Source organism: Bacillus rossius, chromosome 16, assembly GCF_032445375.1.
Source record: "Bacillus rossius redtenbacheri isolate Brsri chromosome 16, Brsri_v3, whole genome shotgun sequence".
Taxonomy (NCBI): Eukaryota; Metazoa; Arthropoda; class Insecta; order Phasmatodea; family Bacillidae; genus Bacillus; species Bacillus rossius.
The window spans coordinates 5,686,715-5,967,591 of record NC_086343.1 but is presented as its reverse complement, the minus strand read 5'-3'; the positions used below and the strand labels follow the sequence as shown (position 1 = coordinate 5,967,591).

The following is a 280,877-nucleotide window of genomic DNA, read 5'->3' as shown; positions in this document are numbered from 1 at the left end:
AAGTTTTGTGCTCTGCAATTTTCCAAGATAATAATCGGTGTTATCTTTGAAAGGTTTGTGCAATGTGAGTGCATGACTTGATGTAAGCTTTTGGACATACGCCATTGCTAAGCACATGTATGTCTGTAGAAGAAAACTACAAAAAAACACAAAAGACAAAAACACAAATTAAGCAAAAAATTGCTGTTTTCAACAGGATATAAACACCACATAATATTCCATAACAGGAATATGGTCAACAAACAAAGAAAAACAAAGAAAAATGGACTAACAGAACGAAAAAAAAAAACCCACAAATGATAACAGCACAAAAATATTGAACCCAAAAAAATTCAGCACAACAGTTGAAACGAGACAAAAAAAAAGACAAAACGGAAAGACGAAACAAACACAATAGTTTTCTAAAACAGAAACAAGCTACGTTTCGGGAACTGCTATCTGCTCCCGTCCTCAGGCAGAGACGCACATGGTACGAAAACACAGGTCCGACTGCGATAATCGGTAATTTCGCCCCTACCCATTGGAATCTCTTGTTACGATGATTTGACCTTTTTCGAGGCACATTAAGCTTGAAACACTCCCATTCGTTTCCTACTTTTCCTATCATCGTCCTATCCTTAACAGAATAACAGAGATTGGAAGAAGTTAAATAGCAAACATGTATAAAAGTTATAGTTAAAATAATCTCTTCGTTAAAGTAATAAACATATTTGAATTAATGAGTGCAAATAAAAGTAAATTTACCAGTTAAATTGTAGATTTCATTTCACTCCTTCTTTGTATCCATACAAAAGAGTGATAATTCAATAAAAATGATTCAATTTTATTCATAAAAGTATGCAATCATTTCATAAATGTTTTGTTATGACGTTGTCACGTTAAACTATCGTCCGTAAACCAACTTTACAGACAACCAATTTTTTTTTCTTTGGGATTTTATAATGAGATGGTGTCTACGTTCCACCGCTAACCTAATGATGTGCCAGAGTTAAGAACCCAGAATTTAAAAGGCTATTGCTTCCATTACTCCGGACTTGTTAACCAAAGTGAGGGGAATATTTTGACTTCAGGGTTGGATGTGTGCCGTATAACTAAAGGTGCACACGTTGGACTTTTTTAAGAAAAAACTAGGTTAGTTTCCCTTCAGTTTGATGTATGATTTGTTGAACATAGTCTAAATTAAACTGTTATAGTATACCATTGAAACTGGGACATTATTTTATGGACATACTTATAAACTATCTAAACTATCACTATAGACTAATTTTACAATTTGAAACATTCTGAATGCATTTAATTAAAATCATTCAAAATATTTTCACTGCATGGAATGTGATCATTTTGGAATATTGGCAAACATATAATAGGATGTTATGAACATTGAGTTCTTAAAATGTTCCAGGAGTTTATAAAATTATCCAAAACATTTCCAGACAAAAATAGGTACTTCTTAATCTACCTACTCCTGGGACAACAACAACAAAACAACACAATAAACCTCTCTTAGCCTGTGGTTGCCCTGCCGAAGTATCAATTCTTCATTTTGATATAGTTTTTTTTGTTGTTATTTTTCTATTTAGCGAAACCCTCTATGACTAGAGACCGGAAAAATTCGCAGATTCATTTCGCGATAGTCTGAAATTCACACACATACACCTACAAGCTGCACTTGCGACTGGCTCACTGTTCGTCTGGGCGACTCTGGGCCAATGAGAAACCCTCAACCGAAGAAGTGACGAATCTCGGGCAATACCAGTTGAGACGACTCACAAGTCAGCAGCCAAACGAACTGGCCGTTATTTACCCGAGTGTACAGAGGACTGTGTAGACTATCCTGGATGTCATCGAAACCGCGAATTTTTCAGGTCCCTATCTATGACTAGAGACCGGAAAAATTCGCGGGTTCAATGACCTTCAGGATAGACTCCAATATATTCTACACACTCGGGCAAATGCCAACTGTTCATTGGTTGCTGACTTGTGAGTCGTCTCGATTGTGTGGGCCTGTGATTCGACACATCTATGAGTGATGGGTCTCTAATTGGCCCTCAGTCGCTCAGATTAACAGTGGACCAATGGCAGAAGCAGCACTAAGGTATAATTATTTGAATTTTAGCATAACACGATATGAATCTGCGAATTTTTCAGGTCTCTATCTATTACTTTCTGTCAGGATTTTCAGGTAGTGAAAGTTAGCATTAAAATTAAATCATTTGGTCGGCTTGGAAATACCCATGAGGTCCGCCCATGTTGGATATCTGAAGGATACTCCATCCCAGGAGGAGATCGGTATTTGGCCCAAACATTCTGTTTTTGAAAATAAGTTGCTTGGTTTCCACGGGGAACACTTAGAAAGAAGGGGGGGGGGGGTACCACCCGGCGAACCTGGCCCCTCAGTGAAATTTATAATATTATTAAGTTACACGCGCTTATTAGCGTTACACACTTTTATAAGAATGAAATCACAGTAATTATATTATATTACCTGCATTATTTAAAATATAATATTTAAAAAAGACATAAAATAAATGAATTAAGAAAATCCATCACACACGCTTATTTGCGTTACACGTGCTTATTATAAGGAAATTTAGAGTACTTAATTATATCATAATACATGCATTCTTTAAAGTGTAATATTTAAAAGACAAGATGAATTAATTAAAAACACCGGTACACAGAAAAAGAAACAAAAAAAGAACTGTAAAACAAATATGTATGTACTGACGGCCATTTCCAAAATTTAGTAATTCGCAAAATTCGCCAGGTAAAAGTGCAGTGGGTCTGCATAGATCAGTCATCCAGATCGGCATTAATTGTTTTGACAGTATTACATACAATTTTTGTTAAAATCTTTTATGGGTGTATATTTGTTAAAAGAACATTGATAATATACAAGCGGATGAGTTTCGCCGAGGAGAAGGATAGGAAGTTGCCAGACCTTACTACATGACCGTGTGGCGGACATAGAGAAATGACACAAACTCACTGTTTGTGGGGAAGCCTTCTTTTCACAGGCGAGAGTGCCAAACGCCCGACCATGCATCTTCGGCCTTTTTTTGTTCATTGTAAAATGTTAGGTTAGCTACATTATAAATACTTTAAAACATTGTGGACGGTTGATTTTGTTAGGATAGCTACATTAAAGATACTGTGAAATCATGTAAACGGTTCCCTAGCCCTGGATAGCTACATATTAAAAAGTTATTTGCTAAGCAACCATAAAATGATTTTACAGTATTTTAAATGTAACTTTACTTACCTAATATAACCAACCATCTACAATGTTTTAAAATATTTATAATGTAGCTAACCTATCCTAATCGACCGCAAAATTTAATGCCACACCGGTTTATACAATGAGATAGAACGGAAAAAAAAAGCGAGCATGAACTTCGGGGAACTTCGGGTGTGGCTCTCTCGTCTGTGAAAAGAAGGCTTCCCCTGTTTGTGTGCCCATTAACTACCTCCTACGATTTTCTATTATAAAACTGAATTCATCCCTTTTTCACTCCCTTAGGAATGTAATTTCATAATTTATTGTATGAAGTCTATGTCACTCTCCGGCCCATACGCTATTTATATGCAAAAAAAAATCATATCGATCCGTTGCTGCGTTGCTGCGTGAAAGAAGTAAAAACAGACAAACACACTTTCGCATTTATAATATTGGTAGGGATGACATTTTTCCCAGCTGTAACTTCAAAGACGTGTACCAGACTTGGGAAACTCTTTAGACCACAAGTCGTTTAGTTGTTTTCAACTTGTTTTTTTGACGTGACAACGTCTGATAAATCGATGAACCCCGGCTGCACGCACGAAAATGTGTCCCGTTACGCACATTGTTCCGTTACGATGTGTCCCGTTACGCTCATTATTCCGTTACGCTGTGTCCCGTTACGCTCATTGTACGCTTTCGCCGCACCGACAGAAGTGAAAACTTGAAATTATACTAGTAATCAGATTCATTTTCTTAAGTGCATTTGACGTAGAAATGATTTCATATTACACATTTACAAACAAAGTTTTAAGTATTTATTCTTTTATTATTAAAAAAAGTAGCATCTGTCGGCGAGTGCAGTAATAATAGGTTATGTTACAATTGACTAAAAAATTATGGTGATTCATATAATTGATGATAGATATTTGATTACAGTTTATTTATATGCAAACTTGTTCATAATTATATTTAAAATTTATAGCTAAACGCCAGTTTTTTAAAATTAATTACATGTCATCTACACGTGAACTGTTTCGTCGACTGTTTATAAAGTGAAGTGAAAAGTTAATGTGGTTTTCATTGCTTCTTACAACAACAATTTCGGCAATAAATGTTAATTATTCTTGCATTTTAAAAATCTGATCACTAGAATAATTATAGTATTTATTCTTTTATTATTAAAATAAAAAACGATTCAATTTTATTCATAAAAGTATGCAATCATTTCATCAATGCTTTGTTATGACGTTGTCACGTTAAACTATCGTCCGTAAACCTACTTTACAGACCTTTTTTTTTTTTTTTTAAGTTTACGTGCCATAAAACGTGGGTTCCAGCAAACTTGTGTGTTCAGGGATGTTTTTTTTTGTTTGGTTTTTTGAAAGATTGCCTCCAGCTATGTCGGCACGCACTAATGAGAGTTGTCGTTGACTGAGTTTTCCCGCACTGTTTGTCCCGACCTCGTCTGCGATGGGAAGTCGAGATAAATCAACCAGAACAACAGCCCGAGAGTGTTACACAGTATGTGCATCTTTTCCAGCTAGAGAAACTTGAGATTCTTCTGACACTGGTTCAGACGGCCGAATAACACACGTCTATGCATCTTCGCATATTTATATGCATTTGTGTATATGTGTGTGTTTATACACACACATGCACACACCCAGGATGTCTCAATTCTTTGTGCCCAAACTCTGGAAATCAATTAATTTCACATTTCAAAATCAATTAAAAAAAACTATTTTAGTAAATTTTCGAATTATCCTTTTTTATGATTTTATGACATATTTCACTAATTTTCTTTCCAACTTTTCTGTACATTACCATATAAAAAAGTCAATTCCAGAAATACTTAAGCTACAACCAATTTAATTAAACCACTGAAAGAGCGTTAGATTTCCCGTCAAAGAATATTATTTGCAATTTTCAGTCACTTGAAATGTTGACCTTCGTCAGTTCAAAAATTTTAAAATTATAAAAAATTGAAATTTTGAAAAAAATTGTTTGTTTACTGGATTTTTAAACAAATACCTGCAACTCGTCAAATTCCATAAAACCTTCGTCATTTGTATATCTTCATTACATTGGTATGTCCGGATATAGCTTTTGTAAAATTCAACGGTAGGTTAGAATAGTTGTGATAACAAAAATTTCAATTATCGGCTATTTTTTTTAATATATAGCTATTTTTTTAATATAGTTTTTCTTACGTCAAGGTGATCTTTAATTAATTAAAAGAATGGTTAGGTAAGTGTAGTACATGTCGTAATAACTAACATAGTTGTTACAGTCATAAGACAATGCCACAATTGAAAACATTAGACTTGTGACTTTACGTTTTGATCAATGACCTTTATCCTCATTTCACAATTCAAACACAACTTTTGCTTATACCTTCGATGTTCTAACCTCACAAGTTTAATTGCCAATTATAGCTGATAACTAATCTTAAGTTCAATCTATAGGAAATTTTTAATTGATTTCACTTAATTTGTCCCACACAACGCCACACGTACCAACTTGCAGATAGGCTCTGATTGGTTCTCGGCAAATCAGACAACTTGACTTTAATTTACGTTTCATTTTTCAAACATTTGAAGTCACGAGCTCTTGACTAACTTCACTAGATCAACGATGGTTAACCCTCCAAAAATGTTACCTGTCTAAAGTTTTCAACTGTGCAAAGATAAACATGTTAACTTTTATTGTTATTTTCTGAGGACCTAGAAAATGTTCTAACCGTTGTCGAAAACCTGACCTCAAAGGTGCTATTTACTGGTTGGGAAAATCACGGAGTGGCGTGAAAGAATCTACACTGAGGAAAAGCTACGGAACAAACATCACCCCGAAAAATCTTATCACTGGGCTCACTGAAAAAAAAAAAATCTTATTATATTAGTACTGAAAATTTATTTTTAAATGGTACGGAAATATTCATGTAAAATTACAGGTAATTTTCAAATTTGTACTTCTACGTGAAAACAACTGTATCAACACAAAATAATGTTCGTAGTATCAAACTGTATTTGGTTTTCTTACCCGGTAATTTATGCTATGTGTTGTCCAATAGTAAAGTTATTTGTAAACCGTTCACAGTATTAAGTGCGCACATAAAAACATACTACAACAGAATAAATAAAGTGCAATCATTGATTACTTAATTATCTTTCCCATGGTTTAAAGAAACTATGCTTGAATGAAACATCAATTGAAATACAAAATTATGCACCTCTTTCTGTAAGAAATACTTATTATTTTCTCTAAAATTGGTTGTCTATAAAGTCGGTTTACGGACGATAGTTTAACGTGACGTCATAACAAAACATTGATGAAATGATTGCATACTTTTATGAATAAAATTGAATAATTGTTATTGAATTATCACTATTTTGTATGGATACAAAGAAGTAGTGAAATTAAATCTACAATTTAATTGATAAATTTACTTTCATTTGCACTCATTAATTCAAATATGTTTATTACTTTAACGAAGAGATTATTTTAACTATAACTTTTACACATGTTTGCTATTTAACTTCTTCCAATCTCTGTTATTCTGTTAAGGATAGGACGATGATAGAAAAAGTAGGAAACGAATGGGAGTGTTTCAAGTTTAATGTGCCTCGAAAAAGTCAAATCGATGGTTGTTCCAATCGAATGGAAGAGAGATATATGTGGCGCAAGCGTACAATGATCGTAACGGGACACAGCGTAACGGGACAATGTGAGTAACGGGACACTTTTACGTGCGTGCAGCCGGCGTTCATCGATTTATTAGACGTTGTCACTTCAAAAAACTTCATATATGCAAAAAATAACCATAGCCACGTGTTATACAAATTTTCAACATTTTTTTTGTAGTTTTATAAGCTATATTTTGGCGACTGGTTTCCAAAGTAATCTTTTTTGTAGAAGTACAGAAAATATTTTTTCTGTGCGTGTTATCCGAGATGTTGTGCCGTAAACTCGGTTATTTCATTAAAATAAACCAAAATATAAATAAAATAAAGATTACGGGATCTTTTCGTCATATGAAAACATTTCAGCATTTTGAACTCGAAAGTTGAACTCTAGTGTTAAAAACGAGAGAGATAATATTTCGTGAAATAATTCAAACATGTGGACGCTGATGATTATGCTACGGTCACCGACATGCTAGTACGTGTTGCGCCAGACTGGCGAATCGCAGCGGCCTGTGTACGTGTACACACACATATATATACACTAATACACTGTACATACTCGACTGTATCATGTGCGTGTTGGACTATTTTTTGTATGGGTAAAATCTTGTGAGTTCGCGTCACCGACATGCTGCAGTAGCAATAAGTGAAGTTAAATTGACAGCATTGAGCGATTTTCTTTTGTTTATTTATTTACATAGTGAATGTTGATTATTTGTGGATTTAAGTTTATAGTTTTTATTTTTTTTATTTTTCAAGGATAAAACTTAATTTATTCTAATTTCAAAGCTATAAATGTTTCATTTTTTTTTAATTTCCAAGGAAATTTTAACATTTTTGTGTGGTACATATTGCGAGTATTGGCTATTTTTTTTTTTTAATAATTAGTTAAGTTGAAGTTATGATTTTTTTTTGTTTATTTATTTATGTAGTGAATATTTTTTTTTAATGTCAGGTTATGGATTTATGAGAAGTAATGTTGATTATTTGTGGATTTAATGATAAAACTTCATTTCTTCAAATTTTAAAGTTATTGTTGGTAGGGCCGAAACTTATGGGTTCGCATCATAGACACGCTAGTTATATAATACCAAAATCATTTTCTTGCGTACATATGACGTAGAAATGAAGTCATATTACACTTTTAAAAACAAAGTTTTAAGTTTTCGCTTCTGTTGACAGTCCCCGTGGCTGAGTTTTTTTTTTTTTTTTTTTTTTTAAAGATATTCCAAATATGTTTTTGGGAGACTGTGGAATGTGGAAGGTCCAGCCAGACGAAAACTGTTTAGTCCAGGCATCTTTAAAAAAGAATTTAAAATACTGTTTTTTTTTCTCCTGGCTCAGCATACGAGCAGAGTCATCAAGGCGCCCCGTATCGCAGTTACTAACGACCTCTACAACCACTGGTTGTAAGAATGCTGGCGTCAACAGACCTGGCCGGAGGTATATAAACTAGTCCCTCCCAGCAAGATGACACGCTGCGTCTGCGAAGTCTTCCGGCAAGATGGCTTTCAACATTCAAGGTGAGTGAACTCTTCTTTACTGAAGGCCCTGCCACTTTTTTTTTATGTATATATTTTTTCGTCTCCAACTTTGTTGGACAACTAAGGCTGAGGAGTCATATTGTACGAAATATATGTTTTAGTTTCACCATTATATAAAATTGGACCGATAACCTCAAACATGTTTCAAATCCTCTCACGTTATCAATGTTTTTTGACGTGACAACGTCTAATAAATCGATGAACGCCGGCTGCACGCACGAAAAAGGGTCACGTTACGCACATTGTCCCGTTACGCTGTGTCCCGTTACGCTCATTGAACGTTTGCGCCGCATCCATCTCTCTTCCACTCGATTGGAACAACCATCGATTTGACTTTTTCGAGGCACATTAAACTTGAAACACTCCCATTCGTTTCCTACTTTTACTATCATCGTCCTCACAGATTGGAATAAGTTAAATAGCAAACATGTATAAAAGTTATAGTTAAAATAATCTCTTCGTTAAAGTAATAAACATATTTGAATTAATGAGTGCAAATGAAAGTAAATTTATCAATTAAATTGTAGATTTCATTTCACTCCTTCTTTGTATCCATACAAAATAGTGATAATTCAATAAAAATGATTCAATTTTATTCATAAAAGTATGCAATCATTTCATAAATGTTTTGTTATGACGTTGTCACGTTAAACTATCGTCCGTAAACCGACTTTACAGACAACCAATTATTTTTTTTGGACTGAGGTATGCTCAAATATTTTTCAGTTTTTATCTTAACGTGAGCCTTGCCGAGGTCATTAATCTTCAGCTTCATGCCAGTAATAGTGGGAGCTGCTACCCTCTCAAAACCATGGCGAGTTTCCAGCAGCATTGCCTCTACTGGGGGGTCTCAGACACACCCCCACAAAGTGTCCTCCGACTGAAGCCGTTTGAACCCTTCAGGGAGGCAGGTTATTATACTATGAAATTACTAAAGACCTGAAAAATTCGCGGGTTCATTTCGTGTTATGCTCAAATTCAAATAGTTATACTTTAGTGCTGCTTCTGTCATTTTTTCGCTGTTAATCTGGAGGACTGAGGGTACAATCAGAGACCCTCACTCACAGAAGTGTCGAATCACAGGCCACCCAGTCTCGAGACGACTCACAATATTCAGCAGCCGATGAACAGTTGGCATTTGCCCGAGTGTGTAGAGGATGTTGGAGTCCATCCTGGAGGTCATTGAACCCGCGAATTTTTCCGTTCTCTAGAAATTACTATACATTAGGGACCGGAAAAATTCGCGGATTCAATGACCTCCAGGATGGACTCCAACATCCTCTACACTTCTCAAGTAAACACGCGTGTTCATTGGGTACTAAATTATGAGGCGTCTCCACTGGGTAGCTTGTGATTCAACGCTTCTTTGGTTGATAGTCTCTCATTGTCCCAGAGAGCTCCAGTTAAACTGCGAGCCAATAGCAGAACCAGCAGAATTGTACACATGTTTGAATTTCAGCCTATCACGAAATGAATCCGCGAATTTTTCCGGTCTCTACTGTACATGCAATGTTGTACACCCGCCGCTGAGTCGCTGATGCACGGTCTACTTCGTTCCCGTAGCGGGTACCCCCGGAGAAACAGTGCAGTGGGTGTGAAGTTCACGAGGAGTGTGTTGGCAGATCCGAGGCGAGTCAGCATCAGCGAGGGCAGGAGTACAAGGACCCGACTGAGTTCGCCGAACAAGCATGAATGGAAAAGAGAGGCTGCCTAGGGAAAATGGCGGAGTTTAAGGGGGGGTGCCTCCCATTTCAGGTCATGATTTTATATTTATATTAATCACTGATCAACTTTTAGACTTTTTTTTCCATTGTTTTTAACTTTCACGAAATGAAATATATATACAGCGCATACTTTTTGCATAATTAGCTGCCAAAGTTACATTTTTAACGTTTTTTGGGTTGTACAAATACTACTGAGAATTTAATTTATTTCAGAACTGAAACTTTTTAGGTTTTACTGCAATGCCACTGGCTGCTTCAAGAAGTGGTTTGCATTTCTATCACAAAAACTGATTTCATGTTTCTTGGCTGTCAAGATCGTGACAAATTTGAGAATTTTGAAATGCCAGGTAAAAATTTATTAATATTCTCTGAAAGAAATTCAAACCATTTCTTGAAGTAGCCAGTGGCATTGCAGTTAAACATAATAATAATAATAATTTCAGTTTTGCAATAAATTAAATTCTCCTTATTTGTACATCCCAAAAACGTTAAAAAAATGTAACTTTGTCAGCTAATTATGCAAAAAGTATGCGCTGTACATATTTAATTTTTCATTTCGTGAAAGTTAAACAATTGAAAATGTCTACAAGTTTATCTGTAATTACTATAAATATAAATTTTTGACCTGAAATGGGAGGCACTTCCTTAAGGGCGCCGTCTAGTCAGGGGTGTATCTGTGTCAGCGAGGCGGGATGATAAGCGCGACACTCGCTGGTGCTTCTAGCGCGGTGTCGCCTCTGGACTGGCGCGCAGTCTTCTCCCAGTGCACAGGACAACTGTGAGATCTGAGTGGTGACCGTAACATTATATTCCGTAGAAATGAAGATAAAGGAGTAATGCAAGTCCCTTAAGTGCTTTCAAGAATCTGTACTGGTTGTTTTACACCTAAACATTACTCAGAAAACATGCGTTTTAGCCATTTTAACGCTTCTAAAAATACAGTCTAAAAACTTAATCCGAAATCAAAAGTACTTTTCGGCCCTCAGCGAACTCTTAAATGCTTTTCGTAAGCAGACCCCGCTCGGTTATTTTGAGTAGTTTTGAAATCGCGTTGTGTTTCCTGAACTCTGCACACCGTGTGTGTGCCCGGGTTGGCGGAGCCCTTAACTGCGTAGGAAGAACGCCTTGAGGAATACCAAGGCAGGAGGTGGAGAGAACACGTAGTTGAAAGGAGTGCATGCGAAAGAGGAGAAGGTCTGGAATAAGAATGCGTGAGGAGCAATGGCGGAAAGACAGAGGAAGATGAAGGCATTTTCTCTTCGCTGACCTGACCACAGGTTGGAAGCAGCTGATGATGATGATGATGATGATGATGATGATGACGACGACTTCGAAAACGTGAACCAAGCTTGGAACCTGCGACAGTGTGCTGTTTGTTTTGTGACTGCAGTTTTCGTGTTGCTGATGGTCGCCGCGACCTTGGAAGCTGTATCACTCTACCGGGCAGTCGACGAGAAGAACAGCACCCACGCCCTGAAAGCTGTGTCGAGGTCCAACAACAACTTCACTGTAGATCTGCTCAAGGTATGCGTGCTGCAGTACCTTGGTAGCTTCTAAGATCGAAAATGTCGAAAATTTAATTCTATACCAAACAGTTTAAAATGCAAAGTCATTATCTGAAGACCCCTGGTCTTTTTTTTTCCTTCTTTTTTTTTTCCAGGGATAGAATGAGCTCAAAATTGGTATATCTCTCATTACTTCACTTTCAAATACATTGTAAGTTATTACTTGTGCAATATGATTATTTTAAAATGTATTTTTAGGAGGCAATATATTATTCTTTGTTTTATGGTATGAACGTTCTTACTATAAGAATAATATTCAGTGCTAAGAATAGCGGTCTTTTACATTTTGACTCAAAAGTTTTGAGCAACGAAGTATTTAAATTTCAAAAACTTTTTCAAACTTATCCTCCTGGATTATCATTTAAACCACAAAAAAAAAAAAAAAAAGTCTTGTATCCAATTTAGTAATGATATAAGAAAGTATTCAGTGATATTTGGTTAATTTCCGTTAGTTCTTAAGTCAAAAAAAATACGAATTCTTTTCTTTGGATTAAAATGATTTTAATTTAGTTTGTATTACTTATTAACAGAAACAATTAAACTTTCCTCCCTCAGCTTATTAATTGATAAAGTTGATATTTTGCACCAATCCTTCCAGCAGTGCAGTTAAAAAATTTAATTTGTACCAAGGATACAAAATATAATTAGGTAATTTTTTGTTCAGAAAAAGAAACGCAACTGACAAAACGCAGGAAAGGGGGAGGACTTTGCCGTGAGCTGGTGGTTATCTGGAGTCAGGTCCAGAGGGGTTTCAAGGAAGCACGGTCCCTGGAGAAGGGTAAACAATGCACTGGATAATTACTCCTGAAGTAATTTGTTAGCATATTTTTTGACGTGATAACGTCTTATAAATCGATGAACGCCGGCTGCACGCACGAAAAATCATGACTCACTGTCACGTTCCGCCTGAGCCGAGCGCGCAAGAACCGGCCAACCACAGTGCGAGAAAATCTTCTGTAATATAGAACAGGTTAAGGCGGGCTTTTTAACTTATTGTTCGTGATTATATTTAAACAAATTATTTAAATTAAATTTGCAAAAACTGTAAATAATATTTGAAAATTAAAAAGTATACAATTTTTCATCAATGTTTTCTTATGACGTTATCACGTAAAATTATCGTCCGTAAACCGACTTTACAGGCAACCCCCTTTTTTTATTATAAGTATTTCTCAAATGCAGATGTGTGATTATATAATTAAAATTTATAATAAAATTATTTTGAATATAGTTAAAAAAAATATGATTGTAACTAGTATAATATATTCAAATTAATTATAATTATTAATAAATTAGTCTGGTCTAATCTCTAGACTAAATTGTTAGTATCCAAGTCAATTGATATCAATATCAGAAACCAGTGAACTGTTAGTCTTGTGCATAACTAATATATGTCAAAATATTTTATAAAATGTTTAATATGATACTTATAAAGCTGTAAAGGGTCTGTTAATCCTTAAAAAAAATTGTATTTACCCATTGGCAGTTTAAACATTTTTTTTTCCTGGGGGAGTTTCACCATTTCACCAGGTTTTTTTTATTGGGGTGAGGTTATTCTAGACAACTCTGTTCCAACCTTCTCTCCCAAAAGTCAATTCTGGGTTTGCCTTTTGTGGCTACCTACTCCCGATTTTTTTTTTTTTTTTTCCCAACAATGCGTTCCTCCGATGCTTCATTCACCCTCTCTGATTGCGCCGACGTCGACGAGACGTTCAAATGGCAAGTTCGTTCGTTCGTTTCTGCATCAGAGCGTACACCCGACTACGTGTGTTCGCCAGGCCATCGAGGGCGACAGGAACGAGAACCTGGTCATCTCGCCGCTCAGCCTGCACGCGGCGCTGGGGTTCCTGGCGCAGGGCGCCCAGGGCTCCACCAAGCAGCAGATCCTGAAGGCCGCCTACCTGCCCAGCGACGACAATGCCACCAGGGAGGGCTTCAGGGCCATGCTCCACCCTCTGCGAGTGAGTACCTCCATAGCTCCACGCCCGCCCCCTCTGCAGGCCAGCACTCCCCAGCATCCTACATTCCGAGTTCTAGATGCAACATCTGGACAACAATGACTGTGAGACCGTCACACCTGTGGCACTCATTAAAAGTAATCCATATTTATCTTACCCGATAAATAGTAAACATATCCCAATCTGTGCCATATGAGTGATTTACGAAAGGGCACTAAAGTATTCAAAATGGAGTAAGCCTAAGTTCATGTTGCAGAACCATCGAAATGAATCGGAAAGTCGGTGTTACATTGCTGTACTGTTGTAGAAATTGAAGCATGACAAGAAGTGACTGCGTGTTTCCCCCCAGAACAACACCAACTACACCCTGCACCTGGCGAACGCAGCGTTCGTCGAGAAGTCGTTCCCGCTGAAGCAGTCCTTCCGGGAGGTGGCCCGCTCCAGCTTCATGGCCGACGCCAAGACCGTGGACTTCGCGAACAACGCCAGCGGCGCCATCGACGCCATCAACCAGTGGGCGAAGAACAGCACCGCCGGCAAGATCAGGAACTTCATGTCCCAGAGTGAGTGGACAAACCAAAGCGCGATGCCCCAAATATGGAACCTGACCAGACTCGTGTTTAATGAATAAAGCATAGTTGTGAGTTTTACCATCATGCTATATGGCACAAGAATGAATGGTAGGTACTTCTGTGATAGCAACATTTACCTATCCACGATTGTTGTAACTAGCTCAGAAAGTGTAGATTTCACAGGGTGAGTAAAACTCATTCGCTTGCAAGAGGTTTTACTTGATTTTGAAATTTTGTTTTTTTTAAATGTCATTGTTTTTATTTAGAACAAAGTTAAATATAAATGTTATTGTTCAATAATTTAGTTTGCTTTTTAACATGATTTTTGGGTTCTGAATACAGTACCAATTAAACCACCACTAGAAATCAGGCCTACTTTAATCTAACTTACTTACTTTAGCAGGGGAAACAGTGAGTTCACGAGTTAAATAATTGTCGGGTTTACACGAAGCAAGTTAGATAGCAAGTGATTTCACAGGCAAGAGACTAGAAAATTGAGTGGTCAGATCCTTCACTTCTCACGAGGCGATCTGGATTGGAATGTCAGCAGGGAGTGATTAATGTGGCCATTGTTGAAGTCAGATGGCAGATTACTGGGGATACTTTCCGAACAGCATTTTTGCTTGCAGCAAGCTTGCAGATTAACTGTGCCAGTTGGCTTTACTTAGCTCTATACAGAATTCTATAGGAATATTTCAGCAAACTGAAGGTGTGGGACTAGTATTCTTGATTCGAGCTTGGCAGCTTGTAGCAGCAGAGTTGCTGCAAGCTCAATCTGCTATAAGGGTCCAATTTCCACCATCAATTCATTACATTATTGCTCCCGCTCACCACTTCTACCCATAAAGAGCACAGTGTTTCAGACACATTTATGAAACATAACATTAACTTATTGCATGAGGACAATGTTTCTGCAACATTATCTAGAGGAATAAATCTGAAAATGTTTGTGTGGCATATGTCGTGACCTAGATGAAGCTGAGCATGAGACGTCAAAATCATAATTTTATCATTCGTCCTTGCACCCTCAGACGATGCTGACTCTAAGACCAAGTTCGTGCTGGCCAACGCGTTGTACTTCAACGGAACGTGGGAGAAGGGCTTCAACGCCTCACAGACGAAGAAGCGCCCGTTCCACGTGAACAGCGAGACCACGGTGCAGACGGACATGATGACCACCACGGCGGGCTTCAACTACACGTACAGCAAAGAGCTGGGTGCCCAAGTGCTGGCGCTCAACTACAAGGTGCGTGCAACTGTGGCCACTTGAACCCTTGCTTCCTCGCCCACGGGTTTGAGTCCACGTCGAGCAGGGATCGAACCCGCAACCCTCGCGACGTGACCGCGGGGCGTTCAGTGTCTCAGTGCTGTTGAGATTGAGATTCTGAACGCCTGCCAGGTACTAGCGCTGCCGAGCAGACAATGAAGGAACTGAACCAACTAGGCAGTGCTTTAGGAGAGGTGAAGGAATTTGAGAGTCCACAACAGGCTGAGGGTCACGAGAAAGTAGGTGCACTTAAGCACCAAGTTTTGCCCGTCTAAAGTTTGTCGCTCATGTCTTAATATTCAGTGTAATTTTATATAGCTCCTTGGTGTGTAATCCTAACTCAGCTATCAGCTAGCACAATATATTCCACGTGCTGGTCTGAGTAGGTCCCTGAGGGTACTCCTACTTACTTCAGTCAAAACTCAAAAGTCACATTTCACTTTAAATTCAGGGCACTAATTGTTCCTCAGATACCTGTCGATTTGATGGTTTGACATCCTTGCTCTAGTTTCAATGTAAAGAAGTGTACCTGCCAAAAGTTTTAAGACCAAACTTAAATATCAAGAGATGTAACTGTTTTAGCAGCAAATGTCAACTTTATACGTTTCTGCTTCTAACATGTGTGTCACTCCATTTCAGGGAGGTGATATCAGGATGATAATTGGTCTTCCTGATAACATTGATGGCCTAGAGGCATTGGAATCAAAAATCGATGAACTGAAAAAGACAATGGGAAAATTGTTCCCACAGACTGTCAATGTTACTTTGCCCAAGTTCAAGATTGAACAAGAAATTTACTACGACAATATTCTGCAGAAGGTAAGAACACTACATTTCTTCCAAAAAGCTAATGACATATGACTCCACTCTTCTACAAGATTCAACTACTCACCATTGAAGCTTAAACAAAATTTATAACCATGCATGCAAAAATTCACTTGATGGACTCCCAAGACCTTGAAATAACATTACTTTAAGGCTCTGCTTCACCTGCTCTGTTTGCATTTTCATGCTTCTAAATTTTATCTAGGAAACTTTTTCTTACGATGTTCCACTGTTTTCTCACCAGATATATGCTACAGGTTATGTGCTATTTGTAATAAGGCATGTAAATATAGATAACTTAAGCCTTGTCTGATTAATGACCTCGTAGTCACTCACTAGAAGTAAGTTTTCTTGGTTCCACAGCTCGGTAACACACATAAATTTGCTTCTTTCATCTCATTTTTTTAAATATTTTCATAAAAGTCTGCAATTAGTGGAAAACTAAATACATGCATCATGGCAGATGAATACCAGCCATTAATGTTTGTTTCAAATTAAACCTTAATATTATGAATTCACTCTTGCAGCTGGGCATCACGGAGGTATTCTCTCCGGAGGCGAACCTGAGTGGCATCTCTGACGTCAACAGACTGGCCATCAGCAACGTGAAGCAGAAGGCGGTCATTGAAGTCAGCGAGAATGGCACCGTGTCGTCAGCTGCCACAGGTTCTTACACTCATGCTCCCAATTTGATGGCTCATAATTAAATGAGCACTTTTCCAATCAACAATACTAAAAGAAACCCCATGTATAAACAGCAAATAACCAACTCGAGCCACTTCATATACTAATCGCAGGAAGGATTACAACATCCAAAGCATTATAAACCAGATCGATATCTTACTTTCGAACAACCAGACAGTTTTCTGTGGGGGTCAGACTTAAAAGACCACTAAAAACATACTCACATACATGCATGTAAGCAAGTTTCTTTGCTTTTAACGAAAGTGATTTTTTTTTTCAAGTCTTAAATAGGTTAGAACTAGTATTTTCGAAGCACCTTATTTTTAGGTACCAGTAAGAAAAATTGACACATATAAACTTTTTTTCTTTTACATCGGTGGTAGCTAACAATAACAATATAGAGTCACTGCTGATTAGGGATGGCAAAATGTTTTGTCATTTCGATATATCGCCTTTTGATACATTGTTTGAATGACATCGATACAAACAAAATATCAATTTGAAAATATTGATATTTTCTATGTGTTGGGTTATCATGATACCAAACTTTTACCCTTGTTTCACGTATTACAAAATTATAATTTTTAAGTATATGAAATATTGAGCTCTTGATAATATTTTAAAATGAAATCACCTAAAATTAGTTTGGCTCTTACTAGTAAAAAAAAATTACAACAAAGTATTTTTAAATTTTTTTATTATGTACTGTTTTTTACTAAAAAAAAAGTATTATTAGTTCTTCACCTTGAGACGATAATGCTTTGGTTTCCAGCGTGATCAAACATGGGAGTTTTTCGATGATGGAAATGAGACAGATATATATATGTATATTTTTTACTACCTATAATTTTATTTTCTATTTACCTGTCACAGGTGTGACATAGGTATATAAAACACGCGCGTATTTGAATGCAATATTGTATCAAAATTTCAAAGCAATCAAAAATCTTTCCGAGATTTAAGTTTTTGAACGAACGGACATTTACATTTTTATTTACATAAATGATTCAATGATTACTTCATTCATCTAAGTGATTTGTGCTTGCTGGAATCTGCTTCTCGAAAAAACTAATTTTCCGACAAATACCTTCCCACAGAAACCACCGGGACAACTTTATCCCAAACCTACGACTTCATCGCAGACCACGGCTTCCTGTACCTGATAGAGCACGTGCCCACTAGCGCCGTGATCATCTGCGGGAGATACACGAAGCCATAATCTGATGCATCGATAGTTGGCTGAACTCTACGAGAGAAAATAAATGTAAGCCTGAAAACAAAAGCAGTTACGAATAAATACAACAGCAAATATTTTTGTTTTTCATTTTTCACGTTTTCATGAATGAAGCTACGAAAATGTGCAGTTGATTGTTAGTAATAAAAGTTAATGCAACTCATCAGCTATTTTCTTTAATTAAACTTTTATTTTTCCTACATATAGAGCGAGATGGAACCAAATGCATGAATGACATTTTAATGCTTGTTGGCTAAAAGAAAATACGAAATCTATGTACATGTGTACAGTTTTAACAGTTTTTTTCTACTTTTCCCCGTGGTCTGTTTATAACTGTGAACTTGTTTCATAAACTGGTTTGATGATGGTTAGACAATATTTTCTGTTGCACCAGTGTTCTGAGTGCCGAACGAATATTATGAAAAGGTGGTTGGTTGTTACTAACGATGATCGTCAAAATGCAAGCAGTCCATCTTCATTCAACGGTAGAGCAACTACGAGCGAGGGGATTTCAATCCACTGTTCCAACACAAGTCAGTACAATTGCGATTGATGTTTCAATCATCTACAGGATATTTTTGGAAGGAGTCGAACTACAAAAATTGTGCCACTTTTAAAATTATTTCCTGGTAAAATTTATTACTTTTAATTTATATTTTAGCCTGAAGTTAGCAAAGGCAAGCTGTTTGACGGCCGCGAGGTAAAAAAGAATCATGCATCAGTCAAAATGACACTTAGGTGAAATAAGTTTCAATTTACATTAAAGTATCATTTTTGTGGAATAATATGTAATCTTTATGAATAAAAAATAAACACAATAACTCCAATTTTCGAAGAAACGAAATTGGCCGACGAATAAAACCCTAGAATCTTGTCTCTATACATAACCTTACAGCGGCTCGATGAATGCTTATATGCGATTTCAACTGTTTCCACCAACATGTAGTTTGCGTAAGATGTCACACATTGTGAGTCAATTTTTAAACATCTGCAGATCAGGAAAGAGGGAAGGAAAGCAAGATCTTCAACTAATTTCAACTTTAAATAGACAGAACAAAAAAAAAAATATTTATTTTGAAAATCTCTCCAATCACACACACACACACACACACAGTTCAGGTACTCATCTTTAACAGCTGTGTACCATTTAAAACTTGCTATAAATAAATCTGAGTTTCAACTTTAAAAAAAAAAATTTGCATAGCCCAGTTTCAATTAATTCGAGCGCGCACGAATGGACAACAGGCTTGGATTCACTTCCACTCATCGTCGCGCTGGGGCAATCAACCAGAGCTGCCGCCGGCACCTTCGTTCACTGAACTCCCAGTCAACTGCTGGAGCAGGTTCATGAGGGTCTGAAACCTGACACGGATCTGGAACAAAAGCACCGTTCGAATGAACATTTCATCTCATGCCTCATCAACACTCACAGCCAAAAGTCATCACTTACAATGAAAAGAAAATATTTCAATTAACATTTCAATATTTTTTAAATAAATGTAATATGAGATAAATAAAAAGCAAATAAATTTTTTTAAAAAATACTAAACATAAACACCAGTTGACTTATACGATAATTTTTTTTTTTTAAATCAGATACAAACATTTATTTTAACCTTTACGTTGTTTCTTATTTTATCATCATTACTATTATTTAAGGCCCCTGTTTGTAAACTTTTCACTCTTTTTACCCTTATAGACCTATCAAGCAAACTGATTTTATCCCCCTTTAAAATTTTATCCAAGAAAACAATACATGCATATTTATTAATCATAAAATTGGCAAATAAATATAAGTAATTACAATTTCAATGGAATTCCTTAAATAATTAATGACAGTTAATGTTAATGTTGGAATTGTTTTGCATTCGCAAGTTTTTTTTATGTTAGGTTTAGTTTCACTTAATGCACACCGCAAGTCAGTTCCACAATGAGACGGTTTCTGACCTTTGTTTTTACTGTTACTAAGGTGAGAAACCTCTCTCACATCTATAAGTGGTAGCAAAAGTTATTATCATTCTTAGAACTGTCAGCTATAACAGGATACTCAGCACCTACTTTTCGCCAAAACAAAATTTACCAAGATCATAATTTTGAAATTCCACTTTGAAAGTGCTATCCTCCCGGAGTCTTGAGAAATTCTACTTTTGATGACGTACGTGGTGCTGATCTGCCATTCTATTATCTACTTACCAAAAAATTACCAGAGTTATTACCCCCGCAGAACAGCTGTTTTAGCCCTGCAGGGGTAATTACCCCCAGGTTCGGGAACCATCATTTAAGGGATACTTCTGTAAAATTTAGCATGATACCTCCATTCCATTTTTCATTGTCTAAAAGATTTTCAAAATATTTTCACTGTAGTACAATGTAATAAGTGTAAGAAATCATGCAATCACTTGCATGACTTTTTACACCCATTATATCTACTTAGTAAATATCTGTTGAATATAGGTATTTGTGACATAACAAAAATATCATTACAATTTACAAAAATAACTCTTAAATAATAACAATGAAGAGGAAAATTTAAAAATTCAACTTGTCGTGTAAGACTGTAACTTAAAATGGATAATATTGATGACATATGTATACTATCTATTGATTGGCTGTTACGAAATCTTAGTTCTCAAGATGCCAAACAAGATGTGAGTCGGTAATGCAAAGCTAACACATAATTAATTAATGCTGTTAACATCTAAAGATAAAATAACACACAATGTAAAGACACTAACCTCTTCAGTCGTGCGAGTTGGTAGCTGCTCGCTGATGCTGTCAAATGCACGGTCCATGCTGGAACATAACTGAAATGTTTCAAGGATGACTTTATCCTCATCTCTTGTCCAAGGAAGCGGGTTCACATTATCTTCGCCCACTTCTTGTTCAATGTTCATCTCGACTACCTCGATTTCTTCACACTTCAGTGCAGCATTCTCACCTCTTCGCTCATCTGCTGATGCTTTGTTTTCGTCACCGCACACCTGCTCACCTTCCAAAGTTTCTTCTTCACATTGTTTTGCATTGTCCTCACATTTATCACAACTAGTATTTGTCAATGACATCACCAAGTCATCATAATTCTGTTCACTGTTCCCGTCGATAATTTCTCTTTCTTCGTGTTCATCTAAATCACCCTCATGTTCAATTCCAACGTCTGTTGCTATTTCTCTGTCACTTTGCTGGGCAATGCCCGTTTCCACATATGTATTTTCATATCTATTCACACCATCCTCACATTTGTACTCTTCACTCACATTCAATGTGATTTCATTGCACTTCTCTTCACTATCAATGCCACCAACCACCATTTCTTCACATTTGTCTTCATCATCCTCACACCTGAACTCATCACCTATGTCTATTACTACAGCTACATTACCACACTTTGGCTCAATGCTTGTCTCTACATCTAATCCACATTTATTTACACCATCCTCACATTTGTATTCTTCACTCAACACAACTTCTTCATGCTTATCCTCACCATTGATACCAGACACCGACACCCCAGTTTTATTTGTTTCCATTGAGTCTTCACATTTATTTTCATCACTCATGTCTACTAAAATTTCATCAGAGTCTAAATTTTCCTCTAAACTCATGTCATTCAATTTTATTTCTTCGCACCCACCCACATCATCCTCAGTCTTGCTTCTTTTTCTCACATCCAACTCTTCTGAATTCTTCCTTTTTCTCACATCCAACTCTTCTGAAACACTGACAATCTCTTCAACAACCTCATGGATATTTTGTGTTCCATTTTCGTTATCAGATTCAATGTTCATCTCCAATACTTCTGTAGCAAATTTCTCTGAATTGTCATCATCATCATCATGTGTTAGTCTGCTTCTCTTAGATTTCAAGGAGACATCACTGTCGAATATTCTCTCCCTCTTCATCACCAATTGTACTACTTTATGCCTCTCTAAATCTTCTTCAGATTTACATTCATCACTTACATCCATTAATATTCTTTCTTCTACGCCTATTTGTCGTGTAACTTTGTTACTTTTACAGTCTTCTTGAGATTTCCCAAAGTCCATTATTGTGTCTTTGTGCTCAGTCATTTTCACCATCTCACATTGATTCACAGTTTCCGTGCTATCTCCACATTTTGGATCGCAACTCATTTCCACCACGGTTAAACCTTCGTCATGGTTTTCCACACAATTTTGATGTTTTTTCACCCCTCCCCCTTGTGCTTCCTGACACTGTTTTGTATCTTTCTCACATTTATACCCGTCAGTTGCCGGCACAAACTCTAGGGGCACTAAACAAGTCTTCACGTCACTTCTTGTCACGTGCTCATCAGGAACTGCTACTTCAACCACATCTCCGATTGCTGCAACAGCTTCTTCACCTGTACGCTGGTCATTTGCTCCCACTGCTTCTCTCGCACACTCTGCGTCTTCGTCATGTTTCAGTTCATCACTGATTACTCTCACTAGATGTTCATTTTCTCCTGACTTAGGCTCTTCACAGTCCTGCAACTCTATATTTTCTCCCACTTCCTTTTCCGTTGTTTCTTTCCCTCCTACTTCTGCCACAACATTTTCAGCCAAAACTTCTGGAGCGTTAATATTTCCTCGGCCGGCAGTCACGTAGTTCTTGTGGCTCTGTGCATCTGTCTTCTCGGACGCCGCTTGATCGTGGGCACGCTTGGCCGACTTGCGGACCTGCACGCCGTCTTCGGTCTCCGACGTTTCGGCGTCAACGTCGTTCGCGGGTCTCTTTTTCCTACCGACCGTTTCCATGCTGCGTGCCGCATCCAGATTGCAATCTGCTGCGAGTGGTTTACTGGCGTCGGGACTGGAAGCCGGCAGGCGGCTCGCAGAGTCTGCCGACTTCTTCTGCCGCTGCTGCTGCTGGGGTTTGAGAAGCCCGGCGACCTGTCTTGCGGCTGCCGCCGACGCCCTGAAGCCCGCGGCCGTCGCGCCGGGACGGGCCCTGACGGCCGTCTTTCCCTTGGTCCGTGCCGGCGACGCGCTCGCTCTCGTGCCGCTCCCGGAACCTGGCACGATGGTGTAGCTGCACACGGAGCTCAGCACACGGCACAGCCGGACGGACGCCACCTGCCTGCCCAGCTCGCCCGGGCTTTGCTTCGAGTCCTTCCTCCCCGCGGGCGGGCCCGAGGGGGCGACGCTCACGCTCGCTTCCCTTGCCTTCTGGGACACTATCGTGGTCCGCGCCCTCGACCGGGCCAGCGCCGGCAGCGAGGCCCCCGACGCGGCCTGCCCGCCCGGGTTCTCCGCGGAGCCGTCCTCCCCGCTCGTCCTGGCGACCGCCGAGGTCTGCTTCGAGGGGGACGCGTTCTTCCTGACGTGGCTGCACGTCCTGCGTCGCTTGCCCTTGCGCTGCAGCGCTTTCGTCGCGGTCAGCCTCTCGATGTTTGCTTTGCCGTCGCTCCCCGAGAATATAATCTTTGCTTGCCTCAAACCTTTCCCGGTCTCCACAAACACTCTGCCATGGATGAACTGAAATAAGGAAAAAAAAACTAAGTAATGCACAAAAATAATACAAGAGAGAACATGTTTTCATGCAGAACATTGAAATGTTACACGCGCCGACAAGTCGCGGCGAGGCGAGGCACCCACCCTGGTGCCGCAGGGGATGCAGTGGAGGACGCGCGCGCGGTACTTCTCGTCGCCCGAGTCGTGGCACGGGCAGCAGCAGTTGCCGCCGCCGTACGGGTCGTCGGCGCGGTCCGGAACGTCCACCGTCTCGAACAGCTCCTCCTCGCTCTCGCCGTCGTCGCAGCACTGCACCGACTCGAACTCCGTCATCATGCTGGGGGGCACACACGGACCCGGGGCGTCGGCGCAAGAACACAGAGCACGCTCGCTCCGCCACGAGCTCTCACGGCAGGGCTTCAACACGTTCACGTTCTTCTTAGACCGATTCCCCCCCAGTTTCCCCCGTGTTCTCCCGGTTCCGCACAACTATTTCTTCCCTGTTCACTCAGATGCATTACTAAGAGACCTGTGAAATTCGCGATTTCAAATCCCTAAAAGGATGGACTCCACGATCCTCTACGCACTCGTGCAAATTACATCTGCTGATTGGTTACCGACTCGTAACGCCTGTTGTTGACTGGAATGATCGTGATTCGATAATTCTTCCGTTAGAGATTTTTCATTGGCCCAGAGTCCTTCAGATAAACTGTAGCCCAATCACTGAAGCAAAATAATGTCAAAAGTATTTGGACTCTAACCTATCGCGAAATGAATCCGTGAATTTTACAGGTCTCTATGCATTACAGTACACATGATCAAAACACACTAAATAAAATACATACTTAATGAGCATAATTAACTGTAAAATGTCTTCCTGCACGATATGCAGACAACAATTTCATTACCCTCAATGCTAAATAACCAACATTGCCACGTATGAAACTGTGAATATATGCATTCTTGACTGGTATCAGGAACAGAAATGATAAAAAAATATATACTAATAATTTTTAGACAATATATTAAATAGCATGAAAAATTATATACTAGGTTATGTAACCAAAGTTTATAAACCACCTTTTCTATTGACGAGTTTTCCAGATTATCTCTGTCAGTAGGAAACCTAGTTATACACATTACACATTTTCTTCAATTTGTTATATTTTTTCCTTTATAATTTAAATTATAATAACTTTTATGACAAAAATAAACTAAATGTAATTTCCAAGTAGGATTATATATTGGTTATGTTAAGAAATTAATATGAAATTATGGTACATACTTTCATAAAGATTTTATGAATTATATATTTTTTATCTACCAAAATGTTTGTGGTTAGAAAAAAACACCGCTTTACAGCCACAGGGTCGGGAAACAGATATAATCCTGAGAAAACCCACTAGCTCACTGCTACATTTCCCACGTTTTCCAACTTGAGGAAACCCCGCCGAGAATTCAACCGAAACCACCTTGGTGGAGGTGGTAATCTGACAGCTCGAAAGGTTGGGGAAAAAACAAGAAAAATGTTGGTTTTTGTTTGAACCAGGTTCTTTTATTACGTAAGTTGTTTTGGTTCTCACCATGTTAAAATTTAAACCATACAACATCCCACTTTCTGCCATTCATGTTAAACCAGTAAAATTATAACATCAAAGAACTGGAGTCCAGCAAATCTGGGACTTAACCCCAGAAAGAGGGTATTTCCCTTACCGGAGGACTCTCCATAGAATGGGAATCAACTATTTTTTTTTTAATATACATGCGTATTTAACTGGGTATTATTTAAAACTTATTCAGATAATTCAAATGATAAAATTTTTGTTAGTATATAATTTTTTTTGTTCCTGTAAATCACAAGAAAAATTACTGACCAAACATTTATTGTTTTTAGAGTTTAATTGGAACTTTCATTAAAATATTTTAAGATATTCTATTCAAGGAGATGTTATTATAAAAAAAGGGGGTTATCTGTAGTCTGTTTACGGACGATAACTTTTACATGATAGCGTCATAAGAAAAAACTGATGAAAAAATTGAATACTTTTTTTTAATTTCCAAATTTTATTTACAGTTTTTTTGGAAAATTTAATTTAAATAATTTGTTTGAACATAATCACGAACAATTAGTTTAAAAAGCCCCGCCTCAACCTGTTTGATATCATAGAAAGATTTTTCTCGCACGGTGGTCGGCCGGTTCTCGCACGCTCGGCTCAGGCGGAACGTGACAATGAATCATCGATTTACAAGACGGTATCACGGACGGGACGGCGCGGGGGGCCCCCCGGCTCACCTGTCGGGGGGACACTCCTGGGGGAGCAGCTCCAGGAAGCTGTGCGTGAGGTACGTGTTGCCCTTGAGCAGGGGCAGGATGGTGCTCTGCACGTCGCCCACCGTCACGTTGGCCTGGTTGCTCAGCATGGACAGGCTGGAGTGGATCTTCTTCAAGTGGTGTGGCTGCTTGGCGAAGTAGCTCTGTGCCGGGACCACCCAACACCGTTCACACTGTTCACACCCCCTCCCGGTGACGCACCCAAATCAAATAAAATTAAATAATATATAATAGACTGCGACTTTGAAAAAAAGCACACTCGAGGACTAAGTAGCCCCTATATTAAACATGTACTTGGAGCGCACTCTATAATTTAATTTTTTTATCTATAAAAAAGACACACGTATGAAGTGATCTACGTACGTACCTGTTATATTGGATACAATTCTTAAACCAGAGCAATAATCAAATACTCTCTTCCCCCCTCCCCTCCTTGCAAGTGTTTATGTCATACAAAATAATTATTTTTCCAATCAAATAAGCCTTCACAGGTGGGTAATCTGTACACCCTCTGTATTCGAAAGATTTAATGTTATAGTTATGGTATGGACATTAAATTACATGCCTTAAATTATAGTAATTTTCACATTTTAACAAAACTAACTGCGGTCACACACAAGCCTTCCCAGGTGGTAAACTTTACACCCTATGTATTCGAATGATATTACGTTATAGTTTTAGTATGACAATTAAATTACATGACTTAAATTATAGTAATTTTCCCATTTCAACAAAGTTAACTGCGGTCACACACAAGCCTTCACAGGAGAGGTAACCTCCACACCCCCTGTACGTGACGGGGAGGGGGGGGGCCGCACCTCGAGCTTGCGGAAGAAGTCGCGCATCTTGGTGAGCAGCAGGTGCTCCACGAGCCGGCCGCACTGCAGCGCCTGCTCGGGCAGCAGGAAGGCCAGGAACTCGCCGGCCAGGTCCGCGTGGCGTCCCAGGAGACGCACGGCCCGGGCGTAGAGCTCCGCCACGGGGAACTGGGCGCGCTCGAACTCCCTCACCAGCTGCACGAAGCCCTGGTAGGCCTCGTCCTCCCGCCCCTCCAGCCGCTCCTTCACCTTCATGAAGTAGGCGTAGGCGAACCCTGCCGCAGGCGACACACACGCCACGCATGCCGTCGCCACAAGCCAGACACACACCACGCATACCGCATTTACCCGCAGAAGGCTCGCCCCTTGCGTATGGGTCGCATCCATAATTTTGGGTAGAAAAATATAAAATTTTCACCGTAAGGGTCACCCTCGAATATGGTTCATGCCAGGGGCGCAACAACAGGGGGGGGGGGGGGGGGGTAGGGTATTTTGCCCCCCCTCCCCCTAAGAAACCTTGAAGTGGGGGCAAATGGGGGCAAAGAAAGTGCTGGGTAATCAATTTTTAGATAATAAAACTGCTTAAATAGCACCATTTTCCACCTTGAAATACAAATTTTCCTGGGGAGGACCCCCGGACCCCCTACTTCAATAGGGGGGATCGATGATTCTTTATAAAAAGGTATATTGCCCCCCCTTTGAAAATTTAGTTGTTGCGCCCCTGGTTCATGCCACATATCTTTCTCTGGTAGAACACAAGTGAAGTAGTCTTTATGCTTTATGGTCCGTGTCTCAGCGTATTGCCGCGTAAGAAACACAGCACTGATGTTGAACATACACACACCACGCATACCGCCTTGTGTATGGGTCGCATTCATAATTTTGGGCGCAAAAACATAAATTTTTCACCGTAGCGGTCCCCCTCGAATACGTTTTCATGCCGCATATCTTTCCCTAGTAGAACACAAGTGAAGTAAGTCGGTCCGTGTCTCAGCTTATTGCCAGCACCATCCTTCGTCTCTCCCCTCTTCATCCTTTATAACCCTTTCTTACCCCACACCGTTTTCCAGGCACTAACAAAAAAAAATACAAAGTAAAAGAATACTATTTTTTTTACCAGTGTTTTTCTCTTCTCGTCTATTGTGTGTGTGTGTGTGTGTGTGCATAATTTTTTTTTCCCATCCCCTTCCGCAAGAGAGAAAAGACAGTATGCTACTAATTCTTGTCAATTTTTTTTTGTTTCGGTTCCTTCGAAAAAAACAAGAACATCCTTTACAACAGTCCTGTCTTGGAATGTTGCAGTACAAAGCGTAGGAAATCTTACGCAATAACAATGCTTGGACACAGCTGTGTCACAAAAAACCTGTCAAGATAAACAGGTGATGAATGTGTGTACGGTGTCAGTTAACGGACATTTACAATGAGAGAGGGCTGGTGAACTAAAAAACACTGCTGGGTGGCTGCACGCACGCACCCCCCTCTTTCTCACTTTCCGGCTGGATTATTTTTAGATTTTCACCTCTTGCCGAATGCCAGCACGGTGGCAGACCAAGCATATTGGCGCAGTCTGGGATGCTTTACCTACACTGCCGGGATATTTCAATTAAACAATTTATGCTTACTCGTGACATATTTACTAAAAACCAACACAGGCTAGTTATTTAAGCACCTATTCCACCACAACAGCGCAATGTTAACTTTTTTTTTTACCCAAAATGAAAAACTTGCATAAGGACAGCACTACATAGCATTAAACAAAAAATATTGGCATGAAATGTGCGTCCCACACGGGTAAATACGGTACATCACTGCATATTACTGTACCAACTGCACCTTGTCCTGGTGGGCCTATTCCTTCCCCCCCCCCCCCCCAGCTGCTCCTTCACCTTCATGAAGTACACACAGACAAGCAAAACTCACCCGCACCCACTCTTTCCCCGAGGCCGTGCCACTGCCCCCGAACTCACGAAACTTGGGCGACGTGAACCACTTACTGTAGGCCTTCTCCTCTCTCGTCGCGGCATCCTCCACTTCCGTCAAGATGTTCAGGGTGGCTTCCATGTCGTTCAGCTGTTTCGTCTTCTTCTTGCTCAGCGCCGGCCGTGCGCGCGGCGAGGCAGACACGTTTGTCGCTGAGTGCATCAGCGCTGCCATGTCTTCCTCGTTGTCCTGGGGGAAAAAATAATCAGTGGCTTTGCAAAGGGAAAACCCTATGACGTATTCTGACGAACTAGCACGAATGGGTAGAGAACTGCAAAATTTGCAGTTTCGATGGCCTTCAGGATAGACTGCACATACCCCTGTACACTCGGGCAAATAACGCAAGTTCATTGGCTGCCGACTTGTAAGTCGTCTCAGCTGGTTTGTCTGTGATTCGATCCTTCTTTGGTTGAGGGTTTATAACTGGTTGAGATTCGTCCAGATGAACAGTAAGCCAATAGCAAAATTATCTAAGAGGTATAGGTGTTTGAATTCTAGCCTATCACCGAATGAATCCGCGAATTTTGCAGGTCTCTACGAATGAGTGAAGGCTTTAAATGCTGAAACACACCTTCATTACTTCAGGTTTAGAATGTTCGTCCGTAGCCTTCTTTCCTTCCGTTGATGTGTCGGCTTCACTGGTTTTGACAGGCTCTGCAGCGACCGCAGCACTTTGTAACAGAATATTATGACTATTATGATTTCGTTCAGAAAACAACCAAAAATAATCAGAACATAAAAAGTTGAATCAAAGTTAAAGGACATGGAACATGAAATAAGTGATAACTTCTATTTAAATGTCTCTTAACCAGTATGTATTTTCACATCTTGCAAAATTTAATTCTGAACATATCTTAAAATAAAGTTTAGTTTCGCGTACTGACAAAATCCTCACGCAAACAGAAGAGTGATGAAAATTACAGAGCTTGTAGTAGACTTTCATCATTACAGATAACTAGCACATCCCACATCTGTTATTATTGCCTGCTTCAAGCTCATGCATTCCTATATTTCTCATCATCATCATCATCATCATCATCATCATCATCATCATCATCATCATCATCATCATTTTATTTTTCCGTTATGTACTATAATAACCAACACTAACACACAAACACACACACTAATGCGCACACACTAATTCATGCATGCACGCACACTACCGCACACACACTAACACACACAACTACCACACACTAATGCACACACACTAACTCATGCACACACACTAACTCATGCACACTAATGCACGCACATACACACTAATGCATGAGCATACACACTAACATGCGTGCATGCACACACACTTAATGCATGCACACACACACACAAATGTATGCACACACATGCACACTAATGCATACACACACTAACGCATGCACACACACAGAGCGAGAGAGAGAGAGAGAGAGAGATATCCCGGGTCCCAGTCAGGTTCTAGCACCTAGCGTACTGTCGCAGGCAGAGGGAGGTGCAGGTTGTTTTACCCAGCGGATAGCCCCACCACGGCCGCCTGCTGGACGCTGCAAGCTGCCGTCGCCGCGTCGCTCCCCTCCGGGGCGAGTGGCTGTGACGTGATCACGACCACCACGGGCTTCGGCGCAATGGGGCGCAGACCGGGTTTCTCAGCCACCTGGAAACCAAACCAAACAGTTTCACAAGTACAGAATACAGATGCGCCAGATGCATCTGCGAGAGATTGGAACCTGCCAAATTTTTCAGGAAATTCATAAATTTATTTTGATTGTAATTTTTTTAATTATTCGTTATAACCTATGAATTTAAATGTTTATCTCCAAACAGTTTGCCTCACTAAATACAAAAAAAAAAAAAATTGAGATGCCACCTAGTTTCAACAGTTATTGTCAACTATTTTTGTTTGTTTATGTAATTTAAAATTAAAAAAATTTATGCTATGTTGGAGCATAGCACATAATTTAATGGTTTGACTTGTTATTAATACAAACCATCTACTACAAATAGTTTCTCCTATGAAATAATTGGTGTTTATCAATGAATAATAATTTTTTGCAGAATGACAACTGTAAAAATATTGTCAATACACAGTATTTTATGATCTTAAAAATTAATAATAATAATAATAATAATAATAATAATAATAAACTTATTTTAAGTAACAATGGTAAACAATGAGTGCAGTAGTTCAAGGGGCCTGCCTACACATACAGTATCTAGAGCTTCAGAAAAAAACCGCACAATTTGAAATTTGCTCAAGATATCCAAATGGTGTCTACGAAAATTATTCAAGAATGCACTAAGGGCAGACGGGTGGATCTGTTTCTGTATTTTGTATACATTCTATATTTTCAGGGGTGAATAGGATTTAAACATGTTTTCTCAGAACATGAAATGGCCCATGAAGATTTTTGAAAGCACCTAAGGGACTTGCATTACAACTTTTATCTTCATTTCTCCACCATATAATGTTACGGTTACCAGTCAAATTTCATATTGGCCCTATGTACAACAAAAGACTGTGTGTCAGTCCACGCCTTGAGCTTAGGGGAGATACCATGCTAGAAGCACCGGCGAGCGTCACACTTATCATATCCCGTGTCACTAACACAGACTCGGCGGGCCCCTTAACATCGACAGGCACCGTCCTCCCAAGAACCCGTCACCTGGTCGGGGGATCCGGCCGTCGGCTTGGCGCCCCTGACTTTGCGCTGGCACGAGTACTTCTTCAGGATCGGGGTGACGTGCTTCAGCGGGGAGCACCTCTTGGTGCAGGGGCCCGGAGTGGCGCCCCTGTCTCCTCCTCCGTCGCCCCCCCCTCCCGGGTCGGCGCCGCCGGCGCCGTCCTTGTACGGGGTCGATATCAGAGGCATGCTGGGCAGCATCGCGGCGACTGCTCCGTTGGCTGTGTTCCAGAGCCCTCGGGACTGACTACATTCACCTCCGTTCAGCAGCGGCCCGAAAACCTGCACATGGTCCATCTCCGTCAACAGCACTGCATTACAACCACCTGCGGACAGCAGTGCTGCTTGCAAACCTATCCAACCATCACGACCGAACAGTTTATTTACCCTTTCTTTACTTGCCTTTCTTACCTTACTTTGACACTGGAAAACATATCACTGCCTGCTTCATCGACTTAGAAACAGTATTTGAAAAGATATTACATGTAAAGTTGCTCCATGAGGTAGAGAGGATGGCAAGGCAGGGAAGTCAAGGAATTTTGGAATTCCAAGCTTGTGACTGCCCCCGGTTTTCCACATCTGCAATAAGTTTCCCTGACCTACCACACACAAACAATCCTGTGGTCCACTCATTTTTCCTTCTGGAGCAAAAATATATTCTATTGCCGCTCGAATGTCACCTTAGCACAAATTAAAGCCATTTTAGATAGATACACAATTTAATGATATTGATTAACATAAAACTGTAGAATGTAGGCTATCAAAATTGCATGCAAACTTGCGGAAATATGTTTTTCATCCCTTGTGTTTATTGTAAAAAGCCTGGGATATCACAAGAAGGAAAATGAAACAAGTTTTGAGTTATTTAACATTTTAGAAAGTTTTGGGATGCCTAAATGTTGGCAGAAATTGGTATTTTGCATTTAATTTTGCTGTCACAAGGAAAAAATTCCAGAAATATTACTGTTGATTTGCCTAATTCTTCCAGGTATTCACAGACCATTTTAATCTCCCTGACTTTTCCCTGTTTTCTATACCGGTATCAACCCTGTAAGGGACATGCGTGTTGTGGAATGGATTTGGATTTTCTTGCTAACACAAAACAGATGGTACGAGCAGAGAACAAGGTTTTGAAGGACGGCTGAGTTATGTTAGGGTTGCCCCAGGAAAGTGTCTGGGACCATTACTCTTTACAATCATGATCAGTGACATAGGAGAAGGCTTGATCGGGTAAAGAGATGCAGAGGTGAGAGGCTTGCAGGCACATATGGACAGTCCGGAGGAATGGGTGGAGAGAACTGGAATGAAGATACACGTTGGCAAGATCATGGTAGTTAGATTCACAAAGAAAACCATGGTTGGAAAAGAGGTACCACCATTGGAGAAGGGATGAGAAGTAGGCCAACCAAAAAGTTACAGACACCTTGTAATAGTTCTCCAAGGAAATCTGGAGATGGAAGGAGCCGGTGGAGAAACTGGCTTTAGGTATTCTGGACAGGATACTGAGGGAACAGTCAGTGTGCTGAAGGAGAAGGCCTACACCATCAGGTGCGCCCCATGCCGGAGTCTGCTGCCAAGATATGGGATCCATACACGGCGGTGCTCAAGAGATATCTGGAGGGAAATCAGCAGAGAGCAGCTAGGTTGGTGAAGAGCAAGTAGAGGAGAATATGAAATAATACAAAGGGGGAGTATGTAGTAAGCCCCTCTGAGATGAGGGAAATGGGGTGGCAGAGTTATAAAGACCGAAGGCGGCCAGAGAAGTGTGTGGGGGTGTACCAGACGTTGAGTGATGTAAGGTATAGAGAGAGGGGAACTTAGAAGCAGGAAGGAGCACTCCAGAAAGGTATTTACAATTGAGAACATGACAGGAAAAAACTCGCTGGTTTCAAAAAAGTAGGGAGGTTTGCCTGACAATGGACTTACAGCAAACTGCAGCAACGGGATCAATCAAAACTCGAAATACAAAACATTAAAACATTTCACGGTCCAAAAATGTGCAATCAAAAGACACTTCTTATGCCCAAAATGTGAACCGATTTATAACAAATATATCCAAATCGAGCAAAATTCGACATTTACTCGAACCCGCAGTAAAGAAAATTTTGTTTACAAACAGTTTTATGATCAAGGAGTAAAATTCATCATAGAGTGAGAACTGATATAGAGTATTTATTATTTCAATGCTAGATGATATTCGCATCTCCCTCAGTTATGCTATAATTGAACAAAACTAACAGGTTTATTTGAAATAAATTCGAACAAACGTAAGTGGTTTTTGGAAGTGACAGTTATACTTTCAAAACTCCTGAAAATAATGAGAGCATTCATGCTTAAAAGTCGAACGTGATATCTTGTCATTTGTATGAACGATGTGCATCACCGCCTAAATTGTCTATGACAATCCGAAATAAGGTTAAAATAATAAATGATTAAGATGTTTTGGACTATTGGTGTTGGCGACATAAAATAACATGTTTAGTCAGCTACTCAACAATTTACTGTAAGTGAACCGGTATGTGTGTAAAATTTTTTGTTGTTAAATTAGTGTGTCTATAGTGGTGCTTGAATGTGCAGCGGCAATTTGGGACCCATACCTAGGGATAGAAATTAAATAACGAAAGGGTGCAACGTGGAGCGGATAGATGGACGATGGGGGGGTATGTGGTGGAGGAGGGGGTGGTAAGGGGCGAAGGGTGAGACGCATAGGCCATCTGTGATGATAAAGGAGCCTGGGTGGGACACGCTACACAGAAGGTTAGAAGTATATTGGTGCAGTTTTTTAGGTTGGAAAAGTGGCGAGGGGGGCTGGGGTACGCTGGGAGACAGGTTGAACTAAGTGATTGATAAAAGGAGGAGGGATCATGGGTGGAAGGTTCAGAGAGAGAGGAGAAGAACGGAAAGAGGAAGGCAAGTATTCCTGGTGAGGACGGGGCGGGAGTGGAAAGGGATTGAGGGAAAGATACCGGGTGTGAGAAGAGGAAAGGACTTGCGGAAGAGGCTTCAGAAATTGGTTGAGTAGGGGGAGGGGGACTTCTTGCCACTGGGTGTAAACCCAATCGCAAATGTATCGGTCAATCTTATGTGGGCTAGTGGCCAGATCATACCTTCTGACAAAGGCGATTCGGGATCGATTTCTGATGAGGCGAAACCAGGATTTTTCGCAAGTGGAAAACATGGCACTTGTTGTGTTGAGCCTTTGTGGTTTTCTCAGGGTACTCTAGTTTCCATCATCCAGGTATTCTGTCATAGCTTAGTTCCTCTCTTGTCACCTCTCGCATCACAAATGTCAACGAGATATTAATTAAGCCTATTCAGTAACTCAACATTAAAACTTTTGGGTCAAGTGCATTTTATGATACCGGATTACAGTTGGTTGAAAATAAATAGAGGGGAAAACAATGACTTCATTTTAGTAGGCCAAAGAGGTTGGATTATAGTATTGGAACAGAGTATGAAAGTGAAGGGGTTGGTAAAACCAGAGGTAATTATTTTGATGTTTTTGTGTTCATTTGTTTTTGAAAAAGGGCAAAGAAGTGTAGGTTTAAAATTTACAGTGCAAAATGTGACAAACAATAAGTAATTAATCATTTTAAGATAATTTTTTACAGTACATTACATTGGATATGTCACTATTTTGAAGAGATTAAATTGTCTTTAAATAGAGTAAAATGACTTATTTGTTTGGTATGCATCAACCTATTTTAGGATAATTGATACTGCAGTTTATTCAATTTAAAAAAATACTTTAGTTAGGTTATTAACTTAGTTCCAGTTTGATAAAGAGTTATTACCAAATAATTAATTTCTATGTGACAATGGCTTAGTGAAAGTTTGTGTCCTTCATGTATTATGATTATGCAGATAGTGTTATGCAATTAGTTGTTATTCTTTGTAGATGATCCAGCTTATGAGGAGGTTAATACTTTGCGACAGCGAGTGACGCCGCGACAATGCAGAAAATTTGGTGCTACATTCCAGTGATCGTCCTTGCCACGGGATGGCTGTACCTGCTGGTTCGCAGTGCGCCGTCCATCGGCAGCGAAGATAAGGTCGGTTACGGGCGTGTGGTTTAGCGAGCTCGATTGGGCGGTTTGGATTGGGGGCAGAGCATTGCCCACCCCAAGAGACAAGCTGGAGGTGACAAACAGAGCAGTAAAATTAAATGAAAGGTGGAAATTGTGACACTGATAAGCATAATGCATGCTTCTCGAATAATTTATTTTCATTTATTTATACTATCTGGGGTTTTTTTCCCCCTTCAATTTTCTAAAGTGTATTGCTGTGTCAAAATGAGGCAATACATACCTACCTAGTTCTGGTTGAATATTTTTCTCACATCAATGCCTCGCTTTGCAGTATCTTTTTAATAAAGTATCTTTTTAATAATCATTTGTTGTTCCTAAATATTTGCAATTTCAAAGTTGATGACTGCTTTTAAATACCTCATTCTAAGTTTTATCCTTGTGCCTTTTTATTGTAATTACAGTACTATAGTAAAAAATATGTTATCCCTTCTGGGCCCAAACAGTTGAAGCCTCTGTCGAGATCTGATGTCCGCATAGTATCCCATACTTTATCTTGAAAGGGTGTGAAAGTTTATCAATGCCAGTCAAACACTTTATCACTTATAGCCTGAATGTGGACAAGTTCTCTGATGTTCTAAATTAACAATGCAAGAAAACAAAAATATTTATTTACAGACAGATTTATCAGATACATACTTGGATTTGCTAAAATATGTGATAAAATAGAACAAAAATATCCATCTTTCTTCTTCTAAAACCTATTCAGCAAGCAACGTCTCCATTTTTTGGGAATTTTATGGAGTAGTTTTAATCTGGATTCAGGATGACACTATTAAAACAGTTTTGATTATTGGAAGCTTTTTTTGTGTGTAGATCAAAAAGGTGTACGTTATACTCGGACAGAGTAGCTATTTAAAATGGTTTTCACACACTACACACATCCTTAAATTGACTCTGAATGGATGGTTTCCTAATTCCTATTACTAGTTTGTGAAAAAATTAAATTTTTATATCTTACATTACAAAACCTGAGTTTTTACGCTGCCGCCACTATTCATTGTTTATCCGTGATAAATAGGACTGTTCTTGAGATGTTCCTGAATTAACCCTGAAAGGAAGGTTCCTTAATTCATTCTGGTTTGTTAAAAAAAATAACAGTTTACAGCTTACATTACAATTGCAATCTCCGACATTCATTTTTTACCCGTGTGGGATTTTTTGTATTTTTTTTTTTGCGAACCTCAGTCATTACCACCACCACCATCCTCAACTGCTTCTAATCAAAAGCTGGTCAGAAAAGTAAAATGCCTCCATCTTCATCCATCACTCCTTCATTCTGCTCCAGTCTTCTCGTCTCCCTGCTCTCCTTTATCTGCTCTTCCCACCTCATTCTTGGTCTTCCTCTGGGTCTTCTTCCTGTGTATTTTAACTCCATCATTTTCCTAGACAGACTCTCTTTACCCATTCTTTGGACATGGCCATACCATCTCATTCTTGCTTGTTCAGTGATCTCATTCAAGTCCTGTACTCCTGCCCTTGTTTGCACCATCTCATTCCCGATCCTGTCTCGTCTCGTAACTGCCAACATACTGCTCATAAACTTCACTCCTATTGCTTTGATCTTCCCAGCATCTCTCTTATCCACAGTCCCAAGTCTCTGCTCCATAAGTGACTATGGCCACACAGTAGGTATTGTATAACACGTGTTCACATTTTAATGGCACCTCCTTTCGAACCAGATCCCTGACTATTTCCTCCTCCTCTGGATATAAATGGTGTGAATGAGCGATAACATTGCCATGTTTTCCTGTCTTTGTTTCCAGCTTGAGTTCGGCTTCCCGCAGAATCTGGAGGAGCTGCGACGTGTCGCAGAACTCCTGAGACTGTACTCGAAGACGAACCTCCTTTACGTGATCGTTCTGTTCAGCAGTGCCTACGTCTACAAGCAGATGTTCAGCATTCCAGGATCAGCTGTTTTGGTAAACTTGTTATTCTCAAATGATGGATCGCGTCCGTCCGTCATCCGTTCAACCGTCAACTGGTCAAGCTATTCACAACACTCGGCAAGTCTGTCATTATAATTTTCCATTTGTGTGCTGACAACTTACTAGAAGGGTTAAATAGTGGTGAAAATTTCTCTTGCCTAGGTAGCTTAAATTGATGATCGTGTAAGTTAAGCACTGTAACTAAAGATAGGTTTTTTTTTTCCACTTTGATATTTAATTATATATTTTCGTGTATACGTTACACCTTGCGTGATTCATTTTACTTCTATGTCCCGGTCAACTTTTTTATCAAATATCAAACTTTAAAAAGTGTTCAGATGCAATTGAAAAAATTATATTGGAAGTATCTAAACAAATTAAAACAATTCGAAACCTTTTTTAAGTTTTAAAATAGTAAAGGCTGCCGGCAGTACCTTACAAACATCCACCTATCCGTCGAAAGTTAAAGCTCAGGAAGCTGTGGACGGGTGGACGAATGATTGCAAATCACATGAATGACGGACAGACGGGAAACGTACGGATGCTACGGATAATTGCGAGTCCAGCTTATATTCACAAGAAAATCCCGTAGTTATTATTTATGACAATAGAATGTAATAACCAACCACTGTGTGAGACGAAACCTTAAATAGCTCCTTGGTGGCCACGTTAGCTAGCGTGTCACACTCGTATGGCAAGGTTTGTGGGCTCAGTAACAAGTGGTTTGGAGCTCACTGTAGTCTTGTGTGCATAACTATGTGACTAGAAACCCTATCAGACAAATAGGTAAAAATTTCAAAGCAGTCATGAGGACTGCCGACAGAAGTGAAAACGTTTTCGCAGTTTTTACGAAAAAATATTATCACACAACAAATTTGATTTATCACGTTAGTAAAAAAAAATTGCTAAATTACTATAAAATACGCATTGCATGGTAATTGTAGGTATTAAAAAAATAAATAATGATGTTCTTAATTTTTAGGTTATATTGCTATAAAGGCTTCGTTTTCTTCGTTATTCAAACTATATATCTATATGAGAATATTAATATATTTAATACTCACTTTTTACTGCACAGTAATCGTATACTTAAGATTTAAAAGCGCAATAAGTTACACTAATAGGAACAGATATAGTGTTATCATTAACACGTCACGTGACCATGTCGATGACAACTTACATGAATTTACTCCCTATCCAAACCTTCCCATAGAAGTTTTCACTTTAAAAATTTTGTGCAAATAACAATCATGTCTTAACTGTGAGAGGAAATATCACTGCAATCCTGGTTAGATTAAATAAAAAAAAATTCCAAATATCTAGACCATTGTTTGCCAACTCACTCTTTTAAAGAGCCAGTGTGAGTTGTTTAGTGATGTCTCCTGATGACCGGCTGGGTTGTCGTGTTGGCAGAACCTCTTACAAGGAACCCTCTCAGCAGTGTGAGTTGTGGAGTGATGTCTCCTGATGACAGGCTGGGTTGTCGTGTTGGCAGAACCTCCTGGGGGGCGCCCTGTTCGGCGTGAAGCACGGCCTGCCCCTGTGCTGCACCCTGACCGCGGCTGGGGCCTCGCTCTGCTACTGGCTGTCGCACATGTTCGGGGCGGAGCTGGTGCAGAGCTACTTCAGCCGGCAGCTTCAGAAGCTGCGTGTGAAGGTGAGGCCCTCACTGCTGGCTGACTAGCGGCACAGTATGGTTTCTGCATGCTGACAAATATGCAGTTGTTCTTTTGACTGTGATTGATACCAAGTATGTATATGTAGCACTAAGAAATAAAATAAGTAATCATTATATATATATAATTATGTATCCACCTCTGCCCATCAAAAAAACAAAAAATCTGATACTAACAAAGCTGATGTATTAGAATCCCTGCTACATGTTTCCAAATAAATATTTTTAAAGGATATATAGCGTATAAAATACCTCCAATGCATAATTTTATGCAATTTCTTCGCAATTAAAATTCATTTTCCCTCCAAAACATAAAATAATATGTAATTGGAATTTCTGGGGAAATTCATTTTGGACGTTTTTATTTGGTAATTATTGTGAACAGTTTAAAATCAATTAACATTCATTAACAGAATTTTACGCCCCACTACGTGCTACTTGCAACAATCGTTTAGATATTTTTCAAGTGTTTTATGTTTGTACAAGGAACAGTCGTCTTAGCCGGGCACGATGGAGACTTGTTACAAGACTGACAGGTGTCTGACTCTCTCTGCTGTATTCATTTTTCGCTTACTCATTATTTATTCCCCATCCCAATCTTAATCTATTCCCAGTGTGTATGTGTCGACACACTGTTTGGAAACACTAAGCCGTGTAGTTTCAAATGAGTTGAGACACACTGATGCATCACTCTGCCCATCTTTACTGCACACTGATGCACCTGGCATAGAGGTGAAAATATCTTCAGTGAGCGTCAATACGAAATTCGGCTCTCAGTCATCTACCACGCTGGTTTAACTGGTGTAGGTCCATTACAATTAGTTTTCTCCTATTTCCGCGGCAGTGAAACACTCGTTACTTGCATCAACGTGGTTCCAGGATGTTGGCGACATGTGGAGAGCAATACCTTTTTCAGGCTCAGGTGACATCAGGGTCAGAGTTACTCACTTGGCATGTACCCCCTGCTGTTTCCCTTAAAGTCGTTGCCTTTGTGTATCAAAGAAATTATAAAAATTATAAAAAGTTGTATAAAAACGTTGTTAGATTTTTCTGTGCAAGTTCAATTCCTTGGAAAATTTTCTGGTTTTGCGGAAAATGTTTCTGGTAAATTGCAAGAAAACTTTTCCAGTAGTACTTTTTCGGAAAACTTACATATGTAATAGAACCACAGCCCGTGACAAACCTAAGCCATTTATATACAAGGAGACGTAATAACCAATTAGAATTAAAACAAGCTTGATTATGTGTAGGGAAGATAAGTCTAGCCTGGAGTGGATTGAATCCACGAAATATTAGGCGGCTCTATGTACAACAGTTTGGAAATATTCACAGATAGAAGAGAACTCTCATCAGCTGGTGTACTACATGCTGTTTCTACGGGTGTTTCCGATGACACCCAACTGGCTGATAAATCTTGTTTCGCCGGTGTTGGGTATTCCTTACGGGACATTCGTCTTCACAGCTTTCTTAGGTGAGTAAAGATATGTAAGTAATTTTTTTGGGAGTTCAGGGTATGTCATGACTTGTTGTGGCTGAATGCATGGGCCGTCAAGGATGAAAGGTACAACCATCACTTTTCTACTACCTATTAATGATAATTGATTAGGTAACACAGATGATAATCATCATTAAGAACACTGAGCATGGTTTCTTGGGTTCTACATTCATGCAGCAGTTATAAAGAGAACATCCCAGGTGCAGTCTCATTCACTGCTGCTCACCAGCACATGGAAAACATGGAAAATACATACTACTTTTAAATAGAAATGTAGAATAAGTTTTTTTACAGAGACCATGAGAATCACACATTTGAGTCTATTAGAGCCTCTGGTGTAACCTGTACGATGGTTCGAACTCTGGTTTTAAGTTCTATTGATAGTACACACATGTATGAAGGTCCCTATGTACCTACTATATTGTAGAAAGTTCGCAAAAAGGGGTTTTAAAAGAATTATTTTTGTGACAGAGACCATGAAAATCACACATTTGAGTCTATTAGAGCCCCTGGTTAAACCTGTACGATTGTTCGAACTCTGAATTTAATTTTTATTGATAGTAAACACGTGTATGAAGGTCACTATGCAACTGCTCTATCGTTATCTTTGCACTTTTTGTTGTAAAAATATAAAAACTCAGTCTGTAATTGCTGTAGTTGTCAAACTGATCAGTAGGTAGCACATACCAATAATAATATTTTATTAAAATTAATTATAGGTAATAGTTTTGGACAAGCATTGTCACATTGTAATTGTATAAATAAATCATAAATGTAGGTAGAATGACTAATAACAATAAGTAATTATAATACTGTGTACTAAATGAATTAAGACAAAAATAAATAAAAAGTACTACGTGCATTATTGTGTTTTTAATTAAATTTTTATTTTTTTATTTTTCACTTTTTAGTGTAGGGAAAATTTTTTGAAGTTGGTTAGATATTTTTTTAAAAAAAGTTTGTTTTATTTATTATTATTCATGTATACACAGGGAGATAAAATCATGCAGCTATGGAAAAATTGTTTTACAAACAAATTTTATGTACCAATTAATCACTGTAACTGTTTGCAATGGTGAAAAAATCAGTTGTTTTTTTCCTGATACTTTGTGGTACTTTCTTACGCTCTTTACAGGTCTGATGCCGTTCAACTACCTGTGCGTTCAGGCGGGGGAAATGCTAGCGTCGCTCTCGTCCTTGAACGACCTGTACTCTTATTCCACGCTTTTCAAAATGGCGGCCATGGCGTGTGTGGCGCTAGCGCCGACCTTCGTCATGAAGGGGAAGACTAAGACGAACCTGGAGTGACTCCTCCAAGACATGTGACGTACCGCAGTTTCGCTGTGTATCTTTGCTCATATGATGTATTACTCCTACTACTTATTTTCGAGGATTCCGGGAGAGTCAGCTCATAAGTGTAAAGGATAGTAGAGCTAACTCTTGTTACACGTTGTTAATCATTTCCTAATGCGACATGGTGTTATTTACGATACTGTTAATTGATTGCCTTGACTTTGTGAATGCTCCAGCCATTGTGAAAATGTTTTATCTGTAGCCGTGCAATCATCTTTCTTCTCATGGTTCGTATTTGACATGTCTACAAATGCAATCTCTTCCTTTCTCTTTGTAATTTTTAAGTTCTATTCTGTGTATTTATGTTTTAAGCTGTTAAAATCCTGAACGCATTACACTCTGCCAATTTGGAACATAAAACGTGGTAGCGATATCAGTACCTCAAGAGTGTTAGATGACTTGCGTACATAAATGCTTTCTAACATTTGAAATAGTAGCAGTAACAGACACATAATTATTTGATCTTAAACAGATTTAAGCTATCCGAACTCACAGTAATGAATTATTCTTGTGTATTTGATGGCTGTGTACTTGTTTTAGTTTTGAAAATTCTTTCAGTTGTAAATTAGTTCGTTATAGAACTTTTTCATTGTACTTGTTTATAGGCAGTTGTGGGGGAAACTTATTTTTTTAATACAACTGGTATGTCATCATCATCACTAATGTTTTAAAAATTCCTCGTAACATGAATCTGTGATATTTTACTATCTAATTTAATGTATTGTAAAATTATTTAAAATTTTATTTTATCACTTTTTTTTGTGTTGCTTGCGAAGACCTTTTTTATTTTTTAACCATTTGAACTAATGTCAAAGATCACAATTTTTTTTGGCCACATTAAGAATATTCCGTAGAAACAACTTTGAGTGACTATTTGTGCCTGCAGATAATGTTGGCTTGTGGTCCAAAATAGTTTGACACCCCTGATTTTAGGGATGGTCGGGTACCCGAAATTTCGGGCAGTGTTTCGGGTATCAAGTATACCCGAAATTCCGGGCGGGTATTTCAGTGCCCGAAAATATCGGGCACCTTGGAAAACGGCAATACCGCACGGCGCAAGTAATTAAAGCTTCTTTTTTTGGAACGCGCGGCAGCTGCAGGAACATGCCACGCCGACGCCGTCCCGGCACCAGCCGGTGAAGTGAGTGTGCGTGAGAGATAAGATAAAGAAGGTGCCCGGTCAGCAAGTGTGTTTGTGGGAGGGGGAGACAGAGATAAAAGAGAGCGAGCCCTGCAGCAAGCGGAAGTGGTCAAGGTCAACATTTACCGTTACTCTCGCTGGCTGACTAACGATGCAGCTGGTCGCCCGCCTCTCTCTCTCTCTCTCTCTCTCTCTCTCTCACACACACACACACGCACACACGCGCGCGCACGCACGGCGAATGCTCACTGCTAAATAGTCACTAGTGATGGGCAGAACGGATCTTTTGACCGAATCGGTTCTTTTGGATCAGTACCGTGAGATGATTCGTTCAGAACGATTCGTTCATCTCGGTCAATTCGTTCTTTTCTGTGTATGGGATCTGGCTCTTTTATCAGGTGTCGTAACTCGTTCATCCTTTACGTACGTGTTTTTGTATTTGAATTTGAACATTGCTTTCCGTAGCCAGTGAATCACAGTTGCGTATATGAAACAAGATTATTTATATTTTATTACTTTTTAAGTTACAAATATTAATATATATGCTATTTACACTCTAGTGACAGTAAAGTGTTTACATGTAGACCAACACATTTAGAGAAAAAAGACAAAAATTTAATACTACTGCAATTCAGTATGAAGAGAAACAAATGAAGTACATTAATTAACCCAAAAATGGTAAGTGTGAACATTTGTAGTTACTTTCCCTGTTATTTTTTAATTCATACGGTTTTTTTTTTGTTTTTTTAGTTTTTTATTTCCAAATTTGTGTATGTGAATGTGAAAAAGCAATTTTAAACCACTACTTAACAGTTGACATTTTCAGGTATAGATACTTTTCATGTTACCCTATTTTATTTGATCAGTTATTGTTTGCTCTTGTGAACATGCGCACGCTGTGATTACTAATTCTTCAGACTCCTGACGTCATGAATCATTTTACGAACGAATCAGACCGGGCGCGTGACCGGTTCTCTCATCTCGTTCTCTCGTTCTCTCCGCGTTTTCGTTCTTCCGAATCTTTCAAGGTACCGGCTCTCAAAGAGCCGGTTCTTTACATTGCGAACGAATCGCAAGATTTCGTTCTCTCAAAGATTCGTTCTTTTTGAACGAATCGTTAACGAACGACCCATCACTAATAGTCACAAAGTAGTGTTCAAGGCCGGTGGAGCTGCTTGCTGTGCGCGAGAAGGATTATAAGCTGACTTTAATTACACACATTGTAGTTGCGTGGCATTTGCAGAAAGTGGTTGTGAATTGTTTCTATTTAATTCATGTCATTATTTTACCAAAATGGATACCAGTGGAAGTGTAGGTCAATCAGCAGTGACAATGAACCTTCAAGCAGCTACCCAAACACAATTTAGTTAATAAGCACTTTATTTCCAAGATTAATATGCACTCTATTTTTTAGTTTAATGTTTAACTTTCATATCAGTGCGGTATAGTAAATAAATAAAAACAGTTCAGGTTTGTCAATGCAAACTTAAGTACGACTATTTTATGTTCAAAATTTATTTCATTAACTGATTTTGATGCCCGACCGAGATTGCCCGAGCCCGAAAATTTTGGACAGTTACCCGCCCGAGCCCGCCCGAAGTCAAATTTCTCTGCCCGACCATGCCTACCTGATTTACAATTCAATTCCAGCTGTTCCTATTGCTGGGTTTTAATTCAAATTTTATTAACTGTAGGAAAATTTCTCTCCAATGAATGTCTTGTTTGTGTAAAAGGGTAAACACTATTATGCCCTTTTGCAATGTAAATACTTACTAAAGAAAGGGAAGGGGAATTTCTTAGCCAAATTTTTAGTGAAAATAATCACCTGGTGGGTACTGTTTACCAGTGTCTTCATTGCAGTTTTTCAAAGCTTCTCTCTCAAAAGTTGAATGAACATAATATTAAAGGTACATAACGTAATGTTGAGTTACATGATGCTAAAAATAAAACTCATAAACCTTTTATTTACCGTCTACCTCAATGAAGTACATGTGAAAACTGCCAACTTTGGAACATGTTGCGTGCTGCTGTATAAACTATAAAGCCTTATCACCTCAATCAGTGTGCAGACAGTTCAGATCTGTTTTTGATAACTTGACTGGTAAAACACCGCTAGCATATACATACTGTGTTTGTTGGTTATGCCCCCACGCTAAATCATACTTTTTCTGTTATGCTATTAAAAAAAAAATTTTCATATATTTTTTAAAATTTTCTTAAGTCTTTTACAATTTGTACGGACAAGATAAAATGGTTAATTGCTATAAAACTGAAATAACACCAAAATGAAAGTTTATACACCATAAAGCACCGAAATGCAACTAAAAATCATGAAATTAATCAGCATTTATAACCAAAAATTAACACAAACCACAAAAAAACTAATCATTTAATATAGTAAATCCAATAAATGTAGTTTATTTAGCAAGAAGTTTGTACCAAAATGTTAAGAAAAAGTTTTTACTTTTTTTATTTTATCTTGCAACTGTTATTAGTGACTCAGTTTTACATTATGACTGTACATTCTTCAAACACAAATACTGGCCAATTTTATTTTTTGGTTTTAATAGTTAAATATGCTTATTAAAATTTATTATATAAGTGCAATATATATTTGTTGAAATCATTTAAGTGCCATATTTGTTTAATATCATCCTATAGTTATGAATAAAGAGAATTAATAAAAAAATATAAAAAATAAAGCCATATAATCTTGTTGGTAACAATTAGTGTTTGATTCGACTTTTAATTTCCCAAAGTTTGCCATGCCTTTTTTTTTTTATGGTAGCTTTACTCTGATATTTTATACCAAATTAAAACTCTAATGGACATAACATTTTTAAGTATCTCCAGTAGACTCCAGAAGAACTATGGTGAAGTCATGCTAAAAGCAGGAAAGTGTTTATAAGTGGTAAATAAATATGGTTACCATTTGAATGCTTTTATTCAATAGTGTTATATCACCACTTTAAAAACAAAAAGAAGTTGAAAGTTGTCATATCAACATTTTCATGTTCTTAAAAGTCAGTTGTTACATTTTAACAGTGATACACCTTCAGCTTACTTCTACCAACGACTAGCTAATCAAAGATAATATCTAATGATATTAAATTTAATATTAAACGCCTTGATTGATAATGTAAGTTCCACCTGAGACTGTAGATATTTGTGATTAATGTAAAGGAATTTTTTATATTTTAAAAAAAATAATAATACTCAAAACACGGAGGAAATAAAAATAACTTTTTTTTTTGCTGTATTAAATTTAAGCCAAACTCTCAAAACACTTTGGTGATGATATAAATGTGTTTCATACAATGTTAGTTCTATGATATTTTAGTTGAATCTGAATTATTAGTGTGATACAGTTTGTATTTGTTTGAACCACTTTGTGATGGTAATATGGTGGTTATTGTCTTAGTTAGCTTATTTTCGTTGTTAACAGAAATTTGTTGGTTATTGTATGAATTTGTTTGTGTTCATTGTTAAAACAATTAAAAGTTTTATTTTAAGATGAGATTCGTGTAAGTGTAAATTTTGGTGCTAACTAGTCTTATTTGTATTGATAAGTTTAATAGTCTCTTGGGAACTGTTGGACCTTCCCCCCCTCCTTCTCTGGATAGCTGATACCATTATCACTTATCAGCAGGGCCTGGAATTTTTCACAATCGCGAATTTTGCGAAAATTCGCGCGAATTTAGTATGAAAACGCGAAAAGTAAGTACCTACATTCGCGAAAACCACAACATTTCTATATTACACTTCGAATATATCCCCCTAAGTACCATAACAGTAGAATCCCGTCGATGCGACCCCCCTCTGATGCGTACATTCCATTTATACGACCCTTTTTTGAGAAACCATGAAAAATTTGAGTAAAATCGGCTGAAAAACTAGTCTGTTACACTTTGTTGGGCGCTATGTGTTCACGTTTATCTTGGCGAGAGCTGTACTGTAAGCAGGCAGGCATACAAAAGACGGCTAAAAATAGATACCACCCCTCTAGACTGTCAACACGGCAGTGTCTAGCCGAGCTCGGCGCGTCCACTATCACACGAAGCCGTCTCAGCTGTCATGTTATCTTACCCACCCGCGAAAAGCCGCTGAGGTAGTTTCTGCGAGAGCGTAAGAAACTCGACCGGTCAGGCTGGCGGTAGCGGCGGCTTGACGCCATACGTGACGTGACGCGACGCGACGCTTACCTCTCCATCCCCTGCTAATTCTTCAAGGCTCATCCCTCCCTGAGCCACAAACCAAGTAAAAACACCCCCTCCCCCCCCTTTTTTTTTCCAACTAACATTTTAACACATTCCCTCCCTTATTTCAACCTTCTGCGTGAGAAACTGTCAGCATCCTCCTCCCCTCCCACACCGCATGCGACAAAAGCCAGGTTGTATAGTCCATTCTCGGTAAAATAAATATTTTTATGGGCTTATACTACTGTCCTTCGCCGTTAATAAATACTTTTTAAGTTTAAGTTATTATGAAACAATTTGTTTAATAATCACACAGCAGTTTCTGCTGAAAAATCACTAATACCTCGAATTTTATTGAATAGAAAAATTTAGTAGGGCCATAAATATACTATTTATTTTACTGCATAGTTACTTTTCCATCTGCATTCCGTGTTTTTTTTTTTTTCCTTTTTTTTACGCTGTGAAGGGACGTGGAAAAGATAATTGCTTGAACTGTCAAAATAAACATCGACGGCAAGGGCGGGAGCGCATCCTGTCGATCTGTCGCTGTGATTATCTACTCCAAAGACATGTCACAGCATTTCAGGATAGCATTGTTATATCTTTCGTTTATAGCCGAATGTTTTCTACCTGATCCACACAAGTTCCTTCGCCACGTTTTGAACGAAAATAACCACCAGCGGGCTAGCATAGCCGAACTCGCGTGATGCGAATTCACTTAGCGCGAGTATTTATCGGAACCCATTGTTCGGGGTATGCGAGTCCGAGGTGTAATATGAATTTAAAAAGTTGTCTTTTTTACACCATAGACTATTTGAATATGAAATTATGAGAACAAAGGCGATTTTTTTATGTATTTGGATATCTTGGAGGGAGGGGGGGGGGGGGCTGGCTGGCCCTAATTCTCTTTTGCGACCATTCCGTTTATAAGTCCATTTTTCTGGGAACCGTGAAAGGTCGCATCAGCAGGATTCTACTGTATTTGCAGATCACTAATACTCACGCCAGGTTGAAGTATCATTTGACCCAAAAAATTCCACTGACAAACACCTAAAGTCGGCTAAGCATGTGGCATTGGCAGCCGAAAAAAAATAAAAAAAAATTTGTAGTTGCAAACATCTATAGCAACGTGTCTGTTTTGTGTAACTGTTTTAGATTAATTTGGCTGTTATTATGCATATAAGTCTATTCCTAGTATACATGGATTGTTTATTAAATATGTAAACTATTATATTCAATAACTGCACAATTTAGTCAACATTTAAAATACAGGTAAAATTTCCATTGCATAACGAAAATACCGACTTTAACCCACCGCTTTTTGCATACTGAAAACACCGAAATTTTCCAGGCCCTACTTATCAGGTATCTGAACAGCACTATTTAGAACCTACAATTTTTGTGGATTAAATAAGCCTTTTCTGTCTTTAAATTTGTTTTATTTCATCTTAAAAAAGTCTGACATTGCAAAAAAAAAAAAAAAAAAAAGCTATATATATAATTAGTGATGGGTCGAGTCACCCTATTTCAGCATCGAGTCGAGTTCGAGTTAAACAAAGAAATTTATCTTCGAGTCGAGCTCGAGTCGAACTCATAGAAACTTGTCTTCGAGTCGAACTCGAGCCGAACTCATGGAAATTTGTTGAGATGAGTCAAACTTAGCGAGGTTCAAGTGGCAGAATGATGAGTGAAATAAATATGAGTTAAATATTTCTCAATATAATATATGTAATTAAATATGAAAACTTTGAATTATTGGTTTCCCTACACATTTTGATATTTGTACTTTTTTTTTAATCTTCATACTGACGCTTTAAGTGAAACTGCACATCCAAGTGACGAATCAGACGTGAATTTGATGATGACTGAGTCTTGTATTTTTTGCAGCACTTGCATTTAGCTGTCTGATGATCAAATTTTTCAAAAAATTCCCAAATCTCTGCTTTTGATTTCTATTCGTCACTTTTTGACGTCCCAGGCCGTACAAACATATCTATTCCACTAATACTAAACCGTTTATGATTAATACGACGCCGGCGAAGCAAACTCAAGTGTTAACATAAACTTCAGCAGCCTCAATTTTCCGTTCGGCCATGGAAAACTGGTTGGAGATTTCAATTATTGTTGATATCAATTTGCCAAAGTGGCAACATTCCCTGGCTGTATGACGACTTACGTAGGCCATTGGCCCGGAGTTAAAATGGCGGCTATCTAGTGTTTAGTAGTAATTATTATTTACTTCCAAAGCTGCCCAAATATTAACGTGGTCTTGTTCATGACTGAATCTAGAGAACATTTTTTAAATTCCGTTATAGTTAAATAAAGGTATTTTGTTGCAGTTATAAATATTAAGTGCATATTGAAGGATGGGATACACTGTTTGCGGTTACACACGATCAAAAATAAATAATCTTCCGACTTCGTTTTCAAGGTTTTCAGTGTTGGATCAGAGGTTTTCCACTAGGTAGGCCTAAATAATACATTATATTTTATTTTAAAGTGCATGGTTTCGGATAAGTACCTACCTTCACTATTGGAAATTGTGCAACATTATAGTCGAGCCAAAAACTAAACTTTGACGAGACTCGAGGACACGATCTTAATCAACTCGGTTTTCGAGTCGAGTTTAGTTTCGCCGGCTCGACTCGACTCGCTCGATTTTTCGAGTCTCGACCCATCACTATATATAATTGTACTAGTATCAATTTGATACATTTACAATACTTATTAATCTTTAAGTAAAATTATTTAGGCTTATTTGTGAAATAATGGCTTCATCGCCAGACAATATTCTATGAAGCCCGTATACAAAAAAAAAATTAGAATGGCAGGATGTTAGAAAATAATACTTCATTTATGCTGAACTCATCGGCAATGCTTACAGTATCATCTTAGTAAGACTATTAATTTTTAATAATTAAAGATTGCACTCAAATAATTTATTATGTTTATCTAAAGTCAAACATTAAATTTTCGAATTCACTTTAATAATCTAAGGAATTCTGATACAAAAATTAAAATTTGAAAACATTTGATGTATTTTGCATGCCAAATACAATAAAAAAATAAAAAAATTATTTCATAATGTTAATTATGGAAGATTATCAGATTCAGAAAGTGTACGAAAAACATACAAAGCTTAAACATGAATTAAACAGATCCTTGAATTCAAGCTTGTGTTGCAGAATGTAACACAGCCAATATTTACATTCTTATATCTGTCCCTCGGTCAAATGACCGGCATTTTTGTTCTTTCCTTACACCATAAATTACTCTTTGGACAGAAATATTAAACCAAATTTAAATTATAATATAATTGTAATTTTTTTATCTTTTTTTTTTGTACAAACAGTAGTTACTTATATATACAAGGAAAAACTAGTAAAATCTAAAATGTATAAAAATAATTTAATATACTGAATCCAAAAAGAAAATGGATCCATTCATACCTTCAGCACACACACATCCCTCCACCCTTCACGCAGTATCAGGAGAAATTTATATAAAATGCTGACTTGTGAAACAAAAGCGAAGGAAAGGATTATATTACCAAGATCCCCAAAGATTTGTAATGTGTATTTATAACAATACAAAATATGTCTAATAGTCATCAATTTTTTTAAGAAAACTTTTAACTAATTTCAGTTGCCCATTAGTAAAGGCGAGTTTAAATGGTGAATTGTGATAGATCCAAAATGACACCGAAAAAAAGAATATCAATGCACCATAAAGCACCGGAATGCAGCAAATCGTGAAATTAATCGGCATATTTAATCAAAACTCATCTCAGATTACAAAAATTTAATCTTTTAATATATTGAATTCAATGACTGTAAATTATTTAGCATGTACTAAATACATTGGGAAAAAAAAATTTTTTATATTGCAACTATTATTCATGATTAATTTTTACATTGGAACATTTTACGAACTCACATATATACTTGATTAAATTTTATTTTCCCTGAAATTAGACATGCTTATTACAAATTGTTTATATATCAGAGGTTAATGGGATCCCAAAAGTTGGGAAAGAGATTATTCCTAAACTTTGGGAAAATAAATTTTTCTACATGGGATAATACTTCGGGAAAACCCATTTTTTTAATAGTAAAAATTTCCAGAAAACTAATTTTTTATTATTAAAATTAAAAACATATGCTTACGTTTCCGTCACAATCTACATCACGTAACAAACCACAACTCTGCACATGTAAACACCAAAATCTGTTTTAATAACAAAATTGGCCTTAAAACTAAACCATAAAATCTTGTATCTACGCATTAGACATATCCCTTAATATTCACATTTAAAAAAATACAATTTAAACCTCATCTCACAAAGTCAACACATTCTGTAGTAACCAAACTTAACTTACATAAAAAATTTAAAAAATTCAGGAAAAAGTAAAATTAGGCGATTCTACGCTAAATACAACTTCACAAATTGTGTATTCTTTCCGCATGATGTCCAATATCACAGTTCAAACAACAAAAATTACATCTTGAAGATGAATGTTCATTTGTTTTTTCTTACAATCTCACCAAGTTTACGTTCTGGGCAGCCTGACCTCAATTTCACAACCATAGAACAAGGTAGTGCAAACGTGCCAAGATATTATTCACTGTGCTTAGGGAAACTGTTTTATATATACAATCATTGTAGGGAACTGGTGAACTGAGCCAAAATATGAGAAATTAAGAGTTTTTTTTTTGGGGGGGGGGGGGGGGGGGCCTTGGCACTTATTGTATGATTGAAAAAAATTTAAAAACATACGTTTGTCTATGTATCATAAAAACATTTAAAACAAAATTTCCACAACTTTTATTATTCAAATTAAATATTCGTATTGAATTTGTATTAGCGTTATATCCAAACTTGGAATGTGAAACTCGGGCATATCCTTTTACAAAACAAAAAGTGCTGTAAAATCGAGGTTACGCCGTGAGTTAACGTAGCGAGGAGATAAGTCGTGGTTCAAATGCTCTTCATCTGCGCCATGAGCTCGTCGAGGCTCAGCGTGGTGTCCAGCTCCTGGGACTCCGCCCCGGTCCCGGGGGCCGGCACGGTGTAGGCGGTGGTGACCCCGGCGACCAGGCCGAGCGGGGCCGCGTCGTCCTCTTCCGCCCCCGGGGCGTCGTCGCCGACCAGGCAGATCCCTGGGAGCAAGCGCCATGCACATACCGGGTGGGTCCATCGCTACGGCCATACTCACTGGTTCCCTGTCGTGTGGAATGCCCTATCCCGCAAGATATGTATATAACTGGGGAGACTACACTGTGAATAGAGATAAAACAGAAAAGCACATAAGACCGAAATGCAAGCTAATACACCATAAATAATCTAAAAAAAAATCAAAATCATGTATTTAAATGGCATTTTTATTCAACAAGAAGATTGTATTAAACAGAAAGTTAAAATAAATATCACCTTTTTTTAAATAATTTAGGAACTCTTATTAATAACTAATTTTTTTTTTATTGTTCAGAGTAGTTATGTCCTAGAAATACTTACTACAGATTATTATTGTAAAAGTGCTCATGTATCAGTCAAAATGAGTATCATGACACATAAGTGTCATATTGGTTCAATATTATGCTATCTTTAAGAATAAACAGGATTCCTTTAAAAAAAAAAAAAAAACCTAAATCTGTTGTAAAGAAACTTGGCTAAAAATAAAATCTTGCCTCCGTACATGAAAATGAGTATGGGTGTGTTGTTGGTACCGAGCACACAACACAGTTCTCAAGATGGTGCACATGATTATAGCAAGCCATAATGATTACACTCCCGAGTAACACCCCTACTTGCATTAAGATTGCAATGCTCTGCTTCACATCCACTATTACCAATTTTTAAGTTTTTTTCCTTTTTGCTAATTGAAAATTTTATATAGAAATATTTCAAAAAAGGGGTTGTCTGTTAAGTCAGTTTACCGACGATAATTTTACGTGATAACGTCATAAAACATTAATGAAAAATTGCATACTTTTTTTTTAATTTTCAATTAATAGTTATTTAGTTTTTGCAAATTTAATTTAAATAATTTGTTTGAATATAATCACGAGCAATTAGTTAAAAATGCGTGCCTTAACATGTTTGATATTATAGAAGATTTTCTCGCACGGTGGTTGGCCGGTTCTTGCACGCTCGGCTCAGGCGGAACTTGACAATGAGTCGTGCTTTTCCGTGCGCGCAGCCGGCATTCATCGATTTATAAGACGTTGTCACGTCTAAAAAAAAAAATTTTTTTTAAAACAAATTTTGTATGGGTAACGAAGCTGTGGAAGGAGGAAATGAAGTTATTAGCGAGTGACGAGCATGCAGTAAGTTGGAACGTCCGTGCCGGCAGCCTTCAGCCCCGCCCTGAGCAGACGCGTAGACGCACCCCACTGGTTGTCCTCGTGCACCACGGCCTGGTCGCCCGCGGCCGGGGCGTCCGGCTCGGGCCGGCGGGGCCGGGCCAGGTGCTCCGCCTGCCGCTGCCGGCACCAGGCGTCGTCGCACCCCGGGTTGGGCCGCAGCTGCATCGTGGGGAAGAAGTCGGTGAGCGCGCTGTAGCCCAGGTAGTACGTCACCTGGCCGAAGCCCAGCAGGTGCCTGCAGCCACATGCCACCAACTGTTACAGCTCAATGTCTCGTCGCAATCGCGATAATGCAAACTGTGGTCTTTTAAAGTTAAAAAAAAAAACTATTTTATAATTTATTTGTCCTTTTTACAAATTTCTACACAAATAAACTGATGTTACGTTTTAGCGTCTTTCCCATCAAACATAACTCGAAAGTGATGCATTGTAGAGAAAAAAAAAATGTGTAGAATAAAAATTGCTTGGAATTCTATTTTTGAACAAAAAAATGTATTTAATTATTTTTTTTTTAACATTTTTTAGCCACTCAAGACTTATCAACCTTTAAGTGAATCGAAAACAAAATATAAAAGTTTTGCACATAAGAAAGTACAAAAAAAATTGCCACAGTTTTAAAACTGAAACATGTTTTTAAACCGCCCACCCTTCACATTGGAAGATCCGGAGACTTTGCAAAGAGGTGAGGAATGTGTTCCCAGCTCCTCTGAGTTAAGTGTAAAGGTGGACCGGAGGGAAGGCGCTCCCATCCCTCGTTGGAACCGGGGCGCACGTACTTGAGCGTGTTCTGGACGAGGAAGCCGGCGACTATGCCCATGGTGGTGGGCAGGCTGGCGGCACACACCCCGTCCCGCTTCAGGGTCCTCTCATCGATGTTGGAGGCCACCACCAGCGGGGGAGCGCACTGGAACACACACGCAACTCCGCGCTGGGCACGTCCTTGCACAAGATCACATCTGGACAGTGTGTCATTTTACCTACATAGCTATGCCAACGAACTCTTTTTACTTCTGTTGGTCCGCTCATTTTTTGAAAAACACCAACCATTTATCATGAAGTGTTTCAACTAGGAGCAGGGGTGCATGCCAAAGGGAAGAGGAGGGATATATCTCCCCCAAATTTCTAGAAAAAAAATAAAAAAAACTATCATTCCCACAAACATATGTTAAAAATTTGAAAACAAACAGCAGGCAAAGTGGCTCTTTTTCCACCGAAATGAAATTTTGCATACGCTCGCGACTAGGGGTACAGCACATAATCAAGTAGCGACAGAACACGCAACTGCTAACCTTAAAATTTTGTGAACTACGGTTGATGTTCGATCCAGTTGTCCCATATGCTTGATATTAACAAACAGAAGTCAATTTCAAAATTATAAAATTGAAATCTGCAATTTTTTTTTTTGGGAACCAACCAGACACCAGTACTATCTTTGTATGTATTTTTATAAGATGTGTGAAGAGAAAGGGTGAAAAAGAAGTTGTTTGATTTGGTTATTCGCATCCATTACATCATTTTTGTGTGTAAACGTTTGCACGAAGAAACTGGACAGGTCTTGTGATACAATGAATACTAGTTAAATTAGCAAATAAACAGTGGAGTTATGCCGAGCTGAAGCCCTGAAAAGGGAAGAAATAAAGCCTACAGAAAAGAAACTCACTGCGAAACAGGCGCTGTGTCCCGGGACTATGAACTGTATGTGGCCCGAGACGGCGTTTTCCGACACGCCGGACTCGAACCAGGACATGCTGAGTTCGTTGCAGGCCGTGTTGATGGCCATCCGGGCCTCGAAGTTGTCGACGCAGCTCAGCACCAGGTCCACGGGGCCCCCCGACAGGCTGCCGCGGCTGGGACAAGGCACAGTTCCACCTGCCGCGGCTAGCATATACACAACAGTGTACTTACCTACGCGCGTCAGAAGTTACACTCATTTGGCACGATTAAAAACTAACTTTGATTTTGCATGCAAATGAAAGAATAAAAGGATTGGAGTGATATAAAAAATACGGTTAGTAAAGTACAAATTCAATCAAATTAAACAAATTAATAAACACTCAGTATTCAAAATACATATAAACATTTTTTATAAATAAATTATTTATTTTAGTAAAATAATTTAGATAATTTGTAATTAGTAATGATAATAAATAATAATGTAATAATTAATAATGAAATTAAATATACATTCGGGAACATGACTTTACTTATATAAAAACACTTGAAAAAGTTTATAAACAAATTTTCTATCAATAATATTCACAATAAATACATTTTTTTTTCTATAAAGCCTTTTTATCAACCTGTGAAAATTTCATTGCATGGTACGCACACATTGTAAAAATTCACTCTCATTTTTTTTCATAAGCACCTAAAGAAGTTTAACTTAAATACTAGTGACTGCTCACAGCACGAACTGTGGTGACAAGCATAGTTTGAATTATGATTTAACATCTGGATGACTTCAAGGTCATCACAGATGGATTAGAGGTAAAAGAAATAGACACTGAATGAAATGTATTTGTGGGGAAATGAAAATGCCGTGAGGAAAAACACCACATTTTCCACTGTCTAGTAGTGCGGCAATCAAACCAGTGATTCCTGGTTGTTATTACTTCATCACCATTGCCCCGACCTGGGTTACATTACCAGCGACTGGAAACACAAAGGACGTTGCCATTGGTCACAGTGTCCCACTTGGGGTGAACATTTCCCTCACCCACACCATCACTGTTCAAGGAGATAACAACAAAAAAATGTGCACTTTCTTCAAGACTTTTTGCACTATGAATATTGAGTGCAACTTATAATCAATGGTATTATCTTTTTTTCAAATCAACTTGGTTATAAGACACACCTTTAAAACCAAAGTGCATCTTAGGATTGATAGAGTTTTACATTTGAGTAAAAAGGTAAATTTGTTATGTAATAAGTAGCAACTAAAAGGAAAACTTTTACTGCCGACTAACTTCTGCATAGATACCAAGATAAAACTGGTTCTGAAAACATCAGCCAATTTTGATGTTAAAAAATCTTGTCGTAATCAAATAAATGGGTCCGAGAAACCAGGGCAGTATTTAAAATGTTCTCAATTAACTTTAATTATTGATATTTTACCAAGTTGTTATATAGATATCATATAAAGCATAAAAGTAGAACTGCTCACAAAAGTAGATACTATATTTATTTTATTGCTGATTCCTGGAATTTGTGCCTGGCTCCTAAATTTTCAGATATACTAGCTGCCCGACCCAGCTTCGCACGGTTGTATTAATGGGGGGAAAAAATGAGACCAAATCTCTCATTTACAGTTATAATAAACGAAATAAAATGAAAATTAATTAATTTTGACCAAAACTTAATACAATGCTTTCTATTGTACCGAAGAAAAAACGAATAGCACCGATGGTTTCCCGACTCAAGCACGCAACGTTGTCATGGAGACGAAGTACCCACTGTTTCCCGGGCTTTTAAACACCAATCAACATTGATGATCAGTTTATTATTAATTATAAATTATTAAGACCATTAATCGAAACAAAAACTATCCTATCTCTCAAGTTGGAAAAAAATTACACATAAATGCCAATTTTCATCGAAATCGGTTGACTTGGTGAAGAGTTCACTGGAAACAAAAATCAGGACACTGGATTTATTTATATAAAGATTGTAGAGGTCTTGCTGACAGCATGAAAATAAATACAGATATATACTAGTAGTCATATAAATGCAGTTATTTCATCGTTTGAAATATAAAAACACGCACCTAATAGTGTCCATGAAGTGCTTGAAGTTATCCACCGTCGTGATGTTGTAGTTGTGAGTCTCTATGGACACGTCGGGGTTGATCGCAGCGAGGGTCCTCGCGGCGGCTTCCACCTTGGACAAGCCGGCCTGGTGCGGCTGGAAGAACAGCCGGTTCATGTTCGCCAGCTCCACCTTGTCGTAGTCGAACAGCACCAGCTGAAACCAAGACGCATCTGCAGCTTGAGCCAACAGCCACCCTATCGTTCAACCAGCGGTGGAAATGTTTAATACGAATATTTCATGATCATAAAGCAATCCTGGTAAATGCAGCATCCATAAAACTTTTTTTTTTTTTTGCTTCGTTAACATTCTCAAATACACTATCTCAAGTTTTTCAAGATTTACTTATGATACAAAATATTTAACGAATATCTGCCTGTCCAACTAAGGCACTAACCGACATACCTACAGATCTTTTTATATCAGTCTGCACTTCTGAAAGATATATATAATAAGCTGATAAAAAAAATCTTTTTTGTACCTAGAATTATTAATTTTTTTTTTGTTTCCTAATCAGGCTTACAATTCTGTATGGGGGTTCCTTTCAGTTGAAATTTTAAAATAGTGCAGGTATAGTTGTGATCTTAACCTTTCTTCAAATGCACCGCAATTACGGATAAAAAAATAATCTAGATGCATAAAAGAAGTATTGGGCTGGTCATTTTGCTGTCTCTTTCTAACATGGGAAGCTATAAATTGTCCTTTAATTTCTGCGCCTCAGCATCACACTTCTATCTTTCTATCACTTAAACCACTGTCCTCCTTTATAGACATGTCACCGACACACTATGAAACACACATGGAAAATTATAACTAAAAATCACACACTTAAATGAAATTAAAATATCGTTAAACACTTTCACATAAACAGCAACCTAGCTAACAAAGTGATAATCGAAAGAAAAAAAAAATGAAATACCAAAAACATTTACAAGAATATTCCTAACGATAGAATATAAACATAAAACTAGGTCAGCGTGACCTTGAACTTACATAACCAGTTGATCCCTTCTGAATGACAAAAACATAACATTTATTTCTTTAAGGAATACTCGTAAAAACTAAGGAGGGCAGGGTCTTGCATCGTTACAGGTCCACTTACACATACCTTGTTGTGTCCTATATTTGCCCTCGGCCTCCTCTCTCTGCAACCAACATGGCCGCTTCACAAGGAAAGCTGTATCCCAACAGGCTTCTCTACACCAGCCGTGGGATACAGGCTACGAGTGGTGCCGCAAACATATCATAGATGGCAGCACGCATCTTTTTGAACGTTTATAGCAGTGCATATGGATTTATTAAGGACTGTATTATATAAAATATGTGTCAGTGCTATATATGTTATAAGTAAATAATATCCTAGTGTGTGAATTACTGGGGAGGGCACAGGATGGCCTGTTTTTCTGTATTGGGGAAAGATTGTCGCTTTGTCAGTGACCAATGTCTGAAGGAGCTGTATTTAAGCTAGGTCGAAATGTGCCTAGCCAGAGATCCCTACCCCAGAGAAATCTGGGGAAAATAAAGTAGATTGTTGGAAATTGGGTTATTGCTTTCTGCTCACCTCTCCCCTCCTCCTTCCTCTGGAGCAGCCTTTGGGGGCTCGCTCTAGAAATCCCCCCTTCCTTCTGGAGCGGCCCTTGGATGCTCGCTCTAGATTTCCTCCCCTGGAGCGGCCCTTGGGTGCTCGCTCTAGAAGCCCCACTTCCCCTCCCCCTTTGGAGCGGCCTTCGGGTGCTCGCTCTAAGGCTCCATCTAACACCACTTCCTCGCACTGTACCTGACTCTACCCCTCCTCTACCCCTGGCCCAGCAAAAGGGCAGGTTAGACCAATATCTGTGAGTCAAGGAGCAGCTGCCAGCCTACCAGTGGGCCTGTCGCCCCACCTCATGCCACTCCATCACCCGACGCTGTTGCCGGGACACGTCAACCTCATAGTTAGTCTGGTCGAAGGTTTTAAGTACTTGCACACCACACTTCTGGGTAGCAAGAAGACACTCCCCTAAGGACCACCGTGTGGGGCCCGGGCCGGGCTCGCCCACTGACCTTGCCGATGCCGCACCTGGTGAGCATCTCCGCGGTGACGCTCCCGACGCCTCCCACCCCCACCACTGCCACCGCAAACTCTCGAATCTTCTCGTAGTTGTCCACTATGCCCATCCGCTTCAGCGCCATCAGGCGGCTGCGAAAACAGGCCAGGCACAAGTCTGCAAAGGTGGTAAAATTCTCAACTTAAAGCGATAAAATTCCGAAAATACATTTTTGTGAATACTAAAGGCGTTCCTCTATTTACCTTGCAAATAGCATTTCTAAATTCCTTCTGGTTTCTGAGAAATTACCGTTTGTAGCTCACATTAGATAGCCTATGCAGTGAAGCAGCCATCGCCATGTTGCCGATGCTGTGGTTTTCCATAAAGTAAGAATGTATATATTTTGCATTTGGAATTGTCATTACATGTCTCAAACAAAATAATTCCTTTTTGTACGTCCGGTTACGTGCTATTGCACATAACAAGTCGGCATTTTGTGCTTCTATACTGCGGGGAAAAAAAACCTTTCAAGGGTTCACTCTTCGATTTGAATGCACAGTAGGGACTCGCATAGTTTTTTTTAAATTATTATTTACTTTCCATCAAGTCACAATATACAAATACAAAATACACACGTCCTTATTTATGGAAAACAACAAGCTCAGCAACACAAAGCACAACATCATGATGGTTGCTTCACTGCATGGGCTATGTAATGTGACCTATAAACATTAATTTCTCAGACACTAGTAGGACTTTAGAAATGCTGCTTTCAGGGTAAATACTATTCAAAAACAAGTATGTATTTCCAAAAGAAAATTATTTTATTAAGTAAAATCCATGACATAATAATATTATCGCAATTGTCAACCACTGTTTAAATCAAACAAATTCATTACTGGAACAAAATTGGTTCTTTAGGATTTACAAACAAAATGTTATAGGTAATTTTTTTTAAAAAACACTGTAAATAAGTTTCTTCCACAACTACTACAATCTACAAATTTAATGCAAACTGGGTTTAATGCACCCAATGAGATTCACAAGTGAGAGAAAGATCCTGAATGTATGATGAATTGAGGTCCTCAGATGGAATAAAGTGAATAAGAGGATAAATGTTTTGTCGCACTGGGAACATAAGACAATGAAAAGTAACGAGATTAGAATGGAGCATTGTTGTAATGCACAAGTGGGGAAAAAGGAACGTACCCAGAGAAAACCTACCGGATCACAGCAACATTCGTCACGTTTCCCATCCGCAACAAATGCAGGAAAGTAAAACTTGGTGGGTGGTGAGTAACCTGACCATAAACCATCATGGCCCCGACTGTCAACTTGAGTAAAGGTGTAACTCAAGAGGGTGGAGGCAACAGGTGTAAACCGAGAAGACAGCAATGTCCAATAAATTTTTCATTTGTGAATAAAATACTAACATATCAGATATTGAGAAAGGCAGAAGTGTGCGGAAAGCTTGGTCATAGAGCAGAGAAAGGAAAATATAGAGAGAGGAGGGAGAACTCTGAAAACGTTTTCAAAGAGGGAAAGGGAACGGATAAGGGAACTGAAAAGGGACCGCACACTGTGGTCATTAGCATGATCGAGGAATATAATAGTTTATTTTTATTTTATTTGCACCCAATAGATTCAATTTTTTAACAGTGTGTTCACAGAATATAGGGCTTGTCAGTTTTATATACATTACAATAAGTAAATAACACTTAAAACATATACAATATATACATGACTTATAGACAATATCATATTTGAAAAAGGAGAGTGTTTTGGCAGGGAACGTGGTGCAAATCAGAAGGATGTGAGGAAATTATGTTTAACTACTTGATGAACTTGTGAATAATTTGGGAAATCTTACAGCAATTTGAAGTAAAATTAAATAATACAACTATGTGTCCCATTTCCCTACTATAATAGTTTGTAAAAAAAAAATATTTATTGAAAATTGTTAGTTTCTTGAAAGTTTTGCTGAACACGATACCCGCACACTCCATTAAAACCACTTAAGTAATAGAAAATTAAGCCTAATAATTACCTGTATGGGTTAGAATCGACAACTTCTGATGACATATGTGTGATTTTTTCTCGGACACAACCGGCCTCCTTACTTTTATTTTTCTCTTCATTTAAAAGGCGCTCTAGTTCTTTAACCCTTAACCTCAATTCTTCAACGGAACCCATATTTAGTCTTCGTTTACAAAATTAAAAACAAAACTCTATTAAACACAACACGAGTTTTCCTGTGAAGTGACAATTCTAGTGACAAGTGAAGGTAACACGCACGATTCATCACAGATAACGCGAATATAGTATAAAACGATACATGCATAGTACATGCGACATTGACTTTACATGTAAATTCCTTCTTTTTCTTCAAGTATTAATACCAAATTTAAAATTCCCTATCTCTTTCCATTACATATTAAATTAGTTTGTAATATATTACAATTATTTTAAAATTTATAGTTTTACAAGAAAAATAATGTCAACAAAACTTTTATTTTCTCACTATAATAAAAAAAGGCAGAGTTAAAGACTTGATGAAATAATAAAAATTAAAAGTTTAACTATATTTCTTTACAATTCTTAAATTAAATTTAAAATATTATTATGTATATAATATTAACCAACTACTAGCGCTAAATGTTTTTAATGTCATGTATATGTAAGAGAACATGGTATTGAAGACCTGACTTCCTGTGTAGTGTATTCAACATCCATTCCTTTTTCCGGTTGTCGGAGTTACCGTGAATGAAAATAATAAGACACGTGAAATAAATTTTCTACAATGGCTGTAGGCAAAAATAAGGGGTTAATGAAACGTGGTAATAAGGGTTCTAAGAAGAAGATCGTCGACCCATTTACAAAAAAAGATTGGTATGTATGTTGTAGCTTATAATATTAACATTAAACATTTTGCTCGCACTCGTAAAATCTGTAAGCTGTTAACATTTCTTCCTACTCCCCGTCTTTTTTACATCCTCAATACATTACTTTATCCCTGTCCCGCTATTTAATGGAACATTATACGTGTCTTGTTTTCATATCCTAGTATAACTTTTGGAAAAAGAAAGGGGGGGGGGGGGGGGGTAAACGTAATACAAATTATGTGCATAACAAGAGTAGTTATCACCAGTGTATTAAAGACAGATTAAAGACTTCATGATGTTTTGTGCATGTGCCTAATCTTTCTATGATTTACTGATAAACTTAACTTAAAAAAATTCCTAACATGTAAGCAATGATACATGTATTTATTTACATTAGTTTTCAACTGTCATTTTTAACTTAATTTTGTCCATACTTGGGTTATCTAGGGAATAAAATGAGCACAGCACAAAAGTATTTGATCCTACATTCACACAAAACAACAGTTGAGAAACATTCCAGACATTCTAAGTTAGTTACTTTTTTTCTTGTGATTATGTTCTTCTAAACTAAATTTGGTAGAAGTTCCTTATCACACATCCAAGTTTATCCCTTTATCCTGATAGCTTGAATCTGTATACAGTGATCATGTGGTTATGATGCTTGTTGTTTTAATATAGTACTTCAAAACATACTGGCCCAGCGAAAACTCAGTTATCACAATACAAACTAACTACCTCAGGTCTTGTAAAACAATTTTGGTCATACATATTCAACTTACAATCTAATTCATTGTTAATGTCACAAATTTTTGTTATGTTCAGTATCTTTCGGCATGCTACATTTAATCAGCAAGCATTACGTACCACAGGCTAATGCCATCAAGATTAACTTGTATATGTTATAGGTAACAACTAACCAAAATTTAATTAGGTAATTTTCTAGAGTAGGTGCTTTTCTTAAAAATAACATTTGTGAAAATGGTATTTTTGAGATTCTTTCATTGATGACTGTGTAAAACAGCATTAAGCTTCAGCCACACAGGGTGCCATGCTTGCTATATATGCTATGTTGGTGATCCTGGCAACATTGCGGATTGTTTAGTTATCAGCTATTTTTTTTAATGTCGTGGGCTTTGCGCAGATAACCAAAAACGTCGGTAAATATGTAGTTGGGCGGTATTTGCGGGAAAAAAAAATGTTAAAAATCCGAAAATACCTTTATTTTATGCTCTTCAACGTCTTCTTTTCATTAAAAGTGGCGGCTGTAAGAAATTCCAAATAATTTAGGAGATATCGAATTTTTAAATTTCATCATATGTAGTTGAGCGGTATTTGCGAAAAAAAATGTTAAAAATCCGAAAATACCTTTATTATATGCTCTTCAATTTCCTCTTTTCATTAAAAGTGGTGGAGATAAGAAATTCCAAATACTTTAGGAGATATCAAATTTTTTAATTTTGCAATACAAGACCTGTGGAACCATTCAAGCGACACCATTTTTGTTATTTTGCAGTGTGTTCGTGAATACGTGAATCGTCAATGCGTAATTATTAAAATGGTTGATTAGGTCAGGTCAGTTACATTATTAATACTTTCAAACTAAGCCAACATTAAAAATAATGTGAATTAATTTTTTATTATTCTTTAGTTTTAAATTATTTATAATGTAACTGACCTTACCTAACAAACCCGTAACAAAGGATGCACAGTAACAACTCACGTAAATTTTTTTTCTTACTGGTAAATATGTAGTTGGGCGGTATTTGCGGAAAAAAAAGTTAAAAATCCGAAAATACCTTTATTGTATTCTCTTCAACTTCCTCTTTTCATTAAAAGTGGCGGAGGTAAGAAATTCCAAATACTTTAGGAGATATCGAATTTTAAAATTTCATCACAATACCAGTGCATTGATGTGGCGATTATCATTGTTTCTTGTTTACGTACGAGTATCTACTTTTTTTTATTGGATAATGAAGTCACGTGATTGTTCGTGATAGGCCAGAATTCAAACGAACCAATATGTGATTATTTAGTTAATTTATTGTTTAATTACCGCCTCCAACTTAGGTGAGGTTTTAACGTTTCTAATTTTAAAGTCTTATTTGTTATTTTGATATTGTTGCACAAGTAATAAGTAAGAAGGTAAATATGTAGTTTAGCGGTATTTGCGAGAAAAAAATGTTAAAAATCCGAAAATACTTTTATTATATGCTCTTTAACTTCCTCTTTTCATTAAACCTGGCGGAGATAAGAAATTCCAAATACTTTAGGAGATATCAAATTTTTTAATTTTCATATTTGGGCGATATTTGTTAAAAAAAAAATTAAAATTCCGAAAATATTTTTATTCTATGCTCTTTAACTTCCTCTTTTCATGAAACCCGGCGGGGATAAGAAATTCCAAATACTTTAGGAGATATAAAAATTTTAAATTTCCATCGCAATACCTGTGCATTCATGCAGCTTTCACCGTTGTTTCTTGTTTACGAGTATGAATTTTTATTTTTTTTCTCGTGACGTAGGTGAACAACTACATCATTTTCTACTAATGGCAAGGAATTGTACCCGCCTCTAACTTAGGTAAGTTTTTAACGTTTCAAACTTTAATGTTTTATTTGTTATTTGGTTATTTTTGCACAAGTAATAAGTAAAAAAAAATATTACGTGAGTTGTTACTGTTCATCCTTTGTTAGGTCAGGTCAGTTACGTTATAAATACTTTAAAACTAAAGAACCATTAAAATTAATTCACATTTTTTTTAATGTCAGCTTAGTTTGAAAGTATTTAAAATGTAACTGACCTGACCTAATCGACCATTTTAATTAATTAGGCATTCACGAACACATGGCAATAAAAAAATTGTAGCGGTCGAATGATTGCACACGTCTTGTATAGCAAAATAAGAACGGCGATATCTCCTAAAGTATTTGGAATTTCTTATCTCCGTCGGGTTTAATGAAAAAGAGCATAGAATAAATGTATTTTCGGATTTTTAACATTATTTTTCAGAAATACCGCTAAACTACATATTTACCAAAACATCTGTTTTCACGTAGAATTGGACTGTACTTCTGTGTTTGCTTTTTATGAAGTTTTGTTTCTCTCAGTATCACACTTAAATAGCCCAGTTGATAGAAAAGTGTATTGAAAAATTACGAAAATATCCGTGTTTATGGAATTAATTGATGGGAAAATATAGAAGGCAGGATATGCAGGACAATGCCTGGAATTTGATTCCAAGGGAATGCTATCAAACGTAGTTGAATTTATTCTGAAATGATTTCATAAATTCGTCCTCACAAGCAACTTCTACAACAAATTATAAAATTCTTCAAATCCTTTTTTTATAGATTAACTTCATGAACCTGTTTATTTTTATGTTTACACACAGAGAGCCCAACAGAATAATATCATTGTCGAAATCATCACATGAATCCCACAGCATGTCTCTTCATGACATTGTGAACTAGACTGAACTGTGTGGCCTCAGCTTTAGAAAATCATTTTAATTATATTTTAGGTTAGAAGTGTTTTGGGTCTAGTAGTACTAAAAAAACTATTTTATTAATATACATAATACTTATAATATAATTTAATATATAAATCTGGGCCTCGTATGCCATGATTAAGCTTTTACTCTATAGGGTTATTAATTAAGGGCCACTTCATAAATGTTAACATTATACCTACCTCCATTGCATTTATATGTTGACACAAATATTTCCAGCACATGTGCAGGATGAGAGTCTGTTCTATGAAATTACCTGCAATCTCATGCTGCAAGTACAGCAAAGGAGTTGGAATAGAATTTTTTTTTTTGTAAGCAAGAATTCTAATCTTAAAGTGTGATTTAGGGCATGTATTATTTCTGTGACAATCACTTAACGACACCATTAAATTTGAATCCCTTGACTGCTGCAACTGGGCACAAACCCTGTGGCAAGCATTCACCCATATTTTCATCTCGCTCTTCTCCTGAATTGAGTTACGCTCCTTGCTAACACACGCTCCTCCAAGACTTTGCGTTCCTCCATCGTTCTTTTGCCGTTTATTACCCCGCTGCTTACGCTGTTGGCTCACAGTCGAGATATCCTGCAGCTTGGTAGTCGGAGAACAGTTGATATTTGCCAGAATATGCAGAGGACTTGTTGCAGTCTGTCGTAGAGGTCGCGGAACCCACGAAATTCCCGGTCCGTGGCCATTAATTTGTTAGCGTGGTTGCATTGCGGTGTGGTCTGTCGCCGAACGTCTCAGAAAGAGTCCCTGCGTGGTTGCAGGTACGACGTGAAGGCCCCGAACATGTTCTCGAACCGCCAGCTGGGCAAGACCCTGGTGAACCGGACGCAGGGCACCAAGATCGCGTCGGAGGGCCTCAAGAGCCGGGTGGTGGAGGTGTCCCTGGGCGACCTGCAGTCGGACACGGACGCCGAGCGCTCGTTCCGCAAGTTCCGCCTGATCGCGGAGGACGTGCAGGGCCGAAACGTGCTGACCAACTTCCACGGCATGGACCTCACCTCCGACAAGATCCGCTCCATCGTAAAGAAGTGGCAGACCACGATCGAGGCGTTCGTGGACGCCAAGACGACGGACGGCTACACGCTGCGCGTGTTCGCCATCGGCTTCTCGTGCAAGAACCCCATGTCGGCGCGGAAGACGTGCTACGCCCAGCGCACGCAGGTGAAGGCCATCCGCAAGAAGATGGTGGAGATCATCACGGCCAGCGTGACCTCGGGCGACCTCAAGGACTTCATCAGCAAGCTGATCCCCGACTCGGTGGCCAAGGACATCGAGAAGGCGTGCCAGCACATCTACCCCGTGCACGACGTGTTCATCCGCAAGGTGAAGGTGCTGAAGAAGCCGCGCTTCAACCTGAGCAAGCTGCTGGAGCTGCACGGCGGCAAGGAGTCTGCGTCGGGCGCGGGCGGGGAGGACACGGGGGTGTCCCTGGACAAGGGCGACCACTACGAGCCTCCCGTGGTCGCCGAGGTCTGAGCGCGTCGCCTCCCCACGCACACCTGTGATGACGTGTCAGCATGCTTCCTGTTCGTTACTCCTTTACACGGTTGTATGATCATGAAGTTCTTTCACTTGTGTACCTGTTCATTACAGGTGTTTGTGGTAAAATAAAGTTTATGTAAGGTGAGTTTTTTTTCTTTTATGAAATCCTAAATTAATATACTTTTAACAATACCTATTAGCTTCATGGGTGTAGCCAGGGGGGTTTTTAGGGGTTCAAACACCCCCCCCCCCCCCCTACTCTAGCACCAAATCTTTAATTAATTTCTTATTCATCACTCACACAAATTTCATATTAAAATTAATAAAAAATTTACCATTACAATAATTAAATTTAAGTACCGAAAACTGCTAACATAGTACTATTTTACACCTTAAAACCCAAATTTTCCCGGGGACCCCTGCTTTAATTTGGGGAGGGGGGGGGGCATGCTTTTTAACACCCCCCATACACAAATCCTAGCTACGCCACTGATTAGCTTTCTCACCTTTCATCACATCTCTAGTTATTCATGTCACAAACCACTGAATTGCTCAAATTGGTCCGGCAGTTTTTTGTGCAGAAAAAAAATACACTTGATTTTCCTGGGCCAAGAGAATAATGAAAGTTATTAAGTTCCATAGAATATTACTTTTTTGAGACCTTGAAGCGTACCTTGAATAAATAAAATAATTCAGGAACAACTTATATCAATTTTATTTTCCACGTTGCCAAACACTGAACGTGGCCACCATGGACAAACTAAAACTTCTCAAGCAAATAAGTTCATCACTTAATGCAGTGTATCAAATCCATTGGTTGCTTTATGATACATGTTACCAATGACAGAAATCATGTTGTCTGCCCAGCGAAACTTATTTAGCAACATTCCAGCCCACTATTCAAGTTTGAATACACACTTGGTGGCTTAATCAATAAACAAATTAAATTGATTCTGGGGTAGCACAAATCTCTCAAATCTTACCTGTTGACTAATCAGTTCACAGGTAGCGCTGTTATGTCATGCCAATTAAGTGGTGAGACCCACAAACCAACGAAGATGCCGTATTGGGTTTACCAGTTTTCAAAAGCCTCCACAATTTTTCATTTATCTGACCAAAACCAGTGTGTCAAAATGAAGGCAAAGATAAGTTCAGAAAGACTACTTGTAATCCGAAAGTGAATAAAGCATTAACTATACAATAACTGTTGCCATGGATAATTATTGGGAAAATTGTGGTCAAAAATCACTTTCTAATTAATTTAAAAACAAAAAAAATGAATTAAAATAGCTATCCATCCTCTGCGACCGTAGCACAAGTAGTCGCGTTGGACGACTGTCGTGCAAGACTTGTAGCAGCTTTGAACTCTCTGAACTTGCATAAGCTTAGAAAACATGGCATGCATGCTCCAAGTGCTTAAAATTACGAGTCTTACTGGCTGAAAATGTCAGTCGCAGATTAATTAGCTGCATTTTGTTCGTGAACTCTGTAGCTTACGTGGTGCAGAGATGAGACCTGGAGCAGTGTCTTTTAACACGTGGATTTTCCGAAGGGGTCTGTTTGCACCTAGAATCCAATTTTTCAAAATTCAGTTTCTTAAACAACAAACACCCCCCCCCCCCCCCCCCCCCCAATTGATTTTGGACCAAGTTTGTCCGATGGTCTCCTTGGCAACTGCTATAGCAACGTTGATGCTTTGACTCCATGGCAACAGGTTAGCGCAGATTCGACGTCTCATTTGCTTTCGGATTGTAATCCATTCTCTCTAATTATCTTTGCAATCACATCTAAGTATGCAGTATTGGTAAAAAAAAAAAAAAAAAAAAAAAAGTGAATTGGAAGGTCCTTAAAAACATTTTGGCGTCCAATTATTCATATTATTATCTTAGTTTTAGTGATTTCTTTTTCATATGATTTTCAAAGTTACATTTAGTTAACTATTTTGTTTGAGGTGCGGCAGTGGTGTACCCACAAGGAGGGGCATGTGAGTGTGTTCCGTCTGAACTGCCATAGTGAAGCGTGGGTACATCAGCTAGTTTAATGTGATTTAAAGCTTTGAAGGATAGAAGGTGTTAACATACGGAGGGTGACTTTCCAAGCAAAAATAAAATCTGGAATTTTACCATCTTTATTACAAATCATACATGTGGTAACACCATGAGAATAATGTAGTACAATATAATGACTTTACAGCGCCATAGTAAAAAATGCAAGTTTTAAACTTAAAACATTTACAAAATAAAATTAGAAATGGACAGACATGACCAAGATACACACACTATGAAGAAGAAAAAAATTCAGCACACTGTAGTACGTACTAAACTCCTCGCACCAAAGCTCGCTTACAACTATAAAAAGTTATGTACAAAAAATTGCTGAAAATATACTCGAAGGGGTGGTATCGACAATACTGTGTGCTGGAAGTAACTTTTCTTTGTATTTGAAAATCACAGCAGCACGTTAGAAAAATTATTTTGGTGTTGAGACTTCACTACACATCGGCAACCATACGACAAAAATTTTAAGACACAGCGAAGAGTACATGTGAAAGCATTGCGATACCATCAATGATTTCAATAAATACGCCATGGTTATGTTTAGTGCCAACTCCTCAAGACTAAAAGTTTAGCAAAGCAGTAGAGCACCTGGATGTAACCACATTGTAGGCATGTCGTCTCCAAACTTTTGAGCAACAAATGGTTCATGGTACACTCTGATGCTAATGGAAGGTTTTAAAGTTGAAAATATTGAATGCAAATAGGATTTTACGAGGCTGGTTAATTTTTACCATGCAGTGAAAAAATTAAGTTTTTCATTTAGCAAGCATATCCGTGGGAAATATACCTGTGACTACCGAAAACTGGTTACTAAGGCTACGATAGAGATGTGAAAACAAACTAAATGTAATTTTTTCTGATACCCAGTCTTTGGCCCAAGTTTTCTAAGTGCTTCATGGGAAATACCGTACAACATGACGTGTAATGTTAGCGCAACATGCAAGGAGGTTCAATTAAGTGGTGAACATGTGACAAGTCCAGTAATACTTTCTTAATGGCCAGTTAAGTGACCTTGAAAGTGTTCAAAATAAAAATTAAAAAAAAAATCCATATTTATTTTCTGTAACCCTGAATTATAACTGTGGTGTGATTTGAGAAGACCCAAACTGCAACCATGAAACTAAAAGGTAATCTACTGGTAGTTGTCACCTTGATTCAGATTTTATGTATGTTTATTAAAAATATTTATGAACTTCACCAATGGCTATCACACTGTAATAATGCTATACCATACAAGACCAAGTCTACAGATTGTAGAAACAATCGTTCTATTGCCCGGGAAGAAAGCTTGCACATAGAGGTATAGATGGACAAATCTTTTTCGAGAATTACAAAATACAAAATTAAAAATAATTATTGAATTTTAGGACTAAATGACAATTACAGGTAATCTGAGAAAATGTGAATTTTAAAGTAGAGTATGTTGAAGCACAAGTCACTACAATGCAATCTGTTAATTTTTTTCTTTCTCAATATTAAACTGCATCCAGAATTAACTAAAATTCTTTTCAGCAGTTCTTAATGTTCTGTGGTTACCTACATTTCATTCTTTCTTATGTGGACACAAAAAGTAAGCCATAAGCACGCCATAATCAACACATACCTCAGTGCTAGAAAATTGTGATTTCTATATTATGCAAAGACAGTGTCTTAAACAGACAATTCTCTTGTACACAATAGTAACATGAAATATTAGACTTAGCTGTATGGACACAAATTTAAAAAAAGAAGTAAAGATTTAAAAAACCTCACAATATTTGTTTATACCATATCCACCAGAAAATAAGAGAATTTTTTCATTCAATGACCACCTGAAAAATCAGGGGTCGTTTTATATCTGACAGCAATGAGGGAAGGGGGAAAATGATGTGGTTGTATGGTAAAATTTAAAAAAAAATTAACCATTTCAATTTTTTTTTATTAAAAGGCATTATTAATGACATTAAATATTCATTAAGCATTTTTAATTCTCACAGACTGGACGATTAAAAAAAAGTTTTTTTTTTTTTTTTTTTTTTTGTGATTCTGAGCAATAACTTCCTACTAAGCAAGGAAACAAAAAATGTGATTTAATAATTTTCCTTGGAATCTTGACTTGGAAATCGTCTTACATTCAGGGAGACTATTTTCGAGTGTAAACAGTACATATATCCTTCGAAATATGGTGTAGGGGAAAAAAGAACTTTATTAAAACTTGTGAATAAATTATAATGGTTTGGAGTTCTGACATTTCCTTGACTGAGTAACAAACGTGACCATCACTAATTTCAACATTCATATATACACATTAACTTATAAAACTGAGTAACTACTACAACGCTCGTTAAAAACATAAGATTTTTAAGCACTTTTTAGAATAGTTTCTCCAAAACTACATTCTCAGCTTACATCTTACAAAGTAGATGGGACACACAACCATTAACAACGTACCGGTATATGTAAAATGTTTCGTTATCTCGCAACCTGCATAGTTTTTAGTTTAATAAATATCTGTAAGTTAGTTCAAAACTAACATAACCGATATTAAGCTGTCGTTTCTACACATTCAGCAGTGTAAATCAAGCACATGCCTAAAGACAACTTTCTAAAGAAGTTAATAAAATGTAGTAAATAACTGCCAACCAGAAAATAAATAAAAGTGGTTTGACATCAATAGTGTAGAAAGACAAAATTTGGTTAACATGATAATACTGTTAATTTTTTTCACTCACCATGTTGAAGATACGTATTTACTATTTTTAATGTATTTCAGAAATACCACACTATCAAATATCTTTCCAACCCCAAGGTGAATATGTTGCCAATACTAGTAATCTTTTCTGTATCAGTTTTCAAAACAAATGGCTAGCAATAATGTGTTTTTCATGTAAATGAAAAAAATCCTTTTATAAATTTCATACTGATGTAGGGCAGAGTTTTGTAGCTTAACTTGTTTTTATACCCCTGAGTTTTCAAACTATACTGTATATTTTTATTTCTACATGAGTTATGAGCTTCATGTTTTGTATTAAATCGGTTTACAAAATTAATTTTTCTTTACTTGAAAATTTAAGAATTTGCATTTACTGACCACAGTGTCATGTACCTATCAGAGTGTGATAACTTTTTTTTATAAATCTTAAGATTTGTAAATTTATAAACCGAAATACTGACCACACATTTGCAAGGAAACAGTAGGTACGGTATCTATTTCTTTGTGAAGCATGTACAAGGAATAAATGTTTAATGATTGTACAAGTACCAGCAACATAAATTTGTAACAAAGACTTCATGCTTGCGGATTACTGACAAATGTAAATTGTACGGCCAGACCACTGCATCAATTCACACCTCCAATACTGTACTGATAGTTAGCTACCTTTGCAGCAAGCTATTCAGAAAAAATTTTAATGAATGTGTTAAACCATCCACTTGGGTTTTTGTAACCTGACGAAGACTACAACATAACCAGGCACAATTGATTACATTACACAACAGTAATGTTATTCTATTAAGAAAGGCAAATTTCTGAGTAAAAATTCCTTTGTACATACCAGGACTGACCTTTCTCATTTAATAACATTCATTACTAAACATACCACACAGTAAAAAAGTTCCTTTACAAATTGAGCAGAACATGATTAAAATGAAATAAAATTAACATTTCACTAACACAAGCAACACTTAACTTTTGGTAAAGATCAAAGGTGTAGGATTATAAACACTTAGGACACCACGGTTTTTGTTACAAAGCTACAAAAAAAAATTGCAAACATGAAAGAAAAACTATGAACTTTTAAGTACTAGTAAACACTACAATATTTTTGTTGGTTTCAATTTGAGGATTAACACATACTTCACTTGTGAAAAAAAAAAAAAAAAAATTGAACAGCTAACACACCTAAGTACTGTTTTACATAGTTTCTCTCAGTCTTCTCAAAAATCTAAAGTTAAAGTAGGGATGCTGGCCCGAATTAAGGCCAGGACAGCAGACCAATGTGTCTGCGGCTACTGCAAACATCAACTCCAACCCCAATGCTACCTTCCTAAAAAAAATTGGAACTTAATCACAGCATTCCTTGTGAGTTTTTGGTGCATTCAATAACACAAACATAAAGCTCTTGACATGAACGTTGGTCAAGCAATGTTTAAAGTATTGTTTCATAATTTGTGCAATAGCCACAACCCATCCACGGCACAATATTTCCAACAGGTAAACAGATCTACTTTCGTTGTCTCTCTTTCGTAATCGTGTATACTGTAAACTTGCGTTCGACACAGACGATGAACAACACGCACAATTATAAATGTTCAATTACAAAATTCTCAGTACCGAGCCGGTTACCAATAACATTTACAATACATCAGAGACTAATGAATGTGTGTTGATATGAAATGATTGTTATAGTTAAGAGCAAGAGAGCACGATAATTAGAAAGGAAAGAAAACCTTATTTGATAAGTGAGAATTTACCAAGAGATAAAATCCGAGATTACAAAGGTATAGCCGATTTAGCGCGCAGTTTCGACACAGTCGATAATCTGTGATGTTCACAGAATGAGCTGTAAAAGTAACACATAAAGAGCAATATGTTTGTTACAACATTTGACATTCTATTGCTCGGTCATACTGAGTACATTCTTCGACAATTACATTGCTATAAAACATGCTAAACTACATAAACAATTCTACGTGACTTACCAGCTTTCAGTATGAGTATACAAAATGTTCCTTACTTCTCCCATCATTTCCCTGTACTTTTCCAATTAAAAAAAAAAATTAATTAAAAAGTATACCTCGCAGCGGTTACTCAAATGCTTATAAAATGTAAAGTAACATGCATTTTGGACGCTATCTCCTATTCTAAGCAACCAAGATATTACAAGGCCTTTTAAGTGGAGTTTATATTTACACTTAAACACACTGTTGTAGGGATGTATTTAATAAAACCTTGGCACATTGAATAAAGTTGAACGCTTTCAAAATCTCATCAAGAAATATGCATTACATTGTTTAAGCAACATTAATGTTTTTAATGACTGCGTACATTATGAGCCTATAGTTTATTTTTTGTAAGCTATGACTCGCTAAGGACTGCATTATGTCATCTACATCCGCCTACTTTTTGTACCGATATTTAATACATCCCCAGCATTACAAACATCATGGTAACAAATGTTCCTACACCTGTTCACGGAAAATAGTGATTATTTTGGTCACATCATACTCGACAGTTTGCCCAAGCGGCGTGGTAGTTACAGTGATCAGTCTTATGGCATAATTGAAGCGCGCGCGGCTCGGGAGACACACAGGCTAGTTGATAGGCTCCTGGAGCTTCTCCCTGCGAGCGAGCTCCGGCGAAGGCTGCGCGGGGTGTGGGTGGGGCACAGGCAGGACGGGCTTGCGCAAGATCTGCGGCTTCACCTTCACCTGGGGCTTGAACGACGAGACGGGGTTCGCTACCGCCGGGCCGAACTTCGGCGCCACCTTCTGCGCGCTCCTCTGCAGACCGGGGCTCCTCGCGGGGACTGCCTCCCCCCCTGGGGCAGCATGGCTCCCCTTCCCCGAGTCGGGAGACTGCTTCGCCCCGTCGCCGCCGTCGTCCGGCTTGGCGTCGGGCAGAGGCTTGCGAGCGTCCGCATCTGCTGCGAACTTGGCCCGCTTGGCGGACGCTTTGATGGTCTGCGTCTGGGCATCGATGGACGCAGCCTGCGAGGCCTTCGTGTTCTTCTTCAGCGTGCACTGGTTCTGCTTCGCGAACCGCTCTGCCGCGGTCGTCATGTCCGGGCTCTCCGGGCCGGGCGGGCTGGCCACGCTCTCGGTCACGGGGGGAGCCGCCTCCTCCTCCCCGGAGGACGACGAAGACGACAGCGACGACAGCGAGGCCGCGGATATGGACTTCTTCCCCCCGCCGGCGTCCTTGGGGCCGGACGACCCCACGACCGGCAGATCCATCACCAGGTCCGGCGTGTGCTTCTGCCGCAGCTCCCAGAACTCCTGGTTGGACCGGAAGCCCTTGGCGCCGTCCTTGGACGGGGGCCCCAGCTGCGTCTGGGACGCCGCCCGCCGCTGCCACAGTTCCCGGTTCTGGCTGAAGTTGACGTTCTCCGGGGCGTCGCCCCCCTCGCCGATGCTCAGGCTCTTCCAGTCGGACCTGCGGTCGCCGAGGTCGCCCTCGCTGCAGGTGCTGGCAGGCGTCCCGGGCCGAGAGCCGTCGTCCTTGTCCGAGGCCAGGCCGTCCAGGAACACAGACAGCCCGTCCTCCTCGGACTCCGCGCGGAGAGCGGCCGCGGCCAGCCGCCGGGCCGTGCCGAGGGCCGCCTCCACCGCCCCCATCACGCCCCCGGACACCTCCACTCCGCCGCCCAGCGACTGCGTGCGCCGCGTGGTCGGTTGGGGCGCCTTCTGCAACACACGGCCACACACGCTCTCCAGACGACACTCACTGCACGCGTCACTGGCATCACTGGCACGGACAACAACATCAACTATGCAGCACAAAACAAATACACCTGGCTTACTATGAGTTACAGAACTAAAATCAAGACAAGCATGAAACTGATTTGAAATGTTTTGTTTTTTTTGGACATATGCCATTGCTAGTTACGTTTGTATCATAGATAAACCTCAATAATGGACAAAAATAGATGTATTCGCTAACACACAGAACACCAGCTTAAACAGGCTGTGTGTTAGCGTATTCATCCTGTTTTGTCCATTACAGAGGTTTATCTGCGACGTACAGTGTCACCAGTAATGGTTGGAACTGAAAATAATGAAACTGTATACATATTTCTTTAAGCCCAAACTATTCTTTTTTTAAGTGCCCCTACGCTTCTGATAGTGCTAACCAGCTAAGTGATTTAAAATCAATCACAGTTAGTATGCATGCTTTGACCATGCAGCAAAAAAATCAGCACCCTACACTGGAATTGCTGTAGCGACTAAATTTTTTACATCTGTTCAGTCACTTATGTTAAAAATTCAAAACCAATCTACTTTCAGAGAGAACGTTTGGTGCAAAAGAGGTTAGTAAGAGCAGGAAGATAATTTAAAAAAAAAAAATACATAGATGATTTTTCAAGATTTAAATCGGAAGGACAATTAAATTCAGCTCATCTTTTTTAATATAATTTTTTTTTTTTGTTATGAATAAGAATAAATGAAGCTTCCTGAACTCTTCAGTTTGTGGTTGAGCATTAATCAAATTTTCCCAAATTTAACAGCATCAAAGAAATGCTAAACAATTCATTCAAAAGGACAGCTACAAAGGCAATAAATCAGCAAATTTTACTGTAAAATGTATGACTGATCATACTTTATAGTGTTACAGTATAATCAAAATTATAAATGGAAGATGTAATAAATATTTTAAATAAATTCAGGTATATGTGTGTCTAGGACCTTTAACGTATGCAGAAGTTTACAGTGTCAGCTCTCACGTACACTGGACAGCAGCAACCTTCTTCACAAACACACCCCCCCCCCCCCCCCCCATTCACCCAACCACCACCCCCACCGCCCCACCACCCAAAAAAAAATCCTATTCTTATCAAGCACAATGGCTGTGTTTGTGTTTGTGTTTGTGTTTGTTGCCAAAAACAATTAAGAGAGAGCCATACACATTTTCTGGTGTACAGCACCCTTCGTGGTATGAAACTCCCAGTTTCAGTCAGTTTCTGGCTAAGCCGTACGAAGGTCTTCCTAATCAGTTCATATACTACTGTCGTTAAGGTGCCTATAGTAAATGCACTCTGCTTCTTTTTTTTTTCTCACCTTCCCTTACACTATTAACATGACTGCCATCTCCGCTAATGATAAGACTGCAGTGCCATTGCCGTTTGTCACTCTTGTGATTGCGGCATCATACCAACGGCCCGCACTATGCTAATCACCCTGTACCACGTGTGAACGTACTGCAACCAACCACTCACTACGCTGTACACCAGACTGCTGGTTCTTAATGCATCCAAGTACGGCTTCTCGCCTACTTCCCGCTTCATCAAAGCCAGCGGAGAAGTTCCCGATGAAGCCCACCAAATTCAAATTTTCATACTACTGTTTGCACCTCTTAACACGACAAGGTTTCACTTCTAGACGCACATGACTTTGTACCATGTCATAACATGTTAGAACATTTAAGGTTTGGAATGTTTAGATCCATGCGAGTGCATCAGAGACCATTTTACTTATAACAAATAAAAAACTTTCATATAGATTTATTTCCCAAATCCCTAGATTACTCCAGCCTCAAACAATGACATTCCATAAATACATAATTTTTTTAAGCATAAAAAATTTCAACTTTAACGGGGAAACATTTAATTAGAACTGATGATAGGCACATTATCATTTCCGGCCAGCCCACGTGTGAACGAAGAAGTGATTCGGTACCAAGGCTGGATATGGTGTGTTCTGTGGATGGAAACAGGTGTGCACTGAGAAAACCCACCATCCAATCGCGTTTTCCCACTTGTGAAAATAACATGGGTCGCATTAACTAGGATTCAAAACGGGAATGCTTTGGCAAGAGATGATTGTGGTCAGATCACTGCAGTCCTGGAACTTATCACTACAGGCACCACAGTTAGAACCTCTTATCTTGTTCCAGACTTTACATACATGCATATACACTATGTGAGTAAAGGCAAGCAAGCTATTTTCAACAACAGACTTGTGGCCCTCCACCTCAGTAACAAAACATACTAACGCAGCCAACAAAATAACATTCCTTTAAATACATGTCTGGACAGCTACATAGCAGAATAGGTATATACTTTCTTTATAGTTTTTTATATCACTACACTATTGTTCAGCTTGCAAAACAGCTTAATAGTAACAGAAAGCGCGTCCCCGTCTTGCAGTCGCCGCGCGTCCCCGTCTTGCAGTCGCCGCGCGTCCCCGTCTTGCAGTCGCCGCGCGTCCCCGTCTTGCAGTCGCCGCGCGTCCCCGTCTTGCAGTCGCCGCGCGTCCCCGTCTTGCAGTCTCCGCGCGTCCCCGTCTTGCAGTCGCCGCGCGTCCCCGTCTTGCAGTCGCCGCGCGTCCCCGTCTTGCAGTCGCCGCGCGTCCCCGTCTTGCAGTCGCCGCGCGTCCCCGTCTTGCAGTCGCCGCGCGTCCACGTCTTGCAGTCGCCGCGCGTCCCATCTCCCAGTCGCCACTTTAATCTTCTTTCATTTATATTTAATCTTAATCTTATCAGAATCCAGCAGATTAATTTGTCATAATGCACCAAACTGCAATACTAGAAAGCTGTAGTAAGAATCATTCCTCCCATTCAGTTGAATATTCACCAATTTTTTTTTACATAATGGTACAAAAGTGGTAACAAAGATACATAACCATAAATTTTGTAGGTAGATTTTTGAACTTTCTGTTAATATAGGAAAAGCATTCAGAGCCTTAGCAGTAAGAGGAAACCTACCGCCCATGCCTCCAACACTAATTCGCACAGAAAACTGAAACAGAGACACAGTTGTCAAACAGCAGTATTGAAGTGTACTCGCAGCAGAAGACCGGGGGGTGTTAACGGCTACTGGTTACAGAGGTGCCACGAGGGGAGGCGTGCATCACGCACGGACGTGCCGTGACCACCCAACGTGCGTGTGTGGCCATGCAGCGTGCTGGGTTAGCAGGGGTTAGTGGCGGGCGAGCGAGCGACGACAAGCCGGCGGTGCTTACCTGCTCGATGCAAGGGGTCGCGCATCTCGACCACGCGGCTCCCGCCGGCCCGGGGCGACCGCTCGCTACTGTGGAAGGCTTGACACATTAAACCTCAACGACCAGAGGGAAAGTACGGGGGAGGTAATGCAAGCTCTACGAGGGGGAGCGGTGCACAAGCCAACTACAACGGGATCCAAACAAGGGAGCTTCATCCAAGGGAAACCAACACATGCCGTTTCGAAGCTGCTCGCCTGTACAAGATTCCTTATGAGCCCAAGACCCTCACAGATTCACCCTTATTCATCCTTATTTACAGCAAACTGACCACACTACGTATTCTCTTAACCTCAGAGATACCTATTCAAATATGTAGCTTTTAATCATCCCAAAATTTTTACTGGAAGACATATATGAAAATGAATCTGAATTCAAAAATATTTATTCCAAAAAATTTTCTTACTGCAACTAAACCTACTCCACTCAGTTATAAAGCATTTTAATGCATCATTTCTAACCCTTGGAACATCCGGGGCTGAATAAGCAAAGATTAGGAAATGGAGAAAGTAAATTATAAATTTCCATTTCATATTTCATAACATTTGCAAGTGATCTACCTTACGTGCGAAAACAAAGAAATAAAGATGTGAAAAAAAAAAAGAGAAAATTACAGACCAGGCCACAGTAGATTTTTTTAAGCTTTGTTCACAGTAATTTTAATAAGTACCTACTCCCCAAATCTAAATGGGTAAAAAAATAATTTAACAAGCTACTTAATATTGGTATTTGATTCCTCTAGCTGTAATTATAGCACTAAAAAATATATTTTTTACATTAGTACAGACCAGAATTTATGTTTAATTGTGATAAAAATCAAAATAACACAAAACCTAAAAGCATCTCAATTCACCATGCAACATTAAAATGTACATTTATACAACATAGAGCACGAAAACACAAGTTAAATAAAAAAATTAGCAGTATTTTACAATACTATTCAACACCATGACTATTTTAGCCCAATGTTTGTACCAAAAATGTAAAAACCAAATAGTTAGGTAAAATTATTTTACTTTGTTTTAATGTTTATTTTCATAATTCATTTGTATTTTTCCAAATAAATCAGACAAGATAAAAAATTTAATTGTAAAAAAGCAGAAAGTAAACTGGTGAAATAAGTAACATGAAAAGTTTGTTGAATGAATAATACAACTAAATTATAAAAGAGATTTTAAAGAAATAAATATAAAATAGAGATATACATTTTAAAAACAAAATCACAATGATATAGGTAACCATTAAATCGTGTCTCCACATTTTAGATGTTAATTTTTAAGGAAGACAGAGTAACCTGACTCAATGGTTTGTCAGGTTGGCAAGACAAGTCAAACACTCAACATGTAAGTGCAATGGCTTGTAAATTGGTGTAGACATTTTCTTTCATGCTTTACTACACAAGATAGTCTTACGACACAAAACATGCTCTAAAACTACCTAAATTGCAGGTGGATAACTACCCAATGCTGAACCCACTTTACTACTTTCAACCATAATAAAAAACTTTTCCCAGGAAAAAAAAACTATATGTTGTTATATTTAGGACTCTAGAAGACACCACAAAAGCATACATGCTCACCAGTTTTTCCCCTCCTTACAAATTATGTAAAGCAATATACAGTTACATGTCACAAAAAATGAAGAAAGCTTTGTAACCAACAGTCAATAAACAAATACTTAAAGGGGAAGTACCTACTGATCACAACTGAAAACACTAGTGAATGTTTATTTGCTTTGTATGTTTATTCTTTGTATCAAATATGTCCTATTTTGTCAGCCATCTCACCACTTACAGAATACACCAAACTTTACAGCAGAAAACGAAGTCCCCCGAAATAAGTAAGTAGCATTCTTCATGCAACACCACCACAAACAAAAAAATAAAAAGACCTTTCATAAGATAACCCAGGTGCAAAACCAGTGAAATCTTCAGAAATTCAAACTTCACGTGAACAGCTTAGCATAGAAACTAAAATTCCTTTCGAGATGCACAAATCCATTATCTGTCAGGCAAATAGTCCCAGACATAAACCACTCTTTGACAAAGCGAGAGTATACAGGTACACAATGGATACTTTCAAAAAGTTGGTGCGTGTACTTATGTACGTGCGTTAGAAGTTATACTTACTCGGCGTATTAAAAACCAACTGATTTTGCATGCATGTATTTAATAGATATTAAATAAAAAAAATTACTAGTGATATAATAAATTAAGTTGGTTAAGTATAAATTCAATCACATTGAAAAATTTAAATAAATACTCAGTATTCATTATTAATATAAACACAAGTATAAAATTATTTTATTTAGTACAATTTTCAAGAAATTTTAATAATTAATATCAATAAATATACTGTTCATTCTAATTTATTAGTTTTAATTATTTATTAAATAATAATGCAATAATTTACAACACAAATTAATTGTGCATACGGGAACTTTAACTCACTTATAAGTTCACTTGAAAAAGTTTATTTTAACAATTTCTAGCACTAGTATTCACAATAAATAAATGTTCTAAAATTTTATGGACCAGTTATCAATGTCAATTAAAAGTAAAGGATTTAAAAAACACATATAATTTTTATTTGTATGTAGACTTTCTTTCATCTTGTAAAAATTTCGTAGTATGGTGCACACACATCACAAAAATTCACTCAATTTTTCATAACAAACCTGAAGAAGTGTAACTCCAACAAGCTCGAACAATGACAAAAGCTCTAAGGTGCCCACATGCCCCATGCATTAGTTAATTGTACTGCAGTGTTTTTAAACCAAAAATCTTGTAGAATTAAATAGTGATCTAATTTAACTAGTGTATCTTTAGCCAAATAATGAAAACAAAGTTCAGTTTAATCTACGATAAAAATTTTAAGACATATAGTCAACTCCTTACGTACTACTATAGAAAGGTAAAAGTTAGTTAATATGAACACTTACTGATAAAAAAACTAGCATGTTCATTAATAATTATGTGCAGCAATGATTTTCAGTGATTTTTTGTCACTTCTGGCAAAGATCAATCACTAATTTCATAAATGTCTTAGCAAATTATCTAATAATGCCTACTATTTAATTTTAATTTGAAACAATTACCTGTCAACAAGTCTCACCAAGAAGTCTTGTGTTCAATAAAATTCTTAATTTCCAAATAATTTGTACTCTCTACGTAAAACTCGGTTACAAATTCCCTATTTGCAATATTTACTATTTAATAAGAAAATATAATTTTATTTCCTAGCACTACTGTTATAAAGCTGAAACACTACGCCACTACACATTTTTGTCAACAATCGGTAAATAGTTGTTCAGTCAATTACATTAATAAAAATACACAGTTAATTCAAGCTGAACAACCACAGCACTGCAGGTAGGCATACTTTAAAAATTTGAAAATAATATTTTTCATCATGAACTCCTACCTACAAAAACCTTTTGTTTCCTTTATTAAATATCTCTTGAAAGATAGTCAGAATCGAGTGGTACAAATCGCGAAATCGTCAAAAAATTAACTGTAAATTTTCCTTTCCCAACTCTTCCATAATCTACGAGTGGAAAAGGTTCATTGTATTGCTGGTTAACTAACTTCTGTACGTACGTCAGGAGGCAATCTAAAGCAACTAGACACGCGCAAGTCACCATACAAAGTATGTTCGGAACTCAACCAGAGAAGCACTAAAGGAACGATACGTGCTGCGTTACGAAAGGACAAGAAGATGAGACAAAAAGAGAAGACGCTCCTTGCACATCCGTCATTCCACCTGAAAATGTGTAAACTATCCCTTTTACAGCCTGCTTCATGCTTAAGACTGCAGTACAGAGTAACTGGCGAACACTGTTGCCAGACTGATACTACAGGGTTGTTAAAATTAAACGTCTTTATTGTAAATCACTGTTAACCACGATAAGTTTTTAGTATATGTTTAATAATACTATTTCTTGATAATTCCCAAGACCATAATATAGTATCTGTATCTACTGACAGTATTATTACAGTTGTCATTCTGACAGAAAAAAAAAAATTAAATGCTAAACACCAATTATTATTATTTCACAGGAGAAACATTTTGTGAGTGTCACTATTAATAACAAGGTACTTTAGTAACTAAATACTATGGCCATACAGAGCCGAACTTCTTCAAATTAAATGAAACAAACAAAATCGTTGAAACCAAGATGGTGTCTTTCAATGACATTTCCTTATAAATAAAAAAATGGAAACTACCAGATGATGCTCTTGATCAAACACACCAAAAGCATGTATTTCTGCTATTCTCATTCCAAATTTTACCTTGCAAAATACAATTTTTCCAATACATTAAACAAATTTTCATTACGTTTCAAAGGTGTGTCAAACTTCTGTGCTCTATGGCTTTCATCTGGCAACAGAGCGCACCGAAACAAGGACAGAGGTTAACGGCAGAAATCATGCATGTGCGTCTCTTGCAATCAGACCGCAAGCTAGTACGTGTGAAAAAGTCCCCCTTATCATGATTCGTGTACGCATCCAACCAGTTAGCGATGCAGAGCACCGATGATAACTGTTACTCTGAACAGCATGTTCATACAATTTGCTGAAAAGCGCACTTAGTGTTGAGTTCCGAGCTTATGATGTGCGGGACTTGAACTTGTCTTACTACATTCTGTCACCCCCTAACAAATGTACCATGCGTTCTGAAACACCCTGATATGTATGTTTTCAACTTATAATACCTACTTTATAATATTTAATTTTTTTAAATAATTTTTCATTATGATAATTTTTTTTTTTAACTGTACATTTAACACTGACTTAAGTGATGGTAACCATTTCTGTTCATGAACTGTTGCAACGAATCAATCTTAACACTAAACACAACCTTTTTTTTTTTTTTTTTTAAATTTTTGATAGGTTTTATCAAATGATGTATGTAAAAATTATATTTTAATTTTTTTAATGAAAGCATAATTTTAAAGAAATGTTTCAACCACAGTTTTGCTGGTTATTTTAAAGAATTTTCAACTTAAGTATCCATTAAGCTTCTAGAGTATAATAAAAAATTATTTGTGAGTTTAAAATAGCATTAATCCTTAATGTAAATATGTGCTTCACAATGAAGCAAAATAAAACAAACAATTATTTTACTTAAATAAATCCCAAAATTTTTATGCAAAAGTTACAACTACAAAAAATTATAAAATGCTAATGTATGTATCATAAACTTTTATTTACAAATCAAAATATAAAAAAAACAATATTTCTAAACTTCATACATTGCACAACAAAGGGTAATGTTCACACACTTGAAACAAACACTACTTTGCCATTACTAATTACAAACTAACAACACACAATATAACTTCTACGAATACACACACAGTAGAAACATAACTACATAAAATTCTATGGAGAGAAAAAAAAGCACAATCAAAGCAATTCACAACATACATCCCAATTCAATTGCTAAACCTACAAACACAAAACCAACACATTCTCATTAAAATTCTGTTCTTAATCCCGAGAAAACCATCATTTAACTGGTCAACATACTTAAAACAATTAACGTAAGCCAGAGGTGCCCACAAGGGGGGGGGTAACGACGCAGACTGCGTCATTAAAATTTCAGGGGGGGGGGGGGGAGGGGGGTGGTTAAAAGACAAGAAAAAATGTATATATTATTTACATAATTATAGATTCTAATGTGAAAATACGTTTCTGGTGCTTTGATAATTGAAAGGGATCTTGTAAATCAAATTGGCAACCCCGCACTTTCCTCAACAAAAGCATTTTGGCATCTGTCTGTTCAGGATGGAAATATTACCTGATATGACCAAAATTATTATTAGAAAATCAGTTTTAATTAATGCAAAATGTGATAAAATATAATACTAAAAAAGTATAATATTATAAAATAATTGAGTAAATCATTGAGAAAATGGCATAAAAAATTTCGGGGGGGAAGGGGCCTATCATTTGGTTAGGAAGGGGGGAGGGTTGAGTCATAGTGTTTGGGGGGGGGTGGGCACCTCTGCGTAAGCTATAAGCTATGCAAACATTTTTTCATGAGCATTTTAATAAAATACTACCACAATCAACAGTGGAATGCTGTAATGCAATACAGCTAGAGTACTTTAATAAGGTCAGTCTTAACGTAAAACTATAACCTTTGTTTAATAACAAGGTAAAACAATACAACTCTCTACCTTCTACTTATCTACCTTTTTTTTTTTAAGAAGCCTCGCGGAAAATATGAATTTAGGAATGACTTCAGTAAATTTGTAAGTAAGTGCAGGTCTTACGTACACTAAATAAATTTACACATAAGAATACCTGCATTTCCATAGAGATTAAAAAATAATTTTAGTTTACAATGGGAGGAAAAACTGCATTTTCACCACAAATAATTAATGCCACCAAGTTATAAAACTATGCTATTGAAACATAATATACCCGAGTGTATGAATTTATGCTTCAAAGTTCATCATGGGAACAATTGTGCAATATTTATGTAAGGAGTGCTTTCCCAAAGTACAGAGTGATTATTCAAAGTACATAATACTACAGTATTATGCACGTTCGGGACCTCGGGGATGCTGGATTAGAGATTTGGCCAGATTTTCCAACGTCGGTATAGTTTTAATAGGAATACCAAAGAACAAAGGATGAGCCAGTCAAATCCTCAAATATACCTTACTATTCAAAGAATTCCATATTTGAGGGGAAAAGATTAAAAAATATATATATTAAGGGAAATAAAGTAAATGAAAAATTAACACTGATAACCTCTGAAGTATGTTAGGTCAATTTTTTTTTCTTCGTAGCTATCCTGTTACCACTCCCTAATATAATGTACTGTTAACATGTAATTACATGAATAAAGTTACAATATGTACTGATTCTGGAAACTTAGTTCATGAATAAAACATTTAAAGCGTTAAATGTTTCAACACAATAGTTAATATTTTGCATTTCTTATATACCTATGTATTTTATTTTGGACCCTCAAGACTTAATATTCGGATTCAAGGGGTATATTCAAAGTAATCTTTGGGAATCAAATTTGAGATTCAGATTCGAGAAAATTGGGATCTGGAGCTCACTACAAAGAACAATTAATATACAATATTGGAAACAAGTCGCTCTATAGAAAGGAGAAATACAGATGTAACTGTTTAAAAAAAATGTCTCTGATATTACATTGTGTAACCAGAGTTGGATCTCTTCATAAAAAAACCACAACAGAAAGGTAACCCACTATAAAAACAGGAAACACAGTACTGAAATGAAAACTGACAATAACAAATCCTGAGCAAACTAAAAACATCGGCATCAAGTTGTACCTGGCGGTATGCCTGTGTGAATATTCAAATTTTCAAAAAGAATTCTAAGATGCATCAACGGGGTTAAAGAACAACCTTCCCACTTCTCTTATTTTAGGTTGATACCACTAAATAAATGCAACATCAACCATTACAACATGTGCTTAAAATTTGCTAAGTTAGCATAGTATGAGATTAGTAACTACTTAAGAAAACTAGAAAAACTAAAAGAAAGGTATGCCTTAAAATCGATAAAGACATATTTGACTAAATATTGAAGTATTTTTATTAAAAAATAAAATTATGGAGCTGTTATAATTTTAACTGGGTAAGCATTAAATATTTGGTGCATTTAAGAGTTTAAAATCTATTTTGGATTCCTCAACTGTTACTACAGCTAACATACACCTAAACATTGCCGGAGACAAATACTCTTTGAATGTACATGAAAAATTAACTTTTAATTTAACTGTATTAATTAACAATTGATAAACTAATCACAATAGTAAAAGGAACTAGTTAAATTGTTCGCAAGGTATTAAATACAAGAAAAACAAATACACAATTTTTAATTCAAAATGTTAACTAGATTGTCACATTTGCATTCAACAATCCCACATACACAGAGGTCAATCGTTATTCCAGGGACATGCAAAACATTTAGATCATGCAAAATTTGAAGAGCAAGCATTGCAACATGAAAATCACAACATTAACATAAAATCTGCACATGCGTTAACAAAAAAAGATTTAATTCGTTGACAGTCAAGCTACCGTAATTTACTGCATGTTAAATTAGATAACTGTGGTGCCTTGCGATAAAGATTTTTACACTAGCAAGTGAACCCATTTTTTATGGTAACGAAACTAACAGCAAACTGCAAAAAAATTTATTCTAAAGCTCAAACTGAATCCAATGTACCATAAAAGAATGACAATACTACTCAAAATATAAGACCTTCAGAAGACTGACAATTACACAATTACAAAGTATTTTGTACTCGGCAATAACTAGAAATAGGTAATACAAAAATTTCTTACATCCACCAGACATTTTTTAAAGGTAGGTAGGGTCAAACCAGTAAAAAATTAACAATTAGATGACCTGTCATAAAACTTTAAATATATGTATTCTAAAACTACAAAAATTAAAACTTAGTGTGTATTAAGAAAGGTTGTGTTTTGTAGTTTTTAAAGGGAAAATGACTCAATATATCACAGTTGGAGAAAAACAAATTTTAGACTTCATACTTAGGTAAATAAATATATCCAAACATCATGTATTTCCTTACAAAAGCAGTTACAGAAGTGATTGTAAAAATCACTAGACAAAAATACTTCACGTAGCCCTAAGCCATTGTCTATCTATATAATACATAATCTTACCCTGCTAGATGTTAGAAAAATATTTAAAAATCAAAAAGGTGAGTAGAATTGTAATGTTGAATAATTACACTTAAAGACATTAATTTCACAATATCAAGCCTAGCTGAGATCTCAAAAATTGATTAACATTAATTTTAATTACACTTTACATAAACTTCTGTATTAACATGGCAGTAATTTTGAAAGAATGTGTTATAAATAAATCTGCCAAGTTATTAGTAGCACTGCCGTTTAAAAGCAAAAAAAAAAAAAAAAAAACGTAAAACAAGTAGATTTCCATTTGTTGTGGTGTGTAGAATATTTTTTTGACAGATTTTTCATTATCATTCCTATTCCACCATTGTTTGTTTAAGAGTCTCAGGTTACTTCTGCTCGCTTATTTTGCCGTAAATGCAAAAAGGTCCGACCAAAATCTGAACGTTAAATCGAAACTAGTGTGACCAGGAAGTCAACTGGATTGCAGGGATAAAAATTAACTTTCTCTTGACATTGAGCCTTTCATAACCTTTTCTCCAATCCCTTACTTCCGACACACACACCAGCCACAGCAGGCAGTGCGTTCTGCGAGATGAGCCTGCAGTTCTGGACACACAGCCTCACACAGGAGTAAGGAGAGAAGGAGGGAGAGGCAGGGGTCAAAATAGGGGGGAGGGAAATGAGGGGAAAAAAGAGGTGGAAAAAGAAAATGGAAGAAATCACAGGGGAAAATATTAACGAAAAAATAAGAGGGCGTAAATATAAGGGGAAAGTAAAGGAGAGAATATAGAATGGGAAAAATAGAAGGGTGAGGAGTATATAAGAAGAAGATATAACAAAAAAAATAGTGTGGAAAATTTGGAGCGAAAAAAATTTAGAGGAACAAATAGGGTCAGAAAATTGAGGATAAACAACTGAATAAATGGTTTAGAAATGAAAGTAAAATTAGGAGAAAGTAAGGCAAAGGCGGGAGAAAGGACGGCAAAGGCGGGAGAAAGGACGGCAAAGGCGGGAGAAAGGACGGCAAAGGCGGGAGAAAGGATGGCAAAGGCGGGAGAAAGGACGGCAAAGGCGGGAGAAAGGACGGCAAAGGCGGGAGAAAGGACGGCAAAGGCGGGAGAAAGGACGGCAAAGGCAGGAGAAAGGACGGCAAAGGCGGGAGAAAGGACGGCAAAGGCGGGAGAAAGGACGGCAAAGGCGGGAGAAAGGACGGCAAAGGCGGGAGAAAGGACGGCAAAGGCGGGAGAAAGGACGGCAAAGGCGGGAGAAAGGACGGCAAAGGCAGGAGAAAGGATGGCAAAGGCAGGAGAAAGGACGGCAAAGGCAGGAGAAAGGACGGCAAAGGCAGGAGAAAGGACGGCAAAGGCAGGAGAAAGGACGGCAAAGGCAGGAGAAAGGACGGCAAAGGCAGGAGAAAGGATTGCTAAGTCAGGACAAAGTAATGCAAAGGCAGGACAAAGGAAGACAAAGGCAAAGGGAAGGGAGGGAGGCGAGCTAGGACTACACGGTTGTCTCGAGTACCTCTTGCGCCTGCAGGGCGATGAGCGGGGTGGGCTCGGCGACCAGGCCCCGGCGGGACAGCTCCGGGTCGGGCCACGTGGCCGAGGAGACGTTGGCCACGGGAGAGTTGTGCACCGACGAGGACGACACGTTGGACGACAGGACGGAGTCGTTGGAGCTCGACGCCCGCCGTCGCATCGACTCCTCCGAGGAGCTGGACTTGAGCAGCTCCAGCTTCTCGCGGTCCTCGTCCCTGCGCACAGTCGCTCTCCAGAGTCCCCGAGGGCATTCCGACAGAGACGTCCAGATGTGGCACAGTGGCCAGAGACTGGATTCACACACTGGCCAAACATTACAACAGGCAATGTCAGATCCCTTCCCCAAATATCTTAAACTGTGTTGTATAGTTACTCAGTTTAACACAGTAGTTCCCAAAATTGTAGGCCCTAAAAGACTTCCAGATGCACCCTGTGGTATCCCAGAGAAATATGTGTCCAGTTATAAAGATATAATTATTCTATTACATGGATATATCGCTCTTTTTTTTTAATGTGTTACTTGAACGACTATAGGTTTCGCTTGAACAGCGATTTAGTTCAGTATGGCGCTGTTTGTGAACCAGCCTTGAGTTGACCATCAGTATGTAACTGTGAAATATTTATTCTAACCAGGGGCGTATCCAGGGGGGGGGGGGGGGGTTCAAAACCCCCCCCCCCTCCTTAGCACCAAATCTTTAATTAATTTCTTATTCATCACTCGAACAAATTTCATATTAAAATTAATAAAAATTTTACCATTACAATGTTTAAATTTAAGTACCGAAAACTGCTAAAATTGTACTATTTTACACCTTAAAATCCAAATTTTCCCGGGGAAGGACCCCCGGACCCCCCACTTTAATACGGGAGCCCATGCTTCTTATAACACCCCTCATACACAAATCCTGGCTACGCCACTGATTCTAACACATTTATCAGAAATTTGTATATGGTGTGCCTACAGTTACATGCAAGAGACCACTGGTCTCATGTATTCTATCAAAGAGACGTCAAGTATAAATAAAAATAATAATTAACACCATAGAAAATGCTACCTACAATAGAGACGGCCAACACACCACATATAGGATATTTTTGGCCTCCCACCCTAAAAAGTTAAAATTTCTCTGTAACCATGAATGTTAGCGTGCCATGCTGATATGCTAGATGTGGTAAGGGTCGCAGGTTTTACCCACATGGCTCCATTTATCTTTCCTGGGACTGAGCCGACTGTACTCTTATTCCCGTCGCCATCAGCCTCTGTGCAGAATTTGTTTCGAGTGATTTCCAAATAAATAACCAATACAACCATATTTGTTTATAAAAGGTTTTTTTTTTCTGCTAAACAAGTCCATATTTAATGGTATTTATGAACATTAAGGAAAATTTTTATGTAATTCCTAGCACGTACTATAAAAGCATGAAATAATGCGGTATACAGTTTTGGTAACTGCTCCCCAACGACAAAGACTGCAACATCAATCGAAATGTCGGTGACGTTCAACACGGCTACAACCCTGAAGCCAAGCAACTATAGACAACGGCCGCGAAAGCCTGCGATGTTTACTAACCATTCATGACAATCTGAACACAAGCAGCTCTCTTGGTGCTGCACTACATAATGTGCTGAACACCTGAACTTAAAATACAGGAACTAGTACCTTTTATTTATTTTGCTTTCTAATATTTTGTGTTTTCACGCAATATTTTAGATAAATTCATAATACAACCACATTTAATAGTTTATAAAAGGCTTTTTATATCAGCCAAGTCCTCATTCAATGGTTTTTTATGAAATTGAGAGCAAATTTTTATGTCAGTCCTACCATGTACAGAGAGCATTGTATCATGTAGTGTACAGTTTTGGATTAATTGTTCATATGTATTCTTCGTCTTCAAACTATTTTAAGTATATTTTTAATCAATCAATAAAAATTAAGTTTTCCAATAACCATGAAAAACTCAGGATTCTTCTATAATTTTGGGAAACCTAACGTTTATTGTTAATGAATCACTTGCAAAAAAAAAATTAAGAGTTTAAAGACGAAAACTGCAAATAAAACAGTTAATCCGAAATTGTATATGCGATAACATTCTTTGGTGCTTTTAGTACGTGCTTGGCCTGACAATTTACCTTCAAAGTCGTAAAAACGATTGACCGGGAACTTGTTTAGTTCACAATAAAATTTGGTTATATTATGAATTTATTTAAAATCATGTGTGAAAACAAAAAAAAATATTAGAAGCAAAATATTGAAGGATACTACCCCTCTTTAAGACCCTTTCGGATTTCACCATACTGTTAACACTACTGGTACAGAAGAAACAAGAAAAGATAGAAAAGAAAAGACCTGGTATACCCCTCTTTGCTAGAAAGCCCTCCGGGGTTTTTCAATTATTTTTAAATTAATTTTATTGTTTAAGTCCCACGGTGAACCAGACATCGCACCCCAATCCCTACAGTTCCACTCAGATCGGACACTAGAGGGGGCCCCCCTCCTGTGCGCTCTCCTTTTCGAGAGGCCCCCCCCCCCCCCCCCCGTCCACCACTGAGTTTTCCTGCCCAAGATGGTACCTTTGAATATATATACTGTATAGAAGTCGCCAGCTCAGGTTAAAATTTATAATACGGTTTTGAGGTAGATGGTTAATTCACCGCCGCAATCGCCACCATCTCTAGGGCATCGACTCGTGGTGGTCCCTAGCGGACAAGTGTCGAACTCTTCAAACACCCCTTCCCCCTCCCCGTTGAACGACCTTGAGCTGCAGTGAATGATGGGCGGTGTGGTGCGGGGGGGAATGACAGCGGGCGACAGTGCTGCGCTCCAACGTGCGAACAACAACTAAGACGATACAGGGCGTTACGGCAACGCACTGCAGCGGCGAGGTTCCTAAGCTACTCATCATACGCTCCTGAAAAACGTGGAGTAAATCCTATCCACTCGCGACTTCTATACAGTATATATATATATTCAAAGATGGTACAGAGAAGGAACACGCACTTTATCTTGAGCATGATGTACTTGTCGGGGACGAGACCCTCGTGGCCGTTCACGCTGCCCTTCCACCAGTCGTTGGACACCTGCGAGAACAGCACCACGCTGTCGCCCTTCTTGAAGCTCAGCTCGCGCTCCGAGCGGGCCAGGAAGTCGAACTGCGCAGTCGCCTCCAGGGACTCCGACTCTGGGGCACGAGCACGGGGGTCCAACACCACTTTAACCCATTTGCATCTACAAGCGTACTAGTACGCAGCTGTTTTTCTGGCCGATAACACCATAGGCGTACTGGTACGCAAAATGGCTAATCTGCCCGAAAAACTTGAAAAAATCCCTTTAGAATGAAAATAACCCCTCAGAGTAGCTAGTATTGTTATAACAAAGGTATATTATCGTGAAACTTAAACTATTTTTAAAATTTTATTCAAAGAATAAAAATATAATGAAAATAGAAAATAACTTTAATAATAGTAATATATAAAAAAGTTTATGGATTCCATGGTATGTCTAACATTAAAGTGAGTGGATGCAAATGGGTTAAATATCTGCGTACATACAGACAGTAGGGGGGGGCTAAGGGGCTGAAGCCCCCTCCAAAAGCATCTGGGTCCACTATTGTTTTAGTGTTTTCCTTGATAAAGCCTAGCCTCAGCTGGGTCAAGCCCCACCCAAACCCAAAATCCTGGATCTGCCACTGCATACGGAATACATAGAGACAAGATTTCATGTTTTTTTAGATTTCGACCGATTTCGTTCTTAAAACAGGATTTTTTTGGATTAGTTTTTTATTTAAGAATTTTGTTTCGTTTTTCTCCAACTGTGATATATTTAAGTCATTTTCACTTTAAAAACTACAAAAAAAAAAAAAAAAAACCTTTCCTAATACACACTAAGTTTTAATTTTTTTAATTTTAGAATATATTTAAAATTTAAAGTTTTATATGACAGGTTATCTAATTGTTAATTTTTTTAATGGATTGACCCAACCTTTAAAAAATGTCCGGTGGTTGTGATAAATTTTTTAATTACATGTTTCTAGTTATTGCTGAGTACAAAATGCTTCGTAATGAAGATAGCATAATCAGACCTTAAGTGTTTCATTATACTTGTCACCAAAATTGTGTTATCATTTTGACTGATGCACGATAATGTTGCAATAATTACTATATAATGATTTGTAATAAGCTTGTCTTAACTACTCGGATAAATAAAAATAAATCAAAAGTATTTCTGTACTTGGAAAATATATCAATGTCGTAAAGTAAAGATGAGTTACTGACAATTGCGAGATTAAAAATAGTAAAAAAAAACTGCAATAAAGATAACCTAATTTGAAGATTCAAAACAATTTTTTTTTTTGGGAGAAGCTTATACTACTGATACTTGAACTTAATATGTATGTATGATAGTAAAGAGCAAGGTTACGGAGACAGAAATGAATCACAAAAATTGAGGCCTTTTTTAAGAATCGACTAAATCTAACATTGACCTGATGAGAAAGAACTTTTCTAAAATTTTCCTCGAGTAATTTTAGGGGGAAAAAACCACAATCAGTGATTTAAGAAAAAAAATGAAAAGCCACAATTTATTGGAAAACATAAAAAAACTTAACTTCTTCAGAATAAAGCTATCAGAAATATTTTATTACTAACAAAAAAAAAATATGAAAGTCTTGAAAAGAACCTGGTTAGTAAAAACAAAAATTTTTGTGGTTCAGATTTCTTTAACATGCGAGTAATACTACATGCACATTTAGAATATTTAGAAGGTTACAATCCTAAAACTCGTATCTGTACATTGGATGTGGACCAAGACTCACCGTCCTCCGAGGGATACACTTCAGAATCGCAGTCTTCGTGCACATGGTCAGACGGGGAGTCTCCAACGTCGCTGGAAACAAACATTCATCTTGGAAAGCTTTGCATTACATATAATAATAAACATTCGGTCACATGCTAATTTTTTTACTGAAAAAAGTACTGAAAAGTTGCTTCCAAATACTGTTGTTCCAAAGCAGTCACTTTTAACCTATCCCTCAAGTATGAAAATTTATATCTTATAAACAATACAAGCAAAATTTTTTAATAAAAAATCAATGTATTAAGTAGTGTCCTAAAGTATAATAAAACTAATAACAAAAAAAAATTCTGTAGACACATACAATGTTGAATCAGCAGCTGACGGAAGTAGTATATACTACATAAACAAAGCATTTACAAACCAAGAATTTGAGGTCAGGGCATTATGACTGAACGTATGTTTCACAAGAAAATTACTAAGTACGGTCATATTACAAGGTGAACACACGAAACACATGCAGGTAAAAGTGGTTAAATATTGAATGGGTTGTTGAAACTTCTCTTGAGTAATGTATTTTACTGCAAACTGCAACCCTTGTAAACGTTCATGAATCAAGTTTTTTTTCTGCATATGATTTATATGTACCCACGGCCGTCAAGAGAAAGGTGCACTGGACGAAGGGGGAGGGGGGGTTGCGTTTAGAGATTTTATTTTTTCATCAGTTTAACCTGACATTTGAATTAAATTGCAAGTCTACTGCTAATAGAATCCCTTGTAAAATTATGGCTAGAGACACCTGTATTTTGCGAATACATTTAGTGTCAAGGAATTTCACAAAATACTGTAGCTTTTCTCCTCTGGTTATTGGCTGGCATCGGTGAGAGGTGTCGTCTGCTCTTTACGGGGCCAATGAGAATGTGGTCACCGTACTGCTGCACCCTCACAATTTGCCATGACTAGAGAAGTAAAGACCTGCAAAATTCGCGGATTCATTGACCTCTAGGATAGACTCCACAGTCATTTAAATACTCGCGGAAATGACACCTGTTCTTTGGCTACTGATGCGTTACACGTCTCAACTAGGCTGTCCGTAATTCGGCAGTTCTTGGTGTAGTGTTTCCCATTGGCTCACAGTTCCCCGGATAAAATGTGGGCCAATCGCAGAAGCGGTACGAAGGTATAGTTGTTTTGATGCTAGCCTATCGCGAAATGAATCCGCGAATTTTGCATGTCTCTAGCCATGACTCTTAGAAAAAGCTACAGTATTTCGTGGAAATACCTCGACACGAAATGAAATCGCGAAATATAGGTGTCCCTGGTTATGGCCAATGAGGATTTTTCAACTGCGCAGCAAGTAACGGCGAGGAAAGGCCTGACAAAATTTTCCCCCCGGGCTCTTTAAGGGCCACTTGCAGAGTCGGGAGAGTCGAGTCCGAGGAAAAATCTCGGCAGGTTAATCAAACGGAAGAATGCTCCACTTCGTCTCAAGTCAAGACTATTGAATATATATACTGTATAGAAGTCGCCAGCCCAGGTTAAAATTTCTAATACGGTTTTGAGGTAGTTGGTTAATTCACCGCCGCAATCGCCACCATCTCCAGGGCATCGACTCGTGGTGGTCCCTAGCGGACAAGTGTCGAACTCTTCAAACACCCCTTCCCCCTCCCTCCCACAAACACGCATTGTCCTCCACCCACCCTCTACCCCACCTCTCATCCCTACAGTTTTGTGACGCACAAACTCCCGTTGAACGACCTCGAGCTGCAGTGAATGTTGGGTGGTGTGGTGCGGGGGAATGACAGCGGGCGACAGTGCTGCGCTCTAACGTGTAAATAACAACCTAAGACGATACAAGGCGTTACGACAGCGCACTGCTGCGGTGAATCTCCCAAGCTGCTCATCATGCGCTCCTGAAAAATGCAGAGTAAATCCTATCCACTCGCGACTTCCATACAGTATATATATTCAAAGTCGCGACTGTGCAATGCCGGCCCGAGTTCCTCCGGACACAGGGCCCCCGCGGGGGCAGTCGACGGGCCGAGCTCGCAGAGCTTACGTCTCGTCCGGCTCGCGGCTAATGTACTTCTCGTAGAGCAGGCCGCCGTCCACGGGGAAGATCTCCTCGTTGAACAGGATGATGTTCTTGATGAGCTCGTTGACCTGGTTCTGGTACTGCACCTGGTCCTTGTCCTCCGGGACGGGCACCAGCGTCGGGCCGAAGCAGATGGCCAGGTTGTAGGGGTCCATCATGTTCTCGTCGCTGAACTCCGACAGGCTGGAACCAGACATCGACAAACTGTTCTACGCACAGAATCTACTTGATTTTAACTTTAGTACTCTGAAAATTAGTAATGTACAGATGAAATATTTTTGGCATACAAATTTTCTGTATTTCTGATATAATTTGTTTTCAACCAATACTTCAAAAAATTACTCCCATGGAAAAAATTGTAATAATTTCATCCATTTAGATGTCCCCACATTTTCTATTTACCAATGGATTTAGTCCAACAATCTCCATTTTCCAAATTTGCTCAACTGAAAAACCATAGTTATAAAATGTTCATTTCACAGGAAAATGTTTTATCTAACAATGCTTCCCCAAATATTTTGTGATAATTAGCGAGTTTAAAAAAAACCTCTTGATAAATATTTGACTTTTTATCTAAAAATGTTATATATATTTAGTTTTTCAAAGTACAACATTTACGTGCTTATCACGTCTTGTATCATATCTATGATTTTACACACCTTTACTTCATTAGAGTTAAAACTGGACTGTTGAAATTGCTTCGTACGAATAAAACTATTAATATAGTTTCTTCACCTCAGTGCTTTAATGAATGCTTCCATTAAATTTTCTATAAAAATAATTTAACATTGCAGTTTTTGAGCTCTGAAAATGGGGTGCAGCATATAATGACGACATCCTTCATTTACAGGCTTACCCATCAAATTGTATTCCTTTAAAAATCAATTACAATTACAAATGCACTGCAGTATCCATGCAGCCCTCACGAAGAAATTACGCGGCTTTGTCCTTACAATTAGTCAAAATTAAAATAACGTACAGAATTCACTTCTTTTTTTTCCCCAACGAAGAAACATACTTACTGGTTTAGGAATGCAAACAGGTATCTCATGACCACAACTACGGGCCTTGGAAGACTTTGGATCAGTTCCCTCATTTTGGTGATGAAATCGTGCTTTGACTCCAGCTCTGAAAAAAAAAAATTAATGTTCATAGGGAAATCCCTTTTTTCTTTTGGTTTCATAACAGCCTGACGGACCAATCTTACCTCATCCCTGATAGTCTCAGCAATAAGAGTAATAATAATAAAGAACATTTTAATAGTATTTTTTTATTTTATTTGAAATTACATATCTCATTCAAGAATCAGATGCAAATACAGTATATACTAGATAACTCAGGCCTAAGAATTCCTCAATTCCATAGCCATCTATTATCCTCTTTATCTATCTTGAACAGAAACAATGACATCCTATTCAGACTAATAACTAATTATAATAAACAGGATCTATTGGAAAACTATAATTAACTATAAATAATAATTATTTAATAAATACGATAACATATTTTTTCATTCATGTCCTGTTAACTAAAGCTTGTTGCAGTCTCGAACTTTTAATTTAATACACAACTTGATTATTCTGCTGCGTAGGTTTCATGTAAATAATATTTTAATTTTTTTTTTCAATAAAAAAATTAACATCCGGCATCAAAAAAACTAAATGAAATTTAACAAAAAGGCTGCTGGAAATTTATCATTTGTTTGACCTTCCAAGGGCCGATGTTATCTGCTTCGGGAAATTTCGCGATTTTGACAAATCCTTCAATTCAGTTACTTTTTCCCATGAAATTTTCGACCAGTCCTTCAGTTTAGTTACTTTTTTTCATGACAAGAGACTTTTGAGACTTTTGTGATTGGGCCAACCCATTCAGTGGTGTGTCCGATGGTTGTAAACTGGAACCTTTCTGAATCTGGCGCTCTACTGCCATGTTGGATGTGCCTGCCGTGCAGTTAACCACCCAGGTGTCGTTAGCTTGGCAAGCGTAGTGACCCTGGTGACCTGTAGACCACGTGGCAGGGTGGGACTGGAACTTTCTGAATCTGGCGCTCTACTGCCATGTTGGATGTGCCTGCCGTGCAGTTAACCACCCAGGTGTCGTTAGCTTGGCAAGCGTAGTGACCCTGGTGACCTGTAGACCACGTGGCAGGGTGGGACTGGAACTTTCTGAATCTGGCGCTCTACTGCCATGTTGGATGTGCCTGCCGTGCAGTTAACTACCCAGGTGTCGTTAGCTTGGCAAGCGTAGTGACCCTGGTGACCTGTAGACCACGTGGCAGGGTGGGACTGGAACTTTCTGAATCTGGCGCTCTACTGCCATGTTGGATGTGCCTGCCGTGCAGTTAACCACCCAGGTGTCGTTAGCTTGGCAAGCGTAGTGACCCTGGTGACCTGTAGACCACGTGGCAGGGTGGGACTGGAACTTTCTGAATCTGGCGCTCTACTGCCATGTTGGATGTGCCTGCCGTGCAGTTAACCACCCAGCTCTGTAAGGGTACAGTGACCCTGGTGACCTGTAGACCACGTGGCAGGGTGGGACTGGAACTTCCTGAATCTGGCGCTCTACTGCCATGTTGGATGTGCCTGCCGTGCAGTTAACCACCCAGCTCTGTAAAGGTACAGTGACCTTGGTGACCTGCAGACCACGCGGCAGGGTGGGTCGAGAGGAGGGAGGGAGGGATAGAGCGACGACTCACGGGCCAGCTCCATGAAGTGCTCGAAGTAGATGATCGGGAAGAGCGGCTCGCGCAGCTCCCGCAAGTAGAGCTTCAGCACCCCCGCCACGGAGTTGATGTCCGACGCGTCCGTCACGTCGGCCAAGGGGTCCTCCCCGCGCTCGAACGACTCCCTGAAGTTGTTGATCTCCACTTGGGACCCGGACACCCTGAAGATCCCCTGGTGGTGGAGCCCTGCAACGCCCCCCGGGCAGACGCTAGCTCGCTCGCTTGCCCCTGCCGTCACGCACACCCTGCTGCGAGGTTCCCGCTTGCAGCCGTTTACTCGCTTGCAAAACTACCACGCTAAGTGCCAGGATTGCCTTCACAACAGAGGGGCGTGGAGTCCGTCCGTGCGGAAAAAGTGAAACTTCGTAATGTGGAAATGAAAATAGGAAGGGGCAGAAATTGATTTTTAGTGAAATCATATTGTATCAAAAATCAAACTAGAAAAAAAACAAACAAGTAAATGAAATAATGAATATTATAAATTTTAAAATAGAACAATAAAATAGAACAACCAAGTACGTATTTCAGCTAATTTCACGACGCTCAAACTGTTTACTTCGCTGCATAGCAAGAATACCACGCGCATGTGCTTGGAATATCGGACGCTACTCGTTGCTAACGCTCGCGCTGGCCTGTGACAGGTATATACTACGCGCGTGCGTTCGAGTGCCACGAATTCACTCTCGCTCTGTCTTTTTCTATTCCCCCCTCCCCAGGAGCGTTGAATGTTTAACGCAACAGTGCTTTCATACCTGCTCCATGGTAGCGTTAAACGTTTAACGCAACCTTGTTGGAAGTCGCATTAGAAGTTTCACTTCAAAAAAATATTTCAAATAGGTTAGTTTCAATCTAACTTTTAAAAACATGGATGGCTTCAGTATATGTAATGGTAATGCAATTTTAACATTAATTTTTTTTTTTTTTGTGTGGTAAAAGCTGCATGTTTATAGTGTAGGAACCTGTTACCACGACGATGGCAACTGCAATGTCAACCAAAACATGTGTGAACCATTCACTTTTGATGCAGCTAAAACCTACAGGCCCAGAAACCTCACTGCTTCTATTTGATGTTGCATCACATTTGTTGCGATATTGAAATCTGTGCATTTCGTACTTTTATTGTATTAGTAAATCACACTGAACCGTAGTAAAATAACCTCATTAAACTGATAGAACTGTCCATTATTTAAGATATCTTATTGTAATCAAAATAAGTGATTGTACCCTAGATACACTACAGCATTAAAAACAGATATTTTAAAGCAGCAATTCATTTATTGTGAGTTTCCTTACATGATGTATGTAGGGAAATTGAGTGAAAGTATCTGAATGGTTCCATAAAAGAGCAATATTTTGTTTAAAAATTTTTACAGCTTGTTATAAACCTAATACCCCCCCAAATAATTATTATTAATAACATAGAATAAAGACCCTAAAAAATTAGTTTCTACTTAAAACATTTTCCTCATAATTTCCCTCTTTCCCTTGAAAAACCACACAATTTCAAAGATAACTGCCAATACACACAGAAAAATTAGTGTAACAAACATAGTGAAATCCCATAACAGCAGGCCTAAAAAAAAAATTACTGTGTTGGTTCTTAATAATGAAAAGAGTTTGTATAATATTGTTACTTAATGTAAAACATACATAGTGTAGGGATCTGAAAAAGTGGATATAAGTGAGTAATCTTCTTGAATTGATGTAGAGTAAGTGTCTCGAATAATCAAATTAAGTAGAGGGAGACAACCTTGAATAAGCAAAATCTCCGATAACACATGGGCATACCCGATTGGAAAATTGTCATGGCTTTTAATTGGCCCAGGGATACTTTCTAGAGAAATAAAAATAGTTTCATAAATAGAATGATTAACTAAAATTTTTATATAACCCTTTATTATATGTAGAAAAACTGCGTACACAAATTTCTGGTCAGATGTCACGGGATAATCCTTTGGTAGCTATTATAGTTACTAACACTGCCAAGCCAGTGGCACAACAACAGGGGGGGGGGGGGGGGGCCAAGGGTATTTTGCCCCCCCCCCCTCTGAAACCTTGAAGTGGGGGCAAACGGGGGGCAAAGAAAGTGCTGTGCGATCAATTTTTTAGATAGTAAAAAACTGCTTGAATAGCACCATTTTCCACCTTGAAATACAAATTTTCCCGGGGGGAAGAGACCCCCCGGACCCCCCTGCTTCAATAGGGGGGGGGGGGGGGATCCATAATTCTTTATAAAAAAGGTATATTGCCCCTCCCCGCCCTTTTGGAAATTTAGTTGTTGCGTCCCTGCTGCCAACAGATGTCGGATACATCGCGAAATTTCATCGGCTGAAGCTAACGGTAAGACTTCGATTGTGAACAGACTTTGCACAGGTCGTGAGCAGAGCTGTGCGCGCTCACCGTAGAGGTTGATGACCCGTATGCAGCTCTTCACGATGAGCGGGATCTCCTGATTGGTCGCCTCGAGGTACTCCTCCAGACTGCCTGCGAACAGCTTGGGCTGGCCGCTCATCTGCAGCCGGCCGATCCTCTTGCGGCGCGGGGGCTTGCTGGCCGGGCCCGCCCGCTGCTGGAGCCCCTTCAGGGACGTGGGCGAGCCCCCCGCCCCGTCCAGCAGCGTCTGGTGGATGAACTCCTGCTTCGCCTCGAGCCGCGCGATCCGGCTCGTCCCCAGCAGGTACTCCCGGAACTTCTGGAGCACGGAGGAACCACGCCCACCGTGGAACACACCCTGGCCACGAGCTTCCCGACCCGACTCACAATCCGAGGGCATCACGCCAGAAGGGCGTGTCAACACTTTCTGCAATATCGAGATGAACGTAACATAACCCAATTAGGTTCATAAACACTAATTCAAGAGCTTCCCAAAAAACATAACCCATGAATCAAATGATAATAGGTACCATGCTGTGTAGACAAAGGAAGGGAAAAAACAGCCAAACTTTTAAATGACTCCCCCCTGTAAACTTGCATTTTCGTTGATACGCCCTTTCGGTATGATGCCCTCGAATGTTTAGACTATGTAATAGAGACGGGGCCATCAAGTTCTACACTCCTGAAATACCTACCATTAAATCTTAGGTACTTATTCCACGATTTTACATTCAGGTAAAAATAGGTTCAAAGAAAAATATTTGGAGGTTATGTAATAAATTCAAAAACCATACAATAACAACTCTGAAATCCTATTACCTTTCCCCAATATACTTTGCAATTTTAATAAATAATTATACAAATCAAATTGCTATTAATTTATAAATTATAATATATATGAGTTTCAATACCAGAGTTATTATATTTTAGATATTTCTTGTACATATTTTTTTTCTTGTCCTTGACAATTTGTTTTGGAGGGCTAAATTCAAGGTACCTAATATTAGTGATCAGAGTTTGGGATTTGACCCATTACTACTACTTAGCAAAGAAAACTTCTTAAAATCAAAATTGTTAAAATTGGAGGGATATGGGAGGATTAATTTTTTTACTCTTACCTTCTTGACTTTTTAGTACGGAGAACAACACGTAACTAACGCCATGGGTACAATACATCATCGACATGTAGCTAAAGCCATGGGAAGAACCTCTCACCAACACGTAGCTAACGCCACGGGTACAGATCACCGACATGTAGCTAAAGCCATGGGAAGAACCTCTCACTAAGACGTAGCTAACCCATGGGTACAGCTCATCACAGACATGTAGCTAAAGCCGTGGGAAGCACCTCTCACCAACACGTAGCTAACGCCATGGGTACAGCTCATCACAGACATGTAGCTATGGGAAGAACCTCTCACCAACACGTAGCTAACGCCATGGGTACACCTCATCACAGACATGTAGCTATGGGAAGAACCTCTCACCAACACGTAGCTAACGCCATGGGTACAGCTCATCACAGACATGTAGCTATGGGAAGAACCTCTCACCAACACGTAGCTAACGCCATGGGTACAGCTCATCACAGACATGTAGCTATGGGAAGAACCTCTCACCAACACGTAGCTAACGCCATGGGTACAGCTCATCACAGACATGTAGCTATGGGAAGAACCTCTCACCAACAAGTAGCTAACGCCACTGGGTACACCTCATCACAGACATGTAGCTATGGGAAGAACCTCTCACCGACAGGCGGGCCGAGGCCGAGGGAAGGGAACGGCTCGCTCACCGACATGTAGAACTCCTCTGTCTCGTGGCGGTCGGCGCGCAGCTTGATGGACACGGTCTCGGGCGGGCGTTGCGCCGGCGCCGCGGCCTTGCCGAAGCAGCCGCTGCAGTCGTAGTCCTTGGCGTCCAGCATCTCCAGCAGCGTGACCTCGGCCGTCTCCAGCGTCTTCCACACCTCCTCCGACTCGGTGCGCAACGAGGTGACCCGGCTCTGCAGCTGGCACAGCCGCGACTCCAGGTCGTCGCGCAGGCTCTTCTGCAGCTCCGTCTCCGGGCCCTGTTGCGCACACGCCAAATTACACATTACACTTATGTTCCAAAAAGTTATGGTCAAAACAAGAGGCCCAATCGTACAGCCCACCTTTTTTTTTTTTGGTTTAAACAGGAAAAAACCTCTCCCTATAATTGAGTTGAAACAGCTGCCCCTCCTCCCCCATTTAGATCTAACGAGCTCTTACCCCCCCCCCCCCTTCTCCCTAAAATTTGGTCAAAACCATTATTCCTTCCCAATTTGGTTGAAACAGCCCCCCCTCCCTTCCACAATATGTTCGAAAGAAACCCCCTCCCTCCATATCTATTTGCTTGCAACGGCCGTCCTTTTAATGAGCAGCCTTTTGCATTCAAGAACTTTTTTTTTTTTTAGAATATCTACCATTTAACCATACAATGATTTCGTAGATTTAATATGGAGTAGCACTTGTACAAATAATAGTTCATAAAATTTTGGTTTTAGCTTGAGAAAAGTAACAGGTAGGCCTGTATTTATTTGATAAATATTTTCCAATTTGAAAGAATGTGGTAGTTAAAAAAGATTCAAGTTAAGATCCTATTAAGGTTTTAAAGAGTTCAATCACATCGGGATAGACTTGAGTTACGTTCAACACACCAACACGAGTCTTGTACGAACGGAACCAAGAAAAAAAAAACTTTCGTGAATGTGTGCGAAAGTAGGTACCTCGTCTTTCTGGCCCTGGAACTCGAACTTCTTGGGGATCATGAAGGCGGTGTGGTTGGACTCTAGGAACCTCTGCTTGTCGAGGCGCGAGTCCAGGCTGCTGACGCAGCTCGTCATCTGGTCCAGGCCAGCCTGCGCGGACCGCCGGCAGCCCTCCTCCGCCGAGACGTGCATCATCAGCGCGCGCGACACGCAGTTGTGGAACCCGAAGTCCATGCACTGCGTCACGCGCAAGCAACACCCCTCCGGCAATCGCGCATGCACTAATACCAGTTGTAAGACTCTTGAAACACTGTGATACTGTGCAAACAACACCCTCTGGCAATCGCGCATGCACTAATACCAGTTGTAAGACTCTTGAAACACTGTGATACTGCGCAAACAACACCCTCTGGCAATCGCGCATGCACTAATACCAGTTGTAAGACTCTTGAAACATTGTGATTCTGCACAAACACCCTCTGGCAATCACGCATGCACTAATACCAGTTGTAAGACTCTTGAAACACTGTGATACTGCGCAAACAACACCCTCTGGCAATCGCGCATGCACTAATACCAGTTGTAAGACTCTTGAAACACTGTGATACTGCGCAAACAACACCCTCTGGCAATCGCGCATGCACTAATACCAGTTGTAAGACTCTTGAAACACTGTGATACTGCGCAAACAACACCCTCTGGCAATCACGCATGCACTAATACCAGTTGTAAGACTCTTGAAACACTGTGATACTGCGCAAACAACACCCTCTGGCAATTGCGCATGCACTAATACCAGTTGTAAGACTCTTGAAACACTGATACTGTGCAAACAACACCCTCCGGCAATCGCGCATGCACTAATACCAGTTGTAAGACTCTTGAAACACTGTGATACTGCGCAAACAACACCCTCCGGCAATCGCGCATGCACTAATACCAGTTGTAAGACTCTTGAAACACTGTGATACTGCTCAAACAACACCCTCCGGCAATCACACATGCACCGACACCAGCTGTACGACTCCTAAAACTACTATTTAAAACACTGCGATACTGCGCAAACAACACCCTCCGGCAATCACACATGCATCGACACCAGTTGTACGACTTTTTAAAACTACTAATTGAAAAACTGTGATACTGCGCAAACAAAACCCTCCGGCAATCACACATGCACAGACACCAGTTGCACAACTTAAAAACTACTTATTGTAAAGACTTGTGATAACTGGAGGCACGTGTAGAGAACACATTCCATGACCGGTTACGAAATTTTTTCCTTGAATTTGAATTGCTCCTTTTCAAAATTTCTTTAGTTCAGAAATAAAGAATATTATAAAAAAAACATTTGAACGAAAAAATCCTGTCTTATCTAGCCAAGAAGTACTTTCAAGCATCTGGATTACACACGAACAGGAGCGCAAATCTGCAGGTCTCACAGTACGAAAGTTCTGCACGCTTGGTTAACCGACACGTCTTCTCTGGATAAGGTGCTTGTATGTTGTACGCTGCCCATATGTAGGCCTACATGCATGCAATAAGGAGAAAATAATGTTCACAGGCTTTCACTGCCATTTTCTGAAGCAGTGGCGGATCCAGGGGGGGGGGGGGGGGGAGAGGCACCAGGGGCAAGTGCCCCTCGAACAACCAGTTGTCTGCTACATTAATATTGCTTACAAAAATGATTGTTTCTGAAACCAATAAATTATTTTAATATAATTAATGAATTTCTTGTAGAATCATAAAATCTGGTGGTTGGATGTTATGTGTAGTGTTAGTAGATTAAATACAAATGTAGTAATTTTAAGACATTTTTTCTCTGGCTATTCTGAAATCCTAGAGTGCCCCCTCCGAGGTGAACCTCTGTATCCGCCACTGGTCTGAAGTAGCCTGGCTTCTGGGTCGTAGCCGCATCCTTGGCAAATAAATCACCGACGTTTCGGTCGACATTGCAGTCGCCATCATCAGGGAGCAGTTAACTACTGTTCCCTGATGATGGCAACTGCAATGTCGACCAAACGTTGGTGAATCATTCGCCAAAGACGCGGCTACAACCCAGAAACCAAGCTACTTCAATAAGCAGAAAACTTTAAAATGTAACAGAACAGTTTTCCATCAAGGCATAATTTTGACATCAAATCCATTTCACAGTCACGCTTTAGCAAGGGCAAACAGGCCCCCCTCAAAACTAAAAATAATTTCTACTCTGATGCTCTAAGAAAATAAACACAAAAAAGTTATAAAATGACCAACATAATAAAAAACCTGAATATTAAAAAAATATTTTTTTTAGTTACTCTAATATTAATAAAATTACTAATAAACAAATCTATACGTAAAAACACTCATTTACATTCTGTATTCATGTACTTACGTCTATAAGATCAGAAAGGTCATCCACAAAATACTTGTGGATGGTAGTGTTGGACGCTTCTAAACACAGCATATACTCGTTGCGAGCTTTCAGCGCTTTCAGCTTTGCATCGTTGTACTTATTTTTGCGCTGAAAAAAAAAAGCATGCACGTAATAATAAATGCACTGGAAGCAGTGGATATTAAGTGTTAATTATATTACTATGTTTGTATTAATTATTTTTCAAAAAAAAATCAAGTAAACAGTATAAATTTTCTACAATCAGTACATTCAAGTGTACTAACATTTTTTAATTTAATTTTCGTTACATGTACTGAAAACAAACATTAATACACCTGAGGTGAAATAATATATAATAAGGTCATATTCATATCTTTGTGTTAGTTTCTCTGAATCTCTAAGCATCTGCATCAAATATTACAGCGTGTACATAATGTGAATATCTGCATTTTATGAATTCATGAAAACACTATGCTTATAATTAATATCTCTTGAAAAAAATATTGAGAATAATATTTCCGGTGCTCGTAAAACAACTCGCGAATTGAACTGAAAATCACCCACAGCGGCGAAAATCCAATGCAACCAGTATAAAAAAAAGGTTAAAAGGATGCACACGTACACTGGCATAAAAATGACCGGAAGCATTAATGTTAAAAGAATCCGAGAACTGAGTCTGCCTCTGTTCGTACTCCAGCTTGATTAATGGAGCAGTTAAGAGTGAACATGTTTAAAATGTTACCAAGATGTGGAAGAACTAACGCTCTTGTCACTGAAGTATCAGTATAGGAATAAGCTGTGAAGGAAAAAAAATTATCACCAGACATGTAAGGATCATGGAATTTTTTTAATTACCAAGCTGCAACTTGCAATACAGCTCACATTCTAGATATAATAGTGCAATATAGCATAAAATAGCTGCTGTCAGTTTTAAAAGTTCATAGACTATTTATAACTATTGCATTATCCAAGTGAAATAATTAGCAGTTTCCTCCTCGCAGTTACCGCCCGTTTCCGTCCAAAAATATACTACTGTTACAAAGAAGAAGAAAAGCTCGTTGAGATATATAAAGCAATGCCATATCAAAAAATTTTAATGAATAATTTAACAAAATCAAGTTTAAAGAAAAAAAAATTAAATAAACAATATGATGAGCACAATTACTCTTAACCAATGTTGCAATTTTAGAATGAAGACAAACATCTTTACAGAATTATACTGTCTCAAATCAGTGGCAACAGTCTGCGACAAAAAAAAAAAACACACACACACGCACACTTAACGTTACAAACTTATAGTTAATGTTAGGAGTGAACTCTTACTCCAAAGCTGATTCACAATGTGCTGTTTACTTTGTTCCAATAAGTTTAAAAAGACTGGTCTGTCCTTTACATTGCTGTGTTTTATCCCAAAAATATTTTTTAATGACTTACTATGGCGTCACCTAGCTATAAACTAAAAATTATTTTGACTTAACACCATTTATCATTGCATCACTGTGTATATGGCGACTCATTAAAAACATATTGGGGAAAAAAGAGCCCATACCACTTATGCCCCCAGTTTCCCTATAAACGCTAAATTGTTTAAAATAACTAAAAATGTTATAGCTTTATAAAAATTTAAAATAAAATGTATTAAAATATAAAATGTGGTTCAAGAATAAAAATATGAACTCCAGTGGCTGCCTTTTTTTGCTTGCAAGATACTTTTATTCACCCCCATTAAATGCTTGTCAAGGTGGTAGTAGCAACATGCTCACAATATTATTTTTGTTTGGTGAAGGATAAAGTGAAAGATATTAAATCCGGAATTACGTGATTCCGGAATTATGCAATCCTGCAAATTCTGTAATCTGACACCTACAGAGTTGCTCACATTATAAATTTTTCGGGTGGATTCCAGCTGTGTAACTTCGGCAGTGCAGTAATCTGACTGGTGTCGGGGGTGTATCATTACTATAATTTATTTCCATTACAAATTATTACATTATCATTTAATAAATAATTAAAATTAATAAATTATAATAAATATTCAGCATAATTAACGATTTTCATTATTTATTAAAAATGTATCTATTTTTAATGAATTATATAATTTTATACATGTATTTACTTTAATATTAAATACAGAGTATTTATTTCAGTTTTTAAAATTGAGTATTGTGTGATAATGTCACTCCAATACTTTTTATTATTTGATTTCCATCAATCATTTACCAGCATTATTAAAGATATTTTTTTATAATCAAGTAAGTATAACGTCTAACGTGCATACGTAAGTACACACACCCATTGTAATTTAAAAGAAGGTTAACGCTCATCTGGTTTTTTTTTTGTTTTTTCTCTATAACAGATGATAATTATATACCATTTAAGAGTATATTATTTTTTCTTTGGTTTTTCAGTGGTAACAGATTGAAGTCTGAAGATCCAAAACAAAAAAAAAGGAAGGGGTGGTTGTCTGTAAAGTCGGTTTACGGACGATAATTTTACGTGATGACTTCATAAGAAAACAGATGAAAAATTGCATTTTTTTAAATCTTCAATTATTATTTAAATATTTTCAAAATTTAATTTAAATAATTTGTTTAAATATAATCACGAACAATTTAGTTAAATAGGCCGTCTTAACCTGTTTGATATTATAGATAGATTTTCTCGCACGGTGGTTGGCCGGTTCTTGCACGCTCGGCTCAGGCGGAACGTGACACTTTTTGGTGCGTGCAGCTAGCGTTCATCGATTTATAAGACGTTTATCACGTCAAAAAAAATTTGTTGTCTGTAAAGTCGGTTTACGGACGATAGTTCAACGTGACAACGTCGTAACAAAAAATTGATGAAATTATTGCATACTATTATGAATAAAATTAAATAATTTTTATTGAATTATCACTATTTTGTTATGGATACAAAGAAGGAGTGAAATGAAATCTACAATTTAATTGATAATTTTCCTTTTATTTGCACTCATTAATTCAAATATGTTTATTACTTTAACGAAGAGATTATTTTAACTGCAAGTTTTATACATGATTGCTATTTAACTTCTTCCAATCTGTGTTTATTCTGTTAAGGATGGGACGATGATAGGAAAATCAGGAAACTAATGGGAGTGTTTCAAGTTTAATGTGCCTCGAAAGAGTCAAATCGATGGTTGTTCCAATCGAGTGGAAGAGAGATAGATGCGGCGCAAGCGTACAATGAGCGTAACGGGACACAGCGTAACGTGACAATGTGCGTAACGGGACACAGCGTAACGTGACAATGTGCGTAACGGGACACAGAGTAACGTGACAATGTGCGTAACGGGACACAGCGTAACGGGACACAGCGTAACGTGACAATGTGCGTAACGGGACACTTTTTCGGTGCGTGCGGCCGGCGTTTCATCGATTTGTTAGGCGTTTATCACGTCAAAAAAAAAAAAAATTTCTGCCCCCAAATGATCGGAAACGAGGCCGAGCGAAGGGACGCACCTTGTGCACCTCCTTCTCGATGAGGCGGTACTTCTTGGAGCGGTCCAGCTTCTCGCGGGGCAGCGCCTGCTCCAGCTTGAGGCGCTGCGCCTCCGCCAGCCGCAGCTTCGCCTCCGCCTGCCGGCACTCGGCCTGGTAGCTGTGGTGCGTCTTCATGGTGGTGTGGAGCTCGTGCAGCACGCGCAGTATCTCCTCGTGCGTCTCGTGCCCGATCTCCCGGCACTGCCGCCAACACAACCACACTCTTCACAACTCACAATAACATATTTGAATATATATATATACTGTATAGAAGTCGCGAGTGGATAGGATTTACTCCACGTTTTTCAGGAGCGCATGATGAGCAGCTTGGGAACTTCACACGCTGCAGTGCGCTGCCGTAACGCCCTGTATCGTCTTAGTTGTTATTTACACGTTAGAGCGCAGCTCTGTCGCCCGCTGTCATTCCCCCGCACACTACACCACCCAACATTCACTGCAGCTCAAGGGTCGTTCAACGGGAGGTGGAAGGGATGTTTGAAAAGTTCGACACTTTGTCCGCTAGGGACCACCACGAGTCGATGCCCTAGAGATGGTGGCGATTGCGGCGGTGAATTAAACAACTACCTCAAACCGTATTATAAATTTTAACCTGGGCTGGCGACTTCTATACAGTATATATATTCAAAGATAACATATAGGCTGTAGTTTTTTTTTTTTTTAATTAATTAAATTTAATGTTGCACCCAGCTCTACTGAAATATCCCAGATTTTTTTTCCTAACCTAACTAAAACTAAGAGTATTTGGGAGGGGTCCGGGTTAGGGAGGGACCTAGGTGCGTCTCAGGCCGAAGCCTATACGCCTAGTCATGCTGGGATTAGCCATGCAGGGAGAGGGTCGCATGCATCATGTGCTAGGAGGGGATTGGCCAGCCATGGCAGCGATTGGCGCCATGTCTAACTCCCCTCACTCTTAACTCTAGACTAAACTACTAGATAAGTTGGGCCCAGGTAAAACCTGCATATACACAGGGAAAACCCTGGGCACTTTCATGCGGGATGCCAAATTTCATGCATTAATTTCAGGCAGGTTAAATACGGGAGAAAGAAGGAAAGTAGGTATATCCATGGCCCAGCTTGTTCCGATACCGAGCGTAACTTTTTTTTTTCTGGAATTTGCCTATAGTAAGAGATGAGCTGGCATGGATTGTCCCATCGCGGTCCCATAAAAAAAATACAGGCGTTAAAAAATAATTTACACACACACACAAACACGTTTGCTGTTGTATTCTCGCTGCTGGTGTCGAATCACTTTTACCCCTCCCCCCCCCCCCCCCCACCATTTACCAAGGGCACAGGTGTGCCCAATGAGAGCTCTGGTCAGGCACGCGTCGGCGAGTCACAAGCCTTGGTATTTAATAAAACCTTATGAATGTCTAGTTATTATTCTTTAATATCAATAACACGAAAATACCACGTATTTCAATAAAACTTTAGAAATTTATTATATATGCCCTAAATCCTTGAGGTCGATACCGTGCGGGACAAAACTTAAAATTTATTTGGTCTGATGTGTGGTTGGTAGTGTCAGAATCGTTACTGACATTTCAGAGCGAGAGATAGATAGATATAGAAATAATTTTATTCAAACTGGGAGTGACTATGCCATGTTGGGTGAGACAACCTAGGGTTTGTAGGTACGCACCCGCCTGCATATCCTCTGCACGTCCTCGTTACAGACTCATTTCATAGAGAGAGAGAGAGAGAGAGAGAGAGAGAGAGAGAGAGAGAGAAATACTTTTGTTCAAACTGGGAGTAACAATGCTATGTTGGGCGAGTCAACCTAGGGTTTGTAGATACACACCCGCCAGCATATCCTCTGCATGTCATCCATGGTCAGAATCGTTACAAACTCATTTCAGATAGAGAGAGAGAAAAGTAATTTTATCCACACTGGGAGTGACTATGCTATGTTGGGCGAGTCAACCTAGGGTCTGTAGGTACGCACCCGCCTGTATATCCTCTGCACGTCCTCCATGACCTGGGACAGCCGGCTGACGAGGTGGGTGGAGTACACCTCGCTGAGCGCCGCGTGGTCCTTGCTCAGGTTCCTGGTCTGCGTGACGAGCTGCTGCCAGCACGAGTAGCTGGAGAACAAGGGCCACTGCTCCCTCCTGGAAACAAGCGTAGCGCGGTTACTGTACGCTGGCAACTTCTCCCGAGCCTAGCTTCCTGGCGGATAAACAACTTGCTTGCATCCTTTCTGACCATCAGATCTATGCTGATACATTTCAAACCCTTCTGTCACACGTGATCAATTCGTGGCATAAAAAAAAACTTTGCTATTTTTTGACGTGCAAACATCTTAGCTCTCGGGATACGGCATCTGGTGGGAGTAATTTCTGGAATGCGACGGAAGTCAAGGAACGGAAATATGTTAACAACCACGGGTGGGGGATGGCGCGAACCAAAGTTCACAAAGCCAAAGGGAAATTTTGCTCGTTACCGAGGTCACTGGCGAGTGCTGAAAGACTAGCCCACATTTTTTTTAAAAAAAACCTTAAAAAAGCTGTATAATTGGAAATTTTTCATGCGATAAAAATTATAAAATACTAGCTGCAGTACCCGGCGTTGCCTGGGCTGAACACAATGTGATATATTGTCCGCGAGTTAAAGCAAAATGGATAGCGCTATATGACAGTGTGGTGGACACACAGAAATGACACACAAATATTGTTTGTATGTCTATGACCTATGATTTTCTGTTCACCCACTGCGATCGGTTGAACGGTTTAGAAGTTGGTGCGCTGCAGCGCCATCTAGCGGAGAGTTACAAAAAAAAAGTTTTAAATATTCATTAAACTTGTGAAAATTTTAAGAGTTAAATAATATTTAGTTATTCCGCAAGGGAAAAGAAAATGCTAATAAATTAATTCTAATCACACTGTCAAAAAATTAGTTGTGTGTTATTGTGCCTTTGAAAAGCGCCGTTCGCAAACGGACAGTCATAATCAAAATTTCGTCTCGTCTTCTTGGCTTCCTACCAGCATTTTTCAGCAGTCTGGAATTAACATATTGTTTTTAATAACGCTTCTTCATTATTTTTTTTAGGTAGTCCCTATCCTACTACCAACTGATAATTCTTCGATTACGAAATATGTTCACTAAATAAAAGTGTCGTATTTGTTTACAACATAAAACCTACACCATCGATGTATCTTCATAAAAAGCAAGTACCTGGGCGATTACCAGCTTTATGGCGCACAGAGCAAACAAAGACGAATAAGCTGTCAGGAAATTTATTAGCACTATTAAGTGTTTGTCACGTGTATCCAGAAATATTTTTTCCACCTAAAGCAACTTGCACCATGGAATTTCTTGAAAAACATTTTTTTTTAATTTGTCTGTTTATGTACTGACAAAGTTAAATAATAAAGCATTAGTTATTTCGACGAAGGCGTGTGCCTAATTAACAACCTTTTCATTAAAATATCGGACATTTTTTCGAAGATGAAGCCTGAAAAATATATTTTTTTTCACCCCCTGCATGAAAATGATGAAATGACTAAGCTACGTATCCAACTGTGAAAGCGACGTTGCAAAAAAAAAACTGGATGATAATGTGCGCAGGCTTTCACGGGCCATTGTCTGAAGTAGTTTGGCTTCTGGGTTGTAGCCGTGTCCTTGGCGAATAACTCACCACGTTTTGGTCGACATAGCAGTCGCCATCATCAGGGAGCAGTTACGTCATCACCAATAAAGATTGTATCGAAAAAATTTCCAATTGCTCCAAAAAAAATTAATAATATGTTTGATTTATTTTTAGAAAAAAAATTATTTTTAAATTTTATTGTGTGTTTTGGTTAGTTTTTTTTTTATAAAATATTCTGTCACAAAATATTTTTAATGTGTTAAACGTTAAATCATGTTTATCTTAAGTAGCTTGGCTTCTGGGTTGTAGTAGGTTAACTGCTCCCTGATGATGGCGACTGCAATGTCGAGAACCGAAACGTCGGTGAACTGTTCGCCAAGGACGCGGCTACAACCCAGAAGCCAAGCTACTTTTTTAAAAACTGGACTGTTGGTGCTCCTGCCGCATCGCAAGAGGGGGTCGTTTCTCGCAGAGAGCTAAGCTAATTATAAACCCAGGAGATGCTAATGAGATCCTTCCGGGAAGCGCTGCGATTAGTCGCGTCTCCCCCCCTCTCAAGATATTTTTTTCCCACCCACTCGAAACGCTCGTGGAAAAGGCCTGACCCTGCCCACTCCGCAACTTCTTGCAACTCAACTCACTCGTGCTCCAGAGGGGAAGCCTAAAGCCCGCCGCACACGGTACAATATTCCTTACAACATTGTAAGCTAGGAGTCGTACTGGCTCTACTACTAGTTTCTTCGCTCGAATTCAAACTGGATACTAGTAGCTGTACGAGCTGGGCTACTGGTTTTGCGTAATAGACCGCGTCCTATTTTCGTTGCTCGGTGTGTTCCAATAGTTAAGGAGTGGCCAATCAGAACTCACGAAAACAGCATGAGGGGTTGTTTACACTTTTAAGCGCGCATGTCGTGATAAACATGGACGGAAAGAAGTGGAATAGCGACCAACTCCTCGTTTTAATAAATGCATACAAAGAAGAGCCTTGTTTGTATGTAGTAAAAAATGTGAATTATCATAATAAAAATTTGTTGTGGAAAATATTCTCTTAACTAAACTAGTAAGGCAGCTAGAATCGTGTGCAGCAGAAACTTGTAGCTCACCTAGTGTTTCAGCTTGTAGCCTACACAGTACAGAAACCAGTAAGCATTCTAGTAAGCAAACTAGTAGAAAATATTGTACCGTGTGCGGTGGGCTTAAGATGTACATCAAGTTCTGTCCCTGCCCGATTACACCCGAACAATTCACCTTCGGCCAACCTCGGGTTTATTTATATATATTTATATTTCTCTGTTTATTCTAATGTAGCTATACTAACCTAACTGACCGTCCATAGTGTTTTAAAGTGTTTTAATGTAGCTAACCTAACCAACCACTTTTAATATTTGAATTCATTTTTCCTGCGCAAAAATAAAAGAAATCCCGAAGTTGGCCGAAGGTGAATTGTTCGGGTGTAATCGGGAAGGGACAGAACTTGATGTACATCTTAGGCTTCTCCCTCCAGAGAACCGAGGGACCATAGAGTAAGTAAAGGGAGAGGCGCCACTCCCATAGTAATGATCGTTCGCTTAAATTTGTAAACAAAACCCTTGCGATCATACTATTTCTTTGCAACTTGACAACGAAAAAATTAGAGCCAAATACAACCTGAGGAAGGTTTAGCGCGTGATAGTTGGCATCTTTGTTCACAAGCTTGGTGCAAAAACGGCATATCAATTCTATTTATTTTACTTCGCTCGTGTTTTTGTTTGTATAAACGGCGAAAGCAACCTCAACCTGTCCTCTATGATAATTTATTGTGTAAACATTAACCTCCGTATCACGCCTCACTGTTATTGTTACGAGAATGTGTGATACGGTTTTATGTTCTTTGCAAGACATATATTTTTAACTTGCGTTAAATTAAGATGCTAAGCTTCAAGTGGTGAACATTTTTTTTGTAACAATTGCACTTAAGTACATTGACTCGTTAGTTAATTTTACTAACAGATCAAATATCACATATGACGCAATAAATGTAGTATAGGCCTACTTTCACTAAAATTAACTAAAATTAATTTAAAACTATTATATAATTAGAATATAAGTAATTTCTAGTACTGTAACAGCAACTTAGATTAACACAAATTAATAAAAACTGGACATGTAATAAACTAAAGAGATCAAAACTTGTAATCTTTTTTTGTCCCCGATGTTGGTGAAGCATGGTATGATCCAATTTTCAAGGATTCAGTTCGTCCTATCTACTGTCACCCCCCTGCGAGGGACGCCATGTTGTGCTCTCAGGACAAAACTAGTCGAAAGGATAGAATAAATACGATTCTACAACCAGGCGATCCTGAAGGTCACACTACTCGGAGCATTTCCGTGTTAAACTGTCTCGCTTTGCAGAGTATTTTTTTTATTACAACTTGATTTAAAAATTGTTTAATAAGATATAGTATGAAACTCCGTCATAATAACACTGATCACATTACTTTTTTTTTAAGTTTTATAACATTTCTAATGGTTTCTTTGTGACATTGTTAAAAAAAAATTTTTTTTTTCAAAACAAAATCAATTTTACGTAGTTCAAAATTCTCGCAATCAAACCATGTCATAAAAGTAGCTATGGCTTCAAACCTTACGGAAAAAAAAAGTATTTTATACTTAGTCCATTTCATAATTCCTTATCAGCTACATAACCCACGGCTTTGTTCACGCAATTTCAGGGTATTGCTGATATATAGCCATCGAAAGAGAAATATTGAATAGTTCCAAACATTTTTACTACAGAAATGGACGACACAATTTTGTCAGGCGCATAAAAGATATATTTCGTAACAAAAACTGTTTTAAAATGATAAATTTTCAGATTAGTTATGCGTAAGCCTTTTTTTTTTTTATTTTCTGTATCGATTAAGTACCTGATTTTGTAACTCCTGTTTTAGTGTGTAACAATTTTAGAAATAGCCTTTAAAAAGCGATTACGAAAAGGGGGGGGGGGTGTGGGATAAAAAAAATCAACATGGCGTGTGAATACTCTCCCTCCTGCAGCCACGGCCACCCTCAGCCGTGTTTGAAGAGTTAAGTCTTTCCACCCTGCTCCCCCCCCCCCCCCCAACCTTAAACATCCCATCAACCCCATGAAGGACCAGATGTCCTCTTCGCACGACCCCTCTTCGCCACTTCCACGTCATAATCCTTCCTGTCTCCCCGTGACGTGACACTACCCTAGCTTCAGCCAGGCCGCCTCGTGTTTCACGGTTAAGGCCCTGCTACACCCTACGTGTTGTCTTGGGTTACTGCATTTCAATGCCGTTATTTTTCATCTGCAACTATTTTAGGAATGTTACACTGTTACTTTCGGCATGTTCGTTGCCCCGGGTACTGGCAACCGTCCCGGAGCAATGGCATGCAAGAGATCCCACATGGAGTGACTGTAGTGTTTTACCACCATCCGTCGTGTTTTAACTATGCATGGATGCAAACTGACATGGATCTTATAATCAACTGACAAAGCTATCTATATTCTGACTGCGGGCACGGCGGCTCAAACAGAATGGATAAGTTGTTTCTGGTTGAGGCTGAAGAAAGGTACTAACCATTCTAAATTTGGCATATGTAACAAACATCCAGATGCCATCAAACACCAGTTGACATCTGGATGAAGAGATAAAGCTAGTGCTCCTGGAATACCCTAACGGGTTCAGACCTAGGAGGTGGAGATGGTGAGGCCAGGCCGGGCTTCGGCCCGAAACAACTTGTTACTTTCGGCACTATTTTTTGTGTTCAGCCTGTAAAAAAGCGCCGTTCGCAAACGGACAGCCAATTATTCAAAATTTCTGTACCGTCTTCTTGCGTTCCTGCCAGTCCATTCGTTATTTTAAGTTTACATTTCTGAAACGGGAACCGCGGAAACGGCAATCACCACGAGTGTTGTTGTTCTGTGCTACCAAAGGACACAGATTGGGACAAAAAGTTCAAGTTGACCAACGTATTCGGACAAAGGAGATTCGGTCCACCACCCACACGCTGACGTTAGAGGTTAATGTGGACCAATCAGCGATCAGCGTCCGTCGGACACGCAAATATTCTCAACTAACCCTTTTACATTACTAATTATTCATTAATAGGGACCTAAAAAATTCGCGGTTTCGATGACCTCCAGCATAGTCTACACAGTCTTCTGTACACTCGGGCAAATAACGCCAGTTCGTTGGATGCTGATTTGTGAGTCGTCTCAACTGGTTTGCCCCGTGATTCGTTACTTCTTCGGTTGAGGGTTTCTCACTGGCCCAGAGTCGCCCAGACGAACAGCGAGCCAATAACAAGAGCAGCTTATTGGTATATGTCTATGAATTTCGGACTATCGCAAAATGAATCTGCGAATTTTTCCGGTCTATATTCATTAATGACTCATTACTAGAGACCGGAAAAATTCGCGGATTCATTTCACGATATGATAGAATCCAAACAACTGTACATTTATATTGCTTCTCTGATTGGCTCACAGTTAAACTGAAGGTCTCGAGCCAATGAAAAAAGTTCCACCAAAAAAGTATCGAATCGAAAGCGTCCCAGTTGACAGGTGTCACGAGTCAGTAGCCAATGAGCAGGTGGAATTTTCCTGAGTGTGTAGGGGATTGTGTAGTCTATCCTAGAGGTCATCAAAAGCGCGAATTTTTCCAGTCTCTACTCATTACACGACCTGAATCATTCTTTTGGACATGCACAAATGCTAGTTTCCACTGTTGCGTCATACAGAAAAACCCCGAAGAACGGACAAAGATGAATACACGAACACACAGGAAATCAAGCCAGAATCAGTCATGTTTGAATGTAAAGACAGCCAGAGGTTTCCGTTGAAGAAATTAGAACAAAATCGCAGCACAGAGCTGACAACGAGATATTTGCATTTAAAAAAAAAAAAGTAAATTCAGACAACAAATGGACAACGACGGATAGAAGAACACAACGATGAACTGAACAGTTAATCTTGACCACACACCGACAATACAGCGACAGGCGTGAGAACCCGGCGATGAAATAAAAACAGGTATTCTCAACACGGCACGTGCGAACACTGTAGGCTTCCCAGGACAAAAAAAAATTCCGACGTTTTGGGAACTGAGATCTGTTCCATTCATCAGACACGAGAAGCCTAAGATGTCCATCAAGTTCTGTCCCTGCCCGAACACGCCCGAATATTCACCTTCGGCCAACCTCGGGATTTGATTTATTTCTGCGCAGGAAAAATGAATTCAAATATTAAAAGTGGTCGGTTAGGTTAGCTACATTAAAACACTTTAAAACACTATGGACGGTTAGTTAGGTTAGTATAGCTACATTTAAATAAACAGAGAAATATAAATATGTATATAAATAAACCCGAGGTTGGCCGAAGGTGAATATTCGGGCGTGTTCGGGCAGGGACAGAACTTGAAGTACATCTTAGGCTTCCCCATCAGACACAGTCTGATCACAAATCATAGCGCAATGCCCACCCCTCCCCCTAAAATCTGAATAATTCATATTGTCTCATAATTTCTTATCATAGTTCAGAAAACTTACTAAAGTATTATTTTACTGCAGTGCTATACATAATAGGACTTTTTTTGAACCACAAATAAAATTTAATAAATATTTCAATTACATATCTCAATGGTTTGCGATCAAGTCGTAGAATATTTTTTAGGGCGCCTACACGGCCTAAGCTGACATACATGACTGATACATAAAATTAATCTACTACAAAATTAAAGGTCTTGAAAAGAAGTAGATTTGAGCGTTAAGTGCTTTTTCACATTGGTCGCTATATGTAGGCCTTTGGCGTGCGACTTCTACACCAAATATGTTTGTGTAGTCTCGTGAGAAAAAAAAAGCTGTCTACATAGTTTAAAAATAAACTATATAGAATGGGCAGTACGTTATAGTGCGTATATACTTATAAAACTAAATGACGCCACATTGATAGATCGCATTCGTACAATGTTGGGGCGGATCGCAAGTAGTCCTATGAAACGCTATTTCGTAACATATCTGACGTTTTAAAAAATTCATTATATCAAAACTACGGTTCTATCTGATTTTCAAAAGTACTCACGAAAGAAAAAAAAATTACTCAGTACAGTAGCATTTAAAATAAATGAAAAATAACACTTTTCACAAAAAAAAAAAGAACCGACTGAAGGCCAGTTACAACCTGGAGTAAATTTTTTGTTAACAGACGAATTATAAACTGTTCCTTTCTGCTTTGAAATTACACACATAGTGTTAACGTAAAAATGAATACCGCCAAGTAATTTTGGCGCGAGGTTATGGGAATATATAATTATCTGGTATGCCGTGAGTCTTTGTTAAGGCTATTTCTTACAGAATATTAATTGTTGTATTGTCGTGGTCGACAGGTGGTTGTTATAAGCCGTATAACAAAAATATAGTATTTAATTACATCTTGCCAACAGAAAGAGAGAAATTTGTTTTGAGAACACGATTAAAAAAAAACTACAAACATGAAATGTTACAAATGTTAAGGGGCCCGCCTCGTCAGGGGTGTATGTGTGTTAGTGAGGCGGGATGATAAGCGCGACGCTCGCTGGTGCTTCCAGCGCGGTATAGCCTCTAAGCGCAAGTCTCTGAACTGGCGCGCATTCGTCTCGTCGTCACAGGATAACTGTGAAATTTGAGCGGTGACCGTAACATCATATGGCCGATAAATGAAGATAAAGGTGTTATGCAAGCCCCTTAAGTGCTTTCAAGAATCTGTACTGATTGTTTTATGCCTAAAAATTACTCTGAAAACACGCGTTTTAGGCATTTTAACGCTTCTAAAAATACAGTTTAAAAACTTAATCCGAAATTGAAAGTACTTTTCGGCCCTCAGCGAACTCTTAAATGCTATTCGTAAATAGGCCCCACTCGGATATCTTGAGTAGTTTTGAAATCGCGTTGTTTTTCCTGAAGCTGTGCACACCGTATGTGTGCCCAGGTAGGCGGGACCCTTAAGGATTGAAAACATAAATCCTTTCGCTTCGTGAGATCAAGGGTAAACTCCGCGATGTGGCAACGCTGGGCCAAGCGCGACGAGGATCGCGCAGAACTTTCCCACGAGCCCATTACGGAACACCGACTCGGCGCGCACAATGCGCAATCATCGCCCCCCTGTTTCCTGCAGCCATCCACCCAGGTGGGCGTGGCCAGAACCACCCCTCCTTCCCCTCTCACCCCCCCCCCCCCTTTTCCTTCGGGGACTAGCGACAACGTCTCGTGTGCGGGACCAGCATGTACAGTGCCGCACAGCTAATCTGGGCACCGGGACAACCATGTACAATCCAGTACAGCTAATCTGGGCACCGGGACAAGGAGGTACAGTTCCGCACAGCTAATCTGGGCGCCAGGCAAATTTTACGAAGTCTTTTCTTTAAGCCAAGAAAACATTTAAGTCTAGTTTACGATTAAGTACTTAAATTCTCTCTCACACACACCATATTAGTATTTTTTTTTCTTTTCATATTCGTCTTTTATTTCAGGCCAATTAATGTTATTTTAACCCGATACCCCACTGCATTTGTCACGTCACAAAATCGTTATGTATATTGTTTAGAGCAGACAGGTTCGAAAAAAGACAGTCGAAAAAATTAAATATAGAATTGTTATTATTTACTAATATTTACTTTATTAATGAAGGTATAACAATTCAATTAGTCCACAATTTACTTTTCCCACTGGAGCTCGACTCGACAGTGGCTCTCTCTACTGGTCTTTTTTTTTTTTTTTTGCTATATTTAGACTCACAATTTTTGTCCTGAAAACACTATTTCCTGAAGTAATTCGTCTAAAAAAAATAAGATCTCTTAAATTCCATCAATTTTGCATAAATATTGAGCAATTTAACCTCAAATACAAGTACGGCATATGTAATCTGTAAACATATGGCCGCCACAATGGTTTTGAGTAGAACTCAGTTGTTATACATTTACAAATGTTTACAATCGTCAAATTACCACGTATAATTTGAAGTGACTAGATGCACTCGCATACAAGCTTGCTTTCGTAAGTGCTAAATTTCCTGGTTAATTAAGTGAATATTGTTAACAAACCGTTAAAAAAATGGGAAATAAATAATAATTATTATTATTATTACTTTTGATGTGATGTGATGTAAATAATGTATTATTGTTATTTAATTGATAATTTGAAATTGACAAATTTAGTTATAATTTTTAAGTGTGTTTGTTGTGTGTTTATGTTTGTGTTGTCCCATTTTTAAAGTTGTGTTTATCATTGTGTTTTGTGTATGGTATTGTTATTTCTTTATGTAATATTGTTAAGTGCCCACCTGCTAAAGGCTTTGACTGTTGGTAGGCACTCAAATAATAATAAATAAATAAAATAAATTGTTATAACTGTGATTTGGGATTCATCCACCTCGCCCAGAAACGAACCTCATGATCCATCCGGATCCTTTCCTAATCTCCGCTAGAAGCCCGACACGACCACGCACTCGCCGGCCAGCGAGCGAGTAGGGAACTCGCCCGACGGGTAGCGCGGGATGAAGGGAGAAGGAGGAGGAGGGGTAGGGGGAAAGAGTGGGTGCGCGCGCAGACGGAAACAATGGGGCGGCGCCAAACCCCGGGACGCCGCGCGCCAATTCAATTTCCGGCTGCCGGCCCACCGCCAATTACGATTCGTTTAGAGGCCGCGGACTACTCTCACGTCAATTGTTTCATTAGCGGCGCGGCGGGCGCGAGCGACGGGCGAATGAAAAAACCTTCCCAAGACGCACTTTCATCAAACACTGATGTAAGACGCGCTGTCATTCAATTACAAAAGCCCTTAACTGGAAACCAAACGATGTTTTCCAAGCATTAAATAATTAAAGTTACTTTTTTTTTCATTCTTCTCTTTCAAGCTCTGTACGTCAGTGACTAAGAACGTTGAAGGATAAAGATACAAAAAAAAAACAGAAAGAAGCCATCGTGTTGCAACATTTCCTGTCATATTTTTAAATTATTTATTTATTTTAAACAAATAAGGAATGCTTGAATTTTTGCGTGAGTGGCTGGAGCAAATATTTTCCTCTTTGAGAAATCATAAATTCATGTTAAAGCATGTATTTAAATATACATAATTTCTTATGAATATTTTAATGCATCCATTACCTAAATTATACAAAAATACTATTATGATAAATACCCTATACACTCTTGTGTTAAAAAACATACATAGGCTAAATCCAAATAATAATAATAAATGTGTGCAATATATGTCATCTCTCCCGTGTCCTTGGAGGAAACTAGTCAATGCTCCAAATAAGCACTGACCCAACCTCCTTGATCCCGCAAAAAAAAATTCTCAGAATAAAGACGTACTTGCTGGAGAAACCGCAGACACGAATTAGTCATTGGCCCTACTTGCTTACTCCCGTGATGCGCTCCGTCACAATTGGTAAGATCACGCTGGCCTACCCCGAAACTACTTCGGACATCAGCACCTCGCAGTTAAAGCTACGATGCTCAATCCAAGGAGTGATGTCACACGAAAGTATTTTACAGCACAGAATAATTACTTGTAAATAAATACATCATCAGAAAAACCATCGACTAACTGAACACAAGCTGGCAAATTAAGTAAGGAATCAGTAATAGCCTACTACAAAAAAAAAACTGTTGCAACATTTGACTGAGTTATTAAGGGAAACCATAATATAAATGACTGAACAGAAATCTAACATGCATCCTCCCCATTAAAAGTTCACTGGGTCTCTAGGCATTGTTGTTTTATTGCACATAAATAGTGATTAATTTTACAAAATGCATTCTTTTCTCAATTGCTACTATCGATAAATATATCTATTAAATTAACAGTTATCAAGCAGTCACCAAGTCTTAAGTTTATAAAAACTATAATAACTTTATTATTCACTTTCGATCCCACACTTGTTGTAGCAAGTGAAATACTAGGACACGTGTCTTAGAATTACATATATAAATAAATATTACTTAACTTACATAAACCATAATTTTTAGGATGACCTTTCAAAGTGAACACTGGTACCAGCAAATATGGCGACGCCAACAATATGGCGACGCCAACAATATGGCGACGCCAACAATATGGCGACGCCAACAATATGGCGACGCCAACAATATGGCGACGCCAACAATATGGCGACGCCAACAATATGGCGACGCCAACAATATGGCGACGCCAACAATATGGCGACGCCAACAATATGGCGACGCCAACAATATGGCGACGCCAACAATATGGCGACGCCAACAATATGGCGACGCCAACAATATGGCGACGCCAACAATATGGCGACGCCAACAATATGGCGACGCCAACAATATGGCGACGCCAACAATATGGCGACGCCAACAATATGGCGACGCCAACAATATGGCGACGCCAACAATATGGCGACGCCAACAATATGGCGACGCCAACAATATGGCGACGCCAACAATATGGCGACGCCAACAATATGGCGACGCCAACAATATGGCGACGCCAACAATATGGCGACGCCAACAATATGGCGACGCCAACAATATGGCGACGCCAACAATATGGCGACGCCAACAATATGGCGACGCCAACAATATGGCGACGCCAACAATATGGCGACGCCAACAATATGGCGACTCCAACAATATGGCGACTCCAACAATATGGCGACTCCAACAATATGGCGACTCCAACAATATGGCGACTCCAACAATATGGCGACTCCAACAATATGGCGACTCCAACAATATGGCGACTCCAACAATATGGCGACTCCAACAATATGGCGACTCCAACAATATGGCGACTCCAACAATATGGCGACTCCAACAATATGGCGACTCCAACAATATGGCGACTCCAACAATATGGCGACTCCAACAATATGGCGACTCCAACAATATGGCGACTCCAACAATATGGCGACTCCAACAATATGGCGACTCCAACAATATGGCGACTCCAACAATATGGCGACTCCAACAATATGGCGACTCCAACAATATGGCGACTCCAACAATATGGCGACTCCAACAATATGGCGACTCCAACAATATGGCGACTCCAACAATATGGCGACTCCAACAATATGGCGACTCCAACAATATGGCGACTCCAACAATATGGCGACTCCAACAATATGGCGACTCCAACAATATGGCGACTCCAACAATATGGCGACTCCAACAATATGGCGACTCCAACAATATGGCGACTCCAACAATATGGCGACTCCAACAATATGGCGACTCCAACAATATGGCGACTCCAACAATATGGCGACTCCAACAATATGGCGACTCCAACAATATGGCGACTCCAACAATATGGCGACTCCAACAATATGGCGACTCCAACAATATGGCGACTCCAACAATATGGCGACTCCAACAATATGGCGACTCCAACAATATGGCGACTCCAACAATATGGCGACTCCAACAATATGGCGACTCCAACAATATGGCGACTCCAACAATATGGCGACTCCAACAATATGGCGACTCCAACAATATGGCGACTCCAACAATATGGCGACTCCAACAATATGGCGACTCCAACAATATGGCGACGCCACCAAGATGGCGACGCCGCCAAGATGGCGACGCCGCCAAGATGGCGACGCCGCCAATATGGCGACGCCAATATGGCGACCCCAAGATGGCGACACCAATATGGCGACGCCCAGATGGCGACGCCAAGATGGCGACACCAATATGGCGACGCCAAGATGGCGACGCCAAGATGGCGACGCCAAGGAACATACCAGTATAAAGACTGCGCACTCACTTCTGGCGCTGCTCCTTATGCCGCAGCTGCAGGCTCTTGGCCAGCTTGTCCAGGTTCTTGCTGTAGTCCAGCTCCACCTCGGCGCGCCGCCTGAAGTAGTCCTGCAGCTCTGCCACCAGCGCCACCTGCGCCTCCATGCGCACGTCCAGGCATCGCAGCTGCTCGCCCAGCTGCACGCGGATGTCTGCAACCAACCACAACTGTCACGACCCCTCCCTACTGCGGGCGACCAATCACCAAGCTAACACACACTCAACACTTTGGCTCTGTCACCAACCAAATAAAATTAGCTTTGTAGCGAGAGTAGCAAAGAGCATAATGAAAGAGGCGTGGCTGGTTTTAATCCATGCAGCAATTTCAATGATGCGCTGAAATTCAACGAGATATAAAACTTTTACAGATCATTCGAGATTCAGCCCCAAAAAAAATTGAGAATTTCTGATTACTAGTGCTAATTTGGAATATTTTGAATTCTCCAAACAAAATTTCCTGTGCATATGACAATTTACAAAGCGAGCATAATGGATGCTGGCATGAGTGGGAAGAGTTTAAGAATTACACTACTCAGTGCACAGATATTTGTTAATCCTTAGAGATAGGTTAATAAGAGAGGTGGTAAAGGACCTAGTCTCTGCAAGGGCCATAGCATCAATGGGTAGCAGGGTAAAGTATTGTAAGGATAAATTATCGTAAGGAAGGGTTAAGTTCTTGCAAGGAAGGGTTAAGTTCTTGCAAGGAAGGGTAAGTTCTTGCCAGGAAGGGTAAGTTATTGCAAGGAAGGGTTAAGTTATTGCAAGGAAGGGTTAAGTTATTGCAAGGAAGGGTTAAGTTATTGCAAGGAAGGGTTAAGTTATTGCAAGGAAGGGTTAAGTTATTGCCAGGAAGGGTAAGTTATTGCAAGGAAGGGTTAAGTTATTGCTAGGAAGGGTTAAGTTCTTGCAAGGAAGGTTAATGTAGGGTAAGGTGCTGATACACAGCAGCACGCCCTACATGCGACTTGCGCTCGTACATCCTCCAAGCCCCATCTCGCCGCACCCTCGTCTCCGGGCGGAGCGACAATTCGGCGGGTATAATTAGAGCTGAGCACATGAATGGGGAGTTGAATCCTTCCCCTCACAAGGGCGTGTCGCCTCCCAGACAACACACGAGGGGTAGATAAGGGGCGGGGAGGTAGGGTGCATGCGCCTAGGGACAAATATTATATAGGAGGGCTCTCCTCACCCTTAAGAGTGCACTGTCCTAAATTAAACACCACGAAACCAATTTACACATGACGCTATATTTAATAAGATTTTCTATTACACTCGATGACTGAAAGCTGTGATTAATTTTGTACGTAATCCAAAGGGATTGGAACGATGACAAAAAAAAAAAAATCGCTTAGAGGTTTACGGATAACCGATAAATCACAACTTCCCCTCACAATAGAAAACCAAATTTTAGTTCCCCCTCGTGAATCCCGAAATACCAGTATTTGGAAGAACAGTTAAATGTCCGGAATAGAACTGCGACGCTAGGGAGAAGGCGCAGAATTGATGTATTTGATTTTGTGAGGGAATGCGATTTTCATATCGTCCCATTGCTCCAGATGATCAATTGACAGTGGTGACGCGTGTGTTGCCAAATAAAGGCTCATTTCATTCTCTTCTTCAGCCAGATTCAGGCTTTCTCCATCTTTTTGACGTGACGTCTAATAAATCGATGAACGCCGGCTGCACGCACGAAAAAGTGTCCCGTTACGCTCATTATACGCTTGCGCCACATCTATTTCTCTTCCACTCGACTGTTTATAAAGTGAAGTGAAAAGTTAATGTGGTTTTCATTGCTTATTACAACAACAATTTAGGCAATAAAGGTTAATTATTCTTGCATTTTAAAAATCTGATTAATAGCATAAATTCAAGTATTTATTCTTTAATTATTAAAAAAAATGATTCCATTTTATTCATAAAAGTATGCAATCATTTCATCAATGTTTTGTTATGACGTTGTCACGTTAAACTATCGTCCGTAAACCGACTTTACAGACAACCAATTTTTTCCCCTTCTTTTTGGCGTGTGCAAATGTGCGCAAAAATTACACGTTTCTGTTTCGCTAGTGGTACCAGGGATAGCGGCTTTATTTCATGCTTCTTAACGTAAACATTAAATTGCACTATCTCTGGGATCCTGAAAATGCATATTCTTGAAGTTGGATATTGCAACAGAACGAAGCATTGTAAATGTTTTCGTTTATCTCACTCATACACTCCCTGAATTGTTATAAATAAACAGAAAGGCAATATAAATCGCGAACTTTGTACAAAGCCAGATTTTTAACATGTTCAAAGAAATTTTACTGAAAATATTTCAAACAAAAAAGATTGTTCGAAATTATACCTGCCAATAAGTGCTCGCAAGATTTTTAAGTATAAATTAAAGATTATCTAATACAAAAAAATATCATTAGGACTATCGAAACAAAACTGCTCGATAACAAAAAGTATCGATACTTTTTTTCCGTGCCCCTGCTCACCTCTTTTTCTCCTATCGTAGTGCTGACGTCATATAGGCCTAATAGAATGGTGATCAAGCTGCGCAGCAGAAGTATTTTGAGTAAGTCAATTTAGCTGCTTATTTGCCAATAAAACACTGGGTACTGACGTCAGTTGGTTCTTCGTTGAGTTTATATCTCGTGCCACTTTGTATGCACAGTTTTAATACAGTGGGTGTTAGATGATTAATCGTAGGTGAATATAAATATGTTCTATGCTACATTACTAAAATAGAGCATTTGAAAATTTCGTAAAAAAACTTACATCCGTTGGGGTTAATAAATAACCACGTGGCTCAATTGGACAACTCAGTTTCAAATCGTAAGCCAATGATGGCTTCGTGCCCAGAGCTCATAAATCTTTTCTTTCAAATGTATTTATAATTTTTCCGAATACTTCCTTGAAAATTCCTTTAGTCTAAGAAACATTCAGCCTTCCGAATATTTGCAAGGATTATTACGGAATCAATGATGCGGCCTTTTGTCGATGAGGAGAGATAGTAACGATAAACGCCATCTTGGTTTCAACAGTTTTTAGGCCATGATTTTACATCGTTTTAGTATTATTACAACTTGCCTTCGTTAAAGCAGTGTGTGCTCATCAATAGATTTTATGAAACTATCACATAATGTCACAACACAGTATTAATACAGTTGTAGTCACTCCCAAAAATCTAACTCAATACATATTCAAATGATGACTCACAAACTAATTGTAGCAGCCAGTCAATATAAACGTCAGTCCCTATTAATTTATTTACTATACTCTAACAGAGCAAAAATTTTATAATTAAAGTATTAATATATCTTATGGTCCAAAAACTGTTGAATCCAAGATGGCGTCTTTCGGTTCTTGTATTTCACCCTTAAAGGTGAGTCGATAGCGCCTCTCTACGGGAAGCCTTCATTTCACAGACGAGAGAGCCACACCCGAAGTTCCCCAAGTTCATGCTCACTTTTTTTTCCCGTTCTATCTCATTGTATAAACCGGTGTGGCATTAAATTTTGCGGTCGATTAGGATAGGTTAGCTACATTATAAATAGACTTTAAAACATTGTGGATGGTTGGTTATATTAGGTAAGTATAGCTACATTAAACATTCTGTAAAATAATTTTATGGTTGCTTAGCAAATAACTTTTTAATATGTAGCTATCCAGCGCTAGGAAACCGTTTACATGATTTCACAGTATCTTTAATGTAGCTATCCTAACCAAATCAACCGTCCACAATGTTTTAAAGTATTTATAATGTAGCTAACCTAACCTAATTGACCATTAGTTATCATGAGTAGTATATTTGTTTACAATGAACAAAAAAAAACCGAAGATGTACGATCGGGAGTTTGGCTCTCTCGTCTGTTGAAAGAAGGCTTGCCAACGTGAGTATTCGGGTATGTCCAGAAGGATGAGTGAATCGTAGGCTTCCCCTGGAACGGCAGGCAGTGGGCGGAGGCCAGACGCCGACAGCCCGCGCCCGCCTGACGCACGGGGAGTCCCTCGGTGTTGCCAGACGTGAACACACGCCGTGTCCGAACACACAGTGTTGCGTCCACAGCACACACATACCTACATCCAGGGGCGCAACGACAGGGGGGGCAAGGGTATTTTGCCCCCCCTCTGAAACCTTGAAGTGGGGGCAAACGGGGGCAAAGAAAGTGCTGTGTAATCAATTTTTAGATAATAAAACTGCTTAAATACCACCATTTTCCACCTTGAAATACAAATTTTCCCGGGGGAGGACCCCCGGACCCCCCGATTCAATAGGGGGGGGATCCATGATTCTTTATAAAAAGGTATATTGCCCCCCCCCCCCTTTTGGAAATTTAGTTGTTGCGCCCCTGCCTACATCCCTTAGCAAATGCAAACACAACGCAAAAAACGCATTTCTAATGGATGGACAGTATCCGAATTCTTTTACTGCTATCACCACCTGTTGACAAATATTTAGCAAAACGTAAATAACAATGACCAATTTAAACCCTTTCAGTATATTCGTCAACTGAAGCGGACAATTTATTTCTTAATGACACACTGATTAATTAACTTTGAATGTGTGGATCATGGTGTAGCCTAAATTTTAGTCAAAATTATATTTTAGGGTCATGAAAAAAATGTTATGTTAATTTATATGCAATATTGAATACAAAAAAACTATATATTAATATGTATTATATATGAACTAACATTTTTACTAAACATATTAAAAAAAGTTCAGTAAAATAAAAATTAAAATAAATAAAACTGGTATCTTAGGAAATGACAAAGTATGACTTAAAGGGTTAAAAAAAATTATTATGTAGCTCAGTGATTATAAAAATTTGAGGATCAAAATAAAAAGTTTGTTACGAATTACAGAATATTAAAAAAGATTTAAAATGAGCATTAAATACACCTATAGGTTTAAATTTCGCCTTTCGGAATTTTGTATTAACGGTTTAATTTGTCTCTATTTGAGTTATCACTCGCGCTTATAACTTTCAAACGACTCTTACGCAAAAATGAACTCAACTTATATTTTATACAAACAAATTACAACACGATTCCGAAGCTAATGGACGTAGAGACACAATAGACGATGCGAGTGTTGCATATCCTAGAAATCTCGAGTTTAGTGAACGCGTGTATGGGTGCCATCTGCATCCCTTGTGAGAATTCGGAAGCAATGCAAAGATGGCTGCGTCCATTACGATGCACTTAGCTACGGGATCCATTAGACTGGTAGTATTCGGATACAGCTAGAGTTCACTCCCAGGTTAAACACGATACCTTATTTTTAATGTATAACATCTTAGATCTCGATATACGGCATTTAGAAGAAATAATTTCGTGACTGGAACGGAAATGTGCAACAACGGTGCTGCCATCTGGCACCGATGTTGGGGAAGCTAATGGCCTCGGTTTATACAGCAAGCAAGCCCCAGCAACTCGCCTGGAAACATTCCGGGAAAGAATGGAAAACCTTTACCAGGAAGGACATACCGGGTTTCGAACCTGAGTACCAACCTTGCTGGAAACAAGAGGAAAAAAAACCTGGCGGAATAGTTATGGTTGACAACACTACAGACATCACATTACAGGTAGCTGAAATTTGGCGTGCAAAAATTAAATACAGTTATTATTCCATTCAACGTGCACAATTTCTTGTCGAAATACACTCCACGACAAAAAAAGTTTATTTTAATTGGTATGCAAGCCATTACCATAGTATGTGCACCATGATTGTCGGAGAAGCACGCCGTATTTATAGTACGCGTACTATAATTTTGGTACGAAGAAGTAACTAAGGCTGGAAGTAAAAGGGGGCGGCTGATATTTTAGGAAATCGCCCCGCCCGGACGACTGGCGACGTCAACTTTTTATATTTTTATTTTTTTTCGTGAGCCGTCTAGGCGGCGCGGCGCAGGCGTCCGGAAATGTGGGGGGGGGGGGGGGTTGTCCTCCCCCCCCCCTTCTCGATCCCCCTTCGCTCTATCCCCAAGGACCCAACCAAACACGCTGCCTCAGGAGAAATAACACAGGAAGCCGCGAGCAGAGAGATTCGTCATCTGCCCCCGCTCAGGGGTGTCCACAAGTCAGCCCCCACCAACTCTTCCGCCAGATGGACCTTTTTTTTTTTACGTGACAACATATCATAAATAGATGAACGCCGGCTGCACGCACGAAAAAGTGTCCCGTTACGCACATTGTTCCGTTACGCTGTGTCCCGTTACGCTCATTGTACGCTTGCGCCGCATCTATCTCTCTTCCACTCGATTGGCCTGTGCGTCCGAGGAGAAGAAAGACAACGGCAGCACACAACTTACATCCTACACGTGAACTGTTTCGTCGACTGGTTATAAAGTGAAGTGAAAAGTTAACGTGGTTTTCATTGCTTATTACAACAACAATTTCGGCAAAAAAGGTTAATTATTCTTGCATTTTAAAAATCTGTTTACTAGTATAATTTCCAGTATTTATTATTTTATTATTAAAATAAAAATGATTCAATTTTATTCATAAAAGTATGCAATCATTTCATCAATGTTTTGTTATGACGTTGTCACGTTAAACTTTAGTCCGTAAACCGACTTTTCAGACAACCAATTTTTTTTTTTTTCCGTTTCATCGTCATTACCTTTATTTAAGGGTCCTTTCTAAAAATTTTAACTCGATACCTCTTTTGCGTTTGTAGTAACGGCACAAATATTTTCAACATATCATACACCCGAGTGTAATATAGTGGTTGGTAGAGAGCCGCGCAAGTGATGACAATTAGGAAGAATTGCTTGCCTTTTTCTAAGGCCATGACGTAACACTAAGCGAATGTCTGCTGAAAATACGTGTGCCATAAAAACATGCAAGGAAGGCATCTAGTTAAAATTTTATAAATGGGCCTTATATAAAAGTGATGACAAAAAATATCGAAAGAAAAAAAACAGCGTGCAAGACAGAGCCATAAACATAATTTTCTGTCAACGTAATCCTGAGAAAGAAAGAAAGAAGGTGTTCATCGGGGGGAAAAAAAAGCTACAACAAATTCACCGAGTGCGCCCTAATGTGTTGTAGCATATTTACTGGACACATAGAAGAAACCGCGAGAACATTATTAAAGCAAAAGGTAATAAGGTAACATAAACACAGACTGCAATTCTTTCAGTTTTAAACCAAAGTATCTTTTTTATTCCTACCAAAACTGCATATCCACTTTGGGAAAGGAGCTAGATATCAATATTTGTTTAAATTAAAATTATATATTTAGTTTCGATTTTTTTTTATGTTTGTAATGTAATTACCATTTAATTATCACATCGTCCCTGTATCAAAGACAGGATGTTTGATTCTCGTTATCTTTTTGGTACCTTAAATAAGAATATTCTTTGCAGATACAAAACGACGAAAATTAACTGGAAGTAATTCGGTCGTAAATGTAAATTAAAAATTGGGAGTGAAATATTTTCTCAAAAAAATGTCAAACCTCTTATCTGCTATCGGGGGCACCCAAGGGTTAGGCCCCGCCGACAAGATAAATGAAAACACGAATACAATATTCTTCTGTGGAGAGGCAACAGTCGCCTTATCGAGAAGGTCATCGAAGGTCGGGAGGGGCGTTATGATAATGGCGGACGACGAACGACAACGAGGTGTCCAAAATACTCCAGCGACGTTCGACCGACGACTACACGCTTGACTTGATGTAAGCTTTTGGACATACGCCATTGCTAAGCACTTTTTCTGTAGAAGAAAACTAAAAAAAATACCCAAAAGACAAAAAACACAAATTAAGCAAAAAAAATTGCTGTTGTCAACAGGATATAAACACCACATAATATACCATAACAGGAATATGGTCAACGAACAAAGAGAAACAAAGAAAAATGGACTAAGTGCACGAAAAAAAAAACCCACAAATGATGACAGCATAAAAATATTGAACCCAAAAAATTCCGCAGAACAGTTGAAATGAGACAAAAACACGAAAAAACGAAAAGACAAAACAAACAATAGTTTTCACGATCTAAATAAAAACACAAGCGAGTGCACAGCAGGCCATGCACAAACAAACTACCTGTGCCAAGTCGGTTCACAATTGAAATCTTATTAATTTCAACCAATGGCATTTCGCGCTATATCCGACATCTGTTGGGCAGTTAGTAACTATATTAACTAACGAACGTTTATCCCGTGAAATCTGACCAGACATTATGAGCACAGGTTTTCAACACATAAATAAGGGTCATATTATATTTTAATTAACAATTATAAACACGACACATTTGCATTTACAATTTTTGCTACTGACTTAAGTAATAGTGTTAACTGTATTATCTCGACAATTTCTTGTCAAAATATAATTGATAAATATAAAAAAAAATTTATTCCCGCCAAAATAGCTTCCTACTCTTCTCATTGGTCGTTGCGTCATGCGTCCGTAACATAAATAAAATATATTCATTTCCCTTCTATGCACACGACCTACCTCACATACACAAGACTGTCCTATTAGAACCTAATGATTCACAATAGTGCCAACATGGTGATCTAACCTTGTGCGTAAGGCCTGCTGTTACAGTTACGGGTAAATGTTGTTTTTAATTTTGCACCCAGCTAAGCAGGTAAAGAAGACTACACAATAGTTTATAATGGTTATATTCCTAAAAAAAATTACAGGCAAATAAGTATATGTGGTATTTTTTCTATTTTACATTTTCTATAGGTAATTAAAGAGAAAAACAAGGATCCACGGGAAATCTCTTAACCATTAGTAATTTAGTACTACGTAAAATTTTAAACAATTTTCAAATATTTTCTTGAATGTTATAAATACAATTAGGTGAACATTAAAGAAACTGACACGCATACATGTACGGATATTATATATGTATGTAATATATTTCCGTATATATATAATATATATTTTATAACTGCTATTCAAAGCCACATAACGGGTCGAAGAGTTCATGTTTCAAATAAATGGCGGATATTTAGAACTGCTTGCGTCTCGAAAATAGAGAAAACGCAACAATTTTGAAGCTTGATAGATTAACACTTTGTGCTAATGTTTGCAACGTTTCTTTCTTGATCGGCTTGGATCGACAAGGATTGGCATGGGCAGTTCTTGCCGTTAACAGTCTTGTCTCAAATTTTGAAAGTTCTCATAAGTAGCATACCAACATTTCAGAGTGCTCATTGGACAATAACGAGAGGTCACATTCTGGAAGGTCACTCGTGATTGGATAACCACTTCTTATGTTTTTTTTATAACCGGCTCAGAACTGTCACGACATATCAACATCACTGTAGTCCTTTCATCAACGTGAAGTACTTTAGTATTTTAGGTCTACATACTTCTTATACACAATGAATCCACAAAATAATCTTTGAAATATTATATATTCAAATCTGAATTATTTTTGACGTGACGTCTAATAAATCGATGAACGCCGGCTGCACGCACGAAAAAGAGTCCCGTTACGCACAATGTCCCGTTACGCTCATTGCACGCTTGCGCCGCATATATCTCTCTTCCACTCGATTGGAACAACCATCCATTTGACTTTTTTGAGGCACATTAAACTTGAAACATTACCATTCGTTTCCTACTTTTCCTATCATCGTCCTATCCTTAGCAGAATAACACAGATTGGAAGAAGTTAAATAGCAAACATGTATAAAAGTTATAGTTAAAATAATCTCTTCGTCAAAGTAATAAACATATTTGAATTAATGAGTGCAAATAAAAGTAAATTTATCAATTAAATTGTAGATTTCATTTCACTCCTTCTTTGTATCCATACAAAATAGTGATAATTCAATAAAAAAGATTCAATTTTATTCATAAAAGTATGCAATCATTTCATCAATGTTTTGTTATGACGTTGTCTCGTTAAACTATCGTCCGTAAACCGACTTTACAGACAACCGATATTTTTTTTTTTACAGAGATCTAAAATAATTGTAGATAGCAAGTTTTCATTGGAAAACTGCGACCCAACTGCTCCCATCGTGTGACGTTTTTAACCCTGATCCTCGTTTTTCTTCGTGCAGCATTTCCACGACGCCGGCGGGGTAACTACCCCAATGCTAGTCCACGCCCACCCCTGGACACCGCAGACAAACCTAGCGGCGAGGTCTTGAATCCATTACGACCACCTCCCCACCCGCGACAACAGATGAAGTATCCGCTCCCGCTCCAAGGGCGAAGGGGACACTCCCACGGATCAGATTTCATTTTACAGTTCTTTCTCCTTCCACATATTTCCTTTTTATCCCCTTCCGACCACGGAGGAATAAGAAACATGGCGGGACTAAAGAGACACCCGGTTTCCTTTACAGACGAGAACACCATGGCCTCCTTTGTGCAGACGTTGAAGGGGGGTGAATGAAGAAGAAGATCGAGTGGAAGGGAGAAGGATAAAAAAAATTAAGGGGGTAGGTTTTGGTTTCGTTATCTCGGCGGGGGCGAGATGATGAATTGTAGCGGGCCAGACGCGGTCTCAAGGTCGACCCGCCGTCGGGTTCATTAGGGACTCCCGAGTGAAGACATGCGTGCCCCAGCCTCCTGTCCCTGAAGGGGCGCGTACTTCTGATGCTGTTCGCCGTCGTCAGCCAGTCTCACTCTTCTTCTAGATCGTGGAGAGAGAGATGGGAAGAGAGAGATGGGAAGAGAGAGATGGGAAGAGAGAGATGGGAAGAGAGAGATGGGAAGAGAGAGATGGGAAGAGAGAGATGGGAAGAGAGATGGGAAGAGAGATGGGAAGAGAGATGGGAAGAGAGATGGGAAGAGAGATGTGGGAAGAGAGATGTGGGAAGAGAGAGAGATGTGGTGAGAGTGGAAGAGATGTGGTAGAGAGTGGAAGAGATGTGGTAGAGAGTGGAAGAGATGTGGTAGAGAGTGGAAGAGATGTGGTAGAGAGTGGAAGAGATGTGGAAGAGAGCGGAAGAGAGCGGAAGAGAGCGGAAGAGAGCGGAAGAGAGCGGAAGAGAGCGGAAGAGAGCGGAAGAGAGCGGAAGAGAGCGGAAGAGAGCGGAAGAGAGCGGAAGAGAGCGGAAGAGAGCGGAAGAGAGCGGAAGAGAGCGGAAGAGAGCGGAAGAGAGCGGGAGAGTGCGGGAGAGTGCGGGAGAGTGCGGGAGAGAGTGGGAGAGAGTGGGAGAGAGTGGGAGAGAGTGGGAGAGGAAGGGAGAGGAAGAGAGTGGAAGAGAGTGGAAGAGAGCGGAAGAGAGCGGAAGAGAGCGGGAGAGAGCGGGAGAGTGCGGGAGAGAGTGGGAGAGAGTGGGAGAGAGTGGGAGAGAGTGGGAGAGAGTGGGAGAGAGTGGGAGAGAGTGGGAGAGAGTGGGAGAGAGTGGGAGAGAGTGGGAGAGAGTGGGAGAGAGTGGGAAAGTGTGGGAGAGAGTGGGAGAGAGTGGGAGAGAGTGGGAGAGAGTGGGAGAGAGTGGGAGAGGAAGGGAGAGGAAGGGAGTGGAAGAGAGTGGAAGAGAGTGGAAGAGAGCGGAAGAGAGCGGAAGAGAGAGGAAGAGAGAGGAAGAGAGCGGAAGAGAGCGGAAGAGAGCGGAAGAGAGCGGAAGAGAGCGGAAGAGAGCGGAAGAGAGCGGAAGAGAGCGGAAGAGAGCGGAAGAGAGAGGAAGAGAGAGGAAGAGAGCGGAAGAGAGCGGAAGAGAGCGGAAGAGAGTGGGAGAGGAAGGGAGAGGAAGAGAGCGGAAGAGAGCGGAAGAGAGCGGAAGAGAGCGGAAGAGAGCGGAAGAGAGCGGAAGAGAGCGGAAGAGAGCGGAAGAGAGCGGAAGAGAGCGGAAGAGAGAGGAAGAGAGAGGAAGAGAGCGGAAGAGAGCGGAAGAGAGCGGAAGAGAGCGGAAGAGAGCGGAAGAGAGTGGGAGAGGAAGGGAGAGGAAGGGAGAGGAAGGGAGAGGAAGAGAGTGGAAGAGAGAGGAAGAGAGATGGAGCGAGAACAGACCGTGGATGACGCTGGAAAGCAGCGCGGGGAGGCAGCGAGCGGCGGCGGAGGAACAAAGTCGCCACAGTCTGCGCCACAGTCTGCGCCCTGCGACTCGCTGACGGCTCCGGGCGGGTCTCTCCTCGGCCGCGGCAATATAGCCCTAGTGGAGAACCCGCGGAGACAGACGAGTGAGGAAGGGGCCTCCACAGCCACTATCTACTCATCCTAACAGTTCTGCAGCTGAGCGAGGAGCTGAGGACAAGAACACGATGAGAAAATAAAAACCTCTTCTACGCTCACAATAAAATGGAAAAAAAAAAAAATGGCCACTGGCCACCGTTTAAAATAATAATATTACACCTCGCCGTCACATTACAGATTCACGCTTGGCGAATTGCAGAACACAACACTTTTACGCTCAGGAGTCGCTATTTTCGCGTAGGTGGCGCTGCAAGTGAGAAAACCACGAAGCAGTACTCACGCATGTGCTTATTTAAAAAAAAAAGTTTTCAGTTACTCTTTAATTATGATCTTGAACCAATATCTCAAACAACGCTCACAGTTGATACTGTTGAAACGTACAACTGGACGAGAGAGCCGAACTCCCGATCGTGCATCTTCGGGGATTTTTATTTTTTGTTCATTGTAACTCATGATAACTAATGGTCAATTAGGTTAGGTTACCTACATTATAAATGCTTTTAAAACATTGTGGACGGTTGATTTGGTTAGGATAGCTACATTAAAGATAATGTGAAATCATGTAAACGGTTTCCTAGCGCTGGATAGCTACATATTAAAAAAAGGTTATTTGCTAAGCAACCATAAAATGATTTTACAGTATTTTTAATGTAGCTATACTTACCTAACATAACCAACCATCCACAATGTTTTTTAAAGTATTTATAATGTAGCTAACCTGTCCTAATCGACCGCAAAAATTTAATGCCACGCCGGTTTATACAATGAAATAGAACGGGGGAAAAACAAAAGCGAGCATGGACTTGGGGTAACTAACTTCGTGTGTTGTTTTCTCTCGTCTGTGAAATGAAGGCTTCCCCGTATCCTGTCCGCGGGCGCGAGCATGGCCGACGGTCGCCAGACCCGGGGGATGATGGTGTCTTCCTCCCCCCCCCTCCCCCCCAACGTGCGGGTGGAAGGAGCCGTCCTTTAAGCCGTCATTTACATGTAAATGCCTCAGGCACGGATCGCATTGTGTTGCGGCAGAATACGGGACTAGGCCCTATTCCGGGCCGACCCTTTTCGGATCCCCTCTCACGGACTGCTGGGGATTGAGACCACCCCTATTCAGGCGGCGGGGGAGTGAGTGTGTGCGTCACGCCCTAGACACGGCCGATGCAAATGAGGACAGGACGCCCGGTTAACAAGTTACCGGCGGGAGTCTCTCTGCCCAGGGCAGTTTTCCCAAGGACGTTCCCACAGACCGCGCCCCTCGGCGAGCAGGAGCAGCTGGAGGGGGGGTGGAGGGGGTGAAACTACCCCTCCCCACCACGTAACCAGTCCTACAACCTGCTTCAACCGCCAACACGGCGGGCGATACGACACAACACACACACACACACACACCCTCCTTTCAGCTGCGGCGAAACCCCCAGAACCCGTCAAATTTTTAAGCTGCTTACGATTTAGTTTTTTAATTTCCATTTCCAAAGATTTTTTTTTTTCAATTTGTCCGTCTTAGCATTTAAGCCCTCCAATACAATTTTTTTCATACCAAAAACAAACACAAAGCCGCAGGTACTAAAAATCGGCTTCAACCGCCCTGCTTTAGTACTAATTTTTTTATGAAAAAAATATTACCGAAATTTTTTTTTTGTAAATTTAAACGCATTTCCCAGCTGTGCGTACTCAATAAAAGCACTTTCGGTGCGTGAACCACAAAGCAAATAGACGAAAACTTTCAAAAACTAATGTTTGCCCGACTTTTTCCAGGCTGTTCAACATTCTGTAAATAACGTTCCAATTACCTTTCCCTGACTAAAATTCCAAATTACCGTTACTAATCTATTTCCATCTTTATCTATTTCGCAATTTTCTGAATTAAAGAAAATCCACCCTCCACTCAGCTGTAGGAAACCCGTACAAAAAAAAAAGAACTTACGATAACTGAATATCACGCAATAATTAAAATAAAATTGAACTGTCAGTACAAGCGTGCCTTTTTTACGACTAGCATCGCACAGCATCAACGATGCATTATTTACAATGCATCAACAGTAAATTGCAATTAAGAGGCAGAAATTACTGACATAAAATTCAACAACACTCCACGTCAAAGTTTTTATCATTGTTAATTCCACGGACGTTGCACTATGTAAGAATTGTAGATTAAATCTTATGATTTTTTTTTTGCGCCACATATGGCGTGTTTATGGTATTTATTTTTTGCAACCAAACAGGCAAATAGTTATAAAAATAATTCCTGGTTAACTGAATTATGATCGCTACAAGAATTTTTTTTTTTTTTTTAACATTTAGGCGTGGCATACAATTTTACTTATGTAGTGCAATTTTCAAACTTTCTCTTCATAAAAAAACTGTAATTAACAACACAAAAAAGGGATTGTCTAAAGTCGGTTTACGGACGATAATTTTACGTGATAACGTCATAAGAAACATTGATGAAAAATTACATACTTTTAAATTTTCAAATATTATTTTTGCAAATTTAATTTAAATAATTTGTTTAAATATAATCACGAACATTTAGTTAAAAAGCACGCCTTAACCTGTTTGATATTATAGAAGATTTTCTCGCAAAGTGGTTGGCCGGTTCTTGCACGCTCGGCTCAGGCGGAACGTGACACTTTTTTCGTGCGTGCAGACGGTGTTCATCGATTTATAAGACGGTTATCACGTCAAAAAAAACCAACGCAGAGGGTGAGGCCGAACCTTAAACTACGAAACGAAATTCTAACCAAGGACCTCTTGTTCCGTGGCTGCGCTTGCAGGTGTATCCGGTCACCAGCTTCCGGGGCCACTAGGTCACAGCCCGTGGCTTGGCGTGGAAGGAGAGAACATGAGGTGCAGGAAGAGGGGGGAGAGAGTATGGCTTCAGCAGGGTCGTTACCACAACGCCAGAAATACATTAACGCCGAAAAATGTCATTGCAGGACTGCCACAAAGGTTAAGTAAGGTAAGGTTAGGCTAAGTTAGGTAAGGTTAGGCTAAGTTAGGTAAGGTTAGGCTAAGTTAGGTAAGGTTAGGCTAAGTTAGGTAAGGTTAGGCTAAGTTAGGCTAAGTTAGGCTATGTAAGGCTATGTAAGGCTATGTAAGGCTATGTTAGGCTATGTTAGGCTATGTTAGGCTATGTTAGGCTATGTTAGGCTAGGTTAGGCTAGGTTATGCTAGGCTAGGTTAGCTAGACTAGGTTAGGTAAGGTTGTGGTATTTCGGCGTTAAGATACATTTAATAAACACACACAAATTCAATCAGTTGTTTTTCATTTTGGTCAGGCGGCCCCCCCCCCTCCCCGAAGCAACATTTTTCGGCGTTACTGTATTTCGGCGTTGTGGTACACAGCAGTTTTCTAGTTGTCGGCGTTGTGGTACACAGCAGTTTTCTAGCTGTCGGCGTTGCGGTCAATTTGGCATTCAGCGTTATGGCATTCGGCTTTATTGTACGTTCGGCGTTCTGGTATTTCGGCGTTGTGGCAACGACCCGGTTGGAAGTCATGACTCGAACCAAGAGCAGCGGGGGGAATGGAAGCGAGGGAAGATGCAAGGCGGGCTATTTCCCCCGCGGGTCCGGGCTAATTTCCCCCGTGGCCGCTCGGAGCGCTGTGGTAGCGCCGCTCGGCCTTCCTACAACGGCTGAGCCCGCAGACGTGTTAGTGTTAGTCCATGGCAGCATGGCGGATAAACTAATTGCCGAGACCTAATACGTACTTTTTCTTTTTGACGTGACAACGTCTAATAAATCGATGAACGCCAGCCGCACGCACGAAAAGTGTCCCGTTACGCTGTGTCCCGTTACGCTCATTGTACGCTTGCGCCGCATCTATCTCTCTTCCACTCGATTGGAACAACCATCGATTTGACTTTTTCGAGGCACGTTAAACTTGAAACACTCCCATTCGTTTCCTACTTTTCCTATCATCGTCCTATCCTTAACAGAATAACACAGATTGGAAGAAGTTAAATAGCAAACATGTATAAAAGTTATAGTTAAAATAATCTGTTCGTTAAAGTAATAAACATATTTGAATTAATGGGTGCAAATAAAAGTAAATTTATCAATTAAATTGTAGATTTCATTTCACTCCTCCTTTGTATCCATACAAAATAGTGATAATTCAATAAAAATGACTCAATCTTATTCATAAAAGTATGCAATCATTTCATCAATGTTTTGTTATGACTATGACGATGTTCACGTTAAACTATCGTCCGTAAACCGACTTTACAGACAACCAATTTTTTAATAAGAAAATGTGTCGTTTGACTAAACATTTGCATTCTTTTATTATGTTCGCGCGATGCAATTGAGCTATTTAACATTAGACAATTTTCGACCCGGGAGGGGAAGGGGGGTTATTTTGCATTTAATTTTGCAATTACTGTGCTATTGTGGATTTTATTCTACTAAAAGTAATTTACCCTCCCCCTTTTTATAATTACACACGCTACCAACTACATCAGCATTAATTCCTCGAAGGCTATTACAACCAAAATTAACAAAGGATTTGGGGTACAGTTTATAACCGTTGTGGTCAGGCCGCTGTGTTGGTTGTGTATTGTGTTAAGAGCTTATCGCTGTTAACTACCCAAGTGTTGACACTGTGTCGACTGCGCCCGGGCATTTATTGGCACACTGAGCTACTTGCGGGTCGTTACCACAACGCAGAAATACCATAACGCCGAATGTCAAAATTGACCACAACGCCGACAGCTAGAAAACTGCTGTGTACCACAACACCGAAATAACAACTGAATATATTTGTGTGTGTGTTTCTTAAATGTACCTTAACGCCCAACCTAGTCCAGTCCAACCTAGTCCAGTCCAACCTAGTCCAGTCCAACCTAGTCCAGTCCAACCTAGTCCAGTCCAACCTAGTCCAGTCCAACCTAGTCCAGTCCAACCTAGTCCAGTCCAACCTAGTCCAGTCCAACCTAGTCCAGTCCAACCTAGTCCAGTCCAACCTAGTCCAGTCCAACCTAGTCCAGTCCAACCTAGTCCAGTCCAACCTAGTCCAGTCCAACCTAGTCCAGTCCAACCTAGTCCAGTCCAACCTAGTCCAGTCCAACCTAGTCCAGTCCAACCTAGTCCAGTCCAACCTAGTCCAGTCCAACCTAGTCCAGTCCAACCTAGTCCAGTCCAACCTAGTCCAGTCCAACCTAGTCCAGTCCAACCTAGTCCAGTCCAACCTAGTCCAGTCCAACCTAGTCCAGTCCAACCTAGTCCAGTCCAACCTAGTCCAGTCCAACCTAGTCCAGTCCAACCTAGTCCAGTCCAACCTAGTCCAGTCCAACCTAGTCCAGTCCAACCTAGTCCAGTCCAACCTAGTCCAGTCCAACCTAGTCCAGTCCAACCTAGTCCAGTCCAACCTAGTCCAGTCCAACCTAGTCCAGTCCAACCTAGTCCAGTCCAACCTAGTCCAGTCCAACCTAGTCTAGTCCAACCTAGTCTAGTCCAACCTAGTCTAGTCCAACCTAGTCTAGTCCAACCTAGTCTAGTCCAACCTAGTCTAGTCCAACCTAGTCTAGTCCAACCTAGTCTAGTCCAACCTAGTCTAGTCCAACCTAGTCTAGTCCAACCTAGTCTAACCTAACCTAGTCTAACCTAACCTAACCTTTGTGGCAGTCCCGCAATGACATTTTTCGGCGTTAGTGTATTTCGGCGTTGTGGTGCGTCCCCGCTACTTGTGGGCCCACACTGTAAAAAGAAGCCAACTGTGCTTTACTATACTGTAACTCCTGTTACCTCAAATCTGTCGAAACCAAGCGACTTCATACTACGTAATGTGCGGGTCAAGTATCAAATATTTCTTACAAAAAAAATTGGTTGTCTGAAAAGTCGGTTTACGGACGATAGTTTAACGTGACAACGTCATAACAAAACATTGATGAAATGATTGCATACTTTTATGAATAAAATTGAATCATTTTTATTTTAATAATAAAAGATAAATACTCGAAATTATACTAGTAATCAGATTTTTAAAATGCAAGGATAATTAACCTTTATTCCCGAAATTATTGTTGTAATAAGCAATGAAAACCACATTAACTTTTCACTTCACTTTATAAACAGTCGACGAAACAGTTCACGTGTAGATGACTTGTTTTTAATTTTAAAAACTGGCGTTTAGCTATAAAGTTTTAATATATTATGAACAAGTTTTCATATAAATAAACTGTAAAATATCTATCATTAATTATATGAATCACCATAAATTTTTAGTCATTTGTAACATAAACTATTATTACTGCACTCGCCGACAGCGTAACGGAACACAGAGTAACTGAACAATAAGCGTAACGGGACAGAGTAACTTAACAATGAGCGTAACGGGACACAGCGTAACGGAACACTGTGCGTAACGGGACACTTTTTCGTGCGTGCAGCCGGCGTCCATCGATTTATTAGACGTTGTCACGTCAAAAAATACTGTAGGATAAGTGTAGTGAGTGTTAGGGCAATGATTGCATCATTTCCTGTGTGATACCTCGCCATGGGGTGTAACTGGCAGGCCTTGTATCTCGCTGTCGCCTGGTTCTCCTTGTCAGGTCACGTGACTGACATTGGTTCATGTCCCACAGCGGGCGAGAGTCGCTGGCTTCTTTCACACACATCACGTAAACCTCAAAATAATACCAAGCACTCGTTCACTTCACACCGGGAAATGTATCGTTTTAAAAAGAAAACACACACATCAGCTTTAAACCATTTATGTGGTCATACACCAATCATTCCTGGTTTACATTGCGTATCATACAGAGAAACCTCAAGAACAAAAAAAAATTAATATATAACCACACACACAAAACCAGTCATATTCATGTGATGCCAATGCGATGACAGCACAAGAGAATTCCGATAAAAGACTTAGAAAAAATTATATGGCATAGCACAGATGAACGATCCAACTAAACGCTGCGTCGCTTATGTTGTTCAGATTATATGTTTAGTGTCATCGATAAGGCAAGTGAAAATCGGAGCTATCCAATTGGAAGCTTACAAAATATGAAACTCCAGTAGTTAGGAATAGGGGCTCCGGGGATCGGGGATTAGGATTAGGATCAGGATGCGTGACCTTTGACCTCTGACGTCACCAAAATTCCTAAATTTTCCATAAATGTCCCTATTTTCCGCCAACATTCCTAAAAAAAAATTTTGAATTCTCCCAAAATTTCCCTTTCTTCCCCTTTTTCAACAAAATTTCCCTATTAAATCCCTCAAAGGCCTCAATTTTCGCATTAGCCGTATGTATCCGCGTTGTGGGCTGTTACTCCGCAACCACGCCACCAGAAAACCCACTATGGGGAGTAGTGCAGAGTCGATGGAAGCAAACAGCCATGACGCAGCATGCGTGCTAGTGCTTCATCCTCAGCACTTATATGTATGGGTAATATTACATCTTGCTGAACAACTTGTAAACCTTTGAGATATGATGTATGAGAAGATGTAATAGGAGGAGGAGGAGAAGGAGGAGGGCTATGAGGAGGAGAAGGAGGAGGGCTATGAGGAGGAGAAGGAGGAGGGCTATGAGGAGGAGAAGGAGGAGGGCTATGAGGAGGAAGAGGGCTATGAGGAGGAGGAAGAGGGCTATGAGGAGGAGGAAGAGGGCTATGAGGAGGAGGAAGAGGGCTATGAGGAGGAAGAGGGCTATGAGGAGGAGGAAGAGGGCTATGAGGAGGAGGAAGAGGGCTATGAGGAGGGCTATGAGGAGGGCTATGAGGAGGAGGAGGAGGAGGCTATTCCTAACTACTAACTCCGAATACAAATTACAAGTTGTAGCCCCGGCCTCAATTAAATTGTCAAGCATTACCGCGACTATAAAAACTGCAAACGAGGAGCTAAATAGTTGAAAGAGTTACGATCTTCTGCAGGTTGCTAGCAGAAACAAAGAAAACTTCTTTACGACCCCTCGCGGCGCGAACACTCGCTCACGTGACTGCCGTTTCCCGAGAACGCCGCTCGGCTGGGAAGCGTTCTTCTCGCTCACCCGAGTGTGCCCTGGCGTGTCCGTCACGGCTGCGGGTCGCGAGAAGCCTAACATGTCCCTGCCCGAACACGCCCGAATATTCACCTTCGGCCAACCTCGGGATTTGTTATATTTTTGCGCAGGAAAAATGAATTCAAATATTAAAAGTGGTCGGTTAGGATAGCTACATTAAAATACTTTAAAACACCATGGACGGTTAGTTAGGTTATTATAGCTACATTAAAATAAACAGAGAAATATAAATAAACCCGAGGTTGGCCGAAGGTGAATATTTGGGCGTGTTCGGGCAGGGACAGAACTTGATGTACATCTTAGGCTTCCCGCGGGGCGCAGTGGCGGGGCCAGCATTCGAGTTAGGAAATGGGGAAGGGGGGGGGGGCGAATATTGTTCGGACGGATGAGCATCGCTTACGCACATGTAGTTGGGTTCATGTAGAAAGAAAAATATCAGCAAGTTCGATTTATTAAATCTGGTGTATTTGCAATAAACCAGGGCGAAGATAACGGTTTTATGTCCAGTGGGTATCAACAATCAAATGAGCATCGGAATGTACTTATTAACAGAATAAAAGTAAAATAAAAAAGGACACCCTCCCCATAGAATTACATCTACGTGGATTCGATAGTGGTACGAGTCCCACGATATAGTGGTACGAGTCCCACGACATAGTGGTACGAGTCCCACGACAGTAGTATGAGTCCCACGACAGTGGTACGCGTCCCACGACACAGTGGTACGAGTCCCACGACATAGTGGTACGAGTCCCACGACATAGTGGTACGAGTCCCACGACATAGTGGTACGAGTCCCACGACATAGTGGTACAAGTCCCACGACAGTAGTAGTACAAGTCCCACGACAGTAGTATGAGTCCCACGACAGTGGTACGCGTCCCACGACATAGTGGTACGAGTCCCACGACATAGTGGTACAAGTCCCACGACAGTAGTATGAGTCCCACGACAGTGGTACGCGTCCCACGACACAGTGGTACGACTAATAACGTGGACACCTGTCCCGCAGCGAGGAAAGGGCAGTATCGACGCAGGGGCGTGGCCGGCACGGAGAGGAAAGAGGGTAATTCTGGAGGAGTGTTGCCGCCGACACGCGACCCGGCGGCGAGGCTGAGTCATCGGCGCGAAGGGGGGCCGTCCAGACGCCTCGTCATCCGCCTCCAGCCCTCCAGCCCTCCACTCCAGCCGCCCCCTTCCCGGGGAGTTATCAGTCATCACCCCCTCTTCGGCCCCGGCCAAGACAAACAACCAGCAGGAGGGACGCCGAGAACATGGCGGGGTGACGGCCATCTCCCCAGCTCTCGTCGTAGCAGCGTCTTTCCAGTGTCCGACCAGTGTCCGACCAGTGTCCGACCAGTGTCCGACCAGTGTCCGACCAGTGTCCGACCAGTGTCCGACCAGTGTCCGACCAGTGTCCGACCAGTGTCCGACCAGTGTCCGACCAGTGTCCGACCGCGCCCTGCGAGGTGGGGAGGGAGGCAGTACCTACGGCAACAATCCTTGTCGACAGCAGCGATGGCCAACTTCTCTCTTTCAGAGGACCACCAGGTGTCATTCTGGTTAAACTAATCCGAGGGCCTGACACACACAAATCAAACCTTACATAGTTCACAGCAATTTTTTTTAAATGTCGTGTTATTGCGTAAAGAACCAATATATAAACTATAAAAATAATTGCCTTAAAACAAGTATTTACAACAACCAAAAATAATTACACTTTTAAATCTAGGAACAAGTGCCACGAAACAATACATACGCATAAAAAGTTTGTTTTCAATATTTCAGTAAGAATATTGTGAATATCGTGGCTTCATTGTCCGTCGACATGCAAACAAGTACGGCTAAAACACAACAGTTTCCAGATATTTTATTTACCGTAAGATCCTTCACGCCGCCTGATCGGCATCACTGGTCTAGAGGAAAACAAAAAAAATCGAGCCGTTGGGGGGGGGGGGGGAAATAAATAGTAGCCTAATCTTCTCAAGTCTTTTATTTCGAATGCATTTTCTCATCCCAGGACATCACTAATTACATGGCATTACCGGTATCCCAAGTTCCGGTGCCTGGGGGGCCGTTATCTTTGCCAATCGTGGCTTTGTAATTAGGCCCGTGCGGTAGCGCGTGGGAGTCGCCGCTAGGGCGGAGGGTCTCCGGCCGGCAGCCTGCACCGTCGACCTTATCGACTGCCGCGGTCGCTGGAAACCACGCGGCTATTAGCAGAGGGGGAGGGGGGGAATTTTTCCCGCCTGGTTCACATCGCAGAGTTCAGGGTTTCTGCTCCACCCGTCACACTGCCCTTTTACACCCCAATGGGTATTTAAACACCTGTTGCACGTTTGAAAGAAATAGTTACCTATAGGGATATTCCTCCATGCATGGCCTTGAGTCCAGGGCCCAGCCCTGTTTATTTTTAAATGTTTACCTATCATATTTTTTTACATTCTAAAAAAAATTTGAATATCTTTTATCTAATGCAATTTTAGAAGGTTTTACACACCTACGGCTAATTTTATTTTTCTGTGACTATTTTCATTTTTATCTCAGTGTGTGAAATAAATATAAATACTTGCTGTGGCTATTTAAAAGTAAAATAATTTCATAAACAAAGCTTAGTTTGGCCTTATGATAATAGTAACCATAATCATATCCTGTATTATCAGGTTAAATAACATTCTAAAAGGAGTGTAGGTAAGAAATAACCATGTAATTATAATGTAGCACGTGACTGTAACATTGGAAGGGGGGGGGGGGGGCGTCTCCGATCCTGGGTCCAGGCCCCGTAGTTGAATGTGGAGGCCATGAATGACTGAAGAGTGTGTGTCAGTATGGCTTGTTCCGTTACCTGTACCAACTGTTACTGCTTTTATACGTAGACAACTCCATATTACCGATATTATTTGAACACAGTCTTCGATTGTGTATTATTGATGTGCTAACATCTTGGCCCTCTTTGAAAGATTTGTGCAATGGGAGTGCATGACTTGATGTATAATTTTGGACATACGCCATTGCTAAGCACATTTACGTCTGTAGAAGAAAACTACAAAAAAAACACAAAAGACAAAAACACAAATTAAGCAAAAAATTGCTGTTGTCAACAAGATATAAACACCACATAATATTCCATAACAGAAATATGGTCAACAAACAAAAAAAACAAAGAAAAGTTGACTAACAGGATGAAAAAACCCCCACAAATGATGACAGCACAAAAATATTGAACCCAAAAAAATTCAGCACAACAGTTGAAACGAGACAAAAACACGACAAAACGAAAAGACGAAACAAACACAATAGTTTTCCAAAAACAGAAGAGAACGAAAAAAAAAAAAAAACCACAAATGACAGCACAAAAAATATTGAACCCAAAAAAAATTCAGCACAACAGTTGAAACGAGACAAAAACACGACAAAACGAAAAGACGAAACAAACACAACAGTTTTCTAAAACAGAAACAAGCGACGTTTCGGGAACTGCTATCTGCTCCCGTCCTCAGGCAGAGACGCACATGGTACGAAAACACAGGTGCACCTTATCTCTCGGTATACGGAATTTAGTAGGAGAAATTTCGTGAATGCAACAGAAATGTGTAAACACGATACTGCCATCAGTGGCACGAGCTGTGTAATATGAACTGTTTAATGAATTCTAACAAGATGGCGCGTATTTTAATAAAATTAATTATTTTATTTTATTTGTGTTCTATTAGTTTTGTTTCAATATCAAGTTTGTTTACAGCCGATGGCAAGGATGCTTTGTAAAGTTATAAATTACATTTTTATATATATCATAATTTATTTTAAGTAATATCAAGAGAGAATGTTTCGTTCTAACTAAATTTATATCTCGGTGAATGCAATGGCAATGTTTTTATTGAGAAGACTGGGTTTTAATTTACTACATAATGTTTTGAGGTAAATTGTCAATTTTTTTTTTACGGGTGATTTTGATTTACTAGCAAATCTAGACAAAAGCTAGTATTTCCAGGTTAAACGTTTTGAAATGTTCAGTTCAGCTCAACCGTTAAAACACGTCAGATGTGAGTGAAGACCTTCTGTAAAATTTGTAAAAGTTTTGCGAGTTTTAGTGTCATTGATTTTATTCAGAACGACAAGTAAGTCAACCTACAACGATGATAAATTGATTTTTCGACAAATTGTGTGTATAATTTATACAGACAAATACACCAGTTTATGTGGAGCTGAAGTAAGATACTATTTCGACAAATTCTCTTACGTTAATTAATGAGCAGAGGACTTAAGAATATTCCTTTGGAATTAAGTGCTGAGGCTGCTATATAATTTGTTTGAATTACGAAAAAATTGTGCGTCGTATAGGAGTTTGAAGTGCGACACGATAATAATTAATTGTATGGTGAATTAACGAACTTTTTTTTTTTTTTTTTAAGATTCCCATATTGTCTACTCTACGAAGTTGGCTACAAAATGGGACAACCTTAGATGCAGAAATTTCATCTTCTAGCGGAGGAGACTAGGAGGCAACGCCGGAATTCTACATTCTGTGTAATAAACGGAAGCGCTCATTCGTTGAGAAAAGAATACATCCAGGATTTGCTTTATTTATCAAATTACATGTTTGATATATCACGTTATGTGAAAGTGTGTTAATGTCATTGTAATTGCTTGTTTCGGTTTTGCAATTGGCTATGTGGTAGAATAACTAAGAGAGAGACGATAGTTACCGGTAGTTCGAAATCAAATTAAAGAAAGTATCTTCAGAGTTTTTTTAAAATTCACATAATTTTATTTGAATTCGTATTACAAGCGGATAAATTAAAGGAGTGTATTTCATTAATTTGACACAAATACTATTTTAAGTCTTTATTATGACATATCGTAAATATTAAATACACGTCTAATTTGCAAAGATAAATCAGTAAACTATGTTACGGATCTATCTAGTAGTCCCATAGATGTTAGTAATAAATTATCAAAAACACATAATAATTACCTTACATGTTAAGAATTTTCTTTCAATCGTGGAGGATTTAAAAAGAAAAAAAAATTGTACCAAAGTGTAGTTAGTAAGAGCGAAAGAGAAGATGCTGAAAAAGGTTACGTTTAAGGTTTAAGTTTAATTCCGTGCCGTTATCGTCAGAAATTACTGACGAAAGGAGATTCCTAAATATGCATTATACATATTTTAGTGGCGGTGATAAAATCCCCTCCCCCCCAAAAAAATTCCCTTTTTCCCCCTCACCAAAGGTCGAGCAGCAGTAAACCTCAAGCTAGTTTTCGCAATTTTTTTAAAGCGAGGGCCATTTTTTTTCCTCCCTCCGCTACCGTTTACCCCTTAATCCTGGGAGATAGAGAAGAGGGGATTTTCTGGGATCTTTACGCCCATTTGTATGAAGAGACTGACTCACAGAAGGGCCCCCCCCCCCCCCCAACCCCTCGGAAAAGCAGCGAGGATTTCCGACCAACATCTCCACCGACGCAACACGCTCAGCATTTTAAGTGCGCCTCAACTCTGCAACGACGGTAAGGGAAGTCGAAAAAAAAAATCTGCCGTTATACGATTTTAAAACAATGGGGCGTGGCTGTGTCATGGACACGGCCGTGTGTTGTACGTGAATACATGTACGTAACAGGTAATATTTTCCACACAAAATATAAAATACGCTATTTATGTATGTTATATTCACGGTAGAACACTAAGAAGTCGAGCATAGGCCGACATTATATATTTTTGATTATTTTTTTTTTTAAATTTAACACCACATAACTTATATTCAACGTAACTATTTCACACTAATGTTTCATACATGCAATCGATAGATTTTGACGAGAACTGACGATTGAAACTTAAAAACGAACGTCGTAGCTTCTCAAAGTCAAAAGTAAATACTAAATGTAAATCTAGAAATGACCTCAAAATGGCGGTGCTTATCCCCTCCACCGCGCGCGATGCGTCACAGTTCTCACTTAGCGTAACGAATTCTTTGATCCTTTAGCATTCGTTTAATGAATTGCCTCCCACCACGGAAGCAATTTTAAAGACTTATTCACGTCAATAAATTATTTTCCACACAAAATATGTGTCTTGATGTTTTCTTGTTAAATGATAGTAGTATCTGTGATGAAATAAGAGAGGGCCCCTCAGAGCACGGGCGTAGCCAGAGGGGAAAGGGGGGGGGGTTAAGCGGTTCTAACCCCCCCCCCCTTTTTTCCACCATTTTTTTTTCTTATCTGAAAGCAGGTTAGCTAAAAGCCTGGGTGTCTTACTGCTATCACGGGCCACTGCACTGGAGGGGAAGAGTAAGCGAGCCCTACCGATTCTCCTTCCCTTCCCTTACCCCTGTCGCGAGCAGAAGCTAAGGTTGTGACGCCGTGACGGGTCCCAAGCTTTCAAATATCTTACACCTATTGTATTTAACCAGCACGGTAATTATAAGCAGGTGGTGACTGGGTAACTCAAGCTAAAGCTAATTTTTTCCAGGAATAGGCCAGATCTGCCGAAACCCAACCATTTTTATTCCTTTTTTTTTTTTTGTATTGTCGAGCTTCGAGCATGATTTATGATTTTGAGTGGACGTGGACAAGGCACTTGGATTGATTAAAATATATTTAATTAATTTCTTACTTCGTCACTCAAACAATATTTAAAGTTAAGTACCGAAAACTGCTCAAATAGCACTATTTTACACATACGTCCTGCGTCGCCATAGCGCCGACCCCGCGGCGCCCGAGTCCAGATAAAGAACAAAGCGTGTTCGGAAAACACAGCGGGCAGTCAGTCGCTCGAAGTGCCAGTCACTCACGAACACGTCACGTCACGCCGAGCGCTATCGGGACGGGAAACAACAATTCTGCGACGCAACACACGGTCACCGACCAACCATATGTCTTTTTGTCATTTCCTTCTGGCGCAGTTCGCGTATCGAGTCCTGCGCATTTTTCCTACACCAACCAAGTTACACTGAATGTTGTGTCGTACCCCTCTGCAAGCAAGCAAGCAACCAACCGCGTTGCACTGAAAGTAATTCATCCTTAAATCGACACTACAAAAACACAATATGATAAAGCACAGTATAATATAACGCAAAAAAAAAAAACATAAGTGTATATACTTTAGTACGATACCGTTTGGATTGCTGATATTTTTTTTATCAACTTTATCAATCAAAACTACAATGAACATATATTTTTATGCACCCAAACCCAATAAAATAAAATTTCTTTAAGGTTACAATGAGAGTGTTGAATCACCTACATCTCCGACATGGCAGCAACAAAAGCCAAATTCAATAGTGCAAAAATTCTCGATGTATAAATTATGATACATTTAACTTAATTTTTAATATTTAACAAAATGCTTTGGACAGGTCGAAACAAATAGCCGTTGGTTTGGCGTGCTCCTAACTGGCGAACAGAATCCATCATCCAATCTTCGGATTAACAAAATACGTTACTATCAAGTTATTCCTCACTCGCATACATCACAAGATCTAATAGCAAATATTAACATTAAGCTATTACGAAAGTAATTAAGTGACAAAAGACGGCTTAATTAAAGACTGTATCGTATATCCCGCCAACGAGAGCAATTATTTTGACAGCTCAATATTCACACTTAATATCTCCGAAAAACTCTGGTTAGAAGGGAAAAGGTAAGTAATTTATTTTACTAAAAATAATATTTATGCAGAATGCCACGCCCAATGCCTTACACAAATATATTAAAAACTTACACGTAATCGTGGTGACGAAAGTTTCTTTAACCCCAAACTCATATACACCACCCTCAAAAAAAAAATTAGGAGAGAGGTATTGTAACTTTAGAAAGTACTGTAGCTTAGAATCAAGAAATTTCTTTTTCTCCATAGCAGTGGCGGAACCAGCGGGTAGGCCCAAGCCTAAACCAACATTTAAAAAAAAATGAAAAATGGAAAGAAGACTATCAACAAACAGAATTAAAAAATATATACTAAAACTTATTATATCTGCTTCTTTCGCTTCCTTTCGCGTCCTCTCCGTTTCCTACAGCGAACTCTGCATGACCTCTCCGCTTCTTTGCTTCCTTCTGCTTCCTCTCCGCTTCCTACCGCGAACTCAGCATGACCTCTCCGCTTCCTTGCTTCCTTCTTGCTTCCTTCCGCGTCCTCTCCGCTTCCTACCGCGACCTCTGCATGACCTCTCCGCTTCCTTGCTTCCTTCCGCGTCCTCTCCGCTTCCTACCACGACCTCTGCATGTCCTCTCCGCTTCCTTGCTTCCTTCCGTGCCCTCTCCGCTTCCTACCACGACCTCTGCATGTCCTCTCCGCTTCCTTGCTTCCTTCCGTGCCCTCTCTGCTTCCTACCACGACCTCTGCATGTCCTCTCCGCTTCCTTGCTTCCTTCCGCGTCCTCTCCGCTTCCTACCGCGACCTCTGCATTATCTCTCCGCTTCCTTGCTTCCTTCCGTGCCCTCTCTGCTTCCTACCACGAACTCTGCATGTCCTCTCCGCTTCCTTGCTTCCTTCCGTGCCCTCTCTGCTTCCTACCACGACCTCTGCATGTCCTCTCCGCTTCCTTGCTTCCTTCCGTGCCCTCTCTGCTTCCTACCACGAACTCTGCATGTCCTCTCCGCTTCCTTGCTTCCTTCCGTGTCCTCTCCGCTTCCTACCGCGACCTCTGCATTATCTCTCCGCTTCCTTGCTTCCTTCCGTGCCCTCTCTGCTTCCTACCACGACCTCTGCATGTCCTCTCCGCTTCCTTGCTTCCTTCCGTGCCCTCTCTGCTTCCTACCACGACCTCTGCATGTCCTCTCCGCTTCCTTGCTTCCTTCTGCGTCCTCTCCGCTTCCAACCACGACCTCTGCATGTCCTCTCCGCTTCCTTGCTTCCTTCCGTGCCCTCTCCGCTTCCTACCACGACCTCTGCATGTCCTCTCCGCTTCCTTGCTTCCTTCCGTGCCCTCTCCGCTTCCTACCACGACCTCTGCATGTCCTCTCCGCTTCCTTGCTTCCTTCCGTGCCCTCTCCGCTTCCTACCACGACCTCTGCATGTCCTCTCCGCTTCCTTGCTTCCTTCCGTGCCCTCTCTGCTTCCTACCACGACCTCTGCATGTCCTCTCCGCTTCCTTGCTTCCTTCCGCGTCCTCTCCGCTTCCTACCGCGACCTCTGCATTATCTCTCCGCTTCCTTGCTTCCTTCCGTGCCCTCTCTGCTTCCTACCACGAACTCTGCATGACCTCTCCGCTTCCTTGCTTCTTTCTGCTTCCTTCCGCGTCCTCTCCGCTTCCTACCACGACCTCTGCATGTCCTCTCCGCTTCCTTGCTTCCTTCCGTGCCCTCTCTGCTTCCTACCACGACCTCTGCATGACCTCTCCGCTTCCTTGCTTCCTTCTGCTTCTTTCCGCGTTCTTTCCGCTTCCTACCACGACCTCTGCATGTCCTCTCCGCTTCCTTGCTTCCTTCCGCGTTCTCTCCGCTTCCTTCTGCGTCCTCTCCGCTTCCTACCGCGACCTCTGCATTATCTCTCCGCTTCCTTGCTTCCTTCCGTGCCCTCTCTGCTTCCTACCACGACCTCTGCATGACCTCTCCGCTTCCTTGCTTCCTTCTGCTTCTTTCCGCGTTCTTTCCGCTTCCTACCACGACCTCTGCATGTCCTCTCCGCTTCCTTGCTTCCTTCCGCGTTCTCTCCGCTTCCTTCCGCGACCTCTGCATGACCTCTCCGCTTCCTTGCTTCTTTCTGCTTCCTTCCGCGACCTCTGCATGACCTCTCCGCTTCCTTGCTTCTTTCTGCTTCCTTCCGCGACCTCTGCATGACCTCTTCGCTTCCTTGCTTCTTTCTGCATCCTACCACGACCTCTGCATGTCCTCTCCGCTTCCTTGCTTCCTTCCATGCCCTCTCTGCTTCCTACCACGACCTCTGCATGACCTCTCCGCTTCCTTGCTTCCTTCTGCTTCTTTCCGCGTTCTTTCCGCTTCCTACCATGACCTCTGCATGTCCTCTCAGCTTCCTTGCTTCCTTGCTTCCTTCCGCGTTCTCTCCGCTTCCTTCCGCGTCCTCTCCGCTTCCTACCGCGACCTCTGCATGACCTCTCCGCTTCCTTGCTTCTTTCTGCTTCCTTCCGCGTCCTCTCCGCTTCCTACCACGACCTCTGCATGACCTCTCCGCTTCCTTGCTTCCTTTTGCTTCTTTCCGCGTTCTTTCCGCTTCCTACCACGACCTCTGCATGTCCTCTCCGCTTCCTTGCTTCCTTCCGTGCCCTCTCTGCTTCCTACCACGACCTCTGCATGACCTCTCCGCTTCCTTGCTTCCTTCCGTGCCCTCTCCGCTTCCTACCACGACCTCTGCATGTCCTCTCTGCTTCCTTGCTTCCTTCCGTGCCCTCTCCGCTTCCTACCACGACCTCTGCATGTCCTCTCCGCTTCCTTGCTTCCTTCCGCGTCCTCTCCGCTTCCTACCGCGACCTCTGCATTATCTCTCCGCTTCCTTGCTTCCTTCTGCATGACCTCTCCGCTTCCTTGCTTCTTTCTGCTTCCTTCCGCGTCCTCTCCGCTTCCTACCGCGTCCTCCGCATGACCTCACCGCTTCCTTGCTTCCTTCCGTGCCCTCTCCGCTTCCTACCACGACCTCTGCATGACCTCTCCGCTTCCTTGCTTCCTTTTGCTTCTTTCCGCGTTCTTTCCGCTTCCTACCACGACCTCTGCAAAACCCCGCCGCTTCCTTGCTTCCTTCCGTGCCCTCTCTGCTTCCTACCACGACCTCTGCATGACCTCTCCGCTTCCTTGCTTCCTTCCGTGCCCTCTCCGCTTCCTACCACGACCTCTGCATGTCCTCTCTGCTTCCTTGCTTCCTTCCGTGCCCTCTCCGCTTCCTACCACGACCTCTGCATGTCCTCTCTGCTTCCTTGCTTCCTTCCGTGCCCTCTCTGCTTCCTACCACGACCTCTGCATGACCTCTCTGCTTCCTTGCTTCCTTCTGCTTCTTTCCGCGTCCTCTCCGCTTCCTACCGCGACCTCTGTTTGACCTCTCCGCTTCTTTGCTTCCTTCTGCTTCTTTCCGCGTTCTTTCCGCTTCCTACCACGACCTCTGCATGACCTCTCCGCTTCCTTGCTTCCTTCCGCGTTCTCTCCGCTTCCTTCTGCGTCCTCTCCGCTTCCTACCGCGACCTCTGCATTATCTCTCCGCTTCCTTGCTTCCTTCCGTGCCCTCTCTGCTTCCTACCACGACCTCTGCATGTCCTCTCCGCTTCCTTGCTTCCTTCCGCGTTCTCTCCGCTTCCTTCCGCGACCTCTGCATGACCTCTCCGCTTCCTTGCTTCTTTCTGCTTCCTTCCGCGACCTCTGCATGACCTCTCCGCTTCCTTGCTTCTTTCTGCTTCCTTCCGCGACCTCTGCATGACCTCTCCGCTTCCTTGCTTCTTTCTGCATCCTACCACGACCTCTGCATGTCCTCTCCGCTTCCTTGCTTCCTTCCATGCCCTCTCTGCTTCCTACCACGACCTCTGCATGACCTCTCCGCTTCCTTGCTTCCTTCTGCTTCTTTCCGCGTTCTTTCCGCTTCCTACCATGACCTCTGCATGTCCTCTCCGCTTCCTTGCTTCCTTGCTTCCTTCCGCGTTCTCTCCGCTTCCTTCCGCGTCCTCTCCGCTTCCTACCGCGACCTCTGCATGACCTCTCCGCTTCCTTGCTTCTTTCTGCTTCCTTCCGCGTCCTCTCCGCTTCCTACCACGACCTCTGCATGACCTCTCCGCTTCCTTGCTTCCTTTTGCTTCTTTCCGCGTTCTTTCCGCTTCCTACCACGACCTCTGCATGTCCTCTCCGCTTCCTTGCTTCCTTCCGTGCCCTCTCTGCTTCCTACCACGACCTCTGCATGACCTCTCCGCTTCCTTGCTTCCTTCCGTGCCCTCTCCGCTTCCTACCACGACCTCTGCATGTCCTCTCTGCTTCCTTGCTTCCTTCCGTGCCCTCTCCGCTTCCTACCACGACCTCTGCATGTCCTCTCCGCTTCCTTGCTTCCTTCCGCGTCCTCTCCGCTTCCTACCGCGACCTCTGCATTATCTCTCCGCTTCCTTGCTTCCTTCTACATGACCTCTCCGCTTCCTTGCTTCTTTCTGCTTCCTTCCGCGTCCTCTCCGCTTCCTACCGCGTCCTCCGCATGACCTCTCCGCTTCCTTGCTTCCTTCCGTGCCCTCTCCGCTTCCTACCACGACCTCTGCATGACCTCTCCGCTTCCTTGCTTCCTTTTGCTTCTTTCCGCGTTCTTTCCGCTTCCTACCACGACCTCTGCAAAACCCCGCCGCTTCCTTGCTTCCTTCCGTGCCCTCTCTGCTTCCTACCACGACCTCTGCATGACCTCTCCGCTTCCTTGCTTCCTTCCGTGCCCTCTCCGCTTCCTACCACGACCTCTGCATGTCCTCTCTGCTTCCTTGCTTCCTTCCGTGCCCTCTCCGCTTCCTACCACGACCTCTGCATGACCTCTCCGCTTCCTTGCTTCCTTCTGCTTCTTTCCGCGTTCTTTCCGCTTCCTACCACGACCTCTGCATGTCCTCTCCGCTTCCTTGCTTCCTTCCGCGTTCTCTCCGCTTCCTTCTGCGTCCTCTCCGCTTCCTACCGCGACCTCTGCATTATCTCTCCGCTTCCTTGCTTCCTTCCGTGCCCTCTCTGCTTCCTACCACGACCTCTGCATGACCTCTCCGCTTCCTTGCTTCCTTCTGCTTCTTTCCGCGTTCTTTCCGCTTCCTACCACGACCTCTGCATGTCCTCTCCGCTTCCTTGCTTCCTTCCGCGTTCTCTCCGCTTCCTTCCGCGACCTCTGCATGACCTCTCCGCTTCCTTGCTTCTTTCTGCTTCCTTCCGCGACCTCTGCATGACCTCTCCGCTTCCTTGCTTCTTTCTGCTTCCTTCCGCGACCTCTGCATGACCTCTCCGCTTCCTTGCTTCTTTCTGCATCCTACCACGACCTCTGCATGTCCTCTCCGCTTCCTTGCTTCCTTCCATGCCCTCTCTGCTTCCTACCACGACCTCTGCATGACCTCTCCGCTTCCTTGCTTCCTTCTGCTTCTTTCCGCGTTCTTTCCGCTTCCTACCATGACCTCTGCATGTCCTCTCCGCTTCCTTGCTTCCTTGCTTCCTTCCGCGTTCTCTCCGCTTCCTTCCGCGTCCTCTCCGCTTCCTACCGCGACCTCTGCATGACCTCTCCGCTTCCTTGCTTCTTTCTGCTTCCTTCCGCGTCCTCTCCGCTTCCTACCACGACCTCTGCATGACCTCTCCGCTTCCTTGCTTCCTTTTGCTTCTTTCCGCGTTCTTTCCGCTTCCTACCACGACCTCTGCATGTCCTCTCCGCTTCCTTGCTTCCTTCCGTGCCCTCTCTGCTTCCTACCACGACCTCTGCATGACCTCTCCGCTTCCTTGCTTCCTTCCGTGCCCTCTCCGCTTCCTACCACGACCTCTGCATGTCCTCTCTGCTTCCTTGCTTCCTTCCGTGCCCTCTCCGCTTCCTACCACGACCTCTGCATGTCCTCTCCGCTTCCTTGCTTCCTTCCGCGTCCTCTCCGCTTCCTACCGCGACCTCTGCATTATCTCTCCGCTTCCTTGCTTCCTTCTGCATGACCTCTCCGCTTCCTTGCTTCTTTCTGCTTCCTTCCGCGTCCTCTCCGCTTCCTACCGCGTCCTCCGCATGACCTCTCCGCTTCCTTGCTTCCTTCCGTGCCCTCTCCGCTTCCTACCACGACCTCTGCATGACCTCTCCGCTTCCTTGCTTCCTTTTGCTTCTTTCCGCGTTCTTTCCGCTTCCTACCACGACCTCTGCAAAACCCCGCCGCTTCCTTGCTTCCTTCCGTGCCCTCTCTGCTTCCTACCACGACCTCTGCATGACCTCTCCGCTTCCTTGCTTCCTTCCGTGCCCTCTCCGCTTCCTACCACGACCTCTGCATGTCCTCTCTGCTTCCTTGCTTCCTTCCGTGCCCTCTCCGCTTCCTACCACGACCTCTGCATGTCCTCTCCGCTTCCTTGCTTCCTTCCGTGCCCTCTCTGCTTCCTACCACGACCTCTGCATGACCTCTCTGCTTCCTTGCTTCCTTCTGCTTCTTTCCGCGTCCTCTCCGCTTCCTACCGCGACCTCTGTTTGACCTCTCCGCTTCTTTGCTTCCTTCTGCTTCTTTCCGCGTTCTTTCCGCTTCCTACCACGACCTCTGCATGACCTCTCCGCTTCCTTGCTTCCTTGCTTCCTTATGCTTCCTTCCGCGTCCTCTTCGCTACTTTCGCTTCCTTTCGCGACCTCTCCGCTACTTTCGCTTCCTTTCGCGACCTCTCCGCGACTCTACGGAAGGCGGCCACCCTGAGAGGCAGAAACAGGACAGCTGGACAGGCAAGCGGCGCGGCAGGTGCCGGGCGCCGCGCCAAATCAAGGCCTTCTCTCCACCGCCCGCCTCTCTCTCCTTACTGCCACCACACAAACACACTCCTGCCGCGGGCTGTCCGGTCGACAGCTGGCCGCAGGTGGGACTTCCACGGACATTCTAACCCACACTCCCCAATTTCATTGGTTTATAAACAACTAACTGCGTCACTAAATTAAACTCCAATCAATAATTTTGAAAGCATCTTGTGAACGCATTGAATGTTACTGCTATCACTACCTAAATTATATAAATAATTAATGCTAGATGAAACGGGAGCTAATCCGTCGCTTGGGATCTTTGCGGGTTCGTGATTCGACCTTCGTGAGGTATATCCGCGCTCCCTCTCTCTCTCTCTCTCCACCATCTAAGGCCACACTCCTGAACGTTGCCCTTATCGCGGTTATGTTACGAGTCACCGCCTCAACTAAAGTTTTCATTTGGAAAAAAAATAAAGCGTGCCGTAGGAACATGCAACAGTGTAGCACTTACCGTCTGGCATGGCGTCGGTGGATATTTTTCCGTGCGGGGGGGGGGGGGGGAGGGGGTATATATGCGGCGTCGAGAGCCTGCGTGTCCCGGGCCGGTCCAAGGTCACCGCCGAGGTCACCCCCTTGACCCCTCTGAACCCCCCCCCCCTTGACTTCACGGGTAACTGACCTCTCTCCGGCAGGCAGTACCGCGGAGAGGTGAAGAGAAAACAAGAAAGTTTCTGTACGCGAGGAAGTAAAAATAGGGAATTTTAAGTAAATACTGACCTCCCGTTAATTAAGCTTGCGACGAACTTATTGAATAGCATCAAAACGTCAACATAAAGATTAAATATTGTTTTTATGTTACACACTTAGCCTACTTTTGCTGGTGAAACTCACCAAACGAACAGCCATATACCTATAGACAGATTTTATAGCAATTATAGTTGTTGGAACCAATGAGATTTTCGAGTTTTTGAGAACTTTTATTTCGGAGTGCCCCTTCAGGTCAGAGGAACATGCATTTTACAAGATCCAGTGCGGTCTTGACGGTATCTGTATCACAACCAGACCTCTTGAAAAGCCTACCTGTATTCGCTACGCCGCAAATCCATCTTGTTCTGTGATCACCATAATGCAGTTCCCCTTGAATCAGAATCTTGATTCAGAACTCAAATGTGAAGGCAATCATTCCTGCCGCGGCTACATTGGCCACCTACGGATAGGGGATATCTACTGTCGCAGCTACACTGGCCAACTAGGGATGGGGGTTATCTACTGTCGCGGCGGCGGGAGTGTCCTAGTGTGTGGTCGCGACTGTAACCACCTCTTACGCGCCATTTTGATTTTTTTTTTCGTTATTACTTTTATATAAGGTATATTTGTAAAAAAAAATGTAACTGGAAAGTCCTTGCATTTGTCGTTCTACCACAAATGTTTGCCAAACAGATATTCACTTGGCGTGAGCAGACAAAGTTCTTATCATCAGCACCTGCGCGACTTTTTTACATCCATGATATTACGATAAGTGAACACCTCACGAGAGTGAAAAAAAATTATTAATAGCCCTTAAAAAAATTAAAAAGCAACGAAGACCGTTGGAGTGATCCTCCGCCGCCCATTATTCTAACAGTGGCGGCCCGCGTCTACAGAATCCGTCAAAACCCGTCTGGCGGGGGCGACGGGGCTATTCCTCACGGGCCTCTTTGCGCGGGCAGCGACCCCCCCTGGGACGTCTGGTCCATTAGCACTCGCGACAGTGACCACTTGTGGTGGGGGTGAGGAGGGGGGAGGCCCGACACCCCCTCTCTGAAACCGTGACTGATCGCGAGCCATTACTCCACACGTCACGGCCGTCTGCGGCAGGATAGAGAGAGAAGACAGGGGGTAGGGTCTCCTACCGTGCTCACTACCCCTTTCATTCGCCCGTTCGCGGCCGCGTTTCATAACCACACGTACATTTCCCAAATTTAAAGGATGAATATATATATATATATATATATGTCAAGACTAATATGGCATCTATATTTTCCCGTCCCTCCTCCACAATTCCGAGACCCTTATCGCAAACGATAATAATACGTGATGTTATAAGAAAACATTCATGAAAACTTGCATACTTTTTTAATTTTCAAATATTATTTACAGTTTTTTTCAAATTTAATTTAAATAATTTGTTTAAATATAACCACGAAAAATTAGTTATAGAAATAAACAAATCAAATCAATAAATTGTTAATTTGAAATGACGAAATTGGACAAATAAATCAATTTTTTTAATTTGCTTCTTTTAAAAAGCCCGCATTAACATGTGTTTGATATTATAAAAGATTTTCTCGCACGGTGGTTGGCCGGTTCTTGCACGCTCGACTCCAGGCGGAACGTGACAATGAGTCATACTTTTTTCCGTGCGTGCAGCCGACGGTTCGTCGATTTATAAGACGTTTATCACGTCAAAAAAAAATCATTCCCACGAACAGAAGTAAGGAATGTGAAAGCGAGAAGCAGGCAGAGGTTCTGCCCTGTCCCCAGCGCGAATTGGCGGCGGTGGTGGTGGTGGTGGTGGTGGTGGTGGTGGTGGTGGTGGTGGTGGTGGTGGTGGTGGTGGTGGTCAACCAAGGGTCGTTACCACAACGCCGAAATACCACAACGCAAAAATACCACAACGCAAAAATACCACAACGCAAAAATACCACAACGCAAAAATACCACAACGCAAAAATACCACAACGCAAAAATACCACAACGCAAAAATACCACAACGCAAAAATACCACAACGCAAAAATACCACAACGCAAAAATACCACAACGCAAAAATACCACAACGCAAAAATACCACAACGCAAAAATACCACAACGCAAAAATACCACAACGCCGAAATACCACAACGCCGAAATACCACAACGCCGAACGTACAATAACGCCGAGTGCCAAATTGACCGCAACGTCGACAGCTAGAAAACTGCTGTGTACCACAACGCAGAAATACAGTAGCGCCGAAAAATGTTGCTGCGGGGAGGGGGGGCCACAGGAGCAAAATGAAAAACAACTGAATGAATTTGTGTGTGTTTCTTAAATGTATCTTAACGCCGAAATACCACAACCTAACCTAGGCTGGCCTGACCTAACCTGACCTAACCTAACCTAACCTAACCCAACCTAACCCAACCCAACCTAACCTAACCTAACCTTTGTGGCAGTCCTGCAATGACATTTTTCGGGGTTAATGTATTTCGGCGTTGAGATAATTCGGCGTTGTGGTACACAGCAGTTTTCTAGCTGTCGGCGTTGTAGTCAATTTGGCATTCGGCGTTATGGTTTTCGGCGTTATTGTACGTTCGGCGTTGTGGTGCGTCCATGTCAACAAACGGCGCGGTGGACGGCGGACAGACGGGTCGCGGGGCGTCTGCTGGCGTCGCGCCAGGGCGTCGCGGCGCCGGGCGAGGTATTTCGGTGCCTGTGTTCCCAAGGGCTCTTCCCGCGGGCTGTGCGCGCGCTGGCCTCAGCGACACGGGTCAGCGTGACCGGATAGCGAGCTTCCTGATGCCGCGTACTCACCCACCCTTCATTAAAAAAATTGGTAGTCTGTAAAGTCGGTTTACGGACGATAGTTCAACGTGACAACGTCATAACAAAACATTTGATGAAACGATTGCATACTTTTATGAATAAAATAGAATCATTTTTATTGAATCATCACTATTTTGCATGGATACAAAGAATGAGTGAAATGAAATCTACAATTTAATTGATTTAATTTACTTTTATTTGCACTCATTAATTCAAATATGTTTATTACTTTAACGAACAGATTATTTTAACTGTAACTTTTATACATGTTTGCTATTTAACTTCTTCCAATCTGTGTTATTCTGTTAAGGATAGGACGATGATAGGAAAAGTAGGAAACGAATGGGAGTGTTTCAAGTTTAATGTGCCTCGAAAAAAGTCAAATCGATGGTTGTTCCAATCGAGTGGAAGAGAGAGAGAGATAGATGCGGCGCAAGCGTACAATGAGTGTAACGGGACAATGAGTCATCCGAATAAATGAACGAGACAAATTCGGACGGAACCACGCCCTCAACAATTAAATCTTGCTAATAATCAACGCGTCGTCGTCCAACATAGCATTTTCCTTCAGCATTAAGTCGGCGGAGCTTGTTCAGAGCTCTGAACCTTCAGGAAAAGCGAGCGAGCAGATCGTGGGTTTGTACTCTGAAGAAATGACCCGCCGTTATTACAGGCGAGCGCAATGCCGTCGCGTGGTCTCCTAACGGGCCGTTGTTAATTGCACGAGGCGTCCACGCCGGGGCTTGAAAGATGTCAGACACGTGAGGGGAAACTCCAGCGCAACTTCACGAGCATCGGCGGGAAGACTTCGTGCGAGCTTTCACCACTCACCGCCAGGGGCGCTCCAGGTCAGGACAACCCGCGCCGCCACGTTTTCACAAGTGTTTATTCACGTGACAACGTCTAATAAATCGATGAACGCCGGCTGCACGCACGAAAAAAAGTGTCCCGTTACGCACATTGTTCCGTTACGCGGTGTCCCGTTACGCTCATTCTACGCTTGCGCCGCATCATCTCTCTTCCACTCAACTGTTCATAAAGTGAAGTGAAAAGTTAATGTGGTTTCATTGCTTATTACAACAATAATTTCGGCAATAAATGTTTATTATTCTTGTATTTTAAAAATATGATTACTAGTATAAAATCAAGTATTTTATTATTTTATTATTAAAATAAAAATGATTCAATTTTATTCATAAAAGTATGCAATCATTTCATCAATGTTTTGTTATGACGTTGTCACGTTAAACTATCGTCCGTAGACCGACTTTACAGACAACCAATTTTTTTTGTTTGGTTTCGAGTTAAAAAAAAATACGGACATTAACGGGGAAAAATTAAAATTTTTTATCATCTTGTACTTTTATTTGCTGGTCAATACCTATTTTAATTCATGATTTCGTTTTAGAAAAAACAATATTTCAAAATTTTTAATGTCACGTATAAAGACGCGATTCTACCGGGGGGGGGGGGGGGGATATTGCAAAGCAATTATAAAACCGACCAGAGGAAAGAATATCAAAATGCCCTGAAATAAATTACGAAACAGGTTACAAGTTGTGTAAATAATGTGGTTCGGGAGTGCCATTTTTTTTTTTTTTCCAAAATTTCCGGGAGAGTGTGTCCATGAAAGTAAACAGCCCACGGTCGCTACTGCTTATCGCCCGTCGCCAGAATCACGGGTCGTGAACACGCCTTCGCTCTTCGGACGCGATCATAAGTTTCGTGTTGCCTTTCACAACCTTGTATCTGTATACCACATGATTTTATGCTTCTAACATATGCTAGGACTGACATTAAGCATCTAAAAAAACCATTAAATATAGACTGTTTTAAGTAGACAGCACATTTTATTCACAAATAAATGTTTTGTTTCACGAACTCGTGAAATCACGTTCGAGCTAATTTTGGGAACGGGCCCGAACCAGGCGTCGCGCAGACGTGAAACTCGCGAGTTAAAAATAAACGCGAACGGGAAGGGTGCAAGGGTGGAAGGAGGTCGGAGTTCTGGGACGCCCTGTGGAGTCGCAGGCGGTACGAGACTACTGCTTCCTGTCTGGGGAAGCCTTCTTTTCACAGACGAGAGAGCCGAACGCCCGATCGTGCATCTTCGGGGTTTTTATTTTTTTTTCATTGTAACTCATGATAACTAATGGTCAATTAGGTTAGGTTAGCTACATTATAAATACTTTAAAACTTTGTGGACGGTTGATTTGGTTAGGATAGCTACATTAAAGATACTCTGAAATCATGTAAACGGTTTCCTAGCGCTGGATAGCTACATATTAAAAAGGTTATTTGCCAAGAAACCATAAAATGATTTTACAGTACTTTTAATATAGCTACACTTACCTAATATAACCAACCATCCACAATGTTTTTAAGTATTTATAATGTAGCTAACCTATCCTAATCGACCGCAAAATTTAATGCCACGCCGGTTTATACAATGAGATAGAACGGGGGAAAAAAAAAGCTAGCAAGAACTTCGGGTGTGGCTCTCTCGTCTGTGAAAATAAGGCTTCCCTCCTGTCTGAAGGTGTTTCATTCCCCCGCCGACAGCAGCGACCGGGAGCGACATCTTCCTCAGCCGTTTCAGACGACACTCACCAAACTTCCGAGATTTTCAAAATTACGTATAATCTACCTTTTTTTTTTTCTCTCGCCATTACATTTATTAAGTGCTAGTCCTCTGAATTCTGATCGGGAAAAAAGATTTTTCATTTGTCGTTCTGTCCCCAAATATCTTCAAACCGATTAATTCACCAAGTGTAACATAGTGGGCGTAGGTACTACAAAAATCGGCCGAGTGTTCGTAACAATCACCACTCGCGCAACTTTGTAAAGCTAGGAAAGAAGTGGCTAACGCAATGCGGGAAAAATCTTTCTTTCTCGACAACAGGAAAGACTTTTTAGAGGTTGTAATCTTTTCTCCCGCCCACCTACCCCCCCCCCCCCCCCGGGCCATCCAAAAAATAATTTACTCCTGCGTTCTGTCCTGCTCGCAAATAACGTCTTGTAAACATAAGGCGACAAAACTTGTTCCCAAACAAACAAATGAAACGTGAGAACCCTATCGTGATAAAAATTCACAATAAATGGCCCTCACAACGAAGTAAAGCCATATAAAAAATAAAAAAATTATTAACTTCTCGTGAGAGACCGACGAACACAATTAATCCCCACAATGCACTGCAAAAATGAAAGCACGTGCCCGACTCCTGCGCCCTGCGTTTCGTCTGGAGATGGAGTGATTGGTAGGGTAAGAAGGGGGGTGGGTTGCGGCTGTGACCAGATGGTCCTACACCCTCCTCAGCTGCTGTCACCAGGGCCGCAACTAGAGTCTCTGGCACCCGGGGCATGAATGGATTCATGCGCCCCCCCCCCCCTCTTTTTTTGCACATACCACACCAATAAAGCGGGGGGTCCGGGGGCCCTCCCACGGAAAAATGGTGCTATTTAAGCATTTTCCATACCTACATGTAACAGTTTCTGTGCTACTGTACCTTCCATGCATGAACCCACTATGTCCATAAAGTAGTCCGTATAATCACTAGACTTGTTCATTAAATATATATGTTGAGACGTTATATTGTAAATCAGATTAAACATTCCTGGCATTCAAGTTAAAAAAAAAAACTTTTTACCAGTTACCAGTTGTAGTAGGAATTACAATGCAAGCTATTTCGGCGCCCCAAAGCTTTGCGCCCGGGGCGTGTGCCCCGCTTGCTCCCCCCTAGTTGCGGCCCTGGCTGTCACGACACCAGTGGGCGTGTCTTATCGGGGGCCGCCGCTATGAGGCAAGCCCATCATCCTGAGCCAGCAGGAAGTACCTTCCGGGGTGACTAGCCCCGGGTACCGTCGCAGAGGTAGCTTGTTAGCTTCACCCGTTCGGGATTGCTCCCTACTTAGATTACATACTGGTGGCGGGAACCACGCTACTTGCTAACCATGACCACGGTGAGTCGTAGTTACTCCGTCCGTGGGAGGCTGGGCCAAGACTTTTTTGCTCGATGGCGTTCCGGTCTGCGTGGTGACTTGCAGTTGAGGCACCGTCAAACCTCTCGCAGTACGAGGCAAGTCCCGAGCCCCGGGAGTGAGGTTATCTCCAGACACGACCGGGAATCGAACCAAGTAAGCAACTCTTGGATGTCCATCCTGAATACTAACAAAACCCACCAGGTCGGTCGGACATTCCGCTGCAGATGCACAACACTTCCGATGTCGAACTGAGGGACAGGTTGTGTCAGCTGTAACTACGATGGGGACGCACCACAACGCCGAACGTACAATAACGCCGAATGCCAAATTGACTACAACGCCGACAGCTAGAAAACTGCTGTGTGCCACAACGCCGAAATACCACAACGCCGAAAAATGTCATTGCAGGACTGCCACAGACGTTAGGTTAGGTAAGGTTAGCACACAAATTCAATCAGCTGTTTTTCATTTTGCTCCTGTGCCCCCCCCCCCCTCCCCCCCCTCCCCGCAGCAACATTTTCCGGCGTTACTGTATTTCGACGTTGTGGTACACAGCAGTTTTCTAGCTGTCGGCGTTGCGGTCAATTTGGTATTCGGCGTTATGGTATTCGGCGTTATTGTACGTTCGGCGTTGTGGTAACGACCCACTCCGATGGTTGAGTGGTAATTATGCTGGTTACGAATAAATGGTTCAGCCATTTATCAGATGTTTTCCTTTTTTTGTTAGGAACTGTTGAAGCGAAATAAAAAAAAGTGATACGGGACAGGGATACTATTATGAATTTCCTGTCAAAACACATATAACCATGTTTCTAGGATAATTTCAAAAAAAAATTCTAAATAAATTTAGCTTTCAAATTTTAAAATAATTTTAACGCAATAATAATTATAATAATATAATAATTATAACAATTAAAATGATAATTATTATCATTTTAATTCTGTACATTGAAAACTAAATGACTAACTTATTAGTAATATTCCATGGTTTGGCTAAGCGCCTGAAGAGGAGAAAAAAAATACAGAGAGAAGAAACCACGGTAATTACCTAGTCACAACTTACCTACTTGTGTGCCTTTACAAAATGACATTTTTAAAATCCCACCAGATTCTAAAATATTGTAATGTAGCTAACCTAATATATAAAAATCTTTCGCATGATTAGAAAGTAACAATAACTTATTTTCAATCTCGATCAAAACATTTTTGGCCTGAAAAAATTAAATTTTTTTAACAATTAATAAAATAGAAGAATGTTTACAGAATTTCCATAAATATAACAATAATGATTATCGGATTTATTTACTTTCCTGCTAAAGTCGATACTCCAGAAAAATGACCGAGACTAGCATCCTGAGGTTTCGCTAATCGCAGTCGAGATGGCGCGCTACAGCCGCGGGCTCTGGCCACTCACCGCACTGACCGTCCGAGCAGAAGGGCTTCTTCTTCTTGCGGCGCAGGCTGGTCTGGCTGAGCAGCCTGTCCAGGCTGCGCGACCGCTTGCGCAGCCCCGCGCGCTGCCGGTCCGCCATCCGTGTCCGGCACTGTACGTCCCCGCCCGGATTTCGTGTGCGGCACTGTAATTCCCCGCCGAGATTAGTGTCCGGCACTGTACGACCACGCCCAGATTCCGTGTGCGGCACTGTACGACCCCGCTCAGATTCCGTGTGCGGCACTGTACGACCCCGCTCAGATTCCGTGTGCGGCACTGTACGACCCCGCTCAGATTCCGTGTGCGGCACTGTACGACCCCGCTCAGATTCCGTGTGCGGCACTGTACGACCCCGCTCAGATTCCGTGTGCGGCACTGTACGACCCCGCTCAGATTCCGTGTGCGGCACTGTACAAGCTGAGTTTTCGTGTGCGGTACTGTACGATCCCGCCCGGATTCCGTGTCCGGCACTGTACAAGCTCAGTTTCCGTGTGCGGCACTGTACGACCACACCCAGACCGTGTCCGGCACTGTACAAGTTGAGTTTTCGTGTGCGGCACTGTACGACCACGCCCGGATACCGTGTCAGGCACTGTACAAGCTGAGTTTTCGTGTGCGGTACTGTACGATCCCGCCCGGATTCCGTGTCCGGCACTGTACAAGCTCAGTTTCCGTGTGCGGCACTGTACGACCACACCCAGATTCCGTGTCCAGCACTGTACAAGTTGAGTTTTCGTGTGCGGCACTGTACGACCACGCCCGGATACCGTGTCAGGCACTGTACAAGCTGAGTTTTCGTGTGCGGTACTGTACGATCCCGCCCGGATTCCGTGTCCGGCACTGTACAAGCTGAGTTTTCGTGTGCGGCACTGTACGACCACACCCAGATTCCGTGTCCGGCACTGTACAAGTTGAGTTTTCGTGTGCGGCACTGTACGACCACGCCCGGATACCGTGTCAGGCACTGTACAAGCTGAGTTTTCGTGTGCGGTACTGTACGATCCCACCCGGATTCCGTGTCCGGCACTGTACAAGCTGAGTTTTCGTGTGCGGCACTGTACGACCACACCCAGATTCCGTGTCCGGCACTGTACGACCACGCCCAGATTCCGTGTCCGGCACTGTACGACCACGCCCAGTTTTCGTGCGCGGTACTGTACGACCACGCCCAGATTCCGTGTCCGGCACTGTACTAACCGCGCCCAGTTTTCGTGTGCGGTACTGTACCTGAATGTTGGCCCGGCACTCCCCCCAAGTCAACGAGGCGTGCGCGCGGCAGGAGCGACCGACACACAAAAACGACACGAGCGAAACGAAACCCAACGTACAGACACACGTACCTGCCCTGTTGTCTCGCGGGGGAAAATAAAAATGGAAAGGCAGCTGCTACCGCGAGGCACCGCCGCGCTGACACCTCCAAGGCGCCGCGGCCCGGCTGCTATCGGCGCCGTCCAAGGTCGCCATTCCGCGCAACAGCGCGCCAAGACTTGTTTATCAACACAAAATGGCACCCGTTATCTCCCCCGGGAAGGGAGGGGGGGTTGGCCGTGCGCGCGTACGTGGCTTCGCGAAAAAAAAATAATGTCGCCGTGGGACGACACGTGAAGACTTCTTTTCTTCTTTGTTCCTCTACGACTCACTTTCACGCGACGAAAAAAAAAAAAAAAAAACACGCGCGCGTCGGCGTCGAAGAGTATGGCTGCGAGGTCGTTCTCCCCTTGCGATCAGCTGCTCGAAGACAAAAAAAAAAGACGGGTGACGTCAGGGTTCGGCCAACCGAAAGCCCGGACACACGACGCTCACGTGAAAAAAAGACACACGGCTCTCTCTCTCTCTCTCTCTTTCTCTGTCCAGAAGACAGACAGACGCGCGCAGCACACGACTATACAACCGTCGCCGAGCGAGGCGCGCAGCAGACTGGACTAGCCGCTCGTCCCAAGGCCAGGTCGGCGCAGAGCGCGCGCACACACCTGACTTGGCCCAACGTCCCGCGTGATAAGTGAATACCGAGGAAACTCGTTTCTCCCGCCTCGGCCGGAGAGAGACAGAGAGACAGAGAGAGACAGAGAGAGACAGAGAGACAGAGAGACAGAGAGACAGAGAGACAGAGAGACAGACAGAGAGAGAGAGACAGAGACAGAGACAGAGAGAGAGAGAGACAGAGAGAGAGAGACAGAGAGAGAGAGAGAGAGACAGAGAGAGAGACAGAGAGAGAGACAGAGAGAGAGAGACAGACAGAGACAGAGACAGAGACAGAGAGAGAGAGAGAGAGAGAGAGAGAACTGGCTACACCAACCCCCCACCACCGCAACGGGACATCACGAGTAACCGCCAGCCACTCTCCTCTCTCGCTAAGAAGGAGCCGGCTGGGGGAAGCCTTCTTTCCACAAACGAGAGAGCCAAAAGCCCGATCGTGCATCTTCGGGTTTTTGTTTTTTTTTTGTTCATTGTAAATAAATATGGCGGTGTTGATAAAAGGATACTAAAGGTCAATTATCTTAGGTTAGCTACATTATAAATACTTTAAAACATTGTGAACGGTTGATTTGGTTAGGACGGCTACATTAAAGATACGGAAAAATGAACTTCGGGAAACTTCGGGTGTGGCTCTGTGAAATGAAGGCTTCCCAGCCGGGCTGCACGCCTCATGCGCCAAGAGACAAGCTCAACAAACAAACCTGGAGGGACATCTCACCCATCTTCACGGGGGAATCAACGCCCCATCTTTCATTTTTTTTTTTTAAGTGAAAACTTCTTTAGACGCGTTGAGCGATTATTGGTAGGGGCCGTCACCGACATGCTAGTGACGTGTTGCGCCAGACTGGCTAATCGCAGCGGCCTGTGTACATGTACACGCATATATACACTAAATCATTGTATATACCCGACTGTATCATGTGCGTGTTGGACTCTTTTTTTTTTGATGGGTAAAATCTTTGGAGTTCGCGTCACCGAAATGCTGTAGTAGCAGTAAGTGAAGTTAACTTGACCACGTGAATACATAACCTAGGTCTGACATCACTGGTAAGTCATGGCTAGGTAATGAATTTTTACGTAATTTTTACAATACCACTGACATCTGTTGTGACTAAAAAATGATGAACGGATAAATGATATCATGCTGACATCGTACTGATATAATACCAAAATCACTTTCTTACGTACATTTGACGTAGAAATGTCATATTACACATTTAAAAACAAAGTTTTAAATTTCAATTCTGTTGACAGTCCCCATGACTGGCTATTTTTTTTTTACATCTTTTTGCTGAATATTCATCCCAATTTTTTGTCAATCATACCTTTTTTTTTGTAAAGAATTCCGCGATCTACAAACTTTTGTCTGATCCATATTTTACGGTAGCTCTCGTCGTTTCAGAGATGAACGCAAAAAAAAAACATACATTTGGTGACCTTTGACCTCGAATAAAAAAAACAACGCACAAACAGGATTGATGCGGACTTTTTGACACACAATTCGTAATGTCGTATTCAAGACCTGTGCAAAAAAACAGCTTGTTGGGAATCGACGCGAACTCGAGTGTATTTCGTTTGCAAATTTAATTTAAATATTTTTTTTAATATATAATCACGAACAATTAGTTATAGAAATAAACTGAAATCAAATCAATGTCAAATTAATTTTTAAATGACGAATTGGACAAATAAATCAAATTTTTTAAATTGCTGCTTTTAAAAAAGCCCGCCTTAACCTGTTTGATATTATAGAAGATTTTCTCGCACGGTGGTCGGCCGGTTCTTGCACGCTCGGCTCAGGCGGAACGTGACAATGAGTCATGTTTTTTTTCGTGCGTGCAGCCGGCGTTCGTCGGTTTATAAGACGTTATCACGTCAAAAAAAATCCTTATGTAGCCAAGTTGGTGTGATTTTCTTGTTGTCTCCGCTTGGTTCAGATCTTGAAAGGGATGGTCTAGACCCGAGGGGGGGAGGCAACACTGAAAAAACTTTTTGTATATTTTACAAGGAAAATCCTTGGAAACCCTGTTGCCAAAGATATTACTTGTAAAACTACAAGGCAGAGCTTGTACCATGTGCGATTTTGCAAGGCTCTGCCTTGTAGTTTTGCAAGAAATATCCTTGGCAACATGGTTTCCAAGAATTTCCCTTGTAAAAGCACAATTTTTTTTTTTTTTTTTTTTTTTTTAGAGTGAATGCTCAAGAGGTCAGGAAAGAAAGGCCCAACGCGCGTCGTCGGCGGGAAAGCGATCTCGAACCGGCGGAGATAATCGAGAGTGGCGTTGACGAGTAATCGAGAGTCAACATGGGTAAGCGAGAGCGGCAGAGAAGCTGTTCCATTTTCACTTCATCATTTCCTAATTCTGGAGTCGAGCGATTAAAAAACATTAGGCACGGTACGACCAAAGTAGTCTACCAAATGGTAATTTCCCTGGCGACACTATTCAGCTGCAGTCAGTACATTTCGTCTCATCGATAACCACGAGTGATATATAACTTATATTTGCGAGTAATTTGTTTACTTAGTCTGTATCGTATTTTGAAAGTTTTTAAGTGATGGACCGAGTGTAGAAAGTCACGCATTTGTTAAAAACTTGAGCGTCTTTTTATGTCATACTAATATTTTCATGTCATACTAATATTTTCAACAGATATTTACTAACAGAACACATGCAAGATAGGTAGTGTTAAACTAAAAAAAATAGTTCTAATTTAATAGTATTAATTAGAAGAAAAAAATTATGCTTTGATGAGAACCCACCTTAACTTCGCCACGTAAATTTAAGTCGATTGAAGAAATAAACGTTAAATTAAAATATATAATGGAAGTATACCCGTGTCAATACCGCTTAAAGACGTGATTTATGAACATTAACACATTCTCTGGCAGTTCACTTTCACTAACACGAGTCAAGTTTCATCGCGACTATTGTACACAGCATTTGCGCCGACTTTAAGGTGATAGAAAGTTGATTATAATGTCCTTATCAGCTGCTTTCTTAGTGCAAAATAAATTTTTCTTTTTGAGGTGAAAAGATGGTTCTTATTGATAAAGGCGAATTTAGCGTCATTTATTCTGTTTACTACCTCTTTTCTGTTAGGCCCACCAGTGGCAGTTTTGCTGCATTGTACAGCCTTAAACCATCTTTTGTCCCAAACATGCTTTACACACACTGCGAGGCAGAAAGTAAAAAATTGACCTCTTGTCGGCGACGTAAATTTTTTAGTGCACTCTAAATAAATGGTTTGGGTCAAACTTATCGATTTTCGGATATTTTCGATTTATTATAGTTCAGTTTGTCCTTTACATGTTGTAATCGATTACAAAACTTTTGTGTCGTACCTGATTATTTCGTAAATTTAAAAGATAAATATTCTGTGTTGTTTTGAATTTTTAAGTGTGGGTTTTTTTCTCAAAACGACCATTTTCATTTTATAAAATTCAAATGCCCGTAACTTAAAACAAAACAAAAAAATCATAGCCATGAATTTAAAAACAATTTTTTTTTCCCTTCAGATTTTAGAGCTTAGTTCAAAAAGATAAATAACTACAAACCGGAAATTGCCGACGAGAGGTCCAGTTTTGCTTTCCGTCTCACATATATAGTATATATATAAACAAATCAAAGGGTTCGCCGTTGACATACAGCATCCTGCTACTGGGACGAAAAAAATTAAAATGTACTTCAACCAGAGTTACAGATGTCAACAGAATTAACGACAGTTAAAAATGGCAAAATTGGAAAGAACAGATCCATTACTGCGAGTGCCATGATGGCGCCACTTTCTACACGCTAGAATAAAGTTACGAATAAATGGTAACCAAACCCCAAGACTGAAAGGGCAGCCAGAGTAACGAGTAGGTTAGCAAAGCGATGACAGGTTTGGGGGGGGGGGGGGGGCGAATCAAGCATGGGTGACTCCAAGGAGGCTTTTCAGGTGAGAGGATATCTACAAAAATAAAAAAGGATACAGTTGCAAAAATCTTCAATTTGTTAATTTCCTCAGCCTCATCTTGTACATGTTTGCACCCAGACGGAGCAGGCCATGTTTGCACCCAGACGGAGCAGGCCATTTTCACGACCTCCTTATAAATAGGTTCTGTTTGATTCAGCAAAGTCATAAGAAAGAACACCATATACAGTCAAAAACCGCTGAACCAACCGGAGCCGATACCTGTTCGAATTGCAACACAGCATGAAGTAAAATCACATCTTTGCAAGCATTAAGTTTTAACGTAACCACAGCCTATGATACTATTTTTGAAGGTGCGAAATCATTAAACATGAGAATATTTTGGTCAATAACCTCAAATATTTTTTTTTATATTTAATACAATACGTAACATGGTTTTTGTTAGTAGTAAAACTTGGATGTTGAATTGGTAGAGGACTCCATTAGTAATTTATCAGTATGTAAGTATGTAATTTCATGTTTTATTCCTAGATATAATGTAGATAAATGTAGAAGGCTTACAGGGTTTGACTGCACCAAACAGAAGTCAAAAAACTGAAGAAGAAAAAAAAGGTTGTCTATAAAGTCGGTTTACGGACGATAGTTTAACGTGACGTCATAACAAAACATTGATGAAATGATTGCATACTTTTATGAATAAAACTGAATCATTTTTATTGAATTATCACTATTTTGTATGGATACAAAGAAGGAGTGAAATGAAATCTACAATTTAATTGATAAATTTACTTTTATTTACACTCACTAATTCAAATATGTTTATTACTTTAACGAAGAGATTAATTTAACTATAACTTTTATACATGTTTAGTATTTAACTACTTCCAATCTGTGTTATTCTGTTAAGGATAGGACGATGATAGGAAAAGTAGGAAACGAAGTCAAATCGATGGTTGTTCCAATCGAGTGGACGAGAGATAGATGCGGCGCAAGCGTACAGTGAGTGTAACGGGACAATGTGCGTAACGGGACACTTTTTCGTGCGTGCAGCCGGCGTTCATCGATTTATTAGACGTTGTCACGTCAAAAAAAAAAAAACTTTCCAGCCCGAACCGTTTCGGATGAGTCTCATTTCGCAACGAGCTATGTCGGCGCCAGCAGTGTAGTGCAGGACTCGTGTACACTCGGGAGGACTCGGGAGGACTCGTGGACACTCGGCAGGAAGGTGTGGCCGGCAGGTGGTGGTAGCGGGCAGGTGTCGCCCGCCTGAACACCTGTCTCCCGCCGCCTTCGAGCCTCGCTCTCCCAATCTCTGCACCCGGCCAGCAGTAGCCACGTCAACACACACACACACACACACTTGTTCCAGCTGACCAGACACTTTCCCCGACATTCACCCTCCTGACAGCTCCGTGCCCATCACTGCGTACCCAGTTCACATCCCAGTATTACAACTCTACAGTCTCTAAACCACATTTATTGACGTGACAACGTCTAATAAATCGATGAACGCCGGCTGCACGCACGAAAAAGTGTCCCGTTACACACATTGTCCCGTTACGCGGTGTCCCGTTACGCTCATTGTACGCTTGCGCCGCATCTATCTCTCGTCCACTCGATTGGAACAACCATCGATTCGACTTTTTCGAGGCACACTAAACTTGAAACACTCCCATTCGTTTCCTACTTTTCCTATCATCGTCCCATCCTTAGCAGAATAACACAGATTGGAAGAAGTTAAATAGCAAACATGTATAAAAGTTATAGTTAAAATAATCTCTTCGTTAAAGTAATAAACATATTTAATTAATGAGTGCAAATAAAAGTAAATTTAGCAATTAAATTGTAGATTTCATTTCACTCCTTCTTTGTATCCATACAAAATAGTGATAATTCAATAAAAATGATTCAATTTTATTCATAAAAGTAAGCAAACAATTCATCAATGTTTTTGTTATGACGTTTTCACGTTAAACTATCGTCCGTAAACCGACTTTACAGACAACCAATTTTGGTTAAAGGTATTTCATTGACTCAAAGTCCTTCACATGTTAACTTTGGCCCAATCAAAGAAGCAGAAAAAGGTAAACATTATATATTCCCGAGTTTGCAGATGATTGTGGATTGCGGTGCATTCAAAAGAGGTAAATTGAAAAAACAGAATTTTTCCCGTCCATACTAATTTGTAAAACGAGTGTACCCAACTCATTGTAGGCCTGTACGGCGATTATCGGTGACTTTTTTGGTTTCAGTTCAGTTTCGCATTACGAACACATTCAACTGCTTAACAGGTTTTTAATATTTCAAGTAAAATACAATAAGTTACGTTTTCAAGGAACAACGTTCCTAAAGTTTTATACAAATTTTCAAAATCAAGTATATTATAGCTAATCATATCTCCCGGTCCTTCTGTATCTTGTTGCAAACACACATTTACTATTAGGGCTCTAGTCTAAGCGCCGTGAGGAAATACAGAAAATTATTTTATTTCTCGCGGGCTACTACACCTAACATGACAGCCAGACCAGTTCACAAGTGTTGACATCCAATATACCTACAATAAATCCTCACAATTTCGTGAATAATTATATAATTATAAAATAGTAACTTAGAGACATATCGAAACGTACTTATTACCTTCGGACAACTATAAGTAAATCGCAATTATATTAGCAGGGATAAGAAATAATGATAAAAAAAAACTGAAAATGTCAGCGTCAAATACGAACCTTAGTAGCTATTAATCCAACTATCAGCATTCAGAGTGAAGATTTTCCAGAATATAATACATAATTATTTTATTGAATGGCTGACTGTACAGCCAAAATATAGTTAGACAGCGAACTAAATTAGTTTTTAAAATATCAAACTATTTTCTTTACCTTATATGTCACAAACGCTTTTAATTCACTTGCTAGTTATTTATTTAGTTAATATCGTACTATAGACATGTTTAAAGTGTTAATTTTCAATATTGTTTTTATTAAGGATAGCTTCAACAGTGGGTATAGAACTTTTTTTTCAGAGGAAAAATTAAAAATTGAACATGTGAATTCAAAAACTCACCTTGAAGCTCCCAAAATTTTTCCCGAATTCGATGGGACCATACTATGACCCTACTTCCCCCCCCCCCCCAACTTACATCTCTGGCCAGCCAAGTTGTGTGTGTTTGGTTTTTATTATCTTCTATGCTTTAAAAAAAAATCGTGGGGTTAGAAAGAATTCGATGTATAAATAATTCAATAAAATATATTTATGGTTCAGCAGTGACGTAACTCTTTAAAGATTTCCTTATCCAAGACTGCGTAATTGCAGTTGAAATATTTCCGAGGTGCAGGATAAATCCCATCTTTCCTCCCCCCCCCCCCACCCCCCCCCCCCCCCCCCCGCTACTTTATTTCGACACCGCCCTTACGGTATTCGCTTCTCACCGCGACGATGCTCAGCTGAGAGAGCGGCGGGAAGCGCAACCCAGGACAGACTTGTTTGCCAATACCGCCGCTGTGTCCCGGTGGCGACACTGTCTCCCGGAAGCGACGGGGGCATTCCCCGCAGTGGCGCCGCGTGGCGGGCGCAAAGCTAACCACCGCGACCGGCACACGCAGTGCTGCTCAGACTTGGGTACACGCTGGCTGGCAGCCTCAGCAGTACTGATAAAGTCTTAAGGCCGGTCCACACGCAACGTTTTCAGCAACGATTTACCTGCGCAGGTCACATCGTTGTAGACAAGACGTAGCGTGTGGACAGGAAAACTGCGCAGTTTTGTGAACTGCGCGGAGACGGAACACGGAGAAGGAAAACTGTGGCCAAGAGCATTTATGTCCGCGCAGTTTAGTCGACCTGCACAGACTTGTTGTAGCGTGTGGACACTTCCTCCGTCTTCTCCGTACACGGGGCTCAGTTCTCCCTCGGTATTTGTGCCGGAACAGTGTAATATGTTCAACGATGACCGATCTGCGACAGTGTTCACGTGAATTTCTAACAGAGTTAATTGGTGTGTACAAGTCCTTTCCGTGTTTGTAGAGGGTCAAATCAAAAGAATATAGGGGTAGGGACAAAAAAAGTCAAGCGTATGAAGCACTTCTGCAAAAATACACAGAGGTTTTGCCTGCGCAATCAAAACTGTGTACAAAACGTTGCGTGTGGACCGGCCTTTAGGGCTCAGGACACAGCCAACTGTCCGGTCAGCTGAGCTAGGTAGAGGGGCTGAGGCGGTGACTATGCTGGGTTGGTGGCCCCAGCCGCTGGTCATTGCCGAAGCTGTAATACCCTCCCGATCAAACAACAGGGAGGGATCCCTAATAGTTATGTGTTATGAAAGCTCTGGAATGTTCTAAAAGAGAACAGGAAGATACTCCCACCCTACCCTATTAGGGCGCATATGTGGGAGGGGAACGTGAGGTTATTTTCTGATGTGCCATTGAACAGAAAATCCTGAAAGTTACCCTTTCCGAGGGGATACATTTCCAGTGCATATTTGCACTAAAACCTGAACATTTTAAGAAATCGGAAAGGGTAGGTTTCTAGTTTCTATCCAGGTACACTACCGCCACCATAAGTATGAAAGGTACCCTTTCCGAGGGGATACAATTCTGTCGTCCCTACAAGCATTGGCGTAGCTGTGTTTATAAAGTTGGGGGGGGGGGGACAAATAATGATTTTGATGTCATGTAAACCCATTCCCCTCTCACTAAGACGGGGTGTCCGGGGGTCCTCCACCGAAATAGCGCTTTTTAAGCAGTTTTTGTATCTAACCATCGGATACATCGATGTTAAAATTATTATTGTTTCCTTAAGATAAAATTTGATGAGTGAAGAAATTACAAATAAAGTTGGGCAGAATAATATTAAAAATAAAAATATCACGGTCTAGAAAGTTGAGGGGGGGACAGTCCCCTCCACCAAAAAGTTCAGGGGGACACGTCCCCCCCTGTCCCCCCCCCCCAGGTTCCTACGCCCCTGACTACAACGTGACCAGTCTGCAGTGCCGGACAATCCAAAAACACTGCCCACGATCTATTGTGAAAGCACGAGATGAGCGCCGCTATATATTTTTTTCTCTATTATCTCCCCCGTCTCCGGCAGATGGATGAAACTGGCTGCAGCTAATTTCACGCGATTCGGCACGTGACCTTGGCAACGGACTTCCAGAGAGAAGATAGGAGGGAGGGGAGAGTTGATTCCGACCGGAATATCTGCTTCCCCACCCCTTCCCCTCAATCGAACATATTTTATTTTTTTCTCATGTGACAAGATGCAAAGTCCACCTGGACGCGTATCCTGCTTTCATGCTAATGTTAACACTTTTTAAAAACCAAACAGCTGGGGGGGGGGATATTTGTAAGCCTTACTTTACAGTTGTTTGACTCCTTTATTAGTTATCCCACTTCCCCTCCTTCAAACACCACCATCGATCGCCCTACTCCTCTGAAAGTTGCGCTTTTAATAACACACTTGACGAGCCATCGCCTCGACTCAACTTTCCACATGTCCAGAAGTTTCACTTCAAAAATATTACCTGATCAATGCTTTGCCATTAGATAAAAACGCGTACAATTTTAAATTTCTGTGCTAGAATATGAGCGACGCTTCTGCAAAAAAAAAAAAAAACCTAGCCACGCAAATTTTGTATATTTATGTGAGCGCAGAGGCAGACATTCAATCCAATTTATCTTCGTCGCCACTTGGCTGTATATGCTTAAACAATGGCATAGCCTGAACTGTAATTAACAGCACACGTCAATCAAGCTAAATGAACCCCTCCCCCTTCTCACTCAACAAGAGGATAAACGATGCCTACTAGATACCCAGCGACATGCAGAGGTAAGAATTCATATGTTCCAAGGAGGATCATAATCCCATTGGTTTCTTATATGTCGACCACGTAAAAAAAAAAATTGGTTGTCTGTAAAGTCGGTTTACGGACGATAGTTTAACGTGACGTCATAACAAAACATTGATGAAATGATTGCATACTTTAATAAATAAAATGGAATCATTTTTATTGAATTATCACTTTTTTGTATGGATACAAAGAAGGAGTGAAATGAAATCTACAATTTAATTGATAAATTTACTTTTATTTGCACTCAATTCAAATATGTTTATTACTTTAACGAAGAGATTATTTTAACTATAACTTTTATACATGTTTGCTATTTAACTTCTTCCAATGTGTGTTATTCTTTTAAGGATAGGACGATGATAGGAAAAGTAGGAAACGAATGGGAGTGTTTCAAGTTTAATGTGCCTCGAAAAAGTCAAATCGATGGTTGTTCCAATCGAGTGGAAGAGAGATTGATGCGGCGCAAGCGTACAATGAGAGTAACGGGACACCGCATAACGGGACAACGTGCGTAACAGGACACTTATTTGTGCGTGCACCCCGCGTTCATCGATTTATTAGACGTTGTCACGTCAAAAAACTTATTAATAAACGCGAGCGATGGGACATGTTCAGAGACTGCGTCGGCGGCTGGAAGAGAGAGAAACAAGCAAAGCTAAGTGGGATCGCCGGTACGTCTGGCCGGGTTTGCGGAGGGGAGAGAAGGGGAGGGATGAGATGGTTGATGGAGGGGGCGGGAGGTGGCAGAGGAGCAGATGTTTGTGGAACTGGTCAAAACAGACAGATGCGCGTGGCCGCCTGACTGCTCCCACCTCGCAGCCTGCCAGAAGTGGCTCGCAGGCCTGGACCACATCTGGAGTGTGCTGCGTCTCTGCGCGCGAACACAGCAACAGCGCCTTTACGTACTTTAGCACAGCAAACATTACCAGACACCTGTAAAATTCGCGATTTCAAATCCCCTAAAGGATAGACTCCGTGATCCTCTACGCACTCGTGCAAATTACATCTGTTGATTGGTTGCCGACTCGTAACACCTGTTGACTGGAATGATCGTGATTCGTTAATTCTTCTGTTAAAGATTTTTCATTGGCCCAGAGTCCTTCAGATAAACTGTGGCCCAATCACTGAAGCAAAATAATGTCAAAAGTATTTGGACTCTATCCTATCGCGAAATGAATCCGCGAATTTTACAGGTCTCTAAACAATACATTATCTACATCCAACATTCGTCTTTTCTTAACAAAGCCTGTACAACTACATGCAATCAGCAGATAATTTAACAAGCCCATTTTTTCTTTACTCCTATACTAACGTGAATTGTAATAATGTACAATGATATTAATCTCCTGCAAGTTGTAATTAACGTTATTTTAATATTCATCAACCACATTATTTTAATATTATTACTAATTATTATACATGTTACCTGTGCATGTTTTGTAATAATGTGTTTGGTTTTTGTGTTTTTACGTGTTATTTATCTTGTGTTTGTCTTAGTTTTTACGGTCTTTCAGTGTATGTCTCGTCCTGCTTGGTAGGTGGGGCCTGCTTTGTATTTAGTGCCTATTCTTTGTGCAGTGCCCGCCTCAATTAGTCTTGTTTTTTTTTATGATTAGTTTTGTCAATTAATGCGGTCTGTCTTAGGAATGTTTGTTTGTAATCTAACTGTTGATATGCAGGTTACAAATAAATGTAATTGTTTCTACTGGGATATGTCTAACACCACCAGAGTATCTCTTCGAGTGATTCAGGAAGGAAGGGGGTGGTGTTGGGGGGAAAGGGGAAGTCAGGACCGTAGTGGGCTGAAATCTGATCTTTGGACCTTCGCATCTTATCATCGGTTAAGTATTTACCCGAGTCTGGGGAGTCATTGAGAGATTCTCAAAAAAAAACTAGTTCATGTCTGTTCAGTGCCACAAACACACAAACCATTTATTTCCTCAGCATGGATATCCCTTCACAGCTTCAGTCGCCGGATGCTCGCAACAGTCTGGCATCGAACCCGAGACCCACGCCGTGCGAGAGCCGAGTGCAGTACATCCTGTGACCACCGGGTAGGCAACTGAAGACCATCTACGACCATGGTCCCCAAATTCGATTAAGGGCCATGGACCCAGGATCGACGACGATTCCTCCCTCCCCCCCCCCCAAAAAAAAATTTTACAGACACGTGCTACATTATAATTGCATCGTTATTTCTCACCTATAATCTTTTTTAGAATGTCATTTAACCTGAAAATACAGGGTATGATTATGGCTACTATTATTTTAAGTCCAAACTAAGCTTTATTTATAAAATATTCAAAATGTTTATCTAGTTTGTAAAAAATTGTTTGTCTGTAAAGTAGGTTTACGGACGATAGTTTAACGTGACAACGTCATAACAAAACACTGATAAATGATTGCATACTTTTAAGAATAAAATTGAATCATTTTTATTGAATTATCACTATTTTGTGTGGATACAAAGAAGGAGTGAAATGAAATATACAATTTAATTGATAAATTAACTTTTATTTGCACTCATTAATTCAAATATGTTTATTACTTTAGCGAAGAGATTGTTTTTACTATAACTTTTATACATGTTTGCTATTTAACTTATTCCAATCTGTGTTATTCTGTTAAGAATAGGACGATGATAGGAAAAGTGGGAAACGAATGGGAGTGTTTCAAGTTTAATGTGCCTCGAAAAAGTCAAATCGATGGTTGTTCCAATCGAGTGGAAGAGAGAGAGAGATGCGGCGCAAGCGTACAACGAGCGTAACGGGACAATGTGCTTAACAGGACACTTTTTTCGTGCGTGCAGCCGGCGTTCATCGATTTATTAGACGTTGTCACGTCAAAAATTATGATAGTTACACATTTAAAAATAAACAGTGCTGGGCCCGGGCTGCGGACCCAGCCCCACCCTTGTGGGGGGGGGGGGGGGGGGCATGTCTACGACACAAAGCGCTGTTTGGCATGATACCAGACGTACGTAGATGAGCTCCGTGGAGATTATCTCCGATAACGATCCTTGACAGCTGCGGGTTATTTACGGCCTCCCGTGAACGAACACCCCCACGAATGATGTACAGGAACAGCACTTGGTCACGTGGTACACACATTCACCGTCGCGGGCACCGCGTCAATCGCGGTTCACGAAGGAACCGAACATTTCCGAACACATCCGAACACATCCAAAGTTCACCGCTCGCTCGAGCGTATCAACTTCACCGTTGGAATACAAAAACAAACAAAAAGGTGGGTGGGGAGGGAAGGGTTGTCTGTAAAGTCGGTTTACGGACGATAATTTTACGTGATAACGTCATAAGAAAACATTTATGAAAAATTGCATACTTTTTAATTTTCAAATATTATTTACAGCTTTTATATAATCACGAACAGCTTAAAAGCCCGCCTTAACCTGTTTGATATTATAGAAGATTTTCTCGCACGGTGGTTGGCCGGTTCTTGCACGCTCGGCTCAGGCGGAACGTGACACTTTTTCGTGCGTGCACCCTGCGTTCATCGATTTATAAGACGTTATCACGTCAAAATTTTTTGATATATAATGTTCGCAGGCTTTCACGGCCATTGTCTGAAGTAGCTTGGCTTCTGGGTTGTAGCCGCGTCCTTGGCGAATAATGCAGGGACCTTTCGGTCGACATTGCAGTCGCCATCATCAGGGAGCAGTTAGTTACCTACTGCTCCCCGATGATGGCGACTGCAATGTCGACCGAAACGTCGGTATTTTGATATATGTTATACATTTTCGCAACTTTAAGAGTATTTTAAATGTCGCTAACATAACCTACATTAACCAAACAAACATTTAGTTACCAGTTACCACGACCTAGACGTAGATACGAAAATATAAACTCCCAAAAAAATTTTTTTTTTACATACTATCAAGTTCGGCGGTGATTCATACCTACATACAAATCTAACAGGGGGTAAATCGGATAGACAATTACATTTTTTTAAATCAGTCACACTGTTAAAATAATTCATACTGATATGTTTTTTTCAGGAGTATAGCACTAACAAGGGCGTACGCAGTGGGGGTTTGGGGGATACCTTCCCCCCAAAACCCCTCCCACCCTAGCCAACACCAAATGAATTTCTGCGTACGCTAATGTCCACTACGTGGTTTTGACAATTAAAATAAAGTTTTAACCTCAAAAAAAAATGTTTGAACTAAATTATCTGAAATTACAGAAGGATAGCTTTCTTTTCAGTTTTTTTTGTACACACAATGTTTTCACTTGTTTAAAAATTTTCGAAGTGAAAAAAAAAAAACCACGTAAAAATTAAATTATTAAAGATTTGACCTGTTTTTTCAAGATGATTATTTTTTTTCCCTCCACAATTTTATAAATTCAAGTTGTAGGGTTGGTGACGTCTCAGACTCGTGCTATGTAAACTGCGAGGTCTCGTGAACTTGTCGCGTGTAGCCCCGTGGCGTGTTCTGGCCTCACGTCTGCCAGGGAAACACCCACTGACGTGTTACGTCGAGCTACAGACTGTATCTCGCCTCATTTTTTTTTTTAAATTTTTTTTTTGCTCGCTGCGTTGACGTTGTGTCGGCTGCGCCACTTACGTTGCGGTAGGCGAGCGATGCAAGGGCGTATCAAGTTTGGGTGAAGGAGGGGGGGGGGGCTTGGCACGGCGGGCAACTACCCCCGTTCCGAAGTAGAGGAATACATATACCAGGGAAGGGCTAGTCAAATCCTCGAATACCATCAAATCCTTAGTCAAAGGTATCGATATTCGAGGAAAAATATCCCAAGCTAAAAAAAAAAAATATATATATTAGAGAAAATTGAATAAATTTAAAAAAAAAATTCAGCATTGACAACCTCTTAAGTTTACTAGGGTTTTTTTTTCTCTTCATAGCCATAATGTGCACTCTTATTTTAACATGAAGTTATGTAAATATTTCAACATGTATTGATTCTGGAAACTTAGTTCACGAATAAAACATTTTAAATGTTGTCATTGCCATAGTTAATGTATAATATATTTTTTAATTTATTGTAAATTATTTTATTTTGAGACCATTTGATTCAGAAAAATGCCCTCCCCCTCTACCGGATTGAGCTAGATAAGCCCCTGGCTTGATGCGTGGTCGTACGTTTGCGGGAGCCTACGATCTTTCACAAAGCCCCAAAGGAAAAAAAATCGCACGGCGTTATGTCAGGTGGAAGTGGAGGCCAGCGAAAAAGACCTCTGTCGTCTACCATACCGGCCAATCCAACCGAAGTTCAACCACTCTTACAAAAGAGATTCTAAAAGGTGTGGGGCTCCATCTTGTTGCCAAATAAAGTTTACAGGTTCGCCCTCTGCTAAAAAATCAGTAATACTTGGCAGTACTGCTGATTGTCACGGTTGCCGTGCACGACGAGAAGACCGCGCGTCGCTGAGAAGTCGCCATCCCTCCCGCCTCAGTGAACACAGGTGGGCGTCTCACCTAGGACTCGAACTCATGCCCGTTCCATTCCGACATGCCCGTTCCATTCCGACATGCCCGTTCCATTCCGACATGCCCGTTCCATTCCGACATGCCCGTTCCATTCCGACATGCCCGTTCCATTCCGACATGCCCGTTCCATTCCGACATGCCCGTTCCATTCCGACATGCCCGTTCCATTCCGACATGCCCGTTCCATTCCGACATGCCCGTTCCATTCCGACATGCCCGTTCCATTCCGACATGCCCGTTCCATTCCGACCTGCCGTTCCATTCCGACCTGCCGTTCCATTCCGACATGCCGTTCCATTCCGACATGCCGTTCCATTCCGACATGCCGTTCCATTCCGACCTGCCGTTCCATTCCGACATGCCGGTTCCATTCCGACATGCCGTTCCATTCCGACATGCCCGTTCCATTCCGACATGCCCGTTCCATTCCGACATGCCCGTTCCATTCCGACATGCCCGTTCCATTCCGACTGCTGTTCATTCCGACTGCTGTTCGGAGCTGACGACCGCATGCGGGCGCCGGATGAGGGCAGGCCGCCGTGGAGCGGACTACGTGTCGCTGCTACCGGAACAGCTGGCGCGGCAGGGAGGAAGGAAGACCTGCCCGCGAGCTGGTGTAACAATAGCGCGACGCCAAGGCCGCGACGCGACAGCAGAGAACATCGCGCTGTTCCGAACACGCCCTTCTCATACGCGAAGACACACAATAGTTAACAATTACATATGCACCGAACACACCGCAGCCATCAAGATTTGACGGATTTTATTTTAACGTGTTCTTAAATATTTCTACAATTTAATTTTTAATTTTTTCACTTTCATCAGGAAAAAGTACTGTGCATGAGCTCATTTCAAAGATTACACTAATCAGTAGCGTAGCCAGGATTTGTGTATGGGGGGTGTTAAGAAGCATGCCCCGCCCCCCCCCCCCCCCCGAATTAAAGCGGGGGGTCAGGGCGTGTCCACCCCCGTGGAAAATTTGGATTTTAAGGTGTAAAATAATGCTATTTTAGCAGTTTTCGGTACTTAAATTTAAATATTGTAATGATAAAAATTTTATTAATTTTAATATGAAATTTGTTTGAGTGATGAATAAAAAATTAATTAAAGGTGCTTAGAGGAGGGTGGGGGGGGGTTTGAACCCCTAACCCCCCCCCTGGCAACGCCCCTGACACTAATAATAATAATGCAACAGCATAACCATCTACAGAGAAATAAATTCGACTCATTTTCCTTCCTTTCAACTTATATCTACGTAATTTCTAAATAAAGAAGTATATTCAGTTATTGGCGACCAAATATCTATCGAAAACATTTTTTTTAAATTTTAGAAGACAAAAATTGAAATAAATTTTGAGACAAGAGAAAGATGGTTCTTGTGATTAAACAAATTCTGCGAAAAACATCTTTCCGACCAGAATATCTCGCATACTTGTCCAGGCAGTCATTACCACAGAACAAGGAGGAAGGTATGGAAGTGAGACACTTGCAGTGGAAACTAACCATTAACTTCTTGACTACTAATTGCTTAGAAGAAATTTAAACTGTGCAAAAAAAAATACTGTTTGCGAGAGAAAAAAAGTGTGTTCCTTACAAAATGAGTACGAGATGCAATATTTCTGGTGTGCCACACACCAAAAAACGTGGCTACTAAAATAAAGGGAATTAATTTTTATTGGTTTTTTTGCCTGTCTTATGCATTAATTCTCATAATCAATGTCGCTATGTTAGTAATATACTATGAAAGCTACTAAATAGCGGGTGGGCCCAAAACTACTTTTAAAAAAATATATGTCTCGGTCCTTGAAACTAAAGAGTTTCTCCTCCATGGTCATTATTTCCCCGTCCCACTTTTTTTTATAATGGCCAAGTTTTTTGACGTGACGTCTAATAAATCGATGACCTCCAGCTGCACGCACGAAAAAGTATCCCGTAACGCACATTGTCCCGGTACGCTGTGTCCCGTTACGCTCATTGTACGCTTGCGCCACATCTCTCTCTCTTCCACTCGATTGGAACAACCATCGATTTGACTTTTGCGAGGCACATTAAACTTTAAACACTCCCATTCGTTTCCTACTTTTCCTATCATCGTCCTGTCCTTAACAGAATAAAACAGATTGGAAGAAGCTAAATAGCAAACATGTATAAAAGTTATAGTTAAAATAATATCTTCGTTAAAGTAATAACTAATAAATATATTTGAATTAATGAGTGCAAATAAAAGTAAATTTATCAATTAAATTGCAGATTTCATTTCACTCCTTCTTTGTATCCATACAAAATGGTGATAATTCAATAAAAATGATTCAAGTTTTATTCATAATAGTATGCAATCATTTCATCAATGTTTTGTTATGACGTTGTCACGTTAAACTATCGTCCGTAAACCGACTTTACAGACAACCAATTTTCTTGTTTTTTGTTCCAGTGAGCTGGCATCAGTCGAGCCGTCGTATGGAACGATGTCTGCGGTGGTCTACAGCGGTGAGTCCGCGCGACCACGCTCCAGATTTCAGTCAAAGAAGGAGAGGATAAAAAAAGAGGGGGGGGGGGGGGAGAAACTTCTGTTGTCTTCGCGGCAGATTGCGACACAGTTCCCACGGACGACACTACAGTGCCGCCAAACCCGTTCACATTCTCGTTCTCACGTACACGCGCCGGCGCGCCGCAAGAAAACGCTCTCTTCCAGATAAGGTCGGTTATTTTTGAAGTGAAAACTTCCTTTGGCCGCATTGAGCAATTTGTTGGTAGGGGAAAAACTTATGGGTTCGCGTCACCGACATGCTATATGCTAGTATATACTCGACTGTATCATATGTGCGTGTTGGACTCTTTTTTGGACGGGTAAAAATCTTGTGAGTTCGCATCACCGGCATGCTGTATGTAGTAGCAGTAAGTGAAGTTAATTTGACCACGCGAACACATGACCTAGGTCTCACATCACCGGTAAGTCATAGCTAGGTAGTGAATAATTTACGTAATTTTTATATACCGCTGACATCTGTTCTAACAAAAAATGATGTAAGGATAAATGATATCATGTTGACATCGTACTGATATAATACGTACATTTGACGTAGAAGTGATGTCACATTACACATTTAAAAACAAAGTTTTAAGTTTTCACTTCTGTTGACAGTCCCCATGACTGGCTATTTATTTTTTACGGGTGCTTCAGCGAAATCTCCAGACTGACAACCGACTATCCCCATAAAATTATAATACGCATTGATGATATGATTGGCTGGTCCGGTACCACACATGAATACGCACTTGCTTGTTTTGCTTGCTCATGTCAGTTTTGTCAAAAAAGTCCGGGACATTCAGATGAGTTTCAAGCCGGACAACGAAGACGGTCTTGTCCGTAAAGGCGAAGAACCCCTCTAAACTCACGTCAGTGTAGACCTCATCGCTCCTAACCTAACCGCCATGTAAAGGTCCTAAATGCGTCATTTTGCGACTACTACAAAACAGAGGTGGTTCTACTATCTTCTAAAATAATATGAAGAAATTCTCTATTAACAATGATGAAAACAGCATCAAAATCCATTGAGTAGTTTGGAAGAAGTAAGCGAACAAACAAACGCGGATAGCGACTTCGCTTTATGCTACTTAAGAGATTGTAAATTTGTTTGCAGTTGTCGATTTTATATCCCCTTTAATTTTTTGGCCGTTAACAACAAAACAGCTCTCAAATCGATTTATCACGTTCAACGAAATCACCGCTTTAAAAATGCATTATTAAACGTGAATTATGCAAGGTAAAAAAAAAACACGCTAGCCTTGTAATCCGAGAGGTTTATGGGTTAACCTGTTTGTGACGGAAAGCGGCAGAAGCTGGGAGGAGATTGCGCTGTTACAGGCAGGACGTCGACATCCCAGAGGAAGTGAAAACAGCCTAATTAAAAGTCTAATTAAAGCCGGACGTTATTCGGGAGACGGGCATAGCAAACACACATTCGAGCGCGCCACCATTTCCGCTTCAGGTACGAAAGAAATTGGTGCGTACAATCTTTACCATGTTAATATTTGAATTCAAAATGAGAACATCCCCACCCCATTACCTAACTGCATAGCAACACTTTTTTTGTTTTTTTTTAATGAACGCTAACTTCTAGCACATGTGTCGGTGTTGTTTGTTTGGCAGTATTCCCTACATTATGGCATTTTTACGATTCTTCCTCGCCTTTATACAAATACGATTTGTTTTGCTAGCCAATTGATACCCATTAGACTTCAACTTCAGAACATACACACATACTCCAGAGACTTATACCTCCATGGACAAGACAGCGAAACACACCAGCGACAACCCCTGGTCGCTAGACGTAAAAACACTTTTAGGCAGTTTTTTTTTTTTTGGGGGGGGGGGGGGGCGGTTGTGCGTGAGTGGCAAATGAATGGCACTTATTTAAGAAATTTACTTCTACTTCAGAGATTGAGCGAATGCAGAGATGCATTTGTCGGTTCAAAAAGGAAACTAGTCGTTTTCTCGCACGGTGGTTGGCCGGTTCTTGCACGCTCGGCTCAGGCGGAACGTGAGACAATTTTTCGTGCGTGCAGCCGGCGTTCATCGATTTATAAGACGTCGTCACGTCAAAAAAAAATCTAAATAAAGTAAGCATTTGAATGTGTTTGTGACGCGAAGCTTTGTCATATCCAAAAATATAATATGAAAACTAATGATTTGAACTGGACACGGAACACGGAACAATTACCAAATGATAAACTGGGGGAAAGTAAGAATTGAGGCACGAGCCACGCAATTCCCCCCCCCCCTCCACCCGGCAGAGAGTACAGGCAAGTACACTTACACTCATTTATTTGCCATTATTCAAAATAAATTTTCGTCGACAATCGAAACACTGGCTTAAAACTGGTTTTAATGTGTTTTAAAACATAATACCTAGTGAAAATGTTAAAAAAATATATAACTAAAAAATGTACATAAAAGAAAATACATTTTTTTTAAATCTCTGTTAGAAAAAAATGGGGGGGGGGGGGGTTGGCATCATGACTTCTAGCAACGGGGCCCACAGAATGATGTGTGGGGGGGGGGTGGGGGGGGGGCCCCTGCACGCAAACCCCCGGCAGATAAGAGTACGAGGCGAGTACACACGCTGGCCGCCAGGCCCCGGTGGGAACAATGGGACGGGTGTGTCCTTGGGGAGTGACGGGCGAGGCGGATGCATCGCGCGCGTGACGATTATTCCCAATTAATGCTCGTTACCAGAGTCGTAGCGCATGTATGCCCCCGCGAGGACTGCGCTTCGTCGCCAGGTAGCGTCGCGGCGAGCGACTTGCACGTGTGAGCTGCCGGCGTTCTTCTGGTTCGAGTCCTGACAAGGCCTCTATGTAAAAAACGGCTTGGAAAATAACTTACGTACGGGCGTATGTCCGTTCCACACGGTTAAACTCGACTGAGTGGCTAAACTTTCCCACAAATATATATATATATATATATATATATATATATATATATATATATATATATATATACACACACACACACACACACACACACACAACGCGTACTTTTTGCATAATTGGCTGGTCGCATTTCTAATGTTTTTTGTGCAGTTTGGATAAGGAGAATGAAATGGAATATACAACTGGAACTTCCTAGGTTTGAAGTATAAATTTTACTGGCTGCCATGTGATATGGTTTATTTTCTTTTTTTTTAAAAAAATGTATATATATTTAATTTTACCTGGAATTTTAAAATGCTCAGAATTTGTTATGATTTTTAAAGGCTAAATAGAATTAATTTTTTTTTCTGAAAGGATTAAAAACCGTAACACGCAGTAGCCACTAGCATTGCCTTTGAACACAAAAACTTTTTTCAGATATTTATTCCATTTGGTACTCCTTATCCATACTGCACAAAAATGTGAAAAAATTAAACTTGTCAGCAAATTATGATAGATTATGTATAGTTTAATTACGACCGCATAAAATGTCACGTTTAAACGTGTTAAATGTAAGAATAAAATAATGACACGGAACGGGACATACCCCCTCAATCCCGTTAAACCACAAACGAACGTCCGTTTAACAGAGAAAAACAATGTTTTAACATGCGAAAAAAATGTCCATAATAAATTTCGTATTCAACAATTAGCGTATTGTCTTAATTACGCCTCCAAAAAGACGTTAGATAAATTAATAAAGTTACCCCCCCCCCCCCAAAAAAACCCCCCTAGAGATATGACAGTATAAATAACTCTAGTAATATCACAAGCAAGTGAACTGAAAATTTTGAATCAACTGACACACAATGTTTCTGAAGTCTTTCATAAAATGTGCAGACATTTCAAGCGGCAGAGGCCTGCAGTGACACGAAAACTTAAAAACGGTACACACTATAAGTCAGTTGTTTGGACAGTGAACGGTAACAAACTGCAGCAGTGACACAAAAACTTGAAAACGGTACACTATCAGTCAGTTGTTTGGACAGTGAACGGTAACAAAACGACAGCCACCGAGATAGAATGCCACGTAAACGAAACAATTTAATTCAAACGTTGAGGTTCGAGAACATAAAACACGTTCGAAATTTTTCTTTATTATGTAAATAAAAAAAACAAAGTAATGACAGAACTCACCGGTCCTATACTTTAAACAAATCATTAATGTATTCAAAACATTAACAAACACTGCTACCACTGCGGCCAAATACTCCGCTTGTATTGTCACACGGAGTAACGTACACAATATATACGGGCGTTGTCCAGGCTAATCTGTACCCTTCCTTGCCAGCACGTGTCATTGCAAATAACTGTGTTCCATTATTCACGTGCCCGTTTAAGTTATCCGTGTCCGTTTCCTTTCCCATGTCACTGGAGAATGGGCCTAAAAGAGTTAACTTGATAACACCGCAATGACAAACGATTAATGGGGTAGTATACAAAATCATTTTGTTTCCAATATTTCTAGTTTCTGCACACGGATTTGAATATAAATTTATAATACAAACCATATCGGTTTTTGTAAATGGCATTTCATAATCAAGAAGTTTTTTTTGTGCTTAAATGCAAATTTTTATGTCAGTCGTAGCATGTGCTGAAAGCATCAAATCATGTGTGGAACGCAGTGTTTTTTTTTATCAACCGTTTGTACGGTAGCCTTCCGTCAAACAAAATTTTATTTTTAGTAGATCATTCATAAATAAATACCAATTTTGTTTTCGTAAAGATCTAAGGTTTCTGTGGTTTCGGGGAATCCTAATTTGTTTTGCTTTTAAAGTGATAAACTATGAATTAAATGTTTTTTTTTTTTTCTTTTTACGAAGGCAACAATACTAACTGCTAATCCAAAACTGTATGCCACAAAGATTCAATGATTTCAGTTCGTGCTAGGACTGACATAAGAAAAAAACTATTAAATAATCATTTGTTTGTTAGAAAAATAAAGCCTTTTATAAACGTTTAACATGGTAAATCATATGCATATAAAATAATTTTGTGGTACTGGGCCGATGACGGAGCGAAGACCGGTAGAGTCAGTCGAGAAGGAAGATCCGCGGGCGAAACCGCAAAAGGCGTCGGTCGGGCCTCGCTGCACTCACCTTTGGATTTGTCGTCGGGCGCGCCTCCCGAACCGAAAGCCACGAGCATGAACGCCATGCCCCTCCCCCCGCCTGCACTGTACACAGCTGCACAGAGCTACACACTGCTCCCTGGCTGCACTGTACACAGCTGCACAGCTGCACAGAGCTACACACACTGCTCCCTGCGCCGCCGCCGTCCTACGCGACACTGACTGACTGACTGCGCAGCTAGCTGCCAGCTACACCGCGCGACGCCAGCGCTTGTCAGCGACCGGCCCGGAAATAACACCGCCCCCCCCCCCCCTTCCAGGCCCCTCCGCGACGCCCCGCGCAAACAACTTCGTCCCTAGATCGCAGCGTGCATTTACACGTACACACACACACACACACACACACACACACACACTCTCTCTCTCTCTCTCTCTCTCTCTCTCTCTCTCCAGCAGGTGCATAGTCATTTCTTATTCATCACTCAAACAAATTTTATATTAAAATTAATAAAAATTTTACCATTACAGTATTTAAATTTAAGTACTGAAAACTGCTAAAATAGCACTATTTTACACCTTAAAATCCAAATTTTCCCGGGGGAGGACCCCCGTACCACCGCTTTAATACGGGGGGCGAGGGGGGGGGGGCGGGGCATGCTTCTTAACACCCCCCCATACACAAATCCTGGCTACGCCACTGGTCTCCAGTGCGCGATACCTACCGTTTGCGCTGTCCTCATTCGGGAAGCCTTCTTTTCACAGACGAGAGAGCCGAACGCCCAATCGTGCATCTTCGGTTTTTTTTTTTGTTCATTGTAAATAAATATGGCGTTGTTGATAAAAGGAAAGACCATAAACAAGGCAACGGTATTTATTTGTACGCCGCCATATTTTTCACAGGCCCCACGCTGGGCGCCAAATTGACGTGTCCCGGCAACAGCGTCCGGTGCGTGTGTCCGTGAATGTTTATTTTCGACAACTCATGATAACTAATGGTCAATTAGGTTAGGTTAACTACATTATAAATACTTTAAAACATTGTGGACGGTTGATTTGGTTAGGACAGCTACATTAAAGATACTGTGAAATCATGCGAACGGTTTCCTAGTGCTGGATAGCTACATATTAAAAAGTTATTTGCTAAGCAACCATAAAATGATTTTACAGTATTTTTAATGTAGCTATACTTACCTAACGTAACCAACCATCCACAATGTTTTATTTAAAGTATTTATAATGTAGCTAACCTATCCTAATCGACCGCAAAATTTAATGCCACGCCGGTTTATACAATAAGATAGAACGGAAAAAAAAGCGAGCTTGAACTTCGGGGAACTTCGGGGAACTTCGGGTGTGGCTCTCTCGTCTGTGAAATGAAGGCTTCCCGTTCGCGCTGTCCTCGTTCCCGCGTGCCATGTTGCCAGGTGCGCGCCATAGAGCAAAAACCTACAGACACAACTTTGCAACGTGGTGAAAATATGTCTAATGTAACAGGGGGGGGGGGGAGTGGTATTTTGTAATGTAAAATTTGGAATGAGAATAGTTGGAAATACATTTTCCTTGTGTGTTTCATCACCTGAATATTACAATTTTTTATTTTAATTAATTTATGAGTTTTAATTGACAAATTACATTTTGGTTTCAAACCGTTTATAAACACTAGCGGCCGGTAGATGAGACGCCAAGGGGGGAGAGGTAGAAATGACGCAGCAGTGACGCTACTGAATTCTCGTAACGCTGCTTGTGTTTGTCTACTCATCAGTTTTGGTAACGGCTATCGATTGACGCTACCATGTTTCTTTTGTTTAATTTTTAAATATCTACAATATTAATTTATTTGTGTGGAAAAGAGTTATTGATTCGTGCAACTAACTTTATAATTAGTATAATTCATTTTTAAGTATATAGGTACATAATATGCAAGAAGTTTAACTTCTGTCGCGCGTGAACTTCAAGAACACACTTTTTTTTTAAATTTATTAATCGACTTATTTTACGTGCCAAAGTTTTCTACTACTCAACCACAGACATTTTAATTAAATGTAAAGTTACAACAAAACAAACATACATACATAACTAAACTAACCTAAATAAATTACAATAAACAACTTACAAAATAAAAATACAAATGAAATAAACAAATTACTAGCAAGAATTGAAACATGGTTCACTCATGTCTTGTCTCAAATTTTCTTAACACATAATGTACTCAACATTATCAAACAGCGGGCCGACCTCCGTAGCGCAGTCGGATGCACGCCGGTGCAGGGTTCGAGTCCCGGGTAAGGCATTGGTGTTAATTTACATACGGAGATTTGATTTCTATGATCAAGAATGCTTCGAATATTTCATTGACGAAGTGATAGGACGAGGCTTCGACTAAGAAAAGGCATCTAGTACTGGTTGTGGGCGAAAGCCGTTAACCACGCAAACAACAAAAAAAAAATATCAAACAGCGTCACGTAATTCCCGCCGAGTATTCATAGTAAATTATGATCGCTTGCGCAACCTATCACACATCGAAAACAAACGTTTTAGCAAATATCTTTTGAGGATATTTGTGACGAAACAAAACACGTGAGAGAGCTGTTGTGATGAATTTGAAATGACAAAGGCCACTCGTCGTGTGAAGACCGAGCCTTCAGACTTGTGGCCTGTTGTCCTGCGACGTAAGACGTAGCTCCGGCCTGTAACTTCACCAACTGTGACCTTTGAATATATATACTGTATAGAAGTCGCCAGCCCAGGTTAAAATTTCTAATACGGTTTTGAGATAGTTGGTTAATTCACCGCCGCAATCGCCACCATCTCTAGGGCATCGACTCGTGGTGGTCCCTGGCGGACAAGTGTCGAACTCTTCAAACACCCCTTCCCCCTCCCGATGAACAAACTTGAGCTGCAGTGAATGATAGACGGGGGGTGCGGGGAATGAGAGCGGGCGACAGAGCTGCGCTCTAACGTGTAAATAACAACTAAGACGATACAGGGCGTTACGGCAGCGCACTTCAGCGGTGAAGTTCCCAAGCTGCTCATCATACGCTTCTGAAAAACGTGGAGTAAATCCTATCCACTCGCGACTTCTATACAGTATATATATTCAAAGCTGTGACCGACTCGTCTGTTTCGGCCTTATGTGGTCTGGAAGGACGTGTCTACCGGCCTTACATGGCGAGAAACCTTTGGTGCCACGGTCTTTTTCATTAAACGGTTTCGACCTCTTTTTATTAGAGCAATCATTCAAAATAAAAATATTCACATATACCTTTACACAATCACACACACACGCGTCCAAATTCAGTTTTTTTTTTCCGGATGCGAGAAGAAAAAAAAATCCATATTATCTTTGAAACATTTGTGCAATGGGAGTGCATGACTTGATGTAAGCTTTTGGACATACGCCATTGCTAAGCTTAGCAATGACGTATGTCCAAAAGCCTACATCAAGTCAAAAAAAAATCCATGCAGACATCAAATGCTTCAGTCTGAAAATAATTCTTTGACCTTAAAACTAACTGCAGTTGCACTTAACACTAATTATTTCAGTAAAGAATACGCTTATAAATAGTATTCATATCTGCATGCAACATTAAAGATATGCTTAACTATATAGTTACAACTGAATTAAATGATCAAAGAAAGATTCAAATTAAAAGTTACAGACAGTTTTGTTTTTGTTACACCATGTTCAATTCAGAAGGACACAGTTCAGAGAGAACCCTGTCACCAAGTTTAATGATTATTTCACATCAATAAAAAAATTTAATTTTAAAGGACGCGTTTCTTGCATGTTTGCGGCATTCATTCAGTCATCCATTCATTTATTCATCCATTTATTTACTTGAATGAACACATAAGTCGTCACCAAAGCAAGGTGTCCAGAAAAACCGACAGACAGAATTCCCTTGACTTCTCCGGTCTTTTATAATTTTTTGACTGACCAAAAAACCTACGGTTTTTCCATAGAAAGTAATATAAATTATTGCACTACGTGCTTACACTGAAAAAGCCACAATGTACTTACGGATTCTTCAATGCCGTGACAAAAAAAAATCCTTCAAAAAACTATGCACACATTGATGTTGCTTACGTCCCACTTCGTGGCACTATCAAAGATGGAATTCAAACTCACATAACGATTTAAACATGCCATAACATAATCAATGATTTCTCAATACATGATTAGCTTGTGTTTAACCATTCAGTTGAAATTCCCTGACAGGAATTCTCAATTCCCTGACAATTCCAGGTGTCCGCTGTTTTCCACAATACTGGCCCCACCGGCAAAGAAGGCCCATTACACTCCTCGGTTGTTTCAGTTCTGAGGTTCATGTGGTAAAGTCGTGTAATTTAGCTACACCCCTCCCCACCCCCCCACCCCCAGCACGACTCATATTAACACATGAGCACGGAGTCAGTACACCGCGTACGGAGCCCACTAAAATACTGAGCAGTCCCGTTGTCTAAATCTTAACTCATCATAGCCATTCGACAAAAAAAAAACCTCCTTTACTTTTGCCTTCTTAATTTTTACCAAAACATAAAAAAAAGCTGTGAAAATCCGGACGAAAACTATCGTAAGCGTGGCAGTAGACCTAAAATTGTTTCACCGACAACCCGAAAATGTATGTATTTCGCTGCGAAAACATGTAAACTCTTGAAAACAGCAGTCAAACGAACGGTAGCAGACTGAAAGTCATTTAACCTAAAAGTCATTTAATAGAAAATAATTAGACCTGCAGTCATTTGACGGAAAAACCGAAAATTTATGTAAGTATTTCGCTGCGAAAATTCGTTAACTATTGGGGGGAAAAAGCTGCCAAACGAGCGGCATTAGACTAAAGTTCATTGTACCGAAAAGTCATTTGACCGAAAAGCCAAAATTTATGTATTTAGCTGCGAAAATTTAACTATTGGAAAAAGCTGCCAAACGAGCGACAGTAGACTAAAGGTCATTTGACCGAAAAGTAATTTGACCGCAAAGTCATTTGACCGAAACGACATTTGACCGACATGTCATTTGACCGAAAAGTCATTTGACCGAAACGTCATTTGACCGAAAAATCATTTGACCGAAACGTCATTTGACCGACACGCCATTTGACCGACACGTCATTTGACCGAAACGTCATTTGACCGACACGTCATTTGACCGAAACGTCATTTGACCGAAAATCGTTCACCGACAGTCGTTTCCCTAGCCAAGTCGTCCGACGGGGTAGCCGCGCCCCGGCTGAGAGGGCTGACACAGAAATAACACGAGCGCGAGTAAACTCCCGGCAGGAAGGGGCACCGACCACACATTTCCGTTTCCCCTCCTCCCCACCCCTCCCACAGACTGTAGCGACTGCCCCCTCCCCGGCTGACGACTTATTAAAAACACTCACGAGACGGCAGCGCAGCAGCGACTCGGGGATATTTACGTGAGACAGCGGCGCGTACAAGGAGGAAGGAGGCATTAACCGCTTGAATTATTCCTCGCTGGCGTGTTCGAGTCGACAGCAGAGAAACGCCAGGAGGCGATGAATAATACAATGTGTACAGAGAGCGAACCCCGGGGACAGGACTTCCCCCCCCCCCCTCCCCACCCACCGGGATTTTTTTTCTTTCTAAATTTATGATAATTCTCCGCACGAAATAACGAAAAGCCAGGACTAACTTACTCCGTGTCACCGGATGGGGGAAGATATCCCCCACCCCAACCCAACCCAAATAACATAAAAAAAAAAAAATCTATAAAAATGTATAATTCCCACCAAAAAAAAGGAAAGAATATGAAAGGAAACAGCGGAAAGGGGGGGGGGGGGGAATCCATTCTATACAAAGGCGGGCGGATACAGAATGATGGTCAGGGGTAGGCCAAATTAAATTTCCTAATAAAATTTTAATATATTTGGAATTGAGATATTTAGTACATTTTATGTGTGGTTCAAAAAAGTCCTATTATTTATGGAAGTGCCGTTAATAATACTTGAGAAAGTTTGGTAAACTCTGATAAGGAATTAAGAGCAAATCTGAAAATTATTCAGGCCAGGAAAATGCATGCTAATGAAATTGTGTTCTGTGAAGTTAAAAAAATTAAACTACATCATTTGTTTAAACAATTACGAAAGACACGAGAAAATTTCGAATTAAAGAATCATGGATGTTCCTGCACGTAAAAAAAAAACAGTTTTGGGTATATTCACAACAAAAAAATTTTTCAAGAGAATACTATACTTCAATGCAGCACCCCCAATAATAAAAATATATAGCGTGCAAATGAACGTGATTACATTTCCACATACGTGCGTCCGAAACCAAACAAGAGGGCTACATAACACCCAAACTGTGGCCGGTAGTTCATTGTTAGGGCTCCGCCCACCCGGGCACACACACGGTGCGCAGGGCTTCAGGAAAAACAACGCGATTTGAAAACTACTCAAGATATCCGAGCGGGGTCTGCTTACGAAAAGCATTTAAGAGTTCGCCTAGTGCCGAAAAGTACTTTTGATTTCGGATGAAGTTTTTAAACTGTATTTTTAGAAGAGTTAAAATGACTAAAGCGCATGTTTTCAGAGTAATTTTTAGGGGTAAAACAACCGGTACAGATTCTTTAAAGCAATTAAAGGGACTTGCATTACACCTTTATCTTCATTTCTCGGCCGTGTAATGTTACGGTCGCCGCTCAGATCTCACAGTTGTCCTGTGCACGACGAGAAGACTGCGCGCCAGTCCAGAGGAGACACCGCGCTAGAAGCACCAGCGAGCGTCGCGCTTATCATCCCGCCTCGCTAGCACACACACACACACACACACACACACACCTGACGAGGCGGGCGGCATTAACAAACGCTGCGGCAGAGTGTCGATGGCGGGTCGTTTGTGCTGGATCGGGGGAGGTCTGCGGTTCCCCCGCCGGCGCCATTGTGCCCGTCGACCTTGAAGTGGAGCACCCGCCCGCATGTTGGACGTAGCTGTTTGCATACAAACACCCCCCCCCCCCCCTTTTCCCACTCTCGCCCCCCACCCTTTTCAGTCCTGCGATCCCCTCCCCTCCTCCCCCCCCCCGTGTACAATCCCTCCAACCCAAAAACACTGAAGCGATCGAAAACAACGTGTCCCTTGAAATTATCTTTGAAAGATTTGTGCAATGGGAGCGCATGACTTGATGTAAGCTTTTGGACATACGCCATCGCTAAGCACATGTATGTCTGTAGAAGAAAACTACAAAAAACACAAAAGACAAAAACACAAATTAAGCAAAACATGTCTATAAACACCACATAATATTCTGTTGACAACACCAATTTTTTGCTTAATTTGTGTTTTTGTCTTTTGTGTTTTTTGTAGTTTTCTTCTACAGACATACGTGTGCTTAGCAATGGCGTATGTCCAAAAGCTTACATCAAGTGTCCTTTGAAATCAGTTGATTCTTGTACGCAAGTTTTGCGGGAGGTAAATCATTGCAAGCATCAAGCAGGCAGGTTCAGCACAGGACAAGAAATGATGGTTCGGGAAGAACGCAGGTTTGGTCGGGGGCAGAAAGTTTTAAAGCATGCTCTGTCACTCTACTTTAGTCAACCTCACCCACATCGAATGCCCCACTCGTTACGCTCTTATGAGTAGTCATCGTCTAGATTTAACCTACCGGGTGTAAAGAAGTTTCACTTTAAAAAAAAAAGTATTCTCACCGACAAGCGTCTAGTGAACTCGTCCAGTGTAATCGAACCACATGATAATTTTTAATTGGTTCATGGGCAACAGCTTTACGCCAACGACCAAAGACCCAATCGTTTGATATACAATCTTTATGGTATTCTTATTAATGCTCGCCTACCCGGGAATACATACGGTGCGCAGAGCTTCAGAAAAAAATACACGCTATTTAAAAACTGCTCGATATATCTGAGAGTGGTGCGTGACTGTTTACTAAAAAATAATAATAATAATAATACGCTGAGGGAGGATGAATAGTTCTGTTACCGTATTTCGTTTTAAAACTGTAATTTTTAGGAGAGTGAAATGGGCTAAAAACGCGTGTTTTCAGAGTAATTTCCAGGCATGAAACGCGCGATAAAGATTCTAGAAAGCGCCCAAGGGCCTTGCATTACATCCTTCATCTTCATTTATCCTACATCTAATGTTACGGTCACCGCCCATACGCACGACGAGAAGACATGCGCGCCAGTCCAGAGGAGACGCCGCGCTAGAAGCACCGATAGAGGCACACCTCTGCCGATGTGTATGCCACTCTACGGAGGCCGGCAAAGTGGCTCGTGGCGGTGGAAAGCAGGAAAAAACGAGTGGCTCACGGAGGGTGGATGAGGGAGAGGGGGGTGTGAGTCGAGCCAGAGCTCCCACGGACATTATTATCGCGGTCGCTTTTAGTTTTCCCACACGCCCGCGTCGCGAAACACAATGGCCCGGGCGCGCCGAGCGCAGAAAAAAAAAACATGTCCTCGGGGTCGAACCGCCGCTGACCCGAGGGTGATGAACCTCGTTTTTCGCGAGCGAGCGAAGGCCACGCGCTGCCTTATCGCCTCGCTTATCACCCTCTTCTTCGGAAGGCTACAGGCGAACCACCGCAGAATCACCGTGACACAGAAAACCCATAGGTGCAGCGTAGCAGCTTGCATCAACACGGGTCACCGTTCTCGGACGCGAGTAGGAAGGCATCATCAAAGCTGAATTTTGAAACGAACTTACCATTTTTAATTAAGTAAAAATACTGTACCACGCAGTTTTCAATGCATATGTAATAAAAAAAAATTGGGTCGCTTAAACTTTGGATCCTTATAATTTTTTTGTAACTATTGGGTCTGCTGTTACCAAAAATAGGTACAACGAGATACACTGGATCCATTTTAAGTGGAATGACATATAAGCCATCACGTGAACGGAACAACACACGACCAATCATATGGTGAGTTGTGTGCCTTGACGATCACGGCGTTCTACATAACGGGGCTCCGGTGTGTGTATGCTTGGCCAATGTCAAGCGGCTCTAGAGATAAGCAGAAGCGTTTCCTGACTTACATGTTTACTCACTTATCTTTCTTCTACTGCATGTTTTGAGTTGCAGAAGCATATCTAGACCTATGTTCATTGCCGTTTCTTCCTCCATTACATGTTTTGACTTGCAGAAGCAATTCCTGTCCTATGCTTACTGACATCTCTTACTTCCTCTGCATTTTTTTTTAAGGTGCAGAAGCAATTCTATGCCTATGTTTACTAACATTTCTGCCTCCTCTGCATGTTTGAGTTGAAGAAGCATATCTAGACCTGTGTTAACTGACATCTCTTGCTCCCTCTGCATGTTTTGAAGTGCAAAAGCACTTTTAGACCTTGTTCACTGACATTTCTGCTTCCACTACATGTTTCGAGTTGCAGAAGCATATCTACTATACCTATGTTCACTAACATCTCTTGCTTCCACTACATGTTTTGACATGCAGAAGCATTTCCTGTCCTATGTTTACTGACATTTCTGCCTCCTCTGCATGTTTCGAGTTCCAGAATCAATTTCTGTCCTATGTTCACTGACATATCTTGCTTCCTCTGCATTTTTTTGAGCTGCAGAATCATTTCCTGTCCTATTCTTACTGACGTATCTTGCTTCCTCTGCTAGTTTTGGCGTGCAAAAGCAGTTTTAGACCTATGTTTACTGACATTTCTGCCTCCTCTGCATTTTTTTGACGTGCAGAAGCATATCTAGACCTATGTTCATTGCCATTTCTCCTTCCACTACATGTTTTGACACGCAGAAGCACTTCCTGCCCTATGTTTACTGACATCTGTTACCTCGACACACGTCCTGTGGTAGCAGCGCAGCGTGGGCGAGAGGGCGTAGGCCAGCCACGACCGCCCACAGCTACCGGGGGTCGGAGGGGCGCGACCGCTAATTAGCTCCCTCACCCCGTCACCCCAGCGAGAGGCCTGGGAGGATGTGGCTAATCCAACCCCAGGAGCGGCGTGATTCCTACTTCCTCCTGACGTGACGGCGGCCTCAGGACACAGGGGCGGACCACTTGGCAGCAGCCTCTACCTCGGGGACGAATACAAGAAGTGGTGGGTTGGACAGGAAGGAAGAGGGGGAGGGAGAGAAGGTTCAACTGCCCTCGTCCAAAGTGAGCCGAGTCTTCAGCGGAGGTTCAACTGCCCTCTTCCAAAGTGAGCCGATTCTTTCAGCGGAGGTTCAACTGTCCTCTTGCAAACTGAGCGAGCCTTTTAGTGGAGGTTCAACTGTCCTCTTCCAAAGTGAGCCGAGTCTTTCAGAGTGTACTCGTCAGTGATGTGTAAACATCTGACCCAGGTAACGAGCAACACGTGTTCTCAATGTTGCAAATAGACTTACAACACGGGAGTTGATCACAAAATTAATTCAAAGTCAGAACTCTTTTTTTAAATAATGCCGAGCGTTACAAATTTGTCCTATACCGAGAGCTGAGATGTTTACACATCAAAAAACATATTAACTCCACATTTCTAAATATATATATATATATATAATAACAGGTTGATTCAATCAATAATTATTAGTACTTCAACACGTTGAAAGAAACCAGTTGCAAAATAGAGGCACTACTGCGTCATCTGTGAACAGTTAAGGATTTCTCATAATATTGTAAATCATACGAAAAATTGACCCCCCCCCCCCTTTTTTTTTTTTTTTTTTTTTTTTTTTTAAGTTTCCAGTTGGATTTGCATTTCAATGGAGGTATCAGTATACTGAGTGGGTGTTGAAGTCACTATGGTAAGAAAAGAAAAACTGTACGTGCACAAAGGCTAACACTCGAAGTTTGTTGGCTAACTTGATAACTTGTAAAGTATATCGCTAGGAATAATCGTAAAAAAAGAAAATGCTATCATGAAGTGGGCACTGTGAAACGAAGATGCTAACAAAACCTCAGCATTTAAATCAGCGGTTAACTTCGATATGACAAAAACAAATTAATGTGGAGAGTCGTTTTCATTATAATTTCAGTTTATCAACGTGGCAAAGATTGTGCACACTTACTCCATAACTTCTTACCTCCATGACTAATACAGAGAAGACAAGTCGGTCACTTTTTTTTTGACGTGAATACGTCTTTAAAATTGCTTCCATAGTGGGAGGCGATTCAAAAAACGAATGATAACAAAACCGGGGGATACAGTTTGGTGCTGCAGCTACATATCTATCATCTCCATCCGAAATTTAATTACACCACTGGATAGCTAAAGGATCAAAGAATTCGTCACGCTAAGTGAAGGACTGTGACGCATCGCGCGCGGTGGAGGGAGAAGCGCCGCCATTTTGAAGTCATTTTGGTGCGTTTCGAGATTTCAATTTGGTATAACTTTTGACTCGGAGAAGCTACGTCGTTCGTTTAGGTTTCAATCGTCAGCTCTCGTTAAAATCTATCGATCGCATATATAAAACATTAGTGTAAAATAGTTTCAGTGAATATATATGGTGTTAAAAAAAACATGATTATAACATACATAAAATAGAGTATTTTATATTTTGTATAGAAAATATTGCCTGTTACGTACATGTATTCACGTACAACACACGGCCGTGTCCATGACACAGTCACACCCTATTTTTTTTTTTATTATTCATGAGATTTTCATTCTTGGGAATGACTGCAACTGTAATAATACTACCAAAAGACACTGACGAAGACCAATTTTCAATATTAAACGCTAAAAAAAAATTGTCATGGCACAAAAAACTGTTTAAACCGATACAGCGTATTTCATTCCTATCTCTCCATCTTAGGCTGTTCCACAATGACGCGAAAACGTTAAAACGGAAACGGATGCGGACCCGCAAGGTATTTACGTTTCACTATCCGCCTGCGGCTTTCACAAAGCACGGTTACGTAACAAATGGCAACCAATGATACTGAAATTCACAGTTACGAAAAATTAGTTTAATTTAAAAAAAAAATTGAGACACGAGAACATAATATAGTACGCTCAGGATTTACATGTATAAAAAAACCTTATAGAAATTATATAAAACTATGTCCTTGTACTTGAAACAATTTCATAAGTATTTAAAACTCAAACATTGCTACCAACGTGACCAAATACTCGGCTTCTAATGGTCGCACGGAGAAACGTTAAAGGAAGATCTGAACATGTCCGTACGGGTCCGTTTTCGCATGCGTGCCATTGTAGATACTCAGTTTCGAGATATCAGTCTCTGCTTCAGGGTCACTGTAGAACGGGCCTTAATCACCATAATTTTTATCACCATACGTACGTCTTACTCAAAAATAAAATTTACAAGCCAATACGGCTATTTTTTTTTTTTTGTTATTTACATTTGTTATTTAGTCCAATTTCTTTCGGTACAAAATGCGAAATGTGAATTCAGGAAAACACGCACGTGAATCAGCAATGAAGCAACAGCCTGCAGAGTTCTCGCTGCTCGGGTAGGTGCCGCTGCCTAGCGGGGAAACAATGGACCAAACAGACGGATGCTCACAATCGCCGCGTCAAATACGCGGAGAGAGCGCGCTCCAGTGAATTACATCCACGCCGACTCCGAGCGGCACTAGATCTTTGTTCCACGCTCCGTGAGTGCGAGGATCTAGGTAGAGTCTAACTGGGGAACCACACACAACTTAGAACAGTCATAACTTAGAAACCTCGAAAAAATTCACATAACTTAGAACTGTCGTACGTTAGAAAGATCATAACTTAGAAACACGTAACTCAGAAAAACGCAACGCAGAATCACACAACTTAGAAACGTCTTAAGGTAGAAAGTCATAACTTAGAACTGTCACAACTTAGAAACATGCAACGCAGAACCACACAACTTAGAAACGTCGTAACGTAGAAAGTCATAACTTATAACTATCACAACTTAGAAAATCACAACTTAGAACTGTCATAACTTAGAAACACGTAACTTAGAAACAGACAACTTAGAACAGGCATAACTTGTGTCTATCTTGTGTGTTTAAAAGTTGTGACAGCACCACGTCTAACTGCACATGCGATCTGTGCACACAGAATAACTTGTAAGGGTTCGAGTGCCACCTGGTTATACACAGCGAAGGGAAGGCAGCGAACTCACGGACCAGAATCGCATTCACCTACATTCTCCCGCCCATGCTTTTAGGAACCGCCCTCAGCACAGCGCGGGTTCGAGTCCTGAACGCAACCCCACCAAGCTATACACAACTCTCTCGCACACACCTCAGGGTCACCAAACCAACCGTTATTTACATCACCGTTAGAACCTTATTTTCACCGGTTCCCAAACGGTGGGTTGCGACTCGCTCCTAGAACTATCAGAAACCATCGAGTAAACCACCAGAAAAGATAAGAAAAACCTATACAAATAGAATTGTGTGCAAACACATAATCTATTGTTAAATAAATAACGGTTTTGCTGAAAAGTGCTTATATTTTGTCAAACCATTTTTAAATCAGAACACGAATTGTTTATCAATAATCAATCGCTATCTTTAAAAAAAAGCTAATATTGTATTTGCAATAATTGATGGTAAATTATATGTACATAAGGAAGCGATACGATACAAATAAAGTTTTTTAATCCGCCATGGACCGATAGACCGTGGAGGTATTCCTATAAGGAAAGGTATATATATATATACATACACATATATATATATATATATATATATACACACACACACACACACACACATGTTATCCCGACCAATTCCTTCCACGTAATTCTCTGTGCCGTTAGTTCAGTCTCACGTTTGACATCGGCTGATTTAAGGCTTGTTTTTTTTTTCCAGAGTGTTTGTATTGTATTCATCATTCTTGTCCATAATTGTGGTTTCTCTGTGACACACAGTGAAAAAAACCAGCGATATATATATATTTTTTTAATATTCTAAACCGAAATTACTTAACCAATCTCTCTCACGTTAAACATCAATAAACATACCATTAATAAGTTTTTTTATCCGTTTGCAATATATGTAAAACTTAAAGTTCATTTTATCAAGCCCCGTACACTGAGAGAAAGTTTTGTTTGTCTCAACAAAATATTTGTTTGTATACGGCGAAATAAATACATTTTGTTAATTCAAAACAAATATTTTGTAGTAGGAAAGATTCTGTTGACCCAACCAAAATGATTTTGTCAACTCAACGGTATATTTGGTCATGTGTAACAAATCGATTTTGTTACTCGCCGAGTTTGGTTAAGCTAACAAAATATTTTGTTGCAGCAAGTAAATATTTGTTTCGCCTTAATATAAAACAAATATTTGTTTGATTCAAACAAACCTTTTTTTCTTCTCTGTGTATGGTTACGTAATGATGAAAAAATATTAATAGCTATTGTATAGTTAGTTTTTTTTCTTCTGTTCGCCTTTCATCTCACACTTGTGCTTATCAAAAAGGAATCCCGGGCGATAGCAGGGGGCACGCGGCTTCCTCCCCGCGCACAAAGGGGGCCCGTTCATTCAGAAGACCCCCGGAGCCGCTATCTGCCGGCGGCTCTGGCCCGCGGAGAGATACCCCGGCCGGCAGCGCATAGCGAGGTCCGCCCACTGGTGCCACATCCACACTCCAGCCCCCCCCCCCCCCCCCGCGAGCCACAGCGGCGGTTTCCATTTTTTCAAGTGTTGGCAACAATTCGGATCGCGTGAGGGGAACCAGAAGCCTGAGATGTCCATCAAGTTCTCTGTCCCTGCCCGAACACGCCCGAATATTCACCTTCGGCCAACCTCGGGATTTGTTTTATTTTCGCGCAGGATAAAATGAATTCAAATATTAAAAGTGGTCGGTTAGGTTAGCTACATTAAAACACGTTAAAACACCATGGACGGTTAGGTTATGTAAGTATAGCTACATTACAATAAACAGAGAAATATATAAATATATATAAATAAACGCGAGGTTGGCCGAAGGTGAATATTCGGGCGTGTTCGGGCAGGGACAGAGCTTGATGGACATCTCAGGCTTCCCGAGGGGAACCGGTAGACGAGAGTGCGTCAGTCACTCCAAGCGAATGCACTAGCGGTCGAAATGGGAAGACGGTAAAAGAGACGGGGGAATATGTACGTAGCGTAGCATGCTACATGTAAAGGGACCTGCAAAATTCCCAACTTCGATGACTTTCAGGATAGTCTACACAGTCCTCTGTACACTCGGGCGAATGACGCCAGTTCGTTGGCTGCTGACTTGTGAGTCGTCTCAACTGTTATTGCCCGAGATTCGACACTTCTTTGGTTGAGGGGGTTTTTCATTGGCCCGGAGTCGCCCGGACGAACAGTGAGCCAATATCAAAAGCAGCTTAAAGGTATTATGTGTATGAATTTCAGACTATCGCGAAATGAATCTGCGCATTTTCCCTGTCTCTATATACGTAGGGCCATGCATTTCTCGCGAAAAAAAATTCCGAGAGTAGCTGGAAGTTAAAACAGTGTGGCATCTTCTGTGTCTCTTGATTGGGTTAAGGTTCTTTCAGATACACGTCTACTGATGCAACGCCAATCACAGTAACTCAGAACATTTTTTCCCGATCTCTTTACGAGAAAGGATCTTTGGAACATTTTTTTCCCCCCGATCTCTCTATGAGAAAGTATCTTCGGAACATCCTGCATGTAATTCGTCGAGGTTGACCTCGAAAGTGCGCGGGTTATCGTGAGCGGCGGTACAGCCCACACACGGGCCGGAGCTATACAAACCGGGTTGGAAGGGGGGGGGGGGTTGAAGATAACAGTTTCCAGTAGTAATTGAGACCGACCCGCGGTGCGCGCACTGCACAATTTTCCAAAATTACTCCCGGCGAAAAGGGGGTGTGGGATGATAAAGAAGAATAAAAAAAAAAGAGTAAATAAGCGGCCGCATACAAAACAGCGGTTGTGGGAGTCGCGCTTTCCCCCCTTCTCATCCCCCCGCGCCGACGCGATCCTTATCGGCAGAGCGGCGCAGAGCGAGGCAGCCCAAGACGGCGGTAATTCCACCCCCCCCCCCCCTCCCTGTAGAGTCCTCTAGGGAGTAACGTCGTTATTCGAGCCCCGAGGACTCGTATCTGCCGTCGTCGCTGGCCGTCGCGACCGGGGTGCTGTCACAACTTAGAAACACACGACTTAGAAACACACGACTTAGAAACTCACAACTTAGAAATACACAACTTCGAAACACACAACTTAGAACTTTCACAACGTAGAACTTTCACAACTTAGAACTTTCACAACTTAGAACTTTCACAACTTTGAAACACACAACTTAGAACTGTCACAACTTAGAAATTCACAACTTAGTACTGTCAAAGCTTAGATACTCACAACTTAGAAACACACAAGATAGAAATGTCACAACTTAGAAACACACAAGATAGAATCTTCTAAGTTATGCCTGTTCTAAGTAGTGTGTTTCTAAGTTATGACAGTTCTAATTGGCGGGTTTCTAAGTTGTGACAGCACCCCGCGTGTTTTTTTCAGAATAATGTTCAGGCATGAAACATGCGGCGTAGATTCTTGAAAGCACTCGAGGGACTTGCATTAATTACACTTCATTCTCGATTTATCCGCAAGATTGCATTACGGTTACTTCTCAAACCTCATAGTTGCCGCCAGTTCAGAGCGAGATTTGAGCTTAGAGGCGACACCGCGCTAGAAGCAACCAGCGAGCGTCGCACTTATCGTCCCGCCTCACCGACACAAACACACCCCTGGCTAGGCTTGATACGAGATTTTAAAACTGTATTCAAAGCAGATAGTTTTGATTTTTATGGCTTAAGGTATTTGAGTGGGCATTACGACTAAAAGCTTACAGATCGTGCTTCGTCAACGACACGTTTCCAATCGACAGGCTTTGTGGTCTGCCCAAAGATCATTCATTGTCCAAAGATCATTGCCCAAAAGATCATCTACGCGAACGCTTGGTTGGTAGGCAGCTTCGCCGCTGAAGATGCCACGCTGGTTGCCTGGACAGCAGGCAAGATATTTTTTTACGAGACATCGTAAAATACGCAAGGCTATTATAGCAGACAGTCGCCCAATATTACAAACGACCCCTCCCCCTCCCCCCATCCCTATCTCCCCCACAACGACACACACACACACACATGGCCGCCACAAGGGCGGGGCTGGGTGGACCCCTGGGTCCAGAGCCCAGCCTTGTTTATTTCCAAATGTTTAACTATTATAATTTTTTATAAACTAAAAAAATTGACTTTTTTTCATCCGATGAAATTTTAGAAGATTTTACACACCTACAGCTAATTTTATTTTTCTTTAACTATTTTCATTTTTATCTTAGTGTGTGAAATAAATATAAATACTTGCTGTGGTTATTTTAAAGTAAAATAATTTTATAAACATAGCTTAGTTTGGACTTAATAAAATGGTAACCATAATTATACCCTGTATTTTCAGGTTAAATATCATTGTCAAAAAGAGTGCAGGTAAGAAATAACCATGCAATTATAATGTAGAACATGAGGGGGGGGGGGAGGGGGTGTCTTCGATCCTGAGTCCAGGGTGTGGTGTAGCCGAATGTGGGGGCCATGCACACACATACACACATAAAAACCTCATCACCAAATAGAGAGGTTCGACAGCCTGGAACAATTCCAGTTAGCGAAATTGCTTTCGCGATATTTTACTGTTCTGCACTTTACAAAACATTCATTAGGAAACCAATTGCCAAGAAATAATTTGTTACACCTTAAAAAAAAAGATATTGTAAATTTTTTACAGTGCATGGCCACTGTTATTTTTGCGTATACGAAAAAAGTAAGTTTTTTTTTCTCGAGATAATACTGAGTATTTCTCACGAAAAAAGGCGCATAATTTTATATTTCGATTGAAGTTTCGTTTCAGCACAACTTTTCAAAACCATTAAAAAGATAATCGAATATGCAATAATAGGACTTTGTTTAGTTTTTGACGTGATAACGTCTTATAAATCTATGAACGCCGGCTGCACGCACGAAACAGCATGACTCATTGTCACGTTCCGCCTGAGCCGAGCGTGCAAGAACCGGCCAACCACCGTGCGAGAAAATCTTCTATGATATCAAACAGGTTAAGGGGGGCTTTTTACACTAATTGTTCGTGATTATATTTAAACAAATTATTTAAATTAAATTTTCAAAAAGTGTAAATAATATTTGAAAATTAAAAAAAAATTCAATTTTTCATCAATGTTTTCTTATGACGTTATCACATAAAATTATCGTCCGTAAACCGACTTTACAGACAAACCGCCCCCCCCACTTTTTTTTAATACTTATTAATAGAGACCGGAAAAATTCGTACCCTTGTGCGACTACTGGTATTGGTTCACTGTTGACCTGGATGACTGTGGGCCAACTATAGACCCCTCAGTCAAAGCAGTATCGAATCACGAGTCTCCCAGTTGAGACGACTCACGAGTCAGCAGCCAATGAACAGGTGACGTTTGCCCGAGTGTGCACAGGATCGTGGAGTCTATCCTGGAAGTCATTGAATACGCGAATTTTTCCAGTCCCTACTTATTAATGTGTTCCGTAACTCCCCCCCCCCCCCCCGAAAACCACTCTGGTCAACCTCCTCTCTCTCTCTCTCTCTATTTCCCCCTCCACCAACCCGACGGATCAAACACTGAAATGTTTCCCGCGCAGCGCGAGTTTCGAGCTGACGGGACCAAACAAAGCTTCATTTCACGGGCCAGCTGTTCCACGTGGGCCCGATGCCCTCTTTGTGGGAGCGGAGGGGGGGGGGGTGGTGGTGGGGGGGGGGGACAGATAGATCCCCCGGCCGAACCCGACTCTTTTATAATATATCCGCTGTCGAACAGGCAGCCGCTGTAATTACGATAGCGTTCGTGGCCAGAAGGGGCCCCTTCCACCCCCCCCCCCCCCCACTTCGGCCTTCTCACAGCTGGTCGCTCACATTCTCTCTGCCGTCCCTTTGTCCGGCCACTATCAGGGCATAGAGTAGGGGGGAGGAAGCTCACGTTACCCCACCATGGAACCCCCCCCCCCCTAACCAACCCACGCTCGTGGGGGGGGGGGGGGAAACTGTGCACTGTAAAATATGGTTTTGTAAATTGGTACATTTACACGAAAGCAACTGTATCATTCCAAAAAAAAGAGGAGGGGGGGGGGGGGTTTGTCTGTAAAGTCGGTTTACGGACGATAATTTTACGTGATAACGTCATAATAAAACATAGATGAAAAATTGCATACTTTTTATAATTTTCAAATATTATTTGCAGTTTTTTTTTTAAATTTAATTAAAATAATTTCTTTAAATATAATCACGAACAGTTAGTTATAAAAATAAACTGAAATAAAGTCAATGTCGATAAATTGTTAATTTTGAAATGACGAAAATGGACAAATAAACAAAAAAAAATAATTTTTTGTTTTTAAAAAGCCCGCCTTAACCTGTTCGATATTATAGAAGATTTTCTCGTACGGTTGTTGGCCGGTTCTTGCACGCTCGGCTCAGGCGGAACGTGACAAAGAGTCAGCCGGCGTTTATCGATTTATAAGACGTTATCACGTCAAAATTGCATCGGGCTGTTAATGTTGTCCCTGTACCTACATTAAAGTTATTTGCAAACCGTTCCTTGAATAGCTGTCAATAAAACAGAGAAGTAAAGTAAAATTGTTGAATATCCGATCTTCTTTGCAGCGCTTCAAATAATGTATGCTGGTACAAATATTAAATATGATTTTAAAATCATGAGCCAATTTTCGTTGGCGCGACAAGAAATATTCAGTATTGATGCCAAAAACGTACTTTATAACTAGGGACTGGAAAAATTCGCGTATTCACTGACCACCAGGATAGACTCCACGATCCTGTGCACACCCGGGCAAACGTCACTTGTTCATTGGCTGCTGACTTGTGAGGCGTCTCAACTGGGAGACTCGTGATTCGATACTGCTTTGACTGAGGGTCTATAGTTGGCCCACACTCCTCCAGGTCAACAGTGAACCAATACCAGAAGTTGCACAAAGGTACAATTATTTACATTTCAGCGTGTCGCGAAATGAATCCGCGAATTTTTCCAGTCTCCATTTATAGCCATGGCAATATGTTGTTCAAATTTACAATATATTTCTAGAGACCGGAAAAATTCGCGGATTCCTTTCGAAACAGGCTGGAATCCAAACTCGTTTAGCTTAATGCTGCGTCAGTGATTGGACCGCAATTTACCTGAAGGACTCTGAGCCCATGTCAAACACTCAACAAAAGAAGTATCGAATCATAAGAATCGCAGTGAGCAGGTGTCCCGAGTCGGTAGCCAATGACCAGGTGATAGTTGCCCGAGTACATAGAGAATCGTGGAGTCTATCCTAGTGGTCATTGAAACCGCGAATTTTTCCAGTCCCTATATATTTCTGGTAACTTACAAACTATTTATTGGCAACTGGTTTACAGGGCTGTGTTTGTAAAAAGTATAGATATTTACTGTGTGGTTGAGTGGTGGCCGACTCCTGCGGTGAAGTTGTAACCACGTCTGCGAGGGCTTCCCGGGTCACAGCGAAAAGGTGACCGTGCGATCAAATAACAACTCTCGCCACACAGTCGGTGAATTGTCAAACTGAGAAGAAGAAGAAAAACGTGAGCGAGTCTCTCATATTCTCGCCAGTGATGTGTAACGTCTAGGGACCGGAAAAATACGCGGATTCAATGACCTCTAGGATAGCTTCCATTATCCTCTGTACATCTCAAGTAAACACGCGTGTTCATTGGGTACTAAATTGTGAGTCGTCTCCACTGGGTAGCTTGTGATTCGACGCTTCTTTGGTCGATAGTCTCTCATTGGCCCAGAGAGCTCCAGTTAAACTGCGAGCCAATAGCAGAACCAGTAGAATTGTATACAGGTTTGAATTTCAGCCTATCACGACATGAATCCGCGAGTTTTTCCGGTCTCTAGTAACGTCTAATCTCGGTGACGAGTAGATTCATGTGTTCTCACGTCGCAATACGCTTATAAACATGAAACTCGGACCGGAAAATTACGTAGAATTCCTTAAAATAATTCAGAGGGTGATAAATATACGCACACTTTGTTTTCAACTACATTTCTGTACGCGAATCACTTGTAGTTTCCATACCCGCCGCTAGAATTCGCTGCCGGAGCAGTTACGTCGACTATCTACTCATTTTAATTGCAGGGTAGGTACAGTGTTAAATTTACAGAAATAGCCTTTAACTATTATAACGAGAAAATTAAAAAAAAAAATCAACATGACGTTTATGCCCCACTTACACTAAATTAAAAAATTTGTCTTCACTGATAAGCAATTTCGTATAAAGGTACAGTAATTTTTTTTTTGCCACAGCAACATTTATGTCTATTTACGAAAGGTTTCAATTTGGCCACACAGCCGGTTTTCCAGTAGTTTATACTCACTAATTTGTCCATCCTTGATCCGATCGATTCTCCAGCCATCTTCCTTACACTTCCAGAGGTGGACTCGTAAAAAAACAGAGAGCGACGGAGTAAAAAAAAAAAACACGAGTCAAGAGAAAATAAGATTTAAAAAATAAGAGCGTGGATTGAAAAGAGAAGAATCCGGGTGAGGAGGGGGGGGGGGGGGGGGGTTCGAGGCAGGGAAAGGCATGACTTGGATTCTCCCCGGTTCAACGATCTACGCAGAGGAATGTTATGTGTGTGTATGTATATACATATATATATAACATCTTGTTTCACGTACTTACCGGGTCATCAACGTGTCAACTTACCGGGGCTACCGATAAACAAAAACGAAAGGACTATTCAATACGCAAGCTGTCGAAACAGGTTCTCGAGGCAGTAAAAAGAAAGAGGATGATCGAGAAAAAAAAAAAAAAAAAAAGCTTCAGGAAACTGAACGCTGGGAAAGTGCTGAGTCCTACACGCCACATTGTTCCTTCCATAGTCACGGTGTTACAATGCCCGTCCGTCGATGTGCTTCAGTCCCCCGCCAGACTGCGCCAGCGAGTGCAGGTAATGAGCGCAGGTAACGCCGTCAGACACGTCCTTTTAAGGCTCGTGCTTAACTCGCCGTGTTGATTGTTTCATTTTTGACGTGACAACGTCTATTAAAGCGATGAACGCCGGCTGCACGCACGAAAAAAGTGTCCCGTTACGCGCATTGTCCCGTTACGCTGTGTACCGTTACGCTCATTGTACGCTTGCGCCGCATCTTTCTCTCTTCCACTCGATTGGAATAACCATCGATTTGACTTTTTCGAGGCACATTAAACTTGAAACACTCCCATTCGTTTCCTACTTTTCCCATCATCGTCCTATCCTTAACAGAATAACACAGATTGGAAGAAGTTAAATAGCAAACATGTAGTTAAAATAATCCCTTCGTTAAAGTAATAAACATATTTGAATTAATGAGTGCAAATAAAAGTAAATTTATCAATTAAATTGTAGATTTCATTTCACTCCATCTTTGTATCCATACATAATAGTGATAATTCAATAAAAATGATTCAATTTTATCAATAAAAGTATGCAATAATTTCATCAATGTTTTGTTATGACGTTGTCACGTTAAACTATCGTCCGTAAACCGACTTTACAGACAACCAATTTTTTTTTCGTCATTGAGTTTATTTAAGAGCTATTGCTATAGTTGTAACTCGGTACCTCCCTTGCGTTTTTTTTTGTTCAGCCACAAATATTCTCGGCATATGTTCATTATAAAAGAAATCAACATGGTGTGTGAGCTCCGACCCTTGTCAGGGGCGGGTCTGTGTTGGTGACGAGAGCTGATAAGAGCGACGCTCGCTGGTGCTTCTAGCGCGGTATCGCCTCTCAGCGTAAGGCTGTCGACTGGCGTGCATAGGACAACTGTGAGATCTGAGCGGTAACCATAAAATGATATGACGTAGACATGAAGATAAAATGTGTAGTGCAAGTCCCTTGAGTGCTTTCACGAATCTGTACCAGTAGTTTCATATCTGAATATTGCTACGATTTATGTGGGGAGATCTACTTACTGGGTTCGTAATTAATTAGTACAGTTTTATTTATTACCAATGTCTACACTATAAACTTAATTACTGCACTCAAGATTTCTGCCCAAAACAATTAGCCTTACACTGATCATTGAAACATTAACACTCTCCGCTGGAGTTTGGCTCGACAGTGGCTCGCTCTTCTGTCCGCTTCCTTCGCACACACCGCGCCGCAGTACAGTCCCCAACTATCGCTCGCCAGGCCTTCATTCGCAGGTATCGCCTCCCGATAGGTCCTGATTCGCTCAGCAAGGGCCACTTGCCTTCTTCACCTCTCGCTGGTCGCACGGGTATGGACAGCATCACTCCCCGAGGGGGAAGACTCTCTCCCCTACTCTCAGAACTCTCCGAACCCTTGGAGGCCGGCGTCGTCGCTTATATACGCGTGGCGTTCTTCTCGAAGGTACGAGACGCCCGAAACACCCAGAACAGCAGAGTGGCTTATTCACGCCACTCCCCGCGGCGGCCTCTGTCAGCCCGGAATCCACAGGCCGCTAAAAAGTGATAATGTCCCGAGGCGGGAAGATGCGCGGGGAGCGTAGGAGGAAGGGTTTTGCGAGGACCCTTGCAATCCGGCCAGGACACGCGTGGCATGCCTTACGTCAGAGGACGGCGCGTGACGTCAGTGGCCGTGCGTGGCCGCCAGCCAGCTCCGAACCTGGCGCGCATCGCGGTCTTGTCTCTCGCGTTCGAAACAACATTATTCTGAAAACACGCTATTTAGCAATTTTCAATTCTTCCAAATAAAGATGTTTAAAAGCGAAATACGGGAACAGAACTACTCATCCGCCATCAGGCAAGCCTTATTTTTTTTTCCGTAAACGGACACCACTTTGGTGGCAGGAGCAGTTTTCAAATGACGTGCGTAGTTTCTTGCCCGGGTAGGCAGGGGCCTTAACAAAGATATCGGACGAGGGATCCGGAACACCCGTTTCTCCGAAACAGGGCAGGCGGACGGCGGACAACGGTGGTTAGCTTCTGTCCGACGTAACGGTGCTACCGTTAAAAAAAAAAAAATGTTAATAAATTACGCCGATAACGGCAGCGGGTTGTAAACGTAGACCGAGGAGAATAACTAAACGTTCGTGGCCGAGTGTGAAAGTAAAGTCACTATGTAAAAAAAAAAAAAAAAAAAAGGAAAATAACCGTTACTTCGCCACGCATGAATACGTCCTGGAGAGTCGAGAAGTCCCTCACTGGAGCTGCCCGCCCGCTCGTACTTGAAAAGTGACTGTGAAACGGGGTTGATAAACAAACGTGGACCTCAAAACTGCATTCCATGGGGGAAAAATTCTGTACGTTTTAAACGTTTTCTATTTGTTGCGAGCGTACAGGCCGAACATGGGACAGTATGAAAAAACACAAGCACCCTATCCAGAGATGGCTTGTGTCGGTTAGAATCCACGAGTTATCCCCCCCCCCTCCAGATTTGCCCCCATGCCAACAACCACGGACGTACGCCTGCCTATGCCACGCTCTAATTACATGGTGTACTACGGCTTCAACGAGGCCGTGTTTCCTCTATTGAACGACATGAAACTGCACCCTCTGGAAATGGAACGCACAACGCGCGCTCGTTTGGGGGTGGGTGGGGGGGGGGGGGAAATGAATTGTTGCCCCTTGGAAGGGCAGTCCTTCAGGATTTTTCTGACAGTGGTTAGTTTAGTTTAGGTTAGGTTAGGTCACTTTACAAACTAACCACTGTCAGAAAAATCCTGAAGGACTGCCCATCCAAGGGGCAACAATTCAGACAAACTTTCAAAAACACTACTGTCAGAAACATCCTGATGGGCTGCCCTTCCAAGGGGCAAGTTTTCAGGATTATTTTAAACACTTAAAAGAAACACGTTTTCAGAAATTGGGCGGGCTGCCCTTCCAGCCGCTGTACAAACAAACCGTTGCCAGAAAAATCCTGAAGGGCTGCCCTTCCGAGGGGCAGCATTTCAGTCGCCCCGTCGCCGGAGCTCGGGTCGAGAGACGCGCATATCGATCCATCGATCCATCGATCGCGGAGGCTGCGTCGCCGCGGGGGAGGGAGGTAATTGTATCCGATGATCCGCGCGCTTGGCCCCGGAGCGCATCCCCCCCTCTCATCAACCCCTTACCCTCCTCGACTCCACGCACGCGTGAGCTAATGACGTCTTTACTATTATCTTTGAAAGATTTGTGCAATGGGAGTGCATGACTCTACTAAACACATCATTAAGTCAATTTCTAAGGGCGAGCCGAAACAAAGTGACTAGCTAGAAAAAGTAAAAGTATTCCTAACGATCGTGTGCTGTGAGTGCTGCCCACGCACCCGCCTGCACTAGCGACCAGGGTTGGTCTACAACATATCAATTAAAAAAATACGCCGAAGAAGAACGAGTTAACCAAATTTACGTCTTTATATGGCCTCGACATGACGTCGGCGCATGCGCAGCGTGGACGGGTCCAACTCAGGAGGGGTAAGGAAGGACAGCCGGACCTAGGGAAGGGGAAATCAGCAGTCCCGCGGCGGGCACTTCAAAATCCAAGTCATTACGTCGGGCTGCCGGCTCAACGCTTTTGGACATACGCCATTGCTAAGCACAAATATTTCAAAGATAATATCAACGCCCGGTATGGACCCGGTATGCATATTTTCTCTGAGGAAGTTGGAAAAGAAAATAATTGATCTATCACATTGGTTCCAATAACTCGACTTTCCTCTGTAGCTTAGCAATGGCGTATGTCCAAAAGCTTACATCAAGTAATGACGTCTACGCTGCAAAATTTTTATTTTTGTAAACGTAACATAAAAATTCGTGTAAGATGACAGATGTAGGCCTATGTACATTTGCATTAAAACAACTGCATCGCTACAAAGTATGTAGTGTTCGGATTCTTTCCCGTCGCATATCTTGTCCAAAATATTTTATGAAAACTGTCGCGCCTCGATGATTTATATATAAAAAAAACAATGTAATAGCTGTTGACATATGGTGAAGAAAGCATCAGCAATGCAACAGCAAATTTTCAACGTCGCTTTAAGGTGCGATTATCTCGAAATATCAAAATTGACAGCGACCTTCCTCCTAGTGTTTCGAAGGTCAGATGTGCCAAATTTAATTGATATCGGAGTAAAACTGTGGAATTGGATACGAGACAAACAAACGGAATCTGCACCTCGGAGGCATAAGACACTATTTCCACCTTTGGTCAAAATGCACTTTTAACCATCAACTTGACCACCGTCTGACGTTATTTCTTGTTGGCATACAACATTATAATCTACGATACCTATGTCAACAATTCACATATTTTGGGTAGATAATAGTTGAGTAAATAAATGAGGTACTATTTAAAATTCTTTAAACTGTTCTCACGAAAAATATGGTTCATGTGACGCAGTGTCTTAAGCCTCATTTTCACTGGTATATTTTGTTTTTGTGTCTCGTGCCAAACATTACGAAAAATAACCGGAAATTGAAACTATATGCTCACAATAATTTTAAAAGCTCAATATGGCAGCGATTTATCTCCGCTAAACCCTAAGGTTATTTAATTTAATATTATTTATTTTACGTGGCGAAATGTACGGTTGGCGTAATAAAAACTATTGCTAAGATAAACGAAAAGTACTTACAAATATGTTTCGTGATCAGGCTACGGTCCTTCGGATACATGTCTACTGTTGCGACACCAATCACAGTAATTCAGTGCGGAAGCAAACACGTCCTGGGTGGCTCGGGCAAAAAAAAAAAAGGCAACGACTTCTCTCGCAGACGGCCGCCAATCACAAGGAGGAAACAGCTGGTGCGGGTATAGCTAGTTGCAATCTCATAGACGTTCAGATTTTTTTTTCGCGAATAATGCCTGCCCCTACGTATAACACATTAAAAACATTTTGTGGCAGAACATTAAAAAAAAGGGAAAAAAAAATAACTAAACACAAAATAAAATTTAAAAATTAAAAATACATTTTCTAATAATTAATCAAAAATACTGTTAATTTTTATGGAACAAATTAAAATATTGCTATGCAATCTTTATCGGTGGGAGTAGTAGCTCGCGGTGGGTAGAGGTGGACACCCCTCCTCACCCCCCCCCCCCCCACACACACACGGGGGGGGGGGGGAGGGGGGAGGGAAGGGGATTGGAGAAGGGAGGGGGAGAGGGGCGGGAGACGGATAAAGTGGCGCCATCTCCTCCACGCTGGACCGCCGTCGGTATAAATAAACACGCGGCGTGGAGCTCGAGGTACAGGAGAAGGATAGTAGAGAGGGAGGGGTAGACACCGGTTCCTCGGATGCTGCGGCTGGAGAACCGGAGCAGGGGAGACGGGAGGGGAAAGAAGGATGCTGGAGGCAGCACCCCTTGCAGCTGCCACTCTTTCGGCAGGGCATCTCTCTCTCTCTATCTCTCTCTCAGGAGACCGTCTCAGGAGACGATGCCAGCCCGAACTCCTAACGCAGGCTTACAAAGTGTCTACACTAGGGTGACCAAATCATAAACTTGAATAAACGGGACACATCCAAGGAGGGTTTGGGGGCGATACCCTCCAGCTGAAGGGGAGTCCGAGGCGCCTCTATAGAGACGTAATCATTGAAACATGCTCTTTTTTGCTAATTTGAGAGCTATAAATCTTTTTCAATTTAACTATGAATATGTAATTTAATTTAAATTGTGAGGCGTATAGTAAATAAAAACAACAATTTTGCAGTGAATACTTATTTATTACTTACTTCAAAACATAATTAAACAAGATAACTAAAATTGTTAGTCAAAGTTTTGTTAAAAATCTTTAGGATTTCAATTGGGGATATTTTTCTTTCGTTCCAGCCAATTTTAAAACCTCTTTCTTTACCAATATAAAGTTGTAAAAACTAGAACAGTCCATTTTTAAATTGTAGAGTACCTGCAAGATCGCAGAAAGGGTATCCACTCCCATCTTGTTCCTATAATCCGTCCATTGAATGTTCATAAGCGAAAATATTCTTTCAGTATTACCATTATGGGCAGGGATCGCAAACACATACTGTTCTGGAGAGAGGAAGACGGTCCGAGGAGAGGCGCGACAAAAGTGTATCATCAACCCAGCGTAAATACGGGACATTTAGGCGTCCCGGGAGACTTTTTCGGGACCCCGTGTACGATTGTTAAAAAACGGGACAATCCCGTTTTTACGGGACGTTTGGTCACCCTAGTATACACATACCTCCCCGAACCAGTATCAACAATTTTTCATGTCCTATTAAAATCACATTTCCTAACGAGTTTTTTTTTTTTTTACATTACAGGGTGCTTTTTTTTTATCTTCGTGAATACATATAAGTAAAATTATAAATGAGCAAAAGCAATACGAAATTATGATTTTTCACAACTAAGTTTCTTCAAACGGAATTCTTGTGCTGTCTGATTTTTATAGTGTTGGACATTTTTTGTCCGTGCTGTCGTCATCGTATTTAGTTTCATTGTTGGTTCCGTTTATCCGAAATCAGCTTATTCAATCGTTTTTTCTATGAATTCTTTTATCTTCATATTTTTATATATATATTTTTTAGGGGTAGGTATTTTTTGCGGGAAAAAAATCTGAGCTGATATTAGGTTGCAAATAGCTATACACGCACCAGACGGTTTCTTCCTTGTGATTGGCGGCCGCCTGCGAGAGAAGTCTTTTTTTTTTTTGATCGAGCCGCTCAGGACGTGTTTGCTTCCGCACTGAGTTACTGTGATTGGCGTTGCAACTGTAGACGTGTATCTGAAAGAACCTAACCCAATCACGAAACACAGACGACGCCACACAGTGTTTCAACTTCCAGCTACTCTCGGAATCTTTTCGGGGGAAAAATAATGGCCCTATTTATAGTGACCGGAAAAATTCGCAGATTCATTTCGCGATAGTCTGAAATTCATATACTTATACCTTTAAGCTGCTTTACCTATTGGCTCACTGTTCGTCTGGGCGACTCTGAACCAATAAGAAACCCTTAACCAAAGAAGTGACGATTCACGGGGCTAACCAGTTGAGACGACTCACAAGTCAGCAGCCAACGAACTGGCGTTATTTGCCCGAGTGTACAGGGGACTGTGTAGACTATCCTGCTGGTCGTCGAAACCGCGAATTTTTCAGGTCCCTAGCTATTTATTTTTGATCTTCCGTTTTTTTTTTTTTTTTCCCCATGACAAACAGTGCAAGACTGCAATGGCGTATGTCCAATAAAACAGCATGTAATCCTTGAGATAGTTGTGGCAACGCTAGAATGAGGCGCGCCAGTGCGGATCTCTCCCAACGTAGTAGACGCGACGCGAGGGCGGAGCACCGCGTGTGGGCTGCCTGGAGGGGGGAGGTACTGGGAGGACACATGTCGGGCATTTGTCTCGAGCCGACAGTCCGCTTCCTGGCTCCCCCCCCCCCCCTCCATCCTCCAGAGGGGCCCTTATCTCCCCTGACGCCGGGAACTATTCCACGGCCGCCTACTGCTTCGCGGATTCACTGGGCGGCAGAGTAGATTTCTGCTCCTCGCTGATGGTTCGACCAAAAAGCTCCTGACGACAACGAAACTATTATTATCAATAGGTAGGGACTGGAAAAATTTTCTCGTATTCAACGACCTCCAGGATAGACTCCACGATCCTGTGCACACCGGGGCAAACGTCACCCGTTCATTGGCTGCTGACTCGTGCTGAGGCGTCTCAACTGGGAGACTCGTGATTCGATACTGCTTCGACTGAGGGGTCTATAGTTGGCCCACAGTCCTCCAGGTTAACAGTGAACCAACAGCAGAAGTTGCACAAAGGTACAATTGTTTGCATTTCAGCATATCGCGAAATGAATCCGCGAATTTATTTTCGATCTGAAACCATCTATGTGCGGTTAGCTGTTTTCGAGCACTAGTTCTTTACATTGTCTTTCGTATTGTTGCGAAATTAAAAAAAAAAGCGAGACTTTCAGTCAGAGGGTGCCATTCTTGGTCAATTACACGGATATGTATTTGCTCTAGACCAGTGGTTCCCAAACTTTTTCAGTTGGCGACCCACCTTTCCTTATAGGAATACCTACACGGTCTATCGGTCCATGGTGGAGTAAAACACCTTATTTGTATCGTATCCCTTCCTTATGTATATATAATTTAACATCAAGTATTGCATCTATATACATATGTATGCTTTTTTTAAAGATAAGTACCGATTTATTATTGATAGGGGCATGCAGATTTCGCGAAAAGATTTCGAGACTAGCTGAAAGTTAAAACACTGTAGCATTGTCTATGTTCCGTTATTGGGTGATTTTCTTTCGGTTACATGTCGATTGCACCAATCACAATAATTCAGTACGGAAGAAAAAACGTCCTGAGTGGCTCGGTCAAAAAAAAGGCAACGACTTCTCTCGCAGACGGACGCCAATCACAAGGAAGAAACCATAGTTGCTGGTATACCTTGTTGCAGTCTAATAGGCGTTCAGATCTTTTCGCGAAAAATACCTGCCCCTGATTATTGATAAACAATTTGTGTTCTGATTTGAAAATGATTGACAAAATAAAAACACTTTGTAGCAAAACAGTTAGGTATTTATATACAAATAGATATGTGTTTGCACACAATTCGATTTGTTTCGATTTTTATTATCTTTTCTGAATGTTTATTCGATGGTTTCGGATAGTTTTTTTAGAATCGAGTCGCGACCCACCTGTGATCCAACCGCGACCCCACTAGTGGGTCCGCGACCCACCGTTTGGGAACCTGCTGCCTCAGACGATGGAAAGCTAAATCTGTGAGTCAGTAACGCAATGGTATTGTTCTTCTCTCCAACAGGTCCGAGATGAGAGAGCGGCATCGGAGCAACAAGAGAAGGTTTATCGCGCGAGGGGGGAGGGTACCGTCGGGCATGGGGGGGGGGGGGTTTACAGTATGTATTGATCTGTCCCATGGGGCGGCCCGCCACAGATTTTACGTCGGCTGTGATGCGTACGTACGCGCACATACGCGTCTGCATCATAACCCCCCCCCCCTCCCAGTCGCGTTCACGTGTCTCCCCCTCCCCACCCCGACGAACCCAGGACATGCGCAGGTCACCATTTCATACAATCTTCTGGACACGCGCCATTGCAGTTTTGCACTGTTTGTCACGGAAAAACTTCAAGAATGCAAAATAAAAACAAAAACACAAAACCACTGTGAGCAAGCCTAAATCAGCAATCATTTACAACCAATTTGAATATTTAAGAAGAAAAAATATGAACAAATTATCATTGGATGAAGTAGCTTGGCTTCTGTGTTGTACCCGCGTCCTTAGTAGGTAACTGCTACCTGATGATGACGACTGCAATGTTGACCGAAACGTCGGTGAATTATTCGCCGGGGACGCGGCTACAACCCGGAAGCCAAGCTACTTCAGACAATGGCCGTGAAAGCCTGCGAGCATTAGATTTATCATTGGATGTTTAATATCGAAGAAGAGCAAAAAATAAAAATATCGGGACGTAGATCACACAGAAAAAATATTTATATACGTTTACAAAAAATTCCCTTGGATACCGGTTGCCTATTAATAGAGACCGGAAAAATTCGCATATTCATTTCGCGATAGTCTGAAATTCATACACGTATATCTTTAAGCTGCTCTTGTTATTGGCTCACTGTTCGTCTGGGCGACTCTGGGCCAATGAGAAACCCTCAACCAAAGAAGTTACGAATCTCGGGCAAACCAGTTGAGACGACTCACAAGTCAGCAGCCAACGAACTGCCGTTATTTGCCCCGAGTGTACAGAGGACCGTGTAGCTATCCTGGAGGTCATCGAAACCCGCGAAATTTTTCAGGTCCCTACCTATTAATAGTTTGTAATATAACACAGATTTTGTAACTTTTGTACAACACATGGCTATGGTTATTTGTGCATAAATGAGATACGCTTTTCGAGATAAAACCGAATATTTCTTAAGAAACTTGGCGAATAATTTAATATTTTAATTGATGCTTCATTCAAGCAAATTTTTAATTATAGAAAAATAGTCGAATTATTCAAATTAAACCTTATTTTGTTATATCACTAGAGACCGGAAAAATTCTCGGATTCATTTCGCGACATGCTGAAATGCAAATAATTATATCTATATACAACTTCTGCTATTGGTTCACTGTTGACCTGGAGGACTGTGAGCCAACTATAGGCCCTCAGTCAAAGCAGTATCGAATCACGAGTCTCCCAGTTGAGACGCCTCACGAGTCAGCAGCCAATGAACAGGTGACGTTTGCCCGAGTGTGCAATGGATCGTGGAGTCTATCCTGGAGGTCGTTGAACACGCGAATTTTTTTTTCCAGTCCCTAGTTATTGTTGTTCTAAGTTACTTGCAGAGCCTGTTCCTAGCCATTCTCCCGGTAGTTTCAGTTCTGCGCGCTAAGCCATCCTGTAGCGTGGTGCTAGGGCGCCGCTTCAGGGAAGAGGGGCTGGTGACGAGAGGAAAAATTATGGGGGGGGGGGGAGGGGAGAGAAGGGAACTGCACATTCGAAAAAAGGCCCTTCACTTGGGACTCGGGAGAAAACACTCATCGGCACACCCGCACAGACGCCTGCGAGGGTCGCGCACCACTCTACCAGCAGCGAGAAAACGAGGGAGAATTGAAAAAGAAAAAAACCAACGAAGAAGAGGGTGGTTGGGGGGTAGTTTTTCACGCCTCGCTGAGGACCCCTCCAGAACAGCCGCAGTAATCATCGCCGCCATGATCAACCCCCCCCCCTCCTAATCCCTCGTCACCCCCTCGTCAATCAACCTCTGGACTACTATCCCCCCCTCAGGAACCCGCAAGTTACACAGCTGACCCAATGCAGCCCTTCCTTCGCATTCAATTTCATATTCCCCTCCCGCCTTTAATTCCATCACACCATCATTTGCATGACGCGGGCAAAAAAAAATAAAGGAATTGCCCGTCAGATTTTTATTTGATTTCAACTTGGGGGGAGGGTAAGCTGAAATGCGCACACGTGCGTGGGAATGAACGCACGGGAGCGCACGGGGCCTTTTGAAGTCTTGTACACCCATGAGGCGCGCGCGTCGGTCGAAGAACACATTCCAGTACATTCCAGCGCGCGCTACACGTGCAACGGAAACCTATAGCGAGATGTCAACATTTTGGATAGGGACTGGAGAAAATTCGCGTGTTCAACGACCTCCAGGATAGACTCCACGATCCCGTGCACACTCGGGTTAAACGTCACCTGTTCATCGGCTGCTGACTCGTGAGGCGTCTCAACTGGGAGACTCGTGATTCGATACTGCTTCGACTGAGGGGTCTATAGTTGGCCCGCAGTCCTCCAGGTCAACAGTGAAACCAATAGCAGAAGTTGGGCATAAAGGTACAATTATTTGCATTTCTGCATGTCGCGAAATGAATCCGCGAATTTTTTCCGGTCTCTAACATTTGGTAATGTTCGCAAGGCTTTCACGGCCATTGTCTGGAGTAGCTTGGCTTTTTTGGTTTGTAGCCGCGTCCTGGACGAGTAATTCACCAGGGGTGACCACTAGGGGGGGGGGGGGGGGAACGACACGACGCAGTCTGCGTCATTAAAATTTCAGGGGGGGGGGTGGTTAAAAGACGAGAAAAATGTATATATTATTTACATACTTTATAGCTTCTAATGTTAAAATACGTTGCTGGTGCTTTGATAGTTGAAAGGGATCTTGTAAATCAAATTGGCGACCCCGCACTTTCCTCAACAAAAGCAGTTTGGCATCTGTCGGTTCAGGATGGAAATATTACCTGATATGACCAAAATTGTTATTAGAAAACCAGTTTTAATTAATGCAAAATGTGACAAAATATAATACTAAAAAAGTATAATATTATAAAATAATTGAGAAAATGGCATAAAAAATTTCGGTTGGGGGGGGGGGCTCATCATTAGGTTAGGGGGGGTGAGTCATAGTGTTTGGGGGGGTGGGCACCTCTGAATTCACCGAAGTTTTCGGTCGACATTGCAAGTCGCCATCATCAGGTAACTGCTCCCTGATGACGGCGACTGCAATGTCGACCGAAACGTCCGAGGACGCGGCTGACGCAACCCAGAAGCCGAGCTACTTCATGTTGATATTTGGCTGGATAATTTAACTGATGAGGAGATGGCTTTTAGTATTCAAGTAAGTTTTACATATTGTTATAACTTTGTACTTGAACTTTACTTTAAATACTAATTTTTATTGAATTCTGAAGTTTACCGAAGTAAAAGGTTAGGTTAGATTAGGTTCGGTCAGTGTAATAAATAATAGTTTTTTTTCTTTGTTCCGGGAGGATAGGTTAGGTTATCGTGATTAAAATGAAACGTGGGTTAGATTACGTGACCGTAAAATATATAAATCCTTGCAATATGATTTTTTTTTCCCCGCGAGCGATCGGCAAACGTCGGAGAACTTCGGAACTGTTCGGGCGTGGCTCTCATCCCTATGGACTGTAGGCTTTCCCAGAACATACATCCACCCCATTGCACGCGACGGTATCTCCACCATGGGGGGACCCACGGACAGTGGCGTAGCCAGGATTTGTGTATGGAGGGGTGTTAAGAAGCATGCCCCCCCGTATTAAAGCGGTCCTCCCCCGGGAAAATTTGGATTTTAAGGTGTAAAATTGTGCTATTTTAGCAGTTTTCGGTACTTAAATTTCAATATTGTAATGGTAAAAATTTTATTAATTTTAATAAGAAATTTGTTTGAGTGATGAATAAGAAATTAATTAAAGATTTGGTGCTAGGGGGGGGGGGGGGGTTGAACCCCTAACCCCCCCCCCCCCCCGACTACGCCCCTGCCCACGGAACAAGTTCGAAACAAAAGAGAAAAAAAAAGTAGGAGGAGAGACTTGAAATATACAGTGGGGGCATCAAGGTCCAGTCACTCAGGAGAGAATCGATTTATTTTAAAAATGCAGGCCGGGTTATCGATTGCCTCGGACGACTCCGGCTCGCATGAATGTTTCAGCCCGTGTTTCCCGCGGCTCGTGTCGAACCGTGCGACATGGTTCACTGACCGAGGAACTGGCTCAGAGGTGGCTGCCAGTCGCAGAGGAAACCTTAAGACCCCCCTCCTCCCCCCCCCCCCTCACCAAACCCGGGTACACACACGGTGCGCAGAGCTTCAGGAAAAACAACGCGATTTCAAAACTACTCAAGATATCGAGTTGGGGTCTGCTCACGAAAAGCCTTTAAGAGTTCGCTGAGGGCCGAAAAAGTACTTTTGATTTCGGATGAAGATTTTTACACTGTCATTTTAGAAGAGTTAAAATGGCTATAAAAAAAAGCATGTTTTCAGAGTAATTTTTAGGCGTAAAACAAACGACTACAGATTCTTGAAAGCACTTAAGGTACTTGCATTACAGCCTTTATCTTCATTTCTCGGCCATATAATGTCACGGTCACCGCTCAGATTTCATAGTTATCCTGTGACGACGAGAAGACTGCGCGCCAGTCCAGAGGAGACACCGCGCTAGAAGCACCAGCGAGCGTCGCGCTTATCATCCCGCCTCACTAACACACACACACGCCCCTGACGAGGCGGGCGCCTCCCGTTTCAGGCCTTGATTTTGTGTTTACGTTGGTCGAAGACGAACATGTAGAATTTTTGAATAGTTTGACTTTCACGAAATTATATATATATATATATATATATATATATATACACACACACACACACTGCATACTTTTTTGCATTTTTAGCTTCTAAAATTTCATTTTTATTCTTTTTGGAAGTACAAATGATAAGAATTAAGTGGATTACGGAACTGAAACATTTTAGATTTAACGACAATGCTACTGGCAATTTCAAAGGGTTTTTATTTCTGTTTACAAAAAATTTAATTCTATTTTTCTTGGCTGGTAAATGCTTGCAACTTTAGATTTTTAAATTTAAAAAAACTATCTTGAAGTAGCCGGCAGCATCATCGTTGAACCTAAAAAAAAAAATTAAGCATGAGTTCACAATTAAAAAACATAAGCGAGTGAGCTCATAGCAGGCCAAGCATCCGACTGTGCGAAATCGGTTCACAATTGGAATCTTACTGTTCGTTTCAACCAATGAAATTTCATGACGCATCCGACAAGTGTTGGTAGTGCACATATGAAATACAATTTTTCGAGGTAATACTCAATTTATCAACGAAAATTGGCTCATAATTTTATATTCTAATTGACGGTCATTCAAGCACTTTTTTTTTTTTATCATTGAAAAGATAACCGAATATTCAATAATTGGACTTTATCATTTTGTTGCATCGTGTTCATTATGTACTGGAACGGTTTACAAATAACTTTTAACTAGAGACCTGAAAAATTCGCGGATTCATTTCGTGTTATGCTAAAATTCAAATAATTGTACCTAAGTGCTGCTTCTGACATTGGTTCGCTGTTAATCTGGAGGACTGAGGGCCAATTAGAGACCCTCACTCATAGAAGTGTCGAATCACAGGCCACCCAGTCGAGACGACTCACAAGTCAGCAGCCAATCAACAGTTTGCAATTGCCCGAGTGTGCAGAGGATATTGGTGTCAATCCTGAAGGTCATTGAACCCGCGAATTTTTCCAGTCTCTTCTTTTAACTGTTGGAGGTACTGGCACAAACAGGAAGCATATATTTACTGGTAAGAATCCGAATCCAGTATAACTGCGAACACTATTCTGTAGTTGATTCAGTTATTTTCAACGCAAATGTACAAATGTTTAAATTACAAACAAAATAAATTACATCATCAGTGACAGGTCTCTAACCCCAACCCCCCCCCCCCCCCTTTCCACCGGGCAAAAAGAGCGGTATAGTTCACCGGAGCTGAAAATAAGTGTGGTGGAGTTTTCCTTGCCCGGACGCGAGTGAAAGCGAGAGTTGAAACGGCCGTGAGACAAACCCGATGCGACGATAAGGACGTACCGAGGGAAAGTTAATGCAAAGGTTCCGACGCAAGACTAAAACTGCCCGACGTAAATAAACATCCTCATATTTAAAATAAGTGGAAACTGTTCTGGGTCGGGCCACGTCGTGGTGGAAAGCGAGGCGGGGTTTACAAACCGAAATTATCCACCGAGTATACCCCGAGACCAAGATCGAGGAAAATGAACGTTCCTTAAAACAAATGCCGTCGATAAGGCCGGGTTTGTAATCTTCCGCCAAATACGCGCGAGCGCAGGTAAGCCAAACAGCGGTCTGTTATAATAAAAAAAAAAGTGGGTTGTCTGTAAAGTCGGTTTACGGACGATAATTTTACGTGATAACGTCATAAGAAAACACTGTTGAAAAATTGCATACTATTTTTTAATTTTCAAAATATTATTTACTTTTTTTTGCAAATTTAATTTAAATAATTTGTTTAAATATATAATCACGAACAATTAGTTAGAAAGCCCGCCTTAACCTGTTTGATAGTATGTATAGAAGATTTTCTCGCACGGTGGTTGGCCGGTTCTTGCACGCTCGGCTCAGGCGGAACGTGACAATTTTTTCGTGCGTGCAGCCGGCGTTCATCGATTTATAAGACGTTATCACGTCAAAAAAAAAATCACGGAAATTGCTACGCGTCACTAACACATCATCTTGAAAGCGTAAAAACTGTCGAAACATTTTTCTTCTTCCGAGTTTCTACAGTTAACGCTATTTTCTTATGAAAACGTGTGAAAGCCTCAATAATCTGATTTGAGATACAAAAGTGTTTTTTTTTTTTTACTTTCACTGTAAGGAAGTTAAAAAAATTAATAAGGGATGTCGGGGACGTAACCAGAGAAGGGGGGGGGGCAGACGGGTCTTGAACCCCACGCACCACATTTGGGGGGGGGGGGGGGCTGAACTGACTTAATATTCGCCACTACTTGAATATCGCAGTGTCGGAACACAAAGGAATGTTGGTGGGCAGATGAACTGAATTTTGTATTGAAATGTACACACACGTATACCGTAAAAAATTTAAAAACTGGTAGACTATTTTTGCGGGTATTGAAGATGAAATGACTGCAGATAAGTACATTTATTTACCATCTAAGTTGAATAAAAAAAATATTTGGAATAGTGTAGTGGAATTAATACATGGTGGCGATATGAGCTGTGGTCGTGAAAGGTTTTGGTTTCATTGGTTTAAAAAAAAGGGGGGGGGGGGGAACCAAAATGAGTTCTTGCCCCGGATGGAAACCAGCCCAGTTACGTCCAGGGGCGTAGCCAGTCGGGGGGGGGGGGGGGTTAGGGGTTAAACCCCCCCCCCTTAGCAGCAAATCTTTAATTAATTTCTTATTCATCACTCAAACAAAATTAATTTTAAAATTAATAAAAATTTTATCATTACAATATTTAAATTTAAGTACCGAAAACTGCTAAAATAGCACTATTTTACACCTTAAAATCCAAATTTTCCCGGGGGAGGACCCCCGGACCCCCCGCTTAAATACGGGGTGGAGGGGGGAAATGCTTCTTAACACCCCCCCCCCATACACAAATCCTGGCTACGCCACTGGTTACGTCCATGCGTGATACACGCAATAAAAAGAAAATCGCACGTAGTCTTGTGTAACGTAAAGTCTACGTCTATAAAGGTATTCGAAAAAAAAACACTGAGTTGGATTACAGAAGGCGGGAAACGCAAGCCGAAACGCGGGAAGTTGAAAGAGTTGGGCGATGCGTTGCGTGTTTGCGTATAGCGTAATCTGTAAACGGGTACGTATTCTAAAACGTGTAGTTTGACTTCTTGCATCTTGCATCTTGGGTGGTCGTGTGTTTATTTTGTGTCAAGTATTAACCCTACCTTATACTTTTTAGAATCAAAAATTAATTAATTAAATAACACAAAACCTAAAATCGAGAATGCTCCGTACGCAATAAAATTTAAATGTGCGATCAAAACCAGCTCAAATATGCATCAGGAGTTTCTGTTCATCGATGTGCTGCAAGAAAGAATTTTTAATCGATGAACGCCGGCTGCACGCACGAAAAATTGTCACGTTCCGCCTGAGCCGAGCGTGCAAGAACCGGCCAACCACCGTGCGAGAAAATCTTCTGTACTATCAAACAGGTTAAGGCGGGCTTTTTAACTAATTGTTTGTGATTATATTTAAACAAATTATTTAAGTTAAATTTGCAAAAACTGTAAATATTTGAAAATTAAAAAAGAAGCAATTTTTCATCAGTGTTTTCTTATGACGTTATCACGTAAAATTATCGTCCGAAAACCGACGTTACAGACAAACCCCCCCCCCCCCCATTTTTTGTGATGTAAGAAACCTATTCGCAGTAGCTACCTACCCTTAACTCACCATCTTCCAACCCCATCCCGTCCGAGTTCGCCCGCAGGCATAAAACCGGGAAAGTTATTAAACCCAAACAAACTTCTTTTTTTTTTTTTTTTTAAGTTTTTAACTGTGGGGAGGAGAGAGGACGGTAATCCTTCAGGAAGCCCATCTCGGAAGAAGGAGGAATTAAAGAAGGGAAGTAAATGTTCGCTGCAAGTAGGCTGAGTTATGCTTCGATGGTCGCGCTAGGCTTACTGCTGCTGTAATACGGCACTCCGGATATTACGGAAATTACGTTAAGCCACCCGGAAAGTAACTTTGCCATTAAAACCCTGTTCAAAAAAAAAGGAGGGGGGGGGGGGAACCATGTATGAAAGATTTCTTGGTGCTGCTTCGATAGCAATTCAACTGCCAAACACTGTACAGGATAAGAAACTGCAATTTTATTTTTATACAAACATCCACAATGGTCAAAGATCAAAATGGCGACCGTCACTAAAAGTGTAACTGGTACGCCGTAACTCAAGATGGCCGCCGTGACGTCAAGGCGGTCGGTCATTGACCCCATCCATCCACCATACGTAGGGGCAGGCATTTTTCGCGAGAAAAAAAATCTGAACGCCTATTAGACTGCAACTAGCTATACCCCGCAACAGAGATTTCTTCCTTGTGATTGGCGACCGCCTGCGAGAGAAGTAGTTGCTTTTTTTTTTTTTGACCGAGCCACTCAGGACGCGTTTTTTTTTTTCCCCCGCACTGAGTTACTGTGATTGGTGTTGCAACAGTAGACACGTATCTGAAAGAACCTTAACCTAATATCACGAAACACAGACGATGCCACACTGTTTTAACTTCCAGCTACTCTCGGAAACTTTTCGCGAAAAATGCGTTGCTCTAAGTCCATACACAAACTATAACCAGCTTATACACTGCTTATAAAATGCCACGATGACAGTACCGTGATGATGGTATAAAATAAGTGCCATGAGAATGGTACGCGTGACATTATAATCGTACGAGTACCGTGATAATGATAAAAGTGCCATTATAATGGTACGAGTACCGTGATAATGGTACAAGTGCCATTGTAATGGTACAAGTACCGTGATAATGGTACAAGTGCCATTGTAATGGTACGAGTACCGTGATAATGATAAAAGTGTCATTATAATGGTACGAGTACCGTGATAATGGTACAAGTGTCATTGTAATGGTACGAGTACCGTGATAATGGTTCAAGTGCCATGAGAATGGTACGCGTACCGCGATAATGGTACGCGCGCCATTATAATGGTACATGTACACACGCGCGGGGCGGACAAAGGCGGTGGTCGATGCAAGCCGATAGTCGATTGTCATTCAGCGCGCGGGCGGCCCGCGCCGGAAGTGGCCGGAACGAAGACGACCCAACCTCCGGGCGAACCACGGAGGTCCTAATCCGAGGAGTGGGTGTCCGTTCTAAAAAAAAATGAAGTCACTCTGGTCAGCAGTTGCCAACTGGTTGGCAAAACAAAATGTAGCAGCACAAAAGCTTACTGTCCTTCAAGGCACGTCAAATAACTAGGGCCATGCATATTTCGCGAAAAGATTCCGAGACTAGCTGAAAGTTAAAACACTGTGGCATCGTCTGTGTTTCATGATTGGGTAAGTTTCTTTCAGGTACACGTCGATTGTTAAAAAGCCAATCACAGTAATTCAGTGCGGCAGCAAACATATCCCGAGTGGCTCGGTCGAAAAAGGCAACGACTTCTCTCGCAGGCGGCCGCCAATCACAAGGCAGAAACCACTGGTGCGGGTATAGCTAGTTGCAGTCTAATAGGCGTTAAGATTTATTCGCGAAAAAATGCCCGACCCTACAAATAATGCGTAATTAGTGCACGATTACTTCGCTGATTCGTTCTACTTTAGGCTGGACCGACCTGCTTGTGCATAATCACACCTTTTTAGGGCGATCATTGGTCGATAGCACGGCTACATCCTTTGGCGGGTTGCAGGTGACTGCGTGGCCACTTTTCATCCTCGTTTATGACTGGCTCAGGGTCGTACAGAGATCTGTAGTCCAACCATCAACGTGAAGCAGATATATATGTGCTTCAAGTCTACTTTGCTACCCGATGAATACACGAAATAATTGGTTGTGGCTCTACCTGTATTATAGTTACAAGGTAGAGACCGGAAAAATTCGCGGGTTCAATGGCCTGTAGGATGAACTCCATAGTTCGACGTGGCACTCGGTCAAATGCCACCCACTCATTGGCTGCGGTTTTTTTGAGACGATACAACGTAGCAGCCTGTGATTCGATAAAGCTATAGTTGGGTGTTTCTCATTGGCCCAGAGTCATCCAGGTGAGTTGTGAGACAATAGCAGAGGCAGCACTGAGGTATAACCTTTTGTATTTCAGCCTATCGCGAAATGAATTCGCGAATTTTTCCGGTCTATATTACAAGGGTTATTCAAAGTACAAATATTCACAATCTAGACTGTCATTAAATAGCAATGCGGATTTTTCAGTCTCCATTAATAAGTAGGGACACCTGTATTTCGCGAATACATTTCGTGTCAAGGTTTTTCACAAAATACTGTAGCTTTTCGCCTGTGGTTATTGGCTGAGGTCGGTGAGAGGTGTCGTCCCGCTCTTGACGGGGCCAATGAGGATGTGGTCACCGTACTGCTGCACCCTCACAATTGGCCATGACTCTTAGAAAAAGCTACAGTGTTTTGTGAAATACCTTGACATGAAATGAAATCTCGAAATACAGGTGTCCCTATTAATAAGCCATTATGTGGATACGGTAATATATATATTTTTTGTAAACTAAAAATGTTCAGTAGTGTTTTAATTGAGAAATGCTTTTTTTTTTTTCAATTCGATTGTCACCGATCAATTTCCCTAATGCGAAAGGCAGTCAGTCCGCTTCATACATTGGAAACCCCGTGTTATACACGTTTAGATAATGCAAGAGGACTCACAAGTAGAACAGATACAAAAAAAATTAACTTCGAACTGTCACTGAATTATTCATTACTAACGTCGGAATAATACTGCTGGTTACATACACCCAACCGTCTACAATTCTGTTTGATATCTTAATACACGAGAGCTCCGTCTTGCATTATTATCCTTTGAAAATTACCTGCCGGTATGTAAATTTCCCTTATTTACACGTTAACACATGCGTGAGACAACCCCCCAAATCCTCTCTTTTTTTTTTTTATTCGTTTTCGTAATTTGTTTTTCTTTCACACGCTCCGAGGACGTCTATATGAGAAAGGGGAAGGGGGGGGGGGGGGGAGAGAGAAGGTGGGTTGGAAGGCAACTTCTGAAAGTCATTATTACACGTGCGACGGCCGAATACACAAGGCGCGCGCTCTGGGGGTGGTTCAAGGGTGAGGCGGGGAGCGGGACCCAGAGACGAAACAACCTCTTTTAAAATCGCCGCACAGACGTTGTCATTACAGGCCCGGGAATAACGGCCCATCGGAGAACACACAGCAGAGGCAGGAGACGTCTGGGTTAGACGTGCGTCGGAGAACTGATTACGGGTCCGCGTGCAAGTAATTTCGCTCTCTCTCTCTCTCTTTATCTCTCTCCCCCCCCTGCTTCATTTCTTCTAACGCGAAAGTAACGCTTCGAAAGAAAAGAAAGAAAAAAAATGGGGGGTTTGTCTGCAAAGTCGGTTTACGGACGATAATTTTACGTGATAACGTCATAAGTAGAGACCGGAAAAATTCGCACATTCATTTCGCGATAGTGTGAAATTCATACACGTATACCTTTAAGCTTCTCTTGCTATTGGCTCACTGTTCGTCTGGGCGACTCTGGGCCAGTGAGAAACCTCTCCAACCAAAGAACTAACGAATCACGGGGCAATACCAGTTGAGACGACTCACAAGTCAGCAGCCAACGAACTGGCGTTATTTGCCCCGAGTGTACAGAGGACTGTGTGGACTATCCTGGAGGTCATCGAAACCGCGAATTTTTCAGGTCCCTAGTCATAAGAAAACATTGATGAAAAATATATACTTTTTTTAATTTTCAAATATTATTTACAGTTTATGCAAATTTAAAACCTACTGCACAGTTTCTTCTCCTCGTCGACGCGACTTGGCCCCGACACGCCGGCAGACAGGAGGTGGGGTTGGAGGAGGGTGGAGAGGAGGGGGCGATGAGACAGCTTCCGACAGGACGTGCCGTATCGCGTCTCGCGTCTCGTCGCCGTCTCGGTCAGTCCGCCGACACGCGGGCGGGTCGTCGCCAGGGCAGAGACCGGCAGACCGCGCGCTCGAGGCAGCTGCGTACCCGGCAAGCACGCATTTGCGAACTCCCTGGAGGCTGACATCCATAGGAGACCTGGAAAATTCGCGGTTTCGACGACCTCCAGGATAGTCCACACAGTCCTCTGTACACTCGGGGCAAATAACGGCCAGTTCGTTTGGCTGCCGACTTGTGAGTCGTCTCAACTGGTATTGCCCCGAGATTCAGCACTTCTTTGGGAGGGTTTTCTCATCGGCCCAGAGTCGCCCAGACGAACCGTGAGCCTATAGCAAAAGCAGCTTAAAGGTATATGTGTATGAATGTCAGACTATAGCGAAATGAATCTGCGAATTTTTCCTGTCTCTATCACACACACTCACTTCTGACAGCAGTTCGATTTTAGATCTCATTTTAACATTTTTTTTTTTTTTAAATTGCATCACTTACACCCAGGGCCATGCATTTTTCGCGAAAAGATTCCGAGAGTAGCTGGAAGTTAAAACATACTGTAGCACCATCCGTGTTTCGTGATTGGGTGAAGCTCTTCCAGGTAGGTACACGTCGATTGATGCAACACCAATCACAGTGATTCAGCGCGCAAGCAAAAACGTCCTGAGGGGCTCGGTCAAACAAGGCAACGGCTTCTCTCGCAGACGGCCGCCAATCTCAAAGAAGAAACCGCTGGTGGGGGGGTATACCTTGTTGCAGTCTAATAGGCGTTCAGATTTATTCGCGAAAAAATGCCTGTCCCTAGCTATAACCATGCAGTAGAACAGGGGTTCCCAATTTTTTTTCCTGCCAAGGAACCCTATGATTAGGGACTGGAAAAATTCGCGTATTCAACGACCTCCAGAATAGACTCCACGATCCTGTGCACACTCGGGCAAACGTCACCTGTTCATTGTCTACTGACTCGTGAGGCGTCTCAACTGGGAGACTCGTGATTCGATACTGCTTCGACTGTGGGGTCTATAGTTGGCCCACAGTCCTCCAGGTCAACAGTGAACAAATAGCAGGAGTTGCATAAGGGTACAATTATTTGCATTTCAGCATATCGCGAGACGAATCCGCGAATTTTTTTTCCGGTCTCTACCTATGATCGACGACTTTTCTTTCGGCGGAACCCCAACTCCTTCAAAGGAAGTTATCGCCGTGTGTGACACTGGTCCTGACCCCGCCACGGAGCACCTTCCGGGGACTGCTAGAAGGGGCATCCTCCTAGACAGGGGGGCAGAGGCCCAGCGGCTATTTCCGTGCGGATGTCCCACTCCTCCCCTCGCCGACCAACGACCTCCGAGACCGAGGCGTTTGTTGTGAAGCTGATGGCAGCGCGGCGCCACGGTCACACCAGGAACTACCGCCTGACACTCACTGCTAGGGACCTGAAAAATTCGCGGGTTTCGACGACCTCCAGGATAGTCTACACGGTCCTCTGTACACTCGGGCAAATAACGCCAGTTCGTTGGCTGCTGACTTGTGAGTCGTCTCAACTGGTATTGCCCCGTGATTCGTCACTTCTTCGGTTGAGGGTTTTTCTCATCGGCCCAGAGTCGCCCGGACGAACAGTGGAGCCAATGGCAAGAGCAGCTTGAAGGTATACGTGTATGTATTTCACGCGAAATGAATCTGCGAATTTTTTCGGTCTCTACTTACTGCTTACTGGGACGATAGAAATTGTATCCCCTCAGAAAGGCTACCTTTCATACTTCTGGTGGTGGTAGCGCAGCTGGCTAGAAACTGGAAAGGTACCCTTTCCTATTCCTTAAAATGTTCGGTTTTAATGGAAATATGCACTGGAAAAATATCACATAATGTCATAGTATTTTTAATGTAGCTATGCTAACCCAACCATCCGTCCACAATATTTTTAAGTATTTTTTTTCTTTTATATTTCCTATAATCTTAACCTATGAATCGTTACTTACGACATGATTCAAAACTACTTCAAATGAAATGTAAAAAAAAACGTACTTAATTATTAAGTTATGACTTTGATTGGACTACGAAAGAACAAAATCCTGAAATGTACCCTTTCCGAGGCTACTGCAATGTCGACCGAAACGTCGGTGAATTATTCGCCAAGGATCCGGCATACTAACCCAAGGTTTACCAACTTCTGCAACGCGCCCACTGCAGTTTCGCCATGGCAAACAAATAAAGAAAGAGCAAATGTGTGGGTATTGTGGTACGCGCGGTCATGCGAGAAAAGTGTGCGGTTATAGAAAAAAGGAAATGAAGTTCCGATTTGGAAAAAAACATCGTTTAGCGGTGATGCGTGAGAAAAATAGTTTTTACTTAGACGTACTAATGTACGATAAAAACAGGACGGCACTCGTAGACACCAGGGCGAGTAGCTGTTTTGCTAGTCAAGAGTTTGTTAGTAGTTTGGTAAAATAAAGTAAAGATCTCCAGCATTTGCTTAAAACGGGAGATAGCGTGCAGGTTTATTTAGCGGACGGAAAAAAGCAAGAATTGCGAGTAAAAATAAAGTTGCATTTCAAAATTGGAAAATTTCATGGAGTAGGAATTTTTGGGTTGTAAATAATTTAGTACATGACCTTATTTTGGGTTTAGATTTTTTTTTGTCAGATACGAGGGCCATAATAAATTGTAATAAAAGAGAAATACGGTTTGCCTTCAATGATACCAGCTGTTTCAAATTGAATAAAGGGGGGAACAGGAATGAAGTAGTATGTGGAGGGATTGAAGGAGTAATCCTAGAATTTGGGGATGTGTATTTGACGGATTTGTCGTCAACTTGAGTGTTGGAAGACGTCCTCCAGCGCATCTCACGCGGTCCACATCCACGACTGGGCTGCGACGAGGAATGCCGAACCGTTACGTATTTCAAGATTTAAACACTCCTTGCCTTCGAAGCGCGCCGCACGCCCCAGATGCCGCAGCCGAAGACTCGCGACCGTCGCCGGAGCGTGGAAACAGTTGCGGCCGTTGAGACCGCGACAAGACAAAAGGAGCAGCAGGTGCGCTCTGCGACCGGCACGGATACCAACTGCGCCACTGGAGGTTGCTGTGACTTGCAGATCTCTCGCCGGCCAGTGGTTTTCAGCGTGGGTCGGCTGGCAGGCCTGGCGGGAAGCGACCAAAATGTCGCCCCCGAAATAAAACAACGCCCCCCCCCCTCAAAAAAAAAATCAATGCGGCCATCAATAGGGACATGAAAAATTCGCGGTTTCGATTACCTCCAGGATAGCCTACACAGTCCTCTGTACATTAGGGCAAATAACGCCAGTTCGTTTGGCTGCTGACTTGTGAGTCGTCTCAACTGGTATTACCCCGAGATTCGTCACTTCTTTGGTTGAGGGTTTTCTCATTGGCCCAGAGTCACCCAGACGAACAGTGAGCCAATAGCGAGAGCAGCTTAAAGGTATACGTGTATGAATTTCAGACTATCGCGAAATGAATCAGCGAATATTTCCTGTCTCTAGCCATCAAGCGCCCAACCCCTCACACATGGTAGACTCTTTTCTACTTTGTCCAACTCTTCTTCCTGGACCATCCTTCTGTTTCCCCTTAACCAAACTGCTTGCTTTAATGCATAAGGACAGGCATTTTTCGCAAAAAATCTGAACGCCTGTTAGACTGCAACAAGGTATACCCGCACCAGCGGTTTCTTCCTTGTGATTGGCGGCCGTCTGCGAGAGAAGTCGTTGCCTTGTTTGACCGAGCCACTCAGGAAGTGTTTGCTTCCGCACTGAATTACTATGATTGGTGTTGTAACAATCAACATGTACCTGAAATAAATTCACCCAATCACGAAACACAGACGATGCTACAGTGTTTGAACTTATAACTAATCTCTTAATCTTTCCGCGAAATATGCATGGCCCTATTAATGCATAATTTTTGCACCCCGCATGTAAGATACCAGGGTTTTCCTTGTGTCCATGCAGGTTTTACCTAGGCCCAACTTACCTAGTTTTAGACTAGAATTAAGAGTGAGGGGAGTTAGTCATGTCGCAAATCGCTGCCATGGCTGGCCAATACCTCTCCTAGCACATGATTCATGCTACCCTCTGCTGCTTGGCTAAAACCCTGCATGATTAGGCGTACAGGCTTCAGCCTGAGACGCACTTAAGAGTCTTCCCTACCTAGACCCCTCTCAAACACACTTAGTTTTGGACTTAGGTTAGGAAAACAAAATATGGTTTCAGTAACGTCAGCTATATAAATAGAGACCGGAAAATTTCACGGATTCAATTCCCGATGGACTAAGATTCAAATGAATATAACTTTAAGTTCATTTTTCTATTGGCTCACAGTTAATCCTTATTTCAGTCTAAAGAGCATTTGGATGTTTTCGCGAAAAAAAAAAATTCTAGTAATGACGACAAAATTAAAAACTTCATCGTGGCGTTTATTTCCTAGCCTTAAGGAGGTAGTATCCTTAATTATTTTTCTTTAATAATTTAGTTTTTTGCCCATTAGTTTTAATAAATTCATAATAAAACATTAGTTAATTGTATATAAAGTGTTTAATGATAAATTTAATGTGTATTTATTTAATGGTACTTCAATAGCATTTTTTTATGTCCACCCTAGCATGAACTAAAAGCATGTACCTCATCGTGTTTCAAAAAAAAGTTTAAATTAATCGTTTGTGTGTAGTCTTTGATATGCACTACCTAATTGTTTTGTATTTAATTCATAAATCAATAAAATATTGGTTTCCCCACAATCCTACAAACCTTAATTTTTCAAGGTTTTGGGAAATCCCACATTTATTATTGATTTATGAATGATATATGATAGTGTTGACACAAATTTGCTCTTAAGAAAAAAAAACATTACATAAGTACTATTACTAGAGACCGGAAAAATTCACGGATTCATTTCGCGGTAGGCTAGACTCCAAACTCGTACACCTTTATGCTGAGTCAGTGATTGGACCACCGTTTATCTGAAGGACTCAAGCCAATGAAAAACCTTCAACAAAAGAAATATCAAATCACAAGCATCCCGAAATAACGCGTGTCACGAGTCAGTATCCAATGAGCAGGTGCAATTTATCCCAGTACATAGAGGATCGTGGAGTCTATCCTAGAGGTCATTGAAACCGCGAATTTTTCCAGTCTCTTACTAAATTACGTTTACAAAACACTTTACAAACAATTAACGATCGTTACGTGACGAATGCATTCAAAAATAATTGAGCCAAAAAAAACAAGAAAATTGTGGAAGAAAAATAGGATAACAGCCCTCTTTGATAATAATAATAATAATAAAAAGGCAAAGCAAATCCGCTGTTTGTAGAGCGACCTTGCCCGAAGGCCACGCTCACATTTAAAAAAAAAAAAAAAAAAAACTAAGAAGAAACTTTTACAACCCGGCGACAGAGAGCGAGAGAACAAAAAAACCCGCCCGGATGCGAGCAAAGCCTACAACATCCACTCGCTCGCACAGCGGGAAAGAGCTTCTACAACCACCCCCCCCCCCTCCCTCCTTTCCCCACAACCCCGCGGCCTATTTCCTTTACACTGCTGAGGCCGCTGGAGCGACGCAAGGAACCGTTGTCCGCGCGTCGCCCGAGATTCCGCGTGACGTCACCGCTACCCCGCCATCTTGGTCTCTTCAAAACATATCGTCATAGAGACCTGAAAAATTCGCGGTTTCGACGACCTCCAGGATAGTCTCCACAGTCCTCTGTACACTCGGGGCAAATAACAGCCAGTTCGTAGGCTGCTGACTTGTGAGTCGTCTCAACTGGTATTGCCCCGTGATTCGTTCACTTCTTCGGTTGAGGGGTTTCTCATTGGCCCAGAGTCGCCCAGACAAACAGTGAGCCAATAGCAAAGCCAGCTTAAAGTTATATGTATATGAATTTCAGACTATCGCGAAATTATACTGCGAATTTTTTCCGGTCTCTACGTTATCACGCTCGGCGTTATTTTTCAAATAATTTTTTAAGTTAAAATTTCGTGTCCGAGTTTCGTGTCATAAGTGTTTTATTTTGCAACACGCGAACACGTGAATTTTGCTCTCGTTAACCGAGGGTTGGATGTTTCACGCGTTACCCTTTCGCAATTATTTCCTTTTTCTGTTAAAAAATATTTCATCTTGGGAACAGTTGGCGGCATCGGGCGCCCAGCACGCATGCGGAGCCCTGCTCACCCTCTCCCCCTTCCAACTCCCCCCCCCCCCCCCTCCTCCGGCGATGGCCGGGAGTATTGAGCGGCGCCTGGGTCTCCGACGGGGATGCTGGATCACAACAGAGGACCATTTCCTCCCGTGCGAGGGGCGTGGCCCCCGGGTTAGGTGGTGGGAGGGGGGAGGAGGCAGGGCGCACAACCTCTCGTCATCGCGACTACATCGACTACACTATCATAATATTCTCTGGGGAAAAAATATATATATTGCTCAGTAGTCTGCAATAAGTAGAGACCGGAAAAATTCGCGGATTCATTTCGTGATAGGCTGAAATTCAAACATGTATATAATTCTGCTGGTTCTGCTATTGGCTCGCGGTTTAACTGGAGCTCTCTGGGCCAATGAGAGACTATCGACCAAAGAAGCGTCGAATCACAAGCTAACCAGTGGAGACGACTCACAATTTATTAACCAATGAACACGCGTGTTTACTTGAGAAGTGCAGATGACAATGGAGGCTATCCTAGAGGTCATTGAATCCGCGAATTTTTCCGGTCCCTAGCAATAAGTAGAGCCCGGAAAAATTCAGAGGACTCATCTCGCGATAGTCTGAAATTCATACACGTATACCTTTAAGCTGCTCTCGCTATCGGCTCACATGTTCGTCTGGGCGACTCTGGGCCAATGAGAAACCCCTCAAACCAGAGAAGTGAACGAATCACGGGGCAATACCAGTTGAGACGACTCACAAGTCAGCAGCCAAACGAACTGGCCGTTATCTGCCCGAGTGTACAGAGGACCGTGTAGACTATCCTGGAGGTCATCGAAACAGCGAATTTTTCCAGGTCCCTAGTGATAAGTACATACGCGAATTGTGTGTTTTTTCAACTACACTTCTGGACGCGAATCACGCCATAGTTTCGGCACCCACCGCTAGAATTCGCTGCCGGGGCAGCTCTCTGTCGACTATCGAATACTTCGAAAATATGTCATTGATGAAATTGAAATAATTGTGGGTAGTTTCCTATTTTCCCATGCATCTTTTTTTTTTTTTGTCGCGGAAGAATGAAGTGATTGCCACTGCCATTGCCATTTCCCTGTTTGGCCGGGCCATTCAGGACGTGTTCCCCCCCCCCCCCCCTCAAGCAATGCACTGGATGGCTGTGATTGGTGCGCTGACGGTATACCTAAATGTACCAACTACCACCACGAAACACGGACAATGCTGCAGAGTTTTTTAACACAACAGCTGGTCCGGAAATACATTTTTCGCGGAAAATGCGTGGCCGTTCACACAATCGCCGACTTATACGCTGGTTGTCATAGAAAAAAAAAAAGGCCTGCCCCCACACCTCTCCCCCTCAGAATTGGACAAAAAAATCTGAAAACATGAACACAATGCAAACAAGACAGTATGAGCTGATGTCAAATGAAATATATTTTGTCCCAAAAAAAAATCGAAAGCACAGAAAAAAAATTGTCAAACAACAACAAGAACAAATAAAACAGAAAAATAACAACCCTAGTTAACAAAGCTAGGCACAGACGAAACCAATGATGAAACTAAACCGATAATCTCGACAAATCAACGACTATGAGTATTTATTTGTTCCGAAAAAAAAAACTTAATGGTAGTAACGTTCAAATGCAAATTCACGTTATAGCCTTGCGACTGTCTATATTACAAATGCTCGCACTCATGAATGACCGATATTGATAACGGGATATTTGCCCTGAATTTCCAGAAGCCGATGACAAACATCTTAATAAAGTCCGACCCAAAAACGTGCGGCCAACAACCAATGAAATCACAACAGTGGAATTGATCACTAAAGACCGGAAAAATACGCGAATTAATTTCGCGACATGCTGAAATGCTATTGGTTCACTGTTGACCTGGAGGACTGTGGGCCAACTATAGACCCTCAGTCGAAGCAGTGTCGAATCACGAGTCTCCCAGTTGAGACGCCTCACGAGTCGGCAGCCAATGAACAGGCGACGTTTGCCCGAGTGTGCACAGGATCGCGGAGTCTATCCTGGAGGTCAGTGAATACGCGAATTTTTTCAGTCCCTACGGTATAGCTAGAGCCACGGAATTTTCGCGCATTAATTTAGTCGCAAGCTAGAATGCAAACCTCCACACTGTCGCACTGTGTTCATGATCGGACCGAAGTTATCTGGACACGCCCCTCTACGACCGTGAGCCAACGATGCCCAGCTAGGAGAGAAGTAAGCGAATCAGGTAGTGCCAAATAACAAGGATAAAAATGTTCTCGCTAAGAAATCAACCAATGGGAAAGTAAACATGGGTCGAGCACACCTATATCTTTAAATTCTTTCCTGAGGCCAGAGGAATCCGCGAAATTTCCGGGACTCTAGGTATAGCAATACTGAACGTCCGTGATTAGCGCTGAAATAACGACACGTAAGAAATATATATTTATTCCAATAATACCAGAACGTGGAAGCTATAGTAGATTAATATTACGGGCTATGCTGGTACAAAACAGTTTCACGATAAATCGTCTCCAACTATAAGTTTATTTTTTGTATAGTATCTACCACATCATGGCTACGAGGAAGAGAAGGAAGTTCGTATGCCGCACTTCCAACTGCACACTCGTTAAAGAGTCGGCATAGTACGCGCGCGTTTAAATAGTGTCGAGCAAATAAGTTGAACAAAGTTTGTTGAACAACATAAAGCTGATGTTATGACAACCAGAAATGTTACACAACATGGGTCCGATAATGCTTCTCGTTACCAGTACAGCCATTTCTGTGTACAGTGAGATATACTGGATCTCTGTTATGAGGTTTGCCACATTAGGGAAGTTCAGATTTATCACGTATTTGTAAGTATGTTGTGTTCCAAGCACACAATGACCCGATGTGGTGTTCTACATGATAGGAACCGACGTCTAGATGTTTGAAGGCGTTTAAAGTTGTTTAGAATTTGGGGGGGGGGGGGGGAGCAAGAAATATGAGTAATGTGTATTTTTTTTTCAATTGGAATTTATTTGCCAGTTTTTCTCTAGAATACGGCTTTGCTAAAAACTAATTCATCGCTATTGAATAGAAGAGAATAGGTTGCCATGCCTAGAGACCGGAAAAATTCGCAGATTCATTTCGCGATAGTCTGAAATTCATACACGCATACCTTTAAGCTGTTATTGCTATTGGCTCACTGTTCGTCTGGGTGACTCTGGGCCAATGAGAAACCTCTCCAACCAAAGAAGTAACGAATCACGGGCAAAACCAGTTGAGACGACTCACAAGTCAGCAGCCAACGAACTGGCCGTTATTTGCCCGAGTGTACAGAGGACTGGGTGGACTATCCTGGAGGTCGTCGAAACCGCGAATTTTTCAGGTCCCTACCTCCCGCTAACTCACCATATGGAAAGACGCAATGCGCGTGGAAGAGAGTGAGAAGGCTGGGGGGGGGGGGGGGGCGCTTGTAATGTACAGAAGAAAGCATCGCTTATGATTAGGAACTAGAGAAATTCGCGTATTCAACTACCTCCAGGATAGACTCCACGATCCTGTGCACACTCGGGCAAACGTCATCTGTTCATCGGCTGCCGACTCGTGAGGCGTCTCAACAGGGAGACTCGTGATTCGATACTGCTTTGACTGAGGGTCTATAGTTGGCCCACAGTCCTCCAGGTCAACAGTGAACCAATACCAGAAGTTGCACAAAGGTGCAATTATTTGCATTAAAGCATAACGCGAAATGAATCCGCGAAGTTTTCCGGTCTCTACTAATGATGCATGTTGCAGCATACCGAGCATCAGACGTAAATGATTTTGGTTCTTGACATCATCCGCTCCTGTGAGTGAATCAATAACTCTACCCTCTTCGACTGAGACGTCGATATACCTAAAGCATCACAAGCTAATTTAAATTTTATATCCTTCTTTCTTAGTGTCTTCATTTCTGTCAACTAGACATTCAAATGCGATATTACGTGTCAAAATACGGCATCATCCGCCATATTGGATTCCACACCCTCCCTTTTTTTTATCCACAGATGTATTTTGACAACTTGAGCGCGTTATCCAGTTATAGAAGCGCATAAATTGAACTTCTAATAGAGTAATCACGACACCATCAGGAAAGCTTTAGAACAACCAACGAAGCCATCGCGTAGCATATATTTGACAAATGCTTTTATAGCGAAACCAACTTACGACTTGCAGGGAGAAAAAAAAAATTACTCGAAATTACAAAAAAAAAAAAAAAAAGTGATTAGCGAGTATCATTCTGGGCCTTAGTGGACAGAAATTACTCGCCAAGGTACAAACTATACCCCACGAACAGATGCACTTTTTGACACGTAATTTTATCAAAATATAAAGTTTGGCAGTTGAATAATCTTCCATCGTTCTAGAATTATTAAAGTTATTTTTTTGTAAATTACTTTACAGATAAAATATTTAAAAAAAGCACACGATGTTATACAAAATTTACTAAAAAACATTGTGCCAGTACTGATCGAGTGGCATCTATTATTTATCATCTCTCTCTATCTCTCCCTCTCTCGCTCTCTCTCTCTCTCTCTCTCTCTCTATATATATATATATATATATATATATAAGATGTTGGTATGTATGACGTCGATAAAAACAGACACCGTTTGACCAACCGCCATGATGAAAGTTGGCACATCGAAGTGTTTTTTTATGGAAAATGTTTTTATGCTATCTATATATTTTGTAACTCGCCGCTAGATGGCGCTGCAGCTGCATCAACTTCTAAACAGTTCAACCGAACGCTTTGGGTAAACAGAAAATCTTAGGTCATAGACATACAAACAGCATTTGTGTGTCATTTCTCTATGTCCACCACACTGTCATAATTATAGTGCTGTCCATTTTGCTTTAACTCGCGGTCATTTTATCACCCTGTGTTCAGCCCGGGCAACGCCGGGTAGGTACTGCAGCTGGTATAAGATAAACCAGGAGGGAAAAACAAGCAGTTAACTATCACAGAATTATTCGTGCATTCCATGAAGACAGATTTTTATCATATGCTTTGATTATAACATTAAGTTTTTTGAATACATAAAAATTCAAAATTGGAGCAACGTAATAACTTGTTCGGGATGACAGGTTAGGTACCTCGCACGAATCTGTTTACATAATAATTTAAAAAAAGTGGACTCGTTGATTGGGTGGACCACGGCCGTGATAGCTCTTGCTGGCTGGGGTCTTGGGTTCGATCCCGACCCCTCTCCCTCCTCCCCATAGCAAGTTTCAGATTCACGAGCACCTGGTCGGTGTCCGTGTGGCGGTCATACGAAAGAGGCTACGGGGTAGAGACCGGAAAAATTCGCAGATTCATTTCGCGATAGTCCGAAATTCATACACATATACCTTTAAGCTGCTCTTGCTATTGGCTCGCTGTTCGTCTGGGCGACTCTGGGCCGATGAGAAACCCCCTCAACCGAAGAAGTGACGAATCACGGGGCAATACCAGTTGAGACGACTCACAATTCAGCAGCCAAACGAACTGGCCGTTATTTGCCCCGAGTGTACAGAGGACCGTGTGGACTATCCTGGAGGTCGTCGAAACCGCGAATTTTTCAGGTCCCTAGCTATGAGGGCATCCCCCCCCCCAAAAAAAAAATAAACACTGATCTAAAATAAGAACATGGAGTGACAATTATAATCCGACCTTCGAAGTATTTTTTTTTGTAAAAGTGATATAGATATAAAAAAATTTTTTTTTTCGGTGATAATTGTTAATTTAACTTACGTTTCCATTACACTACGTAAAAAAAATTAGCATTTTTTGACAACAATTAGTTGTTTTTTTCAGACTCGACGTTGAACTGGGAGTTATCCTAGAACGCGCGCGCCTGGCGGGGGGAGAAGGTCTATGACGACGGCGCGGCGACTGTACGCACCTGGGAACACGTCCTTCAGCTCCGGGCTGTTCCTGATCCAGCCGTTGCGCTGCTGGATGATGCACTGGAACATGGCCGGAGGAGGTGGTGTTGGCTTCTCGCGGGGAGGGGCCTTTCAGCACGCTTGCAACGCCGCCGGCGTCGTCGTCTTCATCGTCGTCATCCCCCGGGGTTCGAGTCCCCAGCTAACGCTCCGCGGAAAAACGCCGCGTCCTATCCTCTGGATGCTGCGGCCTGGCTTGCGGGTCGCTACTGAGCTCCAGGCTCCAGGCACTCCCCCTCCCCCTGCTGCAGCCGCTACCGCCCCTCCCCCGCCGCGGGGAGGGGAGGGAGCGCGACCGTGGCCGGCCGTGAACCCTCGGCCATCTTCGGCTGCTTTCGCTTCTTCCCTCCCTCCAACAACCCCCTCCCACCCAGCACGAGACACGCCGGCTCCCGCAGTCGCAACCCTTCATCCGGAGCCGGCTAAACCCTGTCATCTCGATAATCGGTTATTGATAAATCGATTCACGCTCTTAAAATTCGATTACCTAATTTTTTTTTAGTTCTTTATTTTTTTTTTTTTTTTACATTTCATCCTGCATTTTCCATTCAAAGTCAGTTCTGAAAGCAACAATAAACCATTTATATGAGAAAACGTAAATTTATTTTTAAAACAATTTATGGACATCTAACTGCTCGACTACCAGATGTACGCTCTGCCCGCATGGTTATTTATTCTGAGTGAAATATAAATATTAGTACCTAGATATTGTAAAAGTTATTTTTTTTTACTATTCTCCTCTTATTTCACACTTTTTGTGGTTTACAGAAAATTGTCGGTCAATTCCGCGACCACTGTAACCCAGCCCGGGGCAGCCCCCCTCCCCCCCCCCCCCAAAAAAAATATATATATATATATATTTCCGTCACTGGCGCTTGTGGCCGCAAAGTGCGATAGAAGCAGTGAAACTTCGCACCACAGTAATCCACTCAAACGATAACACAAAACATTTAATAATTCAATCGGACGATTAAATGAAACTATGTTGTTTTTTTTTTTGGGGGGGGGGGGGGGAGACTAGGTCGGTTCTACACCGGGTCGTTACCACAACGCCGAAATACTACAACGCCGAAATACTACAACGCCGAACGTACAACAACGCCGAAAACCATAACGCCGAATGCCAAATTGACCGCAACGCCGACAGCTAGAAATTTGATGTGTACCACAACGCCGAAATACAGTAACGCTGAAAAATGTCCTGCGGGGCGGGGAGGGGGGGGGGGGAGCACAGGAGCAAAATGAAAAACAACTGAATGAATTTGTGTACCTAACTTAACCTAGGCTAGCCTAACCTAACCTTTGTGGCAGTCCTGCAATGACATATTTCGGCGTTAATGTATTTCGGCGTTGTGGTATTTCGGCGTTGTGGTGCGTCCCCTTCCACACCCACCACTGCGATTTGATGAAACATAACGTCCTTCCAGACGCGACGATATTCAACCGTCGCGACTGGCAATGGTGCAAACCGATATTTTTACGATCACAAACCTAAACTGTGGTTGCTTCATTTGAATGCATGCTATTTTTTTTGCACTCATTGTTGTATTGTCACTTCAATGCAAACAAGATATGTTCACTCTGAGAACGGAAAAAAAAAAAAAAAAAAAAAATCTGCCATTCTGGCCCGGACGCAGGACAGCCTAGTTGCGCCCATTTTTGGGGGCGTCCATTGATTACGTGAGGCGATTTTGGCGATTTTACGACCCCCCCCCCCCTTCCCTTCCCAATCACACGTGAGGTTTTTCAAAATTCGTATTTTTGTGTGAAAACGTTAATCTGCGCTTGATTGCGTTGGATTTATTTAAAAAAAAAATAACATAATTTACTTAACTATTTTTTATTTAAGACTAGTTAAAACTAGTATTTAAGACAGAAAACGTAGTCTAGAATCACAGTGAGAAAAATCGAACATAAAAGTTACTTTAAAAAGAAGCTACTAAAATTCGTAAAATAATATTCGTTATAATTCAGCCCCACGGGTGGTCTCTGGTGACTCTGTGGCAGTTCGCATAACCACGATAAAAATTATTGTGTAGGATTTAGCCATATTTCAGTGGAGAAACGCGATTTTACTTAATTTAACCCGGTTTTCTCACAATATTACACTGTTTCTTACAAGGAGGAGGGGGGGGGGGAATACGTGATATTTCCTCTTCTCCACGTGAGATAGGGTGAGATTCGTTTCACCCCCCTCCACCCCTAAACGCCTCAGGTAATGGAAAACCTTCTTTTCACAGACGAGAGAGCCACACCCGAAATTCCCGAAGTTCATGCTCGCTTTTTTTTTTTACCGTTCTATCTCATTGTATAAACAGGTGTGCCATTAAATTTTGCGGTCGATCAGGATAGGTTAGCTACATTATAAATACTTTAAAACATTGTGGATGGTTGGTTATATTAGGTAAGTATAGCTACATTAAAAAAATTCTGTAAAAACATTTTATGGTTGCTTAGCAAATAACTTTTTAATATGTAGCTATCCAGCGCTAGGAAACCGTTTACATGATTTCGCAGTATCTTTATTGTCTATCCTAACCAAATCAATAGGGACACCTGTATTTCGCGAATACATTTCGTGTCAAGGTACATCGCAAAACACCGTAGTTTTTTTCTTGTAGTTATTGGCTGTGGTCGGCGAGAGGTGTTTTCCCCGCACTTGACGGGGCCAATGGGAATGTGGATACCGTACTGCTGCACGCACAAGATTCGCCATTACTCTAAGAAAAAGCTACATTGTTTTGTGACATACCTTGACACGAAATGTATTCGCGTAATACAGGTGTCCCTACGAAATCAACCGTCCACAATGTTTTAAAGTATTTATTATGTAGCAAACCTAACCTTTTTACAATGAACAAACAAAAAAAAAAAAACAAACCGAAGATGCACGATCGGGCGTTTGGCTCTCTCGTCTGTGAAATGAAGGCTTCCCCGACCGTTCCGCCCCCAGGCGGCGCTGAGGTCCGACCTTTGCTCGTTAGCGTGGCGCTCCTCGGCTAACGAGGAAGCGGTTAATTAAGGCCGCGAACGGGGCGCTACCTGCGTCGCTCCGCCGATAGGGCGCGTGATGGCCGTCCTCTGAGTCGCCCCGTCCGCCAGTGTCCGTCCGTGGGTCCGGACTAGAGACCGGAAAAAAATTCGCGGATTCATTTCGCGACATGCTGAAATGCAAATAATCGTACCTTTGTGCAACTTCTGCTATTGGTTCACTGTTGACCTGGAGGACTGCGGGGCCAACTATAGACCCCTCAGTCAAAGCAGTATCGAATCACGAGTCTCCCAGTTGAGACGCCTCACGAGTCAGCAGCCAATGAACAGGTGACGTTTGCCCGAGTGTTGCACAGGATCGTGGAGTCTATCCTGGAGGTCGTTGAATCCCTACATATGGACCCTCGAAAAGAGTGAAATCGGCCAGCGCTGGAGCGACTGAGCCAGATTGCCGCGCGAGCTGTACGCCTGAGCATTCGGCGCATCACAGCTCGAGATTACGGAACGCACCTCGTCATGCGCCCGAACTACCTGCAAGCGGACCCCAACAAAACGCCCGGGCCGTTCTTCAGGCCGAAGCTGCTATTAAAGGCACCGGCTGGCAAGCGAGGAGGGGCGGAGAACAAGCACGATTCACGTCAATGGACAGCCCGAAAGAACCTCCGGGATATTTACATACATAATACAAAAAATTCCTACGCGAAGATCGAAGCGGAGCAGATGGCGGCTGTATTGGAGACGCCGCCGAACGCGAACCTTCCCAGAAATAAACCGGATCGTAAATTCTTTTGTGAATTGACGGGTCGTCCCATCAATAAATCATCTGATCACTTAATTGGGTTTGTTGTTTATGGGCAAGGGCATTGCGATGAAAACCCAACGTGTAATCAATGGATATGAAAAATGAGAATCAACATGTAGTTTCCCCGCCTAGGTCAGCGTCTGCATGCCCTACCCGAGGGGCATACCTGTCGTTCCGATCAGCCTGGAGGTGAGGTGGGGTATGGAAGCATCGACGAAATGAGTTGGTGGGGGAAACGGGAGCACCCCAGGAAAAAAACCACGGCAACGTCCGCCACGTTTTCCCAACTTGCGAAAATCCCGGGTTCGTCCCGGCCGGGATTCGAGCCCTGGAGGAAAGCAAGTGTTCTGACCACTTTTTTTTTAAAGATGGATGGCTAGAGACCTGCAAAATTCGCGGATTCATTCGGTGATATGCTAGAATTAAAACACATATATATATATATATCTTAGATAATTTTTCTATTGGCTTACTGTTCATCTGGACGAATCTCAACCAGTTTTAAACACTCAACCAAAGAAGGATCGAATCAAAGACAAACCAGCTGAGACGACTTACAAGTCGGCAGCCAATGAACTTGCGTTATATGCCCGAGTGTACAGGGGTATGTGCAGTCTATCCTGAAGGCCATCGAAACCGCGAATTTTTCAGGTCTCTACGGATGGCACACTGACAAGTTTGACAGTCACAAATGTGCCAATCATCTCCCCTCCCCCCTCCCCACAATTAATGTTTTTTTTTTTTTCATGTAACCACGCGTCATTGTGAAATTGTATTTGTAGTTGTTGGTGTATGGTTAAGCGCCAAGGAGAAGATTAGGACACCACAAATCACATCTGTGTCTCACCCGGGAATCGAACCCAGAGCCCCCGGGACCGCAGCCCTGTGCGTTGCCGACTGCGCCACGGAGGCCGACTTCACCCGACCACCACGCCTCTCCTGTTAGTGATCGACGAGGATGAAAATAGGCTAGACTTAAAAAAAAACAGAGACTTTAATAATAACAATTTTAAGAATTGATATTCACCAGTGAAACGTTTGTTGCGCTATCCACTCACACAACTGTGAGCAGTATCTTTTGTTAATGGTTTTGAAAAGAAGAAAAAAAAAGCTACATTTTAAAGATCGTTTATGGCTAGAGCCCGAAAAAATTCGCGTATTCAACGACCTCCAGGATAGACTCCACGATCCTGTGCACACTCGGGCAAACGTCACCTGTTCATTGGCCGCTGACTCGTGAGGCGTCTCAACTGGGAGACTCGTGATTCGATACTGCTTTGACTGAGGGTGTATAGTTGGCCCACAGTCCTCCAGGTTAACAGTGAACCAATAGCAGGAGTTGCATAAAGGTACAATTATTTGCATTTCAGCATGTCGCGAAATGAATCCACGAATTTTTCCGGTCTCTATTTATGGTACAGTTAACGAGCCTTAGGAACGAGCCATGTCGTGCTTCAGCGGCAAAGTACTAGTCGTGTGGCCTTGAAGACATTCGTCCGTAACTCTTAGTGTCTAAAGAAATGCGGGAACGCTCATTATTTTAAAAAGTGGGGGGGGGGGGGATATCAATATCATCAATTTTTCGACATTATTCACTGTAATTTTTGAAGTGAAACTTCTTCGGGCGCGATGCGAGTAAAATTACAATGCCTAATTTTTAATGCAACGTTTTCGGGAAACATTGTTGTAAAAAGTTTCTGACGCGAAAAGGAGAGAGAAAAAATCCCTTTCCGCACAATCTACAGGCGTAGGTAGATTTCGAAGCACCTATTTATTCTGGGAATATTTTGGAAACTTCTATAAACTCTGGAATATTTTAAGAACTTAATGTACATAACTAGGGCCATGCATATTTCGCGAAAAGATTTCGAGACTAGTTATAAATTAAAACACTGTAGCATCATCCATGTTTCGTGATTGGGTGAATTTCTTCCAGGTACATGTCGATTGTTACGACACCAATCACAGTGATTGAATGCGGAAGCAAACGCGTCCTGAGTGGCTCTGTCAAAAAAAAAAAAGGCGTACGACTTCTCATAACTTATTTAGGTTCTCCAATATACAATTGTAATAAGATTTGATTCATTGCCACCGACTACCATTAACGCCGGACCGTGTTAGATACTGTTTGGACCACCTCATGTCTGCGCGTGACTATGATTTACTTCACACGCATTCTGGAATGACCTGATAAATCGAGGGATCTTCAGAGTAAATTAGTTAGCGACTGGGTCGCGGATGGGCGAAGCACAGAAGAGCGGCTGGCGTCCCGAAGAGAAACGGTCACTTCACTGCCCCTAATGAGAAAGGAAGGGATAGGCCAGAAGATCATCGAAATAAATAAATAACAGGAAGGAACGAAGAAGGTGTGTGGAAGGGGGTAGGGGGGTAAACGAGGGCGACGTGAGACCACTACACGGAGCCGAAACGAACGCTCGAAGGCGCACGAAAGATTAAGTGTAGAGTAAGAGAAACGACTCATCATACACGAGACCTTGGCCACCCATGTGGGCACATCCTGCTTTGACTCCGTGTAAACAAAACTACGAAGAAGAAAAGAAGGGAGGAAGATGAATATGGCAGTGGCGGAATCGGATCAGAATTTCGGGGAAGGCGAACGAATGGAAGGTTTTGGTTTGTTTAGCAGAAAATGAATGTCCATAAATTATTAATGAATAAACTGAACACTCCATAGAAACTCCACACACAAACCTAAACGAAAATGGGAGATTGTTTTCTTTCACTTCAATATTAAGTTTATTACGGGTACTAATACTAACTTAAACTATGCGTGTTTCTTGGTAACAAAAATTGTTAGTTACAATTTCTCAAAGTAGTATATTAAGTTATTAATCAATTATATATAAATATGTAACTCGGTAGCCTTGTGAATTAGCTAGATAGGCTATGTGATTAACGTACTATTATAAATATATCATAAATAAACTACATTAAAGGAAACCAAAATTCCCTTGCATCATTTTAATTTTATATTAGTAGATATTGAAACTAACCTACCAAGAAAAATTCGATCTCCTGATTTTTAAAATTGCTCTGTATTTGTTTTTAAATACTAAACCAACTTAGTTTTTTTTTGCAAGTGAAGTGTAGTTATCTCCCGTCACCATCATAAACAAATAGAAGTAGTGATTATCCAATCATGTGCAACTCCGTCCAAGGAACGAATAGCCTCTGACCTTGATGTAGACCAATGCGCTCATTAATGTAAATTGTCTGGATCGGCGTATATAACAGTCGAGTCTAACCTGGGACGAAAATAATTCGCGAAATAATCGTAGCCCGAACAAAGACAGATCCGCAACCAAAACTGCAAAGTGTGAGTGTTGGTCTCGCCAAATAAGTAACTAATGTTACCCACAGAGGTGGCACAATTACGTAAAACCAACCTTCCTTTCGGCAGAACCCGGGTTCGAACAAACCAAATACAGAAAACTTGCCAACGAATGTATAGTTGGTGGGTTTGTTTGTCTATACAGAGTTTTTTTTTATCACACGGCTATGCACAAAGGGATTTTATTAAAATTCTAGCTGAAGCTAGAGCTTCGCTACAGAAGTCTACAGTCTCACGCACTGCTAATTATAGGCATGTATATGAAGGACGCTAAGTATCCTTTATTAATGCTGAACATACGATAAACCCATAAATATATGTACGTGAGGCAATTATTAAACATAAAGTAATCAGTGAGCGAGTGGATTTTTGATTCCATTGTTAACCTATTTGATTAGAACCGGTCTTTATTGTTGACATGTTCTAAAACCGTTAGTCTAGATCAGATTCTAAAAATCAGTTCACAAAAAAAAAGTTGAAAATCAGAATTTACTGCGTTTTGGTCTGAAAACCCGTTTCAGCTTATTTCATAAGAAGTAAAAACCAGAATATGAATTAAAAGCAAACCACATGTACGTAACACTGCGTTGACAAACTGTTGTTCATTCTAAAATTTATAGAAAAAAATCCAACTATATATTTTTTACCATTCTTATTTTCAACGAAGATCAAATGTCATACATTATGAGACAGTTTCTTAAGACGTTGTGACTGTAAGATTTCCGATGCGCCATTATATAGAAGAAAATGGTCAGAGGGGAAGGTAAAAAAAAAATTAAAATTTATCAAAAATCAAAACACACGTAATTTAATGCACGCCATCAAGTTCTACATAATGACATAAATATCATAATTTGAAGATGATTATACGTGGAGATATGGTAAATTGTAATCGAAAATCGCTAAGAAAAAGTTTGAGAAAAAAAAAGCTAATAAATAAAATCGAATTTTGAAAAAAATCTGTTGAGATGTAATTGGAAAACCTGCTCTGGAGAACTATAAACTATATATTTGCTGTAGACAACTTACCGTCGGAAGTTTATATTTCTGTTTTCTGCTTCATATCATAGGCGTATTCATGCACTCAACTGCGTATAATTTCTGAGAATATTTTCACTAAGAAGTATGTAATAAAAAAATGCATATATATATATATATAAACTAAAAACTTGTTCTGAATTAATATTCCTCAATTGAAAATCTACAGACAACTTGAATGTTTTCAATTGTTCTTAATCTATGATTTTTACTCACATCGTCTATCAAAAATACGAGCTACATCAACTTTACTTTGATTATGCATACACTTGGGAGGGGTAATTCGAAAAATAAAAACAAAATTACCTTTATAACTATTATACTTATAGTATTTATGCAAGACCCAACATTTGAATTACAGCGCATTATCAACACTTTGTGTAGTTTTCAGAACAGTAATCATTCAAGAGAGTTAATTCGCGTGTTAAGAATCGTTACAAAATATGAGCTTTGTTATTCTCCATCGCCACAACGTGTGGTGTAAAAGTACATAATCGATTTTTGCAGAGTACAAGGGGTGAATGAATGACTCACTCTACACATAATTTGAATTTCCCGTTGATTAGAGATGCACTCACGCACTGTTAAGAGCTCATTCTGTGTGCATACTGTAAACATGATCCAGTGAATTATTGTAAACGTGTGACAAGAGTTTTGTTGTCACGTGTAACATTGACGTGGGTGACACACGTTAAAGTTTGTGAGGTGTACCTACGTCTAGTATATTAATACACCGTCGGTTCGTTCGCCACCCGTCTTTGAGGTTTTATTTATATCACTTAAAAATAGACGACGCCCGTCGTAGTCACAAAAGCCAGCTAAAAGACGCACACATATAAACATGAGTTCAACATGAAACGCTGGTTTGCACTTCCGAACATCCAAAAATAATGTTATGAAATATTCTAAAATATTTGCTACAATAAACGCGTACCTATATAAAAAAAATGACAAATAACCGAAATTCTACACATCCAAAAGGCTACACAAAACACATCATCAGCAGGAATCATGAAGCGCAGATCCACGTGTACTACAAAACAATTAGATCTCTTTACTTACTGTTGAATATTATTAGCTTTCTAGTTGAGCCAAGTCTTCGAATAGGAGATTTTGAAATTCCACCGCCGGCGTCATCTTCATCCATTCTTATTTATAATCGGTAACAATAAATAAATTAATATAAACACTTATCAGGCATTCACAATATAGTAATTCACAAATGTCATCATTTACACTCGGAAAATGACTTCTCCAAGCAGATTTTTACGCAAGAAATTAAAGTTGCGGAGAATACACAATATTCTTGGGCACCGAAAAAATTCACACACGCGCTATATTACCGGCAGCCAGCACACCACGCCGCGCTGTGGAGTGGGGACATGTGTATGTTTGCACTTTGCATGGCCTTAGCAACCAATCCTTGCAGCTGGCGACAACCAGTAAGGATGATGGAGTTTCACGATAGATAGCAGCACGTAACGGAGATTCTAAAATAGATTCATTGAGACCTCTGTAGGTGGCAGCACTCAAACGTTGAGCGCAGAGTTGCCAGACATACAATAATTATCGTATTTGTACGAGAATTTAGAACCTGTGTACGTTGTACGAGGTAAAGTTGTTATCGTACGCTTTTGTACGAGAATTGTGAAGATCACTATCAATGTTGGTTTTTTTTGACGTGACAACGTCGAATAAATCGATGAACGCCGGCTGCACGCACGAAAAAATGTCCCGTTACGCACATTGTCCCGTTACTCTGTATCCCGTTACGCTCATTGTACGCTTGCGTGCGCCCCATCTATCTCTCTTCCACTCGATTGGAACCACCATCGATTTGACTTTTTCGAGGCACATTAAACTTATAACACTCCCATTCGTTTCCTACTTTTCCTATCATCGTCCTATCCTTAACAGAATAACACAAATTGGAAGAAGTTAAATAGCAAACATGTATAAAAGTTATAGTTAAAATAATCTCTTCGTTAAAGTAATAAACATATTTGAATTAATGAGTGCAAATAAAAGTAAATTTATCAATTAAATTGTAGATTTCATTTCACTCCTTCTTTGTATCCATACAAAATAGTGATAATTCAATAAAAATGATTAAATTTTATTCATAAAAGTATGCAATCATTTCATAAATGTTTTGTTATGACGTTGTCACGTTAAACTATCGTCCGTAAACCGACTTTACAGACAACCAATTTATTTTTTGGCTGGCAACACAGACGACGCCGACTAAAAGATAGTGTTTGTTTTTTATTAGCAAGTGCCAACCTCTATTTGTCTAGCACAGGAAATGATGACCCAGACAGTGGCGTAGCGTGCCATCTCGGCGCCTGGGGCGGGAAACCCATTTTGCCGCCCCCATTCTATAGGTGCTTGATTAAAATTAAATTTCACATACAATGAGGTACCTTTTATTGAAGTTAAAATAGGATGAGCGGTTTTACAAGCGGATTCTACGGGCCTTATGAGCAGCGAAGTCAGAAATAACTTTGTCAAAATTAATATTAGCAGCCAATTCTTGTTCAATCGACAATATAGTCAAGTTTGATAGTCTAGCGGAGTTATGTTCTTATATATTTTTAATGCCTTTTTGGTAATTATATTTAATTTTCGGAGCTCCGAAGTATATGATCAAATTATAATTTTTCGGGGGAATTGTTAAAGTATTTTTTTAGTATTATTATATAGCTATTTTTTATAAGTAGTAATAGGTTATGTATTTTATGATGGATGCACCGATTTCTGATGAAACGATTTTATTATATATATATATATATATATATATATATATATACATATACATATATATATATATATATATACATACATACATATATATATATTAAATGTTGTCATATAAATTTTGTGTCTTTTTAACTTGCTGCCTCCTCTCACTGTTCGCAACCTTATTAGTATTTTTTAAGCCTGCTATTAGTTTGGGTTTTAATATTTTTTTGGGTTTACCTGCGCTCGCGGTACGGGGAAATATATGAGTTTTACTGTGTCCCGGTTTGCGGAAGTTGTTTGGTTTGCCCTGGGTTAAGGTCAAACTTTACAGTACAATGCGTAGTACTAAATTCAATGAGTGCGAAAGAGAGGCATCGACACGGGCCGACGCGTGAAACAAAAGATTTTGTATGAGTAATTAACATAATAAGGAGTGCCGCTCAACTCGGCACGCGCGCGCCGGGCGGCGCGGCGTGATGCGATGTTGCTGTTCGTATGTAAACAAACAAACGTTATAAAGAGCTCTGTCAGTGATTTCGCAGTTTTTCTTTTAAATAAATATTAAAAAATAGTTGGTGCGCAAAATTTTAGATAAAAATGGAACATTATAGTGTGTCTGACACATGTAATGGATGAATCATAGATCAGATCTCAACCCGCTTCACCGGCGACCCGCCCCCGCGGGCTGCCGCCCGGGGCGGGCCGCCCCCTCCGCCCCACCCACGCTACGCCACTGGACCCAGAGTCAAAAAATAATTGTTAAATGCACAACCCCTAACTCACAATTTAGAGTATTTTTGTATGTTAAATTAACGAAAATAAAAATAAACTGGTTATTTTTACTAAAAAAATAATGCAAAAAGAGTGAATGGCAGGAATAATTGTATTGTTGTGAAAATTGTTGTTAATAATGTTTTACTTATGTAATCATAGGATTGTGTAAATTGTTTAGTTTAAATTTGTTAGGCTTGTAACTCAAATGTCAAGTATATAAAAATATTGTAGAAACACATTTAAACTTTTGATTTTACAATGCCATTGTGTACGAGATGTTTTGTGTGTCGTACGAGAATTTTCACTCCTTGGTACGAGACATTGACATTTACAATATGGCAACACTGGTTGGGCGTTGTGCTTGCAGGCTGCGTGGTTAGGAGCGCTGCGGAGCGCTGGCAGATAGTTAAAAACACACATTTAAATCATTATCCTCACTATCATATTTAACTAATTTTTCTTGCTTAAAATTTTGAGATTATTAAAGTGTCTTATTTTTATATTTAATTATCAACTGACACTATTGTGCAGCCACTTTGGTGTTAAGAAATTAAAATGCCAAATTTGGTATTTTAAATTAAGTTGAACTGTAAAATAATGTTTTTATTCAATATGTAGCACTTTATACGTAGTAATTTATATGTTTGTGACTAATTAGATATACTACTCATGAAAATATCAAAGCATTTTGAATTAATCTTCGTAGAAAGGGTCATTGTCATACTGATAAACAGCGACATGATAAATAATTGAATATCCTCATAATAAGTAAAATCGTTGGTCTGTGTTGATGTTTGTTTTACTCACGGTCTCTTTTGCTCCCAAGGAGTTGTAAGAGTTCGGAGCAAATTAACCTATGCCAAAAAGAGTTGGTAGTAACTCTCATACATGCGAATAGAATGATTTGAGGTTAAATATTTTCCCTTCATATGGCACAAAAGCAGAAGACTAGAAAGATGCAATTGCAAATTAAGATTTTTCTGAAGGTGAAACTGCTTATACAATACCTAATATCGTGTCACAAAATGATGAAAGTTTAATCAAATTATGTTTTATGTGTTTTAATGGAAGCTCGTCAAAACGAATATACTACACATGACCTGCAGTAATAAATCAAATACATGTTAACAAAAAAAAATTATTAAAATATCCTGAGATATAAATATGCGATCATCATTGACAGTTGTAATGTTGATGCAGGTCCAGCTGCCTCGCTATGTATTTAACCATAGAGCACAAGAGTTCTCAGGGGGTCAGCATCGGCTACTTGGCCAGAGACAGTGGCGTGTCGGCGGTGGAGCTCCCTGAACTGTTCAAGTCATGACATTGAGTTCATTGATAGCAAACATCCTTTACATGGTGCTGTCCGCGTCTTAGCCTGTTCTGCTCTGGAGTCTAGGATTCTCTTGGTGTTACAAACAGATCCGAGCCTATCTCTTCCTTGGGTAAGTGGGGCAAGCAAAGTCCACAAAGCCATTCTGCAGACGTGGGACAAACAACCACGAAAAGTACACTGGGAATTAACATCTGAAACACTAAAACATGAAGGAAGATGCCTGATTGGATGATACCCTTAACGACATACAGATTACAAAGAAAACTAATAATGTGCACAGTTGAAACAGCGCGGTCGGCAAACTAGACGACATCCAGCCTATTTGTTGAAAACTGGGCAGAGGGCCATGCAGACCAATTCCCAAGTGGTCACGTTGCAGCTCACTGCAAAGTCCTAGTTAATGGCGATATATTAAGTTTAGTTGCACGTAAAGTCTGGAGGCAGCCCCGTACGGTCAAAACAAGATAGACCCTCACGGCTAGTCCATATTACATGAAGACAGGTTCACACTCGTGGTCCATATTAAATAATAAAATGATGTAGATCACAAAATGTGTCCTGGAGAAGCAAAGTACAATTAGTTAAACGACCAGTAGTATTCTGGCCGAGTTGAGGGAGGCCAGCCACGGAGCAGATAGAAATGGATTAAAAAATACACTATTGCAGCTATTCAGTGATGGCGGGAAAAGGAAGGTTTTGTGGGGCGCAGACACATCTTGGCACGGTGCTGGGTGAAGTGCAACTGTTGTGTCCATCAGGAGATGCGTGCTGCCCGGGGTCACTTTCTTGTGCAAAGTGCACAAAGCGCGAGAAGCAAATCAGGCCAAGAGTTAGATGTAATTGCATAATGAATAAGCATTATATTAGTGAATTCATTATTACATTTTTTTTTAATCTTTGAAATAAGTTGGATAATACATTCGGAGCCTGTGGGTTGGGTGGAAGAATACAAACATACCCTTGGTGGAGTAGTACATGATTGGAGGTGATAGTCACACAGGCTGCTCACGACACATCGGCGGTGCGGGCTGTTTGACACATTACAATTTATGTGTTGCACTGCACGCACTGGCATTTTCGTTGTGCATGCACTGGTGAGGCGTCGATGAGGCACAGTGGTCTGTGTGACCAGAGGGAGCATTGGTGGTCGGCGTCATTGTGTTATGTAAGTTATTCATTGTCCAAATAATCACAATCCACTAAACATTATGAACGACATAAGAATAAATAATTGTGCCGAAATAACTAGCAGACGACGTACCCTAGCAACCCTTCCTTGAGTGGAGCATCGAGGGCATAGTGACCTGAGAGCATCTTGCCCCTTCGAGTAAACATGTCATCCGCAAACTGTTTCCGGTAAAATACGCAAGGGCGCCCCGGGGATGAAAGGTCAAAAAGAGTCTTTGAGCGAAACAAACCCATGGTTCGGATTTTTTCAAACCAATGAAAATAGATATAAATAAATAAATATATATATAAACATCAACAGGTGTAAATGCTTTATATATAACTTTTATCACAACCAAAAACAAAAGTATTTAAATAACAATTAGAATGTGAGCTTAAAAAATGAATTTAAATCGTGATAAAGCTACACAGTATTAACAGTGCAACTTCAGTTTTTGTACTTTATCTTAAGTTAGTATAATTGTGTTGTTATATAAAAATTTAACTTTTTTTTTATCTTCGCAGTTAAAACTTTCGCTCTTTTCGTTTATATACTGAAACTGTGGGAAATTGATTACCAGATAAGGAATTGTTTATGAAAATTTTTTAGAACGCTAGACGCTTCCATATTTGGTATAACCATGGAGTGTTGTTGGCATTTGTTTAAATGAGTTTTCTGTCAGCTGTTGTGTTCGATCAGCTGTCATTTATGGAATACAGAAAACATTGTGAGAAAAAATTGGGCAGGCACTTTGTATTATTATGAAAAATAATTGGATAGAACACAGGTGTATTAGAATATTATTCTATAATTAAAATATTATTTTGGAAGTGTGTGATATGACTGGGAATTTTAGACTTATCTGTACGGTTGTGTTCTGCCACTCCGAAGATTATCGGAGGTTTTTCTTATGACCAATTTTCGCCAATACATTAAGAAAGGAATAACGTAATTAAATATGAATGAAGAAAATAGTGAACCTACAAATTCCTACCTATCCAACATTCCAGTTGAGGTTAGCATTTTTTTATGCTTTATCTTAAAAATAAATTGTTATATATTTTTTATATTAATTAATATTTAGCCCTGTATTAGTTATCTTCGCTTGATTCTGTCTGAAAACCATTTAAATAGTTACTAATTTTGTATTTCTTAAGCTTTGCACAGTTTGTCTTTACTTTGTTAGAATGTTTGCCTTATTCCTGTGGTGACCGTTGCTGAGCATATTTTGCTCATAGTATATTTTAAGACAGTATACGTTTGACAGTCTGGCACCTTTTACCTTACTGAAATATTATGAAAGGTAATGATTGTAACTACGTATTGTTTTATTCCTGTAGATATTGCTTCACATTTGCTCATTTTTGGATGCAAGAACCATCATATGCACCCTCAGCTTGGTATGCAAGAGATTCCATGAAATAGTTTCTGATGAAAATATCTGGAGGTCCCGGATAGCGAAAAAGTGTCGAGGATCTGTCTACCCTGCCATACCAGGTATTTGTCAGGACTCTTTTAATAGAAACTTTTATGAAGGTTGGCTTTGTGAGCTGTGAAATTTTTTTTCCTTCAATGCAAATCTGTTTGAACACTGCCAACTGTTAACTGCTGGTTGCATAAAAGCAGATACTATAAGATTTATTAGATGAAAAGTTGCATGCTCATACTCAGTCTAAAATTCATTTTAGAAAAAATTTAATTATATTTTTGAATCTGTGAAAAACCTTTGCTACTGAATTATTGAATTATAGATTGGAACGTATACAACTTCAAATTTGCAGCTCTCTAAGAATGTGTTATTAGTGGTAATATTTTCATGTTCATTATATTTTTGGGAGAGTCAATCGCTGTTATGATTTTTTTTTGTCAATTTCTTTTTGCAGAGAATGCTGACGTGAACTTTAGAAATGCATGCATAGAGCTGGAGGAAGAGTTTGATTTGTGGAGCCATTATGAAACCAAGACACGTTCAATCTCGCTGGCTGATGTTCATTATGCAGCGGTAGATGCAGTTTTACTTTTGAAGGTAACAGTTTTTTCAGTGCCATCTCCTCGTAACTTGCTCAACCTAAAGCATCGGTTGTCTGCTTTGAACTTTCAAAATTCTGTAATTTTGTATTGATTTTGATCGATTGATATGTTACTCTCGCAATTGGGCTTTCACCTGGTGGCAAGGAATCCTCCCCTTTCTCTCACTTCCCCTCCCTTTTTTCCCCATAGTTTGTAGTCATATCTAGGAAGACGAGCCTCTCTCTTTCTGTTCACCCCATTACCTCTGTAGCTTCCACACCTGGCCGGCTGGAATGTCTGTGGAAGGTTTAGTAATCTCCTGGCGGTTTTCATGTGAGCGTTTGTGAGGTTATATTCCCATATGTATAATTTATTAGCATCATAAATTATAATATTAATATTTAATAAATAATTAAAATTAATAAATTAGAATAATTATTCAGCATTTTATTTATTTTTATTTTTAATTACAATTCATTTTGATTTCTTTACTAAAATAAAAAAATTAATTTTAGACAGGTGTTTATATTAATATTAAATACTTAGTATTTTATTGAATTTGTACCTACTTTGCCAACCGTATTTATAATATCACACCAGCTCCTTTTATTATTTTATTTCTATTATTAGCATGCAAAATTGAAGTTAGTATTACGTCAGGTAAGTATAACTCCTACCGGGTGTATGCAAGTACATGCACACTTCTTTTTTTTTTTGCAAACAGGAAATCCGGATGTTACCATGAGGGGTTGGTTTCTTTCTGGATGCTCACATTTCTCCCACCAGTGAATTACATCCATGCACCATCCCACCATTCCACTCTTCTCTCCTTTCCTAATGATCTCGGTGTCTGCAAGATGTTGAAATCTAATGTATTCATTCAGTGGTTGTATGAATATATATTCAAAACAGAATTTTTTCTTCATCTTCCTGGAATACCATTAGACCACTTTCATTTCCGTAAAAAGCTACCCTTTATACAAACATTAAAAAACATTTGCTTGCTTTTACATTTTACATTTGCAAATATGATGGTATTTCAAGCCATTTAACTATCAATGATAGTGGATCAAGCGTGTGCACTTCTTCTGTAGGATAACATGTTTAAATGTTTTTTATTTTATTTTAAACAACTCTATTGCAGTGTTATCCACTGCCAGGGCCGGATTTAGGGGAGGGCAACCGGGGTGAAAGCCCCAGGGCCCCCACAAACGGAGGGCCCCCACAAACGGAGGACCCCCACAAACGGAGGGCCCCCACAATAGAGACTTCGGAAAAAAAATCTTTCAAATTCCGACAAGTAAACACTAGTAAACATCTTTGCCTTTGATATTCTTTTTTCGCTGTTTTACCTTTGCCTACAGTACTTTGTACATAGGTACATGATTATTTTATTGTTAAATATTAACAGAAATATTCATTAACACTAAAATTTAATTTCATATAATTCTTGTCTCCGATTATATTTATGTATGTTTTTTTTTAATACCTACTAAGAGAATCTACTTGATTTCACAATAAATTTATAATTGGAAAACTCGACTGGAAAAAAAAAATAGTTCATTTAATTTGGAAAATAATTTGGGTTCCAGGGGGCCTCCGCTCCTCTGTTGCCCCGAGGCCTCCAGACCTCTAAATCCGGCCCTGTCCACTGCAGCACTTCAGGCAGGGATGCCCCCTAGGGGTTACACGCTAAAAGAAGAGAGAGACGGCTTCTAGGGGTTGAAACCGGTCACCCTTCCGGCAAGGGCGTCGCCAGCCGATGGCCTAGGGGGAGGCGAGTTGTGGGAAGAGTATGTGTTTTTTTTTTGCATTTGGCTGCATTTTTTCATTTTTTTGAATCTCTGGGGCTCTATTGGGGGGGGGGGCAACTGCTCCCCCTACCCCCCCCCCCCCCCCCCCCGGCTGACGCCTTTGCCTTCTGGCCCGTTCTGATCGCAACTTTCACTGGGTTAAAACCGGTCACTTTCCGGCCCGTTCTGATCGCAACTTATACTGGGTTAAAACCAATCACTTTCCGGCCCATTCTGATGGCATCTTACACTGGTGTGAAATATGTTTTTCGCGGGGAGCTGGATCAGTTTCGTGGAACCCCCGTGTGCGCAGGAGGGGTCTCTGTGCGTGTCGGGGGCGCGTGACCGCAGCCTGGTGGTGTGGCGGCTGCCCCCGCGGGACGAGGAGGGGCCCCCGAGCTCGGCGACCAAGGCGGCCGCCCACGAGGGCTGGATCTGGCAGCTGGTGTCCCCCGGCGAGGAGGCCCTGTACTCGGCGTCCTGGGACCACACGGTCAAGCTCTGGGACCTGGGGCCCTCCCTGGTCAACGTCTCCACTTTCAGGTCGGTCCGCCCCGCCCACCGTCGCTCAGATTACACACAGGGACTGGATAAATTCGCGGTTTCAATAATGACCACTAGGATAGACTCCACGATTCTCCACGTGCTCGGGCAACCATCACCTGTGGTCATTGGCTACCGACTCTCGGGACACCTGTTTAACTGCGATTCTCATGATTTCGATACTTCTTTTGTTGAGTGTTTGCCACTGGCTCAGAGTCCTTCAGGTAAATTGCGGCCCAATCGCTGACGCAGCGTCAAGCTAAACGAGTTTGGATTCCAGCCTGTCTCGAAAGGAATACTCCGAATTTTCCTGGTCTCTAATTATACATGTTGGTCTTCCGGAGAAGCATACTTGGGAGGATTTTCCAGTAATTTACAGAAGGTTTTGCCGATTTAAATCACAGTGGTTTAAAACCAGGTTCAAACTATAGTTTAAACCAAGTGGTTTTTATAAAATAATAATTAAAATATTTTTTTTAAATTAATTTATTTTTAAATGATGAATATATTTTCTTCAATGAAAGGTCTAATTCCGCTCTAATAACAACAAATTTTGGCTCATTAATGTTACTTGTGATTTACAGGAACAAAAAAATTATAATTATATTAATCAAGATCTTATCATTTAAAATATCTGAAGAAGTTGTAAATCATACCCAGCTAAATACCTCTTAAATTAAATTAATTAGTGAATTTTAGTGTCGACACATTTAGTCAGCCATGTGATAATCTAGACGTAAGCCTAGCATTGATAAATGTTTAACCTAACCCTAATGTAATATTTACCCATTAACATGTCTAACAAGTCAGTGTATTTCCCGTCTTCATCTCTAGGGGCACGTAATTTTTTGCAGAAAAAAAAAATGAATACCCATTAGACTGCAATAATGTGTGTCTAAACCAGCTGTTTCTACCTTGTGATTGGCTGCCTTCTGCAAAAGAAGCTGCTGCCTTTGACTTGGCCATTCAGAACGCGATTTGCTTCCGCCCTGATTTACTGTGCCGACAGTAGACGATTGACCATTCACGAAACACAGACGTTGCTACAGTTGTTTCTAACTCTCAGCTGGTCTCTAAATCGTTTTTGTGGAAAATATATGTGCCCCTAATTATCCCTGATTACGGCACTGTGTTATCTCTCCTGTAGCCTGAGTGTTATACAACCCTCTTGACTTGAACGTTTCGCAGATGTCCTGTTGTTTAGGGGCAAAATCGTTAGGTAGGAATACCTACCATAAGGGATCGTCCATTAATCACGTGAGGCTCGAAAAAGGGGAGGGGGGGGGAGGGGGAAGGGGTCGGGAAAAATCACGAAATATCACAAGGAGAGGAGGGGGGTGTGGAGAGATATCACGTGTATTTATTTTTTTCGCGCAATTTCTACTAAACCGAAGAGCGACGCGTGACCCTGACTCGTCGTAGCCAGGCAACAACATCCCCCCGCCCGCCGCAACATGAACCTACCCGGCTCAGCTCGCCGGACGCCAGCAAGACACTGTGATTTTGGCGCCGAACACGTGCGTAAATCACATATAATGAGCCTTTCCTTTATATTTTTTCATGCCAGTGAGAAATAAACCTGTGACCTTAATGCGTGTCTGGACATTTTCCATCACCGTGCTTAAATTTTCCAGAATTAAATTAGATTATACCTATATTTAAAGATGATATACTGAAATTTTTTAAAAAATATTTTGTACCAAAAAAATACACATGATTTATTGGGGCCACTAGGGGGGAAGGGGGGGGGGGGGGTTAAAAATTTGCTATAAAACCTATCACGTGATTAATGGATGGACGACCCCTAACGACTGTCGACGAGACGACTTCTTCCGCTCGGGAGTCGCAGAAGACGTTCTCCGGGTGTGTGTGCTGTCGCCAGGGTGAAGTGCTCCGTGCTGCCGGCAGGGTGAAGTGCTCCGTGCTGTCGGTGGCGTGCTGCGCGGGGGGCCAGGTGGCGGCCGGCACGTACACGGGCCACGTGCACCTGTTCGACCCCCGCGCGGGCTGCCGGGAGACGCGGGTGTACCGCAGCCACGCGGGCGCGGCGCTGGCGCTGGCGGGCCTGGGGCACCTGGTCGTGTCAGCCGGCGAGGACGGCACCGTGGCCGTGTTCGACCAGCGCGCGGGCCGGGTCCACAGGCGCGGCATCGCGCTGGGGTGCCCGCCCGGCCTCGAGGTTCGCTTCTTTGTGCTGTAGTTGCGGCCGTCTCCGACCTCGTGCAGTCCCGCACGTTCGGGAACACGGCCGTGTTCTGATTGCGTGAACACTAGTTTTTTTTTTTAATGCAAAGCGAGTATTGAATCGAATGCATGTTCGGGAACACTGCCATGTACGGCTGCGTGAATACTGTTTTTTTTTTTAATGCAAAGCGAGTATTGAATCGAATGGATGTTCGGGAACACTGCCATGTACGGCTGCGTGAATACTGTTTTTTTTTTAATGCAAAGCGAGTATTGAATCGAATGCATGTTCGGGAACACTGCCATGTACGGCTGCGTGAATACTGTTTTTTTTTTTAATGCAAAGCGAGTATTGAATCGAATGGATGTTCGGGAACACTGCCATGTACGGCTGCGTGAATACTGTTTTTTTTTTTAATGCAAAGCGAGTATTGAATCGAATGCATGTTCGGGAACACTGCCATGTACGGCTGCGTGAATACTGTTTTTTTTTTAAATGCAAAGCGAGTATCGAATCAAATGCATGTTCGGGAACACGGCCGTGTGCGGCTGCGTGAATACTAGTTTAATTTTTAATGCGAAGCAAGTATCGAATCAAATGTTTAAAATATTTGCAAAATCGAATTAATTTGCTAATATAGTTCCCAGCAAGGCTGTATTACACTTTTTTTTCATATAATATACTGGACTGACGTAAAAAAAATTATGTTTAAACCTTTGTCCTGTTTGAACTGATTAAGGGATAAAACAATTGTGTCCTATACATAACACTATTCACTAAAATCAGGAACTAACCCAGCATTATATTAATATTGAGCATTCATAAAAGCAGACATTGCCACATTTTATTTTTTTTAAGTAACCAACTTTGTTCCTTCAAAACATGTACAAAAAAAATACTAAATATTTTCATGAGCGAATTTTAGGCTTCCATGTTTTAAAAACCTTAACAGCAAACGCCTAGTTTCACATCAAGACGCGAAGCTTTGCATCACAACTGAAGCTTCGTATAAAACGAAGAGCAGATTTTTTTGGCAAAATCAAATCGAATATTAAAAAGAGCTTCGTTTGGTCGAAGATTCACACACCTACAGCCATGCTGAATTAGAATTAGCGATTTTTCTGGAGTATGTAGTTAAATGGGAGTACAAAATGTGAAAGGTTAACGTGCTGTATAAAAAACAGGAAACGCTGTATTGAATTGAAAACCGACTGTAATGATAAAGCGTGAGTAATATTTAAAATGCAGGCCGTGCAGTTATGTGAACTGTGGGCCTAGTTCAACAGCCAGACTCCACCCGGAAGATCAGAACACAAGTGACTTGCCTGGTGTGAGATTACACACATTTCAAAGGACTGTAGTGCAGCGTTTTATAACTTAAATTTATATCACGGCGCCCTAATGTTACATCTCTGAAAGCTTCGGGACCCTACATATAAATTTATGCAATTTTTTTTAACTTCGTAATTTTTTTTTCCCACCTGGTTTTCAATTATGTAGCTGGGTTCACGTTCACAATTAAAAAAAAAACATAAGCGAGTACACAGCAGGCTGAGCACACGACTTGTGCAAAGTTGGTTTACAGGAGATATCTTAATGTTAATTTTAGCCAATGAAATTTCACGATGTATCCCGACATCTGTAGGTAGTGTTACTATATAACTAGCATAACTGCTACCAAATGATTATTCCATGACATCTGACCAGCAATTTGTGCACATTTTTTTTAAATATATAAATTAATTAGGTTTATGTAAAATTTTTAGGGAACCATTTAACACAAAAAACATTTTTTATTTTTTATTTACATTAATTTCTAGTGCCTTTTAATAATTGCATTAATTTATTTTTAAAGCAAGATTCACCTGACTGTTGTAATATCTCAACAGTTTCTTGCCACAATATTATTGATAATTATAAAAAGTTGTATAGTTCCGCCTATATGGCATCCACTGTACTCTCATTGGCTGTTGCATCTTGCGTCCTTGACAGAAATAAAATATATTAATTTTCCTTCTATGCGCATAACTGTCCTATGTGCTGTTGGGTATCAGTAGGTTCAAAAACAAGTGTTCATATCTTCTGCACACAACCTACTGTTACCATTATTGTTATTTTTTTTTCAATTGTCTACCTGGTTTTATAGCCTTTATGCCTTTGTACAGATAAAGTGTGTTCTGAGGTTAATTAAAAAAAAAAAAAAATTGTTTGAATTTTTGTCTTTCAACTTTAAAATATTTTACCTTTTTTTATACATAACTTTGGGATACTTTTGTTTAAATAATTCAATAATTAAATTTTTTTTGTGTGTTTCTTGATTTTCTAGACACCTGTGAATGCGTACCCATTGTCACTGTCTCTATCGGAGCATTACCTCTATGTTGGTGACAGCAAAGGATACTTGCATTTGATAAATCCGTCAAAAGGGAGCTTTGAATTCGTCAAGGTGAGGTCTTAAGTTGGCTTTTGTCTGTAAATTTAAATAACTATATAATTTATGTTTAGCTGGTGATATGTATATTGCTACATTTACAAATAACCGCTAATCATTGTCCATGTTAAATTAATATCAGTACAGTGATATTAAATTTTTACCTAACATAATTTTTACCAACTTCTGGTAATCTGAGAATGTATCTTTCAATTTTTTTTTTGTTACATTACGGACAAATACATTTGAATCAGAGATTTGATGAATTGAATGTGTCAACATGTAATTTTTCAGAAATATTTGTTGAAATTAAACTGTTGTGTTCCGTATTTATTTGGTATTTGTTAGAGGTGGGTAATTAGAAGTGTCAAGCTGACTTCTTGGGATCAGGGCAGATCAGACATGTTGATTCAGTTACAGTTTGTCATTTTCATCAGTAGTTTTAAGTCAGGAATAACACCGGCATGACCTGAACTTTGGTAAAGAGATTTTTCACTATAACAAATAAAACGGAATTCCGGTATGAAATCTAACCTTTAATCCTAAATCTAGGAATTACTGATAACTGAGTGGTTACTGAATGTGACTATTGATGACCAAACAACAAGTAAAATGACAGAGCACCTGAAAAACATTTTTGTGGAATTGAAGCTCAGTAACACGAATTTTACCATTATTAGCATTGAATTAATCTACTCAAAATTGATTAATGGTCCCATCTATATGATTCATTATCAATTGTAGTTCACATAATCTTTAACTTATAAGTGTTTAATATTTGGCTATTCAAATGATTGAATATTCGAATAGATTTACCTGTTCCTAAGCCGCTCGTGTCATATTCTGGCCTCTGACTCCGGTAGGGCTACAGCTGGTTTCTAGTCAGACCACCCAACACCCACCGAGGATATCTTGGTTTGATTCCTGTTGGATTCACACCCGGATTTTCCACTAGGGGGAAATGTGACCGATATGCAACCAGCCGGTGAGGTTTCTCTGGGTAACAAGGGTCCGGGGGCAAATAATTTGTTCAGGCCACCTCCCCAGAGCTTCATGTGCAATTATTTGAACCACAAAAAAAAACTGTAAAATTTACTGTGTCCGCAACTGTGACTTTTGTTAATCACATAACTTAAAAGGTTTCGTTTGACTTCTATTAGTATCAGACTTTTAATTTTCATCCTATCAGGGTAAACCCAAGCATTAAAAAAGAATCTCGAAACTGAACCGGCTGTCTCCCATTCCAGGGCTCTGCTGATAGTTTTCTTTCAATGTCTCCATCAGGGGCGAAGCCAGGGGGGGGGGGGGGGGGTGTTAGGGGTTCAAACCCCCTCCCCCCTAGCACCAAATCTTTAATTAATTTCTTATTCATCACTCAAACAAATTTCATATTAAAATTAATAAAATTTTTACCATTACAATATTTAAATTTAAGAACCGAAAACTGCTAAAATAGCACTATTGTACACCTTAAAATCCTAATTTTCCCGGGGGAGGACACCCCCCCCCCCTCCAGACCCCCACGCTTTAATATGGGGGGAGGGGACCATGCTTCTTAACACCCCCCATACACAAATCCTGGCTACGCCACTGGTCTCCAGTAACTTAAACACTGACGAGAGACTACAACTGACCCTAGTGGTGACGGGGCTCCAGGTGTTTGACGTGGGCCACACCAACGGCCTGACGGGGATCCACCACGGGGCGGGCAGCCTCATCACCAGCTCCGTCGACGGCTCCGTGCGGATGTTCGCGCCGACGGACGCCCCGAAGCCGGTCAGCGTGTACAGCCCGAACCACGGCGAATTCACGTCGGTGAGTCTCAACCTTGCCCGGGCATCGGCCGTGAGGAGGCTCGAGTGGTCGTACCACCGACGCGATTGGGTTCCCATTCTCGGCAGCTTTCACACCTGCCATTTTCGCAAGGAGGAAACACAGCAGTTTCATTTTGTGGGCTGGTGGGTTTTATCGTAGTATCGCTCCCGTTTCCCCCCTCTCTTTCATTCAGTCAGCCAGAGCTCCAAACACGAATCATCGCTCCTCATCGTCTCTGTGACACTGACCCCGATTTCTAAGAGATATTACATCCTAATTTATACATTATTCATAAATTCAAGTAATTTGTGAGTAAAGATATGGACAATGCTTGATCTAAAAGATGTGCCTCCCCCGGCCATAATGGTTGTAATTTTTACCAGATTTTCCAAATTCTTGTTGTGCCTGAAAAATTACACGTGTCCTCTATAGCAGTGCTCCGATTTCCTTTCCTCCAAGTTGTCGGTGAGTTTAAAACTGAAGTAAATGGTGACCCACTTGGAGACGGAAGTTGAAGCAGCGTTGGCCCTGACCTTGCATCTTGCGAGTCTCGCCGCTTCCCAAAGATGAAAGAGCACCTTAAGGGACATCCCTTCCATTCTGACGATGAGCTGAAAGCTGCCATTCAGGCCTGGAGTCGACAACAACCACCGGAATTGATCTCCGACAAGTTGCACGTAGGCGCAAGCGCCCAGAAAGGGATGGGGAGTTTGTTGAAAAGTGAACAGTGGATTATGTAAAGGACACATGTAGCTTTCAGGTGCAACAAAAATAGTGAAAATCGGGTAGCAAAAAAATTAATGGCAATGGAGGCATTACTTTTTAATCAAGCTTTGTATCTTTGCTCACAACTCGCTGCTTCCATATCATCTCCATGTGGGTCTCTAATTTCTTCAGTTTTCAACAGACCTACGACATGTTGAAGGAAAGGAAATTGAAGCATTGCATAGAATAAACTCATGGTTTTCAGGTACAACAATAACTTGTGAAGTCAGGTAAAAAATAAAAATGTTATGGCCATGGAAGCATTAATTTTCAACCAAGTCTGGTAGTATCTAAAAAAAAATCAATTAATTTAATTATGTTAATTTAGTTCAGTGTCTTTTCTTGTGCCAACTGTTTTTATAAAACAGTTGGCTGCAGTACCCGGCATTGCCCGGGCTTAACACAGGGTGATATATTGTCTGCAAGTTAAAGCAAAATGGATAGCGCTATATGACAGTGTGGTGGACCTAGAGAAATGACACACAAATGCTGTTTGTATGTCTATGATCTAAGATTTTCTGTTCATCCACTGTGATCGGTTGAACGGTTTAGAAGTTGATGCAGCTGCAGCGCCATCTAGCGGCGAGTTACAAAAAAAATGGATAACATAAAAATCCTTCTCCATGAAAAAAACACTTTGATGTGCCAACTTTCATGGCGATCTGTCAAACAATGTCAGAGTTTATCAATCTCATACATACCAACATCCATTTTTATGTTAATAGATTACCATATTTACTCTATTATGCGTATTCAACATGAAAGTTTTCTATCAGTTAGTAATTTTTTTTAATGATTTCATTATTAAATAGGCACTTTACTCATTATTTTCATTTAAAAACTGGAAGTGTTGCTTTGATCGTCAGTTCGGTTTCTTGTGTCTGAACTTGTGCTGGTGACGTGTGAGTGTGTGTGTGTGTGTGTGTGTTGTGTTTCAGCTCTCGTACCAGAACAAGACGCTGGCCCTCGCTAACACAAACTGCTCCATCGATGTGCTGCAGCAATGTAGCTCCTAACCAAAGTGCCTGGCAGTATCAACCAACACTTAACTCGACTGAACTCTACTGTACTTAACTCGCACAAGTTTATCACATGCTGGACGCTTGCTGTTTTTTGTGTAATTTTATACTGCCGCTGCTAATTTTATGTAGCTTCAGTTTTGTTATAACATTTTTTTATAAAGTATTTTTTAGTCTGCTCGTTGAGATGATATTATCTGTTATTTTAACATAATTTAATATTTTATTTAAATATTTAAAAAAAATATATGTATAGGTATATAATTTATGTATTTTCTATGTCAGCTGTATGTCAACTGTTGTTGAAAAGATTTAAAACTTTTTCATAGAATGTACCTTATTCATTCCCTGTTGTCTAAATATCAATGTACTGTTAAGTTATTCAACACATGCAGTCAGCTCTAATGACCTTGATGTTGAAGACATGTTATTACATTCAAATGCCTTTATTTTTTATCTAGTATAAATTCTTTGAATGTTTTACTACTATATAAGCACCACAATTTGTATTCTGTATCAAATTTTCTCTCTCGTCATACCTGCTGTTTGTAGAAGGTCAGTCATTGCTTACAATTTTTGCCTGACTAATTGTCATCACTTACTCAAAGTTCATTTTCTGGGTTTCTACAGTTGGGCAACAGAATCTGAATTGCTTCTATGATCTCAACTTTGAAATTTTTCCTTTATATAATCTGCAATTTACAAAAAAAAGAAATAAAATAGCATGTCGTGTGAAATTCCTTAAGTGCAAAATTCGAAAACTTGACATTTATAAGTTTCTTGAAACTAACATTATAATATATTATGTGATAACTGAGGTCCACACGTCTAGCTTATTTCGAGGAGTGTATGCAGAATTTCATTTCGTTGTGGGAGGGTAGGTAGGGGGGCGGGGGAGTGTAGCTTTCTGTGCTGATTGCTTTCAAATTCTGTCCATTCATTGGTAGACATGACAGATTTTGTCGGATTTGGGGGAGGGGTGTGATCATATACCCTCTATCACCCCCTGTGTAAGCCCCTTCCCCCCCCCCCCTCCCCCCGGTCACATTATCGTATTTTTTTTTACGTTTTAATCATTAAGGGAATTGATTTAGACACTGGTATTTCTGCTGAAAACAAAGAATACAAAAAAAAATTTGCCACATAAAAAATTAAGTATGGTAATTTTATTTTATTTTGTGGGAAAAAAAATTTGTAATTATTATTGTGCTTTGTGCCTTAATGTGTATCATTCTGTTCCTCCTTCCCTCCGAGGACGGGCGCTCTGGTTTGCCAAGGCAGGAGAAGTTTGTTGCCGAGATCCGAAAATGATTATGATGGCGGTGACTGCCTCGGATGTTCTCAGTTGTGCCCCACAGCTCAGCAAGTGCATCAGCCAGTGAGCTCCGGGGTGTGTGTGTGTGTGTGTGACACACAGCCCTGTTTACATCCGAAAGAAGCTACGCATGATGAACGTACTTAGTGGGCAGTTGGGTTTCCGGAGAGACCATGTATTACTGGAGACGAGATTTTATAGTTTTATTTTCAGGCCAATTTCATTAAAAAAAAAAAAAGTGTTAATAGTTTTTATTTTTTATGTATATACTAGTTATTCATAAATATAGCACCATTTTTAACAAATTAATATAATACTTACATGTTCAATGATACTTATTAGACCAAAACAGAGTTATTTTGACTGATACATGATGCACTTTACAATATAATAATTAGTAATAAAGCATGTCTAACTACTGGGAACAGTAAAAATAAATGAGCACGTATACATGCATTTGAAAAATGTAATGAATGTCATTATGTAAAAAATTAGTTACTAATAACAGGTACAATATGAAAAAAAAAAAAAAAAAAAGCATAATGCTTCCCAATCAGTGTACTACTACATAACATACATTTAGGTATTAACTGAATGATAAATAATTTACATTCATTGAATCAAATATGATGAAATATTAGGTTTTTGATAGCTGGGTTGAGTTTTGATCAAATGTTCTTATTAATTTAATTATTTTTTTTGTTTCATTTCGGTGTTACATGGTGTATTAAAATGCTTTTCGGTGTTATTTTGACTATCGCAATACATGTATAATATTATCCCATGCATTAGTTTTAAAATGGTGAACAATCTTCAGTTCCATGCATGGACTAGTAATGGTATTGTTTCACAAGAATTTAAAGTATGTATCAATATCTTAAGAAGAAAAAGAAACTGTTGCAAATATAATGTTAATATGAGCATCATTGCTGAAAGGCATGTATTTCAGAATCATGTACATATTTGGAAAGTTAAAACTTGCAGTTCACAAAGATATTCAAAAACCTCACTGGATTCAGAGCTTACAACAAATAAGATTTCTCAAGTTTAACATGCTTTCCTACACCATCATTGACAATGATTCTTGCCACTAAGTAAACAAAAATGATTACCTATTTCATTTAAATTACTCTATTATTTATGTTTACTAATTCAATTTGCATTTTATTACTTTAAAAAAAAATCACTTGTAATTGAGCAAAATTAATTTATAAATGGACTAATTTCAAGTGCATTAAAATCCCAAAAGAGATGTACTTTTTTACAAATAAATATGCAGAGCCTATATCAGACTACCACCCTAATGAGTCTGATCCAATCAAAACATGACATATTTTTTCAATATTTAGTGTGAAAAACGAATTACGTTATATGGAAACTACATAATAGTATACTTATAAAAAAACCACCAAATATGTATCAAATTTCTACACAGCTAAAAATTTCCATATTTTTCATGTGAAGTACGTAGTAGTATGTTACGTAACAAAAAATTGTAAATATAACTTTCGTTATCTAATATTAAGATACTGACACTGCCAATCACGGAAACAAATGTATCATTATTAGACTTCAAATTGTAGTTCAATTACAAGCCATTTATCGTCACAATCTCACAAATTTTGAAGGTCGGAATGGCACTCTCTTTGCAATTTTTAAATACGGTAAATTGGAAATATTCTTAAACCCATTGCATATGAGTATATAAATAATTTTTCTTTAAGAATAAATTAAATTAAAATTAATCTACTAATTTAACAGCAGGATTGAGGCACAAACTCCCACTGTGGTCGTAGGTTTTTGGGCCGCTTCTCCCACTCGGTATGTACGTTCGGGCCTCATCGTTAGTTAGGTTCCTCTCCAGGTAGTCAGCAGCCTCATGGCATAGAGCACCAAGAAATGGGGTACCCAGTGCTCGTTGAGGTTATTTTACAATCTATCCTCTGTGGGTTCGTCCACCTGGATTATGAGCTCTGCATCCCCTGGGTGGGGAAGCACTAGACTTTGGGTATCGACCCCCTACTGCTGTCACTAGGACCCTCGGGTCATGGTGTGTTCGGTACATCGAGGATCCATGGGCTGGCCATGTTGATGCCACTGTGGACACGATTCGAAATCCTAGGCCGATACATCTTCCTCTCTCTGTGCACTTTGAAAAAAAAAAAAAAAACGAAACACTAGGCTATGTGGCGCCTCCCGAGGCCAGAGCAATCGTCCCTCACCCAGAGACTAGCTCGGACGTGTCATGTTGGGACCTCTCGCCGAGCCTTAGTGGTCTTTCTGTCAGCACCGGGGCTGTACGCGCTCGCATCTGTGGGACCATCACCGACGTAATTATATTGATCACATCACCGGCTACACAGCCAAAACCTTCACTAGGTATCAATATTGTATATATTGCTGACATTCCTTTTGTTCGTTCTTGTCCACCTTACCACGAGGTTTGGTGCAGGTTTCGTTCAATCTGGGACATTCCAGTTGGCGGTGTATTGCCATGCAGGATGCTCTGTCCATGCTTCTATCAGGTCGCTGAACCTCCAGGGTCTCTTTCGCGCCAAACATTCAATGTGCCACGCTACCTTAAATTGTGCCACCTGTTTACTTGTGTTTGTAATTCGCACCCATGCAAGACAACATAACTTTGGGAACTGTGTAACTTTGTGTGACTGTGTAAAAAGGTGATGGAAAAACTGATTGTGAGGTTTATGGTAGGAAAAATGGGAGAGATGGAATGGATGGATGAGAGGTAACATGGCTTTAGAAAGGTTTTCTCCCGTGAGAGACAGATAGCTGGACTGTTGGAGGACTTTGTGAAGGCAGTAGATGAGGGCAAACATTTAGACACAATTTTTATTGATTGTGAGAAGGCGTTCGATAGGTGGTGACGAAGGTTGATAGTTTGATCGAGGACAGTGGTGTTGTAAATTGGACAGGGGACTTCATGAGGGATAGGAAACAGCAGGTGAAGGTGGGGATGGAATGGTCAGAAAACATCACAGGTACTGCAGGGGAGTTTTATGGGGCCCATGCTGTTTCTAATCATGATTAACGATGTTGGGGAGGAATTGGATAACAAACTGAGACTGTTTGCTGATGACTGCATGATCCATGAAACTGTGGGGGAAGAGGCACACCTGCAGGAAGACTTGAAGCTGGAAGTTTGGTCGAGGGCAAATGGAATGAGGATAAATATCAACAAAACAAAGGTGGTCAGATTTACAAGGAGAAGAAAGGTTGTTAAGCACATAAATATTTGGAAGGTATAAGAGATTCAAGAGGTAGCGGAATACAAGTACCTGGGAGTAACCCTACAGATTGACCTAGGTTGGGAAAAGCTGGTGCAGCAGGTGGAAAAGAAGGGGTAGAGGGGGCTATGGCTGATGGCTAGGACACTGAAGGCTACAGACAGAGAGTATAGGAGAAGGCGAATTTAATGTTGGTGAAGCTAATGCTTGAATATGCAGCAGGAATTTGCGACCTAGGGTTAGAAATTAAGGAACTGGAAAAGGTGCAACGTAGAGCGACTAGATAGGCGATGGGAATTTGGTGGAGGGAAGGGGTGAAGTGTGAGACAGATAGGGCATCTTTGATGAGTAAGGATCTGCGGTAGGACACACTACACAGAAAGAGGATGTTGGGGGATGCTGAGAGACATGTTGAACAAAGGGGTGTATATAGCGAGGAGGGATCATGGGTGGAAGATTCAGAGAGAGTGGAGAAGAACAGGAAGAGGAAGGCAAGTATTCTTGGTGAGGACG

At 41.0% G+C, this 280,877-nt stretch overlaps 7 protein-coding genes across 14 annotated transcripts; 4 read left to right on the top strand and 3 right to left on the bottom strand.

The window, feature by feature from the left end:
• The first annotated feature begins 7,810 nt into the window (after positions 1 to 7,810).
• On the top strand, positions 7,811 to 18,351 carry LOC134540414 (ovalbumin-related protein X-like). The gene is made up of 8 exons (XM_063383137.1): positions 7,811 to 8,426; positions 11,562 to 11,695; positions 13,515 to 13,697; positions 14,044 to 14,257; positions 15,298 to 15,512; positions 16,173 to 16,352; positions 16,886 to 17,024; positions 18,140 to 18,351. The coding sequence occupies exons 1-8, from the start codon at positions 8,408 to 8,410 to the stop codon at positions 18,259 to 18,261; spliced, it is 1,206 nt and encodes a 401-aa protein (XP_063239207.1). The 5' UTR covers positions 7,811 to 8,407; the 3' UTR covers positions 18,262 to 18,351.
• A 970-nt stretch (positions 18,352 to 19,321) lies between these two features.
• LOC134540413 (uncharacterized) lies at positions 19,322 to 33,647 on the bottom strand. Its single transcript, XM_063383136.1, has 10 exons — positions 33,446 to 33,647; positions 31,502 to 31,801; positions 30,347 to 30,492; positions 29,428 to 29,527; positions 28,871 to 29,045; positions 26,877 to 27,151; positions 26,020 to 26,201; positions 23,871 to 24,063; positions 21,012 to 23,750; positions 19,322 to 19,649 (listed from the first exon to the last, which is right to left on the bottom strand). Exons 2-10 carry the CDS (start codon positions 31,718 to 31,720, stop codon positions 19,560 to 19,562), a joined length of 4,119 nt encoding a protein of 1,372 aa, XP_063239206.1. The 5' UTR covers positions 31,721 to 31,801; positions 33,446 to 33,647; the 3' UTR covers positions 19,322 to 19,559.
• A 145-nt stretch (positions 33,648 to 33,792) lies between these two features.
• On the top strand, positions 33,793 to 48,818 carry LOC134540412 (transmembrane protein 41A-like). 2 transcript variants are annotated; one of them, XM_063383135.1, is made up of 6 exons: positions 33,793 to 34,034; positions 35,418 to 35,571; positions 37,371 to 37,526; positions 39,028 to 39,189; positions 40,540 to 40,678; positions 41,838 to 48,818. In XM_063383135.1, exons 2-6 carry the CDS (start codon positions 35,473 to 35,475, stop codon positions 42,008 to 42,010), a joined length of 729 nt encoding a protein of 242 aa, XP_063239205.1. In that variant the 5' UTR covers positions 33,793 to 34,034; positions 35,418 to 35,472; the 3' UTR covers positions 42,011 to 48,818. The 2 variants fall into 2 exon arrangements, with proteins under 2 accessions (XP_063239205.1, XP_063239204.1); XM_063383134.1 differs by having other exon boundaries at positions 33,796 to 34,022.
• A 1,875-nt stretch (positions 48,819 to 50,693) lies between these two features.
• On the bottom strand, positions 50,694 to 61,884 carry LOC134540411 (ubiquitin-like modifier-activating enzyme 5). Its single transcript, XM_063383133.1, has 7 exons — positions 61,637 to 61,884; positions 59,606 to 59,741; positions 57,522 to 57,718; positions 55,419 to 55,605; positions 54,535 to 54,662; positions 53,782 to 53,993; positions 50,694 to 52,552 (listed from the first exon to the last, which is right to left on the bottom strand). The coding sequence occupies exons 1-7, from the start codon at positions 61,780 to 61,782 to the stop codon at positions 52,371 to 52,373; spliced, it is 1,188 nt and encodes a 395-aa protein (XP_063239203.1). The 5' UTR covers positions 61,783 to 61,884; the 3' UTR covers positions 50,694 to 52,370.
• A 402-nt stretch (positions 61,885 to 62,286) lies between these two features.
• LOC134540116 (small ribosomal subunit protein eS1) lies at positions 62,287 to 67,614 on the top strand. Its single transcript, XM_063382624.1, has 2 exons — positions 62,287 to 62,478; positions 66,749 to 67,614. The coding sequence occupies exons 1-2, from the start codon at positions 62,390 to 62,392 to the stop codon at positions 67,461 to 67,463; spliced, it is 804 nt and encodes a 267-aa protein (XP_063238694.1). The 5' UTR covers positions 62,287 to 62,389; the 3' UTR covers positions 67,464 to 67,614.
• A 1,967-nt stretch (positions 67,615 to 69,581) lies between these two features.
• On the bottom strand, positions 69,582 to 258,577 carry LOC134540114 (SLIT-ROBO Rho GTPase-activating protein 1-like). Of its 7 annotated transcripts, XM_063382616.1 has the most exons (16): positions 170,194 to 170,809; positions 168,836 to 168,998; positions 125,404 to 125,587; positions 111,976 to 112,141; positions 109,989 to 110,210; positions 106,510 to 106,638; positions 104,151 to 104,369; positions 103,197 to 103,472; positions 101,429 to 101,720; positions 99,002 to 99,214; positions 97,329 to 97,434; positions 96,271 to 96,489; positions 94,234 to 94,304; positions 92,421 to 92,601; positions 89,402 to 89,633; positions 69,582 to 75,910 (listed from the first exon to the last, which is right to left on the bottom strand). In XM_063382616.1, exons 2-16 carry the CDS (start codon positions 168,951 to 168,953, stop codon positions 74,819 to 74,821), a joined length of 3,720 nt encoding a protein of 1,239 aa, XP_063238686.1. In that variant the 5' UTR covers positions 168,954 to 168,998; positions 170,194 to 170,809; the 3' UTR covers positions 69,582 to 74,818. The 7 variants fall into 7 exon arrangements, with proteins under 7 accessions (XP_063238686.1, XP_063238690.1, XP_063238691.1 ...); XM_063382620.1 differs by lacking the exons at positions 168,836 to 168,998; positions 170,194 to 170,809 and adding an exon at positions 258,286 to 258,577; XM_063382621.1 differs by lacking the exons at positions 168,836 to 168,998; positions 170,194 to 170,809 and adding an exon at positions 248,998 to 249,197.
• Positions 258,578 to 263,861: 5,284 nt separating this feature from the next.
• Positions 263,862 to 277,632, top strand: LOC134540015 (F-box/WD repeat-containing protein 9-like). The gene is made up of 8 exons (XM_063382446.1): positions 263,862 to 264,258; positions 264,584 to 264,740; positions 265,127 to 265,269; positions 267,360 to 267,589; positions 269,498 to 269,768; positions 272,101 to 272,220; positions 273,862 to 274,020; positions 275,724 to 277,632. The coding sequence occupies exons 1-8, from the start codon at positions 264,202 to 264,204 to the stop codon at positions 275,799 to 275,801; spliced, it is 1,215 nt and encodes a 404-aa protein (XP_063238516.1). The 5' UTR covers positions 263,862 to 264,201; the 3' UTR covers positions 275,802 to 277,632.
• Positions 277,633 to 280,877: the final 3,245 nt, after the last annotated feature.

What these genes read in the sequence shown, in the direction of transcription:
- LOC134540414 (XM_063383137.1), top strand. An exon ending in TCACTGTAGATCTGCTCAAG is followed by an intron (nt 11,696 to 13,514) that starts GTATGCGTGCTG and finishes TGTGTTCGCCAG; the next exon opens with GCCATCGAGGGCGACAGGAA. An exon ending in TGCTGGCGCTCAACTACAAG is followed by an intron (nt 15,513 to 16,172) that starts GTGCGTGCAACT and finishes ACTCCATTTCAG; the next exon opens with GGAGGTGATATCAGGATGAT.
- LOC134540413 (XM_063383136.1), bottom strand. Translation starts at nt 31,720, where the DNA reads ATGCTGCCCAGCATGCCTCTGATATCGACCCCGTACAAGGACGGCGCC. An exon ending in GCATCCCCTGCGGCACCAGG is followed by an intron (nt 23,751 to 23,870) that starts GTGGGTGCCTCG and finishes TCCTTATTTCAG; the next exon opens with TTCATCCATGGCAGAGTGTT. An exon ending in CAACTCGCACGACTGAAGAG is followed by an intron (nt 19,650 to 21,011) that starts GTTAGTGTCTTT and finishes CTTTTGTTCCAG; the next exon opens with ATCCGTGTCAGGTTTCAGAC.
- LOC134540412 (XM_063383135.1), top strand. Translation starts at nt 35,473, where the DNA reads ATGCAGAAAATTTGGTGCTACATTCCAGTGATCGTCCTTGCCACGGGA. An exon ending in CCATCGGCAGCGAAGATAAG is followed by an intron (nt 35,572 to 37,370) that starts GTCGGTTACGGG and finishes CTTTGTTTCCAG; the next exon opens with CTTGAGTTCGGCTTCCCGCA. An exon ending in CGTCTTCACAGCTTTCTTAG is followed by an intron (nt 40,679 to 41,837) that starts GTGAGTAAAGAT and finishes CGCTCTTTACAG; the next exon opens with GTCTGATGCCGTTCAACTAC.
- LOC134540411 (XM_063383133.1), bottom strand. Translation starts at nt 61,782, where the DNA reads ATGGGTTCCGTTGAAGAATTGAGGTTAAGGGTTAAAGAACTAGAGCGC. An exon ending in GTCGATTCTAACCCATACAG is followed by an intron (nt 59,742 to 61,636) that starts GTAATTATTAGG and finishes CTGTTTTCGCAG; the next exon opens with CCGCCTGATGGCGCTGAAGC. An exon ending in CACTTCATGGACACTATTAG is followed by an intron (nt 55,606 to 57,521) that starts GTGCGTGTTTTT and finishes GCCTTGTCCCAG; the next exon opens with CCGCGGCAGCCTGTCGGGGG.
- LOC134540116 (XM_063382624.1), top strand. Translation starts at nt 62,390, where the DNA reads ATGGCTGTAGGCAAAAATAAGGGGTTAATGAAACGTGGTAATAAGGGT. An exon ending in CCATTTACAAAAAAAGATTG is followed by an intron (nt 62,479 to 66,748) that starts GTATGTATGTTG and finishes GCGTGGTTGCAG; the next exon opens with GTACGACGTGAAGGCCCCGA.
- LOC134540114 (XM_063382615.1), bottom strand. Translation starts at nt 168,953, where the DNA reads ATGGCGGACCGGCAGCGCGCGGGGCTGCGCAAGCGGTCGCGCAGCCTG. An exon ending in CTGCTCGGACGGTCAGTGCG is followed by an intron (nt 125,588 to 168,835) that starts GTGAGTGGCCAG and finishes GGTTGGTTGCAG; the next exon opens with ACATCCGCGTGCAGCTGGGC. An exon ending in ACCTTTCTGATCTTATAGAC is followed by an intron (nt 104,370 to 106,509) that starts GTAAGTACATGA and finishes CGCGTGACGCAG; the next exon opens with TGCATGGACTTCGGGTTCCA.
- LOC134540015 (XM_063382446.1), top strand. Translation starts at nt 264,202, where the DNA reads ATGAATGAAGAAAATAGTGAACCTACAAATTCCTACCTATCCAACATT. An exon ending in TGTCTACCCTGCCATACCAG is followed by an intron (nt 264,741 to 265,126) that starts GTATTTGTCAGG and finishes TTCTTTTTGCAG; the next exon opens with AGAATGCTGACGTGAACTTT. An exon ending in GTCAACGTCTCCACTTTCAG is followed by an intron (nt 267,590 to 269,497) that starts GTCGGTCCGCCC and finishes TGCTGCCGGCAG; the next exon opens with GGTGAAGTGCTCCGTGCTGT.